This window comes from Chroicocephalus ridibundus, chromosome 7, assembly GCF_963924245.1.
Source record: "Chroicocephalus ridibundus chromosome 7, bChrRid1.1, whole genome shotgun sequence".
Taxonomy (NCBI): domain Eukaryota; kingdom Metazoa; phylum Chordata; class Aves; order Charadriiformes; family Laridae; genus Chroicocephalus; species Chroicocephalus ridibundus.
The window spans coordinates 2,139,372-2,427,729 of record NC_086290.1 but is presented as its reverse complement, the minus strand read 5'-3'; the positions used below and the strand labels follow the sequence as shown (position 1 = coordinate 2,427,729).

The window sequence follows — 288,358 nt, the reverse complement described above, 5'->3', positions numbered from 1 at the left end:
CAGCATCCCCGTTAGCCCCCAGCATCCCCGTTAGCCCCCAGCATCGGGCCGCGGTGCAGGGGGACGGGCTGTGCCAGCAGAGCCCCCGGAGAGCACAGACTTCCTCTGGACATGTGCCTGCAGGGCGATGGCGAGTTAATAATCTTTTCCTGCAACCACTTTATACTTCACGTTTATTTTTTTCCTCTGGCATTGTTCCTTCTTTCCCAAAGGAAATGTCCCAGCCCTTATTGCTCGTGCATATGGAAAGAGGTCAGCGCGAGCGATGCTATCGCACGGTGCGGTTCTCAGCCCTAACGAACTGCAGATGAAAGGAGCAACGCCACAGCTGTGCGATTAAACATCTATATCTGCATCGAAATTACACGTGAGGCAGAGTTAAATAGAAGTCCTGAATAGCCACTTGCAAGAGCTAGCCCAGAAAGAAAGCAGGTAAATACGTCGTTGGGCAAATCGCTCTTCCCTGGGCTTTGCAGAGCGACCGGGACAAACACAAGCATCGTGCTGGAGACCCACCATAGCATGGTCCAGACCTGCTGTCGGCCTGGGAGATGGTGATTTACAAACCTGTTTTCTTCGTCTGGGAGTTTTCGGGTACTTTATTGCGGTAAAAATCTAATGTTTATACATTAAGAGATTAAATAAATACACCACTGCCATAGTTTGTTCACAGTTATCTTCTCACAGCAGGCATTTCTACATCTATGGGTTCACCCCTTCCATTTGCTCAGCCCTTCAGCCCAGCAGCATCCACGGAATGGGAGGTGCTGCTGGCCCACCACAGTTTATTTTTTTGGGTATTCAAAGCTGATACAACCACTGGTTTTCACTTTTGTCTCACGAAGAGGCTGGCATGCCTGCTGAGTACCCCCAGGGACACCTCGATGGCAACCAATGATGATCGGCATTCCTCAGGGGTCGGTATTGGGACCAGTGCTGTTTAACATCCTTGTTGGCGACACGGATGTTGGGATTGAGTGTGCCCTCAGCAAGTTTGTGGTTGACACCGAGCTGAGCGGAGAGCTTAACACGCTGGAGGGAAGGGTTGCCATCCAGAGGGAGCTGGAGAGGCTGGAGAGGTGGGCCTGTGCGAACCTCATGAAGATCAACAAGGCCAAGTGCAAGGTCCTGCACGTGGGTCAGGGCAAACCCAAGCACGAATACAGACTGAGAGGAGAATGGTTGCAGAGCAGCCCTGCCAAGAAGGACTTGGGCTGTTGGTGGAAGACAAGCTCGACATGAGACAGCAACGCGCGCTGGCAGCCCAGAAAGCCCCTCCCAGCCTGGGCTGCACCCCCAGCAGCGTGGGCAGCAGGCGAGGGGGGTCAGCAGGGCTTTGAGCAACCTGGTCTAGTGGGAGGTGTCCCTGCCCATGGCAGGGGGCTTGGAACCAGGTGATCTTTAAGGTCCCTTCAGACCCAAACCATTCTATGATGCTGTGATCGTGTCCCCTCTGTGCGGGATGTCCCGTGCCCAGGAAGCCCCCTGGGAGCAGTGGGAATAGCCCGTAACACTGCTGCACTCGCAGCGGCCTTTAACACACGGGCTTAATGCACACAGACACTGAAAGAGCATTTAACGCCATTCCTTTACATGAAGAAAAACACCTATATATTGCAATATATTTAAGGTCTGGGCTTTGCTTGGAGCTGGACCACCAGATTTGGCTGTGGTCCGTGCCCACACACTGAACCTGCCAGGCAGGGGGTCACCCCACGTGCGATGCAGGACGTGCTCCCGTCTCAGTCTGGAGCCACGGGTGGTATTTGGTGGAAAGACTTGGCCTTACCAGCATGGATCAGAGCTTTTGAAATGTCTCCGTTTTCACGGACACGGCCCCTGTGGCCGAGGTCCACGGCTGCAACGCACCGAAAGCTGTTTCCCACTGCTCTTGGTTTGGCTCCCTCGCGCAGCCAGCTATTCTCCTACATGATGAAATACCCTGAAAGAGCCTCAAGTACTTTTTCATTTCCACTTGTAACCATTTGCATGATGACAGTCGTCAGATAATAAAGACCGCGGCCCAAACTCCGCTCTCGGCAAAGGCACCGCAGCTCCCGCTGAGAGTAATTCAAACCCCCAGGTTTGTCTTCGGGCAACCGAGAGCCATTTGGAAAAGATAATCAAAAATCATCGTATAAAATCATGGATGTAATTTGTAAGAAAGAATCCGTTTTGGCTTACCCATAATTTCACATGATCGGGCAAAAGTAGACATACATCCTATTTACGGCTTCTAGGAAATTTCTACTTGCCCAATTCATGTTAAACATATGGACTTCATTTTCTCTCACACCTGGCCATATATATTTGTTATGAAAGGTTCATGACTCTCCGGGTTATGTGACCTATTCCCAAGATGATTAGAGTTAAATGTGTTTCCTGCTCTCCCAAATTCCATATAAACCGAATAAACCAATCCATAGATCCCCAGTGTAATATCCTGAGCCTACAAATACACGCACGTAATAAGTCAGGGGGGAGGGAAAATCATATCGCTGCTTTCCATTAACTAGCAGCTGCGAGGGGAAGGTAATGAGAAAAAGAAAAACCCTGGTAATTCGGGGAACAATACAGACAGATACTTGAATTTTGTCTCACTTTGCTGCACTCCATGAAAGCACTAAAGCGTATTTACGCGTTTCTTCCGGTATCGCCTGGTTTGTCCTGATGCTCGGAGCAAGCTCTGCCGAGCCAGCTGGATGTCCGCTGGGATGGACACCTTCAGATCAATGCCAACGTCACTCCCCATCAGCTCCTGGGCCCTGACCATGGAAGGTCACACTCGAGCCCTAAAACTGCCTTTTAATTCCTAGGGGGGATACATTTCTTTGAACCCATAGCTGATGTGATTGCACCGTTCGGGAAAGGGAGATGCTTTTAGAGTCTCAGCAAATGGTGACGATGCTCTTGAGCACACCAGAATGCATCGGGGTGTCTGGGCATAATTTCATTGCATATGTAATAATATGTGCTATTATTATTTTGTTGATGTTGGTTTTATATCATTATATCCATATATTTGTGTATCTATATCTATGTATACAGCTATAGGGGCACATAGCCCGGGGGCATAAAGGACCCGAGCAGGGCTGGAGACCCCAATCACTGCAGCTCCTGGCCCATGCAGCGCCAGCACTGACGCTGAAAACAACGGAGCTGCAAGCGATTCCTTCACCCCAGACATATCTTTGGCTCAGGACATGACGCAAGAGTGGGCTTTTTGGGCCACAGTCTCATATTTATGCGGTTGCTGACCTTTTTAAAATTGAGGGCATTGAGATTGATCTGTTCTTCTATACCCCGTATGGAGAAGAAAATGAAGCATCGGTGGCCTGAAGGAGGGCTGGCAGGTGGCACAGGGATGCGGTGGTCTCTGCAGGTCTCAGTCATGAGCACCTGCAGAGGGGACTTTGTGGTGGCCACCTCTGCCCTGAAGCGAGCCCACAGCTGTGGCCTCGACATAACCCCAAGCAGAAACCCGGCCGGGGCTGACAAAACCTTTTTGTTCGGCCAGGTCTCGCTATGTGTGTCCGAAACGGTTATTCACCCACACGTGCGATGTTTGGGAGTGACTCTGGGGATGCAGAAATCAAATAAAAACTCTTGGTGAGGTTGCTCCAGCTTGGGACGTCGCCCTGTGTGCAGCCCCGTGCAGAACCCCCCCCAGTCGAGGTTATTATCGCAGAGGGCATCGGGAAAGGACAGATGCTATGGATAACTCCACCGGCATGGCCACACGCTGTGTCCCGATGGCCCTGACCTTTCCAGGGGCTGGGAAGCAAAGTCAGCTCCTCTTGCAAGCGGCGGCTGGCATTTACGGCTGCGGTCCATCCGCCCCATAAATACAACGCTCTCCTTTCCATCCCAGCCGCCATCCCCAGCCCTCCATCCGCCGACCTCCCCAGGGCGCGCTGCCCCAACTCTGCTGAGCCCAAGTCACACGGGGACAAAAATCAGCCCCAATAAAGAGAACGTGGCCTTAGGGAGGGAGGAAAGAAGAGAGACCGTAAAAAACACCTCTTCTTTCCCTGGAGAGATTTTTTTCCCTTCGAGGAACGGAAAAGGAGAGCCAGCGGTTGTGCATCCACCCAGTGCTGGTGTAGCGGTACAAAATACCAAGTGAATCGCTTCCAAAAGAGTTTAGTTGGATGTCATTATTTCCTGTTGGTAGACAGAAGGAGAGTGGGAAAAACTCCTGTTTCGGGAGCCAAGCGCTGCAGAGAAGAGCGATTAGCAGATGGCATGGAAATTAGCTCATTATTATTAATTTGCCAGGCCTCTACCAGTTCATGAATTGCCCTTTGAAAGTTGAAAAGCAGCGTGTGCATATGTACAAAAGAGGGCTTCTTTTGGCAAATCAGCTAATTAATTGCCGTGCCACCCACCGCATGAATGGGAGCCGTCCCCACCTGCCTCGGCGCGGCCCCGCGCCCAGATTTGGGGGGGAAACCAGCGCCGGCCCCAGCTGGGATAATGCAGCCCCTATTGCAGGATGCTGCTCAATAGGAAACCTCCACGACTGGTGCTTATTAATGCGCTAATGTTTTGTTTGAAGAAGTTAACACAGAAAAAGGCCTTTTTTTTTTTTTTTTCTCCTTCCAGGGGCATTCTGTGAAGGTGGTTGAACCGGCTGTTTAACAGCATTGCAGATATATATCTATTGAAAAATTAATTTAAGACAAACCATACTTCAGTACACTAAAACCTCTCCTCCATCCTCTTTAAAATTTGATTTAGTTTTGCCTAGACTGTGCTTCCCAAAGGGATGCCCACATCCTTTCATTTCTTTCCAGGACAACACTGCCCTGTGGAGCCAAGAGGAGAACTTGGGCTGGTGAAGCAGCGTCTGAGCATGTAGATTTATAGTGAATACATTGCCTCAAGTTCGAGCTGCAATTTGACTTTTCTCCCAGCTCCTCTGTATAAAAGCTGCTGCAAATCACAGAAATAAAAATAATAATGACGATGATGTTTCCAAAACAATTGATAACACAAATCATAGACTTGGAGGTTTCAAAAGGACATCGAAAGGTTGGTTGGTTTCCGCATGGGACAGGTCATGTAGGGAAAATTTCTCCACCCAAAGGGCTGTCAAGCATTGGAAGAGGCTGCCCAGGGAAATGGTGGAATTGCCGTCCCTGAAGGTATTTAAAAGACGCGTAGACGTGGTGCTGAGCGACGTGGGTTAGTGACGGACTTGGCAGGGCTGGGTTGATGGTTGGACTCGATGGTCTTAAAGGTCCCTTCCAACCAAAACGATTCTATGATTCTATGTAAAAACCATCCCCCTGCAGCTCCGCGAGCGGAGGCAGCGATGCCGCAGCATTGGGAGCATTTTTCCATCCTTACCAGGAGCCTGAAGCACTAAGACAACACCGCTTGAAAATTAACACACCCCCTGGCCACACACACCACAGACACGGGGCTGATTGCTGCCGATTAAAGCCGTGCGCGGAGGAGATCCCGCATACGGCTGCTTTCCAGCGGGAGGAAAGCGATCGTTGTCATCAGCAAGAGTGGCAGCGCTGCAAGCCACTGGGAGGGCTGTAAGTGACACAGTCGCTGTCGTTGTCACGTTAAAACCGCAGCCTCATAGCTAGAGACAGGGCTAATTGCCTGAGCACATCGCCGGGTGTCAAAACTCCTAATTGATTTCCTCCTCATTAGCGTTGCGATGCTGCTCCGGGGCTGTATCTCAGCACGTGCGCACGCGCCGTGCTCCAGCTCTGCCCGGGGTAAAACACTGCAAAGTCTGTGCATGTAAACCCAGGGAAATGAGTCACGGAAAGCTAATTAGAAAGCTGGCGTAAATATACTGTCAAAGCGCAACACTCGGAGCTCAACTCATCGGTTGCCCTGGGCGCTGCAGTGGGTTTAGTTCTTGCTGCTTTGGGCAATGGCGTCACCTTCGTTTGGGGGTGTCGTCGTTTCAGCTGGGATGGGGTTGACTTTCTTGCTGCCAGCTGGTGTAGTGCTGTGGTTTGGATTCGGGATGGGAATAGTGTTGGTAGAACACTGGTGGGTTTGGGTGTTGCTGAGCTCTCAAGGCCTTTTCTGCTCCCCACCCCAGCAGCGAGCGGGCTGGGGGGCACAAGGAGCTGGGAGGGGACACAGCCGGGACAGCTGACCCCAACTGGCCAAAGGGATGTCCCATAGATCCCTGATTCCATAGATCGTGCTCAGCATAGAAACCTGGGGGAAGAAGTAAGAGGGGGACATTCAGAGCGATGGCGTTTGTCTTCCCGAGTCACCGTTGCACATGATGGAGCCCGGCTTCCCTGGGGAGGGCTGAGCACCTGCCCGCCCGTGGGGAGCAGGGAATGAATTCCTTGTTTGGCTTTGCTTGTGCGCACAGCTTTTGCTTTACTTATTAAACTGTCTTTACCTCAACCCACGAGTTTTTTCTTGCTTTTATTCTTCTGATTCTCTCCCCCATCCCAACTGGGAGGAGGGAGCGAGCGGCTGCATGGTCCCGGTTGCTTGCTGGGATTAAACCACGTCAGGGGGTTAGATGGCACTCCACGGACCGTGTGCCCATTTTTGCTGCTGGAGCATCTTGGATGTGGACCAGCATCGCTCCTGCAGCTCACCGGGGAGCTGGGAAATCTTTGATCCAGGTCGCAGCGGAGGGAACGCTCGCGTTGGCGCTCGGAGGGGAGAGTGCACAGGACAAGTCTCCAGCTTTAAGGATTTATGCATATGGATGAAGGAACTGGCACCCTCTGTTAGCGTGGCCATTTGGTACCCTACGATTATCCAACGTGGAATTTGATCGTTCTGATTTGGAAACGTGCGTGGAGTCCTTAGAAAAAGCTGCCTTGAAGTATCGCTGCAGCCTGACGGGGACGAGGGGCTGAACGGTTACATGTCACTCTCCAGACGGAAATCCTCAGAGAAGCTACAATGCGCTTTGTAATTAGAGTTAATTAACACTTTTGCAAATTGGTCTTTATTTAAGAGCAGCTGCTGAGGAAAAAAAAAAGTCTATAAGCCCATAAAATATTAATTAGAACAAGTGTCTCGTCTGCTACCATCCGTTCCTGCGCGGATGGGCGTTTGGCGAAGGCAGCTTTGTCTCCCTGGGTAAAGAGATAAAGAGCAAGACCTTGAAATAAATAAACGCCAGATTTCAACCCTTCCTCACAGAGCCCCCGCGCAAACGTGTCACAGGTACGAGGAAAAAGCCTCGCACCCCAAAAACGTAACCCAGCGCTTTGGAAAAAAAGCATAATAAACTTGTACGTACTAGAAATACTACCTTGGTAGGAATAAAAGGCAAGGTTTAATGCACGTAGGTTAACCTGCGCTGTGGGAAAGAGCAATGGTCGGGTGATGCCGACTCTGGTCCCATTCCTGGGAATTTTTTTCCTTTTAGCTTTCCCATAATGTGTGACTTACATGGGACCCCGGATATTTTGGAGGAAGGGCAAATTATAGGCTATGAGGCAGTATTTTTGTTAACATTTTGTCTGTGCACCGTGGGAAAGCTGGAGGATGCCTAGTTTACATATTCCTTTTCTCCATCTATAAATTCCGGTTATTCACAAATTTGTAGAATAATGCAAGGCAGCAACGATGGAGATCTCCGCAGCAAAGCCCCCCTTTCCCTGCAGCAACCCCCTCGCCCTGGGAGTTTCCCTGCTCGCTGCTTTGTTGTGTTGTCTATATAAACTTACCCGAAAACTTCATGACACATGTTATTTAAAACAAGGCTTTTTGCCCAAACTCCCCATTTTCCTGCTTGTGGGATTTTGTGCTGAGGCCGCAGCGGGGCCGGTTCCTGTGCGGCTCCGCTCTGCTCTGACTGAATGAGGTCATGGGCTTCTCCGGGCTATAATGATCTTAAAATTATGTGACAGAAACAAATAGGAAATATTTAAAGTTAAGGCTCTGCAAGTACTTTTATTCAACGTAGAGACAGGATCACTTGGAGTTTATATGTGCTTGCTACAAATCCCTTTAAGAAGCCAGGCTAGGGATAAGAAAAACTGCAAAAAACGGTGGTTTTTTTTTTTCCCTTTTGTGTGAAGTTTGTATCTGGAGCACAATCACTGATGCTGCGCTCAGAAAATGTCGTTTAGAAGAAGGTACAAAACCAGCCTGGAGTTTGCAGAAGAAAAAAACTTGCAGAAACAAATAGCTGCAGGGAAGGCAAAATGAAATGTGGAAAAAAAAAAACCCCCACAATTTCAAGGGAAATTTTCCAACCAGTTTTACTGTGACTTCCCCTGAAAATATGTCAGCTCCTTCACTGTGCGGAGGCCAGTACCCATTCCTGTTGGATTCAGTGAACAGTTTTAAGCAAGGAAACAATTTCTTTGTAAAAGGAAAAACGTTTCGTTCCAGGATGGTTTAAAGGACGGAGGTTGCTTGCGTTGTAGTCATATGTGCTTTTCAGCATAAATTCAGGAAAGGTTTTAGAGGATTAAAAGCATACTAAGCTGAAACAAACCGTTCCAGATCTACCCCAACATGGTTTTGTGTCTTTTCTCTTTTCCTCGCCCGATAGCTTCACAAACACCGAGCCATTTTCTTTCCTTATGCCCCAAACAAATGGCTATGAAATACGAAATACGAAACGTGAGGTATGAGATGTGAGGTATGGGGCGGGCAGCTGTCTGCAGTGGTGGTAGCCCACAGGTCAGCCACCTCCCGGCATCACTCTGCTGGGTGTCTGCTTTACAGCGCGAGATGCTCAACCAAGACCTCCGTGTCCTGGGCTCCTGGTTTACCATGCCATTACAAATTCCCTCTCTGCAGAACATTTCATTTCAGCAGCCCGCAGTGCGTCTCGGCAGGGCTGGAGACACCCCAGGGCAAGTGGGGACCACCCAGACACCTGTGTGAAGTTGGACGCGCCCATGGGTCAACGCAAAATGGAGAGGAGAGGCTAATGAACATTGTAATCACCCCGCTTTGAGGATGATAATTCATCACCTTGAGAAAGCAAATGAAGCACAAGGAGTTTAGGGCAGGCACTGATAGATTTGGGAATATACTTGAAAATGGTAAATGTGGTGTCTCATTGACCAGGGAACCTCTCGTGGTCAGCAGTGGCTGAACCAGAGGAGCAACCAGCTGCAATGTGTTTGGAGAACACCTTCGGGAGCCCAGACCCTCTGAGGAGCCATCTGGTCCTGGGAGGAAGATCTCTGGGTTCTCCCAGGACACGGTTCTGCCATCCCTTGGCACAGAGAACCTCCTCGATGGCTCTCACGAGCGTCGTGTTCCCCTCAGAAGATGACATGATGCGAAGCGACGGCTGGAGTAACGCATGCTCGCCCGGCGAGGTTCGTGCCAGGTGAGACAGAAGAGGAGACGCCGGCGCGTTCCCCGGGAAGGTGTTGGACGCGGCGGGGATGGAGCTCGCGTTTCTACAAGCCACAGCAGAATGTCAGAACGGCTCACACACAAATTAATGTGATGGGAAAAGTGCATTACAGATCCATTACCGCTACCCACAAAAGAGAAAACTGAATGACAGCCCTGGAAAGTCCAATATCTGCATTTTCAGAGGGTGAAATTCAAGCCTGAGCTATGGCAGTACCCCATCGGGATAGAAATGGTGTGTATCCCATTCCCATTTGTATGGCCAGGGGGCTGGCTCTATAATCTCATGGAAGAAAAGACTCCCAGAGATTTAAAAGAAGCTTTGGATCAGGCTTTGAATGCCTTTTCATTTTACCCTATTCATATATCAAATAGAGCTCTCTGGTCTGAATAATTGCATTTTACCTGCTGAAAACATGGTCTGAAAACATAGCAGTGCTTTATTTCTTCTGATGGCGCATAAAGCATAAACATTATTTTTTCTAAAAATAAAAAAAAATAAGCCTCATTTTTCTCTTTAAATATAATTTACAATAGGAAACATTAACCCATAAATCATAGGCAAAAATTCACATAGAATTGAAACACTACACTCAGCAGCAGGCAAATTACACCCAGACCACTCCATCACCAAGGCCTCCTTCCAAGGGCATTATTGGAAATATGGTCCTCATAAGGTGAGTTAATAAAAAAAAAAAGCGGCAAAGCAAAGAAAGAGCCTGAGAACCGTGTGGAAGGATGGAAGGAGACCCCCAGCACCCCAGCAAAGTCAGGCAGAGCCCCTGCCATGGAGCTGGGGCTGGATTCAGCTTGTTCCTCCTTGCCCGGCTTCTTGGCCATGGGCTGGTGGCCCAAGTGCATGAGCTCGGGTAGCGAATCCTCCACTCCCCTGGCTGCCCCATTTCCCCCCCCAGCTTTGCCTGAAAGCCGCTGGCATCATTAGTGTTCATTTCTTCATCTGCACCTCATGCGACGGGGCCTCGGACCCTCTCGGGACCGTGGGTGGCCCTGCAGTCCTCCAAGGAACCCATCCCAGCTGCACCCATCTGCCACACAACGCGTTTCTTGGTAGCTCGGTGGAAAACCAGTGACAGATTATATACATACAATTACATATATTTTTTCCTTCTGGTTCAGCATTTGTGAGAGGCCTTTCAAAACGTGGTTTTGAGGAGAAGAAAGAGGAAAGCGTTGATGTTTAGCACCTCTAAAGTAACTACTGGGACTGAATAGACTTGCAGACCTCGTCCTGTGCAGCTCAGTGCATGGAGGTGGCAGCAGCTCTGCAGTGGCAGCCTCTACTTCTCCTTCCTTTGGAAAGGGGCCTCCGAAATGGGGATTTAACAGTTTTACTAAGTACCTGCTTCCTCTCAAGTGTAATATTCCCCTTTAGGTCCCCATCTCCCAGCAAGTATTTAATAGCTGGTTTTTATCAGGCAGAGCATCTCGAAAATCTGGCTTACGCTCCAACCGTCCGGCTCCTTTCTGCTCCAAACCTACTGTTTTCAGATACGGGATAATTACGTGCACGAGGGGTTTTTTTCCCCCCCCCTTTAAATCTTGTAATGTGACTAATCCAGCGAAGAGGGATGTATCTCAGAGGATGTGTCAGCTGCGGAAACGAAAACCAGATGTGGTTCAAAGAGGGCGAAAGGGAACCTTGAAATACGTTCTGCTTGTTCAACACCCAGCTGCACCCAACCCTGCCACCCAAAGCTGCGGCCGGGCGAAAGTCGACGGGTTTGGGGAAATACCTTTACAGCCCCAAGACTGGTAAATACCTCATAGCCGGAGGCGTGAGATACCCGTGGTTTTGCCAAACAGGGCATATAAATTGCGTTGCCTATTCCCCATTTCTTTTTCTTTGCATTTTTCTGCAGTATTTGGGGCCTGCGGGGCGGGAGTTCCCCTTTCCAGTATAGGCAGCGGTTCTGCACTGGGGAAGGAAGATATTTCTGGTTATTTGTGGTTTCTGTATGTTTGCGTTGCTAGGATGGACGGCGTTGCTGGTACGTGATGCGGGGAGCTGGGCATCCCTCGCCCAGCCTGGCACAGGGAAAAGGCGGCTGCGACGCCCAGCCCTGGCACAGCCTTGCGGCTCATGAACAACAGAAAAAAGCCTCATTAAAGCCATGAAAAACTCCGAGCGCAGAAAGGAGGAATGTCCCCATCGCGCTAAGCAACGTTTTCCTTCTGTCTGGCAGCAGGCATGTGCTGCGTTTACTTTGGGGCTGTAAAACACTGCTCGCCGTGGCCGTCGGGGAGGGGGGATTTACAGTGCCAGTGCCCTTCCCTCCGCACTTACAGCAAACAATAACCGTAGGGATTAATTTTTTTTTATGCCCTGCTCTGTGACACCCCCACACAGGCATGAATAACGCAGCTGTGCAATGTTTATAGGCCAAATACTGTAGATTGCTTATACACCGGCTGGTCACCATAGAATCGTAGAATAGTTTGGGTCGGAAGGGACCTTTAAAGCCCACCCGGTGCCACCCCCTGCCCTGGGCAGGGACACCTCCCACCAGCCCAGGTTGCTCCAAGCCCCGGCCAACCTGGCCTTGAACCCTTCCAGGGATGGGGCAGCCACAGCTTCTCTGGGCAACCTGGGCCACCGCCCTCATTGTGAACAATTTCTTCCTTATATCTAGTCTAAATCTTCCCTCGTTTAGTTTAAAGCCATTACCCTTGTCCGATCGCAACAGGCCCTACTAAAAAGTTTGTCCCTTGGGGCTATTTTTGAACCGTACCTAGATGAATAAATGAGGGTGTCTCCGAGGGCTGAGCACCCAGCACTTACCTGGGCTCGGAAACATGACCCCATCGCTGCTGCTTTTCCCAAGTATAAAAAAATCCGATGTGTATGACACAACCTGTGTGGAGGTTAGCAGGTTTCCCAAAAACAAAGGTGAAATGAAGTTGTTAGGTGAAGAGAGCATGAGTGCATGCCTGTGCTGAGTTGGGATTGTGGAGAGCAACTAGAGCCTGTTGGAAAACAAATGCTGCAAAACAACAGGAAGTTGTTTGGTTTTACACCAAGAAACCCCTTCCAAACACACTGAGATGTGAATAGTGGGGATAAAATATCACTGGGATGGTTGCCTGGCTCATGAGATCTCGGCCAAACCTGGTGGCAGTTTCTGTGAGTGCTTGACGAGATCATAACCAGGGAGGGTTTACGTGGGAGTTTCATCAAAGGCCGGGCTACAAAAGCAAGTGGCCATGGCGGGTACGGCAGCGGGGTGTGCTCAGTGGGATGAACTCGGTCCATTTGCCCATGCCAGGGGGAAACCCAACACACTGAATTTGAGAAGGCAGAGATAAGTGAAGGGGGGAGAGAAAAGAGACGGTGGGAGCGACGGGTGGATGAGTGAGAGACCTCTGCTCAGAGGATGCCCCAAGGCAGTGACCAAAGCCACTGGAGGGATGTTCATTGGCACGACAAGAACTTGGATCTGCCAAGCTGATTTTAGTCATTCCTCATGCAGGGGTTCCAGGCTTGCAATAACTTCAGCTTGGCCACCTGTGGGGCCGTCTCCATCCCCTGGAGGTTCCTGAGACACCTCAGGAGCCTGCGAGCAGACAGCGGGCACTCCCTGGGCACATTTATTAGACCCAAGACAAGACCCGCTCATCCCATTTTCACTGCAGTGATTGATGGTAATGGGGGCAAAGCTGTTCACCCAACAATAAACGCAACTCCTGAGGTAGACGGTCTAGCAAGGCTGTGCGCATCTTGAGGATGGGCCAAAATCGCATTATAACATTAAACATTGCATTAGGCGAGAGCTGAATTAGATCAGACTAAACAAAAAGCATCTTGTGAGAGTCTCTCCTCCAGGTCTTCCAGCACAGCTTGTTTCGCACCTGATGGTGTTTCAGGCCCCAATCCTTTACCCTTGCGCACGAAGCTAGACTTTGAATATCCATGGCAAGGATATTCCACAGCAATGAAAAAATCCAGCATATTTTTAATGCCGAGGCTGAAGTCTTGCACAAAGCTTTGTTTCAGCGCTCAGCGTGAACTTTTCCCGAGGCCTGGGGGGTGATTGCATGACGGCAGTGAGGATTGCATCGTCACCACCCCCGGAACTGCAGAGGTCCTTCGTGCTTGTAGCCAACAGCTTCTAATCCTCCCTCCCAAACATTAATGACTTTGTCTCTTCCTCACTTAGCAAAATTGCCGGTTACGGGCACTGAAATTATTCATTGTGCAGCTGCTAAAAACGGCTCGCGGGCTCGCTAACGAGCAAAAGGGCTGGACCGTTTGCTGTTGCACCGGAGGGAAGAGACGGCACTACAGGAATAAGCCCTATTTGCACTGGTTTGTCTCCCCAAAGACACACATGGGCCTGTATTTGGCGCAGTGCCTGGGGTTGCCGTCTTTGCCATCACTGCCATCTGTCCAGACTCAATTAATCCCATTTTCTTAACACTGCTGGGCTGAGGCTCATGCGGGACGGAGCCTGCGGCAAGGGATGAGGATGGGGAGCCGGGGGTGAATCTCCCCGTCCCTCTCGCTCACCTGTTTGCCAACCGATGCTCCAAAAACAGCAAAAGAAGGTGTGAAAAATAACATTACAGAAAGCCATGATGGTATCTAACCCCTGATCACCTCATTCTCCCACCAGCTCCTCTCCTGGGCCTCACCTCCCTAATTTAATACATTTCCTCTCGTCATCTATAGTTTAGTAAACATTAAAATTGCCAAGGATACCTTCAGAGGGAGGATGGGGAACATGAACTGGTGTTTCCTGCAACATGGGGAAGTTTGCTGCCCATCGCACCGCTGGTTTGCGGGAACCTCCTCTGCCCACAAGCATTGCGGCTTTCTTCCCCCTGCCTCCAAAAAGGAAACATCGGCGTTGCAATGGGACAGATGCAGTATAGCGTTCAGAACAGGCTACCAAAACACAGCTCTCAAAGTGAGAAATAACACCCCCAGGGCCTCTTCCAAAGAGCGTACAAGACTTTTGCACCCCCCCAAAACCTCTTTGCAGCTGTGCCAGAAAACTGGACCAGAAACAGACCGTCCCATTTGGTGAGCTGATGAGCACGGGCACGTCCTTCCTCCCACCCAGCTTGTCCGCATCGTTTGTCATTCGAATTAAATAAATGTAGTAATGATAAATGCAGCTGGCTGGGGACGAGGGGGAATTCCCCTGGGAGGACAGCGATGCCCACGCATGTGCCATGTGGATGTCGCCGGGCTGCGGCGGAGGACAGCCTGGTGGAGTAGGTCGTCTGGAGTTTGCATGAGCCTTGTACAAACTTTCTAATCCTCCTGTTTTTATAGTGAACAACAGTCCTCTCTCGGCGGTAATTGCGTACATTTCCAGAATTTATCTCTATTGGATTGCCTTTGGCATCTAGTCCCATAAAAATTGCCTATTCGGCGAATGGATGTCATATGTCTTGAGGTGCTGGAGGGGTTAATGTAATGTGTAACCAATGTAAGATATATTTAATGATCTCTGAAATTGCTTCTGTGAAGCATCCACATAACTGCCACAACTCGATTTACTACAGATCCTGCAAATAACAAATGTAATTACTTTGGAATCAACATAATATTAGGTCAGACTGGCTTATATTCCCCCAGTTTGCTGGGAACTTAATATAAATCTGAACCCAGTGTCTATCTCCAGTCATATTCCCTGGCTGTGCTCGCAGAAACAACATCCAACATGACTTCTCTGGGAAAAGGCTCAAAAGCCAGAACGCTGTAATATTCATTTTTGCCTTATTATGGGCCCGTCGCTCAGCCAGGAGATCGCAGGTTTGCATCATCAGGTTAAAGCGTTAAACTGTCGCTGCTGGTTTCGCCGTGTTAGTCATGTTTAGCAGCACAGTCAAAGGCTGTTTTGTTGTTCTCAGTCCTTGACGTCTCTCGCTGTGCCTCCTGAAGGACGACCAGGCAAAGAAGACAAAAAAACGCCATACGACGGGAACGCTGACGCCCGCAGCATCTCAGGCACTTCCAGTGCTCTGTGCAAAGGCGCTTTCACGTTGGTTTCACTCCTGTTTAATTCAAGCAAGGTTTGCGTCATCAGTGATCACCGTGGCCAGAGAGCTGGCTGGGGAAGCCTGGATTTGGGGGGCATCTCTCCTTCCCATCCACCCCGGCAATCCAAGGTTTGAATACTTTTCCAACTTGGAGGCTTGCGATGCCGTCTGTTTAACTGGGGACGGTCACCTCCTGCGTGCCGGCGGTGATGGCAGCAGATGGACCCTGGAGGGAGAAGATCCACTGAACACTGTAAAGCTGGATCTGTCAGGTGGCTAGAGGGATAATTATTGGGTAACGTATGTATCTTAAATCTTCTTGAGGAGATTCACCTTGCCATAAGGCAGAGCATTTCTGCTAGCCGTGTGTTCCCACGCACTTGGCTGGCTCGCAGGTCACGCCTTTTGAAGGTCGTGCAGGAAAAACCCACTTTAAACATCTAGGGAGAGAATAGAGCTCCATTCCCGTATCCTGAGCTGCTTCGTACCGCCCGGTTGCCTCTGAGATGTGTGATTTTATGATAAGCATCACATGCGTGGCAGTAGGTGATGGGTTCTCCTGCCCATGCCCTGGTGCTACCGGTGCTGGATGTGGTCCCTCCACCTGGAGAGATGCCTTCACCCCACGTGTGACACAATGGTCCCACAGTGGCCAGCAAGGACATCCCTGCTGCCAGTATCACCCCCATCTCCCTCCATCAACTGCAATTCCCTAAAGACACTCCTTTCCCAGCCAAACATTCGCACAAGTGACGCCTACTAATTTTCGGCTAGGAACAAAGGTTTTATGCCTAAATGATAAACCTCCCAAAACAAAGGCAGAGGGCCCAGAGCTGCGCGCGCAGTGGCACGGTGACAAGCGAGATAAAGCAGACAAAGGCGCAGAGAAGCACTCGTGTTGCAGTGCTAATAAATAAGGCTCTCCACAGTCTCTCAAGTGGAGAAACATGCTGGTTGGTTCAATAAAACAGGCTATAACAAGAGATTTATACAGAATATATTGGATTTATTCATCGAGGATTGCGTATCTCTCCGCGTGGTGACATTTTTTTCTGCACCAGGTCCTTCCCCACCGGCAGCTGCTTATCGCTCGGTGCATTCGCGTCGTAGGTGGGGGCTCAGGCGTTCAGATCATGCTCACAGCCGTATTGATTGCAGGCACATCACAGGCATACAGATGCGTGTGGCTTTTCTGCCTCCAGCAACGCAGCTCCAAAATCCCCAAGGCAGATAGTCTTCAAATACGTTGAGAAATAAATGGCAAAACAGCAATTCTTGGCAGTAAACAGGCAGCTGAATGCAGCGCAGAGCCTCTCCCGACCCGCACACCGCTTCCAGGGGCCCCTTTCGCTCAGGAGCTATGCCAAAATACTTCTACGGTAGGCAAGAACACGGGTTTAAATTGCTCAGAGTACGATTTAGACTAATGGTGGCTTAAAACATAACTGTAGGATGCTTGCTATAAGCTGAACGCGGGCCATTTGGAGCTCGTTCGGTCGCACACAGAGTGACGTGCAGATGCGAACTGCCCTCACCCGCAGGCTGAGACACGCATATAGGTACGGCTGCGTAGATATATAATGTGTGTGTTTATGTGTACGCCAGCAGCTCCCTGGGTCAGGGCAGGTGTCCCCAGCGTTGTTGTCGCAGTCCCGGCTGTCCTGTCCCCTCTCTCTTCCCGCCAGCCCGGCCCAGCGTGCTCTAATAATGAGTCAAATTAATCCGAATTGAGTCAGTTCTCATGACGGACCTGGAAAGTCATTTGTTTTCTTTTCTTCTGCAAGTACTTTGCAAGCACTGTGGTCATTGCAGCCCAACATTTCTTTTTGTAAAGTTAACTTTCCAACTATTATTATTATTATTTACTCAAAATAATTTGACCAGAATAGCAAACCAGTACCCAGTGGATGCCTCGCTATATCAAAGGCACTGGCTTAGCTATAATCCACTTCAAAGGCATTTTTCGCAGTAATCCAGTAACCATATGTCAAAGAAGTCGTTATCAGTGAAATTTGGCTTTGCTTGGTTTCTTCTCCTCTTTATCAGCAGATTACACTTAGTGAAACCCGAAGAGATTTGAGACGACCAAAATCTCATAAAGAAAAAGCAGATTCGGTCAGGAGGGCAAAGGGACAGTATTTGTATGTCGTGCAAGGACTTGGAAAAGGAGATGTAGCGCCGGATCGCGCGGCGTAAATAGAAGGATGCGGTGGCATTGTAATGTAAAATGCATTAAGCTGTCAAAATGAAGATCCTGTCTTCAATCACGCTGGGTCCCCCAGGCCTCCATGTTAAATATTGCATCAAGACATTTCCTGTCCGGCATTAAAAAAAAAAAAAAAAAAGGGAAAAAGCTAAAAGGAAAAAGGTACCTTTGCCCTCAGAGCGCGGGGCTGTCCCCAACGCCAGCGTCACCTCCTGGGGTGACCCAGAGTCTCAGTTTGTGAAAGATTTCTCTCCTTTTTCTCCCATAAATGCAGTCAGGCAGTGAGAAATCTTACCGGGAAAACCTGCCGTTCTGCTTCGGGCGGGTTTTGGCATTTTTGAGCCCCCCCGTGCCTGCGGGCAGCCCCGGCTTTGCAGCTAACTGGCCACCGAACCCTCGCACCTTAAATGTCCCATTACTGAACAGCTGTTCTGAACATTCTCCTGTCGTCCTTCCAGCCTGCCTACCTGGGGATGCTCAGAGAACTTAATCGGAATTAATTTCTAAAGTGGATTAGTTAAACCTCATTACATCCCTGTGTAGACAGCCTATTTCAGAATTAAGGTGGCCTTAATTTAATTTGCTCGGGAGCTTAATTTACTGCAATCGGCTCCTCGTGCACCTTGCAGGGCCAACCCCATGCGGCGTCGGTGGGGAAGGCGGCACCGAGCCGTAAGCGTCAGCAGGAGCCTCCCAAGGCCAGGCTGGATGGGGCTTGGAGCAACCTGGGCTGGTGGGAGGTGTCCCTGCCCAGGGCAGGGGGTGGCACTGGGTGAAAGCTTTAAAGGTCCCTTCCAACCCAAACCGTTCCGTGATTCGATGATTCTATGCTCAGGGATGTCCACCCCGGCCCAGCCCCACCACCCCGCTCCTCCCCATGGCACCGCAGCCACCCCACCCCAAACAGGGGGCAAGGCAGGACCGAAAGCATTTGAGCACTAAGTGCTTGCTGGGCTTGAAAGATTTCTGCCAAGGGTTTTGTGTTCCTTCAGCCTGCCCGAGCCCAGGTAATGAGAGGAAGAATCACAAAACCCATTTTCTACCAGGCTGCCAGCAAGCAGCATGAATAACTTTATCACCCCTTTTTACAAACTTTGCAGCTTCCTTCATAAAAAGTACCACTGCATCCTGCTGAAGAAGCAACTTCAAGTTACGGATTGCAGTCTTGCCTCTTCTGCTTTGATGACCACCTACGAACTCACGTTCCCGTGTCTCCCTTCCCGTTGGTTCGGTACAACAGAGCCTTCAACCTCGGCTCCCGTGTTTCCAGCACGTGAACCAAACCCCACGGCAGTGTCCGAGCACTTCTCTCTGACTCGTGCTCACTTGCGTGCACCGATGGGAAGGTTGCAGTGAGTCCTGTACAAACTGGGGACCCCAGCAGTGATCTCGGTTTTCAGAAAGCAGGAGAGAAATCCCTCCAAGCCGTGGGCAGAAGGAGGTGTCACATCAAGGTTGTAGATAAATGTGGCTCCCAGAATAAACCTGTTTTTTACAGTTGGGAGGATTCGCTCAACTCAGACGTCTACCAGGAAAGCAGCCGAGGTCACACACAGAAATTAAATTCTACCTAAATTACCCCATACGTGTTGGGCGACGCGTCCCTGGCAGCAGCTGCAGAAGAAGTCCAAGTCCAGCCCAGCAGATCAATGACACTTCTGAAGCCAGGGCAGCACCTAAACATCTCCCAGCACAGTTTACTTCCCTGGGACCGGCACTCTCTGCAGCCAAAAGCTCAGTTTTGGGGTCATTGCTTTGCTGGCCCTGGTTAAATATGATCCAAACCTTGCATGGGCAGAGCCAGCCGGCACCGCGTTCATCGGATCTGGCCATCCCTTTGGGAAGAGACATGATCCTTCTCGAGCTGACAGCCATCTCCAGCGAGGTGCCGACCCGTGACAGGGAAAACAAGGGCCCAAGCATTAAAGAAATCCCACCTGAAGACGCTTTCAAGAAAGCAGTAAAAAATGTCGCACTCCTCTCCTTGAGGCCATAATTTAATTCAGCAACAAAAGCTGGAAGACAGGCAGATGCTTCTCACAAATCCTGACCATCAACAACCCTTTCCCTCCTGATACAATATTTGTATTAAGTTGTAAAGCCCCTGATTAAGGTATCCAGGAGCTATGACACCGCCAGAGACGCTGCACTAAACAGCTCTTACAGAAACACCGTGGAAAAGCAATTACAGGGAAATGCCCGAGCAGCAGAGATTAACGGCAGCGTTTGGAGCAGCTTTACCTCATTGTCACTGGGCTTGTTTTTAATGGAAGCTGGAGCCGCGCAGATTAAAGAATAATGTCACAGAAGGGGCTGATAAAATTGAAAAGATCCACCAGATTAATTACCAGGCTTAAAGGAGCTTGTCCATTTATTAGAAACAAAAGCCTTGGGCCCCTTGCTATTGAAATTGTGATATCTTCCTCAATTTTTCCACTTGATCATGTAAAACCAACTCACTGGGAATGGTACAAAGTCCAACAGAAGTTTGCAGGGAGCCCTTCCCCGCGTCCTCGGCAGCCCGCGCTTTCGGAGCCCCGGCAAGCTCGTCAGCGTCAGCGTTCGTCTTCACCCTTTGTAGAGGGCTCCTTGCTTTTTACCCAAGTCTTGCATTTCCAGCCCTCACAGACCTGCCCGTGCACACGCTATTTGAAACGCTGCGTCAATATTTATCATAACTTTGGAGAATAAGGGATATTTTCATCTTAAAACAGCTACCTCCGTGGGGCGAGATGGAGAAAATGCATAAATAAAAGATCTAGGCGGTGAACCTTTTAACCCCGCAGCACCTCTGATTCAGTAGAGGCGGAGGAAGGGAGGCAATATTGGGGCTCTGGACCCTAAAACAGCGATTCTGGATGAAAATCATCCGTCAGCTCACCTGAAGCTTTCGAATTCACACGTTGCAGTTTCCTTTTTTGGCCATAATAATGAGCATAATGTTAATAACACAGGCTAAGCTTTGCCATCTCATCACCTAAGCTTCCTAATGAGCCGAAGGGGTCCCACTCCCAGTGTTCCCGGAGTGTTTTGCACCGTCCAAGTCACATGGGGAGCAGGACAGTGTGTCCCCATGGGCAGTGGGCACCCTGCACCGGGTCCCTGGGAGCAAGACACATCTTAGAGCAGCTTCTGGGTCGCTCTAAGTTATTCCTGACCTGGATAAGGCCCCAAAATCCCTGGGGTCTTGCAGCAACAGGAGACAAAACCCCCTGCTGTCTAAACCCAGCAGAGAGGGACTGAGCCTTGGTGGGAGAAGGTGGCACGAGTGATGCATCATGGCCAACCCGCTTGAGACACAAAGGTGGAAACCAGCTGCAAGGAACACCAACCCCCTTCTCCAAAAATACGTTTTTAATAGCAATATGCAGATATCATTTCTGCAGTTGGTATTTTCTTCTCACTCATTAGAAGGGTGGCATTAATTTGGGGTGGTATGTAAATACCGACAGCAATGGTAACACCATTAACCCTTCCGACCCAAACCATTGGGGCCCCCAAACCACGGGGCTTGGAGCAACCTGGTCTAGTGGGAGGTGTCCCTGCCCATGGCAGGGGGGATTGGAATTGGATGATCTTTAAGGTCCCTTCTAACCCGAACCATTCTATGATCCTATGATTCTGTGGCTCTGGGTTTCCTGTGCCTCTCCTGGCTGGGCACAAAGCCATTGCAGCGGTACGGGGCTTGCCAACGCTCAAACCCAGGCAGCGCTGGCTTTTTATTGGAGTCCTCCCAAGAAATTCATAGCTTCATTTTTATTACTTATAGGTTTTGCAGAGCCCAGAGTCTGAAAAAGAATCTGGCCAGGCAGCGTCCCAGGAGCGTGAGCCGCACGAGGGAGGAGATTGATAAAGCTATCGGCGAGATGCGGCGGCTTGTTTGCAGGAGCAACAATTCACCTGCCTCTATGTGGCTTTTTTTCAGTTTTATCCCTGAGTTTTAACTCCTGCTGACATTGACCCATCCCAATCGGGATTCTGACAGCGGGGACATCACCCCTGTCCCCGTGCCCTGTGCCCCTGAACCAGCCCGTGGCAGTCTCGGGACACCATGCCGGGCAAAGGGACTCCACTTCTCTCATTTCCTCCCATCTCTGGCCCTTTTACAATTGTTGCAAGCGGTATTGATAAAATGACATTTTGCGGTTTAAAAAATTGAGCAATTAAAAACTGATAGAGCTAATATGACCAGAGGAGTATGTTTTCTTAAATTCCCATTCTTCTCCCTGCAGCCGATACCCAGGGACCTGTGTCTGCGCGCTCACTTCCTAACGAGCTCGTCATCCAGAGCAGTGCTTAGAATCAATTACCACCCTGTGTGCGGGAGATGCTCTGACACCCTACCCTTTTCTCCATTACATGTCCTTCAAGCTAATTATTTCCCATTGTAGATCATGGGTCAGGGAAAACAACATTGTTTTATTGGGAAGAAAGTGTTTCCCCTTGCAGACAGCATAAATGTGATTGAAATGAGTTTTCAGCACATTCTGCCTACGCGAGATATCAGTGTAGACCAAGTAAAGGGTTTATAATTGCTTTGGGTTTCTTGTCCCATTGGAATGGTCTGCAAAGCCTGGACTGGATGGGTGCTTTACCTGCTGCTCGCGGACCCTGCTTGACCCCAGCAGCCACAAATTCGTCTGCTCCACACCTTCCTGCTTCCCAGCATCTTCCGAACCCGGAGCCAGCAGCCCCTTCAACGCGCAAAGGAGAGGTGCTGAGACCCCGCACCCGCCTTATTTCCCTGAAGGCTGGGGGCGGCTGGGGGCTCCTGGCTGTAACAAATAACATAGATGTGTTTCTGGGGACTGTTCATGCTTACATCGATGCAAGTAGTAATCATATTTTTAAGTTTCCACTAAGCAAACCTTCCATATAATTTGCTAAATTTATACCAAACACAATAGCGTGCGTATGGAGGGGGATCTAAGTATGGAAGTCACTGTTTTAATATAATTGGCCTTTTAGATTAAAAGGCTCTTGTAATAACCTTTTTCTAAGAAGCAGAAAAAGTTGTAATTACAGAGCAGTCGCACATGACAGATAACGTTCCAAATTTAGAAAATTAACTCTTCCCTGCCTTTCCAGCGGAGAAATCCTTGCCTGGCTGCGGAGAGAGGATCAGGCCACTGGGACTGAACAAACAGCTGTATGAAGAACAAAGCAGAGGGGGTGACCCGGGGCTCCCTTCCGCTGCGGGCTCCTGCGCATCTCCTACGCCCAACTGCAACTTCAGATGGGCTCGGGGCAGGGCCGGGGCTGGGAGGCAGCTCCTGTCCCTGACGGCATCCCAGCAAACCCAGCCGCTCCCAAACTGGGCTTACTGGTCTTCAGCATCATTTTTGGCAGGCCTCCTGTCGCTAATTCAAATTCACCCGAGGAAATGAGTGAGGAAACACGGAACAATTTTAAAGACAGTGTTTTCACGAATACTTTTTAAATTGTTGAGGAGATACTCGTCTTCTTGGTGTGAAGGGAAGGTTTTCCTAGCTCCAGGGTAGGGATGTACCACCTAGCAAAGCCAAGCTCATAATTAGCTGTAGCACAAACAAAATCAAGAGCCTTAATGCTCCAGTGCCAGTGAAGCCAATTTACCTTTACAAGACATTAAGTGAATCTCTGGTGATGGTTACCCCTTGAATACCGTATCCCCTTGAATACAGTGACTCCAAAACTCATGCAATCCTAAACTTAAGGGACTAATTTCAGGGGAAGGCAAAGAACAAAACCCCTCACTAGCTTGCGTATTTAGTAACTTAGTTTTTTCCCCCATTTGCCTTGGAAATCAATACTTTTTTTTCTGTTGGATTAAGTAGAACATCAACCCAGCCTGGCTGTGTAAGCATTTATTTTTAATATCCTGCCTATTGCAATACATATATTATACGTGACAGCAATCGCCGTGCTCCAAAGGTGAAACCAGCTCAGTAGAGCCCCAAGGGGGAGTTGGGGCTCCGGGCAGAGCCGGGCTGCTGCTTCCCGGGCTTCATGCACTGCCCCACACAGCCAAAAACAGTGGGAAGATGTGCGGCACACGGCAAGGAATATAATGGGCTACCACGAAGGAAATGCTGCAAGGAGAGGTGTTCCTCACTGCTCTCCCGCTGTGGGTCTCGGTGTAAAACAAGTATCACGAGATCTCGTGGTAACCGCGTAAGGTGCTGAGTGCAGACAGAAACACGTGCTGGTGATTTGAGAAAGATCTGGATGAAATCTGCCCAGGGAAGTGGTGGAGGCACCATCCCTGGAGGTATTTAGAAGACGGGTAGACATAGTGCTTAGAGATATGGTTTAGTGATGGTTTTTGTCAGTGTTGGGTTGATGGTTGGACTCGATGGTGTGAAATGTCCCTTCCAACCTAGGCAATTCTATGATTCTATGAAAAGCTGGCAGTGCTTTTGGAGGCATTCTGGCTTTGATTATCCTGGTGGAATAGTGGATGTCACACCATCCAGGCAGCCAGAGCAGGGGGAATTTGCAGCTCGGGAGCCCCGGGCAGCACCAGCAAAGCAGCGCCCATCACCCACCACCGTGTCCTCAGCTCCAGTTGCTTGCAAGGACCGACGGCCACACGCTGGCATGTTTCTGCCATCAACGCTGTTTTACCACCCGAATAAATACCCCAAAGGCGCATCCTTTGCCCTCGGTGTTTTCTCTGTCATTGAAACGCCCGGGATGACTTTCCTGACTTACCGGTCCCCGACGCTGTGCCAGATGCTGTCACCCCGCTGTGGGTCTAGAGCTGTTTTTTCACCATGGCCTCAAACCATTTCTGGCTGGTTGGAGAGATTTTAACACGAGTTGACTGGCTCACATCGGTGACTCGCACCCCTCAAACATTTAACACCGAGCTCGTCCACATCAGACAGGCACCGCTCACGCTTCTGCTCACCGCCACACAGAAATGAATCAGAACGTTAACATTTAAAATTTATCCATCACAATACAATATTTTCTACTCAGCAAGATGATGAAGGCATTTGAGATAACCGTTTCCTCTACACTCCCTCTAATTTTTTTATATCGGTTTCAGCGTTAAAAAAATGGAACCCGTAAATCAGACAATTAATCATTTCAGTCTAGGAAAGGTCCAGTAAATCACCCAAGTTTTATATCTCTATTTTTTTGAACTTATGCCCAAGAGCCTAGAGATTGAGTCCATGTGCTATTAATTTGAAAATAGGCAGTTCACATATTTGTGTAATGACCTCAGCAGCAATCTCAGCCGTGCAGACCCAGGTGCGCCGTGTAAAGAGCGAGAGACATGACTGCGCCGCTCAGACGCACGAGGAGATGATGTGTCAAAACAAATGTCAAGATTTGGGGATTCATTTCGCCTGGCCCCAGCGGTGCCCGGCTTTGATTTATCGGCAGCCCGCTGCAGTGCACGCTCGCACGATTCGCAGGAGGGCAGCGCTTCCAGGTGATTATTTTGTATTTCTACTAATTAAAGTGAGAAAACACCTTGTCACTCATCCATAGCCTCGGTGTTACCGGTATCTCTGGTTTTCTGTGCACAGCATGTGTGGGAGCCGGCACCCTGCCGGGTGCTGACCCGCCTTAGGGTGACATTTTGGGGGATGGAGATGGTGTGGCAGAGGTGACGGTAAAGCAGGACAAGCCAAAGCCACGTCTGCCATCAGCAGCGTAACCACTGACTCCAGCTGAGCCCCGTTTTGCCCTTTACTCCCCTCCTGCTTAACGATCCACGCAGGGAAAATCTAATGAGAGAGGGGATGGAGAGGAGCTATTGCCAGGGAACCGGCTCCAGCCTCTTCCCCGCAATGACCTCTGAAGGCCCTGGAATAATAAAACACTCATTTCCAGCGCTCACCGCTCCTTGCCCCGGCACTCCATCGATCGTAGCCTGCCGCCAGCGCTGCCTGGAACTGGGAGAGCGCGGAAACCTGCATCTCCGGGCCGGAGCATCAGTTGGTGGGAGCCAGAAGATGCTTGTCTGAGCCTGTGTGGCCTCCTCACCTTCCCGAGCTGTTGCTAGCTGCTGGGAACAGGGGTGGACAGGCCACCGTATAAAATCCACGTGGCTTTGGCTTCACCTGAAATCCCCAAATAGCATTTGAAGCACTAAAATCAATCAGCAGGTGGGGGACCCTGACCCCCTTTGACCTCCTCCTAACCCCCCTTTGTTTGTGCATCCCATCTCTCCAGTGATTCTGTATTTGGGCCTCTCTATTTTAAAAGCCTCCCCAGTACTAAAGCATCCTTTTCACTCTATTTTATCCTCGGATAAAAAATAAGGTGCATCATTAAGGGCTTTGGCTCACGTGTTTTAAACATAACCTCTGCTCCCCTCCATGGGAGGATGGCGGGGCTTGGGCGAGTCCTGGGGGATGCGGTGGGGCTTTGCTGCTCGCTGGCCGGTCTGCAGCTCGGCCGTGCCAACCTCCAGCCGCCATCAGACCGGCCACGGCCACAGGACATGCAGGCAGACTCCTGCCCGAAAACCCCTCTGGCAGCAGAGCTAAAATTGGAGACGCCAGCGGCGGCTGGGACACCGGTGCCATCTGTGGCACGGCTGGGTGGTCAGGGTTGTCTCTACCAAAGTCACCACTGTGGCTGCACCACAGTGCCCAGCAGGGATTGAACCTCCTGGTGGGACAAAGGACTTCAAAGTTAAATTTAGTGAGCCTGAAGACCTCATTAGTTGTAGGCAGATGGATGGTGGGACCTTGAATGAGGCAGTCCATGGAAAGGAGACTTAGAATCATAGAATCGTCTAGATTGGAAGGGACCTTTCAGATCATTGAGTCCAACCATCAACCCAACACTGCCCAAACCACCGCTAAACCACGTCCCTCAGCACCACGTCTGCCCAGCTTTTAAATGCCTCCAGGGATGGTGATTCCACCACTTCTACCAGCCTGTTCCAAGCATGTCCAAGCATTTGGAGGGTCTCCATCCCCATCACCCTGGTCAGCCTGCATGCCCACCACCTCCCCACCACCAGCTGCTCTGACGACCGGGAGTGTGGCCTCCAGCCCGGAGGGATGAGGCTGAATCCTGGGTTCCTGCTGGGCCAGAGCAGGGAAAACCTGCAGCACTGGTGGGTACTGGGAGGGCAAAGCAGCAGCGCTGTGGGCAGACACACGCCCCGCAGCCTTTGCAGGGATTTTTTGATTTTTTAGAGCCCCCTTTCAAAGCCCCCCCAGCCCACAGGCTCAGGGACCAGCCGGCACAACAGGCACGGGGCTCAGAAGGTCATTAAATTTTATTCTCTGCTATACATTTTCATTGTTTCCCCAGCGCGAATTTGGAGAAAAATAAGGGGGATATACAGAACTGAGGATAAAAGAGATATAAATTGTCTGGGTTTATTCTAAAAATACTTATTTTTTTGCATTATTCCACAGAGTCCTTGTGCAATCACAAAGGTGCATCTTGGGAGATTTTCTAAAGAGAATAGTACAAATTATTTATCACACATGTGCGCGTTGCACATTGCCATGCCAGCCGGGTCAGGCCTGGGTCAGCAGAAAAAGGCTGCCATCTTTTGACCCGCAAACAAGGCGGCACCGTTAGAAGGCAGAAACCCAATTTCTTGCACAGCTACAAAACAAGGACTCTCAGCCCTTTTCTTCCCCTGGGCCGAGCATCTTCTGTACGGGATAAATGATAAATGGCGGCTGAAACTCAGGAGGAACGCTCTGGCAAATAGCCCACACGTTCAGCAGGGAGATCCTCGCTGCTCGATAGCACCAAAGCGAACCACCAAAAAAAAAAAAATAAGGCACCTGGGGCTGCAGCTGCACGAAGCAGCTTCATTTCGGCAGCGGGAAGGAGGTTACCCGGGGATTGCGCCCAATTATGCAGCAGGGATGGGAGCCGCTGGGTTTGGAAAGGAACGCCTTAAAAACAAAGCAACGGTCACAGCTTTCCAGGTCGGGTCATTGAGAGCAACGTGCTGGAAAAGCAGCGGGATGCGGGGCGACGGGAACGGGGACGGCGGGGCAGGAATAGTCAGGCAGGGCTGTAATTCCAGCTTAAAACTGCTTTTTGTTGGCTGAGTTTTAAGCTGCACTCAGGGCCGGTGAGGGAAACGGTGAGGGTTTGCTTGGCACAGCGTTAGGGAGCAGCGACAGGAGGACGAGCGTCGCTCCCAAAGCCTGGCGGCGAGCAGCAGCAATTGAGTCAGGCAGCCCCTGGGAAGCGGCGTGATGAGCAAAACCTTGAGAAATAAATACGTTCTTCCCACCCCAGCCTGAGGCTGAAGCACTGGTTTATAGCCGAGGCGGCAACCAGCAAAGCAAGGTGCCCCAGCTCTCGTTGGAGCATCTTCCCAGGGGACACCGAGGCTCCGGCAGCAGGAGGAGGAACAGCAATGTGAAAACCCGCACGGAAAGAGCCCGGCAATGATAGCACAGGGCAAAGACCCGCGCCACGCTGTGCTTTCCCCCTCGTCTGCCCGCTCCCGCCCAGTCTCCCAGGCACGGCTCGGGAATGCCAAACCTGCGTTTTGAACTCTCTTGCAAAGCTCCAGGGGTGTAATATAGGAAAAGGTGTATCCAAAGCCGTAAAAAGAGACCAGGCGCTTGTGCTGGGGAGCTAACACTTATTACAGACCATGAGCCGGGGTTGAAAAAAGCCAAGAAATCAGTAATTCTGCTCTGCCTATGCACTCCTGTCCATGGCAGAGGTAATTGTCATTAAAAATCCTGACATTTCCTTGCCAGCCTTTGGCAGCAGGAGGAGCTGGAGGGCAATTTGTTAGGAGAGAGGCTGAGCATGGTATCCAGGATCCGGCCACGGTCAGGATGGGCATCTGCCACCTCCAGAGCTGCTGGCTGAACGGTGCAGTAATACGCATCCAAGGTGGGATTCGGAGGGTTGTTTAGCCACAGCTGTAACGTGCTGTGCTGTAGCGATGAGAGCCTGGTGCGTTCCCAGGGAATTGAAGGCTTGGGTGACGCGCAAGCGATGGATTCCCAAAGCCGGGTTCATTTTATCTGGAGACCCTGCGCAGTCCCTGCCACGCTCCAGGAGATATCAGTTGTGCACCGGCGCTGCAGGAGCTGCTCCGTCTCTGAAAAGATAAATACACCCAGAGCAGCCCAGAGCATGGAGCGGATCGGTTTGGAAATGTAAATTATTTATTTACTTAGCAGCCGTCAGTGGGAAGCAGAAAGGGGCCAAGCCGGTGCACGTCGGAAACCTCTCCTGGAAGCATTTACCCGCTCAACACGGAGCCTGTGCTCTGCGGGGATTGCTGCCACTATCACCACGCTCGTGTTATTGATGTTATTTTTCTCTTAAAACCCTAAGGAAAGGCCATCCAGGTCCGGATCAGCAGGGTCGCTCTGGTTTCTGCAGCCAGCTGTTGCCACTGTCACCTGCAAAGGGACCGGGGACATTCCCACGCACCCGCCTGACCTGGCTCGGGGCTCGCTCGGTGGCTGCCCCATCCCTGAGAAGTTTCTTCTTCTCCAGGTTCAAAGCCAGGTCTCTGGGACGTGTCTGCTTCTGAAAGGATGAGTTTATAGGACTTGACAGAGTTGGCTTTTCTCCCCGCGAAGGAAGGAAGTTACTTTAAGCTTAAAAAAGCAGAGCCATCTGGCAGCGCACAGCTGTGGAAATATTATATGTCTAATTATTTATAGAGGTACCTGCGCAGGGACGAGTTCAGTTCTTCGGCGGTCCATAACTATGTCAGGAAAAAAGCTCGTTTGATACAAAAACAACTCTGCAGTTCTTCACAAAAATATGCGCGCTGGGGGCTTGGGGCGGTGGAAGCAGCATCGTTTTCTTTGCTATTTGCAACCTCAAAGCAGCAACAAGTTTGTTTTCTGCTGGTGGTCTCTGTACGGGGCACGGGTTTATAATAAGACCTCTGGCATCTGAAAGCCATTAAAGTGTACAGTCACAACAGCCCCAGCCATTAGCAGAGACAAAACAAAGCTAAGCACAGCCACAGATAATTAACCAATTCTTGTTTCTCCTTAAATCAATAGCAAGAACATTACAGGAACAAACAGCCCTTCGTGTCCCCAGGGATGTGGCTTTGCCAGCCGGCCGCCCCGAGAGCTGATTTCCAATGGAAATTACACCGTCAAGTCCTGGGCTTTAAGATCAGATTTCCCTTATTGGCTTCGTGGAGCTATTCTAATCCATGGGGAAGACCTCAAATGGAGCTGATTGTGGTCTGGAACTGCTGGTTCTGAAATTTAGGGCTGGGGAGGGATGGCCGAGTGCTGTGGGGTCTGGTCGGGGCTTCCCTGTGCACAGGAGTGAGGGAGGAAACCTCCTCTGAGTCTTTGATGGAGAGCAGGGAGGTAATTTCTGCAGGAATCCTGCTGGAGCATAAAAGCACATTTTTCTTTGGGGAGAACAATGGTTAGGGAGAATTTTCTATTAGCACTTAATATTGCATCCAAAAAAGTTAGCAGAAACAATAACTTCAACCCAACACGGTCGGCACGTAGCAGGAAGAGGTGCTGGTGTTCCTCCCGCCTGCTAACGGCACTGCCCTGCTTCCCACACCTTATGGCTGCAAATTCCTCCTGCCTCCTGCTTTGGGATCATAGAATCACAGAATGGTTTGGGTTGGGAGGAACGTTCGTTAAAGATCATCCAGTGCCACCCCCCTGCCCTGGGCAGGGACACCTCCCACCAGCCCAGGTTGCTCCAAGCCCCGGCCAACCTGGCCTTGAACCCCTCCAGGGATGGGGCAGCCACAGCTTCTCTGGGCAACCTGGGCCAGGGGCTCACCGCCCTCACAGCAAACAATTTCTGCCTCACACCTCATCTCAATCTCCCCTCTGTCAGTGTAAAACCCTTCCCCCTCGTCCCATGGCTCCCCTCCCTGCTCCAGAGTCCCTCCCCAGCTTTCCTGGAGCCCCTTGAGGGCCTGGCAGGGGCTGGAAGGTCTCCCCGGAGCCTTCTCTTCTCCAGGCTGAACCCCCCCAGCTCTCTCAGCCTGTCCCCACAGTAGAGGGGCTCCAGCCCTCCCGGCATCTCCAGGGCCTCCTCTGGCCCCACTCCAACAGCTCTGTGTCCTTCTCATGCTGAGATGGGATGTCGCCCCACACCCTCGTCCCCTCAGCCGCAGCGTTCTTCCCCATAGCTTGCCAGCACAGATGATCGCAGGAAGGTTCAAAGGAGGTTAAACAAAGTTGAGGAGGGTGGACGAGGTGGTACCCCAATGCTCAGCCGCCCCCAGACAGCAATGAGGGGCTGAACCAGAGCCCCAAGGGCCCCGTGGCACTGCCCTGCCCTGGGGAAACCCGCACCACAGGGCCAAAGTTCTCCATCACCCAGAGACACAAGGCCAAGCAGGAGGAGACACCTCAGGGAGGGGCCACAAGTTCAGCAAAAGCTTGATAAATACTCCCTCTACCTTAATTATCCCAGGAGCAGTCATTTAGGTCCTACGAGGGGAGTGTCTCTTTCTGGGTTTTGGCAATAAGTGCCTGTGTGTCCCAAATTACCCATTATAAATTAATAAAGGAGACGGAAGCTAAATGATAATCATCCCTGCTATGTATCTTCTCTTCCTGATAAGAAAACAATATTACTAGGAATAAACATATCTAGTTAGTGTATATATATAACATATATATATATAGTGTATATACACGCAGTAACAAATTTTCAAAGGGTTCCTATTCCAGTACTCGCTAAACTGAGTTTTCTTGCAGTGCCCGAGGTTTCGGCACGGGGTTAGCGTGGGCCTGAGGACCAGGCGGAGACTTTGGGGGTTGGACACGTTAAGGACACGTTACTGCAATACCCATCTCCGCCGTCCTTCTCCGGAGCCCAGCCCAGGGCAGGGACGGTGGCACCGGTGGCACTCACAGCGCAAGGGACCATTTGCTGCAACCCTGGAGAGAGTTTTATTGGCAACCCTCCATTTCAAACCAGCGTTTGCAAACGATGACAATTTCCTCAGCTGAACCAAGGTAGGAAGAAATGTTCCCGTGTTTTATAGGAAAACGTCGTCGAAATGAAAACGGTCACTTTCTACCCCTTTTCCTTTCTCCTTTTGTACAAAGGAGTTTTACAGACTTACAGCCAAGCATATTTTCTAAGAGTGAACGTTATCTCTTGGTTTTTAAATTAGAAATTAAAGTCTTGTCAGCCCTGGGAGACTGGGAAGGAAAGTTATAATGTCACAGGAGACCGAAGGCTGGGAAAAGAAGGGGGTTTAGTCAAAAGGTTTAAAAACACAGTTTTAGGTACTGACAATCTCTTACGAACACCGGGTGAATATGAGGTCTCATAAAAATTCAGCATCACACTTTCTTAGGCTAAATGCATTCCAGCCAGCAGCAGGGGCGTATTAGATCCCAACCAGCCTTTCAGCAAAATGAGGAAAAACCAGAAAAGACACTTCTGTTTCTTTTTAACACCTGAGTTTCTTTTATTCCGCGACACCAGGACACAGAAGAGAGCTCGGTCGCAAAATAGCCGGTTTTTTTAATTATTAATTCTGACCCAATCCTGCTACTTGACGTAGTTTTCTCTTGATTCCTGTGGACCGTGACCTGTGGCCATCGCTCTTGTAATACGTCCAGGCCCCAGAAGGGTTCTGCAGCCCCTAATTCCACGTCTGCTCCAGCATCGCCTTCCTGCGAAGGTATGTGCGCGGCAGATGGAGGTTTCTGCTCCGACGCCGCGTCCTACCTGTCACCAGTCCAACAGTTTAAAGGCATTAAATTACTCCATCTGCTCTTGCAGCTTGCACCCAGCCTGTGCTTTATAGACTAACGGGGATTCTTTTTTATATATATATTTTTTTTTTAATAAATGAATGAAAAGTCGCTTTGTAAATTTGAGGCCAGAGCTGACTCATAATCTCTGCTGACAAATTTCTGTCAATATTTACCGACATATCCAGCGATCTGTAATGTTTAAAGTATCAGTTTTTTATGAGAAAGCTGCCTTCAGGAAGTGTCTGGAAAAGTGTAACGCACTTTCTCACATTCTCTCATTCATTTCTGCCTTACCCCGATAACATAAACGCGGAACATACATGCTGGTAAAAGGGAGAAGGAAGAGGTGCTGGAGTTTCAGCTAGGAAAAATCTCTCTATGTCTGTGAACACAGAAGGACAATCTGTAAGGGGCCGATTCCGGTGAACCGTTTCTGCTGCAACACGCACCTTTTCGTAACGGCGTAACAGAGGAACCCTTCTTTTTTTGCAGCTCTCATCGGCACCGCACATTTCTGCGTCTTAGCCCACATTTCCCTTGGCAAGCCCAGAAAAACCTTCATTTCCAGCGAGGTTTCCACCTGCCCTCCGCGGTTCAGAGCAGGAGGGAGGTAGGGGAGGCAAACGTGCAAGATTTCCCTGGATTTACTGTCGTCAAATACAGCAGAATTTAGCATACGTTAACAGCATGGGCTTTAAATCAAAGGAGCATTTCTTAATACATTATTTATAATGAATCAATTATTAATAGAGATAGCTTTTTTCTCCCCTAATAAATTATTATAAACTCTGCTATAACACGCTGTACCAGTATGTACTATATAAATAACGTTACGTGTTTCAGTTCATGAGGACCTTTAAGCAGCTCACTAAGGCGTTATCTATCACAGATTTTGAAGCGTTGCGTTCACTTCGAGCTCAAGCAATCAAACCTCCTTACTGCAGGTACTTTGTTTGGTGAGAGACAGATACTTCAATAGATCACTTGATAAATATCCGTATCATTTACACTGGAATGCGGATAAACGTATTTTTTGTACTATTGGAAATACCAAACCTTTTTCTTTACGCTTTTTCCTGCTTTCTCTTTCTCAATGCCAAATTTTCCCCTTGTTTCTTTGCAATTTTGGGTGTGCCTTATGGTTTTATTTTTCTCTCTATGTTTAGATCCCGCTCAGCAGGCCTGACTTTCCTCTCATTTGCTCTAATGCAACTTCGTGGTTGCTTCTTGCTGGGTGACGGTGGCTTCGCCGTGGCTCTGATTTGGGGTCCCCCCCGAGCCCTGCAGTAGCTGTGGTCTCCTTGGGAGGAGCAGAACCATCTCCCGTGCCGTAATGCAGGAGGATAAATAAATACCCGAGCTGCCACGGAGAAACACGAGGTCTGGACATGTTGGACCTCTTGGCGAAGAACACTTTCGGCATCAGCCTTTCAGCCACCCCCCCATTTTCCTCCTTGCCCCCAAGCCCGGGCTGGCCTGGGAATTAGCTCTAGGCTTCATCTTTTCTTTCTTTTTTTTCATTTAGGACTTTGAGCCCCCAGAGAACATCCTCTTTCCTGCCGAGTACTGGGGATAACCGAATGATAATCCTAGACAAATGCCCACAAACCATGCAGCGATTCCCCACTGGGGTCTGCCTCCCTCCCCGGCTCAGCACCCGACGGCAGAGATTGCTTTTTTTTTCCTGCCATCCATTACTTTACATTGCTTAACTCTCTAAAGCCCTTTTCCTTGGATGGAGATTTTAGGACCGACGACAGACAAAAATATACTGTCCCATATTTCATTATTTTCCTCTTATGTTCCCCTTGGCCAGCAGATGTTGTAAAATGCATGTCTTTATTTGAGGGAGAGACCCTTCTTGCAAAATCTAGCACGAGCGGCTGTCATTCCCAAAAATTTCAATGCCGGTTCACACCAGGATATAAGAAGAGGGTTTCTAATATCCAAGACCTAAAATCCGAGGTGGCTACACCCGAATACATCCGTCTTAAACCCTCTGTGCTTCTGCAAAAGGCATGAGAGTGGCTGCACCCCTCCCGCGGCCGGCCAAGCATCCCTGTGACACCCCAAGTACCCGGGGACAACCTCCCCCAGCAGGGCTGCAGGGTGTCAGACGCACCCTCTCAAACATTCTCATTAATTTTCCTGCAGAAAGATAAAGGCCCAATCTCTATTTGGCCTAAATCCACACAGTCCCAAACGTGCTGCGCAGCTGTACCACAGGCTCCAAAATCCCCGATGTTTCTCTGCGTCGCTGGCGATTACCGCTGGGATACAACAGCCGCAATCAAAATTCAGCTTGTATCATCATATCAAAGCAAATTTGAGAGACTTACTATTTTCATCTTAATGTCTCTCTTTTCTTACTTTTCATTGCTTTTGGTTTTAATAGCACCATCTGCACTTTATGTGAGAAGTAAGTTCCCCGCTTTTCCCCACACAAACCCTCGTGCCTGGCTGTGCCCTCGCCATCCGCGGTGTGTCTTCTGTACCGGGACCCCCCTGCAGCGCTGCCTCCAGCTCTGGGGCACCAACAGCAGAAGGACACGGAGCTGTTGGAGCGGGGCCAGAGGAGGCCCCGGAGATGCTGGGAGGGCTGGAGCCCCTCTGCTGTGGGGACAGGCTGAGAGAGCTGGGGGGGTTCAGCCTGGAGAAGAGAAGGCTCCGGGGAGACCTTCCAGCCCCTTCCAGGCCCTCAAGGGGCTCCAGGAAAGCTGGGGAGGGACTCTGGAGCAGGGAGGGGAGCCATGGGACGAGGGGGAAGGGTTTTCCACTGCAAGAGGGGAGACTGAGATGAGATGTGAGGCAGAAATTGTTTGCTGTGAGGGCGGTGAGCCCCCGGCCCAGGTTGCCCAGAGAAGCTGTGGCTGCCCCATCCCTGGAGGGGTTCAAGGCCAGGTTGGACGGGGCTTGGAGCAACCTGGGCTGGTGGGAGGTGTCCCTGCCCAGGGCAAGGGGGTAGAATGATGATCTTGAAGTTCCCTTCCCACCCAAAGCATTCTATGATTCCATGAAATTTCCCAGGACGTTCTGTGGGTGACCCCATGTTATTACCATGGGACAATATCCCCTGAGCAACAGCGTCCGTCCCATGCTAGGTCTCAGGGGCTCAACCCAGAGAGCCCCTGCTCACCTGCCCCCCCCGCACATGGTGGGCACCTCTCGCTGTGCGGTGAAAGGGTCTCTGACCAGGACACACACGAGAGTGTGTGCAAACCACGCATTTGCCACGGCCACTGGTTCCAGCCAGTCGTGGAACAAAATTTGCCAGGATGACACAAAAAACATCTCTCAGTGAGAAACTTTCTTCCTCTTTCTTTTCAACGGGAATTACTCTGAACTGCTTTTCCCTTAGCCAGGACCCCCCCAGGTACAGTAGGTGGAAGGAAACATCCACCGGCCACGGTGGAAATCGTTAAATTGGAGTAGTTTCAGAGGAGAGCCGCGGGGACAATGGAGGAGCTTGCCTGATAATGAAAGACACTAGGCACTCAATTTGTTTTCCTTAACAAAAAGAAGGTTAAGAGAGGATCCGCTTGCAGCCTCTAATTACTTCTGGAATTTAAATGTGATAATAGAGGGCTCCCCGGTCAGGCAGATGAAAGTACGCGCAGCCCGGTGCCTGCAAGATTCAAATTCAGGTTTGAATTAAAAGCACATTTTTAGTGGTGTAGTTATTAACCGCTGAAACAACCATTGAGAAATCTTCTGATTTGAAGAGGTATTTTTTTCTTTCGAAACCTAAAGCTTCAGTTCAAATAGAAAAGTCCCCAGGCACATCTTACACGGGAGTTCAGACTAGATAATCATTATGGCTTTTTCTAACCTTATAAAGTATTAATCTGCCATCACCCTTCTGCCCTCCTTTTATACTCTCCTCATCAACCAATAATTTTTTTCGGTAAACACACCGAATTTCTTGAGCGTGGTGTCAGCCAGGAGGTTATTAGCGATAACGAGGACTGTTCCGCACAACACTCCGGCTGAACGTGGTAGGAACCATCCGTGGCCGAGAGTGACAGCCCACTGCCGCCACGTACCGTGAATATTTCGCCTGTCGGCAAATCCCCGCCGACACCGGAGTTATTTTTTCCACCTGGGTATCGGAAGGAGATGCTGTAGTCAGTGTTCTGGCTTGGTGGGACAGCAAGGGGTCGGTGGCCATCAGCCAGAGCCACCAGCAAGAGCCGAAGGACAGGGAAGGACTCGTCAGGCTTGCAGGAAATGGAAGGCTAGAGAAAATCACATTTATAGCCTTTCCAGCATTAAGCCTGAGCAGCCCGTGTCAGAGGCAGTCAATCCGCAGGGAACTCTGTCATTTGCCATGCTCTGCATTTATTTTTACAAAACCGCTGCATGCTGTAGTGGCGCAAGCTTAGGTCCAGCGCTCGGGATCAACTCCTGACCTGTTACGGTTTGAAGCCAGAATTTCACATTGCAACCTCCAAAATCCTTGAGTTTTATGTCACCCTTTCGCACCACTGCCTGTACAGTGCTGGAAGCAACCCACGACGACGAGGGCTTCTGTGTTGGGGTTTGCCTAATATACACCCAAAATGTGACCCTGGGTGCACAGGCAAACTGTCAGAGACTTTAACTTGGTGCATTTTTTGCCGTGTTTCCTTGTAGTTCTTTTGCTGTAGAGCTGAAAAGTGGTAAAACGCGGATAACACGTTGGTATGATATTTGTTGCTGCAGGTTCTCAAGGCTGCTGCGATAGACATGACACCATTGACACATGCACCAGAAAACATTACCAAAGCTTGCCCTTCAGAGGAATAGAAATAATAAATAAAATAAAAAAAAAAAGCCCATAATGCTACAGGAGACTAGAGAGGTGAAATAAATTTCAGTTATGGATGTTGTACATCTCCCGCCTCCAGTCGGGAAAGGCACACGGCCTCTGAAACGTGCCCCTTTGTGCTGCTTAATTCAGCAGTTTAAAACACGTCTCTCCTTCCCTTGAGCGTGGTGTGTTGGAAAGACGGCACTTGCTTTTCTCTGCTCCGACGTGACCCATTATGCTGGAGCATCAGAGGACTGAAATCCGTAATACAGAGACAGTTTCGCTGAGTCTCACCCAGAAAATGCCACCAGAGCATCTGGTCTGTGGGTGCATCACGTCCAGCGAGGCCAAAACCTTTCCCCGAGGTGGGTCAAACAGAGGTGCTGGGGATCCCCCACCTCTTTCGCGAGAAGGAGTTAAAGCAGGCACACAATCCCCGCTGCTCGATTGATTTCACACGGCTATTCCCAGTGTATGAAACTGCAGCTTTCTCATAATACCCAAACAACGAGCCAGCCCATCATCCGGGCGGTTTTCAACACTTTGCCCTGTGTTGGAAACTCTATGGGTCTTCCCAACAGCTACCACTCACATGCTTTAGCAGCTCGTGTGAAGCCCACAGGATGGATAATAAAGCAACAGCGCGTTTGTGGAAGACACTTGGACATCCAGCGTGTCCTGGTTTCGGCTGGGATGGAATTAATTTTCTTTCCAGTAGCTGCTGTGTTTTGGATTCAGCATGAGAAGAATGTTGATAACACTTACTGGTTTAGTTGTTGCTAAAACATGTTCAGCTTCCCATAGAAGCTGAGAGGGAGCATAGAGGGGACAATCTGGCCAAAGGAATATTCCGTACCATAGGTGTCATGCTCAGTATATAGACGGGGGTCGGCAGGGGGAATCCGTGGTCGCTGTATTTTCCTCTTCCGTCACCGTTCTATTAAACTGTCTTTATCTCAACCCACAAGTTTTTTTTTCCTTTCCCCTCCTTTTCTCCCTCTTTTCCCTACCCTACTGGGGGGGGCGGGTGGTGTGTGGTGTGAGCAACTTATTTTCTGGCTGGGGTTAAACCATGACACCGTGACACATAGCTATAAACACACAGATATAGAGGGATACAGGTATATATATTCTGTAGCGTGGAGCACCCGTTTTCAGCTGCTTACCAATGTACACGGTACTCCAGTTATTCACGTGAGTGCCAGCTGAACACTCCGTCTTCATGACAGAGTCCTCAGGTCACTAGATTTTACTCTAAAGAAAACTCCTTTTTCTGCCCATTTTAATTACTTTGCGTCCCAGTTCACCTAATTCTCTCTCATTCTAGCATATGAAAAAAAGGGGGGAAAAAAAAGCAGAGATTTTCCTTATCTGTTTTATCCCCTCCTGATATCTAAAATACCATGCTTTATCAAACATGCGCAATAAAACTAGCCCCACCTAGTTCAAATGCATATCATAAATCAATTCCTTTAACAGGCGACAGCAAAAATACCCCAAAGCATGTTTCTCACTTTGTCTTCCCCTTCCCCAAATGTCTCGGGACAGAGATATTACAACAATCTCTGAAAATCAAGTTGACATCCTCTATGTTATTCATCGTTTTATGTATTTTTTACATGCACACTTGATTTTGTCTCTTGTCCTTACCTCCTAGCTGTACTTATTCCCTCAAGGCCGTCACAGGCAGTATAAGCAGACAAATAATTTTCAGGTTGAATAAATTCTTTTAAAAGTAAAACCCATGTGTGAGAAGCTAAACTCAGAGCAACTTTTGTAGCTGAAACTGTCTTCCTCCCAACCTTACCTGGCTTCAAGTTGGTAAGTGTTTGCGCTAACGGCCTTGCCTTTGCCCACGTTGCTTGGTGATGTTGTGCCACCACCACGCAAGGTGTCACCACGATGGAAGGTGCCACCACCACACAAGGTGTCACCACGATGGAAGGTGCCACCACCACTGCAAGGTGTCACCACGATGGAAAGTGCTACCATGACACAAGGCGCCACCACGATGGAAGGTGCTACCACCATGCAAGGTGCTACCACAATGGAAGGTGCTACCACAGTGGAAGGTGCTATGATGATGGAGGGTTCTACCATTACAGCAGGTGCTTGGCGAGCAGGTCCGGCAGCACTACGCTGAGAAAGCGGTGCCTGAGGACTGCCCTGTCGCTCAGAGGAGCAGATCAACGTCACCATTGGTCCCAGCAAGAGCTGGAGCTGCCTTCAGACCTTCACTCCACCGGGATGGTTGCATCGCTTTCTGCACAGGGACTGCAACGTGGGGCAGGCAATAGGTTTGGCTCAATTATAACAGCTCCTCTCTCACACACCTGCAGTCCTGGCTCCGAACAGGCTGTTTCTCAGCAGAACACTGTTCCCATATGGCTATTTTAAAAATACATACGTAGAACATAAATCAACTGCAATTTCAAGAACTCTGGTCGTGTTTTATATTTTTCACACAGCGCAGCAGGCAGGATGGAGTGGCAGGGATGCTCAGGGGCTGCTTTCCCCACCAGCACATACCACTTACTATCGGTTCAGTGATTTTGACCAGTGAAGGATGTGGTCGGGGAACTCTTCGGCCTTTGAAGGAATTACGTAAAAATGACACCTTTGTGCACAGACCCATTTCCCTCTCCAGTAAAGCACTGATACTCCTTTTCATACCCAGCAGCCATCAGAGCCAATGCAGCTACGTGAGTCCAAAAAGCAGATTTGGCTCCTTTTCCCACAGACAAGTGGTGGGAAAGTTTAGTTTTCTATTCTGTTGATGCACAAAATCATCACTCACGTTTCCATATATCAGCTGTTTTGGATCCAGGTTGTGCAGCATTTACACCAGTGGCATTTATCTGCATTACCAAAAGCAGGGGAAACAATAGCGCTGTGGCTAGGACAAGTCTTACCCAAACCTTCCCCAAGGTTTATCCAAACCAGTGAAATTTCTCCAAGCTCTGTGCACCCGAGGCTAACCTGGGAGCATGAGGAAGGCTCAAAAGCTTATTGAACAGCAGGATGGTCTGGTGTATTGGGTTTATAGCTTCTGTGAGAAGCTGCTAGAAGCTTCCCCCATGTCCAGTAGAGCTAAGGCCGCACATCTCCAAGGGACTCACCACTGGCCAAGGCTGAGCCCATCAGTGACGGTGGTGGGACCTCTGGGATAACATAGTTAAGAAAGGGAAAAAAACCCTGTGAAACAGTAATTGCATCTGGAGAAAGGAGTGAGAATATGTGAGAGGAACAACTCTGCAGACACCAAGGTCAGTGAAGAAGGAGGAGGAGGAGGCGCTCCAGGCACTGGAGCAGAGGTTCCCCTGCAGCCTGTGGCAAAGACCATGGTGAGGCAGGTTGTCCCCTGCAGCCCATGGAGGTCCACAGTGGAGCAGATATCAACCTGCAGCCCATGGAGGACCCCACACTGGAGCAGGTGGATGCCCAAAGGCATCTGTGACTCCATGGAGAGCCCACGCTGGAGCAGGCTCCTGGCAGGACCTATGGACTGTGGAAAGAGGGGCCCACGCTGGAGCAGGTTTGCTGGCAGGAATCGTGACCCCATGGTGGACCCATGCTGGAGCAGTGGAGAAGTTCATGGAGAACTGTCTCCCTTGGCAGGGACGCTATGCTGGAGCAGTCTGTTCCTGAAGGACTGCACCCCATGGAAGGACTCATGTTGGAGAAGTTCGGATCTATCTCCTGTGGGAGGGCCCCCACGCTGGAGCAGGGGCAGAGTGTGAGGAGGCCTCCCCTGAGGAGGAAGGAGCGGCAGAGACAAGGTGTGATGGACTGACCACAGCCCCCATTCCCCATCCCCCTGCGCCGCCGGGGGAGGAGGTGGAGAAATGGGGAGTGAGGTTGAGCCCTGGAAGAAGGGAGGGGTGAGGGGAAGGTGTTTTATGGTTTAGTTTTTATTTCTCATTACCCTACTCTGATTGGATTGGTAATAAATTCAATTAATTTTCCCCAAGTCGAGTCTGTTTTGCCCGTGATGGTAATGGGTGAGTGATCTCCCCGTCCTTATCTCGACCCACGAGCCTCTCGTTATATTCCCTCTCTCCCGTCCAGCCGAGGAGGGGAGTCACAGAGCGGCTTTGGGGGGCACCTGGCGTCCAGCTGGGGTCAACCCAACTAATTAAAGTACCAAAAAATGTGCTGTGAAGAGCAACCCACTCTGACAAACAGATTGCTGCGCTGCCTGCGGTTTCTCTTATCCATGACTCACATTTCTCCTTTCTAGAGTTCTACTTTATTCATTTATTTTCTGCACACTTCTTGTGCCTTTTATGTACATTTAATTACAATATTAATCAAAGAACTCAAAAGAAGTTCCTATGCAAATGAAGTCATGAATTTGCAATTTGGGAAAATTTTAAAACCTATTCGTTCTATTTCTATTGAAATATTTTAATGTATTTTTAATGCGTTGGCCCTGAAAAAATGCGTTTTCATTCAAGCAAATAATATATTGAGTAAATATTATTCTCCCACTTTTATTTCTTTGTCAAATAATTGATTTTTTTAAGAAAAAAACCTTCTCCCACATTATAGATAACATTACAGAAATTGCAGGGGGCAGATTTGTGCAGTCAACAGGCATTTTTCACACTGTTATAACCCCCGTTTCTACGAAGCATAGTTCTGCTGCCACTACGTTTCTTCGGTGCTCTTTTCAGGGGATTTACCATAAATCCATGTAACCGCGTTTCATCTAATCGAGCAGTGTCATCTGCAATGAGGACAAAACTCCGGTGGTTCTGGGTGCCCTGCAGGAGAAAACCCCTTCCCTGGCCTCTCCCGGCGCGTTGGCAGCCTCAGCCCCGTGGCTGCGTGGGTAGGACAATTCGCAGACATTTTTCCGGGCACGGTGGAAGCACTGCCCAAGGATAGATGCTGCCACGTGCTGATGGGGATGCTCGGGAGCATGGGAAAGTGTTCTGCACCGCTTAGAGAGGACCAGGCAGATTAAGCACGAGGTACTTTGCAGAACAGCCATTAACCTCCTTAGAAGCACTAGTGGAGGTTGGGGACCGGCTATTTTTAACCTAAAGAAAGACTCCAGGCGTGTATAGAAACGTTGCTAAATCACGTTTAAAATGCCCTCTCCCTGTAGATGCGCGGGTGCATGTATCTCACTGTTTCCAGCTAATTGCTCCCTGCTCCAAAGAAAAATCTCTGTTATTATTCAAAAAAAAGCAAAGCGCAATTACCCCCGTAACTTACTCCTCGACGGCCACACACAGGCTCAGACTTTGTCAGACAGGGAAAAATATACCTTTAAAAAGAACGGGAAAAGTTTATGTGTGGACAGCAGTTTACCAGTGCGAGGTCTGAGACCAGGCTCAAGCTCAAGCCTACGTGGTGACAGCCGCCTACGCGTGAGCTCCGTGTTGGGTTGGGGAGGTGCTGCTCAACGAGGAACGTAAAGCGAGCGGCACGTCCCCAGCCAAGCCCTGCCGATGAGCTGGTTTCCATCTCAGGAGAGGGATCTGCGCTGAACAAGCTCCCTTCTCAGAAGACGTCACTTTAGCAATAGGAAAAACAACAAACGGACAGAGACGGGAATGATGGCAGGGACCTTCTGGTGGCCTTGCTGCGCCCACAGGTGGGACCAGGAAAGGGTGAGACAAATTAATGGAGAGTGACTTGTCCAAGGGCTGGTCAGGGCACAACTCATGGCGAAACGCTCACTGCTGGAGGCTGGAAAAGATTGCAAAAGAAAGGAGAATTTATTTTCTGACCCCACCAGCAGGAACCTGAGCGAGTGTCCCTCGGCGTGTCCCAGTCCTGCTCCTCCGACCCTGCCTCTCTGCGCAGTTTCACAGCTGAGTTAGCTAAAAATACTCCTTTGTCTTGTACTTTCTAACTTCCTGCGCAGTTTCTCTTTAGACAAAAGTGGAGATCGCTGCCAAAATCAGATACTCAAGGAACTCTATTACTTACAAACATCAACTGGTACCACGTGACAGCTGCAAACATCTGGAATCCATCTCTCCCTGGTACGCTCTCACTCCGTGTGGGACTCGAGCATGCTCAAATATCAGCCTCGAGCAGAGTTTATGCAGCTTTCTCAAAACCAAAACGACTCCTGCAGAAAGTGTTTTGCAGATAATGAAAATTTCGGGGGGGGGGTGGGTAAAAAAGAAAAACAGAAAAAAATTAACATTGTCAAAACAAACAGGGAACAGACAAGATTTTTAAACTCTTTAGTGATATTTCTTTTAATCTGAGGGAAGCGTTTTCCTTCCTTTTTCCTCCAAGTCAGACGTGAAGTGTTTCCCAAACGTGCGTTTGAAGCGAAGCGTTGTTCCCCAGCCACACCACGAGTTAACCCGCGTCTCGAGCTGCTCCCCTGGGCCGAGCAGGACCTGAGCAGGAAACTTTCTCGGCAGGATATCTGCTGGCCTGGTGTCCGGAGCGGGGAGCCGGTGCGAGCACACCTGGGTCCCAGCGAGGTGCATGGCCACGTATCTCCACCAGCATCAGGAGGAGAGGTCCTCAGGGCAGCACAGGCACCAGCATGTCCCTGAGGTGGGGGACACGGGGCTCCTGTATCATCCTCATAGGTCTCAGACCTTAAAGGGACGCTGGTTCCTCCTGAAGTGTGGGGTTTGGTCTGATGGTGGTGTCGGATGGTGATTATACAGGGATGCAGAGCCAAAGCGCAGAGGCTGGTGCAGGTGGGGCGGGAAACCCCTCTGCGGTGGTGCACAGGCTCTTCTGGTCTGCAGCGCTGTCCCTGTCCCTCTCGGGCAGCGCTAGCAATTTATGAGTGGATTCGCTGCTATTCAGTATAGGTGATGCCCTTCTTCCAAGGGAATTGCCACCATGTAAGCCACACATCAGTGTCAGGTTAACACATTGTTTTCATTCAGGAATACGGAAAGTAGAACTTTCGCCTCTACCACACGCTCACCGAGCATCGCCCGCACAGATTAGGCCTAAAAAATCCTTATATAACTTTATTGTGCAACATATTGGGGCGGGACCCGTCAAAGGGGATTGGCAGGGATCCTCCGCTTTGATGAAAAGGGTGCAAACAACACTCTTGCCTGCTGGGAGCTTCGTGTCCAGCACTCCGGTTACACGGGCTGGCAGCGTGTTCCCTGCCGTTCCTGTGGCACCGATCCCAGCTCCTAAAATATCCGTGCCTGGGATTAGTCCTCTGTGGTCAGAAAGAGCAGAATTACACAACTATTGGCGTCCAGTCTCTCTTTCTCTCTGACCGGCGAAAACGCAATAAATCTATATGGAGGAACAGCTCCATTACATGCAACTACGATGCTTCCCTTTTCCCTGCGCCGCGCTCACCAAGAGCATCCCCAGGGCACAGCCCCAAGCCCTCGCCCCTCTGCACAGGGAACTCAACAGGACTTCGGAGCAAGGTCTTCTTCCCTTTCCTTAACTTTGGAGTTTTTCTTCGTGCTCAGGCCCATCTCCTGCAGACCTCCCGGCTGACTGCGTGCAGCTGAATCGCTCTGGATGAAGTATTCAGTGAGTCGGAGGAGGAAAGCACGGGAACAGCCAAGCAACCTCATGAGAGAGGCACGGGAAGAGAGAGGAGGAAGACACCTGCACTGCCAGCTGTATCCCAATTCATATTTAAACATTTTACACAGAGCTGGGACCTTCTCAGCAGAGCGCTTTGGAAAAAACTCAGCGGTGTTTTAATTCAGAGCCTCCCGAGCTCCCCGAGCAGGTTTTACATGCACAGACGCTTCTGCTCCCCTCCCCGGGCACAGCAACGAGTTCCTCCCCTTCAAATTATTCTCATACTAATTAGACTATGGTAAATTAAGAGAAGGATCAATGTGCAGTCCCGGCCTGAGACGTGTGGAGGCACTGAAGCTGGCAGGAGAAGCAGCTCGGAAGGAGCCGTAGTCCCCAGGAGGCCCCGCGTAGGAGGTTTGCTGAGGCTGAGCACGGGGCGCATTCGCAAGCTCCGTGCGGCACAAGAGCAGTTCCAAACGTGTAACCATTCACTTCATCGAAATGGCAGGGTTTTGCCCCATGCAGATTGCACCGAAAACCATATGAGAATTATGGGTTTCTTTTTCCCCAAGTCTTCCACCTGTAGATGACAAATGTCTGCTGGTACCATAGCTGCCTGCCCTGAGGGTAACGCAAACTCTTCTGCATCCAAACCCACTAAGAGGGGCTACACCATCAGGGCTTTTCACAGAATCTTGGAATGTGTTGCGTGGGAAGGGACCTCTAAAGGCCACCTAGTCCAACCCCCCTGCAGTCAGCAGGGACATCTTTAACCAGATCAGGTTGCTCTGAGCCTGATCAAGCCTGGCTTTGAATGACTCCAGGGATGGGGCCTCCACCCCCTCTCTGGGCAACCTGGGCCAGTGTCTCACCACCCTCAGTGTAAAAAGCTTCTTCCTAATGTCTAATCTAAACCTGCCCTGCTCTAGTTCAAAACCATTGGCCCTCGTCCCGTCGCTATATGCCCTTGCAAACCGTCCCTCCCCTTCTTCCATATGCTCTGTGCTCCCCAAGCAATTCTTGCACCTGGAGCTGCATGGTTTTGGGGACATCGCCCCATGCAAGAGGCACCGCAGCCATTCCCTGGGACACTGCCAGCCAGGACAGGTCCCTGCTCTGACTTACCACTTGCTACAGCATCTCCTCCCCATAAATTAAACCAACAATGCTAAAAAAAACCCCAAGACATTGCCACAACGTACAGCCACCCTGCAGCTGCTGTCCCAGGAGCAGCTCGGCCCCTGGGTTTCACCTAAAATAATACCCTGCATTTGAAGATCCCCCAATCTTTAACCCCAAACACAGCAAAAACGGTCCCCATGCAAACAGGACTCCCAAATATTCAGAGGTAGCTCATATTCCCATAGCACAAAAGCTTATTTTTTAATTTTATTTTATTTTGGTACAGTGGTTTGTTTCATCTTTCTTCTTGTCATATCATGTAACTTGTCACCGGCGGGGAACCGCTCTTCTCATTGTATCACGTTCGCAGGGAGCAACACCCTTGCGGCACGCCATGCTCTCAGCAGTCAAAAGCTCCAGCTTCGCTCTGGTTTATATCCCCAAAAGCTATTTAATAGTTTGCACATTCCTCCCCATAAAGTTTACCCTTTCGGTAATTTACGGCTCTGCTGGAGCAAGGGTTTTCAAAGAGCCGGAGCTGAACTGGTCGCCGTGCAGATGGGCGCTCACACCGACCTCCCCACCGCAGCGGCACGTTGTCCCGCTTTGAGCGACACAGGATTTATTTCTCTTTCAGTAATTTTACTTTTCAGTGAGGGCTCTTCTAATGCCTGGGGAAACTGCACTTTTAGAAGACTCTAGTGTCTGAATTGGTGAAAATATTTCCTTTGCAGCCAGCTCTGGGGTGCGGGTTTCAAGGTCTCGGTGGTTCTGAGCTCCCCAGGTGCAGGGACAAGGAGGAGCGAGACCCGGGCACTTGCCCCAAGCTGCCAACAGGGTTATTTCATACCGTGAACGGCACATTCCATAGAAATTAGAAAGTTTGCTGAGGAGTTTTGGCTCTTCCATGATGTCTGGGATCCCGAGCCCTCCTCGCCCCGGTGCCGGAGCCCTGAGCCCTTCCCTCCCTCCCGCAGCCGCAGCGCTCGCAGGGTCCCCCGTTGGCTGTCCCTGCGGGGAGCGCATGGCTTCTGCTGGGGAAGGGGCTGGGGACAGTCCTGGGGTGTTGTATGTTGGTATTGGGATCAATGCTGGTTCTTCAGTATTACTAATATTAATTATTTAGTCTTATCCCATTAAATCTACTTATATTTCAACAATCGGGTTTCCTTGTTCTTCCCAGTTCCCCTTCCTGGGTGGGGAGGGGTCATCACGTGGGAGAATAATTGTCTAAATGACAATAAATTGTTGTGGGTTCCTCAACCCGTAACACACATGCCACCAGCTCCATGGCCATCATCATTGCTTCCTCTTGAGAACAGGAAATTAGGACCTAATCCCCATTCAAGGAGAATCATCCCAGAAGGAATTGGGAAGACCATGGTCAAGCCCTCGTTGGTCTCCCCAGCGTCCCCCCGTGCTACAACCTCCTGCCCTACGCGCTGTGCAGCAGGGAGGGTGATAATCTGCCTTTCCAAAGCCCTCTCCGTTTCACACGAATCGCAGATTATGTGCCCAAATTGTGCCGTAGGGAGGTTGTCTCGTTGCTCAGCAACTGTGTTTGTACGGAACAGAGCTCGGGGCGATGGGCAGCTGCCTGCAAACGGAAAGGGAATGGGGTCGAGATTTGGAGAAAGCTATTTAGATGGAAGAGGAAGCGCTGCTTACCAAGACTAGGCAAACTCCGGTTTATTTTAGTTAATAAAAATCATCAGTAAAGTGTTGCAGGAGGAGGGAAATACACTGAAGTTTGCCAGCAGCAACCCTTTGAGTGGGAAAGTGTCGTTTTGGCTTCCCTGTTCTTCGTTGCTCCCATTAGTTGTGAAAAGGAGGGGAATAAATAGCGCGGGACGATCCCGGACTGCTGTGGCGCGCGGGGGCTTGGCCCGTGCCAGCCAGGGAAGCGTGAAATGGGGCATGGTCCCTGCTTCCCCCCGGAGAGCTGCTGACACCGCGAGAAGATCTGCTGCTGCATCCTACAACCAAGAGTGGCAGGTTCAAGAGAGAAAAAACGCTTTTGCAGATTCAGGAATTCAGCTTTCTTGTGGACGTTAAACAAACAAAGAGGCCTTTGAGTGCAGGAAGATGCTGCCCAGAATGTGCTGTTGTTTTGCTTCCCCCTTGCTGCTGGTGGCCCCCGTAACCCACATCTCCTGCTCACCAAGGGTACCCCTCCAAGTTACTGCCCTGGAAGTGGCAATTAGGCTGATCCTGGCATCGCTTTACAGTTTACAGAATGTTCCCCTTAATTATTAAAGACAATATTTACAACCCATCACTCCAGATTCCCTTTCGAGCCGTTGCTGAGCTCCAAGCTCCTTCTCCGGCTGCCTGATCCTGACACCTCCATCTGCAGAGCAGCTCCTGTTGACCAGCACCCGCAGGAACGTGATCTGTGCACCCATCAGATCAGAGCTAAATTCTTGTCTTTCCCACCTATTCTTATCTTTCCAACCCAACCCTGGTCGTTTTATGGTTCCCTTTTCTTGCTTTTAAGTCGGAATTACGTGCAGTGGCTGCTGCTCTCCGTTATGTGGTGATGGATGTGCAAAAACATGAAGGAAGCACTCCTGATACTGTGGGATTTTTACTCTGAAAATGTGCTTTTTGAAGTCATAATATTTCAAAGCACATTTATAATATGTTTGCAATATGGGTAAAAAGATTACTTTAGTCTCCTGGAAAATGTAATTTTCCAGTAATTGGTGTTCTCCTACAGTATCTCATATACACGCACTAATCCCTCTCCTCCAGCCCTGCACGTATTTTTATCCTATGTTTTACTGAAGTAGGCTGCTGAACTTCCCCTGTTGCTCTGACTTCTAAAATCCCAGTAACTCCATGTAAAATCAGATTTCCACAAGGGCAGGGAGTTTCTAATCATCTGTTACACGCCCTGAGGTTCGGTTCTACGCCCATAGCACAATTTTCAGCTTTTCTACGATTTGCAAAGCTGCCAGCTCCCCGCTCCTCACTTGCAGCAGATTTTCTGAAAACAAGCTCATATTTTCCTAAAAGGTTTCACCTTCGGGATAACAATGGCTTTGGGGGTGTGACGCGCATATTCTTGAAGGTGAATTTATTCGTACTGTAATCACTATACGTCTATTATCTGCAAAATCAGAGTAACATTGTAAGACCTGGTGAGACTTTGCTTGTACGTACAGTGTGGACACCCGTGATTAATGCATCTCTACCGTCTCCGCGCTGGGGAAGAGACCTTTCTTCTGCTCCTTGGCCAAACAGATGAGGTTTTGGCGGGTTTTGTGCGATTCCCTGTTCAAACTTCACTCCCGCCGGGGCCTTTTTCTCCCAGCCTTACCTGTTCCAAGCCTGTGGCAGGAAAGGGTAAGTATCTGCTGAAAATTTAATTGGTCCATCAAAAGCTTTGGGGTATTGTATTAATAATTAATTCAACGTGAGTCAACGTAACTCAACGTAGTCACGTTTCACGGAATAATAAAATACAGAAATGGTAAAAATCTAGTAGTATACCTATGTTCTCCTGCTGTCCGTGCAGGATTGCTCCATACGGGGTATATTTTTCTCCCCTGCATGTTTAACACTTGTTTTCCAGTACAATGGCTGATTGTAATACTTTGTATGCTATTTTTTATGTAAATGAGCAGTTTAATTTCTCTTGCATAAACAAATCTCGGACCTCCTGTATTGTAATATCTGTGTTTTCCCCAGTAGTAAAAACTTTTAACGCTGAGCTGAGTTTATTCTCCTCTCAGCACGGAGCTGGCACAAAGAACCCTCACCTCCACGGCACCTGGCAGTAAGTACCGCCACACGCTAGCATGCTCCGGCAAGAAACTTGAGGATGAAAGAAAGAAAAAAGGGGAAAAAGACATCCCAAGGAAATGAGAAGGTTCTGCATCCTATCATGATGGAAAATCATATCAGGAAATATTCCAAAACTCACTGGTGTGTCTTCACCCGTGGACGAGCTGCCCATCTACCTCGATACTTTAATTTCATACACCACCAGTTTCTAAGTGAACAAATACAAGGTTGTTCTCGAGTCCAAACATCCGAGTATATTTTGTCCTACTTGCTTCACCCCAACACCACTATAATATACTGCCGTGCCCAGAGTTAGGGCTGAAAGACTTTTCTTTCGTTTAAAAGAAACTTTAAGTCATGGCTGCTCCTCGCTGCCCCCCGTCCCTCCTGGGGTGCCAGGAAGCCAGGGGAGGTGGAGGAATCCCATCCTTACACATCACCCAGTTACTGCTCCAAAGCAAAGTCTTCAAAGGCAATTATCTTCTGCTTTAATCTCCAACAACCTCAGTTCAAAGGTCAGTGCCCAATAAATGAGATTTCTGCTCAATTGTCTAATCACCGTTAATCTTGTTAGAGTGATCTTCAGCTCCATCTGTTCTCCGACCTCTCTTACTTGCACTTTTCCCATTCCTTCCATCTTTCTTCCTCCTTTTCATTTCCTAGGGCTTCTCCAAGCACATTTATGTATCTTTTCCTTTTGCTATATTTGGAATTCTCAACTCTTTCTTTTTTTTTTTTTTTTTTTTTAAACAAAACTACATTCCAAATGCTTCCAATTCCTCAATATCTCTTATTTAAGCTCCAACAAAATTGTATCGAAAATGCTATTTGTTTTCAAGTTGACTCCCTATATGTCCTAAATCTCTGCTAAATTTTCAAGAGCTCTTTTTTTTCCTGTGTCCTTTGAATAACCCATTCTTAAGCTCTAACTCAAAAGAACCCAGATACAGAAACTCTTTCACCTTTCACCTTTCCTCTCCATTACGTTTCCCTCTCCATTACGTTTTTCTTTTGTTTTGGCCACTGCTTCAATCTTAGATATACTGCCAGTCACTATTCATGCTCCTTTTTTTTTTTTAACCTCTCCTGATTTTATACTGCCACAGGTGTTTATGAGCTTGTCCTCAACAAAAATGAGAAACTGCTCTCAAAAAAAAAGAAAAAGGGAGCAGAATTGCACAGTGCACGCTCTTTTGGTTTCAATAGTGTTGATTCAATCAATTGTCGACTGGGATTTTCTCCACTGCAGGAGGAAGAGATGCTTAAAGGGTAAAACAAAAAAGAAACCTTTGAAGCAGTGTGTAGAACAAAACTGGAAGTTTTGAATCCTCAGATATGTCATTTTTGTGTCAAATCGTAAAAATCCCAGGCATTATCCACCTGACAGTATACCTGCATATGTTTCTATATTTAGCAGCTGGGAGATAAGCTTAATAGCTAGCTTGCATTTGCCATCAATAGGTCACGTGGCAGGCGTAAGCATGGGACAATGCTCTGCTTCTACACCGCCAACTCCTCTTCCCTACTCCATTTCTTTTTAAAAAGATAAAAAAAATCATAACTCAGATCTTAACTCACTTCTTTGAATGCCTGTCCTGCAAGTGTTCAAATTAAAGATATTTGGGATCGCTGGCAGCTGTAGGGTTATTCTGTAGGAGGGAGGTGGGAGAAACAGTCTTAGTTACCCTGAGACGGCGTATAAAATATTAACAACTAGCAATATCTTTCTATCACAAAGACACCAGTACCCGTGTCTCTTATTATTACATTCGGTTCAAAGGACTGAAATCCCTCTAATTCCTTTTCCCCCTGCCCCTGCTTTTCACGGAGGCAGGAGCGGGAGCGTGGGAGCCTCCTCCCTCAAGGCCAGACCTCTCCGAGCGGCTCTTCCGCCGCCGGCTCCATCGCTCGCTGTGGACACTCCGTTAGATATGGGGAGTAACAAAGCATGATCCTAGAGACATTTTCCTTCCCGTTCTTTTCCTTCCCTCTTTTCTCTTGCTGGCATAGTTGTTTTCCTTAAAATGTTAAAGCTATGTTGTTTGTATCTAGCTAGTCTTCTTGCATAATGATTTTCTTGGGATAAAAAATATTAGTGAAGCCTCGGCTGCTTGCTCCTGAGAGACGCTGATCCATGGAAAGAGCACACGGCCACTTTCTGCAGTTTCCTTTCTCACCCAGGCTGTTTCCATAGGACCCAGTGACGAGAGGTGCCATCGGGCCGGGCAGGCTTGGACAGCAGTTGGCCCAATACTGTACTGGGAAGATGAGAAGTGGATTTTGCTGCTTAAAGTCCTCATCTTGACACGAGCTGAGCAGGAGCTGTGGGACTGGAGGACCCGGGAAAAGACGAGGAGCCTGGTCACTTCTCAGCAGGGAGGAGGCAGGACTTGTATACTAACAGAAGCCTGAAGGGTGCCAAAACCCTGTCTTTTGCTTTTCTGCAAGCAGATAACAACCACAACGAGATAAAAGCCCTGGGCAGATGCTGAGGCTGCTGCATACGCGAGGCCTGACCCGCATCCATGTCAGGGTTTGTGCATGCAGGGACAGGAGACCCCTCCGCTCTCCATCCCTCTTCCATCCTCTTCCCCAGCCCTGGTTAAAGAGAGAAGAAAAGCTGCTGACATCCATGGTATCAAAATAGCATTGCATCCTCCTGACGCACTGCTCGGCACTACACAGATGTGCTGGCTGGCTCATCGCTCTCATTAGGAAGAGCACATCGTTAATGCTCCCAGAACTGGCAGCGACAGGATTTCACCCATAACGCTTGTTGCGTTGAATTCAAGCCCTTCAGCAGTGATACCTTGCCATACAAATTCCCTTTCACTAACTAGGAAGATGAAGAAAGCCTTAATTAGGATGTCAAATTTCAGGTAAGCACAGTAAAGGCCATTCAGCATTGAGGTTTGGGTCTCTGTATAGCCAAACGCCGACCTCAGACATGACAGGTTGTGACTCTCACATCCTTTATGAGCTGAAGCACAATTACAGAGTCTTATCAACGCTTATAAATACTTAAAGGGTGGGTGTCAGGACGATGGGGCGAGGCTCTTTTCAGTGGTGCCCGGGGACAGGACAAGAGGCAATGGGCACAAACTGGAACATAGGAAGTTCCACCTAAACATGAGGAGGAACTTCTTTACCCTGAGGGTGGCAGAGCACTGGAACAGGCTGCCCAGAGAGGTGGTGGAGTCTCCATCTCTGGAGACATTCAAAACCCACCTGGACGTGTTCCTGTGTAACCTGCTCTAGGTGACCCTGCTCTGGCAGGGGGGTTGGACTAGATGATCTCCAGAGGTCCCTTCCAACCCTATGATTCTATGACTCTATGACTCTATGACAGAGGGGTCTTTGGGTGATCGGCTGTTGGCCAGAGGCTGCCTTCCCCGAGGAAATGTCAGATATTTGAACAAAACAAAGCACCAAGATCATAAAAAAAAAAATCAAGGTGTGAAGTACTGGCCTAGTACTGGCTGACTGGTCCCCAAGTACTGGCTTCTGACCTTGGAGGACATGGGTTTCACTCGCATCAGGTGCGGCATTTAGCTCATCTAAATAGGGAAAAAAATTATCTGAAAACCATAAAAGACATTTCTATCATTATTTCAATGAGCATTATTTGGGGTTTTTTTTAGAAGGATGCTCCAGAAGAGGCAAACAGTATCTGAATGGGCACAGAGAAGGGAAGGCTGACCTACTGTGGGTCCCACCATTGGACCTGCCACGGGATCAGTAGGGCCCACTGGGGGACCCACTGTTGGGCTGACGACAGGGCCCATGATGAGACCTCCTGCAGAACCTGCTGGAGGACCCCCTCTGGGACCCCAGTGACACCTTCTGAGAAGGGCAAGCCAAGCGGCATGTCCTGGGACCCATCATTGGGCCTGCTGTGGGACGTGACAGACTCGGGGAGTGGGAGACCCAGAAAGGGTTGAGGCCATGGGAAAACGAGAGGCCCAAGGATAATCCATTTGCGAGGCCGAGCGGGTACCTTGTTCACTACGAGCTGGAAGTGCACCAGAGCCCTCAGATGACAGAAAATAAGGACAACCAGGGTTGGTGAGAACAGCCAGGCTGGCACACCTGGGCAGGGTTCTGCACTCCTTGGACACGCCATATGGGAAAACGTGTTTGCTGTGATTAGATTTTTTCTCTTTTTTCCCTCTGCCTCCAAACTGTAGGTCAGAGCATACCCGGGGTTTTACTTTGCCCCGAATGGCGCATAAACATTGTAGTTTGAAGAGTTTTCTGCTTTAACCTTTTTGTTCAAGGGCCTCATAAAGGGAACGAGGTGCAGCACTGGGACGGGACCTTTCCTGCAGCAAGGACAAAGGCCTGGGTTTGTGCGTTTTCACTCTTCTCTCTTGCTTTTAAAGTGCATTCCGCTCATGTTTACAACTATTTGGAGAAAAATACTCCATTTGCCCTAAGAGCTGGTTATGGGCTCGTAATGATGAAATAAAAAGCAGAATGATTTCATCCTGGCTATTGGTGATGGGCTCAGCCAGGCAGTAAAAAGGTCCCTGTGGTGCACGTGGGTTGAGCTGATGCAGAAGCGGAGGCGAAGGTTAAGGCAGTCCTGGAAGAGAAAAGGACCATTTAAATAAGAGATAGATGCGGAAGCTTTTGAAGAAGGGGGAGATGAGACCTCCTCCTCCTCCAGACCCTGGCTCAGGTGAAGGATTTAGAAGCTGCGGGTGAAACCTGGGCCCAGGCAGAGGAGCAGCCCCCGAGCGCACTCCTGCGTGGCTGAGAAAGGACAATTCCCATCGCTGCCAGTCCTACTGCAAAGGGAAGGGGCAAGGGAGGGAAAATGAGATATAATCAGATGAAAGATGCGATTACAGAGATTGCTGAGTTCCCTGACTAATTGGGAAAACCACATGGCCTGATTGCTGTACGGGGGGAAAAAAAAAGAAAGATGAATGCCAGCATCAATGCTTTGGAAGGAATTAGAAGATGTATGGATGAGTGTATTATTAAATCTTACGTGGATACTTTGCCCATTACAGCAATACATGTATGTCACAAGTGAGCTGGAATACAAGTTCTTGGGACACATCGCTACAGAAACCTTCAATGACAGCCAAGCAGAGGGATCGGCCGGCTCTGGAAAGCTGCAGAGCACAAAGCTGTGTGTCCTGACCTCTCATGGGCCTCACACTGTGCTAAATATGCCTCCTGAGGTTCCAGCCCTGCAAGGAGTGGCTGTCTCTTCTCCCTGAGGCTCTCTTGTGGCCAATATGCATTAGTTACCCACTAGATCCACAGCCTCCAGATACCCTGTGTCCCACCACGGGGTGGTTTCTCACAGCATGCAGACACTGACACCCTGGGAAGGGGGTTTGGGGCACACACATCATCCCAAGCACAAATGCAGGGACCCCTGGGCCATCCTTCACCCCTTTCCCCCTTCTCCGTTCCTGGCTTGTGTTGCTGAGCCGGTGGCGAGGAGAGGTGGCAGCCTTGTCCCAAACCTCCTTGCAAGGCTTTGGGGTTCCAGAGCTGTCTCCCCACTCCGGACTCGCCATTCCCAGCCGTGTGCCAGCTCTCCCTGTCCCCTACAAGCCTTTGACACCGGGCATTCCAAAATTACTCAAAAAAAAGAAAAAAAAAAAGTTTCTCCCAATCCCTTCCCTAAAACAGTGAGACAAACACTCAGAGATGACGAAGCATCTATTATTGCGTTTGAAATGAAATTTGGGGCTCAGAGGGACCCTTGCAGAGCCTGCGACTTCACCAGCGGACTTCAAAAGGCCATCAGCTTCTCAAAAGCAAAGCCTTTCTGAAGGCCACAATGGCAGCTGAGCGCTCTCAGGTTGGCTCATTGTCTGGTTTGAAAGTCAATACCGATAAGGCCCCAGTCCTGAAAAGTACTTAAGCAAAGTATTTGGGGTTAAGCAGCCGTTTTGTCAGGGCTGAGTGAGCGTCACAGGCCCAACTGCAGCCTGTTAACATGGAAATGACATTTTTCTGTTATTCTAAACGGAGCTAATGGATAACTTTTTCCCGTGCCTGACTCCGCAAGCCGTAATAATAAAGAGCGGGAAGCGCTGAAATTTCCACTTTTCTTTTTTTCCTCTGTCGATGCAAAGGGGTCCAGCCCTTCCTCACCCCATGGCAAACTGGAGTGGTTTTGAGGGACTACAGCACAGGTCCCACCGAGAACTCATTTGCCTTCAAAAGGCAGATTTTGGGACTACTCCATGGTCTGGGACCATTTCAGGCAAGGATTCCAGCTCCTTGCCGTCACACCTCTGCAGGAGAAAAAACCCAGATCTTCTGGCATTTAACAGAATTTATCGGTTTCACCATGCCCCAGGTGGCCTCAGCTCTCAGCCCCACATGTTCAGACCTGGATATCAGTCTTAAATCTATCCCACTCTGAACTGGGGGACCATCTCCAGCAGCGTACTGGTAAGGACGGCCCCAGAAATACCTTCTCAGCAAAATGTCAAGCTTCACCTCTCTCCGATAATACCTGCATACAAAGAAATTACATCAGAAATGACTTCCCTCAATCTCAGTAAAAGCACATTAGGAAAAAATTCCATTTCTAGGAAAAAGACTTGACAGCTGTGTTGAAATTACCTCTGGTAATTTTAACTGAGTGGAAGCTTTTATATTCGATTGCACCAAAAATGTAAAGCATGTCACTTATTAAGCTTTTATGTCTGACATTCAGTCTGGTACCTGACGACATCTTTCTAGCAATCTGGAGATCATGCAGCTAATGTACTTGGAAATGGTAGAATTAGGTATGGTGGAAAGTCATTAAATTCGGAATTAAATGGGCTCTCTTGGTTCTTGAGGGTAATCTTAAAAAAAAAAAGTGCCTGTGCAGAAGTCAAAAAACATCTCCCATATTAACTGTCTGAGCTTTCCTGTTCTTCCTTTAATAGCAACAATTAGTTGAGTTGAGTATCACACTGGCTTCGCTGTGATTAAGGAGGGGGACCCTGCAGGCTCCCACAAAAATGAAGCACCGAGTCCTCCTCGCCGTTGGCACCAGCCAGAGCCCCTGTCTTTGTCTGAACATTTTTAGCCCCATTTCAAAGGTTCAAAAAAAATGCCACGCAAGTGGTGTGATGCTCTGGCAAGCCAAGCTATTTTCTACCCAAGGCTTTTTAAGTGAGAAACATCTAACAGTACATCATAAGGCTGCCTTTAAGGGGCAATAGCAGGGAGGGGCAAAAATCGCACTTAGACTAGTCTATTAAAATCCACATAAAAATAAAAATACAAAAATAGCTGAAGGACAAAGGCCTATAAAGCGTTTAGGCCAAATTAAACAGCCTAGAAATGCTTGAAAGAGTGTTGCCATGGTTTCGTACGCCAGCAGGATGCTATGCCATCTATACTTCGCGATTCTTCCCGGGGATCTGGGAATCCCAGCCCCACAGAGGGTGATGGGCGTGAGATGGAGGGGCTGGTTCCTCACCCCCATGGTTCAGCCCAGCGGTCCCATAGCACACCTGGGCACGTTTCCAGCATCAACCTACCCGGCAGACTCCCATGGCATCCACTCCTCTGCAGGAGCCTGATGGGTGACCGCACGGTGTTAGAGGTGTAGGTGCCACAAGGCGAACCCCCCCAGATGCCTCCACTCACCACTCTGGGACTCTCGGATCAGCCACGCTCTGGCATTAGGAAGCGGCGCCGGTGGCTTGTAGAGCTCTTTGGGAAATCTTGGTTCCCACCTTACGGCTGTGCTCACCCGAGCATACACGTCCCGCGATTCATTAACGTGGTAACGATCGCCGAGCGAACATTAACGGTCTTTGTGCGAGTATAAAACGATGCATCGCTGCCAAATATCTGGCTGCGGTTTAACAGCTTCAACTCTAAAGGTAAGCAAGCACTGCGTAGGAAAATATAAATGTGTTATTAAAAAAAAAAAACAACAAACCCTCTCAAAATAAACCTTGAAGAACAATAAAAACAAACTGGCGACAATATAAACACGCCCTTTTGTGCCGCTCTGCTGTAGCACAGACCGCAGAACAGATGGGCTATAAGATCACCCACAGACCAGTGGTTCCTGTACGGGCTAACGGTAACCGGAGATGGGGAATAGCGAGACGTGGTTTCCTTTACTGCTGCTACCATGGGCTCCTTCTGCATTTCACGTGGCTCTTGCCCCCGTAAGGAGGGCTCCAAACCACCAACCACCCTCGTTAACAGCGCAGGCAATCAAAACGGACACATCCTGACCAAGAGAGGGAGAGCAGGCGAGTCGGCTGTACCTGAGCACAACCGCGGGACCTGCTGGAAACCCCACGCCTGAAGTTATTCGGCTGAAGTGCACGTTGACGGGCACAAAGGCTGCGTCCCCGTGCCCTGTGCCAGCCCTGCCGTCTGCTGGGCGCCCGCAGCGCCCTGGCGGGGAGACGCCGGGCACATCTGGGAGGAGGCAGGCTCATAAAACCCGCTTTGATTTGTTTAATGAGCTGCTTAGTGATAAAGATGAAAGAAAGGAGCGCGGCAGCTAACAAACCTGGGAAGTGCCATTAACGTTGCTTTCTTCTTGATGGAAAAAAAGCTATGTTTTTTGGCTTTATACACGAGCTCACTATCTGCAGGCTCTGTAAAGCAGGGGGTCCCAAAGCCCTGGGATACCATGTCGGGAAGGGTACCCAGAGGACGTGGTGTCCCAGGCGTATCCATCCATCCATCCTCCTGCCTCCCACCCACAAAGTCCTGTAGCACAGGTACTGGTGGAGGTCCTGCAGCACCACCATCCCCAGCGGGAAAGGGGCCAAGAGGGAGAGCCTGTTGGTTACATCATTAGCTGCCATCCAATTAATCAAAATAACAGTTATAAAAATGACATTATAGAGCTGAGATGGGCCATCCCTGATTTCCCCAATCGCTACAGACCCTACTATGCAGTTCAACCAGAAAAGTCCGGATAGATGTACAGCCCTCCACACCCTTGCAAGTCCCCTTCGTAACCTCACAGCCTCCTTGTCCCCATTCCCAAGGTGAGCAACGGCTGAAATCCAGACTTAAAAAAGCAGAGCAGTGATGCTCAGGGACCCCGGGGCTCCACGCCGCTCACCCCGAAATGCCAGGGGGTCTCATTAGCCCTTTTCCGCGCTCTCTGGAAGCCAAACAAATCCCCCGGATCCCGTGGCAGGAGAGGGCGGCATAACGAGCTCTGCGTGCGAGGCTCCGCGAAGCTGCCGACAGTTGCAGAGGTAATTTAAACGGTGCACGTTTGAAGTGCAGTTCACATTTAAGTACCAGTGGGTAGTAAAATACTTCTAATTATTCCCCTGTCCCTAAGTTTTCGCACCTCCGTTTTTTTTTTATACTCAATTCCCCTGTTTTCTTTTTTGGAGTTAATTCTTTTTTCAGGCAAAGAAGAGCAGGAGCACGGTTTGTTACACCACGTAAACTGACATACTCTGCCATTTGGCTACAAAACGTGCAGGTTTTGGGAATGGCACATACAGCACACTGCATAAAAACACGTTTTCACAAGGGACCGCCTCAGACACAGCAGTTCCTTTCCCTAAACAAAAAGAAGTCGTGTTTGCTAAGTCAGTTTTGCTTCTTTGGCTAGGCAGAAGGTTTCAAAATTCATCATTTCTTTTTAATTTAGACAATTTTCACGAAGTATTTTCCAGCGCCGTGAACTGCCCAAAGCACAAGCTGCAAAAGCAGAGAGCTGACTCCGGGTGGCAGAAAAAGTCTGAAGGTGAATCTGAAAACCCCGCAGCACCTGGTGAATTTGTCCCCAGGCGTCCCCTGCTCGCCCTCCGCCGCCTTCAGCACCGGCGTAACACGGTTTTCTGGCTCTCACAACACTGTTGTGAGCCACAATAATCCTCTGCTCTTTTTCTTAAGGCACCGACTTCAAATCCTGCAAATACACGAGGTTCTCTGCAGTCGTTATTTTCATTATTTCCAACTATTTTCATTTTCAGGCTTTTTAACCCGCTTTTCAGTTAAAGGGCTGGAAATATGCACCTGCAAAAGGCAGAGAGCTCGACATGGAGGGGTTTAGGAATAAAAACATGGTGTGGGGCCTCTCGTCCCATGCTTCCTGAATGCTGGAGGCTGACAAAGTGTTAATATTTCTTTGGCCTGACCTTAGTGCGTTATCGTCAATTTTCATTCTGCTATTGAATGCGTAGCCTCAGGCAAGCGTTTGCCCTCTTTGCCTCAATTTTTCAATCTATAAAATAACAGAGAAATTACAATAGTTTGACAGTTATGAAAACACATGACATTTATGCTCATTTTACACAATGCTTACTTTTCAAAAAACGGATGCATCGCCTCAAATTTCCCGTTAAGGCAGTGGACTATCACGGAAACATATCTCCAGAGGCACAGAGAAATAGTATAAAGTTCCTGGCAGGTGGGACCACAACTTCGCGGCGTGAGGCTGTAGCCAACCCCCTGCTCCTGAGGAAAACCAAATCACATTATACCAGGAGCCCGACCGAACCAAAGAACATTATCGCTTCAGCTATTCAAAATTTCCTAAGCCTAAGGTGCCACAAACACATTTATATGAATGATTTTAGACTAGATAGATGTCTTAATATTTAAGATGTCAGATGGAGTAATATGTAAGTAATTATGTTTTGCCTTTCATTCCGTCTTTGTCAGGGGTACAGACTGATGGCCCTGGAGATTGAAGGCTTCTGTCTAGATAGTGAAAATACTCATTTTTAATGTAACGAGCACAAGCTTTCCCTGCCACGCTTTCCCAAAGGGGCCAAAAGCGGGACTGATCTGTTCAGCTGTGGTTGAACCTTGCCCAGAAGAAGAGAGTCCTCCCAGATTTGCTTGAGCCGAGATGGGTTCGGCTGCTCCAGCGGGAAAGCAGAGCAGCGGGAAACTACTGATAAATGGACCCAGAAACAGAGGTGATGGAGATGACCTTGAGTGAGGTCTCCACGGGGAGTGAGGGAGGTACTGGTGGAGGTGCCGAGTCAATCCACACCAGAGGAGAATGAGAGCATGAGAGCCTTCCTGCTTGGCCAAACATGACCGAGCCCTGAGGATTCACGTAAGACCTTGCTTTTGGGAAGGGAGCTGCATCCCTGGCGATCTGCATCCTCCTGAGAGATGCCCGCAGCCCGTCATCACACAGCCTGGACTGGCACAAGCTGCTGAAGGGCAGACCTTTATCAAACCGCTCTACCAGGTCATATGATCAAATCCTCTCCAGGTCCTATGAGGAGAGGCTGAGGGAGCTGGGCATGTTTAGCCTGGAGGAGAGGAGGCTGAAGGGAGACCTCATTGCCCTCTACAACTCCCTGAAAGGAGGGTGTAGAGAGGTGGGTGGTGGCCTCTTCTCCCAGGTGAATAATGACAGGACCAGAGGAAATGGGCTGAAGTTGCAGCAGGGGAGGTTTAGGTTAGATATCAGGAAGAATTACTTTACTGGAAGAGTGGTCAGGTACTGGAACAGCTGCCCAGGGAGGGGGTTGAGTCCCCATCCCTAGAGGTGTTTAAGAAACGTCTAGATGTGGCACTTCAGGGCATGCTCTAGTGGCAGAGATTGTAGGTTGTTTGGTTGGACTTGATGATCTTAAGGGTCCTTTCCAACCATGAAGATTCTGTGATACCAGTTTTCCCTGTGTTTGATACAGACCTGCGTTGGTGCCCACCAAAACCCCTGCATCCCAGGACACAGGATGAAGTCCCAGCTCCTTTTGAGGTGACGGGAAACAGACTGACCCCAGCAGCAGGGACTTGTGCTCCAGATCTGCTGCTGTTCCCATGCTCCAGCCACGCTTGTATCTATTGCCTATTCATACAACAGCACAAATTCAAGTATAAATTCAGCGCGGAACACCATTCACCCCCTAGCTGTTTGCAGCATTACACATGGGCGTGCAAACCAGGTTCACAATAGCAGGACTACTAATATCTACTCGCCAACGCAACCATTAAGATGAACGACCATCACAGTTTTATCTGTTCCCTTTTAGCCGTTGCCAGCCCAGTACGGTTGTGAAGAATCTGCAACTTAGCAGCAATATTTGACAGCCCTGCTTTATTTTGCCCAGCTTCCCTATTAAAGAGCGTCAGTTATTTGCAAAGTAATTTGGGAAAATGTGAATATGCCACCTGAAGGGAATGAAACCATTTCTCAAACTCCCATGCCCTCTCCAGACCTGCAAAAATTAATTCATCTTGTGGAAAAAAAAAAAAGTTTCCTTGATCTGCATGATATAAAAATGTGTTTCTTCCAGAAACTCAGAAACATGCTTCTCTCTGCTTTTTCCTTCCCTGATGTGGTTATTTTGCCCCAATTTGCCTTCTCCTGGCAGAGCCCATTCCACGTGTCACCGTTACCTGGTTGAATTACCAACAATCCACAGTAAATATTTAAAAGGAAAAACTCCACAGCGTGATGAGCAGACTTTTGCAAGCTGGGACAATAACAGTAGGAGAAACAAAACCCTCTAAGAAATACCAGTAAGGATTATCAAAGGGTCTTAGGGTCTCACGTGCCAGAGCCGCAGCTACAACTGCGCACAGGCATCACGTTTTGCTGATCTTGAGGCTCATTAGTGGAAACACAGCTGTTTTCTCCAGGAAATTGTCAGCCTCTTGATGTAATACCGCCGTGGTGGGGGGAAGCTGTTTTAATTACCACCTGGAAACAGACAGCAAGTGTTTACAAGTTGCAATAGGCTCTCCCCTGGGGAAGAACACAGCGCTTTCTTAACTCTTTAGTGCTGTGACCTAGGTATTTATTTACTTCTGTTTGTGTTTGCACAAAGCCTGGGAGTGGTGATGGATATGCCTTGGGACTGGCTGACACAGAAGCTGCAGAAATGTCAGTTGACATGAAGATAAGAGCTCAAGAGCTGATGGGCTCAGGCTGAGGTGCTGAGCAAACTGAGCACCGCTGACTTGCAAGGCCTCTGGCGTGCTCATTTTTAACACTTTGGCTTGGTGGCACTCTCAGTGTGCAGTATTTGTCACTAAGCAAAACGGGTCAGGAGCATGAACACCTGATTGGGAAGGTCTCTATCAGATACCACGGCAGTTGCTCTGCCCCACTCTGTGAGACCCCCCTGCAGCGCTGCCTCCAGCTCTGGGGCACCAACAGCAGAAGGACACGGAGCTGTTGGAGCGGGGCCAGAGGAGGCCCCGGAGATGCTGGGAGGGCTGGAGCCCCTCTGCTGTGGGGACAGGCTGGGAGAGCTGGGGGGGGTTCAGCCTGGAGAAGAGAAGGTTCCGGGGAGACCTTCCAGCCCCTTCCAGGCCCTCAAGGGGCTCCAGGAAAGCTGGGGAGGGACTCTGGAGCAGGGAGGGGAGCCATGGGACGAGGGGGAAGGGTTTTACACTGCAAGAGGGGAGATTGAGATGAGATGTGAGGCAGAAATTGTTTGCTGTGAGGGGGGTGAGCCCCTGGCCCAGGTTGCCCAGAGAAGCTGTGGCTGCCCCATCCCTGGAGGGGTTCAAGGCCAGGTTGGACGGGGCTTGGAGCAACCTGGGCTGGTGGGAGGTGTCCCTGCCCAGGGCAGGGGGGTGGAACGAGATGATCTTGAAGGTCCCTTCCAACCCAAACCATTCTATGATTCGTGAGGAACTCTTATTTGATTAGATATTCATATGTGATCGCTATGGCAGTACTGCAAGTCTGGAGGCTCTTCAGGGTTACCCACATTAAAAAACTGAGAACATAACAAAAACAGCTAAAAATGTAACACAGGCCCCAAATCAGCAAGACTTTAAATACCTTCTGAGGCTGATGACATTGCACACTGAGTTCACCACTGTGAGTGTCTGGTACCTAAACATCTACAGCCAGCAAAGAGGAGGGGTGGTGTGAAAGCTGGCCTTGTTTCTGCACCATCACTGCTGCACGCTCCAGAAAGCCAAGCAGAGCTCTGGGGCGGTTCATGTGCTTTAACAGGAATGCAAAGTGGTGTGGGAAGAAGGCGAGGGAGCCAAGCAGCTGGCTTCAATTAATCATCAGCTCTCTCGGAGGCTGGGAGGATGACTCTGGGGCGGTGAAGACCAGACCTCATTGGCTGTGGAGAGGCACCGAGGGGAGGTGGGCGGTGTGGGCAGCCTGTGGTGTGTTGGGGACGACCTTGGTGTGCATTGGTTGGGCACGCTGGGGAGCAGCGATGGGGGAGCAGAGGGACAGCTCTGCAAATAGCGTTGAGCCAGCAAGTAGATATATACAGTTATTTTGGGTTTGACTTCAGGAGAGTTTGGGAGGGAGGACTGACAACTGTAGTTTTATAAACACTGTTATTTTCTGGATTTTCTTAGTCTTTCCATCTTCAAGTTCTCTTCTGTTTCTTTCCTCCATAGCTAATTCACCCTTATTTGCCCTCGGGGGCTCTGCTCGCAGTGGGATAGCTGGTGTAGCTGAACTCCAACAGCTCCACGTGTGGGGAAAAATCCTCCAGCTGCCACCAAGAACAGCATTTACGACTGTGTTTTTAAGTGTGTTTTTGGAAGCACAGGTAAAACCTTCCCTATGTAAGACTGCGTTCCCAGTTCCTGCCCCTTTTGCATCTAAATGAGACCCCACCCCTGAAGGAACATCTCTCCTCCATGGAAATGACACCGCACTTCCCCGAAGGCCTGTCTCTACCCTATGTAAATAAAACCGCAGCCCCCTCCAGGCCTGTCAGTGCGAGGCATTAATGAGCCTGCAAAATCATTTCTTCTCTCATTTGGTCTGGCAGTGCAGATGCTTCAGTCTCTCAATGTGTTATTCAGAAAGTTTGGAAAATGTAAAGTATGCCTGAGAGAAATGCCAAATCCCTTAACTCACGGGGGAAGCGTTCGGATAACTTCGAGGGGGAAGAGCACTCTCAATGGTGTTTACTGTGTGCAGTAACGTTTTCCAGTTGTTAAGAACTGGCTGTATCTGCTAATAAACAGAAGCACTCAGACAATGGTAAAAATGGTGAGTTTCTGCAAATTAAGGACCCATATGCAAGCCAGGCAGGACACGTCTATTTGCAACACCGACATGTTGCTTTTATTACAATGCTAGGAAAGACTTGCCAGAATCCATGCCAAAGTGGATGGATTTTGTTGTTTGGTTTTTTTTAATTTTATTTTGTTTTGTTTTTTAAAGTGTGTCTGGACTGAAAGTGAAACCCCTGGATATGCACCACCACCGCCCACTGACTTCAGTGCCAGGTGATTCTTATGTGCAGGAAGGGTTAAATTCCCGAGTGCAGCGGTGGCCTTGAGCTGGTGTTTCTCCTCCAAGGCCCTTGTACTTGGTGGGATCTGGAGGAGACCAGGAGCCCCACAGCAGTGCAGGTAAGCTGGAATCCAAGCGCAGCTTTCCACGGCAGGTCCTCACCTCTGGGGGATGGGGGTCAGCGGGGAGCATCACCCCCAGAGAGCAGAACTGCTGGCTTTCACCTGCTCTTCTTTCTGGTCACTCCCTTTGTCTCAGAGCAGTGGTAATGGGGTGGTCACCCCCCACAGGTGAGCACTGAGGTGATCTGCCCTCCATGGTGTGACGTTGTGCTCACCTGGTTCAGGGCTCTGCGGGCTGAAGTAATGATGTTTAACAAGGGATTAACTGCAGCAGCGCTAGGGCTTCTGGTCATCGAATCCATCCGTAATATCAGTGTGAAACCAGTGAAGTGCCCCATTTCCTTACCCATTTTTATATAACCTTGAAAGAAGGGGATGTAAGAGCACCTCCTGAGTGATGAAGTACTGGAAGAGACCGCTCCCAACATCTGCTCCAGGCAAACGTGACCTGAGCTCCACTTCCACCAGCTAAAGGACAGAGCAGGACCTGCTTCTAGCACCTCCTCCTTCCCCGGCTGCCGTTGGGCAGGACCCCAGCGGAGACTTTGGGATTTCAGCTCCAAAGCATCTGGCTCCCTCTTGTGCTCCCTGTTGTTTATGGCAGGAGAAGTCGATGGGACAAAGTCCAGCTGGTGGAACCCTGTAGGGAAGGTGGCCCCTGCTCATGTCCTCATGTCCAGCCCAAGAAGTAAATCCCATCAGCAGCTGTTAGTCAGGATCTGACCTGATATGGACCATCTCCGTGTTCTGGCACCCTTGAGCTTGCCAGGAAATATCAAGCTGTTCCTGGAGCACAGCTACGGAATAGGGTGTGCAGCTCCATATGCACTATGCACAGCCTGCTGCTTATAGCTTGATCGGGGATGAGTTGTGACTGTCAGCCATGGCTTCCACCTTGGAGAAAATCCCCCCTTCTTCTGCGCGATTCGGTCCCAGCGACAGCACTGCCGTCTGTACGTACCGCGCTCGGCATGCCATGTGTTCCCTCCTCCCTGGTGTCAGGGATCTAAGGAGTATGTAACGATTTCACCTGTACAAAGATAACAGAACTTTGTTTTTTCCAGTATTTTATACAGCTTTTTTTGGCGGGGTAAAGTACTCTGTGTAGCAGGTCCTGATCCATACTGCTCCTGCCACAAAGGTGGTAGCAGTAACAAGTGGGGAAATCCACCTGAAAAATGGCTTTAATGCAATGCTCCAGCAGCAGTGGCCGCTGCCATTAGAGGTAGTATTTCTTCTTAACAGAGTTACTTTTAGGAGGTTTCTTTAAAGGCCATTAATGGGTGTCAGGAGACAAAGGAAAGCTGTGTTAGGCGAAGGAGAAAAAGGGACTTGTTTTCCAGCAGATGTTCTGCAACTTTATAGCTAAGGAAAAAGTAAGTACAACCAGACCAGGTTCTGTCAGTTCCGAATTGTTGTGCAGTTTGACTCATTTTTTCTGTTTTGTTGTGGTTTTTTTTTAAAATAATAATTAAAATTAATTATGAATCATTCTTTTTCTCTTAGACAAATCGTCTGTTTATCTTCAGCAGCCTGCTGCAGGCATCAGGGAAGACTCCCATCCTCTAATGGTAGGTGAAAATGGTAAAGCACCTACATGTGATTTCACTATGCTCTTAGTTTAAAAGAGGGATGGAAAAGGTCCTTTCATCAGTAACTGCAGCAGATTGAAAGGCAGAAGCCCAAAGGACAAGAAATTAGTTATTTTAAGTTAAATTGGACAGAAGCCACGTATCCTGTAAACACCCACACGCCACACAATGCGAGGGAAGAAGTCACCGCAGAAATGTTGTGCAATGGAGAAGGAATTTCCCCCGCGTGAGCTCGGCCCTGCTCTACAGCTGCTTTTCTCTTGCACAAGACGCGCGACAAAACAGGACCGTGTGTGTTTGTTTATGGAAGCCTCCCGAGAGCCGAAGCGGAGCCAAGCGAAGACCCTCGGTTCCTCCAGATACACAGACGGCCGAACTCATCTCCTCTCAGCCCCATCCCACCCCCGCGGGCTGCAGGTACCGACTCACCCACCACCCCACGCTCGCCCTCCGTCCTCGGCTGACGGCTCATGGCTGTTTTCATCTGTGTTTTATGGTTCTGAGTCTCCAGCGTGGCCAGATGAAGATGTAAGCGTAAAAATTGTCTTAAAGAATGAATCATTTGCTCATAATGCTGTTTATTTTTCCTGTGCATCATTCTGTTGTTTTTCTGTTTGTTTGTTTTAATAAAAGATACGGCTTCCAAAAGTAGCAAGAAAATGTCGCTCTGGCATCGCAGTCTTTCAGGAGACCTGCCAGGTCTTTTGTAGGATGTGCTTTTTTTAAGAAATGCCCAGAGAGAGTCTCAATGCAACTCGAAGGTGGCAGAAGCAGTTTGGATGACAATTAAACCCATGGGAAGGGCTTTTCTTCGTACTGGAACAACCTCCTTCCTGCAGGAATCAAACTAACCTTTAACATTTCATAGTTGCACAGGTACAATGGGGAGTACAGGAGGTTTTGTCCCCCCTTTGCCTCACCAGAGCAGCACTTTGTGCCAGTGATGGCGAAAGGACTTCAGTAAGCCTTTCCTCCTCCATCCCCTCTGGTCAACAAGGAGATTGCTTTTGCCTCCAAAATATACAATATTTTCCTGATAAGGGATGTCAAATTGTTTCTTGAATCCTCAGGCTGTCAGGCGACAGAGAATGGTGCTTACCCCACTGGCCGTCGTGGGGGACAACCAGGAACTGGGCTCAGGTTCTGCTGCTATTTTTGACTTTTAAATTTTTTTTTTTATTTTTTAGGCTTTGTCAGTAGGAGTTGCGCCTGAAGTCAAAATTAGGCTTTGTATTTTTACAACGTGAACTGTTATGTATTCCCTTCTGGTGAAGGGCAGCAAGCGTCGGCACAGCAATAAGGACAAATATTTTGTTGAGGTCCCACGAGCAAGTTCTCTATTCAAAATTAAAAGCACAAACCCAACACTGAGAATACTGAGTCAGCGCCACTAGTTTAGATCTAGGAAAAACATCCAATACCGTCTCCCGGATATTTTCCAATATACACAAATACTAAATGCCTTTGTCAAGTGGAGTTTAATAGATACAGCAGTGCTTTGCTTGCCATAAAAATAACTGTGAGAATAAGAGCTGGCAAGTCTCTTACTGGACCTAAGACCAATTTGTTTTGTTGTATTTGTTTAAGTATTCATGGTAATGACAAAATTGGACTTTCATTTTTTCCTAAGCATCTATTGTTTTCTGTGATACCAGCATCATGAAGGAAGGAACAAATGCCTGTTTTGCTTATGATGTTATTCTCCTGAAGCGCTGTTTATGTTTTACAGCAAATGCTGGTCTATCCTGGTGGACCACAGCTTTTTTTTTTTGCTGCTGCTGGGGTTAAATCTGAGAGTAGCTCCATCAGTCAGAGGCCATAAGTGGCACAGCCTCTCTACTATCACTAGGAAAGACCCTGCCCTTGTACAGACACAAGGAACCATCAGAGGTGACAAAGGTGGCATGTTCCTGGCCAAGGCTGCTGCAAATCCAACGTGAAAAAACAGCCCATAAAGCCTGGAGCATAACAACAGCTACTATTTGCTCATCTAGCCCGGATCCAGATCCCTATTTAGTAGGCATTCCATAAACACAAACCAACCAACGCAACGTTCTTTTTTGTCTAAAGAAATGACATTCTTAGTATGAGACCACAGACAGCAGATGGGAGAGCACCAGGAAACAATGAAACAACACTGGCTGGGGGCGAGAAACAGCCCCAGCACTCGGCAGCCGAGCGCTGCCAAGGACGTGGTGGCAAAGGGGCGTTCAGCAACTGAATCAGAAGAGCTGCCGCAACTGAACCAGGATTCAACAACGAAATTTTATCCAACTGTGATGTTTTCAAGATTTTCAGGTTTTGACTGAAAAGCATTCAGCGAAAACCACGTGCTTGCCAGGCAACGAGACCTGAGTGACACCTGTACCACTGCTGCAAGCTCTTCTGTGGTCAAAACTGACTCAAAAAGTGACACTCAGCCAGTAGTAACCAGTCAGGATTCAAACTGACACCAGTGCCGCTGGTTTACCAGCCTAGCCCTAAACATTTATTGCCATGAACAGGAAATACTAATGCTATGAATCGGAAAGAAATGGGGCTCTTCAGGAAAGACAAGGGAAGACCAATCCGGACACTAGTGAAGAGCACTAATTTCATTAAAGGATTATCCTTCGTAGAGGACTTTCTCTTTTACAAGATTGAAAAACTTCCCATCTTTGCTTAAGCTCTGTGGGGAGCACCCAAAAGAGCCCAGCGCTGGAGGGAAGCACAAGAGGGGCTCTTCCAGGGCCTGACTCTGGGCACCCACCTGCAGCCCCATCTCCGACACCCTTGGTGAACCGACGAGCTGCAGGGGAACTTGGAAGAGATTAATTCTTTAAATACTACTCCCCTCACTTCCAATTCAGCAAAGTGCTTAAGATCATCATCTTCCCATTTTGACAGTGTATTTTAATACAGAGCACTGGCACTGGTTTAACAATTTTATCTTTCACTGGCATAATTGCAATGGATAATCAGTCCTGAAAAGAAAACGCCTAAAGCATTTCTTGGGCTTTAGGTTTGGGCTTCTAACCAAAAGAACACGGACACAATATTTTGTATAACTAATTTCTTTAATGGCATAAAAAAATAAAACTTTTCCTGCACATAAGACAAAAGAGCTGGTGCTCTCAATGTTTCGACAAAGTATCCTGAACACATAAAGTAAGTTATCTTCTAAATCAGTTTTATAAAAAGCCTAAATTAGGATGGCAATTTAGACCCTTGTAATAGATATATAAACAGACTTGCATAAACTGAATCTGATTCAAAAGTCTAAATGTCCCAAGATTTTCCCATCAAAACTTTGGATATACTTTCATGTCTAAATAACATGCTGTCATGGGATGCTGCAAATGCTGTTACAGCTGCAAAAAACCCCATAACAGCTCTTATGAAAACAAATACACTTATTTTCTACTGTCAAGAACTTCCAATGCCATCTTCTAAGGTCTTTCTCAGGACATGACAAGCCTGTAAATTTAATAAAACATTCCATCCCCTCAAGTGTCAAAGCTCTATCTTCTTCATGCATCCCAATGACGAGAACTTCCTTCTGCCGATTAAAGGCAACAGAAAAAGGCTCCTATTCCTGTCTCCCAGCACAAAGAAACACAACTCAACTTCAACGCAGTATGTCATATCAGATTGGCTCGCCCAGCTTTGTCAGTCTGAATTCTTATGCTAATGAGAACTATTAAAAAAAAATCCTCTTTTCTTATCATATGCTCGCTGACAGCAAGATGAAATGAGTGCGTGTGTGCCCAGAACGCAGCTAACAAAAGGAAAAAGGTGGCTATATCCGGACAGAGGAGGCCTAACTTCTTCAGTCTCTAAGCTCACGAGAGATACAGAGATCATTTGTTTCCTGTTCTGAAGTTAATTCCGAATTTCAGGGGAATGGGCTTGTTCACCCTCGTATGCAGACTTCCCCTTCCCAGCCCGTGAGTGGGAGGAATGTGACAGATCTGCAGGGACACAGAGGTGCACAGGTTGCACCAGTACGGTCTGTGTGAGAAGCACAATGTTAAAAAGCACGAACACTAACTTCCTACCTAGTTTGAAGCAGGCTCTGAATCTTATTGCTCACTTCCTTTATAAATTCAAAAATCTCAGAAGAATTACCTACAACATCAACGTGAGTATCGTAAAGACTGATCAAAACATGAGGGTAATGGGGTTTTAGACTTTCACACACCTGTTTATATCTCCGCTTTTCATCTGCAGTTTGTTCCTCAAAGTAAATCCTTTCTTTACGTAAAGCATTATGGAGTTTGAGAGACCGGTTTTCAATTTTCTCTTTGACTCTTAGTACCTGTTCAGCATCAGCCCTACTTCCAGCTTTCTCAATATACACTGTAGTTATATCACCATCAGTAATGTTCGAAATTACAACATCATCATTTACTAGGAATGTCCTGGGATAAAAGTACTTCATGTAGTGATATGTATCTGTGTCAAGGACAACCACTTGTTTTTCCCAATCCGCATCATAAATGAAATTACTTGTCTCTGTGGTAAGTCTGTGTTGCTGTAGCCTCCTCCTTGGTCTCTGATGGGGCTTACTTTCTTCTCCTTTGTCCTTCTCTGAAAGGGATTTTGCTTTTAGTAAGAGAGAGTCTCTTAGCAATTTGATTGCTGGAAATGGCCCTTGAACAGAAATATGCCCATTGGATTGCAAAGGACCAAAGCTCAAAGCTGTGCTCTTCTTTTTAAGTTCTTGTATCAGATCTTCTAAAACAAATTGATCTTTGAAAATAGACATATTGAGGATAGACGTGACTGAGCTGAAGACCTAGAATTTTGAATTGCAGAAGTTACGTAATGGTTAACATAGCAATGGAAGTACAACTAGGTAAATTCTGAATGCGCTTACGTGTTCACAGTAACGGGTTACTTTCAGCGGATAGTATCTGGACAACCTCTTGTCTTCTAGTCGATGGTCATCCTTCTTTAGAACACTCTCTACAACTAAAGAGAAAGCCAGATTCACTTGTTGCACAGTAAGACAATGTGCCATTGCTAGTCTGATGGCAGAACACTGCACAGGTGGTTTTCTCTTCATGTTTTCCCTAACAATTTCCATACATGCACGCAGGCAATTCAATATTCTCGCCTAATATTTTATGTATTAGTCAAAATTGTGGAGAGAGAGACAGAAGCCTGTCTTCTTAGAACACTAATTGGCAGAGATTTATTCTCAAAGCCCTGACTACAAAAATCATATCTATTATGCATGATACAAACTTATCCCTAAAAACAAACATAACAAACGCTTTGCACAAAACCTGTTCAGAGTCATGTCTTCACTGAACAGAAATAAAAACCTAAAGCTTTGACTGACTAAAAGAGAGGTATTAGTCTCCTGGTTCTATAAAATCCTAGTACCAGTAAACTATTTGAAATTATTTGGTTTAGAGCTAACAACCTAGGGCTAATTCTTTGGGAGACGGCTACATTTCATGTATTAATCTAAATACCTTCTTGATCTTCAAAAGTTACATATGCAACTCCTTTTTCCATTGTTGGATACAGTACTTCTTCCACATCTCCCCCGTTATTCTTGGACATTTGGAAGTGAATCACCAGTATGTCAGTCATGACATCATCGTGCAGAAGGCCATCTGGAACACCAGTGATGACAACCGTCCTTGCTGATTTAGCAGCTTGTCCTGTTGCCTGGGCACAGAGACATGGCACAATGTAAACGCGGGGAGTACCGGTGAGCTCCCGTAGAGGTTACTCTGATTCACCCAGATCGCTGAAGTGACTCCTCTTCCCTTTGCACAGTGAACGCGCACATTTAGTGGGTAATGAAGAAGACTGCTGAATCAGATGTCAGCGAATGCCAGGCTCCCTCAGGCACCTTTCCATTAGGCTGCAGTAAAAAATGGCCTGGCTCTTAGGTGTAATTTACACCCTCTCAGTATCTTCTTAACGCAGTAAAAATTACAACTAAATTTAACAGCTTCTCAAATGAAAGGTCCAGTGTCACACTGATAAGGTTGTTTTCTCTGATTCTAATATCCAAAATTTGAAGAGAAGGAAAAATTGTAATTGCATATACTGTTCGGTAAGGATTGTCTGTTCAGAGTAGAAGGGTCAGATTCAGACTGTCCTTACTTGTTAAATTGATGAGAGCTGGGATCTGGGGTTGTGCTCTGACTCATCTCTCTCCACTTACTGAATGGATAACCTTGTTAAATTGGAAGAACATAATCCCAGTCATTTGAGACTCGCAGTGCGTATAACAACTAACTACACACATGATTCTCATCAGAGACAAACCTCCCAATGCTGCAAACATGAAATCCATCCTAAATAGGCTTTGCATCCATGTCTTGTTAAGAAAAGCATATTTTCTCTCCATTCTTATTACACAGACATAAACAGTAACATTTCACTGGGACTATCACAGCAAAATTACTGTAAATGGTGGAACACTGAGTACATTTTGTAACAGTTCATTGACGTTTTGGAAGAAAAAAAATAATTTGGTCTGTCTGCCTGGCAGCGTTCACGGGAATGAACTATCAGTAACTTCACAGCGACTGTACTCAAGGCCAGTCATTCCATCTACTTTCTTTAGACTTCTCTCACAAAGTTTCTCCTGGACCTGGGCTGCATAAAACGTTAGGGCCAGCAGAGCAGTTATAAAGCCTGCAGAACGTGCCGCCAGGGGCAAATGCTTCATCAACCTGCCTCCAAAGCCTTACAGACCACCACCGCAGTGTTTCTGAAGGGACCGAGGGGACGTTCAATTCAACTGTGCCACCATGCAAGCTTTTAATTCATAAAAGCATTCATCACCCATCAAATTTAAAAAGCCAGGAGGTTTAACTGTATTAGGCAATTATGTTGGTGGCGACGCTTGTGCGAAAGCAAGTTTCTGCACTAATGAGACAACATGAAGAGAATATAAACAGGGTGCTCCCGAGACTGCCAGAGCTTTATGCAGGATTTTCTCAGGCTTCGCGCAGCCGACGCAGCCCCTGCACGAGTGGGAGCACTCTGCTGCCAGACAGCATCTCGCACCTTGCCAGCTGGTATTTTGGAAGAACACTCATGCCTACTATTGGGGTTAGAAAAAAAAACAACGAAAAACCAACAAAAAAAAAAAAACCAAAAAGACACAGTTTGTTTGTGCTGAATCACTTCTGAGACATGTCTGTGTTAGTCGCCAGACGGGGCAGAGGTGCCATGCGGACACAGGCAGGCAGAGGGGAGAGGAGCACTGCAATGCCGGGCCCTGGCGACTATTTGCCCTTTCCTGGCAAGTCTGCTACACGGGTCAAGGCTGGCAAGTGATCGGATGTGAAGACTTACCCATAGGCCTCATCGGTTATCACTATTATTAAAAAACTGAAGTATTAATGTTAGTGAGAGGGAAATCAGAGCCGCTGCTACCCCCACAGGAGGGCCAGGACAGCAGGCCGCGGCTGCCTGGGAACGCAGCGGTTCTTCCGTGCGGGAACCGAGCGAGGGGCGGACGCGACTCGCTGCTTTCCCTCATGGCGCCGTTACTTTTAACCCCCCGAAGCTTTTCACCAGCGGTGCAGCAGACGGCCCCTCCTTCCACCCCGCTGCGAGGGCGCTCCGGAGGGACGAGAGGGCCGGCAGGAAGCCCCGGGCTCTCCCCCGCCCTCAGCACCCCCGAAACCTCCCGCCGGGAACCGGCCCGGCCCGTCCCGTCCCGTCCCCTCTGACGGCCGCCGCCGCCTCCCGCCGCCGCGGCGCTCCCCTCACGGCCCCGCCGCTCCCCTCACGGCTCTGCCCGCCTGCCCGCCCGCCACCGGCACTTGCCATGGCCGCCGCTCCGCTGAGGTGAGGCTTCCACCGGCGTCCGGGGCGACGGGCGGCCGCCTCCCTTCGCGGGGAGGAGCTGGAGGGCTCGGCGGGCCCCGCCCGGCGGGGAAAGCGAAGGGAAATGGCGGCCCCGGCGCTGCGGGAGCCCCACGGCCGGAGGGGGGGGGCCTTCCCCGGGCCGCCTCCCGCCGACCCCGCGCTGAGGAAGCTCGAGAAGGAGCAATAACCCGATTTTCACAATTAGTGAAAACCCACAGGGGCTGTGGGACTGAGTCGGCGTGGAGGCTCGGCTCAGGGTGGGAGCGGCACCGGTGAGGCGGTGAAGTACCTGTAGGCAGTACGGGCACGGAAAAAGTTCATACAGCTCTTCTTCAGACTTCAGTCAGAGGTAACTTCACTCCAGTAGGTAGGAAAAGGGATGTTGCCATTTATAGAAACATCACCTAAATTCTGTATTCTCGTTTTTCATCATTAAAACTGGTACAGTTAATGACATTTTTCACCTTCACCAGGTTTCCCCGCTTTCTTTTTAAAGCATCTGATCTTACCAAGATTTTAAGACCGTTACATGCAAAAGTACACAATCTCCATAAATACTCCAGTAGTACTACTTTTTTTTTTTTATTATTACTTCATAATTTTCAGGTAATCCATCCGTGCCTTTGCACGCACTAGACAGCAAGAGGTGCTGCAGTCACATGTATCTCACCCAACAGTAAATTCACAGTAAAAATCAACTGCGGTGCTGGCAGCCTTTTCGTTTCCCATATTCAACGCTATCTATTGTCTACTAACAGCTTCTCTAGAATAATAATAATAATTAGAATAATAATAGAATAATAATAGATATACCTGAGGTGTATATAATAGATATACCTGAGGATGTATCTGAGGTATATCTGAGTTTGGTGCAGTGTCGTTTTCCTGCATAACAAGATGTCAAAGACTATAAAAATAAATTATTTTTAATGTTAAAGCCGTGCTACTTTGAAGTTAAGTTGCCAAAACATTTCAGCCCCCAAAGGTAGCAAATAAAAAGGCTGACAGCAGAACAGGAAAAACACCCCTCCTTGGAAAATAATCCACCCCCAACTTTGCACTTCCTTTTTATTTCAAAGATCTTTTAGAATGGCAACTGGAAGGATGAACTGGAAACAAAAGGGGGACTTTACATGCTGAAAAAAATTAACGTCCTTAACTCTATATGCCTTTTTCCAACCGACCCATCCCTCCATACCCTCCCAGAGCCAGCAGTCTGGCCAGTCACATGCAGCAAACCCCATCAGACTGTTTCCCCAAAATAATCTAGTTTAGGTAAAGAATGATCTCAACTCTTAATATTTTAAAGTAAGCAAAATCATGAACAAAAATAATAAAAAAATGTCATTGTAGAAACAAATGTTAAAAGTAAACAATAAACCAGGCTATAATCTTATGGTATAACATATGGCTTTTGTAACCAAAATACAAGAAGGAATAGGTTTATCCCACTTGGGAGTGACCCGTCTGAAATGTGCAAGATACAAAATCTGCAAATGTGCAGAAAGCAATCTTACGTTTAAGTTTCAAGTGCTGGTAAAGGCTTTTACTGTGACTATAATCAAGAACCTCTGGGACACCAAGCAGTGAGTTTTACTGAATTTCTATGCAGTCTGTGCTGTTACACAAATCAGAAAGACAGGTCATTCCTCTTTTTCAAGTATAAATTTCAGAACATTAAAGTACAAGGTACATAACTTTCGACGCCTCTGATGATGCGAATACTTGGAACTTCGTGAGTTCAACCTACAATTTCCTCTACGGCATGCTAAGCATCCTCCTCAAAACAAACCCATGTTACTCCTTTTGATACATATTTGATATTCTCTATTTCCCCGCCGCCATTACTAGGCTTTTGAAAATGAATTTCAATCATGTCCTGTACACTTTCCTCATCATCTTCCACCTCTTGAATTCCTTTCAACAGAATGGTCTTCTTAGAAATCCCACAATAGAGCTAGTGAGGAAAGAAAAACAAACTCGCATTAAACATCAGCTGCTGCATGTACATCTAAAGGAAATAAACATATCCTTGATCAGATACGGCTAGGATTTTTGATGACATTTTAAGACTTTGGATGGTGTGGTATATTTCTATCACTGAGTATAGCAGCAGTTCTGAACTCTATCATAATACACCTAGTTCAATAGGCAAAGCACCCAGCCTCCTCAACTGGTGCGTCCTCCACTCCTGAATGCACACAGACACTGGATTTGGGGATCTCTGATGACTCCAGACAGCATCACTTCATAAAAACCCATGCCAATACATGATATACACCTGCAAAGAATGCTGTTGTATCTCATAAACGCACACACTCTAGTCAATGCTTTAATTATAAAGGCCTGATTATATACACAATACTGACTTGATTACAATCTATTCATACAAAGTGAAAGACAATTTCAGTGAGAATACGATGAGCAAGCAGAGTTACAGGAAAATAAGTCATTATTTGGGTTGAATGAATGAATGAAAAAAATGAACGAGCAGACGTTTCACAGAACAACAAGGGTCTCTGCTGAGACTATCAACAAGGCCTCTCATTAGGGATGAATATGACAGTGCTTTGTGACTTGGAAAAACGTTGTCTACTATTAACCTAATTCACAAACAGTTCAGTATCTGCCTCCTGTCTAGCACAGACATTGTGGTAAGTAATGATATAATTTGATCAAGGAAAGACGTGCACACTATTTAAAAATAAATTATAGCTTTCACACTGCAAAACATAAGATTATCAGCAGAGCAGCATATTGCAGACTCACGCTTGCTATTAAGTTTCACAAAGTGCATGACACAAAAGCTTCTGCGGTCCTCAGAACTGAAAATTCTGCTCATATCTCCTATTTCCCATGTATCTCTTCTATTTAGGGGTTAGCCTGGGCTAGATTCTTTTACCTGAAACTTTTCCAAGTGTACGTTGATGTCTGGGGACACAGAAAGCCTATAGCACCTTCCATTTACAAAGAAAGGGTATTTAGTACAGTTCACAAAGCCGTTAGCTGCTGTAATGGAGAATGAGAGAAAGAGGAGTAAGAGTAATATAATCTAAAATGCATTTTGTAAGCATATCAAAGAACAGACTAATCTTTCTTATATGTATTTAGAACCTAAAATACGATAACACACTTGCAGATTCTTCATATGCATTTTGAAAAAAGTTTATCTGGCATTTCCAAAAAAGAAAAATCATTAAATACCCACAAAAGCTTCTGAAATAAATCTAAAGCAGCTGCTCTAAATGGATGTGGCTCCACTGATCTTCATAGAATTTCATACAGTTGGGCAATCTGAATGCCTGTCTAACTTCATTGTCATGAAACAAGAGCTAAAATCAAACACATTTTCCTAATTTTCTTTTTGCAATATAAGTGTCTAGCAATGCAAAGAAAAAATAGTTTTTTGACAAAGTTAAGAAAGAAATAAAGCTCACAAGCTGCCTATCAGGTCATTTTTGATCAAAAAGGAGTATGATGAAATACTGCTTTATTTACAGATGTATGGGCAAACCCACATCTTTTCCTGATCTACTTAACTCTCCGTGGGAAGAATTTGCTACATTCAGTGGTTAAGTTAACACAGAATATAATATGGAATGGAATGGAATGCAGAATGGACAATATGGCCTGTACATCTAGCTAAGAAAATATCACATACTATACCTCCAGGTCTGAGGAACGTAATAACGGCTGTTCTAGACTGCTTGTCATAGCCCACATGTTCTACTTCTCCTCCTCCGCCCTGTTCAGATTTGTAGAAGTTCAGCTCTAATTTGTCTCTCACCCAGTCTTCAGGAATGGATAGGTCAGGTACTTCTGAAACATTGATCTTCTTTCCCGACATAGTGACATGGAGCTAAAAAAATAATTTTGTGTGCTTTGTGACTGAGAACACCCAAAAACCCCGAACTTAAAGCACTTTAAGAACTGCAAGTTTGTATCTTTACAGTTTCATATTTCAGTTGATTACCTCAAATTTGATTCCCATGTCAAGTGTAAAAGGCTTCACACTCACATCTGCTATTTTGTTGTCCAGGTTCACAGTATGCTTACCCATTTTTATCAGTCTCTGGGCAACTAAGGAAAATCATAAGTTTTCACATATGAAAAGCTTTGTTTAATCAAAGGTAAAACCAAAATTATTCCCCAGCCTTATAAGTAAAATGTCCTTTTGCATCAATAAAGGAGAAATAAATAACAGTTAGGCAAGCAGATCCCACTATCCATGTCTTCAGGCATGTCTGTTTCCATAAAGTCTCATTGGTTATAGGCAACAGGTAAAATATTGTACCGTCTTTAGAATAGTACAATAGAATAGTATAGAATAGAATAATATAGAATCTTTATGCTGTCAGAAGATGCTCTCACTGTATCAAATACTAGACTTCTCATGTTTCATTTAAAATATCCTTGGATGAAAACCACATCACTAGCTTTGTATCTGAGATATACTCGCGTATATGTACCTGGAATATACTCGGTGGGCGAGTTACCCACCGAGCAGAGCCTGCAGGCTCCTTGTGGGCAGGCACCAGACTGGCCAAACAGCAACTATCCCAGTGGGAAGCCAGCAAGGTACAGACCACACCATCCCTGTGTCTCAGATCTACCCATCATCTGACGTGTACATTTAACCAACATAACTGCTGTCACAATAAGGTACTGCCCAGAGTAAAGAAAAAAAATCAACTTCTGCTGTCAAAACATTTTGACTCATTCTTGACAATACTCTGTAAGGTAGAAACATATTCCCAGTTTCAAACATCAAGTATTGTTTGTATTAGCTGAGACCAGAAATCTGGTAATCCAACGAAGACAGGCAGAGGGCTTGCAAGAAATTTGTTCTACTGATTGGTATCACAGTAGTGAAAGGTTCTCTGTGTATTCTTTCTTTGGCTGTTGTTGATTTTTTTTTTCCAAAACGTTTATGTAAATCTTCTTTTGGCAATGAAATACATCAGAGACATTAATTTTATGCTTAAAATATGCATCATACCTTCTTCATCTTCAAAAGTAAGCAGTGCCTGGTTTTGATTCAGTCTGAATGGAATTTTTGTAGTTGCACCAAAAACACAGTGAGTATCCATATCTGAATAATCATCCCTCATGTCTTCCATGTGAGTGAACTTCAGTTTCATTCCCGCTACCTTTTTTTTAATCTAGTATTTTAGAATCAAGATAAGGGGCAAAAAAATAATTCTGTAATTTATTGCAGAACAGAAAAACAAACAGTAGTCTTTCCTTGAAGTGCTACATATATTTTGTATTTTGAAAGTTTAACAGTCAAGCAGATTGAAGTCATGGCTGGTAAAACAGGTATAACTCTTCTAACTAAACTGACTAGTTCTACTTGTCTATTCCTGGGATTTTTGTCAGTGGGATGGGTTTTTTGTTTTCTCTTTGATTATCCTCAAACTTAAACTTGATACAGTAAAAATTCAACTGAAGTCCACACTTCCACCTGCAGAAGTATACTACTTTTGGTATGTCAAATTTGCAAAGTTTGCAAAGTATGTAAAATTTGCAAGTATCAGAGGCCTTTGTGTTGCTATTTATTTTTGCCTAATTGCATCACTGCTCTACAGCAATGGGAAGTCTGCTAATAAACAGCCTTCGATGTTGCCATCTTAGTAAAATAGTTAGGAATATCTTATCCCTATATATATAGTTACTTTACAACTAGGAATATATATATAGTTATTTTATAACTAGGATAGATTAAAACTCTTCATGAAACTGTTGGTTAGGAAAGGCTGCTTTGATAAACTTGAGGGAGTTTCAGATAACTCTTTTTTCCCCTTTACGTAACTATTTCAAAATAAAACCCTGTGTAGAAGAAAAATACTGTTTGCATTAAGATAATATAACCAGACTAATGAAAGCATTCCTGCTACCTATCTTCAAAACTAGGATTTTATCTATGAGCCCACTTTCTTTCCATTCCTTCTACTGCCAAGGGAAAGAGAGACATTCTTCCGAACGATAATTCAGAGACTGGGTGTCTGAATTCACACTGAATCTCCTTCTAGAGGAGCCTTGGCCTGTCCACTGACTGCATAGGATGGACTTAACTGACATCTTCTAAATTTAGAAATGGAATTTAGAAAGCTAAAGCTAATATTACAATATTGCTAACATTAAACAAGGTAACACTTGGATAGAGTTTCAGTCTCTGTATAAACAAAGAATGATGACAGTTTTCCTTTTACTGTAAATTCCCCAAAATATTTGGGTTTGTTCCAATTCAGAATGAAAATGGGTTTTTAAAAGCCGAAATTTCCACAAGGGAAGTTCCAATTTCTGAACACCTACAAATCAGTAGCAGTTTCACCAAAAAGACACTTTGGATGCTACATTTAAATCTATTTAGTATCACTAATATTCATCTGGCTGCAAACGGAGTTACTTCTGATTTGGAGTAACATGAGAAAAACTATAATCAAATCAAGCTCAATACAGGCTAAAATAAATGCTACACTTGCCATATAATTGACATATTCCCTTTCTTCCACCCTCTTGCCCAATTAGTATGAGAGTACTTGAAAATTACTAATGCTATGTGTATTTTTCATTCCAGTGTCTTCCATGTAATAATTTTCTGCTTTTCTTCATTCCTCTGATGTTTTCAATATCTCACATACTTGTTTCCATATCCTTAGCCTGCTTCACATTATCTTTCCAGGTAAAATAAGAAAATAAAACTTCAAGCTGTATTTTATATTGAAACCAGTAGAGGTTCACATGCTAACAACTGGCCCCGGCTGTCTAGAACTGACAAAATGAAAATGTGCACTTCCGAAAGACAAAGTGCAAAATATTTCAAACTTTACCTGACTATCCTGCGAAGGCACAGAACTATATTCTGCAAGGTCTTCTTTGAGCTTTTCAATCTCTCTCTTCAGCTCAGCGTTTTCTTGTTTTAGTACATTGAGTTCTCTCTACAGCCCAAAAAGTATTAAATGTAAAATTCAAAATACAGAAGACAAAAATATATTTTGGCAAAATCTGTAGACATTAGAAATGGTTTCAACTTTTAATTATTCTACACGACAGCCAAGCACAATACATTTTTTGCATTGCTTTAACTATCTGCAAGGTAAATTCACTCACTGAGGAGCAGTTTCAGTCAAAGTAAATTACAGAAAGAGGGTTTTTGAAATGAGTGTTTCCAAGCACATACAGCGTACCATAAATCGCACAGGGCTTTCCATAGTTATGTCAGTTCCTTATACATGCAAGGTCAGAACCTATGTCAACACACAAACATTCTGGTTTTTGTACCACGTGTGATCTTAGTAACTGTTATCCCCTTTTCTGAAAAGTTTAGCAGGTGAGGACAGTTCCTGACACACTGCTGCTCTTCCCTCTCTATACTTCTTCAGCAGGAAGAGGGAACACTTCTACCTCCCAACTGCTATGTACTTCCTCCACACCAATGAATCCTAAATGGGCATAAAGCCCATGTAACTAAATCCAGTATTTCCTGGAATGACAAGGAAACACTGCAGATGTAGTCAGCTCCAGCCATCCACAATTACAAGATGACTCCTTTAAAGTTATTAACCACTCGAGACATTTAGACTAGTTCCCATCATCTGAAGATAACGTAAAACAAAAGCCAGATGATGATAAGGACCTCTTCTGTCCATAAAATCCAAACATTTATGATTGGAGAACCAAAACCAACTTTCAGAAAATCTCACGCCAACCTGAATGTACTTAACCTATTAATTATATTTTAATAGCTTGTAATATTGAAGCCATAATTTCTCATCGGTGATTTACGGGCCAAACCAAACTTCACTGAAACCACCTCCTTGACAGCCTATGGAAACCTCTATTACTGTACCGATGATTGCACGTGGCACACTGAGGTAATGAACCAATTAGTTCTAGGACCAAGTAGTCCTAGCAAGAAGAGCCCTCTTCAGGCTCTTGCTCAGCTCAGTGTCACTTAAGCAATCCCTTGGGTGCTGTAACGTCTTGTAAGATGGGCTGGGAGTTGACAAAGCAGTGGAATCAACCCGTTCAATTTTACCTCCGTCACACAAAATTGAAACTCATCTGTTGGTGGAGAATCTTGGAAGAGGAAGACTGGTTTTGTCAGTCTTCGTCTTCTATACAAAATAAGTCTCAGTTTTGCCTTCACTCTTGCAACACTGCCCTAAGACTTATTTTATTGCACTGGTTTATCTGCCGCTGGAAAGCTATGCGTAGAACATTCTACTCGTACAGTCTGCAAACCGGCAAAGCCATTTAAACTGAAAAGGAGATATTATTCTTATTTTCTCTAATCAACGCCTCCTTCACAACTCCCCAGACACTAAGAGCTATAAAAAAGCCTGCTCCATACCTCCTGGGTGTCCCTAGACATAATAATGTCCTTATGCTGTTTCTCTTGAAAGTCCTTGAGCTTTTTCAGCTCCTCCTCTGCTTTAATGCACTCTTCATTGGCACTTAATTTACAGAGAAGAAGGTCAGCTTTTACTTTTTCAGCTTTTTCAAGTCTTTCCTGGACAGTAAAAAGAAAAAAAGGTTTTTGATTTTTTTTTTCTTCCACAGGAACAAACAAAACCTTAAGTAAGCCCTTTATATTTATTTATTTTTAACACTTTGGATAAATATTTTTCTTAGACTTAGAAATGTAGTTACCACTGAGATGAACACAAGCATGTACCATTGAAGAACAGAGAACAAGTTAGACAAACGTTATAATTGGGAGAGAGTTGATTTGGTTTTAGAAGGATGGACTAAAGGTCTTCCAAGTATCATTCAGCTAATTTGCACAAATCTGTGTGCTTTATAGAACTTGCCTTCCATTTCTTCAGTTCTTCTTTAAGTTTTTCCATCTCATCTTGTGATGTGCCAACAGGGTCGGGGCTTACCATACTCTGGAGAGAAAAAAGGAGGCACACACAGGTTTTCCCCTCCATTAGGCAAAAACTGAGACACACCAAACAATTCAAATGAGGCTTCAGAATAAAAAAAAAAAAATACCCTCTGCAGTTGGATGAATCATTTCGCCATGGCAGATTTCAATGTATGGCCATTAATGAAAGTCCAGTGTATTTTGCCTGTGTGCCCATTTGCTGTTTTTCTCCAATTATGCAGGCAAAATATGTGGTGAGTCAAGAGACCGATTGTATTTCATAATTAAATCTTCCTAGAATCTGCATGCCAGAGGATAGCATATACCACAGAATTTTTGAAAAATGCATTCAGGCACTTGGGCCAAATCATTGAACTATTTAATGGCTGGACAGGACAAAAATCTAAGAAAATGCGTCCTGGTCAGTAATCATTATTTGCTAACTATCTGACTGAAAATATTCACAGGCTAATATTTTGATAAATAATAAAAGCAAGTTGTCTCTATGTTCTTCCACAGGGAACTAAGCCCCTCAGACCCACAAATTTTTATCTACTTTCTCAGCAGTTCCTCTAAGAGAATGTATATATATACAGGCCTAATGAGAAAAAAAAATTCAAAATGGGATGCTTCCAAGCTCAGGGAGATTGGACAATAAAAGGTAACATCAAGCAGGAGGAAGGTAATAAAAGAAGCATTTCATAATTGAAGTACTTCAGGGCAGAAGTTTACAAGCACAGGAAAACTACAACTGGATAAAGCCCAAGAAGAGAGAAAATCTTCTGTTCTGTTTTGTTTCTATGGCTGCAATATTCTGCAGAAAAGAAAAAAAAATCCAAAGAGACCTGCTGAAACAATCCCTCCCTTTTACTTAAGATTACATAAAACTTGAATGTGAACCATGAAATTTACGCATGGCAAAGGTCTAAATTAGATAATCCTGTCAATTCTCTTTGTAATGCTGGGTATTTCCTAAAAACAATAAAATATAAAATAATTTTTTCCACTACTTTGTCCAGCTTCAAGTGCCTATTAAGCAACAGGGAAATCCCCATCTGTGTATAACTTAAAACCGGAAAAAAATCCCTTTGCTCAAGGGACTGAGTGCAGGAAAGCAGAAGGATGGACGTGCCACAGATGGAAGCTGGTAAGAAAGAATGCCTGTTTTTTACTGAAAAATTGTCTAAGACAACAGTTTTCAACCTGAAATAATAGAAAAAATAAGAAGGAAACCACAAGAAATTCTGGGGGAAGTCCCATCCAAATTACTTGCCACACTGCAGGAACTGAATCCAGGGAGGCACCAGGAAAAAGGAAATTCCCCTAAGAAACCTCCAGAGAGACGGATGAGCAAGCGAGGCAGGACAGGAATATTCTCCCAGAATCTGTAATGCAGACACTTTGGAATGGGACTCTCCCGATGGAAAGAGGAGGCGGGAATGGGGAATGTCCAAAGTATAAAAGGATGGAAGAAGGTGAGACAAGAAGTTTCAGAAGCACTGTCCTAGCAGCCCTAGCACAAACCTTCACTCAGCGATACTATTGTCAAATATAGATTTTTTTTTTCCAGGCAGCACATCAGGAAATACTTACAAAACCATTATCTTGTAAAGATAGCGGGGGACTTGTGAAATCCATTGAAACCTGAGGGAACAAGAAAAGAAATCAGAACATTGTGTGTATTGGCTTTTTTTTTTGCAGCAGCAGAACAGAATAGCAGCAGCTGTGTTGAGCTAAAAGAATTTTTAAATGTAAATGCTGCACCATTTTATAGGCAAAAGTGATATATATTGGATATCTGAAGCTTTCTTCCTTACTAAGCATAAATGCCAGAGACATGTGAGGAATTCTGCATGGCACAATGTAATTTTTCAGTCCTGAAACTTTATGTACTTACCTTTACACTGCTTTTGTACTGTGATACATGTTTAACATCCTGTGTGCTCTGTGCTTAACGGATACAACCCTTAAACCTGCTTAATACAATGGAAAATCACTTCCTTTACACAGATACTGTAAAATCTGGAATCTGTTGCCACAACATTTAGTGGAGGTAGATAAAAAGGAATTTAGAGAAGCTGATGGGCCACTGATCCGCAAACAGATGCTAAGGGGTGCAGGTTCCCGAGCCTATGGGTGCTGCAGCAGTGCGAGAGCTTGGCACGGCAGGTGAGAGAGTCTCTAAGTGCCTCTGACAACTGCCAGGACCCAGGCAGCAGTGTCCTGACCCTTGCGGACATCTCACACGTTCCCACCTGGAAATCCCAAGCTTGGTTCTTACCCGACACGACCATCCCCACTGCATTCAACAACGCGGTTCAGCATTGAGGCCGTCTTTGGCCAACGATGCAGGAATCCCTTTCTGCTTTACATTAAGTAACCCAAAATTTACTCACTTGTGTACCCATTCCTGACTTGGGAAAGTGCATAACTGGAAAACACCTTCGTTTGGCTTCTCCACAGGACAGCCCAGCTGCCAGCCGAGGCCCACCTCTGCACCGCCACCCTTCTCTTGTGGTTCCCTTCTCTTGTGGACCCAAAACACGTCTCTCCCGCAGCCCAACCGCCTGCTCCAGCCCCTCGCCTCCCCGGACGAGCCCGTCCCGGCCCCCCTCTGCGGTGCGGGGAGGCCGGTCCCGCCGGGAAGGCCGCACCAGGCCCAGCGCCCCGGCCTGAGGGGGGCGAGCGGAGCCTCACACAACTTACAGCGGCCGCGGGTCCCTGCGGCGGCGGCCGGCCGCGCTGCGACGAACGCTCCCCTGCAAGGTCCTGCGCAGCGCCGGGCGCCGGCCTCCCCGCTGCCCCTCCGGCCGCCGCCGAGACACCTCCCTCCGCCACCGGCGATTTCGCTTTCGCTTTCCCGCTGGCTGAGGAGCGGCTCCCGGGCACCCCTCCCTTCCCCGGTGCCCTTCCCCGGGTCCCCGCGGGCGACACCGGCTCCTTTTCCTCGAAGTGACGTGGAGGACAGTGTCGCCGGCCGCCGCCTCAGCGCAGGGCAGCCCGCCCGGACCCCTCCCCGCGGCGGCAGCGCGGCCTCCCACCCGCCCCTCGCCCTCGAGGCGGCCTGAGGGGCGTCCCGCCGCCCCGCTCCGGTAACGGGGCCCGGGCAGCACCTCCGGGGAACGGCCTCTGGGCAGCACCCGCAGGTAGAGCCCTGCGGAAAATGGGGAAATCCCAGAAAAGGTGGGGAGCGGGCGGGCTGGGAATGGGTCAGGGAGGGCATGAAGGCGTCCAGGCGGCCATGGCCTCCCTGCCATTTGAACTCTTTCTTGCCTGTCTCTTAACTTGGCTGGAAGCTTCTGGTTTGGCTTCTGGTTTGGATTTTTCTGTGAAGTAAAGTGACTAAGACCTGGCGTCCTCAAGCTAATTTTGGTGAATTTGTTTTATATATTTACTTGTTTGTTTTCAACTACATTCTCTGGGATTATTTGTTTGTATTATAAGGCATAGGTATTCCTTTGCCGGGCTGTGGCAAAAGACGTAAGACATTCAGTGACAGAAAGACCCTTTGCTGATGGAGGTGCCCCGTTCAAAAAAATAATTCCTGGAAAAAGTCTGGAAAATGCAGTGGCAGACGGTTGCCATGCGGTCCTTTCCTAGGGACAGCAGCAGCCCCCCATCTCGGAGGGAGCCTGCCATCTTGGAGGGAGCCCTCCACCTCTGAAGAAGCCCCCCATCTCAGAGGGAACCCCCCATCTCTGAGGGGGCTCCCCATCTCATAGGGAGCCCCCCATCTCGGAGGGAGCCCGCCATCTCGGAGGGAGCCCCCCATCTCGGAGGGAGCCCGCCATCTCGGAGGGAGCCCGCCATCTTGGGTCAGGGGGATGAGGTGGGGCCTTGGGAAGGGGGTGGCAGCCACCTCGCATCAAGCAGAGGGCTTCATCCTCTGTCCTAGAGGCACATCATTGATTTTATAAATGGGTTTGATTTATAAATATGTATATAGACTCATAAAAATGATCCACGGCAGACACACCTAGAATTGGGCAGCAAAGTCATTGATGGGCAGCAAAGTCATTGATGGGCAGTCTATAGGCAACGCCAACCGAATTCTGTGGTGAGTGTTTAAGGTATCTGAGTTCTTTTTCAAGTCCTTTGACTGGCCATAGTGTGTGCTTTGTGGGTTGGATTGGAGCACCGATCCTACAGCTACCTCCTTTTTGCCCCTCACAAAAAAGCCTCATCAGTTCCTAGGTCTGTGATGACAACTGCTAATGCCAGCACAGGGAAAGAAGGGGAGGAGAGCTTCAGCATGCATGTAAGTCATCTCAGAGAAGTCATGGAATGTGGACTGGTGTGAAGTGACGGATAGTTGCAAGCATCCACTGCATTAGCCAGCAGGCACTCATTTTCTAAAGAGATTTCAGGGAAGAGCTGCTTCTGGGAAAGACAGGCTTAGATTTCCATGATGATCAGTTTGAGGAAGAGAAAGCACTGGCTCCTTGAAGGGGAGGGTAAAAGGCTTTGGTGACTGAATGATCCTTCTGCATGTGGGTAACTAAAGGAAAGAATGTCCTATGGATCCTGAGAATGCTGGTATGACTCACTTTGTCGTGCAAATTATGTTGCTAAGACAGACTGGACTTCTGACAGGAGCTGTCAGTTGGCAGGTATAAAGTGTGCCTGAGCTTAAGCATGGGTGGGTGAAAGAAAAGTACCACACACATCTTCCACTTGGATTCAGGAGCAGACAATGCATCCAAGACTGTAGCCAAGCAGCCAGACACAGCTGATTGAATTCAAGACTTACTGTCTATTTAGATACTCATAATAGATGCGTGAACAGTCATGAACAAAATTTGTGCAATTTCTGTGTCCTAGACCAAACACAAAAGAAAGCATATTCATAGAATTGCTTCAGGTTTCCTTTAAAACTCACTGATCTTTTAAATATCACCCTCAAAATTGGAAACAGGCTCGTACTCATTGACCGAAGTATTTTGTATGGTTAGCAATCAATCAGCACTGACTGTTAAAGAAATTAATCCTCAAAAATTCAAAATATGCCAGATAGTTGGAGAAAGACTAGAAGCTGACTTTGCCACTTAGCAGATAGCAGATGTGGACTTCTACTTTCAGAGGAAAGCAGGAGGAGCTGTGTAGCGCGAAGCATCGCAGTGAAATTGGTTGGGCTCCGCGTGCACACTTGAAGAGGCCTGCGCAAGAGCAGCCAGATCAAGGTTTTCAGAACTTTTGCTTTCATTGGCTGTACAAAGGGTATCCTGGATTGCACCCTGCTTGGATAGCAATCACCTTGTGCCACTGAATTCAGTGGGAGTTTTACCCAGGGGGTAATTATTATGGCAGTTTCAAATGTCGTTTATCTGTTTTTTAAGATACGTGGATGAAACTATGACCCTGTATTTGAGATATTTTTTAAATTATTTTCTGCCTTGACAATGGATAACTCTGTTTACTATTGCTTTATAAACACAAAGTTGGTTACTAATGAGATGAGTAAAAGGGAGAGGTTTAGCTGGAGTAGCCAGGGAGGAGGAGGTGATTATGTTATGACCTAAGTACATCAGATTTCAGATTTAAATGTCAGAGTGGCAGGCTGCTCTCCAGTAACCATGGTCATGTTGGGAAGTCACTGCTGATCTGAAAGTGCCTTATTTTTCTAAACTCCGGGGAATGCAGCAACACCAGTCTGTTTACATGGCCTGCTTTGGGATTTGAGCAGAACAGTGTGTTTGTGCTTGTTTGGTGAAGGAAATTTATTGGAGATACTGAACTGGGCAAAGTTCCTTAAGGGAAGTGGAATTGACTTGGAGTTGATATGTTCATTGATTTCTGTTTGTTGTGAATTTATAGTGTTAACCACATATGAATCAGAGTAAAGGGAAAAGCATTGATTTCATAACTCTAGAAGAGTCTAGCTAAAAGGGAAAATCAAGGAGTAAAATATAGCATAAGAGTACAAGAAGCCTTAAAACTCTCAAGAGTTCTCTGAGCAGTTGCCATTGATAGCAAACTTGTTCTTCAGGAGTCTGAAAAACTCTTGATAAGCCTAGAAAGCTGGACTGGAAACTTCAAAAGAAAACCATGACCCTTCTGGCACCATAGGATTAGGACTCGTCTACATCAGGAAATACTCTGATTAAGCTGGAAGAAAGTTGACAGCCATAAGCTTACCTTTTATTGGTACCAAAACAATTTGACCATAACTCAGCTTCTGGACAGTAACTGTGAAGAATCACATGGCGTTGCCTTCAGAGGGACAGTATTCTTTTAAAGTTAGACCAGGTCCAAAGAAGGAAGTAAATGGAATTTAGGTGCTTAGATCGTACTGTCATAATGAAACCCTGTTCAGTGCCTGTCTGATCCTTGAGGTACCCCAGCTGCAAAGGAGCCTTGTTCTCCAGACAGGTCTAGTATCACCTGAACGTTGGCAGTTCTGAATGCTTTAGTCTGTTAATGCTTAGAAGCCACATTCAACCACTGACGTGTTCTGAGGGCATGTATTGTACTTTCATACTCCAACAGAATCATGTTCCATGGCATTCCATTTTTTTGTGTGCTTTCTATCCAAACCTGGCCAGCAGAGGCTAGTGATGCCTTCCCTGCTTGTCTTCAAGACTTGCAGAGTCTGGAAAATCATGTATGCTTTTGTAGAATATTAGTGCCTGGAAAAAAGGAAATAAGATTTCAGGTTCTTCATTAAGGACCTGCTCATGTATTCTGTCAGCACATTATCACACAAATACATTCCTTAATAAGCAGGATACAATCATGATTCCTGTTTATCAGTGCTTTTTTTCCTAGTGTTCTTTGAGAAGTTTTCACACATTCTGAGAGAGAGAACAGAGACTCCATGTTCCAGAGCAATCAGTATCGTGTGGTCAGAGCACTGTTCCAGCAACTGGGAGAAGTGGGTTTGACCTCTCTTCAGCGTCCCAGTCCTTTGCACTTTGTCCAGCAGCTACCCTGCCCAAAGGGAATGATGATTGCTGTACCACCTCCCATCCTTAGTGATCTCTACTCAGTTACTGGGAAAAAAAAATCAACCTACAAACCATGGACAAACAGAAATTTCTTCTTTCTATCCTTGGTGCAGTGCCAGGCCCTGGAGAGGAGCAGATCTGAATCTTACATTTATTGTATTCTCAGTAACTGGAGGTGGTATCTTACGCAGCGCACAGACTTCTAAGCAGCATCAAAAATCACCATGATGATAGTTCTGGATCTCACTGCTGAGATACCGAAGTCTGTGGTTCATCAGACCTTGACGTCAAGGAGATACCAAGAACACACAGATGGTGGTGTCTTTAAAGAAACTGTCCTATCGACCTGTCATTCCCCTATTTCTCCCGTATCCTGAGTGCTCGTGCAGCCACACGGCAATTTCGACTGGGAAACGAACCAGCTTAAAAACTAGCCCAGAACAAAGTTGGTTTTAGCTGGCTCATTTCTCCAATCCAGTTCATCCTGTGGTCAAAAAACAGTGTGCCATCCCAGGAGGGGGTGGCATGCAGCAGGGTCAGTAGACTCAGCCGGGGTGAATAAAAGCTTATTTCGGTGGTGGTGCCAGAGGAACACGGCTTAAAGCACTGGTCAAACTACAGCCTCATTGGTGTGGTATAGGGTGCCTCAGTGCCATAGAGGGGGTTCCAGATTTTGTTTCAAGGGACCTACATTTTAGGCATCACAAAACAGAGTCCTTTTTTCAGTCCTTTTTTCTAGCAAGGCAGGAGAGAAAAATATACCTGACAGTGAACGTCCAGCACCTTTAGATGTCAAATATCTGCTTCTTGTAAATGCACAAGTCCATTTCCAACACAAGCAGAATTGTGAAATAAATCCTCTATACCAATCTACTTTTTTTACAGGAAGGATTCTGAAATGTGTCCAGCAAGACTTGGGAATGTTTCAGCTTCCCTAAGATGTGTGTCCCAGAACACAGTGCTATGAGGCAATGCAGTGGTTCAGTAAATAGTCCCAGCACGACCGCTAGAAAGCAAACAATGAAGCAGGAATCATCTAAGATGCACGTTGTTAGGCCTGAATCACATTCCAGTTCTTTGGCTATAAATCACTGCGTGTTAATGAAAGACTTCTTTCAAATAACATTGTTAGTGTTTCAGTGAGGATTATTGGTTTATATAGGCAGAATAAATTCTAGCATGCAGGCCATTTGAGAAGACATAAATGAAAGGGAAGGGAGAGTAGGAGAAGGGGTGGAGGAGACGTGCCTGTCAATAGTATTAGTCTATGCTTTTATTTTATGTGATGAACGAATAGAAATTGATTGTTTGTATTCCTTAGGAGTGAAAAACATTGTCGTTGAAAATCCCAGGTGTGTCCCAGGGTGACCACTGGCTGTAGCATAGACTGTAACAGAGGGAAAAATGCTTCTTTGGTCTGGCTCTGCCCTGAATGACAGATTCTGAAATTGTTCATATGAAAAAATGATCTTTTCTGTTGCCAAACTTTGTAGTCAGCAGGATTTCTGAATGAATACTCTACCAAGATAATCTTTTGGGGAATGTTTAAATAAGCGCCTTAGTCTCTGGAAATGCTTTTTGAAAGAGAATGTGAAGTTACCGCCTTTTTTTAATTTCCAAGAATTATTTAATTACATACCATTCTTCATGCAAGAAACATTTACTGAGTGTAAAGCATATAAGGCCCTATCTTAAATGGAAAGCTATGGTACAGCTGAGACAAATTAAAAAGTAAATACGTGTAAGTTAAAACATGAGAATTGCTTGTGTAGAGGATATCTCTGGGAAGTAAAATAATCCCAGTATTATATAGCTTTGGCCTTGACATATTACTGGAAAAACTCAGAACTGTAAATGGTGAAGGAAGGTCACTTTGCCTGTGGGCTGGTTTTGGCTGGGATAGAGTTAATTTTCTTCATAGAAGCGAGTATGAGGCTGTTTGGGATTTGTGCTGGAAACAGTGTTGATAATCCGGGGATGTTTTAGTTACTGCTGGGCAGCGCTTACACAGCCTCAAGGCTGCTCCTTCTTCTGCTCCCCACCCCAGCAGCGAGCAGGCTGGGGGGCACAAGGAGCTGGGAGGGGACACAGCCGGGACAGCTGACCCCAACTGGCCAAAGGGATGTCCCATCCCACATGGCATCGTGCTCAGCATAGAAACCTGGGGGAGGAAGGAGGAAGAGGGGGACATTTGGAGCGATGGCGTTTGTCTTCCCAAGTCACCGTTACGTGTGATGGAGCCCGGCTTCCCTGGGGAGGGCTGAGCACCTGCCCGCCCGTGGGGAGCAGGGAATGAATTCCTTGTTTGGCTTTGCTTGTGTCCTTTTGCTTTACCTATTAAACTGTCTTTATCTCAACCCACGAGCTTTCTCACTTGTACTCTTCTGATTCTCTCCCGCACCCTGCCATAGGGGGAGTGAGCGGGCGGCTGTGGGGGGCTGAGCTGCCGGCTGGGGTTAAACCATGACAGCCTGAAAAACTGAGAATTGAATGTATTAGGTTTTGTTTATTAACACCACTGTTTTGGTCAGTTCATCTCAATCCACAGTTCAGACAAACCCTAGGATTTAATAAATTGTATACTGATATTCCAAGTCTTATCTTCTGTAAGCTTTAATAAACCTAACAAAACTGGGAAAATTGTTAAGTAAAAATGAAAAGCTCTCATTTTTAGAGAATGCAGCTTCTCTTTCCAACTTCTGCCTCTGTCCTTAAGTCTTTTGTCAGAGCCCAAACTGCAGAATGCTGAAGAGACTGCCTGCAGATATTTGCACGTCCTTCATTTCCTTTTGCCCGTTTTTTATTGAAAGGCCCAATGCGAAGCCAAGGATTGACTAATGGCTGCTTCTTCTGTAGAAATCACACTTCCTTATCCACAGGCAGGCCCACCAGGTTTGCCTTTGCCTTTGCCTTTGCCTTTGCCTTTTCTTTCTCTTTTTCTTTCTCTTTTTCTTTCTCTTTTTCTTTTTCTTTTTCTTTTTCTTTTTCTTTTTCTTTTTCTTTTTCTTTTTCTTTTTCTTTTTCTTTTTCTTTTTCTTTTTCTTTTTCTTTTTCTTTTTCTTTTTCTTTTTCTTCTTTTTCTTTTCCTTTCTCTTTTCCTTTCTTTTTCTTTTTCTTTTTCTTCTTTTTCTTCTTTTTCTTCTTTTTCTTTTCCTTTCTCTTTTCCTTTCTCTTTTTCTTTCTCTTTCTCTTTCTCTTTTTCTTTCTCTTTTTCTTTTTCTTTTTCTTTTTCTTTTTCTTTTTCTTTTTCTTTTTCTTTTTCTTTTTCTTTTTCTTTTTCTTTTTCTTTTTCTTTCTCTTTTTCTTTTTCTTTTTCTTTTTCTTTTTCTTCTTTTTCTTTCTTTTTCCTTTTCCTTTTCCTTTACTTTTTCTTTTTCTTCTTTTTCTTTTTCTTTTTCTTTTTCTTTTTCTTTTTCTTTTTCTTTTTCTTTTTCTTTTTCTTTTTCTTTTTCTTTTTCTTTTTCTTTCTCTTTTTCTTTCTCTTTTTCTTTCTCTTTTTCTTTCTCTTTTTCTTTTCCTTTCTCTTTTTCTTTTTCTTTTTTTTCCTTCAAAATAACCTGCAGTTTAATTGTTTTGAATCAACTTGTATTTCAGTTTCTTCCTGTGCTTGTGCACATAAAGCACTCTTTTGAAGATAAAGACACAACAGCTGTTGGCCCAGCTCATTTCCACGTGAAGTGTTACTAACTCTTAAGAGCTCTGTTTAGTTTTTGCAGGTTTTTTTTTAAACATGGGGTTTTTATGCCACCAATTCTGGCTGAAGATATTTTGCTGTGTCCAGTTCTCAAATAAGTGTCTCATATTCCACGATACTCTGTTTCAGATCTAACAAGTCATCATGTTTACATGTTAAATTAACGTTAAAAATGTCTAGTGTGATGTTATTCACAGCTGAAGGCAGCCGTAGAATACAGTGAATTAATTTGTATTTTTATTATTTCACCACAGAAAACTGACTTAAAAGTTTTAGGGAGGAGAAAACTATTAATTGATTTGGGTAAAAAACAGTCGTGGCAAGAAAGAAAATATATTGAAGGAGCTCAAATATTTGTTTCAGCTCTTTCAAAATGTAACCATTTGATTTTTCATTTCAGAACTTTTGGAAAATAGCCATATATCCTAATTATTTTTTTTTAAAACCTGAAATTTAAACTCCTTTAATCAAACTACTTTAAATCAAACAAAATTTAAAACTTGACCCAAAATCAGTCTGTTTCACTAAAAAATCACTTTCAATTTTGAAATAACAGACAAATTTATTCCTTTTTATCTTTTCTTCTTTGTGTTTGGCCAGCAAATAGAAAATTCATGGGGTTTATTTCTTTACTTGGCTCTCTGCACCAATGTTTCTCAGTAATTACCTTTCCCAGTATGAGTGTGCAGGCAGTAACGGTCTTGCATCAAAGCGTAGGATATTCAACATGCAGTAAAATTTCGGTAAGATTTGTATCATCCTAGCTTTTGGGGAAAGATGATTCAGTCAGCTCTACAGCTCCATTACAGTGCTCTAAATTTGGGATATTGGGTTTTTTATTTGATGCAGCTGTTAATATTCAGAGAGGACAGAGCATAGAGTTTCTGAAATAACCGCCAGCAGTCCTTCAGCTCACACTGCCAGCTTGATAGCTTTTAAAATACGGTGCTAAAGTTGGGCTGGGATTCCTATGAGATACTTGGAACTGTTCTGCAAACAACCGAGTATCAAACCCCACACATACTCCACCTGTATGGAAGCACATCTATGAAAAAAATGAGGAAAGCTTGAGTAACAAAAAAGCAAACAAAAATTAGCCTAATTTTCCTTAGGGTAATCCATTGTGGCAACGCTGTCAAGGACAGCCTCTGATTATTTATTTTCCCTTCAGGGTGAATTTGTATACTTAAAGATACTGAATTATAGACTGAAGATTCATCTTGCTTTTGGCCCAGACGCAGATGACAGTTTTATCACTTGAATCAGCTACACCAGGTTTGTGATAGTGCAAAGTTTTTCTAAAATTGTACACTCATGTATATACATCTCTAAGTGCAGAAACTCATATGCCAGTAAGGCACTTTCTGTAGTACTATTTAAAGACTCCTTACACTGAGAAAAGAAATCTTTCTGACTTATTTGTTCATTAGATTTGCAAGAAAACCCTTTTTACCTTTTCATCTCCAAGTGGCAAGAAGTTCTAATTTTCCATTTATATTCCCATTTTGATATTTTTTCTGCGGTGCCTGGAGTGGCATTTAGTAATATTTACTGTTGTTTTTTTCTTAGCAAGATAAATATCAAATTAGTATCAATTATATTGTAAATAACAGGGAAACGCAGCAGCAGTTAGAATGTTGCTGAAGCCTCAGAATGACTGAGAATGTTTAACAGCAATTGTCTGGGTTATCTTTATCCATTTTTGACACATTGTATATGATTTTGGTTTAAAAGAACTATAGTTCATAGACGTATTTGTACAGTTCAATTAATCCCTCTGAAAGGGATCGCTTTGCCTATTTGAGCTGTTATTTAGGAGTGAAGTATCCTACTGGCGTGCTAGATGGCCCAAAAACTGGGAGCTGGCAGAATAATAGAAGCACAGTCAGAGCATGAAAAACAAGGACAAATAAATACTGTAAAAATAAATTTGATAAGTCACAATCTGCCAAGTATGTGAACAAAGCAAAAGGGCACTTTCATAAACACGTAAGGAGAAGGAGGTTGAGACTACGATCATGTAAAAATGACTTAATGGAGAGAGGTTACTATGGGATAGGATAGTCCATTTTCTTTCCTAAGGAGAAAGATGACAAAGAAAATATACCTGAAATAAAGAAGTAAAGCACAGAGAATACCAACTCCATAAAAACACACGTACATCAAAATAATCTGGGAAGGAGACAGTGGCTCACAGCCACGGGAAATAAATAAATGTATAAACCACAGAATGATTAGAAGAGGGAAGTGAGGTGTTTTCCACAGCAAATAACTTCCTTGGTAGTCTTGTACGTCAGCTGCAAAAGCTGGGGATTGTCTCTTTTATAGGTCTAGGCTGCTCGCAGGTCATTCGTTAACAAAGATGCTGATGGTGATTGTCACTGACTACCTAGAGGAAAGACTCTGTTTAAACATCTTTGTTGGCGACATGGACAGTGGGATCAAGTGCACCCTCAGCATGTTCACTGACAACACCAAGTTGAGTGGAGCAGTCGATACGCTGGAGGGACCGGCTGCCATCCAGAGGGACCTGGACAGGCTTGAGAAGTGGGCCTGTGCAGACCTCATGAAGTTCAACCAGGCCAAGTGCAAGGTCCTGCGCATGGGTCGGGCCAATCCCAAACACAGATACAGGTTGGGTGGAGAATGGCTGGAGAGCAGCCCTGAGGAGAAGGACTTGGGGGTGTTGATTGATGAGAAGCTCAACATGAGCCGGCAACATGCTGCATCCCCAGCAGCGTGGGCAGCAGGGCAAGGGGGGGGATTCTGCCCCTCTGCCCCGCTCTGTGAGACCCCCCTGCAGCGCTGCCTCCAGCTCTGGGGCACCAACAGCAGAAGGACACGGAGCTGTTGGAGCGGGGCCAGAGGAGGCCCCAGAGATGCTGGGAGGGCTGGAGCCCCTCTGCTGTGGGGACAGGCTGAGAGAGCTGGGGGGGTTCAGCCTGGAGAAGAGAAGGCTCTGGGGAGACCTTCCAGCCCCTTCCAGGCCCTCAAGGGGCTCCAGGAAAGCTGGGGAGGGACTCTGGAGCAGGGAGGGGAGCCATGGGACGAGGGGGAAGGGTTTTACACTGACAGAGGGGAGACTGAGACGAGATGTGAGGCAGAAATTGTTTGCTGTGAGGGTGGTGAGCCCCTGGCCCAGGTTGCCCAGAGAAGCTGTGGCTGCCCCATCCCTGGAGGGGTTCAAGGCCAGGTTGGATGGGGCTTGGAGCAACCTGGGCTGGTGGGAGGTGTCCCTGCCCAGGGCAGGGGCTTGGAACGAGATGATCCTTAAGGTCTCTTCCAACCCAAGCCATTCTATGATTCTATGACTCCAAGGGTTGTCATTTCAGAAGCAGTAGGAATAATCCATACCATTATAAAACAATTTCCAGCCAACTTGTGCAACTGGGCACTTCCAGGATTATGACGCAATGTCAAGAATATTAGTTAGCACTGTACTGAATTCTGTAATCGTGGTATTGCATGCGTAAGGCAATGATCAGAGACACCAGCTTGTTTCTCTTGAGCTCACAGGATGTGGATGGTGCCCACGCATATAAGCAAATCCATAACCTAACTCCCCACAGAAGGTTAGAAAATGGGTGACAGAGATCTAATACATCATACTAAATGAAATAAAATAAAACACAAAAAAAGCTGATAAAATACTGAGTCACCATGGCATTAGGAAAAGACAGAAAATTGATTTCCTCAGAAGCCGAAGCAGACAGCAGGAGGGAGGAGAGAAAATGAATGTGCAGTGGGGTAGGAAATGAGTGTTGCAGACATAAAGGGACATCTTAAGCAATGACTGCTGAGACTCATCCACTGAGTATGTTATCACCATATTCATCTTTTTCAGAAAGATGAAAAAAATTTGGTTTCAGAAAGGAATTTAGCATAAAACTGCAAAGCAGATTAATGGGTATGGTCAGCTTTTGTGGGACCGGAGGTACTGCCCTTGAGCTAACGAGGCGCCTGTGAGACCACAGGCAGATTCTGCCGCTGCCATGCCAGTGTCCGGGATGGTGAGCTAACATTTGGTTTACCAAAGGACATCCCTGTGGAATATCTCTGTATTCAATTAGAAAATCTGACATACCACACAAAATGAGGACTGAGGTAATAAGAAAGCAAATGACAAGTAATAGAGGGAGAAGTAGGGAGAAGGAGTAATAATGGCTGATGGCTTTTGGAAACAGGAATGTGCAGAACGCTGAGGCTGTCCAGATGAGAGACGGGGTCTGACTCCAGCGCGTATCTGAAGGGAGTACCAGTGCCTGGGGAGTCTGGCGGTGGGCTTCCTGGGAAACCAGCCTGGGACACAGCATGGAGAGAGGTTTGTCCCAAACCATAAACATCCTTTTCCAGATCTAGGGCATTAGTCTGCAGTTCCAAGCTTGTGACCTCCATCCAGTTGGGACTCACAGCGTGGGGGGACACCCTGGGCACGGGTATGCGAGCTTCTGAAGAGGAAAGCAGACCTTAGCCTGGTTTTTGTGAAACGAGCGGCTGGCGGTGCGGTAATGCTGCAACCCGGGGCAGCAAGAAGGCATTAGACTCAAGGAGTCGGAAGGAAATAGTGGAAGAAAGAGCCTGAACAGGTAGCCCCTAGTGAATTAGGGATTTTCCCGTTGCCTTGGATTCTATGCCCTTCCCCAGACCCTTAATGCATTTTACATAGCTGTATTTCTGTAGCCACTGGATAAAACAAGTGACGAGTTCAATGGCCTCCAGGTTTTCCAAAGTGCTGAGTTTAGGGAGGAGTGAGGCAATGCTGGGCTGTTCACTTCAGTTCCACCCTGGGTCTAATAAATTCCTTTTTAAATCTGTCTACCAGGAATATCGATCAGAAACAATGCATCAAGAGCACAGAGCAGGAGACATTTTGATGACCGCTTCTAAGGCCCATTTTTCCAAAGTATTTAGATACCTGGCAAGATTTTCGGAAGTATTTGTGTGCAAACTCATGGGAGTATTTTGCTTCCGAAAATTCACTGCCTGCCTATGTACATCTTAGGGTACGAAAACAACTTCTAAGATCTAAGATGTTATGAGATGGACAAATGAATGGGGTTTAAAGTAAAAGAGGTGAAAACCAGTGGTCAGATATTCAGCATGTATATGCTCTGAATGCCCGTTAGAGGCTCACTTAATGGAAAGGCTCTTAATTCACACACTTAAATTAGATGCTTGGAGTTAGATAGTGTGAATACCTGTGCTATATTGTAAGCCAATTAAATAATTATAAACATAGGAGACTAAAACAAGGCCTTATGAATGCTTATTTACTTTAATTATGAGGAAAAAAATAATTAAAATAGTGACAATAAGTGTTTTCTTTGTAGGCAATACTTTCAATTTTGCAACAACTTATTTGCAATAATTTGCAACTATGCAAGATCTCACTGAAAATGTAATGTGAGTAACGTGAATTTTTGCTGTGTTCTTTAATTTAGTTATTAGTTCATTGTGTCCACTTGGTGTATTTTAACTGTTGCCAGGACAGGGATCATTCTCACAGTGCCACAAAACTGAGTAGTCACATAGTTAGTGTAAATACATAAACCGGCAGAGAGAAAAAACATTTTTTCCTTTTTGCTGAAGTAATTATTCACTGCAGCTTATTAACTGCCCTTGGTAGGCATAAATAATAATCACTGCTATTTCACACATGGTAGGATTTCTTAGAATTACCCATTTTTTAAAGCAAATAAGCTTACAGGAATGTTTATTTCCCCGAACTGCTCGAACACAGTCTTCCACGCAAAAATTGTCTCCATGTGGTTGAATGAGCACCAGCGATTTGGCTCTCATTTTGCTTTCACCAATGTAAAAATAGTTAATATACAATGTTTTTAAAAAGCCTTGTAATGTAAATACTAGATGTTTCATATAAGTTTGCCAGACACTAGTATTTTTATGGACATGCTTACTAAAAAGAAGCACATCATCTTTTAAACCTCTGATTATTAGGTCTTTTATGTATGTATTACAGGCATGTATGTATCCTTAAAATCTTCTTAATGTCTGAGCACATCCTGGTGCTCAGCACAGCATAAATGTTGAGTTGATGGGATAAACCAATATTTTGGTGGGCAGGTTTTCTTCTGGGAACCAAAATATTTGTCTTTTGAGGTCAGATGTGACTTCAGTGTGACCAGCTGCAGGAACACGGAGCAACAGAACCCTCCCCGGGATCTTCTTCCGAAGCAAGTTCCGTTTCCCAGCAGGCAAGAAGACCTTTCTGTAGTGGCACCACTGGATAACAGCTTCCGAAACATAGGTGCAACGTTTTCATCTGCTTGAAGGTATTTGAACCTACACAGCTTAGCCACAACGGCATATGCCAGTCAGCAGTCCGTAGATATATTGTGGTGATTCTCTCGTAGCCTTTCCCTTTAAAGCTGCTCCGCTTTGCCTAGAAAACTAAACAGTCCTTCTATCCGAGAGAAGGAAAAAAGTGTCCTTCTAAGAACGCTGGGAGAACAAGGCCTGGGTCACGTTTTTTACTACATTGGCTGTTTGATACGTGGTATTCAGTGGACAAAACTCAAGTGTCTTAACTATGGTACTGAGGGAACAAATTCTGTACATCTGACTCTTCGCATACATTAATTTTGCAATTGAATATTAATATTTTCACATACACACACACGTACACCCCAAAAGTTGTTGCAGTTTGCTTTGCGATGGCTGGAGTTGCAAGGTATTTTTTCTTTTAGGAGTTTCTTGGCAATCTTTGGAGCCTGTTTGTCTTGGCGTCCCCCTACCATATTACCCGTTCTTCAGTATCAGATTCTAGAAACTGTGTTTAAAATATTTTGTGATTTTTCAATATATTTGTGTAGTCTAGTAAAATGTAAACATAGAAGAACATAATGAGACACTTTTAAATTTTATATCTGTATATATTTTTAATTTTGATAGATTCAACTGTTTTATTTAGAATTACTGTCACTATAGGATTTCAACTGACAAATATTTTAACTTGGCAAATGTTCAGATTTTTTATAAGTGAATCCATTATACTCTCCTAACATCTGCTTTTAATAATCCCAAATGTTTTTGGTTTGTTCAACTTTCACATGAAGTTTTTTCTTTGCTTTTTTTTAACTAAAGCACCATTACACAGCACGGTTGTTTCTTATCTCATTGATGTGCTGATAAAAATTGGCATCGATTTCAATGAGAATTAGACCAGAAGACAAAGGAAAGTAAGTTTTAAAATAGTTATAAGACAAAATACTCTCTGAAAGGTTAACTTAGCACTGTGACAATAAATAGTAAAATCATTGGCCAAATAAGTTCTCACATTATAAAATTCTTCTAAAATTGCATCATCTGAAGCATATAGGGGAGACAAAAAGTTAGGAAATTTCATTAGAAATTCCTTCCGTCTTTAAGTACAACAAATGTGCGACAATTTAGAAAACCTGTTTTGTAAATTCATCATGAAGTGAGTTTCTCACTAGTCCAAAACATAAATCTAAGAGTTCCCTCAACTCTTTTCCACAATACACCATTTCTGTAACACTTTTCAGCTTTCACTGAAAGAAACAGAAAGCATACAAGAAAAGAGAGGTTGGAAAAGCGGATTAATATACCCAGGTAGGCCTACCAAATCTCATCGGTTCCTTTCATTTTGGCTGCATTTTCACACTTAAAGCATCTTCTTTTCAAAGGCATTTTGCATGAAATAGGTATTTTTAAAAACTATTTATTTTTAAAGGAAATTTCACTAACAGCAAATGCCAAACTAGGATTTTGTATAAACCGAAATGCCATCTGGAAAATATATGATGCAATTCTGCGCTATCTGACACAGCAGAGTCTTTTGTTGGAGTATTGTGTTTAGTTTTGGCATGACACTTCAAGAAGGATGCCGGCCACCCGGAAGGAGTACAGGGGAGAGGAACAAGAATGATCAAGAGTCTAGAAAATATGAGCTACAGGAAAGATGAGAAGAAGAGCCTGTTTATTTTTCAGGAGAGACCTGAAGCGAGGTAGAGTAACAGTTGTAACATAACTTTCCTGCTACAAAGAGGCGGTAAAGAATCCACGACTTTAAATCTGCTGAAGCAAAAAGAAGAAATAGGCCAAAGTCGCAGCAGGAAACATTTTAGTTAATACAAGATGTTTTGATTAAGGATGGTATTTAAACTGTTAGGAAGAGTTAAGCCCCAGGAGGCTGTGGAATTGCCACCACCGTGGGTTCATAAGAACAGGCTACGCAAGTATCTGCCAGGAATAATTCAGGTGTAATTATTTCTGCCATGTGGCAGATGGTTGGGATCTGATGGTTCTTAAGGTCCCCAAGGAGGTTCTGGAGTGTGGGACAATCCTTCAACTTGTACCTTGACAGCTTCAGTTCATGGAAAAAAAAAAGTTTAAAATAAGATTTATTTAAAATGAGCTAAAAATAAGATAGCGCTGGGAGTGGCCTTCTTTCAAAGAACACCATCCAAGCTCCTGCTCAAACATCATCTCAAAATAAGTTAAGTGTTCTGTTTGTTTGGCTGTTCTGAAACTTCTCTGGTCTTACGGATTGAAATTGACTTCTGCTTTTCAGCCTAAATTTAACTTCATATGGGATGAGATGGGATGATATTGTTGTTGGGCTAACATTTTCCTTTCTTTCTTTAGCTTAAATAGCTCTTCTTCCATTCTCAGGTTTCCCAGTAAGTAAATTCAATCAGTGTGGTCATATTCCCCCTTTCACATCAGCTATTTTAGGTTTTTTTCTCATAAGAAAAACCTAGCTTTAATTGTTTTGCTATCTTTTTCCCTGCATCCCTTTTTCCTACACTTTCCACCAAGTAATTTTTTCTGAATGAGATTACAGTTTCTTGCAAAAGACCCCTCCCAATGAAAGGCTCTTCACTGCACGCCTTTCCATTTAAATACGTCATTCTTGGTGTCACTCTCAAAGCTATAAACAGTATAATTGTAATGTATTCTATATCACTGATAGTAATATATGAATCTTTGAATACAAAAGCTAGAAATATTTTTACCATTTTTGTTCATTTATAAATAGAAAAGTGAAAAGTTTAGGTGCTTAATATTTAAATTAATGCAAAAGAGATTCATGACCCACATAACACTGCTGTTGTTTTTTTTTAAATTCCTTCATCCTCAGTGGTTCATCCATTAAGCTACTGGATTGTTTTTCCTTTGTGTCATTGCAATTAGTTTTATATCGCTGCGGGCTTCCCGTCACAGTTTGAGAACTACCAAGTTAGGGCTTCACTTCCAACACCAGTCAAAACCACAGAATAACTTTCAAACTGTATTTCTTAACACATGTGTGTGTGGAAAGAGTTAAGGAAAGCCATCTCCCTCTCCCCCCACAATTTATATAAGATTTGTCTGGGATATATTTAAATGTGGAAAACTTGGAAGAAAACTTAAGAAAATACTGTCAGATGAATGTCTGGAAGTGCCCATGTACAGCTGTGGAATATCTTCTTCTTGGTGAGGGGTTCTGCTAGGATTTGCAGATGAAAACTTTCCTTTCCAGCTCACTTGGGAGGCAGATGTGTAGGACTCAGTGTCTGAATGTGTTACTTTATTGACGCTGCAAGTTGCACAGACTTATGCCTGGGCTGAATCTGAAGCATATGTCTAATGTTACTACAACACAATAGCAAACATTAAGTTGTTTCCTCAGGTATGAAAATATTCACCCTACCCAATTACTCGTCACTATAAAACATGTACTGAACCCTGTAAAGCTTTTGTCACCGTCCCACAAATTAATTTGAGGGATTATTCAGAGGATATTACAACAGACATCTGAATTCTGGCTTCAAGATTGGGTGACCTCTCGTGATCCTCAGTTATTCTGTGATTCCGTGATTCATAAGCCATTGTATTTCTTTGGACTTATTAGACAGTCTTGTTCCTCCAGGGAGGTATGTATTCAATCAAACATTGGACCCTGTATAAATCAAGAGATGCTGTCAGGCGCTGTCATTATTAGAACTGTTTGTTACTTTATGTCCTTTATTTATTAAGTTGCTTTTTCTAATTGAAGCCTTTCACCGTTAGCAGTTAACTTCAGTAAAAAAATATTTTTTTATTCATTATTGCATGAGTGTCTTTCTCAAGAATTTCAGTATGGTAGTCCATCACAAATCATCTCCAAGTTGGTGTTCACTCCTTGCTTTTATGAGTTAGTCACTACTAACACATTTTTGTGATCTTGTGGGATTGGGACGCGCCTACCACAGAACAGAACAATCCCCTGTGGTGTAGACATCTGGCTCTGATAGAAGATCGTTAGGCTATCAACTCACGTTGCAATATCATCCAGAGGAATTTGCATGGAAAAGGTGGCCTGTGCAGCGATAGACATCCACGTCATACTTCTTCCAGAAAGAGAAATCTTCGCATCAGCCTAAGAGGATTCTCTTTGTCTGAATCAGTAATTTGTCTTTTTGGATTACCAGTGAATTATATTGCTGTTGGATTTTCACTTTCCTTTGGTTTTCATTGCTTCCCTCATGCCTCTTTATTGTTTTTAGGTTCCCAGAAGATACCATGAATATGTCACAACTCCAAACCAGCAAAGGACAAGTGCCAGTCTCCTTCAGCTAATGAGAAACGAATGCTCCAGAGCAACACACTCAGCACTGTCTCCTCAACTCACCACCACCCCATCGGTTTATACTTACGTAACTCCTATCCCAGGTAACCTCAGATACATGTCTGGGATGTTGACGTTTAGAAAGCAACAGACTTCTATCAGAATGCTTTCACAGAGTAATGTCAAATTAGGTCTCATACAAAAAGCTTGGACTCTTATCTCTTGGGCATTACCGTAGAAAACAAGTACAAATAAAGCACCAAGCCTTGTACCTAGAAAGAAGAAATGGAGTAGGGCTCCTACCTCTATGCAATGAGACAAGTCATTAGGACAAGAGGAAATGGCCCCAAGTTGCGCTGGGGGAGGTTTAGATTAGATATTAGGAAAAATCTTTACACTGAAAGGGCTGTCAAGCATCGGAACGGGCTGCCCAGGGAAGTAGTGGAATTGTCATCCCTGGAGGTATTAACAAGCCGGGCAGACGTGGTGCTGAGGGTCATGGTTTAGTGGTGGCTTTGTCAGTGTTGGGTTGATGGTTGGACTCAAGGATCTGAAAGGTCCCTTCCAACCTAAACAATTCTATGACTCTATGATTCTAAGTCTCTGAAGTGCTTTCTTGTTTTGGTGACAGAGGAGCTGTAACATATGGTGGGACAAGCAGTGTGGTGGGACCATCAGTGTGGTAGAAACTTGTGAACAAACTGGCAGGCAATATCCCTGGTCCCAGCATCCCGCTCTGTGATAGCTCACCAGCACAGGAAAGAGGACAATAAGCCACTAAGCCCGGAATGTCCCAGGCTGGTCAGAGAGAACCAGGAGGCTGTCATCAGGGGATGTTTAGCCTGGAGAAGAGGAGGCTGAGGGGAGACCTTATCACCCTCTACAACTACCTGAAAGGAGGTTGTAGAGAGATGGGGGCTGACCTCTTCTCCCTGGTGACAAGTGATAGGACGAGGGGAAACGGGTTCAAGTTACGTCAGGGGAGGTTTAGATTAGATATTAGGAGACATTTTTTCACTGAAAGGATTATTAAACATTGGAATAGGCTGCCCAGGGAGGTGGTGGATTCACCATCCCTGGAGGTGTTTAAGAAAAGGGTAGATGGGGCACTTAGGGACATGGTTTAGAAGTGGCTCTTGTCAGGGTAGGCTAAAGGTTGGACTCGATGATCTTAAAGGTCCCTTCCAACCTCAACAATTCTATGATTCTATGATTCTATGATACCTGAGCGGAAAGTCCCAGTGCCAGGCCGTGACATCAGTGCACATGAGCTTTGCTGGGCATGAGAAGACACGTATAGATTGTACACCTACTGCTGCACACCGCAGGTTCAAACCGAGTGGGTAAGGCATACAGCAGGAATGTATGATAGGTGAACTTTATTGGAAGAACGGGTTTGCTCTCATCAGTGAGTGCTGAAGAGTGACAGCTCAAGACATCAGTACTTTGGTGGAAGATGCCTTGCTACTGCGACGCAGGGGAAGGGCTCGCTCTCTCAACTCTTCTTCCCCACAGCTCTCCCCTTCAGCAGCTGCCTGAGTTGTAGGTGGGAGGAATACGTGTGTGTGTGTGCCTGTGTATGCAGCGTAGCTAGGCATTCATCGCTTTGTGTTCAGACTGGTGTGGTGAAGAATATCTTCCTCATTGGTACAACAGTCATCTATGTAAAATATTTTTGAGTAGGCACAGGGTCCTCCACCCTTTCCTTTTCATTTATTTTAATTTGATTGTCTTCATGGTCATGAGCACAACTTCTTCTGTAGCTCCTGACTCAGAAGTTACGAATGTTATCAGAACTGGAGAGCAGAGTCTTCCAATGGCTGCTCGGGAGCGTGGAGCACCAGACCATTTTCCACCCTGTCATCTTTCCCCCTTTCTACTCTCCCACTCATCCACAAGGAGCAGCTGCAGTATTCACTTGCAGCCAGAAGGGAAGACCGGCAGACAGCTGTCACGCTATGAATCAGATTTTAAACTGTGGTTTGGAGGGGAAGATTTTAGCTTTATTTCCCACTTGCAGAACAAAGAGCATCTGTTTTTGACACTTGCAGTTTTATGCTGATCTGGGAGTTTGACTTGCAATTACAGATTCCATGTCGGGAAACTCAATTCAGATAGCCAATGCAAAATATTCTCCTTACATTTTTTCATTGATTAGGTCACTGTGAAATTAAATCCAGATTATACATGAAAGAACAGAATGCTTAAATGAGAATAAGAGGTAGTATGTGTGATTCTCTTCAGTCCTGTAAATGGTGTGACTAGAAACTCTATAAGCAGATAGACTGGTTATTAGTTTTATTGTTTTATGGAATTTGAAGACAGTGAGTGCTGAAGAATGAACAGACTTTGGCTTGCAAAGTGTTCATGTGTGCTGCCGTAGTGAGGGATAGAACGGTTTCTTGGACACGCTGGGAATGGAGGGAGCCAAAAGTGAGTCACATGGACGACTGCAGACATCACATTTAATTGTGTAATAATACTACAGCAAGCACAATTGGAGCAGGCTTGCTGACCTCACAGCTGAAAGCACTATTTAAGATCTGGCTACCAGATGTTCCAATAGGATCTAGCCAGCAGCTAGCAGAGGTTACCCTGAGTGTTTTAACAGGGAATATTTACAGCCTAATAGTTCGGAAGAGATGATTGCACTAATTTTCGTTTCTGCCCTGCTGTGGGACAAGGCTCAAGCATGGGGATTCAAGGACGGAGTGCTGCATAACTCCATTTGGTTAGGTAAGAAATACTTTAATCATGAATGTTTTGCTGCAAAAGTCACTGTGCCTAACAGTATAAAGATGAGCACCTAGCAGTACAAAATTGAATCCTGCATTAATATTAGCAAAATCCTTTTGTTATTTTATCTTTTTTATCTGAGTAGCGACTGTAAGTTTTGTCCTTATGAGCTTACTATTTTTACTACTTCTCTGAAGTGCAGGGAAAAGTAGTTATGGAATATTTCATCTGAATGTATTTTCCTGCAGCATGAGGTAAAGTGAAAACAGCATTAAATAGTAGTTGCTTCTAATGAAGGAAAATGGGTATGAAAAGAAACATTTGCCAAAGGAATGAATTACTTTCTGCATGAACATACTTCAGATGCCTGGGGTCCTACATATGAAACTAAATGATCTGGAAATAATAGCAATAATATTTCCTAGGTTTCTAGGAAAGTACAAAAATGTGTATGTTTTGGCCGTTGGTTTGTTCACATCATTAAACAGTGGAGAGAATATTCCAAAAGGGCTATAGAAAATGCTGTGGGAATAGTTTCTTATACTTCAAGTGGGTTTAAATAGCTCTTAGAGTTCCTTTATAGGTCTTCATAATTATCCAATGCAACAGAAAAACATATCCAGAATATAGTCACGTAAAGGAGCCAAAACAAGAACATACACTGAGTGCTCCGTTTTATAGACAAATATTCACAAACTCTTTTTACCTCTCTAGGATGTTGTGTATTTCTTTAAGGATTTTAAGGAACTCCTGTAGCCGGTACTGTTTCTGTTGTGCTTAGATGTTTCGTGAGGGATTGGGGCCACGCTCTATTAGCTGGTGCAGCAACCACGTGACTCCGGTCCCTTCTCAGAGGACCACATAAACTAACAGGAACATAAATGAGAAGGAGAAGTGATCTATATTGTTTTCCATTTGACTGCACATTTTTAACGACTTCCCTTTCCTTCTAAACTTGGAACGCGCCTGCTGTGTCCCATAGTTGTGGAAGGTGCTCAGGTGGGGGAGAGCTCCGAGGGAGGACAGCTTGGCAGCTTCGTGCGCCGCCACCTCGAGGGGCTGCTATTCAAAAAAATGATGACAGAGAAGAGGTTTGCGCGAGAAACAAGCAAAGCTTGTATTTTTGTCTGGAATAACAGGAAAGAGACACAGAAGATAGGTAGGACTGAGGCTGTGTTAAGCCCTGATGGTAGGAGCAGACAAGTTGAATTTAATACGGGCTGTGATGGGTGCTCTCATATGGAAGGGATGTGGTCGGAGCAATGAGCAAAGGGGCTTGCTGGCTCAGGCCGTGGTTTTTCTGTAGCTGGTACAGGCTGTCCCTGCACAAGTAGTTGGACTTGATGATCTGAAAGGTCCCTTCCAACCTAGACAATTCTATGATGGTACGATTCTAAGTGAGGAGTACACGGCCAAGCACAGGTCTTGTCTGTGGTTTAACCATCCTCACGCTCCCTGGCACAGTTTTGCCCCGAGCCAGCCACTGGTCTGCTAGAGAGTACTCCAGTGCAGCGCCAGGGAGAGCTGGACCACGGACTGTCCCTGGATGAGACCCCCCCGATGGTGGGGAAGGGAGCTCAGGCACACGCCGTGCCGCTTGCACTCATGGCCACAGAATGGGCCCTGCGTGTTTTATTTGCAAATATTGGCATATCCGCGTGAGCGCGGCAATCAGCCACCCTGGATGTCACCTTTAGGGGCTTCTACAACGTAAATCCGAATTTGTGATAACAGTGATCATTTAAGCAGTTTTATGAATTGAAGTCAATTTGAAGAAAAAAATTGCTATTTCTTTAAAATGAAGAAACATAGTGCTGACTGGAATGCATAACAAAATTATGCTTTTCTACACCTTTAGCATTTACCATGAGAGTAAATAAAAATAAACCCTGGGGTAAAAACTGATGACTAGCTCTAAATAAACAAACACGTGCAAAATCTGGAAGCGCAGTGTGCGACTTTGAAATAACCACTCCGCTTTCTTATCTCCAGGACTCTCTTGAAGCTCCTTTAGAAATGCACCATTGAGTGTAACTACAGCAATAAAGTTATTGAAACAAAGCTCAAAATGCAGTTAATTGAATTACCAATGGAATTCAATGACATTATATATAAATATATGAAGAAAAATTTGGCAAAATCACAGCCATGCAATTTACGCATCTTTGTATTTAAAAAAAAAAAAAAAAAGGTGTAACTTGAACAATAAACCCAGTAACCCCAATCTCATACTCAGCATGCATGAGTATTAAAGCAAGACCCTCTCCCCTGAATAAAATCTAGGAATGCGCAGCAACATCCGAGCTTTGCGTATCTCCTCTTCTCCTGATAAAGCATTATCAAGGCCAAACTGAAAATGAAGGGAGTTTTCCATTTTAGCTTTCTTCCTCAGGAAATCATTAGCACAAATATAAAATCTTCAGTTAATGCCAGTCAGAAATGCTCATGTCTTTTACTTTTTGTCTTGTTACAAAGCATCTTTTGTTTCCTCAGTGAGCATGTAGCGCTGCTGCAGCTCACTCTATTGCCTTCCCGTTAGTGTCTTTCCTGTGTGAATGGAACTTCATTATTGCTCATTTTTGACACAAGCATATTATAACCGAAGGTTTATTGTAAACTGATGAGAGGATCAGAACAGTCTTGCCCAAATACGCTTGTATGTTTAGTCGAGTGCCAGTTCTTAGTGCCACAAGGTAGGTTTCCCAGGACAGCTGCTGTGCTTTTTGTGTTCCAAATTTCATCCCCGTTGGCACATTCCCGTGCGTCAATGTGGTTTAGAGGCCATACCTACTCCATTTGGTAGGCGGTTGGAACGAGATGATCTTCAAGGTCCCTTCCAACCTGAACAGTTCTATGATTCTATGATTTGGTGGAGTACTCCGAGTGTCACTGCGTGCGTCAGCAGAGGCCTGTGCCAGTAACTCTACATGGCCATCCCCTGCTTAACAATTAAATATTTCTTTTTATTTAGTATTTAGTATTTGTGTCATGCATATTGAGGGAACTGTATTAGGCCAAATCTCATTCTTACTGTGTTTGTGCAGAAGAGATTGGCTACCTATTACCATCTCCCATGCTGTGGGTGAGTAGAGGGTCACTGTCCTTGCAGGATCCTGCTGCCTCTGGTCTTCAAGGAGAGATTTTAAGAAACGTGAGTTGGAAGAAACATGCCCTGTCAGCCAGGTAACCCATGATCTTTTGAGTAAGAACCAAAGAAAAAAAAGTGGGTGGAGAAACCCCTGAGACAACAGTCCCAACACGCAGGTTTTCAGGCAAAGAAAGAACAAACTTTGCTGAAAGTTCTCCCTGTTGCCCAGGAGGAGATTTCCGGCAGGTCAGATCAAGAGAGCAGCCTTCAAGCAGAGTCCCCATCAGAGAAGATGCCGCGCTGAGGCTGGGGCACGTCGTACTCTGTGGTGTTGGCCCCACGGTATATGAACGGTCACTGCATTTACAGTGGTAGGCACGCGCTTGGGCTCGCAAGTAAAAGCAGAATTTCATGCAGGTTTATCTACACGGCCATGATATCGCCTCCATAAAGACTTGCAGTAATTTGTGTGTGTGTGTGTTCATGTATGACTGTGAATATTTGTATATATGTATACAGATATATAAATATGTGAATTTATATTAATTGTTAATAAGTGCAATGCTTTGACCTAGGTCTGGTTTTGCTGGTGCAGTTTATCTTTCTGCACAGCCCCTAACGTAATTAAGAGGGAGGGGAAAAAAATGCCCGGCCAGTTAGATACAAAAAGATCTGATCAGTTAATTAGGATATACTGTTAGGGAATGCTGTATCGTTAAACTGTGACACACCGAGCCAGCATCAAATCGCGAAGCTTGGCAGAGTACATGTGTGTGGTCTGTATGTTTCCAAAGGCTACTTTTGTCACTTTGCAAAGGGGTGAGAGAGATACAGATTGGTTATTGCTCTCAGCAGGGTAATGCCACCCACCAAGACCTTGCAGGAAGACTCAGTGGTGCTGCTGTTGGTAGAGCAGCCCTTGCAGATGCTGCGGAGAGCAGATTTTCCAGCAATATTCTGTAAAACGTGATGCCTGTCCATACTGGCATTTTAGCGTCAATAAGCGGGGGTGGATACCTTTTGAGGGATAAGATTTGAAAACAATATTGCCAGGTGAAAAAATCAGGAGAACAACTGAAAATGAGAAGTTTTTACTGTCAGCTCCAAGAGTGATGAGTCTAAGCGGTGGCCGATCCCTGGTGGCACGTCCAGCAGCAGTTCCAAGGAAGGAACGGGGTGGGTCTCGCAAAGGTGGCTGCCGGAGCGATGGGAGCTTTTACCAGCAAACATCACTGACAATGAGCTTTGAGACTGCTCTTCCTTTGGCTGTGGCTGGCCACATTTGCAAAGGTGACAAACCTTAGAATTCAGCTGCCGTGAATTGTCAGTTCCAGGTTGTCCCCGGAGCGTGCAGTGAGGCTAAATGGTGCGCTCTTTTCTGTAGTACTCAGATTTTCAATTCAGGCACACCGAATCCAATACAATCGTAGTGTAAAGAAGCAGTGAGTGGATTTACCAGGTTAGACACAGTAGACTACTGAATGAATGAAAAATAATACTTCCTATGAATAATTTTTTAATTAAAATAGATTTTTTTTTTTAATATGACATACCATTATTCCACAGCTGTTAATTTTTGTGACTCTTCTTTGCAACAGAGCTGGCTTCTTCAGAAAGATTAAGATTTTTCCAGGGGCTATATGTTATCCCATGCCTATGCCAGTGACATTCCCAGTGATGTTACAGAAAGCAGCTCTCCGTCTCCGAGACTCTCGTCGGCAATATCATTTACTTCACTGGGCATGAGGCCAGTGACTGTGTGGGTCCAAAAACTACATTGGCAAACGTCATTCTATATCTAGCAAGGGTTCTCACCATTGCTAACCACAATTCAGTGGTGACTTTATTTTTTTTAAAAAATATCCTAACCTAGCCAAAACTACTGACTCTAAGTATGTCCCTAGAAAAGACATTCTTTTTTTCCCACGATACAAATAACTACTGTGAAAAATGCTTCCTGTTTTGCGTCTTTTTTCAGCCATTTTGTCTAGCGATAGCTACAGACAACCATTTTTCTCGGATTATACTAAATATAAGAAACATCTAAACAAAAATGCCATTCAGATTACATATGCAGATTGGTTCTGAGACAGATTTCCATACATATGGCATCAGACAAGCGAAACATGAAAAGATTATGAAACTTGCAGTAGTACTGACAGTTTCTAGTTTTCCCTGGAAAGCTGCTTTATATTGTACTTGCAACAGCAAGGAAAAAAATAATGAAAAAAGTGTATTAATTTTCTGTGCAGCAAAAATGTCAGCCAGCAATTGTTCTGGTCCTGCCCTTTGTGACACAAGCTCAGATATTTTTATTTCACATTTTTATTCTCATCGGTTTCTGCCTCTCCTCTATCTAAGTAGCTCTGATTTAACTTCTCTGGAGATTCAAAACAAAGCTCTGATTCATCTTACAAAGGCACTTACAGTTACATCCAAAAGAATGCTGTGATAGCAATCCAGAAGGAGCTTCCCCTGAGTCAGGACACACAGAACTAGTGATGCTGACACCAGCCGATCGTTCCCATAACTACTGCCTTCTGAGTAGTCCTAGGGGAGTCCTTCCCTGCATTTGTTGATTTTCTGTTGTTCAAAACCTCACCAAGCTCTGACTAGCTCTGTTGTTCAAAACTTTTCCCAAAAAAAACATACCTTTGGGTTGCAAAAACATGTCTTTGGGTTGGGAGGGACATATTTTCCTGACACTTTCCAAGTGGCACAGCCACTAGCTGAACGTTTTGTTTCTCATCTCACCTGGGCAGTAGCCCAAAGTGCAGGTCTGGGGGAAACTGCTGGAGGCGGTGAGAGCACGCCAGGGGGTGGGCCAGCTGGGATACCATACTGAAATCATTTATTGCTTTGGTCCCACAGAACGAGCAGCTGGAGTGTATCACAGGGAGGCACGCTCTGGGAAGTACCAGCTCACCTATGCAGAAGCAAAAGCCGTCTGTGAATACGAGGGAGGACACCTAGCCACGTATCAGCAGCTGGAGGCAGCAAGAAAAATAGGTTGGAAAAAAATCACGGCTGTTTGCTTTTCACCTCGCTCATTCATAATGTTGCCGGCCTTGTATTTTCATGAATGCTGTGAACTCTGGGACTGGGAGACTTGTAAACTCCCTGGATTTTTGCCCAAGTTGCATGCAGTTTCCCCCCTCAGTAACAGAGCACGACTGCGCTACCTACGGAGCTGTCGGGGATAACGTCTGCACACACTGCATGCCCCTGAGCTCTGGGTGCAGCGCAGTCCCGGAACCAGTAACACCCAGCGGAGAGCTGTTTGGCTGAGCTGGGAAGCAACGGTACCTCCCCAGGTACAGCACCTGGGGGCTGCTGGGGGCTGCAGGGGAAGGTGTTTATCCCCAGGGAGCTTCTACAGTAAATGTGCATTGCTATTTTTCATATCATCAGTCAAGGTGTTGTCATAATGTTCATTCCAGCCGTACTTGCTCTGAGAGTGGTGTGCTTGAAGCGAAAAGCGGAGCTGAGTGAGGGCTCTACTGTATTCCTATCTGATTCCTAATAAGAAATTATGAATTCATTCAGAGCATTGGGAAAACAATGGAAAATATCCTCCACTCTAGAAATTTGCAGGCTGCGCCGTTGAGTCAGAAGCTGGCTCTCAGCGCCAGCACACATGTAAAAAGGGTACTTTTGTCTTTTCTGAGTAGCTCATAGTCCTAGGGCGCCACAAATATGTTCCAGTCCGTCTCCGTGAAAACATTGAATTGGTCTCTATCAGACAGCAAATAACATTGCATTCTTTGGCTATTGTTGTTAAGTTCTCAGCCACAAAATGCATTAACAGGATCTTTTTGTTTAGCAAGAAATACTTGAGGTATTTCAGGTATTTAAATTTAAAGTGTTTTAAGTAAAAACTTTATTTTCTTAGCTCTCTTTCGTATGTAGTATTTTATTCATTCTCAGAGCTTAATGCTGCAAACTCTTGAGATAGGATGACTTCAAAAGGGAGCCAAAGAACACACTTATGTAACTCATCCAGCATATAATTTGATTACAAATGCTGGTACAGCACTTAAAACTCACTACCCGGGAAAATATATAGTCCATCTGCATCTGATTTCTGTTTTCAAATGAAGTACCAATAATCATATTGTGGAGAACACAATGCAATTTTATATTCTGTGTTTAAAATTATCCTCTCACAGTACTGTTCTTTCCTGTAATTCAATTTCTATTAGGCCAATTACACCCAAGTCATTGATCAGCTTGAGTAAAGCTTTACCTACTAGAATAAAGAGCAGAGTTTCTTGCCTAGGACCCATTTAGAACATCCATGTCACGTTTTCTCCCTGTTGCAGGTTTCCACGTGTGTGCTGCTGGCTGGATGGCAAAGGGCAGAGTTGGTTACCCCATAGTAAAAGCTGGTGCCAACTGTGGCTTTGGAAAAACGGGTATTGTTGATTACGGGTTTCGCCTCAACAGAAGCGAGAGATGGGATGCCTACTGCTACAACCCTAACGGTGTGTTTAAAAACAACCCATTGCTCTTTGGGTCTAAGATTATGACTACACTCCATGCTATCTGGCTGCGCAAAGGCACCCCGGCTCTGCATGAATTAGCTTCAATGCCATAAATATGCTGTCTGAGGAGGGGGGTGTATTGATAGAAATGTATTTGGAGCCTTGCACCAAGCCCCCTCTGCCGTTACCTGCAGCTGATCTGGCTTGCTCAGCGCTCCATGTCCCTGCGCTGCATTGCACCACATGTAACTGGGCCTAAGCAAAGTCCTTTCAGAAACTAAAAATACAGTGATATGCTGTTGTTGATTAAAAAGGTAAGTAATATTTCCACGTGATGTGTGAATGTCTTGTTTTCTATAAGAGTGTTTACAATTAGCCTACAACTTCATCTAAGTAATCTGAATTGTTTAACATAGGAACCATTTTCCAGATATTTTGCCTGTAAACAGGCTAAATTTAGCGTTAACCCTTATTCCTTCTTTCTTGTGCCCGAGATAGAACAACTTTTGAAAATGCATGCTGTGTCTGGGACTGAAATACCTGACAGATCCAGCTCCCAGCAGGTGTGGGGGGTTGTGTGGGGGGGTGCGGGGGTGTGTGTCAACTCTATGCGCTGCTTGGCTCTCCTGCTCCTCCAAGCGCACTACCCTGCCTGGCAGAGCCAACAGCTGGAGTTGTCCGTGACGTCTGTACAGCTGTGCACATTTTGTTTGTGCTCAGAAGGCTGAAGCTTGTTTATGTTAGCGGGGCAGTTGTTAATCAAATAGCTCTGTGGGGTGGGGGACGCTCACAGATGTTCAGCATACAAAGAGAACTGCAAGCGGGACTACTGCATTCGCTATTACTGCATGTCAGCTGTCAGCCCCACTTTCTCCTTTGTCAGCCTCCTCCTCTGGGCTGAGAGGTAGTTACTTTCCAAACGCACTGTTTGGTTAGAGGACAAAAGGAAACCAGGACTGCCAACACTCAGCCGCTTGAGTCAGCCCCGTGAAGGATATGTATTCACGCTTGATGGACAGCCTGCTAAAAAAAAGCCTGGCAGAGTTGTCTGCTTTGCAGGTGGGAGACAAGTAGCCTGGGGGAACAAAGACAAACCTCGGCTTGAATTGAGCCGGTGCTCTTCTCTAGGATGCTAAAGATGTCAAGAGGAACTTGCGGAACTGTTCTACATCCAACCTAGCAATGATCTGCAGCTGAAGAGTACAGGACAATGTACAGACTGAGGTTTAATCACACTATCCAGCCTAAGGGACCCAACTCAGGAGCCCTGGATCACCCTTAGAAAGTATCTCCCCCTCCCCCAGGTCTGAACATAGGCAACTATGACAAATCCTAACGTCGGCCGTGTGAGGTCCCCAGATTGGTTTGTCCCACCATCAGGGAGCTGTTAGAGTTCAAATGGCCACTGAATCAAACCAGAATGAGTGTTTTTCATCCCAAAGGAGACATTCCAAAGGGAGTGAAGAGCTGCAGCAATAACAGGAGTACAATGCAGTGTGTGAGATAACTAGCCTTTATACGTTTTCTTGAGGAAGACACACTTTCAGGAGGTTTTTGAAGAAGAAAGGATGAAACTGAATGGCAGGGTGACTTGGAAATACAGCTGTAAAGCTTACAGTTTGACATAGCCAGAAACCCCAAATGCCTTTTACATAAAACACTTAGCTCTGGCCCAAAGTCCACTGGAGTCCATGAAAGGTTTTCCTCTGAATTGAGTGAGTTTTGGATCATGCCTCTTGTTTCCAAGATACCAGCTCCCAAAAGCTAGCAATGACTGACGTTTCTTGTGAATGCTGGCTGCTTAAATATATGAAAAGTGCAATCACCCCAGATGTTCCTATGTGATTTTCTAGGGATCTTCTGGGTCAAAGTGCACAAAGATTTAAACCATAGCCATATCCAGCATGAATGCTTAAGCTATGATGTTTTTATTTTTCTCTCAGGAAAAGAATGTGGTGGAGTCTTCACAGATTCAAAACATGTTTTTAAGTCACCGGGCTACCCAAATGAGTATGAAAACGAGCAAATTTGCTACTGGCATATTAGAGTAAAGTATGGACAACGTATTCATCTACAGTTTCTAGAGTTTGACGTTGAAGACGACACTGCTTGTATGGCTGATTTCTTGGAGATCTATGATAGCTATGATGATATCAGTGGCTTTGTGGGCAGGTAAAGCAATTCCACTTTTAATATGCAAATAATCAAATTATTTGATTTTTTTTTCCCAGACCATTACTTCAGAAGAACACTGTATTGCCTTATCCAATTACCACCTCTGAAATGCCCATAACACTTGTAGCAATAGCGCCTGACGTATCTTTCCTGGCAATTTACTGTCATTAACACAGGCCTGGAAAGAGTTTCAGAGAATTGCACTTTGCCCTTTTCTGCTTTGTTAAACGACATGAAAGAAAACTTTTTGCTTAACTGCTTATCATAGTTCTCTATCATTATACAGGAATAACTCCTAGCAATCTCAAACAGTATTTTGTATTTGCTTTAATTGAAAGGAGGGAGGCAGGCTGTTAAACTGTTCACAAAAATGTATTTCATTTAGATTACTATTTGCTACAGAAGTATAATATTTTCTAACAAAATTGCAACAGAACAAGTGTTATATATCATCTCTCTTACTAGATTTAGTTTCCCTCTTTGTTTAATTCTCACTTTCTTTTTTTCAGTGTCATCTTTCTGCTTGTTCTTTAGCAGTCATGTTTTGGTACGAAGTACCTCAATTTTCCAGAACAAAAAGTAAACCAGAAAAAGTGATAATAAACACTTCTCAATTCCTGCCACTTTTCACATCCTCTCTACAAATCATGTGTAGCAAAGCAAGGATATAGTCCATTTGTTTTGCCTTTACAGATAAATTTGACAATGTTTTTCCTTTCTTAGCCTTGGGCCATTGCTCTTTTCCTTAGCGCCTTGTTAAATTGCTCTTTCTCTTGTTTTGCATCATTTACTTCCTGCATATATTGAAAAATGTTTCCTGCATTTTTCCCTCCCCTTAACCTTACTATAAGATAATGACAAAAATACATTAGGCAATTGCTTTAACGTATAGCAGAGAAGTAAAGACACTGCGTACCTGTAACCACTGCAGCCCCGGAAGCCACAGCTCCAAAGCAGAGTACAGCCTGCGAGCCACCAGGGCTGTGGCAGATTTCCTGCGTTGTTTAGTCGTGATCATTTCTATTTTTTCCCAGGTTTTGTGGAGATGAGTTGCCAGACGACATCATTAGCACAGGTAATACATTTGCGCTCTTTATGGTTAAAAAGAAAAAATCAGCCCAAAGCACCTTTTCTCCCTCCTTTCTAATAATATATGGTTAAGATGCCCATAGACACAATCTCTGCTTCCTGTCATAAATGGCTATTCAAAACTGCCAGCGTGCTCTTTCATCAGTGCAATTACTTCTAAATAAACGTAAAAGTAAAAAAAGCCTAGTTAGAAGATAACCAGGGTGCATCCTGCTGGCCTTAGGGAGGTAGTGCATCTACGCACGTTCCTGAGCTTTCACGCCGCAGATCCGGCCTTAGTAACGGAGCCCACCCATGCACACAGCCTTCGTGCACCAGTTTTTCCCATTTCAAGAGCAAGGATTGCAAGAACAGTTCCAAAGCCGGTTATAGACATTATTCTTTGTGTATGTTTAAACAGCAGGTCGAGGTCTGATTACATGTAAATCGAAGCCACTTTTACCTCTCTTTGCTCAAGCATCACAAAGTCGCTGTAGCACAAATGTGACGCGAGCCACCCACGCGGGGAAGCAGCCGTGTTCCCTGGGACAGTCTACGGACAGTCTGCGCTGAAACTTGCGTTACCACACTCCAGCCACAGCTGTAATCAGCAGAAAGAGAATAGAAAAGTTGAATTGTGCCATCCCTGATCTCCCCGTTGCCTGGTGGAGACGAGCAGATGACACTCGCGGCAGAGCGATGCAGCAGCTGCACCGCTGTGTCACCTAGGGATCCATGAGGCTCTGTGCCAGCTGTGTCTCACACACGGAGTGTGACATTTCACAGGTGGAGTGAAGCAGAGCAGCATTTTAAAGAACAGGAGATGCTTTGCAGAAAGCACTGGGTACAGCAAAACTTTATCAACCTCTGGGCTCTGCAAACAAAGAAAACTGATGAGAGTCTGCCTGGTTTTCCATGGGGCTAATGGAACCAGAATCCTCCCAGCCGGGAACTAGACAGACCAGGCAGATTGCGCTAAAGGTCTCAGAAGCAAGCAAGCAAGAGCACTTTAAAAGTAACTCTGAAATATGCCACTTGAAAACCTAACCTTTGTTTTTCTTTTTCTTGTCCCAGGCAATGTTATGACCTTGAAGTTTTTGACAGATGCCTCAGTGACTGCTGGTGGTTTTCAAATTAGGTATATGACTATGGACATGCCTTCAAAGTTAAGTGATGGGAAGAATACAACATCCCAAGGGAAAACAAACTTCTTATCTGGGAAATTTGGTATTATGTGAGCAGAGTAGTGAGATACGCTCATTAAGAAACATGTTTTAGAACTCAATTCAGATTCCTGTTTCTTCAGATAAGACATTTTCTTCATAACTTTCTGACTTTTTATTTTCTGCTTTTATATAAGTTTTGTTAATAAAGTATACTAGGAAATAAATTATAAAATATACTTACATGAATAATAGAAGACTATTTTTTCATTACAAGTACTGTAAAAATCTGAAGAACTCATTGTTACCAAAGATTTTAAAAGTATTTTTCTATATAAACTGCTCCTTCTCCTCATTTCTTGCACCATTTGATCAAAATTTTTGTGTGACTGTTTCAATTTTTTTTTTAAATTTAATTTGCTGTTCTATCCTTATTTTCCTTTAGAGTAAGCTTATTTTTAAAATACATAAATTCATCTTGTGGATGGCCTAGAAGCCACCCATGTGATTGTCTGAAGTCAAAAGACTGGGAAGCAGCATGAAAAGCACAGAGTCAATTATATTATCATCATAATTTTGTTGTGAGATGAATCAGAAACTACTCAATTAATTTTGTCAGGGTTTCCTCATCCAGAGAAGAGATGTTCAAGTCCTTTTACTTCTCTGATTTCACTTAGTAAAGAATCAAATGAAATCAAATGAAATTGCATCAGAAGCAATTGCTAATCGAGTACCAGCAAATCTGTTCGGAAGATCCTGTCGAGATGCTGTATGTTGTTTACACGGGTTTTAAAAAGGCTGTACTATTTTGAATTGATGAGCATGAATCATTCTCCGTATGTTTTTAACTTCAGTTTAAATTCCTCAGTCTGAAGCAGCATTAAAGCTACCTCTGTTTTAATCGTGTCCTGAGTTTCCAATGAATTCTTTTTATTTCTTGAGAACTTTTCAGACTTTAAAACATTTTTCTTGATTTAAAGCAGTAAATAGATTTTAAGAGTTTCTTTCTCTCGCTCTGAATGGTTTCCTGACCCCAGATCTGCTGAAGTCTAATGACCGCTGAGAATCTCCCTGTGAACTATATTTTTGTTTGGAGCACTGGGAATTCCTCAGACAGAGTTTTGCACAAGAGGGGGAGAATCTTAAGCTAGTAAGACCCGTCTTTGCTTTATTTATTCTAATTCTTAGTTCTTTAAATTTATTTCATCTTTGAGATTTTATTGTTGTAATTTCACTGGGAATACGATCCTGCTTCCCAGCTGTACTGGAGAGCAATGTTGCCGTTTGCACTGCAGACTTTCTCCCTGCCATTTCCAAGAATTTATTAACATTTTATTTAATGCTATTATTTCCTGTGAGCGCCAGGAAATAAAGTTCATATCACTAGGTTTAATGGGATCATGCTGCACCTAAAATCTACTGGCGCTTTTTAATCCTGCCACCAGGTGGACTGAATAAACCTGTTCACATCCTCCCGTTATAAAATGTCATTCCAAGATCAGCAAAAGTGTTTGTTAATAAGGAAAACACATGAAGAGAACTGTTAACATTTTTTTTATGACCTAGGATGGTTTTTTCATTGGTTTTGGAGTTGTTCTGTTGTTTCTTTAATTGAGAAGCAACAGGTCTTGAACGGGTGTGGATCAGAACCAAAGGGTGTAGAGGGAATATCTGCCTGTCCAGAAAGCCCCATGGAGACGGAGTGGTGACGCTGTTTGGGGAAGAGTTTCTTTCCAGGACAGGCACTCCTGCTAAGCATCTCCAACGCCATGACGAAGCCCTGCGGATGACTAAAGACTCAGCCATTAACGTTAGTGCTCAGGCCCATCACTACCCCTGAGAAAACGGGCTTCTCCGCACTTCAGATTTGCTGCCACTGCCATTATTTCATACTACACCCACAAATGCCCTGAGGTAATTCACCACACGTCTGTTACTTGTCCCCTCTCAGTGGCTTTACCTACCATGAGGTGGGAATTACCGTGCACAGCCAGGCACTAATGTCTCCCACCCGGAGATGATGACAGCAGGTATTGGGCAGCGTGTGGTGCTGCAGCCATGGCAGGGAGCGAAGACCCAAGGACACTTTTCCCCGACATTCGGAAACCCTGCACCTACTTGGGGACCAAAAAAATCCCAACTGGAAATGGCTGCGGGGTGGTTTCTGCAGAGCTTGAGCTCCATTCTAGCTGCTGAGCAGCTCTGGGAGTCTAGAGACTATATTCCAGTCACAAATAAATGATTTGGCTGGGGAGGTGGGCACATGCCAACCTCATAAAGTTCAACAAGGCCAAGTGCAAGGTCCTGCACGTGGGTCGGGGCAATCCCAAGCACAAATCCAGGCTGGGTGGAGAATGGCTGGAGAGCAGCCCTGAGGAGAAGGACTTGGGGGGGCTGGTGGATGAGAAGCTCAACATGAGCCAGCAATGCACACTGGCAGCCCAGAAACCCCCCGCAGCCTGGGCTCATCCCCAGCAGCGTGGGCAGCAGGGCCAGGGGGGGATTCTGCCCCTCTGCCCCGCTCTGTGAGACCCCCCTGCAGCGCTGCCTCCAGCTCTGGGGCACCAACAGCAGAAGGACACGGAGCTGTTGGAGCGGGGCCAGAGGAGGCCCCGGAGATGCTGGGAGGGCTGGAGCCCCTCTGCTGTGGGGACAGGCTGAGAGAGCTGGGGGGGTTCAGCCTGGAGAAGAGAAGGCTCCGGGGAGACCTTCCAGCCCCTGCCAGGCCCTCAAGGGGCTCCAGGAAAGCTGGGGAGGGACTCTGGAGCAGGGAGGGGAGCCGTGGGACGAGGGGGAAGGGTTTTACACTGACAGAGGGGAGATTGAGATGAGATGTGAGGCAGAAATTGTTTGCTGTGAGGGCGGTGAGCCCCTGGCCCAGGTTGCCCAGAGAAGCTGTGGCTGCCCCATCCCTGGAGGGGTTCAAGGCCAGGTTGGCCGGGGCTTGGAGCAACCTGGGCTGGTGGGAGGTGCCCAGGGCAGGGCGTTGGAACCAGAAGATCTTTAAGGTTCCTTCCCACCCAAACCGTTCTACGATTAGCACAGACAGAGCGCTCCTGTCAGGGCCGGGGCCGCACCGCGCGGGCCGGCAGCCGGCGGCCTGACGGCCGCCGGAGATGCGAGACGGACAGCCCCCCGCGCCCCCTCCACCAATCAGCGGCGAGGGGCGGTGCCCGCCGGGGGCGGTGCCCGCCAGGCGCGGGAAGCGATCCATCGCTCGGCGCTCCGCCGCGCGCGGAGAACGCGCGTGGCGCCGGTTCGATGTCCTCCGGTTCGGCCGCCGGCCCCGCCTCCCCGCGCTTCCCATTGGCTGGACCGGCGCAGCCCGGGCTCGCGCGCCGCGAGTCCCGCCCGCCGCCATCTTAGCCCGGGAGACGGCTGGGGTCGGTGCTGGCGGCACTGAGCTGCTCGGCCCTCGCACCATGAGCGCTCCCGCCGCCTGCCCCGGCTTGCAGCCGCTGCTGGAGACCCTGGAGGATCCGACCGCCCCGCTGGGGGACCTCACTGACGCGCATCTCACTATCGCCAAGTGAGTGCGGGCCGCCGCCTCCTCCTGTAGCGTGAGGGGAGCGAGGGGGCCCGCGCCTCCTGAGGGAACGGCGGCCGCCCTCAGCCTGTGTGGCCCCTCGACGGCGCGGAGGGAGAGGACGGTGTGCATGCCCGGGCCGGCGAGCTCGGCCCACGTTGGCCGGGCCGCGGTCGGAGAGAGGGAGCCTAGGGCAGGCGCTGGTGCCGTGGCGGGGCAGGCAGGGAAGCCTCTGCCCGGCCTGAAATTCGCGTGGTGGGGAGGGCTGCAGGGCTCGGGACTGCGTGGCCGCCGGCTGTAGGTCGTGGGAAATGTGCCGGCATGGAGTGGGGGAAGGAGAAGGGAGGGAGGGAGCGCGTCTTCTGCGTGTGTGCTCATCCGAGAGCCTCCTCTTACATTTCCTGGGGAAACTGCGGAGATAGTGGGGAATAGTAACTTTTTCCCTCCTGAAAGAAGACTTACATGTCAGCTATATGATTGATAAAGTTAGGTTTGTTGTGTTTTGGAATGATCGCGTCTTCTCTTAATTGCATTTCCTTCTGGAAAGTATGTCTTAACCATGAGGTTCTGCTTTTACCTGGATCTTTTGAATTTGTTAGCATATATGTGCAAAGGCATTATCTCTTTCTGTCAGTATCCCCCTTGAGTTCCTGCCTCTCAGTTCTGTAGTGACTTTTAAAGTTCTAACTGCTTAGATGTCAGTGATACTGATCACACTGTAAGATTTTACAGGCTTCTAGTAGTAACTGCCAAAAAAACCCAGTATAACTTAAAAATAGTATTAAGCAACAGATTTCTCAGGTTGTCTTCTGGATGATTGCACTTAGTATGGTTGGTTTTTTGCTCTGTGAAACTAATAAGTTCACGTTTTACAGGACAAGTACAGCTTTTCTGTATGGATGTTCTTCAGATATATGCAAAGTCATCGCTATTAGTTGTCAAACCAGAATTTTCCCAGAGTGGGGAGCTTGCACTCTAGAACTACTTTTGAGGAATGCGCTTTTTAAGCTTATATATTTCTGTGGAAAGTATATCTAATTTTCATCAGTCCTTTAGAGTTTGCATATTAACTTTTAAACCTTTTTATAAAAGATGATTAAAAAAAAGTGAAAGCCCATAATGTTTTTTACAAAGACACAAAATGGGTCATTAGTGACTTCATTTTTTCCAATATACTAGGACGTGCGTACTTTATAGTACAGCGTTTTACTGATATGTCAGGCGAACTGCGGTCACTGGCATTTTTGCTCTTAGACTTCTTCAGTGTTGTATTTTAGCTTTGTAAGGAAAGAAGTGTCTCCCTGCTAGGTAGTGAATTTTTTTTAGAATAGAAGTTTAAAGTTACGTCAGTTATATCATGTTTGACCTGTGAATATTGCTTTGTTTCCCTTCTGCAACTCGAAGTCGCTTGACGGGTGAGGAAGGCAAAGAATTCACTGCAGATGTCAGAAAACACTTTTCTCAACTTTGCAAAGTGTTTAAGGTACGTCTTTTCCATTTAATTTTTTATACTTTGGTGAACAAAGATATGTTTAGGTGGTCAAGCTTAGTGGCCATTGTAAGACTTGAATTCAAGTTCATTTCATAAGAATTCAAGCTAGTGACATAGCAGTAAGGGTTTGTTGGCAAAATATATCTTCCATGTTACTAGAAAATACTACAGAAAAAATAAAATACAGGGTCTCAGATATGTTCAGGCAGTGTTAGGCAGTCAAATCTGATCTTTCAGACAGAAGAGAGAAAGTGTGTTCTGTCCGCCTTTAGAAACACTTTGTTGAATCGGAATATGCAGTAAATGTCAAATTTTTTTGATCATTAAGGTAGAGACTGTTCTTAGCCATCTCTTTTTCCTGTCTTAGATGTTTAAAAACAATGGAGGCGTGAAGTGGTAGTATGCAGCAAGTGAAGAAGTAAAGAACTTCGGATGTTTAGAAGTTACTTCAGTAAAGATGTCTAATTACAGAGAACAAAAATGTCTTCAGAACGTCAAACTGTTTTACTGATTTGGAGTGTATGTAATTAGGAGGAGTTTCCTAAATGGGTGCATTTTTCATCAAGTGCGTGTGTTTGACAGCTCTCGCTTCATTGAGCAGAAGTGTTGGTATTAAGACGATACTTCACAGCTACTTCTGTAACCCGAAACTTTATGTTTATGGTTTTTTCAGGCACACATTTCTAATCAAAACTCAGAGCTAAGTAATGCAGCATTACAGGCGTTAGGATTCTGCGTTTTTAATTCAAACATTACATCTGGATTATCTGGTAAGCAAACAAACTTCAGTGTGGATGCCAGTTGTGTGTATGTGTATATATAGATCAGAGTTCTTTCTTTATGTCTTTGTTAGCATATACTTTAATTTTGACCAAGTTCACTGTTCCCAAGTGGTGCAGTGGTTTTGTCTCTACTATGAGAAGTATGATCAGTTCATTATTTCCATCTTGTACAAAAAAAACTAGTGTTTTTTTCATGCTGTTATACTAACACTGTTTTACTAACTTCTAATTTCACTAAATGCTTTGGTAGCAGTTAGGTACTGTAATTAGTTTTATGGAATTTGTAATAAAAAAAACAAGTCCAGGCAGAAAAACAATGAAGAATGCTTTCTTGTTTGTGGAATTGGGGTATGATGGTAGTGCTTATCAGTGTTTTTCAGCCTTTACCTGGTGATTCCTGGTTGTTACATTGATTCATAGAATCATGGAATGGTTTGGGTGGGAAGGGACCTTAAAGCCCACCCAGTGCCGCCCCCTGCCCTGGGCAGGGACACCTCCCACCAGCCCAGGTTGCTCCAAGCCCCGTCCAACCTGGCCTTGAACCCCTCCAGGGATGGGGCAGCCACAGCTTCTCTGGGCAACCTGGGCCAGGGGCTCACCACCCTCACAGCCAACAATTTCTGCCTCACATCTCATCTCAGTCTCCCCTCTTACAGTTTAAAACAACTTCTGGTTGAATGGATCTTTAGTAATGTTAACTGAGCAAAATGACCCAAAACTTGCTAAGACGCTGATTGGAATTAAATGAACAGAATTTGAGTGCTGTGTATTCTGTTTTCAGCAACTGAAATACGAGACTTGCTTTCAATGGTGAACAGTGTTGCTGTAAAAACTTCAGACAAAAACACTCGCACTCGGGCACTTTGGGTGATCTCTAAGCAGGCGTTTCCTCCTGAAATTGTTAAAAAGGAGGTAAGTTTCTTTGCTATTTTTTGTGTGTGGCCTCTTTTCCTAGGGAGATGAGACTTGTGCAATCTCTTGGTCATTCTCCACTCAGTAGGTTTTGAATCTGAAGATCGTTTTCCATCAGATTTGACAGCCAAGTGTAGGGCCTAAGTTCTTGGAAAAAATCTAAGGGCAGCTACAGAGGGAGAAGAGCCAACAAATTATTGCATCTCTTGAGGGAGAAGCTGTGGTGTGAGCAATTCTGTTAGATACAAGTGAAGCAGCATAGGGGAGAAATGTGAATACTCAAGTTTGATCAGACTTACTCAGTTTGCTGTAACCTTAAAACTAGACCAAGCATAATCCAAACACAGGGCACAGTCCTGGGAAAAAAAATTTCATAATTTTGGCTCGTCATGGAAATAGTTGTATTTAGATGCACACTCTAATGTTGTCGTCTTATTTCCTCAGGTGTCCAGTATAATTTCTACCCTGGAAACAATACTTACTAAAGGAGATGTACAATCTATGGTGGTTGAATACGAAGCACTAAATGTTATTATACGGTACGTGCGCTGCAATTTTGTTAAAATAGATGCTTAGTTTTTGGGGCAAACTATTGAAACAAAGTGTTTAGTGGCACAAAGTATTCTAAAGAATTTTTTTTTGAATGCTCTTTGAACTGTTCATTATGTTCAAGACTGTTTCCCCACAGAGTTTTGTGTTACAGTCAGTAGAAAGAACAGAGTGAAATGATGTAAACTACCATCTCTGTTTCTGTCTATTTGCCAGCGGTTCTCCTGAACCACTTCATTTGCAAAATATGCCATTAATCATAACATGACAAAATTATTCTGACACCGAAAGTAGTCAATATTCAGATAAACTTCCATTGCTTTAATTTTTAATGGCTTATTAGGAATTACTACCAAAGTCTCATGTGTGCTTCACAAGTCACGTTCTTACATTCTAGCTTTCATTTTCAGCATCTACCCAGTTGAGAAATTCCCGGCCATTATATGGGTTTTTATTTAAAAATGTCCCAGTGGTCATTTACAAATTTTACTGCAATGTTTCTTGTAACACTACTGAGGGTACTTCTTAGGACCAATACCAAGAATGTGTTGTTTTGGTCATCAGTGCTAGAATAGTCAGATTTTATCTTTACTTAGTGTTAATACTTATTATTAATTTCATTTCTTTATTAGTAAATATGTTGAGCTTATATCTTCACACTTATTTGAGTGTTCTCTAAGCTCGTTGGCTTCTGTGTGTGATGGTGTAAAGATATGGAATTGTTTGTTATACTGTGCTCTAAGAGCTCAGGAGCAGAGGGATAAGGTAAGAACACTTGAGTAGGCCAACATCCATTGAGCCTGTGCAAACCTGTGCTGCTTCAGGGTTTGAGGAGTTTTTCAAAAGCGGGCATATATTGTTTTCAGCAAACGTGGCCTGTTGGAGCTGGTCTGAACCTCTAAGAACACACAGGGCATGGTTAATATGCAAGCTTTGTACTTGGTCACTGATAAGGAAGTTATGGTGTGTTTCCTTCAGGCACTCAATTCAGCTCATTTGCCCAAAAAGTTGTGAGAGAATGGAAAGGACAACTGTAAATGTCAGTCTTTTCTGCTTTTGGAGGGGTTTATCTGAAATAACACTTCAGCATTGCGGTTTTCAGTGAACTGTCAAAATACAATTGTTTAGAAAAATAAAAAAAATTATTTAGAATGGTTTCCTGTAAATCATAGGTTGGATTAGAGCATTTATTGGTGAAACTAAGATTATCTTTGAGTGTCTAAGCAGTATGTCTGTTGGAGATCTGTAATACTTATATTTGTTTTTTGGATCTAGCTTGGTGGAGCAAACTCCAGCCCAGATGGGAGAGGAGGCTGTGAGGTGGGCAAAACTGATCATTCCTTTGGTCGTCCATTCAGCTCACAAGGTGCAGTTACGAGGTGCCACTGCTCTGGAGATGGGCATGCCACTGCTGCTCCAGAAACAGCAGGAGGTAGCGGCTGTCACTGAGCACCTAATGACCACAGTAAGTTTTTTCTAGAGGCAAGGTCAATTTTTCTACTGGCAACAGGAGTAGTAATCAGGGTTGTTGGTTGGGGGTGGTTTAATTTCATTTACAGTCTAGATAGTGGCAGCAGAAAGCTACTGTGCATTGACAGCAACTTCTTGATGGCTGCAGTTTCGACAGAAAAGTTAACGTAACAGGAATGTAAATACAGGACAACTGTATAAAAAAAAATAAAATTAAGCTTCTGACGGGAATCATTGATCAGGAAAATAACTTGCTGTTTTTAAATGACCTTTATGCACCTGTCTTGATAGCATTAACTCATAAATATCATTAAACTTTTATTGTCTCTTAAAGAGGATTTGCTTACTGAACTAGAATCAGCAGAACTTGGTGTGGCAGTAACTCGCATCATCTAGCTTAGCACTTCCTTCTCAAAACAGGGCTAGCTTCAAAGTTAAGGCCAGGTTGCTCAGGGCCTTGTCCAGTTGAGGTCTGAGTATGTTAAAGGATGGAGATTCTACAGCCTGTCTGGGCAGCTTGTTCCAGTGCTTAACCACCCTCATGGTAAAAATAGGATTTGTCTTGTTGAAACCTGTGTCTGTTGCCTCCAGTCCTTTCAGTACTTCTCTGAAGCACCTGGGTTCTTCCTTGTAATCCAGCTAATAAGTAGTGGAAGGCTGCAATTATATTCCTTCCACTCCAAGCTAAGCATGCCTAGCTGTCGTCATGAGCTCTGTCCCCCTAACCATCTTAGTGGTGACCCTCTGCTGGATTCACTCCAGTTTGCTGGTAGCTCTGGTACTTCAGTGTGGCACAGTATTCAAGAGGTGGTCTGATGAGTACCAAGTAGAAGGGTCAGTTCTTTTGACTTGGTTCTTGTGCTTCTGCTAGTGCAGTCCAGTATGCAGGAGCACATTACTGACTTCACATTAGAATTCTTCTCTGCCACTTTTTTTTTCTGCAGATGGTCACATAGCTAGTGAGTCCTCAGTGGGTACCAGGACATGGGGTTTGTCTGTCCCAGGTATAGGCCTTTGCCTTAGAATTCTGAGGTTTCTGTCAGTCCATTTTTCAAGCTTGTAAAGATCACCATGAATGGTAAGCCTTGTCCTCCAGCATATCAACCAGTACTTCCCCCCGATCATTGATTGTGTTAAATCGTATCAGCCCTTATCAACCCTTCGCAAATCGCACACGTAACCGGGGCTCTGAACTGCTAACCACCAGCCTTTGAGCCCAACAGTCCAGCCACACACCTTGTAATCTTAACTAGTTTGTATCTCCCTAGTTGGGCTACAAGGAGACTAGAGGAGACTGTCAAAAGCCTTGCTAAAGTTGGAGTGCAGAACATCTGCCGCGCTCCCTACGTCTGCAAAACCAGGCCTTTCCTCGTAGAAGTCAGTCAGGTTGGAAAAGCGGGTTTTGCCCATGGTAAAACTATGCTGGCTGTTGGTAAGGACCTTCTTGTTCTTCCATATGCCTAGAAATAGCTTCCGAGGGAATTTGCTCCATAATTTTTCCAGGCATGGGAGGAAGATTGGCTAGCTTGTAATTCCCCAGATCCTCTCTTTTGCAGGTTTTTTTGTAGGGTTTTGGGTTTTTGTGTGTCCTGCTCTACCCTGTCATTGGGCATCTCTGCCAGTTGCAGTGACCTCCCAAGAAATAAGAGTGTGGCTGTGTTGTGTCATGAGCGTTTTTGATGAAGCTTTTCATGTTTCCTCTCACTTCCGTAACTGTAAGCTTACTTATTTTGCCTTATTCACTGCTGAAGTGAAGTATCTTTACAAAGAAACCCACGCAAACAAGGTGGTTTTTTTAGGTTCACAGTGTGTTTTTGACTTGAGAGTTAGAGAGACTACAAGTATTTAAGTAAATGGATTTTGATTTGTTGGTTGCCATTAGCAGAATAATTGAAAAATGAAAATAATTGAATAATGAGATGGTAGCAACACTGGACTGATTTACCAGCAAATGTTATGTGGTACAGAATTAGATCCTTTTAATCTAGAAATAGCATAGTTCCAGGTTGGTTGTGTCTGCAAACATTGGTATGAGTATGTAGTTTTTTAGAACACTTTGAATAGATTTCTTGTAGAAATTATGTTTCTTTCTGTCTGCAGAAATTAATTTCAGAACTTCAGAAATTGTTTTCTGCAAAAAATGAGACTTACGTACTAAAATTATGGCCGCTGTTTGTCAAATTACTTGGAAAGGTAAGCAGAAAAGCAGTAAGTTTTACAGTCATGAATCTTTAGGGAAGGATTTTTTTTGACAACATAAATATCTTAATTCTGAACTTCTTTATCTTCAGACTCTGCATCGTAGTGGCAGTTTTATCAACTCATTGCTGCAACTGGAGGAACTTGGATTTCGTAGTGGCTCACCAGTGGTAAAGAAAATAGCCTTCATTGCGTGGAAGAGTCTAATAGATAATTTTGCTCTAAATCCAGGTAGATTTAAAAAAGTTAACCTGAATTGTTTTGACTACTGTCACTTTACAGAAGTGGAAGAGAATATTCTGTCTAATAGTGGTCAATACTATGGTACATACCATTGGATATACACATAGTATATCTGTGGTATGTACACAGTGGTGTATACTGTGTGTATATACAAAAGTAAAACTCAAGTTTTGTGTTTCTGTTTTTTTTTTTTTAAGGAAAAGTGACAGTTTGATCAGCAGCCTTGTCTTAATTTTTCTGCTAGGAGAAATGAATAGAATAAAATTAACAACTTTTGTTTTGTAACGCTTTAATTGATCCAGACAGCAATGAAGTAGAGAGTAAAACGTTCTGTAGATCTTATTTTGGACTGTGTGGATTAATTGGAGAAGAGCAATGCTTGAGGATTCTAGAGGTGTTAAAAAAGTTACTTTAAAGGTATAACTGAGACGTGAACAGGTCTTTTAAGTGCAGCCTGTGTCAAAGCACACAGTATTATTTTTTTTTTAACCTTGATTGTGCTTCTCCTTCATGTGTATCCTAAAGAGAAAGCTAAATGTGGGCATTTCTTAGTTGAGCTGAATTTAACTTAAATAGTGATTTTAATTTGTTTCTTATCTGGTCATGTGTTCTGATCATTGTTTCCCATAAATTAAATAACAAAGAATTTGACTCTATCAGAAAATAAAATCCCTGGCATAATTGGCATTTGCTGTGCGTGTTCCAGTATGGCGAAAGCAGTCTCTGTCAGCAGTTTCTTACGAATTGCAGGTGGGCAGGTTCTGATGCTGCTGAGCTGGCTAAAAGTTGTTGTTTTCTTATTTTCTAATGCTTGCATAGACTTGAGTAAACTTGTGTCCAGGCACACTGTGCTATTGCTGCTTCAGTGGGAAATGATCATTTGCAGCCTCAGAATACTCTATTTAAGATCATTTATTCTCATGCAGTGGTAATGCACATACTGTGAAGTGTTTGGTTTTTCTTCTGCTGTGGCAGGTAGGGCTCTCTAACATAGCAAGCAAGAGTGAATTTCTTCCTGTGTATGTTGGTGTTCAGTAGATTTCATTTCAGTCTTGGTACTGGAAAAAAATACTTGCTATTTCCAGGATGATTCTAGACAACAATTAGAGCACTAAAACAAGTCTGAAAGGTTCGTGCATTTACTATGTGTTTTAGTTCTACAAACTGTTAATTGCGTTTTAAGCTAAAATATATTAGGAAAAAATCGTTTAAAAGTTTTCCTTTTTTTCTTGTTCTGTGATTTAATTATTTAATTCTGTTGCTTAATAATATGCTCTTTTGGTCTTCAAGATATATTGTGCAGTGCTAAAAGGCTGAAACTGCTAATGCAGCCGCTGAGCTCGATCCATGTGAGAACAGAGGCTTTGGCACTGACAAAACTGGAGGTCTGGTGGTATTTGCTCATGAGGCTAGGACCTCAGCTGCCTGCAAACTTTGAACAGGTAACACAACTGAAAATAGCTGTGACATCGTTAGCCTATCTTAAGTGCGTGAAGCCACGTTTCCTCTTTGTTACTGTAACTTATTCTGTACCTGCTTTGTCCTTCTCTAGTTTATTATTAAAATAGAACTGTCTTAAGGAACCAGATCTGACCTACCTATTTGCATGCTCTGTGTGTGTGTTGTATATAGCAAGAGTGCTTGGGACTATGTGTGCAATCTTTTTAAAGTTCCGAAAGATTTGAGAGCACATCTTCATGTCACGTGAGCATCTTGGAGAACATCTCCGGTGAGAGCACAGCTATAGTAAACATAAGCACATTGTATACAGACTGCTTTGTCCTTTTGCTGTGCAAGTGTTGCTTTGGAAAGTCTGCTGTAGGGAAACGGATCACAGAATATTTAGAAAGATGCATAGAGAGAAAAATGATCCAGGTGTTTCGTTACTGCACACATTGTAACTGGAATGAACAGTTTCTGTTAGGATTGCAAATTTCATTTAATTAAACTTCAGGATGGGAGTAAAGGAAAAACAATTACCCTTTTAGATATGGTGCAGTTGGCTCATTCTGACATGAGTTATTGTTTAATCTAGCTGTTTCTAATTCATGTCTTGGTATGCATGTTTTATACAGCATCTTAAAAATATTGTTAAAAGTACCCAGAATCTCTGAAACACTGATGCTGTGAACAACAGTGCAGTCCATGCGATACTTGAAATGTGTAGTTCTTTGGGGCTTATGGCTTACCTATTTTCACTGTGGTTTGATATCTTTGCAGGTTTGTGTACCGTTAATCCAAAGTACTTTAAGTTTAGATTCTTCTGCTCCATTGCAAGGAACTCCCTCGCGTGTACCAGCTAACCAAAATTTAGCCTTGGCAACCCCTACACCGAAATCAGGTACTAAAGTACAAGCCTGTTTCCAACTCTATTCTAGATATAGCAAGTAATCTGTTCTGTTTAATGTGTTTATGCTTTTTCTTTTGCAGTATATTATTACTGAAAACAGTCATTTTTCTGCATGTTCATTGGAGAGCTCAGAGGTAGAGATTTACATTGGGTAAAATTAAGCTGTTGCAGTCAGTATTTCAAGTTTACAAAATCGTGCTAGTCAAATTGTGTTGAGGACCAGTTTTAATGTCCTGAGTTGTGTTCTTTTTTGCAAGGGAGCATTGGTTTGAAACCTACCACATAGATGAATACATGAAAAACACTTATATATGCCATTCTTATTTCTATAGCGTTTTTAATTTCTGCCTGAACAGTAACCAGTGATCATAATACAGTAATTCTGATACTTTAACTACATGTGAAATAGCACCTATTTGAGCTTTACATCTAAATGCCTGAGATACGGGACTGCCTCTTTTTCTTCTCTGTGTGGAAAGCCTAGCGCTCACAGCTTGTGTAATTCTAGACTGCTGTAATTAGAAGCTTCAGGTATGTTGTGGAAGTGTTCTAGACACGTAGATCTTCATTTGTTCCCTTTTTTTTTTTTTAAAAAGTTCATCTTAGTTCTGTGAGATCATAACTGAGGTTTGCACATGAGGCCTCTTAAACTTGTGTTCAGTGTAAAAGTTTCTAATGGAAACTCTCACAGCAGTAGTTACTATGCAACTAGGCTATAGTGTAGCATGTGACTTCCTCTATAACCACAACTTGCATGGAGGCTTTTGTTGCCAAAGTGAAGTTTGGCATCTGAGACTTTGCAGTCTTTGGAAGATAAGTATTTTAGCTTTCAAAATACATGGTTATGACTGTGATATTAAACACTGCATAATAGGAGTGCGTGCTAGATGCCTGTCTGGCTGTTAGAGGTCCCTTTTAGCCCGTGCTCTTCTATGATTTGTGCTTTTCATGTTGACTTTGGGATTTTGGTCTATTGGATCTTTCCTTTTGCTTGATTGCAGGTGAAATATGAGGCAATGTAATTTTTCTGCCCTTGCTCTAGGTCCTTACCCGTTTGCAAGTGCGGTCACACCAAGGATGAACTTGAATTCTAGTACAGCAGGAGTGGTGGTGTTACCTTCCATTCAGCTTTTGGGAATTGAAATGCTGCTTCACTTCTTGATGGGACCAGAAGTTGTAGATTTTGCTAAGCAAAACAAACTTGCACTTAGTTTAGGTATGTGAGTTACATTTTTTTGGAAGTATTTTCGTGTAACTTTAAATCGAACAATGTTGGTAATTTCAAGATGTCTACTAGCATTAAATGCTTTAAACATTTAAAACTGTAAGTTGTCATCTTTGATACTAGAAATTTTTATGTTAAATACTTGATTAATTTTCTAAGGCTTATCTTGCCGGTAGACTGCAAAATAACAGATTTATAGAACATGTTTTTTTGTTCTCCTAGAGCCTCTCCAGTACCCACTGATCAGTAGCCCTTCTTTTTTTTGTAAGCATGCCAGCACACTTATAAATGCAGTTCAGGATGGCTTTATTGCAATTGGAAAAGAAGTTCCTGGTAAGAATTTAGTGGTCAAATTTGATTTCTTTTCTGGCAAATAAAATGGGGGAGGGAAACCTGATTAAAAATAGCCACTTTCTGTAATATTCCAGTGTTGCCATTAAACAGGACTGGTCTGACTTGGTTTGAAAGGTTATGACACTCTGGGCTTACGTCAAAGTCTGTGTTTAAGACAGTTTGTATTTTAACTGCATTTGTGTTTAGTGTTTCTATTACAAACTGAATAAAAATGTTTTGTTATCTTGTAGATTGTATGCTGAATGTTATATGGAAGGACATGAATGGATATGTAAAAATGGCTATTGAATCAGGTAAAAAATGTGGTTTGTTCTTGATCTGTGGGGTTTTTTTTTTAATTTGTTACTGCTGATCAGTTAGAGGGGTTTTTTAAGACTAGACCTTAAGTATTACTTGCTTCGTTGCTGGTAAAACTTGGTTTTAGGCATCATCAATAGTTGTTTTTGAGGCAACAACTGATGTTTTTCATGATGCCTGCATCTTTGTGTGACAAATACAAAATCATACTGATCTGATCCAGTGAGGCTTAACGGGGAGGGCAGAGTAGTATCGGACTGCAGGTGGATTGCATGTAGCAGTAAGACATGAAAGCGCTTTAACAGCTTTTCTTGCTGAAGAAATCTTTCCATTAAAAAAAAATAAAATCAATTCCACCTCATCTTTGATATTGAGAAATTGAGACATTCAGTGTATTACTCAAATAAGTATAAAGTCTTTGTTATGTGACTGTGACTACCTTTTTTTATTTAATTAAATTTTATTTCATAATAAAGTATAGTGTCTTTACAGGTTTAGAAAAGATGTTTCCTATTTAAAAAAGTCCATTACTCTGTACAGGCTTTGAAAGAACAGAATACTCTTAAAAATGAAACTTCAATATTGAAAGATCTAACTGAAAAGCATAAGAGAAATGGATTTTGCATTGCTTGGATGAATACAAAATTTCACAACTTTTCTTAGCATGTCAAAGTTAAGGTTGTTAATGATAAAAAGGTGCTTCCATTTTACTAATGAAACAGAGGGGTTTTTTATTTGAACTTCTCAGTTTTAGTTACACTGTTCTTCAGAGCAGAGACTTGGTATCCAAATATATTAAGTATTTGTTCTATGACTATAAACATACACAATTTTTTTTTTGATCTTACAGTGCATTATATTTAAGTTTTGAATGATGGTCAGAGTCACCATTACTTTGTTCTGCTCTAACTGTGAATATTTTTTGTTCTAGGAAATAAGAAAGAAAAGCAAGGGTCAGAAATACTGACTATGTTGCTCCAGGCCTTAAAAAACACTGTTAGATCAAATTCTCTTCCTGTGCAGAAAATACTGGTAAGTTGGATGGATTTGTCTTGTTTTTGAGATCTCATTTCTTTTTGATGGTCTAGATTCTGATTGGTAGCAGGCGTTTGCATCTAACTTACCAGAATGGTCTCTTTAAGAGAAACAACTTTTTTGGTATAAATTAAGTTATGCAGTTCTCATCAGGTGGTGGAGTCTTGCTTAAGGGTTTATTTCTCTAAGCGTTCTTCAGATTTATCAGCAGTGTTCAAATAATTGGGTATATGGTTCTAGTACCAGAACCTTCTGCTTCCAAGGACAATTACTTTTATGATGGATTTTTTTCTTTTTGCTAAACAGAAACAATTGTTACAATTTTGCTTTTATTTGTGGTGTTATTTAAAATATTAGGACACTCGGGGGAAAAATGTTTACATATGTTTTTCCTCTTTTCCCCTACTTAGTCTCTCATTGATATTACTGTTAAGGAATTGCCTTCAAAAGTATTGGGATCACCAGCTTATCAGGTTGCTGATATGGATCTTTTAAATGTAAGTCTGACTTCATTCCAGAACTTCCTTTATGCTGAAATGTATTAGGATGTCATATTTGTACCAACATACAGAGCACTTCATAAGTCGTTAGATCCAGACCTTTCAGGAAGTTGTATTATTCCATGTTCCAGAATGCAGACTGTTTCCAGCTCTCCCTTCTGATGAGTAATCTACCTGTCTATAGCTAAAAACAATATGCTGAAAGTCCTGTAATAATGAAAGAGGATTTTTATTTTGAAGTGTTAGAATTGAGAGTTTCTGACAACTTTTAATAGTTGCAAATTTCTGATTTAGAGCTAAATGTAATAGATAGATAAGCACACGTGTGGGGGAGGCAGGTGTTTCATTTGATCAGTGTGTGTGTTGTTTTGACCTCTTAAATTTCACTTACCAGGGAACACCAGCTCTGTTCTTAATTCAGCTGCCTTTCCATAATAACCTCTTGGAATGCTGTGTAACAGATGAGAGGTATGTGGTGGTGTGTGTTTGTTATCAGCTTCCCATAGGAGACTTCATAGAAGTTTTTTCCGAACTTCAGCTGAAAAAATTATCTTACCTGTTTCCCTTTCTTCCCTAGATTCTTTGTAATTCTAACAACGCTCGTGGGTTTTGTTTTGTCTGGGCCTACGTCTCCGCTGGCTTTCAGTGAATCTGTGATCGGCATTCTTAATCAGAGCGCAAAGCAAGTGGAAAACAAAGAGCATCTTTGGAGAATGTGGAGTATTGTTGTTAATCCGCTGACCGAATGGATTAATCGGGTATAGTGGCTTTTTGTTCTCTTCCCCATCCTCCCCCGAAAAAAAAGCCACAGGAAAACTTTGTGCTGATCTTTTATCTTAATGTATTTTTAGGAATTACATGCCTTGAAGTGATAGTAAAATTTAAATAAGCCTTTGTAGTATTTGTGAAACTGGAAGGTGTGCAGCACTTTTTTTAAAGAGTCTCTAAGTGGAGTATGAACATTTGCAGTGAGGTAGATGAAGGACGGTAGTGGAGTAGTGACAAGAGTGTGTTTTGTAGTCATTCCAGTCAGTAAGAATGATCACTCTGAAGTACAGCGTCGGGAATGTTTTTCTCCTTTTTTAAGATCATAAGCATGTTTCAGATGTGCTTCGAGCCTTTACTCCTTGGCGTAGTCTTGCTGCTACCGAGGATGGGAACCTGCCCTCCAGGACCTGTTAACTTTTAAATACCAAGAGCCTTGTTTACTTTATGTGACAGTACAATAAACACCAAGCCGTGATGTTCAGGACGTAATTAGAACAGTGTTTCTCACTAATGATACACTTCTTGATTGGAAGCTCTAATGAAAGCCATATAAATGTAATATTCAACAGGTTCTGCAGATTATTTGCTAGAAGTACATTGACTGTAATGTCAGAGCTGTTGAACTAATCCTCGTACAATTATTAGACCTAAAAATCTTAGAATTTGTGAAGAAAGCTTTAGGTGCTCTAAGTAGGTTGCTGTTGTCACTTATTGCAAGTGAAATATTGGTACTGCTTCAGTAGAAAATACATGACACATTCGAACTGATTGTTTTTATTCTTGGAATTAAACTGTTTGAAATTTAGAAACAGTGCTTTTTGTCTCTTTAAATAGTAGGATCAACTTGAACTCTTCTAAGAACTGAAAATAGCTAATTTCAAAATGCCACTGGCAATTTAGCTTGCGCAGATCTTATGTACAAAGTAAATGTATTCAGAACAGCCTTATTTGTCATCTAAATTTTGCAGCTTCATTACTCAGAAAATTGTTTTCTCATTGCAGACTAACGAAGTAAATCAGGGTGATGCACTGGAACACAACTTCAATGCTGTTTATAGTGCATTGTTGCTACCAGTATCGCATATCTTCCCCATTAAGGAATTTCCACAGGTAATAGTGAATGCATAATGTCGATTAGAAACAATGTGGGGTTTATAAAAACAACTGTGAAGTACTATCTGATGGTCTCGGAGTAGAGTTTGTTACAAATATGTTTATACATTGGCCCACTGCTCCAGGGTTGGAATTCTTGAGTTACGTAGGTTTTGACACAAGAAGAAAACTTAAAGCAAGTTTTTCTCTCTATGCACAGACACTGATATTTATAAACTTTTTCTTTCTGTTGTTAAAGCCAACTATGAAATCCTTGTTGCGCACTTGGTCAGACCTGTATAGACCATTTGCTCGCTGTGCTGCTTTAGTTGCAACAGCAGAAGAAAACCTATGCTGTGAAGAACTTTGTGCCAAAATAATATCTGGGCTAGAAGGTGAAACTCCAGTAGTGAGTATAAACCAGTGATATTGAACTATATAAGTACTTTAGCAGATAAATTTTAAAATTAGATATAAGAACCTATTGTAAAGTCTAATGTAGTACTTTCTATAGCATAAAGTGTTTTGGGTGAGACTTAAAGCTGTAACAAAATTCTTTGTACTAACAGGAGTTGGAGTTAATCTAGTGGATTGGAAGAAGGGAGTAAAAATAATTATAAAGCTTAAATACTAAAATAGCAGTTAAGCAATCTTTGGATTTGTCTTCTAACTATTTAAGTAATAATGGTTTAGTGAGTGTCATCATCATGTTAAATATTTGTCTGATTGAAATGTGTGTGTGTGTATATTAAGTAACTTCAGGTTGAATTACATATACTCCAAAACTAGGCATTTGGATTAGGAAGGCGGTTAGAGTAGCACTGTAGTATTCAGAGGGTGTAACTTGCTGTGTTCCTGGAACTGTCAACCTTGTATGCTAAAATATAAAGATTTTTCTCTTTTATAAAGCTTTAGAAGTAAGCTTTTGAAAGGGGAAGCCTTACTGTCTCTGTCTTGCCTGTTTGCAAGCCCACATCATACGGGCAGATGGAGTGTCTGTAGGTGTTGGTGAACATTAGCTTTGGAATATAAAGTCCTTCATGCTTCAAAGTTGACTATCTTTTGAAAAAATACTGTGAAAGGAACAAATAGATGAGAAAGAGACGTGGAATCTGGAGAATTACACTTTTATAACTTCTTGTATCCTGATGATAAACTTCAGTTTTCAAAAATGAATAATTATTAAGCAAGCCAAGTTTAAACCATTTAGAGCTTCAGTATGTAAGTTATATTGAAATTAAACTCTTTTTGGCCCACGGTATCAGTGTTCCTTTTAAAAGCAAATTGTGTGTTATTTAGAAGAATTTATGATGGGTTGGGGGAGAAAAAACCCACCCTTGAGCCATCTTTTTGAATGTCCTACAAATGGATGGTGCTTCCTGAATGTTAATGACAACCTTATTGTTGTGCCCACAGTGACTTTTCTGAAAATCAGGCTTTGGTACAGTAACTGAACTTAAGCACACACTGACATTTGGTAACATGTTTTGTAGGCAGCTAGTGCATCAAACCTTAATACTTTTGATGCATCTTCTTAAACTGAACACCTTCTTACAGCTGCCTGTTGCTGTTTTGCTTCTTTAGATAGTGTAGATGCTTATGTTCTATTTGTATAGTGTGGGGAGACTCAATCTTCAGCTTCTGTAACTGTGTGTGTTTTGAAATGTAAACTTTTCTGCATTTTACCTCATAATACAGACGAATTTCATCCACTTTTAAATTTAAAAGTTGCTTGCGTTGCTGTCCTGAATAGCCAACTTGATGATTTTTTTTTTTTTTTTTTTGGTCACTGTTGCTTTTTTGGGCTTTGCTGATGACTTCTGTTTCCTCCTCAGATGTTTTCAATGATGGATGGTCTCACCCATATTATATCAGTTATGGTTGACTGCATCAACTTTGCACCATATGGTACTAAATATCAGCCAAAAAATAGATGTAAGAAAATACTTGAATGTTGAGCGTTTCTGTCTTTCTTTCAGAGCTGGTTGAAAATTAGAGTTGTAGATGCAGAAGTGATGACTGTAGGATATCAGTGGCCTGTGCATGCTACACATTCCAGCTAAGCACTGAAGGCGTTGACAAAAAAAATCATAAAAAGGAGCTAAAAATATCATCCAGTACACTGAGTATCAGATCTCTCTACTCGTTGAGCAGTTGAGTAGTTACTGCACAGCCTGACAAAATACATGTGAAATTGATGGAAATGTTGAGGCCGCTTTACTATTCAGTCCACTGTAAAACACAGCTGGTTTCTGAAGTTGTGTTTGATGTTTTGGCTATGATTCCATTTTTGCATGTGAAATCTGCTGCTCTTGCTTTGTTCAGACGCAATCCCAAGCAGTAATGCTTGACCATAATCCACAGTCTAAATACTGTGGTAAACCGATGCCTAAAACCAACGGTAAACTGGGAACATGATGTTTGCAAAGCTACTGCTCCTGAAGCTGCTTTGCATAAAATAGTTGAGAATAGGTTTAAAAGAAGACAAAAGGTCATTGTATGTAAAACGTTCTGTGTTTTGTTTCCTCCTCCCACTTACAACTACTAAAGCTGAAGAAATAATTTGCAAAATAATGTAATTTAGTATACGACTTGAAGTATTTCTCTGCCCCATATGAATTTGTTAAAGTAGTAAGATGTTGTGTTGGACTGCTGAAAGAATGAAATGCTGTAATTGGAAATGTTAATGAGGAAAAGCATGATGGAAACTTCACTTATAAATAAATGAACCAATAGAACTTCCCCTTCCCTCCTCACCTGGTCTGGAATTTATGGGGAGCAGCCAGTACCTGTAGAGTTGTTGCTGTCCTTTTGCAAGTAGGCATTAAAGATACTTAAGAGCAGAGTCATTTGTATGACCGACCATAAATATAAATAAGAGGAATAGGAAACATATCTGTACTGGAACGATAAAATTATGCATTAAAATGTATGTCTTCTGTTAGATCTGTTTTTAAACTATTTATGCGTAGATGTAGTTTGGGAATCGGAGTTCTGTTTTTCCTGTAGACAAAGTTCAGATGTCTTTTGTTATGTGTATGGTTAAATAGCAAGAAGACTTAATTTATTTTCTTTTTTAATGTTAGCTCCACAGACACCTACAGATTGGTCTAAGAAGAAAAAGGAACCCCTTGGAAAGCTTGCCTCTCTATTTAAACTCCTGGTGATGTTACTAAACTCTTTCCATGTGTTCAGTTCCAAAGAAATCTGTTCAGAAACATTGGTCTCTGTTGGTCCTTCAATTATTGCTATTCTTCACAACATCATCAGCCACGTTTCATTGCCTTCAGTGATTGGGACTATGTTTGCAATTTTTTCAAAACCCCTGGCAGTGTTTTATGAAAAAACAAAGTAAGTACTTGAAGAATGGTTGGAAAACTGGATTCATTGTATTGCTGCATATTGGTGAAATTTTGTGTGCTCTGTAGCAAGCGGCGTATTTGAATATAGCTCAGGTTTTTTCAGAGTTTTGGCACTAGTATGCTGAGGATTTTCAACTCCTGCCAAGCCTCTCGCTTTGAGAGCACCATGTATTTTACTAGATTCAGCCTAGTTAGTAGGTATTATTTTTGTAGTGCACCCAGACACTGCAGAAAGAATGGGTCTGTAAGGCAGAACTTGCTGTTTTCTACAATTCCTGCAAAAAACCTGGGTGCTGGGACTGAGCGTGGGGATGCCTGAGCTGGGGTGACTGCATGGAGCTGCCAACCGGTGCATCGCAGCCCTGCCCTCCGGGAGTTCGTCGGGACTCAAAAACCCGCACATCTGAGTAGCAGTCTCCATTGTCAGCTCTGCTTTAGAAATAAACCCGCACTACCTGGTCACACAGGAAAGGAAGCCTGTAGGACTTCTGAAAGCTTGGTAGTTAAAATTGGTGTCTCTTTAGAGTTGAGTGTATTCTCATCTCTGCAAGTCTGAAGTGTTTTGCTGTTTTCACTGCAGTGAAATTACTAAGAGTAATTTGGTTTCTAGTGGGCAGGAACTGCGTAAATTTTTGTAGGAAAAAGAGAAATCGTAATTATTTGAAGTGCACCCTGTAAGTTTTTAAGCAGAGGGAAGTACCGAGAAATGCTCGTCTGTCGCTATGCATGTTTTTATATGGCTTTGCTTTTTTATTTTTTAATTATTGTAGGCTTCTCTTCCCGGGACAGGATGGAATTATCAGGGGCTTGGTGGGAGGGGGCCGGCAGAGACTTGTCTCCAGTTTGTTGATGGTGCAGGAGATGTACCCTTGGCTCAGGATAAGGAAAAGAGGTGGAGCGCAGCTTTGAGGGCTTTGGGAGGAGAGGATGGGGTAGGACGCAATGGTGCCAGTCAGCCCATAAACGTTTTCTTGAAGGTTTTACTGAAACTTGAAGCAGGACTGTTACCACTAATGTAAAATTCATCAGGAGTCCCTGTCTCGAAGGCAAGAATCCGCTTGTTCCTGTGTAAGGTTGAGTTGAATGCCACCTCTCTCCATCTCCCATCTCATCTGCCTTTGTTTGAGCATTGTCTTTCTTAGGTTAATTCATTAAAAGGGAGAAGTGAGTGTTGGATATACATTTTTAAAGGTAGGCATATGCAAACAAATACAAGTTTGGGAACCTCTTCAGGCTGGAGGTCACAGGCTTATAAAATGGAATGACTAAACGCAGTTTTCTCACATTTTTCAGGATGATGTGGGTACCTAGGGATTTATAGACATGAAATTGCTTAGTTTAGGTGGTACTTCAGCTTTTTAATGCGGATTTTTCTGGGGCCTGGGAAATCTGCTCAGTGAGAGGCTTAAGCACAACACAAGGCAGTTAGAAGTTAATTCCTAAGTAAACCTTTAATTTTAAGTTTGTAATAATTACCACTATTCTTTCCATTAGTTTCTCTTAAAGTTAGCATGTGAGCGTCAGTGGGGGTTAAAGGATAGGCTGACTTGAAACTTCACATCAGGAAATCTTTTAATTGCCCAATGGGAGGCTTGTTTCACAACATTGTTTCATCCAGTTGTATGCTAAAACTAGTGTGCGGCGCTCAGTGCGTTATGTGTTTAATTCTTACACTTGGGATAAGTGAGGCAGCAAAACATAACTTTTTTGTTTGTTTTGACAGGCTTGCTGATGTACCTAAAGTATACAGTGATCTTAACAACAAGGTAAATTTGCTAGAGAAATAGCTGGGGTTTGGGAAAATGTGTGACACTAGAGTTTTGCCATTCATCCTGTATTCTAAAAAAATATTTTAAAAGTAATTAAGGTAGAGATTTGTTTTCAAATTATTTATTTTTTACTAAAAGGGTAGCTAAGGGGAGGACCACTAGGCTTAGCTATTAGACTTTTTGTATGGTGTGGCGCTTAAACTTGTTTATTCAGGCCATACTATTCTATGGGATAATAATGTTTTAAATAACATTTTAAACTCCTGAATAAAACCCCTCTTGTTTCTTCTCTCCCTCAGCTTGAAAAACTCCTGTCCGAGATCATCCAGTGTTTACAGTCTCACTGCACTGGCTCGTACGACAGCGATCTGCTAGCGCAGCTTTCTCCGTTGCTCTGTGTAATATTTCAGCACAAGAGCAAACAGATACGCAACCAGTGTGCCCACTTCTGGAACGCGACATTCGCTAAGACGACGTCATTGACGTACCCTGAAGAGTTAAAGTAAGATACGTATTTTTTCATATTTACTTATTTTTCAAGGAAGAGATTTTGGGTTATGTGCAAATGAGTTGATGTTGTTCTGGTTACTATTTGTATTCTGCTTTTTGTGCAAGCTGGGATATCTGCTGGTCTTGTTGTGTACCTCTCCCCTTCCTCTGTAAGTTTAAATTTCTTTTTTGTTGAGCAGATCTGTGTTAAGCCAAGCCAAAAAGAAAATCCCACTCTTGCTGCCTGGTTTTGAAAGCGTGGAGATAGCCGAAGAATGCAGTGGCCCGTTCTCTGATGCGGTAAGGATTTTGTTGACCCCAATGGGCGCTTCACGGTGTAGAACTTCATGTCAGTTTTGATTTTTACTGTGACCGCCCTGCACTTGCTTCATGTTTGGAATGATAAACTACGCTGGGAAAGCATGTCGGAAGACTGAGCTGGTTCTGAACAGTTTATGCATTTTAAATTTGGGGGTTCTACTAGCTTGTTTGAAATAATTAAATTTTTAAGTTGTCCTCTACGGAATTTAGAGGAAAAAGGGAGTGTGGGACAACTTAGTTGTCGAAATTAATACGTCTCAGGATGGGTTTGTTAGCTTGGTGTTTTTTCGTACAGTGCATTCAGTGTATTTTTATTTGACTAGATGGAAAACTCACAGCTGGATGCAAGGATAAGTGGAATGGAGGTAAAGTTGGGTCAAAAACGAGACTCTATATTGGCACAGACGAATGAACTAAAAAATGAAGTAAAAGACAAGTCCAGTAATGTGCAAGTAACATCTGCAAAGGTAAGATTACAGATAGGTGTGATAAAATCAAATCCATTCTGTTCTGGAGCAGAATATCTAGAACGGTGCTGTAAATTCTCAGGAAAAGTGAATGGGCTTTGTGATGCTGGAATGTTTTCTTTCAAACGTACGCTGTATAGCACACCAGTTCCTCTGCTAAGCTTACGGATTGGTGAGCTTTAAGGGGGGATGATGGGGGGCTGCTCGACAGGTGGGAGGAGCAATTCACACCATGGTGTGTTTGCAGGTTGGGACAGGTTGAGGTGCTGAGGTCTGAAAAGTGCAGCCCTTGGAAGTGCAGAACCTGACTTCAGGGCAGGGAGGGGGGGTTGCAGCATCTCCTGGGTGGTGTTGGTGTGTACCTGAACTACGAAAACACTTCCAGCTCCTCTGTTTTGTTTGTAATCCAGTGGGGTTTTCTTTTTCCTTTCTGTAGTTGAAACTAGAATTTTCATCTTCGAAGACTAAAAGTGAGAGACTTCTGGAAGAGGAGCAATCTGTTGACTTTGTGTTTATTCCTCCAGAAACAAAAGAAAGAATACTAACAGAACATCAAAAAGAAGTGCTTAGGTCAAAGAGGTCTGTAATTTATTGTTTTAAACTTAATGTGAAATGTCATTACAGTGAGCCTGTTGGAATGGCATAATTTCAATGCCCATATCTCAGACTACTAGAGGCAATTAAAACTAAGTCTTACTCTTCCAAACAAGTTATAAAGTTTAAAGCTAACAAAGCTCCTTGCTTTATTATTTTAATGCAACAAATTATTCTCTGATCAGCATCTCCTATTTTGATTAAATATACTTGTTATGTGTTTGGAGTTTGGTAATTTGCAGTTAACATTTTACATCGTGACTCTGACTTGCAGTGTGACATGGAAGATGTTGTTTTTCTTGAATCATTGAAATCAAAGGGTTTTTTTACCTGGAGTTCAGTCCATTTCATACACGTATCTGCTCTTTTGTGATGAATGCATTGCACTACCCTATCCTTTTCTTTTTTTTTTTTTTTTTTTAAAAGAATCTGCCTTACCATTTCTGGGTTTGTTTCAGAGTTGATATTCCTGCAATGTACAACAATTTGGACGCATCGCAAGATACTACCTTATTTTCTCAGTATACTCAAAGCCAGGAAGATTCTTTGTGAGTAAAGGCAGCCACTATATACAGTAAAGGTGTCCGTCTTTTCTGCTACACTTCTAATCTGAGGAACTTCTATTTTAGGGGAAAATCACCTGTAATAGAAAATGCAAAAGAAGATACTAAAACCAAGCCTCAGGTAATATCTCCTTGTCTAATGGTAATTAAGATATCAGATTTATAATGATTCCATTGATGTCTGCTTCATATTAGTAGCTCTGGTAATAACGGCAAAATGCTTTGATTACTGTATATGATATGGCTTTAAGGTTGATTTGGAAACTCTTCAAGCCAAAAAAAAAAGTACCTCAAGTGTATCAGCTCACAGGAATAATTTATTTTCGTTGTATTGATTGAGCTGCAAGAGTCTTTAATTTGTAAGTCCTAAACGTGGATCTGTTCAGTTTTGGAGAGGAGTCGGCTGCACAGCTTGCTTGAGAAACTGCAGTGCTGAACAGGCAGTAGGTAAAATACGAAAAACCTTCTATAAAAACTGCTTTAGTAATAGGTTTGTTTATGTCTCTTGCAAAACTCAAAATGTTTTTGCAGTTCTTTGTGTTTTGAGATTAGATGACTTTTAAAAAAATAATAATCTTTGCCTTTTATAACTACCAAAGAACAGATAATAAAATAATTTGAAGGAAGGGTGGTTTGAAAAACCTTGTGGCTGTGGTGTTTTCTATTCCACCAGAACTGGGTTGGTATGTTATGTTCATATCAAAATTACAAACCTTTGCTGTTCATATTTTTGGGACAGGAAGAAAATGCAAGGAGTGAAAGACGCACCAGCAAAGCGGATGAAATCGCAGAGGACTGCAAACCAGATAATCCACTGGAGAATGCTGCCTGCGTGGAAAAGTCACCCGTTACTCACATCAAGGAGAGCTCAACTTCCAACAGTGAGGGAGAGTCACAAAGGGATGTGGCTGAAGCAGCTCCGGAGGAGCCATCGGTTGGAGAGGGATTAGAAAAAAGTACTGTGGAAGCAGCTTCAAAGGAGCCCTCAGTAGGGAACAAAAACACTTCAAATGTCAGCAGCAGTTCAACGTCAAGTGACATCATTTCCGGAACACCGCAGCCCGTGAGCCGACGGCAGTCTTTTATTACTTTGGAGAAATTTGGTAGTTCAGAGAACAGACCCTTTAGCATTTCGGCATTAAACAGTTTCTCCGAGATGTCTGGAAGTGCTTCTGTGGCAGGGAAACAGGAAAACACAAACGTATGCAAGACTGGTGCTAAACCAGAGAAATCTGGAGAAGATAAAAAGCCTTCAAAATTTGAGACTGAACAAATAGTTACTGCAATACGAAGGCTGACTCGCAGGCAGAGTAAAATGGAGCACCAAGGAAATAAGCAGTCCAAGCTGTTGGTTAGGTCAGAACAAGAGAAAAGCATGCAAGAGTCTTTTGCTTCCAGCAGTACGGAAAACAGTCCTGAACTCTCTTCTACAGTGGAAGACGTGGAACATGTTCTCCTTGCTCAGTCCCAGGCTCTCCATTCGACAGAAGAAGAAATTAAAAAAGTTGAAGATACAATAGCGGAAATAGAAAAGGTCCGGGTGTTAGATATGGATTCTAAAGAAAATACACCCCCAGAGACGACCGTGTCACCTGACCAGGTAACAGGGGACGATAGTCAGGTTCCACATGTGTCTCCTAATCAGAAGATACCAAGACGTTCTTCAAGACGACGGTCAGAAACCGTAGAAAGTACATCAGGCAGTCAAGATAAGGAAGATGGCCACCAAAAGAGAGACAGACGTAAAGACGATGAAAAATCTGGGCAAAAGAAGGTGCCGCAGGCAAAAGATGACGTATCCCAAAAGCAGAAAGCAGTTTCTGGGAAAACTACAGAAAATACAAATAAAAAAGAAAGCAAGCTACTGGAGAGAACTGCTGCAGAGGACGTAAGCTCAAAGGAGTCTCCTGCTTCAAGGGGCCTTGACGAGGAAGTGAACAGAAGTGGTAGGAGGTCAGAAGATAACTCGAAGACTGACACAGAAGGTCAGGACTGTAGCTCGAGCACAGTAGATCAGAGGAAGATGGAACGCCCGCGATACCACACCAGACGAGCTTCACAAGGGTTGCTTTCCAGCATAGAAAACTCAGAGGCTGATGGCTCCGAGACCAAGGAAGAAAGCACGAGGAAGAAAAGATTGGCAAAAGCGAAGAGCAGAAGTGATTCTCTTGAAGGTAAATTGAAAGATCCACAGCCAGGAGGCCGCAGCCATGAGGCGTCTTCCCAGAGAAACGAAACCAAGAATGCGTTGGAAACAAATGAAGGTGAACTAAGCCCTGAAGTCGGCACAGATGCTGAGTTGACCTCTGAAGTGTGTGAGCCAAAGCAGCAAGAAATGCCTGCAGATCCTGTCAAAGCTGTGGCATCTGCCAGCTCCAGGGATTCGTCTGATGCACAGAATGCAGATGTGGAACAAAAGAGCAGTACATCGATGGAACCGGTCCCCAACCCCTGTGTATCTGATCCGGATTTGAAAGCACCAGAGGAAAATAAACCTGTTAAGAAGCAAACAAATTCAGAAGACAGTTGTCCAACTGTTCTGCCTCAACAAGTACCAGGAGGAAATGCTTCAGGTGGTGATCTCTCCTCTTTGCAAATACCTGAGTGTCAGCACAAAAGAAGCAAAAGGGTAAAAAGACTAAGGAACTGTGATTGCTGTAGTACAAAGCCAAAGCAGCGAGTAATGTCAGTCACTGAACCGAAAAATGAGAACACTCTTGAGCTGAACGAGCCCCAGGCCACCCCAGTTCAGACGCCTGACAATACATCGGAGGTGTCTGGTAATTCCAGTTTGGACGAGAGCTTGTCCATGGCACCTTGTGCCATGAGCACTCCATTGCACCCTCCTAAGGAACCCAGGGCCTTTGACTTGGAAGGAGAGAGAACATCTGAAGATGATCTGCAAGGAAGTAGTGTTGTAGCGCAGGAGGGTGTAGAGAACCCAGAGCGTACAGCAGGTGAAATTACCGACTCCGTGGTGGAAACGAGAGAACCTGCTGATCGGAGTGACCCAACTGAGCAGTGTCTGTCTGAGCGTGGTGCAGAAGAGCCTGGTGACAGCTCTGTGCTGGCAGGGAATTGCAGCGAAGAACCATCGGCTACAGAAAAGGAAGAAATAAGTCAGAGTGGACAACTGGAGGAGATACCTGGGGCACTGATTGTTGCTATCAAACCTGAGAAGAATCAGGTGGATGAGCCAGAAAGCAATCGGGGTGATGAAGAAGCAGCTGAGAGTACTGTAGGAGAAACCTGCATTATCCAAGGTATAGAGATGAAGGAGGAATTGGTGAAAACTGAAATCACAGTGCCTGAAAGTGCAGCTTTAGACAAAGAAGATGCTGTAAAAAATAACGGTGTGGATTCACCTCAAAAGCCGGAAGACCACAATTCTTTGGCATTAGTTAATGAAAGCCCCAACGGGATGCAGGCTCGCTGCACGTGGTCTCCCTCAGCTTCTCCATCCACTAGTATTTTAAAGAGAGGCGTTAAAAGAAATCAAGATGATGATTCCCTGTCACCTGCTAATAAGGTATTGCGATGCGGTTGTGTGTTCGTAACTGGGAGCTGTAACGGTGTCTGTAGAGTTCCAGATGTGTTGGATTACTGGCTGTATTTTTCAGTCACTGGTGGTTTGAGTTCATACTATAAAAACTGCTTCTCTCTAAAACCAGATTCGCCGAGTCTCTTTTGCAAACCCAATTTATCAAGAAGGACTGGCCGATGACATCGACAGGAGGAGTCCTGTCGTTAGGTCCCATTCTTCTTCACCATCTTCCCGAAGCCTTAAAATTTTATCTAATATTCAGGCTAAGGTAAGTTCTGTTACGTATATCCTGTATGCCCTGAGCACTCGCGGTTCTCGCTTAGCGTCGGTCACCTTGTGTCAGCGTGTGTTCAGCCACTCGCAGAGAACCAGGGAGCGTAGAAAGGGTTGTCGCGGGCTTAGCCTGGCTCATTCTGTTGCCCTCTGAGGTGTAGGTCGGTAGAATCTTGCCGTTAACTGAATTCCTACGATCCTGAGAGATCTTTTTTTCCTCTTTTTCTATCCAGCATATTACCACTCCAACCAAAGGATTTCTGTCCCCAGGATCTCGTAACCCTAAATTTAAGAGCTCAAAGAAGTGTTTAGTAAGAAGTGCTTTGGTTATGTATCTCTTATTTTTTTTTCCTGTATTCAGTCGTGTGATAGTTAATTTAATATTTTTTCTGTATTATTCAAGATTACAGAAATGGCGAAGGAATCGCTGCCTTGCCCTACGGAATGCGTGTATCCCGCCTTGGTTGGCTGCAAAGCACCGGTTGACGTCATTCTACCTCAGATCACATCGAACATGTGGTAGGTGGATTGGTGCGCTTGAAGGTGACGTTTTACCAGAAACTGAATTCTTTACGCAGCCCGCAGAACCAAATACTCGGATGCAAAACGTGATGACTTGGAGACATTTTTATGCCGCAAAGGAGGGAGGTTGGTTTGGTGGGGGAGAGACATAACTTTTTGTAAGGCTATGGAAAGCTTGCACCTGGGAACACGGGGTGCTTTCTCCGTGTGACGCGGTGGAGCAGACTGATCGTAACGATCCGTGACGAAGCCGTTGGAGCTTTCTGTGTATTGAAGACAAAGGGGGGATTTTGGGAAAGAAAAAGAATCTACATTTGAAATGTATGAAGTGTTTTTTCCTTCACTTACGTGCTTGTGAATCGGCATTTATGTAAGATTTGTCTGCTCCGCCGTGCCAGGCAGAAAGGACGTGAATTCTAGCATCATAAACCATTTTTTTCCCTCCCTGCAGCAGCGCCAGAGGCCTGGGGCAGCTCATTCGGGCAAAGAACATCAGGACGGTGGGTGACCTGAGTACTCTGACAGCATCCGAGATCAAAACCCTGCCCATCCGCTCTCCGAAAGTCTCCAATGTTAAAAAAGCCCTGAAAGGATATCATGAGCAACAGGTAACATTTAACTTTCGTACCCAAAAGGCCAGTATCAGCCTGACGAACTGCTAACGTCCAGCGTGAGGAATAATGGGGCTTCTGTTTTTCCCCCGTTGAAATAGTGCTTTAAAACATAATCTCTACCTGTCAGAGTAACGCGGGAAGTCAAGGTGGGGATGTGACTTAGCTACAGTATTATTAACAGGGATAATGACTGTATTTATTATGAGCTTAAAACATGTCCCACCATGCAGTCTTTTTTTCCTCTCGTTCTCTCACGAAAACTCTTCAGGTAAAATCTCGAGGATTTGAGGAAATGTCAGCGCTTGAGGATGCAGAAAAACCTGTAAATAACGTAGAGGATAAATCTCTTCCTGTAGATGAAGAAAAACTTGCAACAGGTACCCATTGCCCGCTTCCTGCTTAGGCTGCGGTTTCGCTGCTTTAATTCTCCCCTCGTGGCAACACTTGGTCGATTTTATTTGAGTGTTATTAGCTATACTGGCTAGATAGTTATTGAGTGTTATTAGCTATACTGGCACAGTAGATGGTGATTGAGTCGGCCACTTTATGAAGCCGTGTAGCAATGGCTTTTTAAAACTTGTTGCGTATTTTGAGGGAAAGATGCTGGTTTTCCCTGAATCAGCGTGCGTAAGTGTGTGAAACACCGATTCAGCTGGGCTCCAAGTGCTTATTTCTCAGTCTCAGCCGGGTTTGTCTCTGGGGCCGTTCCGCCCCGCGCGGTGGGTCTGGGCACGCACAGAAACGAGCAGCATGACGCAGAGATAGCGGGGTGGTGCCTCATCCTGAGGGGGGTGTGGGACAGAGCGGGGACGATTCCCTGCGTATTTTGGATTTGGGTGCCTCAATTTTAATCTGAATTCTGTGCGTTTGGGGAGTTTGGCCTGATGGGCTCACCCAGGCATCCATGGTTGTTCTTCCTACGTGACTCTTGAAGCATTTGCTAAACTGGAGAACAAGGAACCCAGGAGTAACTAACTTCTCAGTTGTCCCATTTAAAAGTTGGGCTTTGGGATAACACATCTCAAAGGACAGTGGCAGAATTGGAAAAGGATCGAATACTTTCATTTCTGTCCTTAGTTTTATTGTATGATCCTGATGAACTATGATGGAAGTCACCCTAAAGAAGGGTAGCATGGAGCTCTGAGGGCGGCCTTGGTCAGAAACTCGTGTCATGTGGAACAAATACTTTGTAGACTTTCAATACGTTGTTTTGTACAAAAGCGGCGGGAACACACCTTTGCTCAGACTGAAACCCGCACTCAGCCTGCCCTGCCCTGCCCCCTTTCCTGCCTTTCCAGATCTGCTGGAACCAGTTGTCCTGAACGCGGACGAGCAGCCGGCAGCAGATCTGCTGAGCCAGATTGACGCGCTTGCGGCTCAGCTCGCCTCCGAAGATCTTCACGGCTATTCGGGAAGCCAGCTCTTTGAGATGCAAGAAAAACTCATTGGGATGACGAACTGTATCATGAAAAACCTGCAGTCCCGCTGGAAATCGCCACCCCATGACAGTTCCGATTAGTTGCTTATTTCTAAGTAAGGAGGATTTTGTTACAAATTCCCCCAAACCTGCTTTTCTTACTGATGAATTATTCCTTAAACTGTGCATTTTGTACTATAGAAGATTTTTTTAATATCTATATGAGCAAAATGTATTGTGGTTTCCTCCCCCCCCTCTTTTTTTAATTCTAATTTCTGGGATTGCGTATTCCCTGTTGGAGGTGTTTGTACCGTATTGCTATGCATATTTCTTTCAGGTAGTGAAAGAAAACTTGGATAAAGTTGTGCAATAGCAAAGACTGTGAAACCAAACCGACACAAATTTTATGGGGTTTTTTTTTTTTTCCAAATCCAAAGTGTTCTTAGTGCTGCAGACTCTTATCTCGCAGCTCTGCTCCGCTGCTGCCCCCCTTCCTTTCCTCCGAAGCTGCTGCCCCGGACAGACTCTCTCCCTCCCCAGCACCGTTTTCTACGGAGATAAACTGTGCTTAATTCCTTCCAGCAGCGGCAGCCCGGGAAGCTGGTGTTTGATAACTGGATGCCATCTGGTTTTGCATGTAGTTTTGTAAGAATCGCACCAAGAAGCTGATAACACACGGCTCCCGCACCGGCGCGAGGCTTCCCGAAACTTCTCAGGCTCTTTCCCATCTCCTTTGTTTGCAGCAGTTCTTCTGTGGAGAAGAGTTTTTTCCTTGGGGAAATGAATGGATTTGACGAGAGCTCTTTGTATATTATTGTACAGACTTATCATGGCAAATGTGGGTTAATAATTTATGATCTTGAGTTTTAATTGCATGGAACGCATTGCTGCTTCTCGGAGACCTTCAGATGAGTTCTCGGGTTTTACTCTGGAAATGGAATTTGTATATATTGGACTGTAGCTATCAACACGGACATTTATTGAAAGAAATTGCTGCAGGTGGTTTTAGAACTTACACACGGACAAATAAACCAGCAACTAGTTCCCAAATTTGTTCATGTCCTTGTGGTTTGGTGGGTTTGGGGTTCCCCCTCCCCCGCCCCCTTGTGATGTGTTGAGCCCTCCTGCAGCTTGGCTTTGGATGCTCAAGGTTGGGAGGGACCTTGGAAGGTCATTGCTGCTGCGTGGTCCTCAGGGCCATGGGATGCCTCGTCAGCAAGACCTGAAATACTCTAAATATTCTTTGCCCTCATCTCTCGTGAAGAAAAAGGATAGGACAGAGGTGTCTTGGAGCAATAATGTCAATGGCGCCAGTTCAACTCCTGCACCCCGTGCCCTGCACAGAGGAGGATGTTGCTAACGCACCTCAAAAGGGTGTTCACATCCAGCCACCACCCTTCAGTGCTGGCAGTCCCAAGTCCTGCTCTGAGGAAGGATGTGTCCCTTTCCCGCTGGCTGTGCCCACCCTGACGCGCTGGGCGTTCCCTTTCAAGAACGCCCTCGGGTTAATGCTGCAGCTCCTGCTACGTTCACTTGGTTTTAATCTTTGGTCTCTCTGGGACACAGTATCCAGGGGTTTCTTATTTCCTCCTTTCTTGGAGACTGGCTGGTACCAGGCGCTTCAGCAGACGAAGCAGAACCCGCTGTGTTCAGGTAGGAGACAACCTGTGCGCTTCAGCCACAGCCCCTCGCGGTCGGACCTCTCCTGGGGCCGGTGCATCTGCTCTCGCTGTCTGGGTTCTTGCCCTTTCTCAGTAACGGTTTTCTGAACAAAACCACTTTGTGACGGATTCCTGCCCTTCCGCCCGAGTCAATACATCAGACGTGCTGCAGGAACATCAGCTTTATTCGGTCACTAATTTACAAGTAACAACAGCTTCTGACCCAGGACAGGCCCATGAAGAACACGTGCGGAGCAGCTCAGCAAGCGGCGGGAGAGGCCTTTGGGTTTGTGGGGCTGGGTTTGCCCCTCCCCAAGCTAAACGGGGGTTTGAAATACTAAGCCTAAATATTGCTTATATGGGAAAGAAGTGAATGCATTCAAACACTTCAGAATGTTTGAAAAATACTCCTGTTGCGGGAGAATGAATAAAGTAACAGCTGGTGGTCGTAGTCTGAAGTACACGTGTAGAACTGCAGCGAGGCTGAACTGGGCTGCAGTTCGAGCACCGTTAAACATTGGGATGGGACGTTGAACTGTTTGAAAATCCAGGCAATGTTTAAAAAAAACTTTTTTTTGGACTCTGGAAGAAACACATCTCTCATGAGGAAGGCCCAGGACTGTGTTTACAAGAAGTTTTCAAAAATCTTTTGAAAGAGTGTTTCCAGAGTATTTTACTCTGCAATTACTTCCCCCCCCCCCCGCCCCCTCATGGTTCCTAAGGTGCTCTCAGCGTGGGAGACGATACGGCACTTCAGAAAACGTGTTACAAACCCTTTTCTAAGGGTTACGTTTTGAGAAGTGCCGGCAGGTCTGTACCACGCAGACGGACCTTAGGCAAAGCCGCGCTCTGGTTAGACGGCCTCCACGTAGTTGGTGGGCAGCATCCCCGTCTTGCCGGTTCTCTGGACAGTCCCGTACATCCAGCCTTCATCGATGGCCTGCACGTTCACTATTGTGTCGCCGTCTTTGAAGGACACCTCATCAGCGTCGGCTGCCATGTAGTCATACATGGCGCGGTAGGTCTTCTGGCAGCGTGAACGGGGAGGGAGGCAAAGAAGAGACACGTTCATACCCCTGCGCCCACTCGGGCTGACGCTCAAGTGTAACTACCGCTGTTTTGACTCGTTTCAATACCCCATTGCATTGCCTGCTCTTTTAGATCTGGTTTTTAAATGGTTTTTTTAAATGTCTCTTCTCAGTAACTAAGTCCCTCAGTTACCCACGTCCACAGGACCTGAGTCACAGCCTGGCTCTCGGTGACACTGAACAAAGTGTTTTCAGAGTGTATTTGAGCAGCATCGGCTCCAGGTGGCTCCAGCCATAACTTTAAGGTGGTGCCTCCCAGGGGGTGGTGTGGGGAGGCCATGCCATGCCCATTGGTGTAGCTACTCTAGGATTCAACCTCAGGAGGAGGAGGAAGTGTTAAAAGTTTTCAATTATAGGCGAGGGCCTGTCCCCCTGCAACGGATCTGTGACTCCGTCCCCTGGTTTTGCACCAAGCTCCAGCCCAACGGGAGGACACCCGACCACCTCACTCCTGGATGAATCGGCTGAAGCGTGATGGAGCCACACGCCGGCCCCTGCTGGAGCCCTCCCGCGCTCTGCTCCTTTGGCAGGCGGCCAGCTTTGCTCCTGCAGCAAGTTCGGGATTGTGTCTTACTACACGTGATGCGTGTTACTTACTCCAGCAGTAGAGGGGTGAGAAGGAACCGATGACACCGTGGTTTGCTGGGTGGCAACTGACGATGACCGTTGTTGTGGTAACTCTATGGTTTTAGCGTGTTTGTAGCCCACTGCAAAAGGAAAATGTATTGTTTAATGCAGACTTGGCAATAGGGTTAGAGTTGCTCTGAGTAAAGCTCATGCGCCAGGTCGTGCCGTGGGTCACGTCTGCCTTTCACCCACTGAAATACAACTTTACATCTCTTGGTTGTGTCCATAACTCGGTGTTTCCCAGGTGTGTTTCTGTGCTTTTTCCTGGCTGAAGGAATTGCTGACCGTGAGCCCATGCCCAGCACCGCCCCGAAGAGGGTCTGGACACCATTTGTCTCATTTGTGAATAAATGTCACTTCTGTTCTCCCCGTACCTGTGGTGGTGGTAGTGAAGAAGCCCCCGTTGCTGTAGTAGGACAAATGTTGATCCACGGCGTCCGAGGGTTCGGACTTTTCCTCGCCGCCGCTGAGGCTCAAGGCACTGGCGGAGCGGGAGTGCTCCCGGCTGCGGCGCTGGGCTTGGACTGCGAGGAGAGAGCAGCGGGAAACCATTTACGTCTTTGTTTTGTAAGGAGAGGCACACATGAAAATACATTTAAATATACACACCCACAGCCCCCCCCACACGCACAGAGGTTACTTCATATGTACACACATATGTGTGTGCACACACGTTCTGTGAAAACACCCGAAGTGCTGCACCATCGTTACCGAACGCAGCCACGTTGTGCTTGTCTTGCGTAGAAAAGTGACGGAGCTAAGCAGAAGTGGTCACTGTATTTTACACAGTTTATGGGACAAAGCGCGTGAATTCATCAGTCTGGTTTTATGGTTCCTCAGTGGCATTTGCCAGGGCTTTCTTAACATATTCTACAGCCACCGTGCTGACGTTCTACTCAAAAAGGCAAAATTATTACGTCCCTTTTATCTTTAATATTTAGAATATTTTTTTTTTCTTTCTCCAACCTCCCTCCCTTTACTGCTGGCTACTTCTAAAATTTTGATTCCAGTTATCCCATGCTTTCCTTCACCAGCTGCCAGAGATCTGAGCCGTGCCAGAGACTCTGTTTCTCTCATTCAGGAGTTTAAAAAGAAAAAAAAAAGGGTAAGTGAGGGCCAGTTTTAAAAGGAAGCACACGTTAGTATCCCCAAGCTGCCGGTTTTGCAGACACAGTGCAGCGCGTGGCACAGACCAGAGATCATGTGTAAGCTTCTGGACTGAATGTTGTCTTCTGCTGGGTCGTAGTCAAAGACTGAGCCGGGGTTTGTGCGCCACACGCGGAGACCTGCAAGAGAAAGAGCCTTTTCTGAGGAGAAGCTGTAGCTCAGGCGCCTGTCAGAGAGCGGGAGCAGCAGGCGTAAAGGAGCAGGCGTGAAAGCGCATCTGAAAAGGGCAAGTAGTATTTCTAGATCTGTGTTTCCTAAATCTATAGCACAGATGAAAGTTATACAAAATAAAAGCCTAATCTACATCAGGTGAGCTAAGGTATTTCCCTAGGATGCCTAGAGATGAAGTTAAAAACGTAAGTAAGAAATGTAAATGTAGAGTTACATTACGAAGGTGGAGCACAGGTGACTTACAGCTGCTCTAAGAGGATGTTTTCAGAATGGTCTGATGGAAACGTCGCATCCAAGGAATGACAAATTTGAATTGCTGTGGCTGAGCTTAAATAAAGCAGCTCATCCAGGTCGGCCCGTGGTTTGTGTAAACGAAGCACTGGTGTTCTGCTCACCTGTGAGAGTCTCTTGATCCTGGTCCACGCGCTTTCGCTCCATTTCTACTACTCGCCTTTGAATGCCCCTGTAGCTGATGTCGCTGAAGTCCTGCATGTTCTTTTTCACGCGTTCTGTAATGGGGTCGGTAACTACAGGTGTGAAACTACCTTTGCTTTTCTCAAAATCTTCGTGGTATTTCACCTGCAATTAAAATGAAATGTCTGTTCTCCGCAGCTTTGAGTAACTTCCATCCCTGCTTACCTCAGGTGAGTTCTAGCGGAGGGATTGCTGCTGGCCTCGACTTTGGCTTTCTCCACCCCAAGGAGCAATGAGAGAGCGCCTGACCCCAAACATGCCCTTCCTGCAGCCACTTTTGCCTTTAGTATTTAAGAATTTGGGTAACCAAATTTGGTACGTGTACATCCTCCTTGAGCTGCCCACCCCGGAATGTCTCAGCAAAAAGGTTTTTATTTAAATCACTTGCCAAGTTAAAAATACATCTATAAATGCTCTTACTGTAGAGATATGTTTCTGGGTCTCTCGGACACGCCGCATTTCAGGTGTATCCAGTACATACGCAGCTTTGCCTTGCACTTGTTTTCGGAAACTGTCTGAATAAAGCACCTGCAGATGGGAAAAGGCACGTGAGCGCAGGGCACAGAGCTCCTCCGGCGGCGCGAGCAGGGGGCTGTACCCGCACACCCTGGCACAGACGGGAACAAACAGGCGGCAGCAGCTGCGTCGGTGAATAACATTAGAATGCAAAGCGAAATTCTTTCTCATGAGACACGGACAGCTCTGGCCTTGATCCCAAAGGTTCCTGTTCTTAACTAAAAGTTCCTTACCTTTTTTTAACTGTGTAACAACAGGCGGAGGCCGTGCAGTGGCCTGAAATGCCCCTCACTGACTTTGCTGAAGTTATCAGTCAGACACACCGTGATTACACCTGTATTTATCGCTGAAATACTACCTTTTTTGCTGTATGTGCTGTTACTGGAGAATGGTCATTTTGTATCTCCTACGGTATAAGATCAGTAGAAACAGAAGATGTTTGCCACTGACTCGAAGGCAGCGTATGTTATTTGAAATCCAACTGGTGTTTATAAAACAGCCCCCAAGCTAAAGCAGTGACTCACGCGAAAAGAAATACTCAATTGCAGCAGAAAGTAAAAAGCAAGAATTAAAGGATTGGACTTTAGTATGGTCACTGCCTACTCCCAGCCTAGCTAGCTAGGTAGTTAACATCTGCGCTGTTAATTGGAGACAGGATTTCGGGGATTGAAATGGTACTTTTTAACGTATTTTCATTTACCGGCTGAACAGAACCTACCGAGCTGATGTTTTCTTGATTGCGTTTAGCTCTCTCCATCTCCGGAGTCATTGGTGTTGGCGTTCCTTTTGCCAGATGTTCCTTGTACAAAACCTACAAAAAGGTGTCCATAAATCAGAGCGGAATAAGTCAGTGACGGTGTTAGTGTTTAAGCATACTCATCACTGCAGGGGTGGAAAAGATCTCGGGAAACAAAGCATCTAAAAAGTTATTTGCTAGAGCAGAAGGTAAAAATCAAAGGGAAAAAAAATAGGCAAAGAAAGGAAGGAAAACTGAGAAAATAAGGCTCAATTAGAAGTGGAGGTTATTTTTAGTAAAAGGCGGTTGTCTCGTCTTTCAGTACCGAGCTAATGTGTTCTTGATTGCGTTTGACTCTCTCCATCTCGGGAGTGACCGGGGTGGGGGTCGCCTTCCCTAAGCCTTCTTTGTACCCAACCTACAGATCACAAAGTAACCCAAAGTCACAAATGAACAATTAAAAACTGTAACGTTACTGGGTTTAGAGTAAACACCACCCATTATGAAACCGAAAAAATAGGTCAGAGGAAAAATAGTATTAAAATGTTAATTGACAACAAAATCTTTTAAGTACGATAATTTTAAGAGACGATTTTTCTAAGTTTGAGGGGAAAAATTACAGGGTTAAATAAAACCAGGCAGACGTTAAGTTATTAAAAAAACTTCTCTATCACATCCCCTCCACTTCTTGCAGACAATACCGAGCTAATCTGTTCTTGATTGCGTTTGACTCTCTCCATCTCTGGAGTGATTGGGGTGGGGGTCGCTCGCCCCAGGTTCTCTTTGTACAACACCTGTGGGATACAGAAGATGCATCCGGCATCTTAAACCCCCCCCAAATCCAAAGGATTCAAACACAAATTCTTACTTTGTTACCACATTTCAAAAAAGTCACTACTGATTATGATACGCAGCACTGCACAAAAGCCAAACATCTACTGCTGTGAGAACGGGTAAGAAAAATAAACTGTAAAAGAAAAGCTTGTTATTTTTCTGGTTAAAAAGAAGGGCTCTATCCAGCTCCAACTGCGCCGCCGGCGCCACAGGCTGGGGAAGCTGCCTGTGCCCCGGGAGAACTATCTATTGAAAAATGTTTTAGCCACTGTTTTATCTGTATTTGAAGAAATCTGTGGCCGTGTTGGGAGGGAGGAGGCAGTTTTGTTGCCACACTGACCTTGGGCAGCCAAATAAAGGAGGGTGTCGAGGCCGGGCGTCCGGTATCGCTGCACCATTACGCCCACTCACCTCCCCGGGCCTTCGGGACACCTAAAAGCTCCTGCCGATGTGCCACCCGCAGCAGGAGCGGCCGCCTGCCTTTGTGTCATTCTAAGGCCTCCTAAGTCACCCGCCACAGCGACGCCACCTCCCGTGGGTCAGAGGCGGGACTTCTTGGTGTGCGTGCGTGGGTTTCTTGCTGCTTTGTTGTTTTTTTTTGCTAAAGTCAAATACCCCCGAAATGCCAATGAACGCCTGAACACGAAGCACAGATTGCTAAAGACAAATCCCTTCACCACAGGATGCTAATCTCTTACGGCTGTCTGGACAGAGCCCCCAGCGCTACGAACTGAGCAGCAGAAAAGGCCTACACGTCTGGATCAGACTGTTAACACCAAAGTCATTTTATTTTAGAAGAGGAGCGATTAATTTGCAGAAACAAGTATTTCTAGTTTTCAAATTAAAATCAACTTTCAGTAGGTAGTTAGACTGTTACTTTATTAAAATATAAGCACAAAGGCAAAAAAATTAATCTGTTTTTAAGGTACCGAGCTAATGATTTCTTGATTGCGTTTGACTCTCTCCATCTCTGGAGTGATTGGTGTTGGGGTCACTTTCCCCACATTTTCTTTGTACAAAACCTACAGGATACAAGGGAGTATCCAAATGTCATTAAAAAGGCACCACAACCAAAAAAAAAAACCCCAACACAAAAAACCACCCACAAAACCAAAGCAACATACAATAAAGCTTTTGAACCATGACGCTTAGAGGGCATTAGCTGTGGGGCACGCTGCTGCTCCCCAAAGGAACCACGGGAGCTTTGCCGTTAATTTACTTTGGATGCCAAAATGACCCCCGTATGGACTCAACACTGCACGAAAGCACAACAGTAGTGAGAAAGGGTTAAAAAAAAAAAAAAAGGGAAAAAAAAAAAAAGCAAAGAAACAACATCCACCAAACCAAAGGTCAAACCTAGCTCTAGTAACATCCCGCTTCAGACAGTGTTAAACAGAAGATCCTACGATTTGTTTGTAAGCGGAGAAGGGGGGAAGTTTATGGCAGATTCAGTTTATAAAGTTAGAAAGCAGCGACTGCTAAACTGCTACAGTTACGTTACACACGTCAGTCAGAGCTTTGGGAAGGGGTTTCCTGTTAAAAGTACCGAGCTAATGATTTCTTGATTGCGTTTGACTCGTTCCATCTCGGGAGTGACAGGTGTTGGGGTTGCCTTCCCTATGTTTTCTTTATACAACACCTGGGAGACATAAGAAAGGAGCCAAAGAAAGGAACAGTAAATAAAAAGCTGGTTGGAGAATAACTTGAAGCCTAAGGCATTTTTTTTCTTGTCTTTATTTTCTCAGGTTAAAGGCGGCACTACCAGAGAAGCAGGGTGTGGCGTACTGGCTTTTTAACTACAGGATCACTCGTAATAAACAGTGTAAGTACCACGTAAATGAGACCACAAAATACCATAGTGAGGGGCTGAGAGTGTTACGAACATGTAAATTATATATTTTTTTTAAAAAACAGAATGTCAGCATTGCAGAGAAAATGAGTGGAGGCTGTTAAATGTTTTTAGGATTAGAATGGGGCAGTAAAATCACTCTTAGAACCCAATAAAAACGGTAACAAGTTAAAGTCACCACTGTAAATCTCAGTCAGACAGAGTAAGAAGTCATCACGTGTGTGAGCTGCTTTAGAGCTGGGGTCGGCATTATTTTGGAACAAGCGTTACAATGTCCATTCACTGAAACTGTTAAAATGTTCCTTTAAATCGAGTTAAAGGGAACTTTTTTTCTTAGCAAAGTACCGAGCTACAGATTTCTTGATTGCGTTTGACCCTCTCCATCTCTGGAGTGACAGGGGTGGGGGTTCCCATCCCCACGCTCTCTTTGTACAACACCTGCGTAGGAACAAGAAGCACCCAAAAAACATCATCACAACTCAAGAAGAATTACATCCGACATAAATGCAAATATTATTTGAGTCTGCTGGAGCTCAGCCTGCTCTGATCTGCCCTAAAAGCTCCCCCAGGAAGCAACGGAGACTGGATTGCACTGGGAGGTCTGAAGGCCAAGAGGTCTATGGCTTTCTCTTCGCAGGTGTGGCAAATCCAACGCAGAAGCCTCTTACATCAAATACATTTTCCTGGTGGAGGGCAGCTTTTTGACTAGCACTGAAGCCTGCCAGAAAGGCAGACCCTCCCTCTTCTATAACAGCGTCAAAACAGGAAACCGAGAGGATTTAAAAAACCCAACAAAACAAAACACCACCACATATAAAAGGAAAAGGTTGGAACAGGGAGCAAAATGGTTAAAAATATTTAGGATAATGTAAATAATTAAATATATGAGGAAGTGGTAGGTCAGTAACATTGGAAAATATAGCACAGTGAAGAAGAAAGGATGGTTTTATAAGTTGATTACGTGGAAGTAAGGAGTGGAATCGTTCATTTTTAATAAAGGTTAAAAAGTTCTGTTTAAGTGGAGTTAAAGGGAACACATCTTTTCCTCCACAAAATACCGAGCTAATGTGTTCTTGATTGCGTTTGACTCTCTCAACCTCAGGAGTGACAGGTATTGGGGTTCCTGTCCCCAGCTCCTCTTTGTACAACACCTGTGGGGTGACACGTATTAAACAAAGGAAACGGCAGCAGCACACAATCCAGCTCGCTGAGAGAACAGACCCACTGACTGTCAAGGACGCTCCGAGCCAAGGCTTGGAATAAAAGAGAAAAATTACAATGCTCCTCAAAACTATAAAGCTGAAGAGTAACACGCTGCAATGACCTCTGGCAGAAAGCTAGAATACCGCCCCTGGTCGCTTCTCGGGAGCTACAGAGGAAAACTGTCTGTGCAACAGCAGATCATGAAAGACCTCGTAAAGGCAGAAAATCTCAAATACAACACAAAAGGGACACAGAAATCAGCTCTGTTTCATGTACCCACTCCATAAACATCACCGCAGGTTACACTGGCGTGTGTTAGTGCACGGTTACGCTGGGGTCACTTCCCCAGATCTGCATCAGGTGCCGAACAGTTTAGTTTTCATGTGTAAATTAAGTAAACTCAAGAAAAAAGCCCACCACTCAAAACAGAACAAGGATTGTTGTGATTAACAAAAGGAAAAATGGGGTCTTTTTGAAGAATTAAAAAAAAAAAAAAGATAATCAGACTCAAAAGAAAGGTGGAATTAAAAGTTATTATTAAGAGGACGTAATAAAAAAGAGGAACAAGAATGTAAGTAACAATTATGGAGGAAAAAATCTCATAGGGACCAGGATATTATTTTTGTGTAAGTTGATTATAGGGGAACAAGAATTTTTTTTCGGTCTGTGTTAAAATTATTTTCAAATAGATTAAAAGGGAATTTTCTGCTTTTCAAATTAAAAAATACCGAGCTAAAGTTCTCTTGATTGCGTTTGACTCTCTCAATCTCAGGAGTGACAGGTGTTGGGGTCCCTGTCCCCAGCTCCTCTTTGTACAACACCTGTGGGGTGACACGGCTGCGTTAAACAAAGAGCAAAGAACAAGCAAACAACAGGAACGCTCTGTTTGCTGAGAGAACACACAGAACACGGGATATTTTTCTGAGCTGTCCTCATTTAAAAAATCCGTAAAAATAAAAAATAGTTTAAAACTCCGAAGACAAACACTAATACACCGGTATGGCGTCTACCAGAATGCTAGAATACCTTCCTGACTTGGTTAAGTGCTTCTCAAGGTGAACATTTAAAACTGGTGAGTATTTAGAAGATTAACGTCTTATATAAATTAAAATAAAGCATATTATTGTCTTTTTACCAGCAGTGAGGTAAGCTTTTTCCTGACTGTACTTGAGTCACTTGAAGGTTTTTTGGCACACACACCGCGCTCAGCCAAGAGCCATCCACTCTGAGTGAAACGCTACACACCGTCCAGAGTTTAGCAGCAAGGAATCTACCTTGCGAATGACAGGAAGGACGCTGAGACATGCCCATAATACAGGCGTACGTGTGAAAATGGTACCTGAGGAATTAGAATTACCGGTGCTCTCCTCTCTTCCGTGACACTTACCTCACCCTGAGAAACGTCCTAACGCTACAAACTTTTTTACCCTGCAAACCTGTGCTTCCAACGTCTCCAGAGCAGTTTACACCCGCTGGAGATTTGGGCCACTGTCTCTGTGCAACAATATTAAAGACTTCCTGAAGGAAGAAGGCGGCAAATACAACGCAGAAGGAATAAAGAAATCAATTCTGTTTCAGTTACCCATCCCATAAACATCACAGCAGGTTACACTGGTATCACGGCACTCTTAGACTGGGCTCATTTCCACAGATTTGGATCAGGCTATAAATAGTTTAGTTTTTATATGAGGTAAAACCAGGAAAAAACCCAACAAACCAGGGATTGAAATGATTAACAAAAGGAAAAGCACATATTAAAGAAGAAAAAAATACGTTCAGAGTCAAAAGAAAGATGGGAACAGGGAATCTAAAAGTTATCATTAGTATGAAGATCTAATCAAAAGAAAGTAAGTCACAATTATGGAGGAAAAAATGTCAAAACATGGGGGATAGGGTATTCTTTTTTGTGTAAATTGATTACAGGGAAACACAAGAATATTTTTTTGGTGTTAAAATTATTTTTAAATAGATTAAAAGGGAATTTTCTGCTTTTCAAAGGACAAAAAGATACCGAGCTAAAGTTCTCTTGATTGCGTTTGACTCTCTCAATCTCAGGAGTGACGGGCGTTGGGGTCCCTGTCCCCAGCTCCTCTTTGTACAACACCTACATGGTAACACGGGAGTTTTAAAAAAAAGTTAAGAACAAAAAAAGCCCCTGCTTTTGATGGAAGTAACACATACAATTTTTATGCCCACTAAATATAGCAGAAAGCAGGAAAAATTAGGAAGCATAAAAGAGTTAACAATTGTGATAAATTCAGATGAAATCTTCTGATAGCTAGAAATACTGCATCCTGATTCTCAGATACGCTTCAACAGATAATAAAGCATTACGGGAATGGAATTTAGCAAATAAAAAACACAGTGTTTTTTAAAAAGAAAAATACCTTAAGCTTCACAAAAAACGCTTTAAAAATTAAAGGACATGAAGCATCAAGTGTTATTATTAAAAAAAATCTTTTTAAAAAAAAGTACATAAAATATAACTAACAATGACTAAAAATTTTAATAGCAGGAAGGGGCCGTTTCTATGTTTGTAAGTTAATTAGAGAGAGTAGAAACTTTACAAGTGTTAAATAGTTATAGGGAATCCTTTCTTAAATTACAAAAAAAAATACCGAGCTAAAGTTTTCTTGATTGCGTTTGACCCTCTCCATCTCAGGAGTGACAGGCACTGGGGTGCCAATGCCCAGCCCCTCTTTGTACAACACCTGTGTGGCAACAGGGAAGCATTAAAAAAAAAAAAAAGGAAGGGAAGGAAAGGAAAAGAAAGGAAAGGAAAGAGGAAGACAGGGAGGAGAGAGAGAGAAGACAAGGAATTTAATATAGTGAAACTTCAAAGTAGGAAAATTGAGTTTTGTCAGCCTTGTTCAAAGGCTAGCAAAAAAAAAAAAAAAAATCAATGAAAATAACCAGCTGATATTGTTACGAGGTTTGTGGTCGTCTCACCTGGGTGCATGTAAATAACGCCAAGAAGACCAGCGGGGGTGTTGGTGCAAGCACAGCTTGTGCCAAGTTACCCCCAAAGCCTGCATTTACGTCTTTTTGCCCAAAGAAGTTTCCTTACTCAAACAATAGGCCTTGAACGAGCAGCTTTGCTCTAAGATTTCCAAATAGGCTCACCAGCGGGAAAGAGAGCCCAGGCGACCGCACAGACAATTACATGGAGCAAAAAGTTTAACACTGTGGCTTCTCTGAACTGTCCTATTAATCTCGTCAGGACTGAGTTTCGTATCAGTCATGTCTGAATTGGGTCAGAGTGAGTCAAAATGAGTGCTAAGCTGCGCTAACTGAAACAGAAACATAGAACAAAATTATGACATAATGGTGATTTGACTGGAATGCGTCAGGAGTAGAAACAATCTGGATAGAACGTCATTACTACAGTATTTTTCCTTACAGATGTCATTTTTGTCATTTTTTCATATGGCGGTGATATGGGCATGCCACCCAGGTTTTCTCAGAAAGACCTGCAGGATCTAAGAAAGCATCCAACACAGCACAACCAGGAAAAGAGACAAGACAGGCTGCTTTGCATTAGATGGGAAGGGTTAGGAGTTCATTTTTCATTTGCAGCGCAACCAGCGTGGGGAGTCTGAGGACCATTAGAAGGCTCGACTTTGTTAATGAGGAGGAGAGTGAGATCACTCAGACTACTACGATTTCATTGGGAAGAAAAATAAGGCACTGCTTCACTGCTTTAAGGAAATGAGGTTAACATCTCACAGCTGGAATGATTACAATTAAGTTAGACTGAGTGAAAAATTAAAATATAAGGATACTGAGAGGGTTTTAGTGATTTGATTAAGAAAGGGTTGTTCAAAGTTCAGCAAAGAACTGAAAGAAAAATTTAATATGGAGGAGTTAAAGGGATTTGATTTGCATTTCAAATGGTAGGGTGTGTTTTATTTAGCAATACCGAGCTAATGTTCTCTTGATTGCGTTTGACCCGCTCCATCTCTGGAGTGACCGGTGTTGGGATGCCAGTCCCTAAGCCCTCTTTGTATAACACCTGTGAGGTACAAGAAAGTTTCCACAAAAAAAGCACTCAACACAGGCAAACTCATCAAATCTGAGTGTTTTGTCAGTTACGTTTAGCGTTAGGATTACTTTTCAATTAATTTCACACTTGTTCTAGAGGCAAATATTAAGGAAGGGGCTGATGGTTGATTATTCTGTAAATACATAACTACAGATACTAGAAGATCAAGGGTTAAGATAAAACAAACATGGAGAGAAAAAACATGTTAATGTCACAGCTTACTTCCAGTTTGGGTTCTTAAAAGAAATGCATGTAAAGTTGTAAATCACCAAAAAAAGTTACAGCACAAAAAGGTGGACTATAAATGAGTTAAAAATATTGCCAGGGAAAAGACAGGATCAGGGTGAGATTCTAAACCACTGAAGAAAACAGATTATATGTTAGGATGTTATGCAAAAATAAGTTGTTATAATTTTTTTTTTTAAATACCGAGCTAATGTGTTCTTGATTGCGTTTGACTCTCTCTATTTCTGGAGTGACAGGTGTTGGGATACCTGTCCCTACGTCCTCTTTGTACAGTACCTGCAGAACACAAGCACCCAGCAAGGTGAGAACTTCATATTCCTTTCACAAATACAGTACATTTGGATAGTTAATTTACCTGGTTTATAGGTAAATATAATCTGAGATTATACGTAAATACGTGCACAATTTCTTTTCCTCAGTGTGCATCTTTTTAAGCACAGTCACCAGCTCAGCAAAGTACTTAAAGTGGATGTTGAGGTGCTTGAACCCATTGAAGCCAATGGAGTACTGCACTGGAGCAGGAGACAACTTCAAACACTCTGCGGACCTGGTGTCAGAAGCAGGTACGCTCTGCTTTTCATCTTAGTTTAGGAAATGGAACAGTGTTATTTTTCAGGCAGTCAGCATTCCTGAAGGGTTTTTTTTATGGTGCTAACAATCAGCTGAACCTTCTACAGACATGTTTAATATGAAAATACTTAGTTGTGGGCTCTATCTTATTTTGATCTCTGTGACTATTTGGTTGGAATTTTGCTCTGTTTTGTCTCTAGTAAGAAAAACAATTGAGTTTTAGCTCTCGTATCATTAGATTTAACTGAACCTGTAGTTGTCTGATTTAAAAAATTGCATTTTTCATGAAAGGCCTTGCATAGGAAACGCCTGGGTTGGTTTAAAACCTAATCATGTAGAAATACATTACAAATGCACTACCAGTTCTTCTTGCATCTAGTAAAATACTTGCAACAAAAAGAGCTAACAAAAAAAAAAATTCACTACTTTATGTCATTGAAACAATGAAAAAATACAAAAATAAAGCACTCACAGCAAGGGAAAACCAATTATGTAAATGAAAAAATGAAGAATCATTTGAAAAAACAACTCAATTGTGCAAAAGTGAGCTGTAAAAAACATTAATATCATAAACAGCTCAAAAAGGAAATAGTACTTATAAAAACAGGAATGGAAGATCTTAAGGTACTCGTTACGTGGCTGTCACTGCTCCTCGGCATTGTATAGCAAACAGCCGAGGTACCGACCGTCACAAGACCATATCCTGCCGCAGTTCTGTATGCAGAGAGCGAAGTAAAGCAGCAGCGGCTCAAAACCAGGAGAGCACGTTGTGGTTATTTAAATCCGTACTTAACTAGATATGGGAAGAGCCAGGTACTGTTTCCACTTAGAACCATCACTAGGTTTTGTGACTAGAAAAAAGGCTGCAATTATTTTTTTCCACAAAGCTCTCTAGCCGATCCATTTTTTTTCCAGGCTAATTGTAAGACACCATCTGGGTGTTCTTTGTTTCTAGTTCTGTGTTTAGAAAAGATCGCAGAAGTAATCCAGGGAGGTGGCTGACTGTAATGGTCACTGCAAAATTCAGAGAATTGAACTTCCCGCTGCTGCATATAGGGATTTTAGACATCTGATCTCTTTTCAACAAAAAATACCCACAAACACTACCAAAGTTTGGAGCTTGAGCTCTGCATGAGTATACAGGTAAATAGGAAATATTGGCCTTTACCGAACTGATGTGCTTCTGCGTCTCCTTGACACGCTTCACCTCTGGGAGATCAGGAATTGGAGTGCCTTTCCCAATACCCTCCTTGTACTTAATCTACAAAGATGCAGAAAAAAGCAAAAGGACTTACATTAAAGCACAGCTGATGCAGGCACGAGTAAAAGTCCCATGAGTAAAGAAACACAGCTCCTTTACGCTTTACAAACTCATTCAAATCTCAGCTACTAAGTGTATTCTCAGAGAAGGAAATCATCAAGGAACCTGTTACAGAGTGATGATAGCTAGCCTGCCACACTTCTACAAAGCAGTTTAACGAGAACTCAGCTCAGGGAAAAAAGTAGTGTCTTGTTTGAGCCAGAATTTTTCAATTGAAGCTTAAAATCTGGGTATCTAACATCTCCCAGGAGCTTTATTTCAGCAAGAACCAACCCCCTAATTTATAACAACTGAACCATTTCAAGGTTTCTTACACCAAGTTCCAAGAAATTGCGATATTAAAAATTTAAAGTAATTTCTAAAAATCTTAGCCTAATGTGAAATAGGCACCTAGATTCATACGTGGATATAGAAAGAGCATTATCCTGATCTCGAGAAGACTGAAAATGTAAAAGACCTCATTTAACACGAGCAGAGAGCTGCTGTTAAAGCATTCCCATCACCTTTGCAAGCAACCCGTTAGAGGGTAACTTCAGCTGCTGCTGAGATGGCACTGTTTGTGGCACTTCGCTGAAAGCGTTTTCTAAACACAAGTACAAATACCTTTAACCTGATACCATTTGGTCTTTTCACCAATGGAAGAAGGATTCTGTAAAAATCTATCATATTCAACAAAGGTGGGAGTCATCGCACAACATTTTAACAATTACAGTGCTGCGTGCATTTCTACTTTAGCGTAACAAAAAAAAAAAGGCACAGCATTTCACAAGAACATATTTAACACACTATGCATGAAACAAATTGTGTGAAAAGTTAGTATTTTTTACGCTAAAATGATGTTAGTGTTCAAAAAAGCATGAAAAAAGATTTACAAGTTTCAAAAGAAAAGTAATACACACAATTGTTCCCATTTTAGAGTGTTGCAATTTTTTATGTACTATAAAGGCTTTACGAGACATGCTTTAGTAAGGCTTTTGACACCGTTTGCCCTGGCATCCTCAGAGACAAGCTAATGACGCATGGGTCAGATCAGTGCACAGGGCCAGGCACTGAAAACTGGCCAAACGGCTGGGCCCAGAGCACTTTGACCGGTGGCACAAGGACCAGGCCGCTGTGGTGTATCCCCAGGGGTCAATACTGGGGCCAAAACTGTTTAACATCCTCGCTGCCGACCTGGATGCCGGGACACGGTGCACCCTCAGCAGGATTGCAGATGACACAAAACTGGGAGGACTGGCTGATACACCCAGGGGTTGTGCTGCCACCCAGAGGGACCTCGATGGGCTGGAGAAATGGGCTGAGAGGTATCTCCTGAAGTTCAAGAGGGGGAAATGCAGTCCTGCACCTGGGGAGGAATAACCCCAGGCACCAGTACATGCTGGAGGCTGACTGTTTGGGAAGCAGCTTTGCCGAGAAGGACCTTAGGGATCTGGTGGACAACAAGCTGACCACGGGCCAGCAATGCAGCCTCATGACAAAGAATGCCAACAACATCCTCAGCTGCATTAAGAAGGGCGCTGCCAGCAGGTCCAGAGAGGTGATCCTTCCCCTCAGCACTGGTGAGGCCACATCTGGAGTTCTGCGTCCAGTTCTGGGCTCACCAGTACAAGAAACATACGGACTTACTGGAGGAAGTCCAGTGCAGGACTACAAAGATGAGTAAGAGGAGCTTCTTTGGGACGAGAAGAGGCTTAGAGACCTGGGAGTCTTCAGCTTGGAGAAGAGTAGGCTCAGGAGGAACTTAACAAAGTGTATAAACACCCAGGGAGAAGGAATGAAGAGGAGGGAGCTACTCTTCTCAGTAGGGCTTGGTGATGGGACAAGAGGTAATGGCCACAAATTAAAAAAACCAGAAAATTCAATCTGAACACAGGAAAACAACTTTTTTTTTACCATGAGGCTGGTCAGACACTGGAATAGGTTGCCCAGAGAGGCTGTGGAGTCTTCATCCTTCAAGATATTCAAAACTCGACTGGACATGGTCCTAGGCAACCTGCTCTGGCTGATCCTGCTTGAGCAACAGGGTTGGAATAGGTGATCTCAAGAGGACCCTTCCTACCTAAACGATTCTTTGATTCTGTGATAAATACACTATGTTTGTGAGGACATTAAAAATGATGGCAAGAGCTTTCATGTTTTAGAAATGGATTGTAAGTAACAAATTGAATGTTAATCATTAGAAAGATTACTGTTTCAGTAACAAGAATAGGAAAAACTCCTAGAAAGTAGCCCTTAGATGCATAGATTATTGCCAATCCGCTGTTAGCAACATTTAAAGAAATGAAGGGTAAAAAAAAATGTTATTTCAAGTTGAATTAGCACTGGTAGAGTATTAAAAATGAATTCTTTTGTACCGAGCTAATTGCATCCTGGGTTCGTTTAACTCTCTGCATCTCTGGTGTCTTTTCAATAGTAGTTCCAGTCCCAATATCTTCTTTATATAAAATCTTAATATTTAGAATGAAGACAACAAGGTTAAGCATATAAAACACAACATTATTTCTTCTAGAGAGTGAATACGGACTCATGACAGTGATTTGTAGACACCAGTGTAGGCGGAAAGCCGACTTGGAGGATCATCTCCAGTCACTGCCTCATTGCCTTATCTACGGTCTGTCTGTCCTGATACGAGTGCCATTTGTGCAAAAAAGGGCCTGATATTTTATATTTGTAGTAATGCATTTTAAGTAGAATGTCAAAACATTTGTAGGCCACTTCTAGGATTGAAGACTAGTATTTGTTTAAGTACAGGATTGATTGTTTAACTGTATCACAGCTACGTGCCTGTGAAAGAGTGCCATCAGGGCACTGCACAAAAAGCAGTAGATAAAAAGGGGTAGCAAAAATCAGCTAAATCTACATTGAAAAAAATTTTGTTTGCAAAAGTTCCTATCCACTTTTAAGCAGATCAAGAACATAAGTACCTATAAGATAAGAGCCAAAAATAGTTATTTGATTGAACATACTAAACTGCATTTTTTTGGAATGAGAACTGAAAACAGAAAATAACTATACCGAGCTGAAATTCTTCTGGTTTTCTTTCACACGCAGCATTTCTGGTGTGTCTTGTACAACTGTAACTTTTCCTTTGCTGTTCTGTAGGTCCCACTGATACTGAAGCTGTTGAAAAAGTTAAAGTAAACCGTCAAATGTTGACCCTATGCCATAAAAATTTACTGACAGAGTTTTCTTCAAAGATGAGAAAAAAAATATTCAAGTATACCTTACAAGGAGGTCATTTTAACACCACCATTAGTGATATAAAGATGCACCACAGTTACAAGTAATCTCATTTAAATTAGCAATAGGGGATCTTTAACTAGATTCATTGAAAGATCTTGACAGGTGCCAGTTTGTCTCTAAAACAATTAAGTCTCAACAATGAAAGGTGAAGATTTCAAGTCAGATTGTGTTCTCTTACTGACCATGTACAGTCTCGCAGCAACAGACAACTTCTGCAAGTATAATTCTCTACTACTTGCAAAGGAATTGTCAAAGCACTGCAGCAGAAGGTTTATTTCAAGAAAACTGTGGAATCATTCTGGTTCCCCGTGTAATACCCAAGTGGGCTGCTGCATACATAGCGCACCCTCTAACTGAAGATCCCTGAGAATATAAAGGCAGCCTAGTTGGGGTTAGAGTGTGACATCGGGACCTTATTAAACGAAAAAAAAGCTTAACATTTTTTATTATTTGAGAGTAACAGTGTTTATTACTTATATACATACTGTGCTAAAGTTCTTTTGATTCTCACGGACTCTCTGCATTTCTGGGGTGTCTGCTACAGGCACGTAGTATGGCATGGTCCTTTCTGCATCTTCCTTATATTTTTTCTGATAGAACATATAAAATGTATTCCATTAATACAAAAACAGTAATAAACAATCTGGTATTACTTATTGTTGTATAATGCCCATCTTTATGGAAATGCGAGTACTGTGTCTGATACAAATTCAGATTATGCTTCTGTGTAAGATTTATTTTAAGATTTACTTAAGATTTATTAAAATAAATTAATTTCAACATTGAAATGGAATTTCAGAGTAAAAAATGCAACATCACAGCTCTAGAGGAATTTGTTTTTCTGGGGTATCTCCTGACTGTTGTGACAGGTAGTCATTTAGGTGCTCCACATTAGTATCCACTCAAGATTCCCACCTGAACAATGATTAAATTGTTTCATTCAAGTACCTGGCTTGAAAGATTCTTGACCTGCTGGGCATGAATAATCTCCGGAGTATCGACAACACTGGTGTAGTTGGCTTTCTCCATTTCTGCCAATTGTTTGTATTTGATCTGTTGGGCAAAGCTCACATTTAAGTGTCTGAATCATATCTTGACAATAATTTTCATTTAGTTTAATCAGAAAAAAATGTTAATAAATTTTCCATTAAAGAAGACATCTGATGCGATATGTAAGATATTCACACAGACCTGGCTGGCAATGTCAGTGGCATTCTTTGCTCTCACAAAATCTGGTGTCTCCAAAGCCAGTTCTGTGAGACCTTTTCCTCTGATTTCTAAGTCCAAGGCTTTTTTGTACTCTTTCTGCAGATGAAGACGGTGAATAGATACTTTGTCAATGTGAATGCAATACTCTTAGCAACTTCAGATAGTTTCATGACCACACCAAAAAACAGGGATACTACTAATACAAACTCACAATGAAACACAAAAATTATGTCATTGAAGTGTGTACTTTCTGACTTAAATCTTGAAAACGAACAGCCCTACGCCAGCAGTAAATGGAGGACACAACAGGCCAGCTGTATTAAGGTCACTCTTCCTTCTCCCACCAGTAATCTCAAAGTGTAAATTTATTAAATATGAAATATTTATTGTACCAGTCCACCACCTCAATAAAGTAGCTGTTAGGTTTGCATTCTGACTGTCTGCTGGCCACCTCTTTCCATCAAAGTGGGGAAGACTGTCTCGGCCATCGGTCCTGCAGCTGCCAACTGGGCATCAGCCTGGGGCAGGGGAAACTGTTCAGGAGCACGGCTGGTGGTTCTGACTCACCCATCACGCATAAAGCATTCAAAAAGGGCACAGCACGTCTCCCAGAGCACAATGACAAAGTTCAAACTAGTGTCATACAGCCACAAGCATTTCTCAGTTGGAGGCTGTTACATCCATTCAGGTATTTTCCAGATAGCTTTTGACATACCTCGTTCAGGATTTGAGTTGCATTCTTTGCTCTTAACATGTCTGGAGTCTCCTCTAAAGCTGTTAGTCCTTTACCTCTGACACCTTCCTCCAGATCCTTCCTGTACTCTTTCTGCACAAGAAAGAAAACGAAAACTGCAAAGCCAGACTAAAGAGAGTTTTTCACTCTGCAACTTTGTTCAAAAATTCAAAAAAAAAAAAAAAAAGAAGAAAAAAACTCCAAAAGCTCCAAAAGAAAAAAGAATTTTTTAAAACAACAGAAAATATTGTATAGGGCTATACAAGAACTACGGCAACAGAGCAGAGTATAGTAATTATTGTTCAAGGTAAAATGCAAAGGCTCACACACACCCCCCCTGCCATGGAATGTCAGAAAGGGGTACACTAAATACGAATACAGTTAATGAACAATGAAATAAATGTCCACAACAAATTAGATCGCAATACAAAATATATGTAAACATGCTTAATGTGAATGGTTAGGAAAATGAAAATGTGAAGAAATGCTGCTGAGAACACTTAGTGGAATTATTTAACTCAACAGAGGAAATAAGCACAGAATAATTGCTACCTCGCTTGCTATTTTGGTTGCATATTTGGCATGTAGTAAGGATGGTGTAGTCTCCAAGCCAGTAAGGTTCCTGCCCTTAATGGACTCTTCAAAGTCCTTCTTATATTCTTTCTAATGAGAGTAAGAAGAAAAAAAAGCAAAATAGCAAATATTTATTACATTATTTTTAATTGCGTGAAAAACTACAGGGAGCAGCAGTTTGATATTGATGTCGCAATGATGATCTGCTACAGTCAGTGGGCACCTAAAGCAATAAATCCTGTTTCTACTAAAGCCCATGAAACAGCTCATTACTTTCAATGGAAATATAACCTGACCCTGCCTTTTTTCTTTCTTTTTCTACTTATTTGTATATGCAGGGGAAACATTCAATGGAACCACTCAAACATAATGACTAGTGGCCTTATACAATTGTTTTTCAGCATGTGTGACAAAACAAGATTACACTTCAAACAACCAGAAAAGTACTGCTTGAGGAAAAAGACAGGTCAGTGAAGAACACTACGACAGTGGAAACAAACAGGAAATAAATGGGTTTCTCAAAAACAGAGGTCTGAGGTGAAAAGACTAAGCAGGGTGCTTTCTATGGACTATGATAACTGACACACATACTCTACTTGTGTTACAAAAGTTTAAGTGAAATGTATTTCATATTACACTTCTTCTAAAGACTTGAAGACTTTCTTAAGCTTCATTGACTGATAACCTCTTGATGAAAAATTACAGATAATATACACTTCATCGTGACACAGGAAAGCTTCATGAATTTTAAGTGCAGTATTTCATAACCAATATAAAGAAATGTGATATAGCTATAATTTTTCAGTCTATCAGCATCCACAAGATGCAAGTATAACTGCCCGTCTAAATCACTGTGAAAGTTTAAGTACAAAAAATAAATTTTAAAGTTTTTTATCTATCAGCGTGGATTTTAACCGTACCTCACTCTGCATGAGCTGAGCTTCCTTTGCAGTAAGGTATGTTGGAGTTTCAAAGTCCAACATAGGTTTTCCTTTTTCCTTCTCATACTTTTCTCTGTATTTCACCTGAGAAGAAAAGAAAACAAGTTACCCTCCTAAATAATCAAGGAACCAATTCATTGACTGGTATGTGCCTACTTTGGCCAACAGATCTGTGGTAAAAATTGAATATCTAATACTGTTTACCTCCCGGAAATCTGTATATTGACCATAAAATATAAAATCAAAGGTCAGGCTTGCAGCAAAATGTGTGTGGCCTACTAATTTATTTCCTGTTTCTTATTCCTGAGAATAAGCAGTGTCAGCTCAGATTTCAAGAATTTCCTGATCACAAGAAGGAAGACGGGTAGCTGTAAAAATGGAACTTGAAGGCACTCAGGCTGCTCGTGACCCTGGCTGAGTTCAGCCAGTTACACGTTAATGGATCGCTGGAGTGTTAGTGGCAGGGCTTGAAAAGATGCAATTTAGCGACTTGCTAACTAAGTCTGTGCGTGAGTGTCCAGGAAGTAAAATGTCCGCAAGGATGAAGATATTCTTGTTTCAAGTTATAATATCCAGCCTTTAGGGCACCAATTTTCAGACTGCTGCATGAGGTGATGCTATGCCTTTGGGTGAGAGACCTGGAGGTCAAACTGGAGCAACAAGCACCGTCTTTAACTACAAACTGATTAACAACCGTTTTTCTAGTCTTTGCTACGTAACCTTTCTGCTCTCCCATGCCATGCAGCAGAACAATAACTATGGCCCTTTGTGTTCTAGCAGTAATTTCTTTCTGGCTTTACAGTCACTAAACACCTGGAACAGAAAAGATCAGAGACCAAATTGGAGTATGGATTTCTCTGGAATGATCACCCTTTGCTGCATTCCAGAGGGAAACGACGTCAGACACATTTAACAGCAGCAGTAGGTATCGTTTCGGTTAAAGCAATTTTGGATGCAGAAAAAGAGTGGCAGAGCCTTCCTTTGTATCACTTGAGGCTAGAATGGATAAAGCAGTTGAAAATATACTGTCAGCAACAACCCTACTTCTTTCAATTTCCAGTTTCTGTGATTACTGTGTCCTTTTTTTCTATAGACAAAATCACCCTGATAAATGTATTATACTGTGTAAAGAGATCCATACACAACAGACGTAAGTACCTCTGAGGTTTCCTCTAGAATGAAGAAATCATGCAGATATTTTATAGGTGTTCTGATCTTGCAAATATTTCTCATTGACTTGTGTACTTAGGTGTGGAGTGTTTATAATACAGATAGAGATTGTTATACACTGGAGAATCTGCAAGAATGACTTCAGTGATGGCGACCAGTACGCAACGAGCGGGGTTAATGAGAAACACACGACCAACTTACGTGGCTCTGTAGTTCTGATGCCTCCCTTAGATGAACCTGTTCAAGATTATCTGGCACCACATGGTAGTGACCCTTACTCTTCTCATATTGCTTCTTGTACTGGTACTGAAGGGAAAGTGTCAAAAATCATCTCAATAAAAAAAAAAAAATCCCTCAGCAAATTTACTTCTTAGGTCCAATCAAAGCAACACTTCAATGGAACATCAAAGAGAAATTAGAAATACAAAAAGCAAAACAAAATCAAGAAGTTTAACTGCCAGTATCAAAATATCACTTCTAAAGATGTGGGTGAACAGGGTTTTTTTTTGCCAATTTTGATTGCAACAAAGATTTTTTCAAAACCAGGATTCAAAAAGAAAAAGAAAAAAAGAAAACACAGTGGATACATGAAAAGGCTGCAACAGGCAATAATTCTTCTCTTTTCTCAGAAAAATTATTAATTATTTTGTTAAGCATAATTCTGTATATCTACAACAGGGGTACGTTAAACATAAACATGAAATGAAAAAAACCAGACAAAACCAAAAATTTTATATACAGCAAGCGTAAAGAAAAAAGTAAAAAAAGAAGAAAATGGTATTTGTTAGTGTAATGCAATCAGTTAAAATGTAATAAAGAAACAATCCACCAAAAAATTATTAGAGGATTTAAAACATTAGCAGTTCTACAGCTAATAAGGATTTCACTTCCCAGAGGACAAATGTGGCAGAGGTGCTAGTTCACTAGGAAACAGTCATTAGAAAGTAGAGGAAGAGATCACTACCAGGTGATGGCCCATGAACAATAACAGAGGGAGTAATTGTTACAGAAATAGTTAGCAGAGATCAGTTCAGAATGGAATCAATCGGAACGGAAAAATCAAATGGATCTGGGATTAGTTAACGAGCTTACAGCACTGGCGAGCTGGCTTGTGCTCAGGACATGGTTCATGATCAGCGATTCAGACATGTCTGTGACAGGCTTATGAAGTTTCTTTAAATCCGCCTTGTATTTCACCTGCAGGTAAGAAAGGACAAACAACAATAAAACCTGTGATGTTGAATGTATTAATAACATAAAGGAGGTCTTCCTTAAAGAAATGTGAAACTTTTAATTTCCCTGGAGGAGAAGCATAAGTAAACATACCTCACTAGCCATGTTGTGAGCATCTTTCATGGTCTTGTAGATTTTAGCCTCCTTTAAATCATACTTTGGCTTTTTACCCAGCTCTTTGGAAAAATTCTCCTTGTACTTCACCTAAATGAAAAACAACCAGGTATTACAACTGTTCTTGACTACTCACTTGCTGGCTGCACAAGGCAAAGAGACCCTACTTCAACGCTGATGGTAAGCAGCAGAATGAAAATGTGGTAACTTGAAGGCATCCCCTGGAATAAAGGCTATTTTAAAGATGACCTGACATGGAAAGAAAATATACATCTGTATTTACAAAATAGCACTTGCAATTTTTCTTTCAGTGCACAGGTGATATCTCCTCATTTTAAAAATAACAGACGTAGTCAAGAGAAGTATGTTGACAAAATACAGCTAAATTCTGACTCTCGGAGATGAAGAATTTTTCACTTGATGGGAACTGTGCATAGATAAAAGATATCCAATTTCACAAAGAGACAAAAACCGACACAAGCGCAAAGAGTATTTAAAAGAACTTTTTACGTACTTCTTGGAGAAATATGAGCTTTACAAACTACCTCAAGACATACGAGCACCACAGAAGATGGCAACGTATCAAATACTTTTATGTATACTGTTATAAACATATTGTGTTCTGTATAAATCGGAGATGAAGAAGGATGTTAAAAATCACAAACAGAATAGTGACACGATTAATTACTAGGAATTAGATTATGCAAGAGGCTTAGTCACACTTCCAAACCACATTAGCATCAGCAAGGCAAACCACAGGCATGTAAGCCATAACACTCCAGCAGACCCAGGCTGAAGGCACAGAAACGTTGGTAGCAATACGAGTTTTGCTAATGACTTAAATGAGGGCAAGCCCTTCTTCCATCGTGACTTGTCCCGTCCCACTGCTGCAGGTGCAGCTAAAGGCTAATTCCTCATTATTTCTTGGAAACCTACAAAAGGGACAGTTTGAGTAGGAATATTTTGGTTTTATTACTTTGCATAAAATTGTTTCAGAAGAGTTACTGAAGAGTGCAAGAAAAACTCGAAGTATTAAAGATTAAGCTGTGGCTTATCTAACTGGATCCCATAGTTAGTATGTACGCCCATCGCCGTTAGAGTAAACATCAGTAGAAAAATTCTAAGGATTTCTCCTATCTTTCTACTACTAATATTCTACCAGGTCCATGAACAAGTGAGGCAACGTTTCTTTCTGTTTACCACTCCACGTTTCCTTGGAGATACTTTATAGGAAATAAGCTAGCAACCCCCCTCCCTCGTCTAAAGAAGAAGAACTGAACAACGGTCATCAGCCTTTCTGAAAGAATTTGATCTTGTACAGGACCAAGATAATACTTACAAAAACATGCAGAAAATATAAGGCTGTGGCTGATGAAGTAAAAGGAGTAATGGTTCTTCAGGAAAAAAAAACAATCTCCCAAGCAATATTTACGTGAAAATTCAAGTGAAAGAAATAAAATACTGAAGAACTGATAACTAAGTTGAGGAATGGCTGACTCATGCTAGGGTTTTTTTAATGACGATTACAGAAATGTAAACAGATAATGTTATATTAGTAAAAGAAGAAAGACGATTGAATGCAGAATTAAATCACATTCCACAATCACATTTTAGATTTGAATTCGTTGCCATATTCTTGTCCATACAGCACCATATGGTTCATGCTGGATACCACGGTTGCTTTTTGCTTTGCAAATTACGGCAACGTTCAGCTAAAACACACAGTGAAACAGGCAAATCCACAAATTATACAGCTGCTGTAAGAAAACAAAGAATATTAACATTTCTGACATAAAGGAATCAGTATTGGTTCTAACCTCACAAAAATTAAAATCAAGCAGAAGTATACTAGAATCTGTTAAGTTTTGCAAGCTACACAACATACGATGAAGATCAGACCATCATGCCAAAGAGTTCACTTTTATGCCCAGAAGAAATGTTACTGGAAGATCTATGCAAAATTAAAAGCAAGCATGTCAGACAGGAAGATGAAATACAACTGAAAAAAGGCAAGTGGATAAACAAATGGACATGAAGTTTTGTAAAGAAGAAGTTTATGTGAAGAAATGTCTACGGAAAAAAAATGTTAAAGATATGCCAATTATTTTTTACTCCCTTACTGCCTCTACAACAGTTAACCTTCTCTCAGGACCAAATCAATCTCATCAAAGCACGTTTGTAAGACCAAGAGAACTGGCTAACATTGGAGAAAAAGCACGGAAAAGGAGGATATCATCACTGAATGCAATTCTTCTTTTCCTTGTCGTTCAATTGTTCAGTTTAAGAATCCTTGGTTCTTCTGAAAAGATTCTTGTTTCTCCTGACAAGCACGATGGCTGATATGGAAACATGCGACAGTTACATGCAGCACTCATGCCTAGATGTGGAAAAACCATAATCCCCCTTTTTTTCATTTGGAAATACATGTAAAAAACTGAAATGGCACAAATCTGTTTGCTGCCACTTCAAAAACTGCTATGCTGCCATTGTTTTTTCTATTTTCCAAAGGTTTTGAAATGTCAAGAAATATAAGAAACTACCTGCCCTCCAATCACTACAGACTACACTTCTCAGAGGCTCGGGGGCTGATTTCTGTCATACACCATGCTTCCATCTGCCATTCCAGCACAATGTAAACAGAAGAGTTTAAATGAAGTTTAAATAGAAGTTTAAATTGACGTTTGAATAGTTGAAAGGAAGTTCTAGTGCGAATGGCATGCATATGGTACGACTGTTCACTAAAAATTACCAGCACCATTGTTTGTGTCTGTCACACACACATATTTCTGATTTTTGCACAGTTTCACGAAAACCAGCTCAAACCGATATGTCTGGTTTTAGGTTTTGGGGTGAAAAAGGTGAGTTTTCACATTGCATGAATGCATCGGAAAATTTGATTAAAAACACTGGAAGCTCCAAAACCATTATGAAGGGCACAGCACCATTGCACGTGGCGTTTCTGAAACAGACAAATTCCCCACGTGCAGAATTCCCGTGCACTGTCTTTCCAGAGGAAAAAAAGGAGGTCACATCCGAATGAGCAGTCTCACAAATTTTGCCACATTCAAGACCTTTGACACAACATCAGTGCAACTGGTGTATCATAAACCCTTTAACAGCTTGGAATCGTAAGATGATAGGCAAGCAAGAGACAGATGCACAAAAATGGCATTCCCAGATGTGTCACTTAAAATTATCTTACATGACTACTTAGCATATTAGCTTTCTTAAAGGTTCTCATCCATGGTGTATCATAAGATGCAGCTCCATGCCCTCTCATATGCCGTTTGAGGTACTCTGCCTATAATGCGTAGCAAGAAAGCAAGATCAGAAATTCAAACAATTACAGGATTAAAGCACGAATGGGTCAGAAAGAACCAAGCTGAACTGAGGTCCTGGTGGAAAAAATTAATACAGGAAATAGGGAGCGTATACTTCAAATCTGACCATTGCATTGAAGAAAGCAAGCTTCTATTAATACAGCACATTAACTTCAAAATAGAAGATTCTTTTAAAGGCACAAAGTAGAAAGAAAGTGGCTGAAAGAAACTGAATGTCCATCTCATAAGTGATGGATGATAAGAGTTAGGTAAAAGGCTGCTTCTTTTAAAGCCAATACCCAGAAAAGATTAAAAAACAGAGAACACGGCTAACACTTCAGCCTTAGTATTTAAAAGATCTTGTCATGGCATCGTTTTAAGGAGATTCTATACCTCCATTACTGACATTTAGTAAGTCCATAGAAAAGTTATTAAAAATCTTTAATGCAAGAGAATTCCGCTTGTATGCAAGTGCCTATTTTAATTTAATTTCTTCAAAATATACCACACAAGTGAATAAGCAACATATTTGTGTCCACTTCACCAGGACAGGTACTACAGTTTCGAGGCTTCTTAACATTTCTAATTCCAACAATCCTTCATTTTCAGGCAACCCTTTTCTGAAAACCATCAGATTGCTTGCAGAGGTAATGACTGTCCTCAGTTTTAATCTTTAGGACATACAGATTTACCCAACTACGCAACTGTGAACCAACAGCGTCTTGTGAGAAGGCCAGTTTAATTCTCTGCACATCAACTGTTTTCAGCATTAACAGAATATATAAATTTGTAAGCGACAAAGATATTCAGGTACCTCTATACTTCTATGTTTTAACTTTCCATATTCCATAAACATTGGAAAGTGGACATTGTAGAATTATAAATGACATTTTTAAGAACACGGAAACATAAGATTTTAGAGATGACAGAAGAATTAAAAGAAACTGAGTATTAGAAAAGAACACAAATAAAATTCAGAGGAACTACATGTCCCTTCTCCCCACTTCTGTGAATCCTCTCTCCAGCCGGTTCAGAGGGGTCACTTCTGTTCCCACTGAAACCCGCCCCCAGGCACCACTGTCTGCCAGCCCAGTCTGTGGGAAAGCGACTGACCAGTCTTGTACGCATTGCACCGCTATAAATGACCATAACAAAGTGGTGAATCACGTCTGACATTGCTGTAAGCAGAATCAGACTCTCAATTCAATGTTTATTTAACAAAGAAATACCTTGCATTGGGATTAAATTTTTATTTTAACAAGTTCCCTTTCAAATGTTTCCTTTAAAATATTCCCTTATCCCCTAATCTAGAAATAATTTCAGTTATAATACCAGTATTACTCTATATGTTAACATCACGTATGTTTTTTCATTATTACCTGGCTAGTTAGCTTGGACACTTCCTTTGCCAGCTCAATATCTGGACGTCCCAGCATGGTCACACCAATACCAGCTTCTCCACGCTTTTTATATTCAATCTAACAAAGAAAAAAATATATAGTTTAGTAGTGATGACACTCCCTTTTAATTATTTTACTGACAGTGTTATTAATAGTAAAATTACTGATAAAGAATTACACACAAAGTTTTAAAAATCACTTACATCACTAATTAACTTGGCAGCCTGAGTTGCTTTCTTAATATCTGGTCGATCCGCTATAGGTGTGTAGTGGAGCTTTGACTTGGCATCTTTCTTGTATTCAATCTAAACCATAACGATAGGCACAGGAAAGAAAATCACTGAGGTGTGTTCATGAGGAATATACCTAATAAGGTCACAGCAATGTTGCTGGGAAAGCGCCTGAGATTTTTTTAAAATACAATTCACAAGGAATGGATTTGGGAATCTGTTTGTGCAAGATGTCTACAAATGAAAATATGTGCATGTGCAATTCCATCTGTATTTGAAGGAATGAAAAAAATTATTGTGTGATTTGCATTAGATGACTATAAATCTTAGCCTGTGACTAAACAGAAATATGATTTTCAGAGAAGTCCTTTAATTCAGTGTAATGTTCAATTTGTAAATATTTGCAGCTCTATCTTTCAGAATTATACCTGATCATGGAGGCTGGGAGGAAATCCAGAAGCATCTGAACTTCTGGTGTTGTCAGCTGACGGTGACTGAATTTGCTTATAGAAGCTACTTAATTCATGAAAACACACAAGCCAAACTTACTGTACTCTGTTTTTTAGCAACTTCCATGGCATGTTTCACTTCGGGAGGCTCCAGCATGACAGAATAATTAGACTTCCCTTTCTCCTTCACAAACTTCTTTTTATAGTTTGTCTGTTAAGAGCAAAAAGAGCCATGTGTGATTTTTTGATTTCACATGGAGGTAAATGCTACCAAAACTTGGAAATAAGGCCACTGAAACAGTTAAGATAGATAAAACGCAGTCTATTCAGTCTCAACATGTATGGTCCCCAGCTTGTTTGTCATCATTTGCACTTCAGATTACAAAAGCTTGTTAGTTGGAGATGATGATTTGTGTTTAAATTGTGTTCCGTGAAAAATAAAATCTGAACTAAGGGCACCCATTAGCACTCCAGACTTTTCTCTACTCACTTTTCTCCAGCATATTTCAACAGATTCCCAATAAAACACGATTAGCTCTTTGTTAAAGTCTCATTCTGGTAGAAATTAATCTTTTCTGACTCCTTGGGCATTTTATGATGAGACTCTAAATGTGCTGCATGTGTACTAAAACATGCGACAGTCTAATCAATTACAGGCAGCAGGGAATAATCTCACCATAAATCGCTACCACACTGGTTACTTACCTCACTGACATTCTTGGTCACCTCCTTCACGTGCGCAGTGTCTCGTGTCTCCGGCAGGGTTGTGTAAGACCCGTGCGGGAGCTGCTTCTTGCTATGTTCTTTGTATTTATTCTGAAAGCCCAGAATAACAATTGGTAAAAAACAGCAATGCAAGGTCCATGCCCCGTTCTATGATCCCCCCCCAGTATTAAAAGTATGTACTTAAAAATAAGAAGTAACTGTCTGATGTTTTACCTCAGATACAAGAGAGCTAACATTCTTAGCCAGGAGGATCTGAGGCGTATCTGGAACGACATGGTACGTTCCTCGAGCTTTGTTGTGCTTCTCTTTGTATTTTATCTAGCAGAAAGAAAAGATATCATTTTAAGCAATGTGTATCTTGTCTTGTGGCAATTTAAAAATAAATTACTATAGTTGTGCCTGCTTGTTAGTGCAAAAGTTTGCAGAAAATCCCATATTTCGATGTTTTCCCTGATAATTAATTCCAGTTTATTTATTCCTATAGCTGTAACTTGGAATTTTATTTCCAATATTGGAATATATTATTCCAATAAAGTAGTTTACGTAGTAAGTAAAGTCCTAGCAGAACAAACCAGTCAGTGTGCAAGTACTTACATCACTCGCCAAAATGGCATTATTTAAGGCCAATACTGTGTTTTTATCATCTGTGACAGAGAGTTTGCATCCCTTTAGGAATTCCCGGTCCAGTTTGTATTCATACTGCAAGAAGAAAAAACAAAGATAAAAGAAGAGAGTCTCAAATCTTCTACAATCTTTTTTTTTTCTATTCTGAACATGAGAGATGTGAGGAAAGGGACTATTTGGTTGTTCTGATTTTCTTACATCACTCTGCTGCAGAGATGACTTGGCTGCTTGAACAAAGTCAGGTCTATCAGCAATCCAGTGCCAATGAGCCTTGGCTGCTTCGTATTTCTTCTTATAATCCAGCTTTTTATAATGAAACAAGAAGAAAAAAAATAAGTTAATTGGAAGTCGTGTACTTTACACATGACATTCACACAGACGCAAATTCTCTTTCAATCTGTACCAATGAAAGAGAGAAGAGGTAAGAAAGTGCATCTACATCAGAGTAGGGCTTTCCTCTGAATCATGTACCATCCAGTGGGAGTCCATTTACTCCAGTTTTTCCATAGCTACGTGAAGAATGGAATATAAATGACTGAAAAGATGGTGTGACTTTGAAGATGAGTGCTTTCAGTTCCTTGCCAATTGAAGTGAATGCTGGGGCACCAATAATAGAAGAGCTTTCCATGAAGCACTCACTTTGTCTACGAGAACATCATCACAGAGAATTTCTGGGACAGATATGTCTCTGTCAGGAAAACAGAGGGGGACTAGAAGAAGAGTAGATGTGTGACATACAAGGAACCTCAAGTGACCTCAAGGACACCTTGCAAGAGTGAGCACTTTAGTATGAAATAAATTAACATATATTTTATTCAAGCAGCAGAAGAATTAGAAGCAATGTCCAAGCTCAAAAAATTTCAATGGAACTCAAAATCACTCTCATGGTCTCCATTGCCAGTCCCAAACCCGTAATAACACTAAAGTACTGAACTCACGTTGCTGTTCAGCTTGTAAGCATGCCTTGGAGTCTTAATATGAACTGAATCTGCTACGACATTGCAGTTAGATTTATTCCTCTCATACACTTCTTTGTATTTCAGCTAGAGAAAGACAAACATAAAAAATGTTTACAGAGATAATATCATCATCAACAAGAAAGGCATCAAAATATGAAAAACATAATACTAAAAATTGCTCCTGTCAAGATAAAATTTTAACAGAAGAAAAAGAAATTATATCAATAAAACTTGGTAAAAGTTTTAAGAAGTAAAAAGTGAAAAAACAAGGATAATTTACTTACATCACTTATTCTGTCCTTGACCTTGCGCACATGCAATAACATAGGTGTATCATGGATCGTAGTATAGCCTTTAGGCTTCGCTTTGTTATATTCCAACTTGTAAATAATCTGAAGACAAAAATTATAGATTATATTATTTCTTGAAATTATTGGTGTCAATTGAAAAAAATCAAGATGAGAAACATTAAAAACACCATATTCTTAATTATCACACTTCAAAGGTCAGAACTGAGAGGAAGAGGAATGCTCGAAAGGGACCACACTTACATCACTAATCTGTTTGTTGACTTTTGTAGTCCTTAAGTGTTCTGGAGTATCCACAACTGTAGTATATTTGTCTTTCTTCTTTTCATAGTCCTTTTTGTATTCAACCTGGTGATTGGGAAAGAGCGTATGTTAACCACACAAACCAAGACAAAACACCTACAGGATATATGCTTATATTCACGCACAAAATTGCAAAATCCTTCCACCAAAGCCAATGGAAGCTCAACATGCACAATAAGTTAAACTTTTCAAACCCTTTATTTGCCTAGGAGGCTGCTCATCTATTTGCGTGATTAATTTTACATTTATTTCACTGAGTGTAAAAGCTTCACTTCTATCCTAAATCTCCAAGGCTGAGCTAAAAAAGCAATCTTGGCAGATTAGTGACTTTTAAAATTTGTCACTGGACAATAGCTCATTTTTAAATATTTGTCAAATCAAGAGAAACGTAAAACGTCTTACACAGTAGAAGAAAAAACATCCACTGACTATATCACAATGCCAGGCAATTTTAAAGGCTTTGATATCAGAATTTGTACCTTCATAATTTCTTTCTTAAAGATCCCCTTGCCCTACTCAGGACTCTAAGCCTGTTTTCACAGAATTCAGTGAGAACAGACTGTACACCAAGAACGATAATTCACTGTAGAAGCCTGAGGGCAGGTGGAAGAGCTTAGAAAACATTTTTAAAAAAGAACTTTCATGCTCATCTCGCATCAGAATATAAACCCATGCTTTTGAAACAGGACTACGACAGACAAAATATAAAAAGTTATACACAAACAACAAATCATAACATGAAGTCAACTCAGATGAACATGCAGGTCAGGCAGAATGCTATTTTTTTTCTTCAAACATATTCAAACTTACCTGCAAGGAGTATTTAATGAGATAATAGAAATCCACGGATAAATTGAACAAAAATGTCTAGTAAGAATCTTCAGTACCTTATCACTGAAGAATTTTATTAACTGTGCTAATAGTTACAAAGAACAGCCCTCTCCCTCTCGTGTAACTGTTTTCCACTGTTGCATTTCCAGTTTATAATTTAAATGTTATATGCCAGTTGAAAAGAGTAAGGTTACTGCTAGCAGCTGTGATTCCAGAGCAGAAATAAATATGTATAAGCTATTTAATAAGCCACATTTTTATCCAACTGGTACAACCAAAATATATAATCTGGAATCCAGATTAAATGAAGGTAGAATATGGAAAACTAATGCTTCACAGTAATATCAGAGTCACCACAGGCTTTCTTTTACATCATCAGAAATATAAATGTTATACTCTTTGTTTTGTATGAAAAAATAGGTGAATCATACTCACTTTCTACCTTCTGATTCTTATTAGAATTGGCAAAAGGAGAGAGTGGGTTTTTTTCATAAATTGTATTATGTGACTGCATGGGGACTGCTTTGTTAGCCTTGCTTAAAAGCAGAAGGTAGAGAAAGAAAGGGATGAAAACATGATTTACTGACCTGTGCACCTATACCTTTCTAAGAGCACTCAGCAGTGAGACATGACTCTGCTCTAGGCACAATCTGACACCGTTCTCAGATAGTGGTAGATAAATGTTGTAATCTACTCGCCAAATTTCTTAATCATGTTCATACTGAATTAAGGGACTTGTGTTATGAGAGGTGGTCAGTCCAAGAAATGGTGGCAGAATGAGAATTTGGTTACGAAAATATCAGGAACAGCTAACATACAATATCTCAAATGTATGGAAAATTGCTCCTCATGTAAGTATGTGAATTATTATATGGAAGTATATATAACAATTACATATAACGAAAGGAGAAAATGGAGGCAAAATCAGCCTAAGCTGAGTGAAGTCCAAGTTACAGTAAATATTGTTTCAGATATTCTGTTTTCAAAAGTTTTCTATCATAGCCAGCATTCAGCATATCAACAAAACTCTGGAATCTGATATCCGTAGAAATTTAGAGACCTCCCAAGCATTAAATATTACAAGTCCAAGCAGCTAATTTGTATATATATATATTTGTATTTATAATGTCTCCTACAGCAGCAGTTCTTCGTATTACCTGGCTCCATAAGTATGTGTTGTAGAGTGCTGTCAGCATATCTGGCCTCAGAATTTCATTACATCCTTGTTGCAGGAGCATCTTGGCAAGGCATTTATATTGTCTCTGTTCATGCAAATGGCAACGAAGCACAGAAGAGACTTATGAACACCATAAACAACAACACTGCTCTAGATCCCAGGCACTTTGAGAGTGGAGAGATTTAGGCAAGGTACCATATGTATTCATTCAGATGTGCATACAACTTACATCTATATAATTAAGAATGTCAAGAGTATATATTAAAGGATTTATATACAATCCCATTAAGGAAATTGTGAAATTTTGGGGGGGGAGAAAAGAGTAAATTATAGACTAAGGTGAGACACTCAAAAGCCAAATATGTTACTGTTGCTTGAGTAATGACTGAGAAGATAATGTTTGTAAAGGTCATTAAAAGAGAGGTTATAAAAGAAATGCATGATACAACATGCATTTTGTAAAACCTCTCCAATGACTTCAAGAGGCACGAGATTTCTGATGTCAATTGATGCACAATATATGAAAGTACATACAGTAGAGATTAGCTCACTCAAAAAGTAATAATTCTTTTTGGGTGGCAAAACAGAGACTGTCTGATGAAGTGAACTAAAACATCAGAACATCACAGGTGAAACCCATGACACCGCTAGCTAGAGACACGTCACACAGACGGAGTAGCTGTGAGTGAACCAGGCACTGTCTGGCAGCACCGGCTCGTGCTCCTACAGTACCTGACTGCTCAGTGTAGTCCCCCACTTGGCCAGGAGGTTCCTAGGGTCATCCACAATAACGCTGTACCTATCTTTGAGCTTCTCATAGGCAGCTTTATATAACTTCTGCTCAGAATGGCATAATACAGTGTAACAAATTAAAAGAGAGTGAAGACACAGAGAGATCATAGTTCTAACCATTGAAACCTCTTTACATGGACTATTTTAAGGCCAGGATTGAAGTTCAGACCCAAAAGAGAAAAATATGTTAAAAAAATAAAACCACAGAGAGAAAATATTTCCAAAGAGCATATACATTTCTACATTTCCTCTGGAAGGCCTAATCTACAATTTAAGGATGTCTATATTCTGTCTCTGCCACTCTTCAATAAGCCGTTTTATGATGGACTTTCTTCGTGAAAAATAACTGCTGAAGCAACTCTGTACGGAACGAGGTTCTTGATTTGAGTACAAAGAGAACACAATGAAATGCAAGGGTAAAATAAAAGGTTATATTATCATCAGACATTTTGTAAGCAAAAACTATAATCCCTCAGCGTAAAAACGATCACAGAAGATACTCAGGCAAGTTCATTTCAATGTATGGAACCCCCATTGCTAAAATTTTACTCATTTATGTTTCTCATGTTAAATTTTTCCTTATTTGCTCTACCGAACAACAAGAAGACTGAATACTAACAATCTTCTATAACAAATTCTGGCTCACTGCTAATCAAATTGAGCATGAAATTATAGCAACGGTACTGGAACCGTTGTGAAACAGTTTTTCTTACCTAGGACAGATAATACTGTGATACATTTACTGACAGGTAAACAATTTAACATAATGTCTGGTGAAAAGGAATAAAATACCAAGATCTGAGAGTCTAAATATACGCTGCTATAATGAAAAGCATCAGAGTCTGGTGTGGAACGCCAGCTCTAAGCTGATGAGAATTCATGTAGCACCCAGTGCTTTTCAATGGGCTTCGTCTCAAGACAAACTCCAATCACCAAACTCCACTGGTGATTTTAATCTTAAACCCGCGGGCATTCACCAGCCCCCTTTGCTACTATGAGGTGTTTATTGTTTCTTTAGCACTGCAGGAGAGGAGTAAGAAAAATTAAGTAGCAGAGTGGGAGAATTCAAGGCAAAATATCTGAAATGAAACGGAGCTACGGTAACTTCAGACATAACATTACCTTTCTAACACTGATGAAGGTTTTTAACAATGTTTCAGGAAAGCAATTGTGATTCTCTCTATACCTTTTTCACATGACAATCAACAATCAGTGTTACTAAGCGAGCAGCATTATTTAAATCAGCAAAGAAATTTCTTTGCAATGACAAAGTAATGGAACAGGGGTCAGGATTCCACTTTTTAGTTACTGTAAACCTGCCCTAATACTCATACAATAACAACAACCTTGTCCTTCATTATTTGAGTCTGACCTTAAGACACCTTTAAGCCTGAATGTATTTTGATTTCATAAGGAAGATCAGCCTTCAAGTCGGTATTAACATACACACACTTACTACTTCAGTATGAGACTCTACAGAAACCTTGAACACTTACCCCATCCATCAACTGAGTTGCATATTTAAAATGCTGGTTAATTGGAGAGTCAGCTACATACTTAAAATGAGACTTAGTCTTCTCAAATATCTCCTTGTACTTACACTAAGGAAAAAAAAAACAGATACAAAAAAATTTTCCAGTGTTAATCCAAAGAAGGGTAAGGCAATGCAAACATAAGATTTTTAGAAATAATCTGCAGCAAAACCATGGCAGAATTATTGCATATGTGCATTTAACATATCCATAAAGAAAAAATAGTTGTAAACGCAGTAGTTTGCAGGATGGATCTACCACATCAAGAAAGCAATGGAAATTTCAAATCTTCATAATTTTAAAGCTAGAGTTAGAATCACTAGAAAAAGTACTATGGAGCTGATAGCTTTGCAAAGAACAGAGGGGATAAGTAAAAGATCATTTTGCCTATGTTTTCTTTTATAGTAAGAGTTTGAATTTTATATGCTATACATTAAGTTCTACCATGAGTCATTTATATCGAAGTCTAAGTCAAAATTGAATTCTCCTGCGAAAAACTTACCTACAGCACAAGCAAGCGTCAAAAGAACATTTAGCAACAATTCCAGACGTTTTACTTACCCCACTGTAGAGCACCTTATTCTTTTCTGCCAGAGCAAAGCTTGGAGTATCCCATGCATAACAGCCAGTGCCCCTGAGCCATGTCAAGTCTTCCTTGTATTTAACCTTTAGAAAAGAAGTAAAAGGATTCAGTTTTAAGCAACACCAAGCGGTAAATTACAGTTATTCATACTTTTCTGATGGACTCAGATTATTCATATACCTAATCTATCATTAGCTATCGGAGTCCCTGATTGAATTAAAAAACATTTATTCTTGTACAATTAAGGGGTAACCGTATATGTACAGATACGTACAATTAAAGGTTGTTAAAGGGTTAAGAAACACATCTAAGCAAATGCAACTGAAATGCACTAAAACTGTTCTGTTAATTTCAAAAGGAGATGGGCTGCAATTTTAGCCATCCGATTTGCTCTGTCATTTCACGGATCTGCCAGGGGAAAGTGTAAATCACTAAAAATTTCAACTGCCTTCCCTTTCTCAAGAAATAAGACTTGGTTTTCATGTTGGAGACCTACTTACAACTTTCAGCCTCTCACATCCAGGAACTATTTGAACTCACATCACTAATAGCATCCGTGACTGCACGATGATGGAAATGGTCCGGACGGTCTGGGATCGATCTCCAGATTCCCAACTGACTCATATAATTTTCCTTGTATTTCACCTACAAAGAAAATCGAAGAATGAGGTCAAACAATTTGAGAAGAGAACACTATAGACCATACAGTTTCAAGACGTTCCTTTTTCTGAAACGTCCAAACTAAAACAGTGGAAATGAGATTAACTTGTATTCACCTTTGTAACATCAAAGGCAACCAAGTGTATAATATTCCAGAGAAGGAAAGAAGTTAATATTAATAGTGCTGATCATATTTTTCTAATTATTTGACACACTTAAATAGAATGATAGCATAAATGGCATATTCTAGGTTATTAAATGACAAACACTAATTAGGAATGAAAATGTTGTATACATACACTGCTAATATCATCGGTGACCTTTCGATGATAGACAATATTCAAAGCATCTTTCACTGTGTGGTATTTGCCCTTGGCATTCTCAAAGGTTTCTTTGTAGCGCAACTGGTAAGAAAAATATCATATAAAAGAATATATTATATTTATCTGTCAGGAATTGTTTTAGTTAAATTTCCTGCCTCTTGGGAATGACATGCAAGGATATGTTACTGTCCAACATCCTAATGTAAGGCCTGAGGAATTCTAAGAAGCTGCAATTGCCTAGAATCAATTGTAATTTGACTGAGACTTATGGTGAAAATTAGAGAGAAAAGGAGCTGGTACCTCTAAAGCCACATTTCACCCTATTCGCTTTCAGACTGAAGACTGAGGAAAAAACATCCATGAATCACAGGACTACTCTCTAGAATAGCAAAAGTGACACTTTTGGCTTAAAAAACCTATTTATGCCTTCTTCCATGTCCTGGTCTAGAAGAAAGCAGGAAGATCATTCCAGTCTTTGCAGAAAGACTTTCTCAGAAGAAATTCAGATGTGCAAAAGAACTGGGATGCGCCTTAGCGGTATTTAAAAATCATTCTTACGAGAGCAGTAAGACTAATCACTAGAACAAAGCACCAGCCCAGCACATACCCTTTCAGGATACAACGTGCAATCTGAAATACATAGCAAAGTCTCATGAATGAGTAGAGTACTCTTAGCCACTGTCTGAGATCACAAATCACTATTCCGCTTGAAGGAAAAATCAATTTCACCTTAATAACTTTATGAGCAGCAGCTCAGATAATTTTTCTCTCTAATATGAGCACACTCTCTGTGACATGCAACTTCACTTCTAACACAAAACTGAGATGAAAATATCTGATAAAAGATGTTCTATCCTGGCTCCGGCATCAATCATATCACTCTGCACTATTTGGAGATTTCACGTGTAAGCAAATTACTTCAAGTCTATTTTTTCTTAGTTGTAAGACCACACTTCAGCACAATGGAAAATGAAAATTAATTATAATAAATGCAAAAAGCACTACAGTGACAGACATCAAGTAAAAACTCAACAATTGCTGTAATATCAAATGGAATTGTACATGCAAATGGGGCGACCTAGTTTATGACCCACACTGAGATACTCTGTGCTTTGCATGCTTGTTCCCCATTGATCCTTTTCCTGTTCTTTTCCCAAAGAACGCAAGAAAAAGCAGCAGTGAAAGTGTTCATAGACTACATACATCACTGGCATTCAGGTAGGCTCTCTTGGCTCTTATCAAGACCGGTGTGTCAGGGACTGGCGTGTATTTGTCCTTCATCTTCTCATACTGGGTTTTATACTTTTTCTAAGAGGGACAACAAAAAGGAAAAGTTATATCTTTAACCTTAGAAGCATTTGCTAATCTGGCATTATGTTAACAACCAGGGGTGCTACACTAAGTGCATAACGGCATTCTTGCAAAGTGCTTCTGTCAAGGCTTTGGGAAACAAGCTCAGCTGCTCAGCTCTTTCTAGGGCTTCCTGGTCTTGCAGCCAGTGTACCTCAGACTGCAGACACTTAGAAACAGGTATCTTACAGAATACTAAAACTTATTTTAAAAGTGTACTCTTTTAACACAACTTATACAGCAAATGTGGAACTTAAGCATAACAGACAGAAAACTAAATGAAGGGTAAACAGATCTGAGCCTTGAAACCATCACTAAAATTAAAAATAAAGCTTCTAAACAGTTTGGCATGGTGGTACCAAACAAAAAAGCCCACATATCTTACCTCACTGACCATGTCCTTTACGTGCCTTGCATGTGTAAAGGCTGGAGTCTGACTACCAGCATGATGATGGGGTCTCTCTTTTGTGGCAAGTTCCACATACAAATACTGCAGTAAGAAGAAAAGAATCAAAACCCATCCATTTCAAGTACAACCTACTTTATCTCTCTGAAAAATGTCTGTAAATTCATATCGTATATATAACCACACAATTTACCCCAGAAAAAATAATGTGGCCTCTCCTCTTCCATACTACCTCAGTTCCTCTTTCTCTGTCAGTACTCTTGATATCCCGTAACTGCCAGTACCACGCTCACAAACCAAGAAGTCAAATGCATGTGACATTAATGACCTCTCTGCCCTACACTCAGACCTAGCTTTAGATAGAGGCATCCATAAGGTCTGTTTTTCTCTGGTGAGTATCTTCATTTCGTTCTGCGAGTTTAAAAATTCCACAAAATTTGTAGCTAATAACTCAGATAATGAACTACTATATTACTAAAGAAATGATGATGAATAAAAATAGATGGATAAAATTGCTCATTCCTCTGATGAAGACGTTCAGAAAATTAGAGCGTAACTGTACCAGAGCTCAATGCTCTATTTCAGATGGACAAAGCTGAACACATCCATTACAGACACAGTCAACACAAAAATTCATAGCCACTTAAAAATGAGCAACAGTCATTTTAAACATCCTATCTAGGAATTCTACATTGCTTTGAAATGGACTGGAAAGATTTTGCTGTACTTCAAGAGTACATTAAGAGGGATTCCCTGATTGCTTTTCGATCAGTACAAATTTTTCACCTGGCTCTGTATTTTTTGTCCTTCCTTGGCTCTTAAGAAGTCAGGTGTGTCAAGGACAGAAGTGTATTTTGTCTTCAGCTCCTTGCCTGCAGCTCTGTAAACCAGCTGGAAAAAAACAGGTCCATGAATTATTTCTTCTGTTACAGATGTTCATTTAGCAGCTGAGCAGCTTTGCAATTATAACATCTCATGCATTTCAGTCTGAGCTTAATTATGGCTAACAAAGATGTGCAAAAATAATAAAGAACTTACTTCACTCAAATGGGTTTTTAGTTCCTGAACTGCTCTGTATCCAGGAGTATCCAATACCACATTGTATTTAGGCCACATCTTCTTTGCAGTATCGGTGTATACATAATTAGACTGCAAAAAGAAAAGCAATATTACTTAGGAAGCTTTCCTTATTCTTAGTAGTGAAGAAAATTTTACAGTGTAACCTAACAGTGCTTTGAAACAACTAACTAGCTGCATGGCAAGAAATTCTGTCATAAGTCCTTACGCATTTTCATGTACTTGACTTCCTGGAAGCACACAGCATGCACGTAAATAAATCAATTGTTGTTATACACAGTTCTCAGAAAAAAAAATCTTACCCAAAGCTTACGCAGGTGACGAGCACGGACCATATCAGGAGTATCATACAGGAAGCAACCCAAGCCCTTCAACCACTTCAGATCCTCTTTGTATTTATTCTATGAGGCAATCAGAAAAAGAAAACTCAAAAGTTAACTTTTGGGATAATTTCATTAATCAGTCCCTAAACACAGTTACAAAGCATTTCTCTATTACAGACTAGAACGCAAGCGAGAGAAGCCAAATTCCATTTTCAGTATAAAAGCACTAGGCCTGTTGTATTCAAATACCAGGTCTCTTAACAGAAGTCACTTACATCACTTGTGATGTCCCCAACATGGCGGCAGTGCAACACCTGAGGAGTGTATGGCAAGGAAATCAAGTGTCCCTGCATCTTAAAGAAATCTGACTTGTAGATCAGCTGAAAGACAAAGAAAAAATAGCCTTTCACATGTCTGGTCATGCTGAATATTCTAAATCTCTTCTGCTTTTTATGTTAGGAAGACACATACGTCACTGACAGCTTCCTGTGTCGCTCTGACTTGACGGATCTCCGGTGTGTCTGGAGTGGTATGAATCTTGTCCTTGTACTTGTGGTATGTTGCTCGATACAGCCTCTGTATCAAAGGAGACAGCATTCTACATGTTAAAAACTTAAAATGGCAAGCAGTTTGGCAGAGTGTAAGCACTTCTCTTTTAAGGGCAGGTTTTTTGCTAGGTATTGCTTAACTACCAGAGAAAAGGGAGCAAGCATACTATTTTCTAATCAGGCAAAGACTTTCCACAGTTGTTTTTGATAGCAGTATCTCTAAAACATGGCGAATCAGAGACTCTAATCCTACAAATACATAAATCTGTATGTTTAATTTTCATCCTACTAAAGCCAATGACCAAAGAAGTGAGTACAGATATATAAAACCTAAAACTATCGAGACCCAGTGTCATACAGATACAATATTTTTATGCAACTTTAATCAAGTAGCATCAGATCGGTTAATAAAATTGGGCTGCAATTGATTTTATATTACGATAACAATTTTACAGGATTACAGAAAGTTAGGGTTATCAAGAACCTTAAAAAGCCATACAGCCCAACTCCAAGCCTGGATCAATGATTCCCGTGCCATTCTTGATGGATATTTGTCTAAAGTGCTCTTAAAAGCCTCAAAGAACAGGGATCCTACAATCTTCCCAGACAACGTACTCTCATCATTCGTATCTTGGGCACTACAAATACAAGCGAAAGCAAATACACAGATTTACTGTACCTCATTAATGACTTGATTCACTTTCTTCACATTTACAAACCCAACATCTTTAGGTCCCAGAGTGTAGCCTTTAGCTTTCATGTGTTCATAGGCTTCTTTATATTTCAGCTACAAAGTGAGAAAAGGAACAAATCCAAACAGAAACTAAGTTTGATTGTGATTCTCCTTACGCAGCGGTGCTGACAGTAATTCATGCAGTATAAAGACCCAGATTTTTAGAGATAAACAAGTGAGATGTAGCTATATCAGAGTTAACTACACTACACATCATCTGTATTTTTACTGTTATCATGTGGCCCAAGATTAATAACATTTTAAATTTCTCTTGCATCTAATAAGGTATTCGCATCTGCCTGGGGAAATTTATATTTTGATAGCAATTACTTCAGAAAATTATTTGGTTTGGTAACATTTAAATTCTGCTAAGGCAAACATTATCAGTGTTTGGGCTTGCATGCACTAATAAGTTCTAACTGCCCTGACCAGCCACACCTGGGACCTCAGGCCTTGCCTGAGCTATGCTGTAAGCGCATCTGTCTTCAGCCCTCTCTCTGCCCTCATTTCCTGCATGGACACTGGTCCTGTGTCATTGGTAACTTGTCTCTAGCCCTGTCTCCTGGATTTATCTTGGACCTATATTGTAGGTAGCTCATCTCCAATCTCTGCTCTGTTTCCTACAGCTCATGCCTGGATCCCCCTGGCTGGACCTCGGCCCTGGTTTCTCACCTTGTCTGGGACGATACAAGCTGCTACCATCCCCCTGCTCTGCCCACCCCATTCAGATACAGTGTGACTTCACCCTGGATGATGGACCACCACTTATATCGTGGTGACCCTCAGTTCCTGGCTCACGCATCCACATGGAACTGCCCCGCTCTTGTTGCTCTCTGACAAGCAATCTCGTATCTCAGAAATAACTTTCTCACACAATTGCGTGCTCATACAGGATGGGCATCAAATATTCCCTTGTAACTCGTGTTGTACAAGGATGTAGTACGTTACTTACATCACTGCCGATGTACTGGACTTGTTTAGCATGCTGAAAGCTGGGGGTATCTGTGGGAAGGCTGTAGCCAGTGGGTAGAGCATTCACACCAGCCCAGCGATACAAATTCTGCAAGAGAAGAGAGAAAGAGAGAGTTTGTGACAACTGTGTGCAATATTTGCGAGCATTCATTAGCTGCATAGGAAATCTCTTAATCGTAATTGGCAAAAGATTTCCCCCACATCTGCATTATAATGCATACTCATAGCTTACAGGAGGGCATTTTCCCACTTTCATTTCAGAGCTGTGAAATCTAGCTTTTTTATCTGAAAAGCTAAAGACAAACATTGACTTTATAAGAATTTGCTTTTTGAATATCAGAAACCCCGTGGACCCAGAAGTTTTATACTTACTTCACTCTGTATTTTGTTTGCATGATATGCCCGCTCCAAATCTACTGTTTTATCAGTCGGAATCATTTTGCCTTTAACATTGTGCTTATATTCACCACGATAGACAGCCTGAAGAAAAGGAAAAGTAATTAGAGGAGAGTCATAATTGTGATGTTCTCTCACAGTATGTATTGTTTGCATACATAAGGGAATTTTTCTTCAAAAAAATGTATGAAAGTTTTTTGGAATCAGGCAATTAATGATTTTCGTGATTGTGTTCTCATATCTTAATAAAGGCATAGGCAATGAGTTGTAGATAACCAGCAATGATTAAACGATTAAAGAGCAAATTATTAAAAAAATATTAAAAGTCACATTTCTAGAACTTGTGAGGTGATGGCATATGCGATATCAGAGGCGAAAGGTGATACAAAAACTTACTTCACTTAAATTCAAGCCACTGAGGACATTCTGGACATAGACAGGAGTGTCCATGACCACAGTGTAGTCATTCTTCATTTTTTCTGCCTTAGATTTGTACTTAATCTGCAGAGAGAAATTCAACAGCTCTAATTAGCACGGCTAGTTATTGTCAATTGAATTTATTATATTATTATATTTACTGTATTTACTATTTATTTTATTACTGAACTATTCTATTAGCAAACCAGCATTTAAACAGAAAGTCTATTGAAATTATATCTACTTCTAGAGCGGCAAAGTTTAAATAAGCATACATTTTCCAGATTACATCTGGAGTAGAATAAAGCTATGCCATCCTTTTATGACAACGGAGTGAAAAAACTAACAAGCAAAAGCAGTATCCACTCACATCACTGCGAAGATCATAGGCATGTTTGGCATGGAGAATTTCAGGAGTGTCCCAAACAAAGCAGCCAATGCCTTTCAGCCAGTTAAGATCATCCTTGTACACCACCTAAGGTAGCAGAGAAAAGAAGCAATCTGTAAGACTTCCACTGGGATCTAACCCTTATTGCTAAATCAGTCTCAAACACAACTGTCAAACGATGGCAAGTAAGGTTTCCAGTATTTTGACTTTTTTTTTTGTTTGAAAAAATCATAACAATTCCTTTTGGAATGTAAATACTTTTTCTTCCTTGCTTCGATCTGGCTAATAAACAAAAAAAACCCAATTATTTTTAAAAAAACTACTTGCATATCCTACTGCACAATGATTTACTGAGAGATCGCTGGCCTACTCCTGGGGTGACCTAGGCAAGGCAAATGCATAGCAGCTTTGCACCATCAGGATTTTCTCAAACTTCCAAAGTTTCCACACGTTATGCAAGCAAATAATAAAGGACAATTTACAGACAGAGTTGCCCGAACTGGTAGAACTGTAATGTTATGACCCAATGCCTACACTGATAACACTGAAATTATGCACACTAAGCCACATCTCAGCTACGCACTTATTGCCAAGTGTTACGAAAACATGATACAGCTGCTGTTTAGCAATGCGTAACACAACGGATTCAAGTGGCAACTTCAGAGTGCTCCAAAGTTTTTCCTAAATTATTTCCTCTAACAGAGCATAAATGCAAGAATCTTTTTAAAAAGTGAGCCATGAACACGTGATTTGTGAACTTACGTCACTGAGTTGGTCAGTTACTTTTCGAACATGGGCATTGATTTGAAGATCTGGTAGACAGAGCCATTCATGGAGATGGGTGCGGTAATCAATTTCACTGACTTTCTTCTGCGCATCCTTAGCAGAAATTATGTCTACCATGTCTGGAATAATGTGGACTTTGGCTTTATTCTTTTCATAGACTTCCTTGTACAGACGCTGCAGAGTTAAAACAGCACATTAATAATGCTCACAAATAGTCTGAAACATTAACTGTTGATAAATTTGAAGCAAAATTGTTGATATTTTCACAGAATGTTAGTGGGAGAGCAATCACTTTGTCTATGACTAAAATTTACATCTTGCCTGCTCAAAAAATAATTTGTAGAACCTGATCAAGGGTGATAAAATACGATTTGTCAAATTTTCATTGTACTCACATGGTAAAAGGAGGCAGACTACGTAGTGCTCCCTTTTATACAAAAACATACTCACTAAAGGTTTAGCCACGCAGGCAATTTAACAGTTGAGTCCCAAGCCTGAAAAGGCATTCGTAGGTGTATTAGAGAATTCAGCAAGTGCATGTGAAATGTGGTATCTGAACGAAGGCATGTGGATTCTTTGAGCAGCCTCTTCTGAGATAAGCATGATTTTATCAGGGAAACACACATCAGAAAACAACACTTACATCAATATTAAGCTTTCCAACTCTAAGGCACCTTGCTGTATTGGGATCATCCTCAACACCTCTGGGTAGTGTGTAGAGTGCTTTAAACTTGTCATATTCTTCTCGGTATTTCACCTAAGCAGACGCAAAGAGAGGCAACAAATAACTGACTCCAACGAGTCAACTGTATTTTTGGAACAAAATTCATCAGTAAGCAAAATACGTAGTCAAGTTCAACAACCAGAGAAAGTCTTTGAAGCAGGATCTTTGTTTTCTATTTTATTCTAAGTAGCAAAGAAAGCACATCGTAACTATCATGTGAAAATAATGACAGCCGATGAGAAGACTTTAAAAATAAATAGACGTAGAATAAACTCTTTATTTATTGTTCCAGTTCTTTCATTTAAAGATATCCATGAAGAGAGTGATCTCTCATAAGCCTCAGTTCACTAAAGCATAAGATTATGTTCTTCCATACTCGGTAAAGCATCATTTAAAGACATTTGGTGTTTTTCTGACCTGGATGCTTATGCAATTTAGACTAAAAAAACCCACCTAGCCAGACATTTTCAAGAAACTGTTACTACAAAACGTGACCTTTTTTTCCATGAAAAGAAGCAGCAAAGGACTATCTATCTGTTATCCAAATGCTTATCACAGAAAAGTGATTATCTACAGATACTTATCATATCTAAATTAAAAATGGAAGATAATTAAAAAAAAAAAACTTTTTTACACCTATAGTGTGTGCAAGGCATGAAGGATTTCATTGCTAGAATTGATGATCTGATAAAAAAGAAGGAAGTATTTTATTCACTTACAATACTAGCGTTATGCTTCAGTTCTTTTGCACGTGCTAGGGATACAGCATCGGAGGGCAATATATAGCCAGTAGCTTTCACTTTTTCCCAGGCTTCCTTGTAGAGATTCTGTGGGGAAACAGAAAGCTTCTGTGAGTGGAAAAATTATTCTCCTGGATAATAACCAACAACCAGTAGAAATCAAAAGCCCTTCTGTTTTTATTTACATGCCGTAACTATTACTCAATATCAAGAGGCTGTACACTAGTTTAATCTTGAGAGTGCACATAAAGGGTGACAAAAATGCGTTCTACCTATTCATGTCCCATCTCTTAATTTTAATTAAGGTCTTAATTTTGTTCAGGTGGAATTTTCTTCAGGGAATCCGTTTATTAGTGCATGTATTTTGACACGACTGGAACTACAGTCAGAAAACACGTCCTCTGCATGAAATACAGCATCTTTCCCACACTCAAGCAATGTGGAGGACTAACGCTGCTTTTGATAAGCTCCATGCTTGGACGGTTATCTTCAGAGTGAACAAACAAAATAAAATAAAAATCCCACACAGTAGTCCCTTAAGAGAAAAAAATGTGTAGAAACACTTACATTGCTAAAGAGATGTTTCAAATTTTGAACTCTTTCAGAATCGACTGTTTCAGTCACAGTTGTATACTTGTCCTTAGTTTTGTGGTAATCCTGCTTGTATTTCACCTGGAAGATGAAAGACAGACTTAGTTAACTTGTTTCAATTCTCAGAAGCAGCCGGGGGAAAAGCCTGAGTAGAAAAAGCGGGGAGACGTACATCACTAGCGTTTATACCACTCTGCAAAGCAGTCACGTAGAGAGGAGTGTCAGTAACAACGCCAAAGTTCTGAAAGTTCTCTTTTCCTGCAGCTGTATATTTTATCTAAGGAAACAAAACAAAGCAAAACAAAACAAACATTAATGCTGAAAATGACCAGGAATTCCCTGCCAGCTTCCTTTAAAATCAGTTCTACACAACTGAAGCCCAAGATTACAGCCCAGTTAAAAACTACTTTAAAAGTGACAGGCCATAGAAAATAAATACTGAATATATAGCCAGTATGAACTAAGGAATAATGAAAATTGCACAACGCTGTATAGCATCTAGTAGGCTAAGAGCACAATTGGCAAGGCAAGAGACACCATTTTCCCAACATAACTGTCTCACTGAAGTATCTTGTGCACAGGTGGCACACAGAAAAACAAAGTGTTATCTTCTCGCTGTCAAAACCCACAACCTCGCTGTCCTTCCTAAGCTTTCTGTGCATTCAGTAACAACGGCAATCATGTCTCCACAAACGAAACTCAAAGTGTATTGTAACAGTTTGAACAAAATATTTCTGGTGTAATAGGAATTAGGACAGGTGTGGGTTCCAGTGAATCACAAATGGAAGAAAAAAAATAATCTTACAAATATTTCCTTATTTGAGGAAAACATGCTTACTTGGCTCTGGAGGTCATACGATTTTTTAGCATGCAGGATTTGTGGAGTATCCCAGACATAACAGCCAATTCCCTTCAGCCAATTTAAGTCATCTTTATACACCACCTGGAAGAACACAGACTATTAAGTTCGAAAGGAATTTGCCTTCTGCTTGAAGAAAGTAGTATTTGTTTCTTCTCTATATTCAGTATCTTCCACTTGTGCAAACTCAATGCAGAGGTTACCTGTGAACCTGAACCAGGCTCATTCAGTAATTCCCATTTATTTGGAAGTTTCGAAGACTAGCCCGTTTCACGGTTTGACTGAATGATTTTTACCCACAGGATTTGCCAGGGAAACTAAACCAAATAATACAGCATAGTAATAGGGCAGGCAATTAACACATCATCAAATTTTATTAGGAAGGTTGGTTGGCCCAAGTTGAGATATTGTTGACTATGTGACATGAAAAATTGTCGTGGTTCAGTGTGCCATTCACTCAGCTCAGACTCTGGGGGCTGACAGAACCCCAAATGAAGGAAGAGAAGTCTTTTCCAGACCCACTGGATCCAGGAGGATTGTGGATGCTGTCCTGGCCCCTGGGCAAATTACAACATTCCCAATTACAATACTTGAGGATCACTGCAGTGCAGAACAGTCTGATTGTACCACGGTACATCCACGTCTCGTCTCTGCTTTCTATACATCTCACCCAGTTGAAAATAGATTTTGTGTTGATAGCAGTGACCCTTGGGAAGGTTTCATAAATGTTAACTTAAATTTTTTCCAATTTACGAGTGAATAATAAATAACCCGACCATTAAAATGTCCCAAAGAAAACTGTAAAAATGTAATTTTTGGTACTATGCTACTAAGCAATCAAAGACCATGGTTATCAATTTCATATATAAATACCATGGAAGATATTTGAAAGTATTTTATATTTAAATACCATAGAAAAAATTACTAAAATGTCAAACAAATAAATGAAACACATACATCACTCAAAATTTCCTGGGCTCTTCTGGCTTGAATAACATCATTTTCTTCAGGGGAACAACTCCACTGGTGGAAGTAAGTTCGGTATTCAAGATCGCTGAGGATATACTGGCACTTCTTGGCTAGTACATGATTCATCATGTCACTTGGAATATGAACATTTGCTTTGGTGTCTTCATAATTCTTTCTGTATGCCAACTAAAAGGGAAAGGTTGGGGAAAAGGTGAGAAGAGAGAATGGTGGTTTTTTGCATATTTTTTACTCTAGTAGGCTACAGGTTACAGCATAATCTGAGGTCTGCTTTCTAGATTTAGTGGCTAAAATCCCATGGGACTCAACAGGATGAAATCTCAACTTTCGTATTAATCGCTATTTATTCTGATATGTGGGATTATACTAACTTTATGCCCTGCATGACATGCTACATGTACAGTGGTGACAATAACAAAACACCAAATGTGCCTTCACTTTTCCAGCTCTTCAATTCCTATCTCAACTCAAAATTAACACTTTTTTTTTTGTAAAGCAAAAGAATCCCAAGTCCTGTGGTATTTCTTACTGTTCAGGTTCTTAAACTGAAATAGAAAAAAGTTCTTTTTTCCTATTCTAATATGTCTAATAGCTAAACAAATCCCTTTCTAACCTCCTAAATCATTTCAAGTTCAATTATTCAGCCTACATACAAAATAACCATTCAGGAAATAGAAACACGTTGAAAAGTTTTACTGATATTATTAAGCATTGCATTATCTATGTTTAAAAATGTGACACTAAAATAAAGAAAATGGAAAATACCACACCAAGACTAATCCTTTCCTTACCGCACTCCTTATTTTCTGGAATGCCAGGGAATGAACGACACTGGGGAAATCACCAATCTCTTTTCCAGCCAGGTAATGGCCTTTCAGCTTCTCATATATTTCCTTATATTTAAGCTGCAAAATATCCACGTGGAAATTTTAAAGTTCATTCTAACAACATACAGGGGGAAAAAAGAGGAAGAATGGAAAATTCATACTAACCTCACTATTTATGTAGTTCGCATGCTTTGCTCCAACAAGTGGAATATATTTCTCATCCAAATTGTACCCAATGGGCTTGCTAATTTCCCAAGCATTTTTATAAAGTTTCTAGAAGAAAAAAAAAACACATACAGGTTTTGGTAAAAAACACATTATACTTTCCAAGAAACCTGTCTCTGCCAATTATACACATATGGAATATGATTCCTTTTATAAAGTAGTTCCTTATGCCATGAATTGTCCCAATAAAGAAAACAAAGAATGTTCATTTTGAACTCTCGTTCAGCATAAGGCAAATGGAATAAGTGTTCCAATTCAGGAACGCACTCGAGCACAAATTTGCGGTGATCTCTGCTTTCTTTACTAATTTTGGAATTCAACATTTCTCATCCAGAAGAGTAATAAAAATATCCAAAATGTAGATATGAACTCTTGTTTAAAAGTGCAGTATAGAATTGACATTGATAATCTTACAGATACATGTGCAAAATTGTGAAAAATCTCCAAGTAATACTATTGTTATTTATAAGAGCATTAACTGTGTCAGTGGCACTTTTCTAATACATCATATTTTGTTAAAAATTAAATATATTTACCTTCAGACTAAATTATGAAGCGCCTATTTGTTTGAATGAGTCGTCACTTACGTTTTCAAAAAATACATATCCCATTAAAATTAGTGAGGCTCTTCAAAAGTAACTGCTTAATAATGTAAATCGTCTACAATTTTCCTCTCTTACACAAAATAAATGTAAATTTTATCAGGAGTCTAGGAAGATATTATTGGATGGAATTATAAAGTGGTTTTGTCATACAAAATCTACTGCTACTACGACTACGGTATTACTACTTCCAAGCACCCCACAGCAGTGCTTTAAGATCAGTTCAATAAGAAAAGAAATTATCCTTATGCCAATGATTCAAACTGGGAAAAACTGAAACACAGAGATTAAATAACTTTCCCAGTGCCACCAGTAGACTAATGACAGAAACTGATATAGAATAGTTTTCTGAAGTCCACTCCACACTCTGTTGCTTTCAAAAGAAACAAATTAAAGCTTAGTTAGATATTTATCGAATCTTACATCGCTGTATAGTAAGGACATGTCTCTGGCGTGGTTCAGCGCAGGAGTATCATCAGACCCAATATACTGGCCTTTCTCAAGGTTAAATGTTTCTTTGTATTTTATCTACGAAAGAAAACAAACACAATATTAATTCCACAGGAGAAATAAATTATCCCAGCTAGTCCATCCATTAGAAGTAGACATTAATTTTCGGTTACGCTATCATATCTTCAGTAATGTTGTGTAGTACATTCCAACCAGTATAATACGCAGGCAAATGTCACCAGCACATCACACTACACAATCCACACCATCTTCTAGTGAAATTAAACGTACCGATCAGCAAATACAGGTTAGCAGCAACACCAGGAACTCCACTAGGACTATACAACTAACTGCTGTTCACCAAGGACAGGACTCAACTTTAAACTACTATAAGCAAAATCTATGTAAACTTGAAGTAAGGGACATGCTATATTCTACAGAAAAATGCAAATTATTTTGGATAGCAATATTGTGTTTTTCATTTCTATCACTTCTTACTAAATTTATTTACCCCGGTAAAAGTCTACTATTAATGAAGCATGCATATGCGCACAAGCACACATGCGTAAGGCTAAACACAGTATAGTTTAGCAAAAGCAATTATGTCATCTACTAATTCTAGCAATAGAACAGTTTGTATTTTAAAAAAAGTACATACATCGCTCTGATTGACGGAGTTCATCTTTGCCAACACAATGTCGGGAGTGTCAACCACACTGGTATAATTGGAAAAGTTATCAAGGGCTTCTTTCGTATACGCTCTCTGCAAAGAGATGAAATATTTTCTTAGACACCGTGCTTGAGAAAGAGGAGCTAATCGCAGAACTGCTCAAATATTTTCTCTTACCTTATTTATCAGTTCTTGTGCATTCTTAACTTTCTTATGCTCCACCGAATCCAGAGGAATCCAACCACAGCCACGAAGCCATTCCAAATCAGATTTATAAATATTCTAAAACATAAAAGATAATAAAAAAGGAAAGAAATTATTTAATTCAGGGTGACATTTTTCAGTCTTACGTAATATGGACAACATACTTAGACGAAACTAAGTGGAAATTACATTGTATGTAGGTAACATCACTTACATCACTTTGCAGATCGTAGGCCTTCCTTGCCTGAATACAGTCATTCTGGTCGGGATGGCACGTCCATTCATGCAGGTATTGGCGGTAGTCAATATTGCTGACCAAGTTCTGACATTCCTTTGCTGCTACAACTGCCACCATATCCGGAGGGATGTGAATTTTGGACTTTGTTTTGTGATAGTCTGATTTGTACAACCTGTCATTCTGGATCTCTCCTGCATGCTCAAACCACACCAGTTTGGGATCGTCTCTCATACTGGCAACTCCAACATAGTGACCTCTTTGTTGGATGTAGTCGGCTTTGTATTTAAGCTGATGGAAGAGGGGAGAAATACACATAAAATCAACACTGATTCTATCTGCTCTGTTCTTAACCTGTGAACAGCTATGGTTTCATCAACACAAAGAACAGATGAAACCGGGAGTTGTCAACTGCACTCTTAGGTTTTCAGGACATGACCAGATAAAAATATGACACAAACAGTAATGTTACTTTGCATAGTCCTTCTACTTCAAAATCTATAATTTTCTAAACAAAAAAAAAATAATTTCAGTAAACAGTATTTTCAACATAAAAGGAAAGCCTTGTCAGAAAATGTTTGCTAATAAGCATTTTGCCTCATTTTTTTAACATATCTTTGTAACAAATTATTTCAGACTGTCTGAAGAGTGGATGCTTATTTAAGGTATCTACATCACACTGTTTTGATAAAATGTATATTCAAACTAAGAGACATGTAATAATTTCAACATCCATTATGCAGAAGTTTAAAATGTAATGTGCATACCATCTTACAGTTTTTCAAGGAGGAAGCCTCTGTAATGTGCCCAAAAGTGAAATCAGAGCCATTTATTGTAATCATAATATCACTTCATTTATTTAACGTTTATAAAATATGGAAGTCCACCTCAGTTGATTTTGAAAGGACTGTTTGTGGAGAAAGTGAAGGTGGAAGGATAATCTCACCTTTCAGACTGGTATCTGTAAAACCCATAATAACAAAGACGGCTGAATGTTTGGAGGACAGTGGACTTCATGGGCCATGAAAAGTCTCCTGGACGTTACCCCTAATGGAAAGCTTTCTATACCTGCTGTTGAATTTCCAAGGCTTTTAACATTTCCAGACTTCCAAGCCCTTGCTTTCCTAATGAGAAAAAGTATTACCTCACTTTGGACATCATTTGAGCGTTTGGCGTGACAGATCTGCACAGTGTCAGGAGGCAAGAGGTAACCAGTGGCTTTTTCTTTCTCCCAGCCTTCCTTGTATAAATTCTGTAGAAAATGAAAGTGAGGAGGAATTCAACACTACTATAATGATAGTTATTACCATGTATATGTAACCTATATTAGAGTAGAAGAATAAAGAATCTTTCCTTTAAGACATTCTTAATAGGGCAAGTTTTCTAAACTCCTCAGAAGAGTTATTAATGTGAGTAGAAACTGCCAAGGAGGGATCACGTACCTGATTAAGAATTCTGGCTGCCTCTCGGGCCATATCTAGCTGTGGGGTATCTGTGAGAGTATAATTTGACTTGACCTCATTCCATTCTTTGTGGTATTTAATCTAGAACAGAGAAAGAAATTACTACCTTGCAGCACCATCACAAAACTGTGAAAACATAATAGCAAGACCTGTATTTTATGCATGAAATAATGTACAAACCCCTAAATTTGCAAAGCATTTAGGCATGACATATTAAATATACATCCAAATGGGTATTTTTTAAAAAAAGGAAATTATACAAGACAAGAAATTACAAAATTTTTCAGAGAAAATTTTGAAAACTTCTTCCAAGGCAGCTGGATGGACAGGGAAGAATCGTCAGAAGTCAAAGTTATGCCACCTTTTTGGTCTACAGGGATGTACAGCCAACAGCCAAGCAAGAAGTGTCCAAACCTGGGCAATAGATTTTAAGCTTTTTAAGAGCAATTCTCTTTATTCAGCATGATCTCTATGTGAATGCAGCATTTGAGCACCTCCCAACCACAGACACCTACAGAGTCATGTTCCCAAACGTGTGTATGTGGTTGCATGGCAGTACGCCATTCAACTGTACCATTGTTACTGCCAACCTTTCACCACTGTTTGAGTTCATGTAAGTGCTCAGCTTGGCCTGTCTCTAACAGAAGCACATAGAAAAAAAGAAACAAACTCAGGAAGTGAGAGGAGGTCATGTCATTTCATCCTCACAGACCAGCTCCTCACAGACTAGCCTCAAAAACATATAAAGAATGGCAAACTGACAGCACACCAGTTTTGCTCATGTTTATTGTTACACGGCAGTTAACTAAAAAGTGCGAACTCATATTGGTGTAAGTGAGAAGGATTAAACATTATGGTTGACAGAGTGCAAGCGGCTATTTATGTTCGTGTTGTCAATGATCACCAATGAGATCAGCCAAGACTGAAAGAAGGGCCTGGTTGCAAAACCACCACTGGCTTTTCACATGTCTAGGAAAGATGTTATTCTGCTTGAGGAGCTTCTTCCCTCATAAGTGATGGAGATGAGCTAGTGAGGTCCTGTTCGTATTTATGTCATACATTCTCAGAATTCCCAGAGACTGACCAGGAACTCTTTTGCATTTTTTTTAAAAGATAAAATCCTACCACATAACTATACAGACCAAGTTAACAGCCCGGAAACACGCTAGCAAACTTACATCACTAAGAATTTCACCGCTATTCTTTGCTGTGATATAATCAACTCTGTCTGCCACTGGAGTAAATGGAAGAGTTTCAGCTTTTGTACGGTACTTTCTCTAACAAGAAAAAAGATGAACAGTCAGATTAGACTGGGATATTTCATTGCTAACACAGCAATTCTGAATACATAGACAAGACAAGAAAGTTTACACGGGAAGAAAATCTCTCCATAGACAATGAATGCTGTTGAAATACTCCAGTTATATTTTTTATTTTAAAAAATATTGATGTATTCAATCATTAAAAATACTTTGAATTACAAATACCCTTAAGAAAATTTTAGCATGGGAAAACATTTTGTTACCTCGTTCAAGAGATCTCCGGCATATTTGACATGGTTGATTCCAACTGAATCATTTGGCAACCATCCAATTCCCCGTAGCCATTCTAAATCAGATTTGTAAATAGCCTGGGGAAATAAATAGGGTCCATGCTGTTAGCTATAGTTTCCTGTACAATCCAGCAAGATTCATAAAGGCACTTACTTCTACTGGTTAAAAGGAGAGCAGTTAATTCCAACATGAGCACTATATCTGACTTTATCACACTCCAAACTTGGCAATATGTAACAGTGGCATATACACATGCATTCCCAATAAACAGTAACGCCAATTCACTGAATTCAGCAGAGATTCCCACTACGTAGAGCTGAAGCAGACTAAGAGGAGACAATACAGTAATAAGTTAACTTACATCACTCTGAAGATCGTAGGCTTTCCTAGCTTGTATGACGTCATTCTGATCTGGAAGACAGATCCACTGATGCAAGTATTGACGGTAATCAACATCACTGACCAAAGACTGACCATGTTTAGCTGACAGGATAGACAGCATGTCTACTGGTAGGTGGCACTGTGTCTTCCACTTGGCAAAGTGTTTCTTGTATTCTAGTTCGCTCTGAACTTTGCCTATGCCAAGGGCAAACTGCATTTTCGTATCTTCTTTTGCATTTGGAACTCCAACATAATGTCCTTTCTGCTTCTCGTGTTCCAGTTTGTATTTATACTGGGTAAAGAGCAAAGAGCACCATTACTAACAGTTATCACGAAATAGCTCTTAAACCATGTGAAGAGCTCAATGCATCTTTTGGCACTTACGTCACTAGCAATTTCCCTAGAAGCTTTGGCTGCCTTGATTGGGATTGCATCTGCTCTCAAATCATAACTCATCTTCACCTCATCCCAAGCTTCTTTATACAGTTTCTGAAAAGATAAAAAAAGTCACGCATATGTTAAATACTCTGGCATTTGCCAGTAAAGAAACACATAGTTTACTGCCATTGGTTTGCCGTAATACCATGAGAATCTTTTGTGCATTACTCCTGCTCCTGGCCATAAATACTGCTGCAAATCTTACTGCCTTTCAAACATGTACAGTACCTGCAACACCAGTTTTGCAACCTCTACAGCATAGAAAGATATTTGTAAAAGTTTAGAAAATATTTATATGCCTTGGGCTCTCATCCATTTCAACAGAATATCATCTCAGTGGGGCATGATATTAACAATTTTTAAACAACTGTATGTAAGCATTTATTTTAAAATGTCTGAAATTTTAAGAATACTCAGCAGAGGGAAGGGAATGTTGCATGCCCTGTACGAGGACAAACTTCAATGAGACTTATATCACTTAATCTTCAACTTTGTTAGAAACATCTTAGAATGTTAAAATTCACTGGATGGACATACTAGTTTATAGAAATGTAGAAAATAGAATGATAAGCATACCTGGCTATAATTAGCAGCATTAGTCTTGGCTAGGTTGATTTCTGGTGTGTCTGGCATAATATGGATCATAGTCTTGTCCTTTTCCCAGGCTTCTTTGTATTTTGGCTGTTAAAATAGTTCATTTTGTGATATTGTAATTATGGATTTTCACTTGTCAAGAACATAAAATCCCATAAATCTCTCCTGAATTACCATCTCCAAAAAGTAAAATGGCTGGAAAAGCATTAACTTAAAACACCACTGGTCAATTTTATATTTTAGCAGTGAGATTTGTCTTTAACCATTTATAGCCTCCAAACAACTTTAAGAACATTGTGACGTACAATGCTGACTTGTTCGGCATTCGCTTTAGCCAGAATAACGTCTGGGGAGTCAACAACACTGGTGTATTTCAGGCTTTCAATAGGCGTACGATACACATTATCACTCAGGAGATCCTGGGCATGCTTCACTCTCTTAACTTCTGGAGACTCATTCGGCAACCAGCCAATTCCACGGAGCCACTCCAGGTCTGACTTATAGACAGCCTGTATCAGACATGGTCAGAAAAGGACAACATTGTGTTTAAAATGCCGGTCAATTATTTTAAACTATACAAAGCAGTTTATGTTTTAGAAAAAGTCAAATCAGCTACAGCTAGATTAATCCTTTTTATATACAAGAAATGTTCAGTGTCATAAGTGAAACACAATCTGGGAACCAGGTTTTAAGTAGTTCATTTCTTACACAATACATTCTAAATCTTGTGCAGTTAAATAGAGGGGAAACAACTGAACAGGATTGCCGTTAATGATGATGAGTATTAAGATCTGAAAAGAGTCTTCCTGTCCCATCCAAAATACTTATTCCTCTAGTCACTTCGACAGTTTACAAGTCCAAACAAAAAAATCAAGCTGCCCACCCAGAAATTTGACAAAAAGGACAAAAAAAAAAGGTAATGGGGATTGGAGGAAACTAGCAATAACTCCTGAAGTGGTATCAGGCAACATTATTAAGTTTTAATCAAGCAAATCCTTCAGCAAGGAATGTGAACCTCATCTCAAAAGCTCGTAATTGAAACAGAGGAAAAGTGACTGATACTGACTGATAAGTAGCAAAGCCAAGTCAGGAAATCAGCTGCACTGATGACTCCTGCTTTGAAATCAGCCACTAAAACATCCTAACTGCTATCTTACATTGCGTTCTTTCAGTTAAATAATTTTCCAAGTCGTCTCAGTTATACATATGTAATAAAAGCCACCTGATCCCAAAGCAATAAACCGAAGTTATTTCATAAGTCAGATCAAAGTAAGAGAGACAAATCCCTCATCCTCTCCAAATCACAACAGTCCAAAGGCATATGTAATATAGCAGTTTCAACAAAAGCTGTTATAAAATTTAGAGGTAAAACCAATACTTTTAAAAGACAAAAAGGGCAGATCATAGGAGTAACATGAAAAACTGAAGAGACTAAAGATAAATCTTTAGATATTACATAATATATATTAGATAGACATATATTAGATATTAGATAATATCAGGTCATCAAAATAAGGCTATAATATATTAAATGGCAACAGTAGTAACTACCACATCACTACTCATACGCACATCACTCTGTAGGTCGTAGGCCTTCCTTGCATGGATCACGTCATTCTGGTCGGGCAGACACGTCCACTGGTGGAAGTACTGGCGGTAGTCAACATCACTGACTAGCGTCTGGCACTCCTTGGCTGCCTGCACGGACATCGCGTCGACTGGAATGTGGACCTGGGCCTTGGAATCATGGTACGCCTTCCTGTAAATGCGGTCGTTCTGCAGCATCATGGCACGCGCAGCCCACGACAGTTTGGGATCCTCCTGGGCAGTCCGGCACCCAATGTAGTGGCCTTTCTGCTTCTCGTGTGTTTCTTTGTACTTGTACTAGAAAAGCAGAAACAACGTAAGTAGCCACACATTGCTCACCTGAACGTGATTAATGAACAAAAAAGGCTCTCAGCTTCCTAAGCTGCAACCCTTTGAACTGAGCTTCACTCGCTTCTGCTGAGCAGGACACAGGGAGAGACAGACACAGCAACCACATTAAGAGAAGACTGTACCTCACTAGCAATGTCTCGGGAAGCCTTGGCGTGTTTGATGGGAATGGCGTCAGCTCTTATGTCATAGCTTTTCGCCTTGGCCTCATCCCAGGCCTTCTGATAATGTTTCTGCAAAGGAAATTAATCACCATTGTTACATGCAGGCAGGACTCTGATAGTAATGTCTTTTCCTAAAACCTACTCTGGAAGAGCAATTGTCACACTCTGGATTTTGTAACACTTCACATGCATATCACTTTATTCTCTTACGTTGCTGATGTTGAGAGCATTGACTTTGGACTGCAGCATCACAGGAGTATCAGAAGGTATGGAAATCTGCGTCTTATCTTTATCCCAGGCTTCACGATACAGACGCTAAGGAGAAAGGAAGCACAATGACATTTCACTATGGTCTGAACACTGAGAGAACCTCACCAACAGGAATTCTTAGCTAATTCTGACTTGAATTAGTTTCCAGTCAGCCATTCCCACGGCAGAAATTCTACTCCCCATCACAAAGAAAAGAAACACCATCACACAAAGGAAAGGTAAGGGAAAGGTAAGCTTACGTCACTCATCTGCAAAGCATTGATCTTGGCCTGGACAACGTCTGGCGTGTCAGTAATGCTGGTGAATTTCATCTCATCTGGCCGCGTGCGGTACAACCTCTCATTCAGGAGCTCCTGGGCTTTCTTTGCTTTGACCACATCTACAGAACCTTCTGTCAACCAGCCGATGCCTCGCAGCCACTCCAGGTCTGACTTGTACACGTTCTACAAATAAACCAAGGGTTAATGACGTTGCAGAGACAACTCTACGTGCAGAGCGGGTTTGTACAAGGCTTTCCCCAAGCTCCTTCTCATACAGCTACACAACAAGCAGCGAATGAGACTGTGGCGTGCCCAGCCCTTCCCACGCACAGCTAAACCCCTATTTTGCACAGCAAGGAAATTACCGGTCTTTTAAAGATACTTGCTACATGCAAATCAATGGTGCAATCTGCAAGCATACATTCAGCAACAGACCAAAAAAACATCAGAAACGTATGATTTGCTTCCCTTCCATGTGAACTGCCTGGAGTACTTCTGGAGCCCAAGCTGAAAACACTACTGATCTGGAAAGGATCATCCAGATGAACTAAAATGAACATACTAGGACCGACTGCAGGCTCATGAACCTGCATTTGAAAAGATACTTGCGCAGTCACTAACAAACGGAGCCTGTCATAAAGCTTTTCTACAGTTATTCTCACTCACATCACTCTGGAGGTCGTAGGCCTTCCTTGCATGGATCACGTCATTCTGGTCGGGCAGACACGTCCACTGGTGGAGGTACTGGCGGTAGTCAACATCACTGACTAGCGTCTGGCACTCCTTGGCTGCCTGCACGGACATCGCGTCGACCGGAATGTGGACCTGGGCCTTGGAATCATGGTACGCCTTCCTGTAAATGCGGTCGTTCTGCAGCATCATGGCACGCGCAGCCCACGACAGTTTGGGATCCTCCTGGGCAGTCCGGCACCCAATGTAGTGGCCTTTCTGCTTCTCGTGCGTTTCTTTGTACTTGTACTAGAAAAGCAGAAACAACGTAAGTAGCCACACATTGCTCACCTGAACGTGATTAATGAACAAAAAAGGCTCTCAGCTTCCTAAGCTGCAACCCTTTGAACTGAGCTTCACTCGCTTCTGCTGAGCAGGACACAGGGAGAGACAGACACAGCAACCACATTAAGAGAAGACTGTACCTCACTAGCAATGTCTCGGGAAGCCTTGGCGTGTTTGATGGGAATGGCGTCAGCTCTTATGTCATAGCTTTTCGCCTTGGCCTCATCCCAGGCCTTCTGATAATGTTTCTGCAAAGGAAATTAATCACCATTGTTACATGTTACAGGATTCTCTGATACTATTGTCTTTTCTTAAAACCTACTCTCAGACTTAACAGCTTGGGCACTCTGTTGGCCCACTGTAACTGTCAGCATTACAGTAATGATCCTGGCAAGTGTCTTAATAGAAAAGTCATGTCTTTTAGTAGGTGCAAAATCTAAAACACTAAGAGGTGCCTGAAATATTCCTGAAGACACATCAGAAGGTCCCTTTTAACAGACTGCTGCAGACCACATGCATGAGCTCCCAACACAGGCCCCAGACAGGGAGTCCAGCTGACAGAGTGTACGCCTCCATGACCAACACTGAATTCTGCATGACCCTACAACAGTCAGACGTTCTGCTCACACACACCTGATTGCAGGATCATAGCTACTGGTGACAAAACATCTGTTCTACTGACAAAACGTATCCAGACCCTACTTAAGTTATGAAGCCTCCTGACAGCTGCTAGAGACTTCTTTCTTTACCAACGTTTTTTAGTCCTACCAAGAAAGTGAGTGTAGGCAGAAAGGCTCAGGCCATTGGTGAGACTGAACAGAAACCAAACTGCCTTCATGTGTCTAGAGACACCCAACCTGTCCAGGACATCAAGCCTAAGAACATGAGAGCTCCTTCTTTAGCGGCACCTGGGACCACAGAAGCTTGGTCAGCCCACTGGGTCAGCCCAGTTATCATTAGTACAGGTGGGTAAATGAAGTGATTTTTAGTTCATTTTTGATGACCGTGGAAATTCAGAAACTGAATGCTATTGCAGGTCAGACTACAAGGAAATTAGAAAAACGCAGTAATCAAAGCAGGAGCAAGACAAAAACAGGGTAAGTGAAATGTCTGTTTCAATAACACTGGAAATATTCACACCTAATTCAATCACATGAGGTATTTTTGAAAAATACTTAACATACTATCAACATCAAGAAAGGCTGGGAGTAAATACAGTTTCCAGGCAAAGCCCCAGACAAGTCCTGCTGAAAATGCAAAATGGGAAATGTTTCCAGCTTTACAGAACTCCCAGTGTGTTAGTCCCATAAAACTAGTGAGTGAAACAACAAAAATCTGCAAAACATGGCAGGGTCGATGAGTCTACAGACTCCAACAACAACTCCAGGGAAAGTATTTGCCAGTTTTTGTCAAAGGGAGGAGCAGTTGTGTGGAACTGCACACTGAACTTTGGAGTTCGCTCCCGAACACACAGCCTATCAAGCAAGGCAGGAAGCTCCATGAGTCACCCTCTCAGGAATCTGCACAGTTTAGGACAAAAGAAGACAGTGCTGCCACATTCCATGGAAGCAGTTCCATGAATTTCACATTCACACAGACTGAGAGAGGATACAATGGCATGGATTCCAGAACACCACCTCGGGCCTCCTTGCATAATGAATGTCTGGTCCGTAAACAGTGGTTCATCAACAACACACGCTGCCTAAATAGCCCTTAGATGTAAGGGGGCAGCTGTTTACAAGCACATTACAAGACGGTGTTAGTACACCAGCATTTACAGCAAAATCTAAGAGACACAGGCCAAACACTGGAAGAACAATTGTCACTCTTAATTTTGTAACGCTTCACATGCATATCACTTTATTCTCTTACGTTGCTGATGTTGAGAGCATTGACTTTGGACTGCAGCATCACAGGAGTATCAGAAGGTATGGAAATCTGCGTCTTATCTTTATCCCAGGCTTCACGATACAGACGCTAAGGAGAAAGGAAGCACAATGACATTTCACTATGGTCTGAACACTGAGAGAACCTCACCAACAGGAATTCTTAGCTAATTCTGACTTGAATTAGTTTCCAGTCAGCCATTCCCATGGCAGAAATTCTACTCCCCGTCACAAAGAAAAGAAACACCATCACACAAAGGAAAGGTAAGGGAAAGGTAAGCTTACGTCACTCATCTGCAAAGCATTGATCTTGGCCTGGACAACGTCTGGCGTGTCAGTAATGCTGGTGAATTTCATCTCATCTGGCCGCGTGCGGTACAACCTCTCATTCAGGAGCTCCTGGGCTTTCTTTGCTTTGACCACATCTACAGAACCTTCTGTCAACCAGCCGATGCCTCGCAGCCACTCCAGGTCTGACTTGTACACGTTCTACAAATAAACCAAGGGTTAATGACGTTGCAGAGACAACTCTACGTGCAGAGCGGGTTTGTACAAGGCTTTCCCCAAGCTCCTTCTCATACAGCTACACAACAAGCAGCGAATGAGACTGTGGCGTGCCCAGCCCTTCCCACGCACAGCTAAACCCCTATTTCGCACAGCAACAAAGAAACCTTTAAAGATACTTGCTACACACAAATCAGTGGCACAATCTGCAAGCAATCTGCAAGCAAAAGGCAAACAAACATTCTACAGTGGACCAAAAAACCAGGGCTTCATTCCATGTGAACTGCCTGGAGTACTTCTGGAGCCCAAGCTGAAAACACTACTGATCTGGAAAGGATCATCCAGATGAACTAAAATGAACATACTAGGACCGACTGCAGGCTCATGAACCTGCATTTGAAAAGATACTTGCGCAGTCACTAACAAACGGAGCCTGTCATAAAGCTTTTCTACAGTTATTCTCACTCACATCACTCTGGAGGTCGTAGGCCTTCCTTGCATGGATCACGTCATTCTGGTCGGGCAGACACGTCCACTGGTGGAGGTACTGGCGGTAGTCAACATCACTGACTAGCGTCTGGCACTCCTTGGCTGCCTGCACGGACATCGCGTCGACCGGAATGTGGACCTGGGCCTTGGAATCATGGTACGCCTTCCTGTAAATGCGGTCGTTCTGCAGCATCATGGCACGCGCAGCCCACGACAGTTTGGGATCCTCCTGGGCAGTCCGGCACCCAATGTAGTGGCCTTTCTCCTTCTCGTGCGTTTCCTTGTACTTGTACTAGAAATGCAAAATGAAGTATTAAAAGAGGTAGGGAATCTGGGATGATTTTCCCATAATTTCACATTGCCACTGATCACGAATATATTTTTTAGGTTATGAAATATACTCAGTAAGAGTTTAGAAATGTCTAACACATTCTTTCTCCACAGTTTTTGTTTGGTTTCATTTTTTTTAATTTTCTAATATATGCTTAATGTCAGGATTTATAATTCAATGTTCCTTTTGGAAACTGTTGCCATTTTCTCTCTGCAGTGAATTCATTTCAGCAGGCTTTCAAAATGAATCTGAAATACCCTGGGTTTTATATTGTACATAGCTTATTACTTCATTCTTGTTTCTCAAGATAACTGAAAATAAATATAAAGGAAGAACATACATCACTCGCAATGTCTCTTGATGCCTTTGCGCTTCGGATTGGAATTGCATCAGCTCTCATGTCATAACCCTTCTTTTTGGCCTCTTCCCAGGCCTGTACATAAAGTTTCTACAAAAAAAAAAGACAGAAGATGGCTTCTCAATATTCTGAAAAACAGAATTTCTACCTTTCATAATTATTTCTTTAAATTTTCATGATTGTGTATTTTAGAAGATCTTTATGGTTAACGAAATGCTTACTTAACTTCTGAATTTCCATTATTTAGTATATGTTTAAACATTCTTACATGGCTAACATTAGCTGCATTGGCCTTCGCTAACAAAATTGTCGGTGTGTCAGGCATGATGTGAATTGTCTTTTTGTCTGCATCCCAGGCTTCTGTGTATAAACGCTAGGAGAGAGGAAAACACATTCCTTTAAAAAGTTTCTTTACATATGTGATGATGGAAAGACTGCAAATTTGAAAGCAGTAGTTAACAAAAAATATATCCATGCTATAAAAGTAATCTTGAAGCAGAGCAAGATACATATAAGCAAACTAATATATTTGTCCAAAGAAAGTATTTCACAAACTGCAAGTGGTAGTTCAAGCAAGCTTTAAATACCCTGACTTAGCAAAGCTTCTCACCGAACAGCTTAGGAAGAAAACTCTGTCCTTCCTCCTTATTCCTCAGGCTAAGTTGGCACAGCAATTGATCGATTTAGGACTGCTGTAGGAGGAAAACTACATTCCTTATTCTGCCATATCTGTATGAGTTGTTTGATTGATGTTTCTTATTAAAGAGGAGTAGGCACTTTGCGACTTTCATCCTCCAGGTCTGAGATAAATTGCAGAAGCCTTACTTCCAGAGAACATAAGCTATTTCCTCATAACTTCTTCATCATAGAGTACAACATTCAGTCAACAATACGTTACTATAGCAGCTGCAGTAAAAGCCTCAACATTCCACTACTTTCTATTTCATAGCATGGTCATGGCACCGCCACCGCTGGACATACCCTAACACCTTTCTGGAACATCACTTCTGCAGATTTCACAGCATTGTCTAAGAACTGCAAAAAACTTTAGCCTGTTCTGTCAGAGATGAGCTTTGTGTAGTGAAGTAGCAGCAACAAAATAGAAAAGCCATACCAAACAAATATTTAAAAGTAGGATTTCAGCTGGGATGGGAGAAGAGGGAAATTCACCAAAATTTTTAGTATGATTCTTGAAAAATATGTGCTTCTGGTGAATTTTTTTTCTTGGCATTTTTGCTAAGTGTTTAGTTCAGACAGAGTCCTGAGATAAGAGCTTTTCTGTGCAAAGGCTGAATTTAAACATTAATTTTCTCTATGTCTACAAGAAAAGTGTTTAGTCTTACTTTGCATTTTGTATTTTTCACCTCATGAACAAGTTCTATTAGCTAGTGAGCACACTAGTGATTTTGAGAAAAAACAAAACACCACAAATCTCACCTTGTTCATTATCTCAGCATTTTGCTTGGCTAAGACCATGGCCAAGGAATCTGTCACACTAGTAAATTTAATTTGGTCTGCTGGTTGACGATACTTCCTTTCACTCAGGATTTCTCCAGCTTTCTTAGCTTTCTCAACATCCATGGAACCAATAGGAACCCATCCGATACCTCTCAGCCATTCCAGGTCTGATTTGTAAACAGCCTGAAAAGATTTGGAAGTTCATTATATGGGTGCAAATGTGATAAAATATTAAAATAATTATAAATCAGGATATCCAAGTCTATACAAACAATTGTATATATTTGTACATAGTAGCAGAATATGGTTTTTAAAACATATGGTTATTTTTGAAGAGCTAGTAAAATAATTATTAAGTAACAAAAGCGACAGAGTTATTGAAAAACTCCATTAATACCGGAGTTAGACACAAATGATAACTCAAGCTAAGGACTGAGAAAATAGGATCAAGCATAAATTTGATGATAGAATATTAAACATTTAACCTCTATCAGTATGACTGATACAAGCAACTAAGGCATATTATATATATTTTAAAAATTATATTGTACAAGACCCAGTCTATTTGATTATGTACTATAAATTTAACAATTTACTCACATCACTCTGTAGATCATAGGCCTTCTTAGCATGGATAACATCATTCTGGTCCGGCAGGCAGATCCACTGATGCAGATAGTGGCGGTAATCAATATCACTGACCAACTCCTGACATTTCTTGGCCAACACGATTCCCAGCATGTCCACTGGGCTACTGAAGTGCGTCTTGGTCTTCTCAAAGGCTTTCTTGTACTCTCTGTCACTCTGGATCTTGGCTACGTGCATCGACCACATCATCTTGGGATCATCCTCTATGTTGCGGGCCCCTATGTGGTGGCCAAGCTGCTTGCGATAGCCTTCTTTGTATTTGTACTGAAATAAAGTATATTCATATTCACATGGTACGTTTTTAAATTAATAAATAATTCACATAGTCTAAAATAACCATTAATATTTTGTTTAGAGAAAAATATGGTTCAAGACTTTCTACTGTTCTATTAATTTCCACATAAAAGGGATTTTTATTACAGATATCATTATCTCTGATTTTTTATATAACTATATGACATTTTCAATTACCTAAAAATTTAATGTCACATACTTCCGAAAATGTTTAGTATTCCACATTCTTTTAATATTAATATTAAAATGTAAAGATTAACTTACTTTAAAAGCTTATTACAAAACACCTAGATGAAGACAGTCTGAGTTGGCCTTAACACTAACAGTTTAAACATCAATCTTCATAGAAAAACAAGGAGCACAAAAAACTGTTATCCTTTGTCTCTTAGTGATGTTTCCTCATCCCCGAAGCAAAACCTGTCATTGCATTTTTTTTTCCTATTTTTGTATTCGGACATCTTACATTTCAATATGACACTTCGACAGAACTATTTTTTTCCTTGGGAAAATACAATGATTTAGAACTTTTAGAATTCATTTACTAATATATTTATTTTGGGGAGAGATTTTAAAGTATTTCCTATTTTGAATTAGAAATTATTTTGACTCGTACGCCTTATTGATCATCCTACTTGAACATCCACAGACATCAGTGGAACTATTACATGGGGCATAGATATAATCCTCACATTATTTTATTTATTTATGACTGCGATATATACCTCATACATAAAAACACCGGCTATCCATTCCTTTCATGTACTAAAGGCATGCAGTAGAATCACTGGTTTTCAGCATTATCTATTCTATAAACTCAAGGTATTACATTAACAAACAACGGAACGAACATTCTGATTGTTCTCCATTACCAAATCCATACAGACAGATAAAAAAACCTGCTTACATCACTGGCAATCTCCCTGGATGCTCTGGCAGCTTGAATAGGAATGGCATCAAAACGCAAATCATGACCCTTCTTCTTCGATTCCTCCAAAGCTAGTTTGTACATTTTCTAGGAGAAAAACAGTCACATTTTTGTTTCAAAAACAGAATCACACTTCAGTTAGCAGAGCTGTGCAATAAAGCACATTAAGTCCTTAAACAATATTGTTAATATTCAGACAACATAAATATCTGAACACAGCCCCATCTTCTCTAGAAAATAAAAAAATGCAGATTTCAAAGGTCTTGTAATTGTGTTGTAGATGCTTGGAAATTGGAAATCATATAGGGAAGGCAAAGAAAGGAATATTCTAAAAGTTACATTATTTATTTCCATACCTTGCTATAGAAATTATTCCTCATTTATGGCAGATAATGTATTTTAAAAGCCCAATTACATACCCAGGAGGTAAATTCTAGCAAAAGAACAACTCCTATTTTAGCAGTGGAGTGGGCAAATTGTGAAACTAAACAACTTGACAATATAATAATATTAATTAAAAGCCAGAGATGACAAAATTGTACTTGTCAGAAAACCTTTAATTCTCTTAGCTCTTCAGTTTTACTCACATGACTGTAGTTTAATTGGTTTTGTTTAGCTAGCAGGATTTCTGGTGTGTCAGGCATGACATGAACCATGGTCTTATCTTTATTCCATGCTTCTGTGTATAAACGCTAAGAAAGAATATAAGAAGAGATTAATATTTCATTACAAAACAAGTTAATACCTAATTATTCAGGTAAAACATAGAGCGTACGGGGTAAAATTATAGGAAATACAGCATGGATAAACTGTTACGTATTTAATCATGTTGGGATACCATTATTAAAAAGAGAATTTATCTGAGGAGATTTAACAACACTTAGAAAATTGCCACATTACTTAGAATAGTGAATAACCCAAAAGCATTATCACTGCTCACTGGACAGACATGTCAAAGAAAAAATTAAAACATAATATACAGAATATCATCACAAAGTTGAGTCTTCCATTACACGGCCTAATAGTTTTGATGGAAACAAACCGAGCCCACAATTTGGAAATACATTATCTCTGAACTTTAGCATTACTTGTGATCATTGTATTTCTACTCCTGTTTCCAGGGTTTGGGCAGAGACTGCTGATGTGTTACTTAATCAAATCAAGACTCACCTTATTCATTGTCTCTGCATTCTGCTTGGCTAAGACCATCTCTACAGAATCAGTGACGCTAGTAAACTTGATCGTGTCTGGAGGCTGACGGTACAGTTTATCACTCAAGATCTCTCCCGCCTTCTTGGCTTTTTCAACTTCCAAGGAACCAATGGGGACCCAACCAATGCCCCGCAACCATTCAAGGTCAGACTTGTAGCAGTTCTATTACAAAAAATACACAGGTTATTTTAGTAATAATAACCCAGTTTACATGGCGCATTTTTTCACAGTTAAGTAACCTACCTATCAACTTTTCATTCAAATAAACTCAAAACCCTAGAGAAAATCTTAGAAAAAATAACTGCATTTGATCTACATTAAAAGTGAAACCATTACCCAAGTTTCACAGAATGGCAAATAATAAAAAGCCCAAATTTTGGTATTACAGAATTTAATTTAAATATCAATTCGTTAACATATCCTATTGAAGATGTGAATTTCAGTTAGCCACAAAACTTAAAAATAAGACTTGAAAATTTGGTTCTACCACACTGGTATTTGATGACCTGGTCCACCTATGTAAAATATCAAATACATTCCTCACCAAAAATTAAATCAAAAAGAACTCACATCACTCTGTAGATCATAGGCCTTCTTAGCATGGATAACATCATTCTGGTCCGGCAGGCAGATCCACTGATGCAGATAGTGGCGGTAATCAATATCGCTGACCAACTCCTGACATTTCTTGGCCAACACGATTCCCAGCATGTCCACTGGGCTACTGAAGTGTGTCTTGGTCTTCTCAAAGGCTTTCTTGTACTCTCTGTCACTCTGGATCTTGGCTACGTGCATCGACCACATCATCTTGGGATCATCCTCTATGTTGCGGGCCCCTATGTGGTGGCCAAGCTGCTTGCGGTAGCCTTCTTTGTATTTGTACTGAAATATAAATCACGATACTATATTTCTATATCACTTCTAAATATTGCTTACTCGTATTAAATACTTGTAATAATAAACTCTCAAAATTTCTCTATAACCTACAGTCAAAAATCCCAAACTGTCAAAGCAATTCTGGAGCTTATAACCATTAAATTTTTGAGATATGAGTTAGAACCAAAACAGAGATTTTTAAGTAACTTTTTTGAAAAAACACTCTCCACTAATATCAGTGAGAAATAATTATCTCCTTATTAAATATATTTAGTTCATATTAAATATAATAATATACGTACTGTTAATATTTAATTAATGATACAGGTTTATGAGCTATAAAATTAACATAAGAGCAACATTATATTGTCCTTATAACTTCTCAACATTTAATTTTCACAATTAAGTCTTTAAGCATATATAATAATTTGCTTCCAAAAATCCATTATTTGAGATCACAGCTTAATTGAAAATGCCTTTTACAGAATTCAGTTGATGACTTTCAGGTTGCCGAGATCAGATGTCGCCACACAAAGATACAAAAAAGTATTTTCTTACATCACTGGCAATTTGCCGGGACGCTTTGGCAGCTTGAATGGGGATAGCATCACTTCTCAAATCATAGCCTTTCTTTTTGTCTTCTTCCATGGCCTGTTTGTACAGTTTCTAAGTGAAGAATAAAAGAATGGGATTCATGTCAGTAAGTTCCATGTATTACATTCTATACAAAACAAACTGCTTGTGAGCAGATGTTAAAAATTATGCTAAGATTTATCCTAACTCAGCTTTATCTAACTTTCTTAACTCAAAGCCCCAGATCAGTAGCTGATACAAATTCATATCAAAGGAACGCCTTTGCTAAACACATTAGCTAATGATTTTTTTCTTTCAATACTTTAAATAAGATAACATTGACTACAATTTTAGAGATAACTACTCTTCTATACAAGTAGAGTAAAACTTACTTTTTGAAGCCACCCCTTACCAATGTGAATTTATTTGCTTAAACTAACACTGAACACTGGGCTCAGAGCTCTTCAGAATTGTGCTAGAAATTAACTTTTTGGTATTTCCAATGTTGGAATTAATTTTGTGCCTTCCCAACAGTATGCACGCTGGCAGAAATTACTCCTAAAATCCACTGGGACACACAGCTTTTCATGGAATTTATTCTCAACAGTGTTCACTGACGTATGTATGCACTACCGAACAAATATGCAAACAATGTTTTTAAAGGCACAATTTTGAGGATAAATATTGGGAGTTACTTAAAGAAACTGATGGTATCATCTATATAAGGTTTATTAGAACACTGATGACCCAGACATGAAACACAGCAGTTACACTTGGAGAGCAAACACACTTACCACGCTGTAGTTTTGCATGTTCTGTTTCGCCAGTGTGATTTCAGGTGTGTCAGGCATTATGTGGATTTGTGTCTTGTCTTTATCCCAGGCCTCAGTATATAAACGCTGCAGGAGAAATAAGGTATGTTAAAGGTGGGGAAAAAACAGTGACTACTTGGAGATGTCCTAAAACATAAGAATTACAGATCTGTACTCTAAGTTAAGTCTAAAAAATCCTTATTGCTTATATAGCAATGAGATTTTATATTCAATCCTCTAGATACTTAATGTCCAGGTTAAGAATACTAACCTCAAAGGATTCTGTTAAAAAAATGTTTAGAAAGATGCACAGAATGCTAATCAGACACACAGAGATCTAAACTCTAAAAACAAGGCCTGTTTGAAAGAGGAAATGTTTTTATTGACATAAGCAGAATTGAAACGAGGGCCACAGATTCAGAAAAACTCTTACATTTTAAGTACTACGCTGAATTGTTTAATATATGGCTATTTCAAAGACTACCCTAAAACAAGTAGTTTATTAAATACTAGATTAATAGGTAAACTTGATAAATTATTAGACTTATTAGACAAATTGTTATACTAAAAATTAGATGAAAGTTAGGTAACACATGACTAGATATACAGTAGGGTATGTGGAAAGCTTCACGACTGATAATTCCAATTTAACCTGGTAACTTGGAAGATATTATTAAATTAGCACTTGCTGAAAAGAAGTTACCTGTTGATTACCAACAATGTAACTTACACTTTTAAAGTCTCGCTGTGCTGAAATCTCACACAGTAACCACACATCTGTGTTTTAGCCCTGTCTGCAGGGTTTGGGCAGAGACTGCTGATGTGTTACTTAATCAAATCAAGACTCACCTTATTCATTGTCTCTGCATTCTGCTTGGCTAAGACCATCTCTACAGAATCAGTGACGCTAGTAAACTTGATCGTGTCTGGAGGCTGACGGTACAGTTTATCACTCAAGATCTCTCCCGCCTTCTTGGCTTTTTCAACTTCCAAGGAACCAATGGGGACCCAACCAATGCCCCGCAACCATTCAAGGTCAGACTTGTAGCAGTTCTATTACAAAATATGAAGACAGCTGTCTCATTAATATTGCCAGTTAAATATATCATATATACCATGCAACTAATGCTTCCTTTCTGTAAATTGCCTTCCTCCTAGTTCAATCTGCAAAACAATTTCTGTTAGCAACCTAGATTCAGACCCCATATCTGTATTCAAGAGGCAATCACTCACCCAACAACATGTCGGGGAATGGTAAAGAGTAATGAGATTAAAACAAAACCCTGAAAGTCAGTATAAACTTTTCCTGTAATGTTTATTCACAACAAATAAATGGTCACGGACTAGGAACAGAGTGTCTTAATTTAAACCATTTTCTCCAACATAGAACAAAGGAATTATCTCCACTAAATTCAGGCAACGAAAAAAAAAGTCACACATGGCATTTCCTCTTCATATGCAATTAATCTGCATATAAAGGTATTAGGATTGTCTCTTATGAAGGACTATATGCAGCTAATTCTACTATTTGTCTAAATGATTAGCTGTACATAAACTCTCATAATACACAATGTTCCTTACACACAGATTCATTGACTTCTAAAAAACTTACAACCTTGCTTGGTACAGGTAAAGAAAAACACAATGTGAAAAGCCACTATATGAGAGAGACAGTTCTAGCACCTTCTATAGCTTATACGCGAAGGAAATTACATACACTTTGGAACACCAACGCTTATCAGCAAGTACTCACATCACTCTGTAGATCATAGGCCTTCTTAGCATGGATAACATCATTCTGGTCCGGCAGGCAGATCCACTGATGCAGATAGTGGCGGTAATCAATATCGCTGACCAACTCCTGACATTTCTTGGCCAACACGATTCCCAGCATGTCCACTGGGCTACTGAAGTGCGTCTTGGTCTTCTCAAAGGCTTTCTTGTACTCTCTGTCACTCTGGATCTTGGCTACGTGCATCGACCACATCATCTTGGGATCATCCTCTATGTTGCGGGCCCCTATGTGGTGGCCAAGCTGCTTGCGGTAGCCTTCCTTATACTGGTACTACAGGCAAAAAAAAGTTCAGTGAGTATTAGTTGAGTTTTCTTTATATCCCTACCACCCCCTGTGACACAACCTCCAGAAAACTTAGTATCTAAAACCACAGCGACTTCAGACTAAGAAAGAATTCAGCTGATGAACTGCAGTGTACGGCTACAAAAGGATTCATATAACATTATCTGCCTGATATGACCTTCACATTCTTGAGACACTCCCTGGCCTAAGAGCTACTACTCAGTAACTGAGAGTAAAAAAAGTCTCCAAATTATGGCAGCAATACAAAAGGCCCAAAGTTGAATAAATATCCACTACATAAAGAAACAGAAGTGAACTTCAAGCACAATAGCCAAATAAATTCCCATTCAATCTACTGAGGTTATAAAAACCGGAAGAACATAGAGACAGACCGAGAAGTTTAAACAGAGACACCAAATGCATATATGGAACAAATTTCGATATTAATAGCAAATAAAAATAAAAAATTTATTTACTTTTACACTGCCTCTATTTATACACAACACCTTGGTTTCTGTTTCCTTTCCTCATGTCCAGCTCAGCTGTGGAGCTGCAACATCAGGGCCATGCAGACGGGCAGTTCGGGGGCAGCACACCACCTCAAAAGTACAGGCTGTTACATGAGGAGATGCCGCCACAAGCCCAGCACGGACACCGCTTTGGAGGATGTCCATCACACAGCTCCCACACTTACACCCTACACCATCTACGCACGCCCTCGCAACAACACACACCCATAACGTGCAGGGACAGCTACAGGAAGACCCTCCAGAGCCAACACATTTATGGACCAGCTGAATGGCTATGACAGGCAAGCGCTTTGTTGCCTCCATTGGGCTGAGGTTGCAAACTCCGGGCTTCACCAGCAACCGCCTGGAAACTGTGCAACACACTGTGCCACCAAGGGCTCCTGCCTACTTACATCACTTGCAATATCTCTGGAAGCTTTAGCAGACTTGATCGGAATGGCATCTGCCCGCATGTCATAGCCCTTTTTCTTCTCTTCCTCCATCGCAAGCTTGTACAGTTTCTGAAAGAAAAACAAGCATTCCCCTCAAACAACACTTCTGCCTGGGCCACGGCAGTGTCCAGGGAGCAACACTTAACCCCAGCTCAAACTCCTACCTCACTGAAGTTCACTCTGTTCTGCTGGGCTAGCAAAATACCAGGTGTGTCTGGCATTATGTGAACGCTGGTTTTATCCTTCTCCCACGCCGCTACGTACGAGCGCTGAAAAAATGAGAACAACGAGAAATAAGATCTCGCAAACACAGGGAAAGAAACTCCAAGAGCAACCTAGCCCACGGAACTGAAGCAATGGGCCTCTACTTTGCACCGACTCAGGAAAGCCTTTTCTTCTCCCCAAACCTTCCAACGGTTCACCCTTTGCTTCTACACACTGCACCCAATCACTCACGCAACCACACAAAAGAGAATTTGATCAAAAGCAAGGAACACAAATCCCTGATGCAAGAGGACACAATGCACCCCTTGCAAAACCCCGGCCCTGGAAGGAGAGGGCCCAACATCCTGGGAAAGGAAGGCGCTCGTTTCCTTCACGTGGCAAACACAAGGCGATCTCACCTGGTTCATGATTTCAGAGTTGTGCTTTGCCAGAACCATAGGCATCGAGTCAGGAAGGCTCGTGAATTTGATGGTGTCTGGGTGTTGTCGATACTTCTTGTCACTCAGGATGAGGCTCGCCCTCTTATTCTTCTCATCGTCCAGCGAACCACTTGGGGACCAGCCAATGCCCCTCAGCCACAGCAGGTCGGACTTGTACACATTCTGAAAGGACAGGCAAGGACACAAAGCACCTCAGCAACCTCCCTCCTCCATGCAACCTCTCCTCCTATCAAGGGAAGCTCTGCCGAACAAAACACATTCCCCTCTGGTAACTCACCAGCTACCATGAAGGCACTCCCAGTAAAGCTAAGCCCCCTGGATCCCAGCTCCCCACGCCTACAACAGCACAAGCAGGTGCCAAGCAATCCACAAAGCCTTCCCTCCACCATCTTCTGCATATAAGCCTTAGTGTCCCTGGGATAGAGCGACCACAATCAGCAATCCCCAGCTGGCAGTGGTACGGGAAGAGTCTTACACCTCACCACATAAGGCTCTTCATACCATTCACAACTGCACACACGGCTTGCCTTTGCCCACTCTCAGTCCTCCAAAAGAACATATTTGACTCCATTGCTCTTCCCCTGCCACACAGAGCTCTAGCCACCTGCAGCAACCCTCCCACCAAGTGCTCAAGGCAATACAGGACTCCTCTGTGACCACAAAGTATGACCACATGCAAACTTCATTCCTGCCCATTCATGACACCAACTCTCAGCAATACAGCATGGCCACAAGACAGTTGCAGTCTCACAGAATCAGCCCAGACTTATGCTCCCCACCTGGACTTCCCCCAACAAAGCAACAGAACACAACACCACAAGAGAGACTTCTGGCTTTCGCACAGCCAGTAAAGAACAACTTACATCACTCTGAAGGTCATACACTTTCCTGGCTTGGACAACGTCGTTCTGATCGGGCAGACAGGTCCACCGATGCAGAGGGTGCTTGTAATCCACGTCGCTGACCAACTCCTGACATTTCTTGGCCAACACGATTCCCAGCATGTCCACTGGGGTACTGTAGTGCGTCTTGGACTTCTCAAAGGCTTTCTTGTACTCTCTGTCACTCTGGATCTTGGCTACGTGCATCGACCACATCATCTTGGGATCATCCTCTATGTTGCGGGCCCCTATGTGGTGGCCAAGCTGCTTGCGGTAGCCTTCTTTGTATTTGTACTGCAGGGTTAAAGAAGCTCAGTAAGTGTCAGGACAGCTGTTCTCCCTTCTGACACTATTCTCCAGCAGCACCTGGGAGCAAGCGCTTTGCTAATGAAGCCTGGCAGGATCACCACGGGAAGAGGTGTCTAAGCACAGCATATCCTTACTCTGTCCTACACTTCCACCTCACACTTACACTGGGCCACAAGAGACACATGGAGGCTCACCCTGAAAAAGCGGCACAGCAACCTGCAAGCAGTCCAGGAAACTTCTGGAGTGCATTGATGACTACTTCCTAGTACAGACGATGGAGAGCCTGACCAGAGAAGAGTCACTGATGGACCTGTTGCTCACTAATGGGGATGAACTTATCGAAGAAGTCAAGACTGGAGGTAGCCCGGGCTGCAGCAACCATGCCCTAGTAGAATTCTCAGTCTTGAGGGGTACAGGACAGGTAAAAAGTAGAGTCGGTACCCTAAGCCTCAGAAAGGCAAACTTTCAGCTGGTTTGGGCACTAGTGAGTGAGATTCCTTGGGAAACTGCCCTCAGAGATAAAGGAGTGAATGGGAGCTGGGAGATGTTTAAAGACATTTTTTTTAGGGCACAAGAGCTCTCAATCCCAACATGCAGGAAGTCAGGCAGGGGAGGCAGGAGGCCAGCTTGGCTAAGTCAAGACCTCTTTAGCCAAACTAAAACACAGAACCAAAATGCAATGGCAGTGTAGGCAGGAATACACATCCTGGGGAGATTATAGGGATATGGCCTGGGAGTGCAGGGAAGGGATCAGGAGAGCAAAGGCACAGTTGCAGCTGAACTTGGCTAGGGACATAAAAAATAACAAGAAGGGTTTCTTCAGGTACACAGGACAACAAAGGAAGATAAAGAAAGTGTACCCCTAGGTCTCCCCTAGTTTCACCATGATGAGCCAAACGGGAGACCTGGCTACAACTGACATGGAGAAGGCTGAGATACTCAACAACTTTTTTGCCTCGGTCTTCACCAGCAAGTGCTCTAGCCACGCTGCCCAATTCACTGAATCCAAAAGCAGGGACTGGAAGAATGAAGTACTGCCCACTGTAGGAGAAGATCAGGTTCAAGACTGTCTAAGGAACTTGAATGCGAACAAGTCCATAGGACCTGATGAGATGCATCCGCGGGTCCTCAGGGAACTGGCAGATGAAGTTGATAAGCCACTATCCAACATATTTGAAAAGTTGTGTCAGACTGGAAAATGGGAATTGGTCGACAGCTGATGAATATGAGCCAGCAGTGTGCCCAGGTGGCCAAGAATGCCAGCATCATCCTGGCCTGTATGAGGAATAGTGTGGCGAGTAGGACTAGGGAAGTGATCATCCCCCTGTACTCAGCACTGGTGAGGCCTCACCTTGAGGGCTGTGTCCAGTTTTGGGCCCCTCACTACAAGAAAAACATTGAAGTGCTGGAGCGCATCCAGAGAAGGGCAATGGAGCTGGTGAGGGGTCTGGAGCACAAGACTTATGACAAGCAGGTGACGGAACTGGGGCTGTTCAGCCTGGAGAAAAGGATGCTGAGGGGAGACCTTCTCGCTCTCTGCAACTCCCTGAAAGGAAGGTGTAGTGACGTGGCAGCTGGTCTCATTTCCCAAGTAGTAGCTGATAGGACAAGAGGAAACATCCTAAAGTTGCGCCAGAGGAGGTTTAGACCGGATATTAGGAAAAATTTCTTCACCAAAAGGGTTGTCAAACATTGGAACAGGCTGCGCAGGGAAGTGATGGAGTTGCCATCCCTAGAGATATTTAAAAGATGGGAAGATGTGGTGCTGAGGGACATGGTTTAGTAGTAACTTGGCAGTGCAAGGTTAATGGTTGGACTTGAGGATCTTAAAAGTACCTTCCAACCATAACGATTCTATGATTCCATAGCTGCTTTCCAGTATGTAAAGGGGCCTACAGAAAAGATGGGGAGGGACTCTTTATTAGGAAGTGTAGCCACAGGACGAGGGGTAATGGTTTTAAACTGAAAGAGGGGAGACCTAGATTAAGTATGAGGAAGAAATTCTTTACTGTGAGGGTGGTGAGACACTGGCACAGGTTGTCAAGGAAAGTTGTGGTTGCCCCATCCCTGGAGGTGTTCAAGGACAGCTTGGATGGGGCTTTGAGTAAGCTCATCCAGTGGGAGAGGTCCCTGCCCATGGCAGGCAGGTTGAAGCTGGATGATTTTAGGATCACTTCCAATGCAAACCATTCTATGATTCTATGATGATATGACTTTTTCCACTGCCTCTTTCTGAAAGCTCAAGTAAGACTGAGGAGAGCATGCCTCCAAGGGCTCCTGCGTACTTACATCACTTGCAATATCTCTGGAAGCTTTAGCAGACTTGATCGGAATGGCATCTGCCCGCATGTCATAGCCCTTTTTCTTCTCTTCCTCCATCGCAAGCTTGTACAGTTTCTGAAAGAAAAACAAGCATTCCCCTCAAACAACACTTCTGCCTGGGCCATGGCAGTGTCCAGGGAGCAACACTTAACCCCAGCTCAAACACCTACCTCACTGAAGTTCACTCTGTTCTGCTGGGCTAGCAGAATACCAGGTGTGTCTGGCATTATGTGAACGCTGGTTTTATCCTTCTCCCACGCCGCTATGTACGAGCGCTGAAAAAATGAGAACAACGAGAAATAAGATCTCGCAAACACAGGGAAAGAAACTCCAAGAGCAACCTAGCCCACGGAACTGAAGCAACGGGCCTCTACTTTGCACCGACTCAGGAAGATCTTTTCTTCTCCCAAAACCTTCCAGCGGTTCACCCTTTGCTTCTACACACTGCACCCAATCACTCACGCAACCACACAAAAGAGAATTTGATCAAAAGCAAGGAACACAAATCCCTGATGCAAGAGGACACAATGCACCCCTTGCAAAACCCCGGCCCTGGAAGGAGAGGGCCCAACATCCTGGGAAAGGAAGGCGCTCGTTTCCTTCACGTGGCAAACACAAGGCGATCTCACCTGGTTCATGATTTCAGAGTTGTGCTTTGCCAGAACCATAGGCATCGAGTCAGGAAGGCTCGTGAATTTGATGGTGTCTGGGTGTTGTCGATACTTCTTGTCACTCAGGATGAGGCTCGCCCTCTTATTCTTCTCATCGTCCAGCGAACCACTTGGGGACCAGCCAATGCCCCTCAGCCACAGCAGGTCGGACTTGTACACATTCTGAAAGGACAGGCAAGGACACAAAGCACCTCAGCAACCTCCCTCCTCCATGCAACCTCTCCTCCTACCAAGGGAAGCTCTGCCGAACAAAACACATTCCCCTCTGGTAACTCACCAGCTACCATGAAGGCACTCCCAGTAAAGCTAAGCCCCCTGGATCCCAGCTCCCCACGCCTACAACAGCACAAGCAGGTGCCAAGCAATCCACAAAGCCTTCCCTCCACCATCTTCTGCATATAAGCCTTAGTGTCCCTGGGATAGAGCGACCACAATCAGCAATCCCCAGCTGGCAGTGGTACGGGAAGAGTCTTATACCTCACCACATAAGGCTCTTCATACCATTCACAACTGCACACACGGCTTGCCTTTGCCCACTCTCAGTCCTCCAAAAGAACATATTTGACTCCATTGCTCTTCCCCTGCCACACAGAGCTCTAGCCACCTGCAGCAACCCTCCCACCAAGTGCTCAAAGCAACACAGGACTCTTCTGTGACCATAAAGTATGACACCCCCACACACGCTTCATCCCTACTCGTTCACAACAGCAACTCTCAGCAAGACAGTACAGCCACAACAATCTTAATCTCTCAAAACAGCCCAGACTTATGCTCCCCACCTGGACCTCCCCCAACAAAGCAACAGAACACAACACCACAAGAGAGACTTCTGGCTTTCGCACAGCCAGTAAAGAACAACTTACATCACTCTGAAGGTCATACACTTTCCTGGCTTGGACAACGTCGTTCTGATCGGGCAGACAGGTCCACCGATGCAGAGGGTGCTTGTAATCCACGTCGCTGACCAACTCCTGACATTTCTTGGCCAACACAATTCCCAGCATGTCCACTGGGGTACTGTAGTGCGTCTTGGACTTCTCAAAGGCTTTCTTGTACTCTCTGTCACTCTGGATCTTGGCTACGTGCATCGACCACATCATCTTGGGATCATCCTCTATGTTGCGGGCCCCTATGTGGTGGCCAAGCTGCTTGCGGTAGCCTTCTTTGTATTTGTACTGCAGGGTTAAAGAAGCTCAGTAAGTGTCAGGACAGCTGTTCTCCCTTCTGACACTATTCTCCAGCAGCACCTGGGAGCAAGCGCTTTGCTAATGGAGCCTGGCAGGATCACCACGGGAAGAGGTGTCTAAGCACAGCATATCCCACTCTGTCCTACATTTCTGTCCCCCCCAAGCCTACACTGGGCCACAGGAGGCACATGGAGGGCCAACAGAGCAACTCCAACCAAGCTAGCTCACGGAGCAGGGGCAATGCATGCCAGCAGACCGGGTCTCCACACAACCTAAGCATCCCCATGGAGAAACAACCTCAACAGCTGGGATGCAAAACTTGGGGAAACCCACCAGACTGCTCCAGCAGGCAACCTGGGCCTCATCCTGCACAGACCTGACTGCCCTCACCCACATCGCCCACACCAGCTGCACACTCCACTGCACCAGGCTCTGCTGCACAGTGCTCAGGACTAATTTTCGCAGCCCCATCTGTGTCCTCATCTGCAGGCCTGCAGCCACTAAGCTTGGGAAGTGACAAGGGCCAACACAATACGGTTTCCCTCACCTCTTACTGAAATGTAAAGTAAGACTGTGGAGAGATTGAACTCAGGTCCATACAGTAAGGGAACAAACATGAACTACAGAACCTTGCATTAACGAGTAAGTCCAGCTCCTGCAGAGCCCAGGCCTGAAAAGATGCTCTGGGGCACAGTAACGAGTGGCTTACTGTGACTGGACCAGATAAAAATGATAAATATCCAGGTTAAAACACAAAACTTGCTTTGGGTTTCCTTTCCGCATGTCCAGCTCAGCTGTGGAGCTGCAACATCAGGGCCATGCAGACGGGCAGTTCGGGGGCAGCACACCACCTCAAAAGTACAGGCTGTTACATGAGGAGATGCCACCACAAGCCCAGCACGGACACCGCTTTGGAGGATGTCCATCACGCAGCTCCCACACTTACACCCTACACCACCTACGCACGCCCTCGCAACAACACACACCCATAACGTGCAGGGACAGCTACAGGAAGACCCTCCAGAGCCAACACATTTATGGACCAGCTGAATGGCTATGACAGGCAAGCGCTTTGTTGCCTCCATTGGGCTGAGGTTGCAAACTCCGGGCTTCACCAGCAACCGCCTGGAAACTGTGCAACACACTGTGCCACCAAGGGCTCCTGCCTACTTACATCACTTGCAATATCTCTGGAAGCTTTAGCAGACTTGATCGGAATGGCATCTGCCCGCATGTCATAGCCCTTTTTCTTCTCTTCCTCCATCGCAAGCTTGTACAGTTTCTGAAAGAAAAACAAGCATTCCCCTCAAACAACACTTCTGCCTGGGCCATGGCAGTGTCCAGGGAGCAACACTTAACCCCAGCTCAAACTCCTACCTCACTGAAGTTCACTCTGTTCTGCTGGGCTAGCAAAATACCAGGTGTGTCTGGCATTATGTGAACGCTGGTTTTATCCTTCTCCCACGCTGCTATGTACGAGCGCTGAAAAAATGAGAACAACGAGAAATAAGATCTCGCAAACACAGGGAAAGAAACTCCAAGAGCAACCTAGCCCACGGAACTGAAGCAATGGGCCTCTACTTTGCACCGACTCAGGAAAGCCTTTTCTTCTCCCAAAACCTTCCAGCGGTTCACCCTTTGCTTCTACACACTGCACCCAATCACTCACGCAACCACACAAAAGAGAATTTGATCAAAAGCAAGGAACACAAATCCCTGATGCAAGAGGACACAATGCACCCCTTGCAAAACCCCGGCCCTGGAAGGAGAGGGCCCAACATCCTGGGAAAGGAAGGCGCTCGTTTCCTTCACGTGGCAAACACAAGGCGATCTCACCTGGTTCATGATTTCAGAGTTGTGCTTTGCCAGAACCATAGGCATCGAGTCAGGAAGGCTCGTGAATTTGATGGTGTCTGGGTGTTGTCGATACTTCTTGTCACTCAGGATGAGGCTCGCCCTCTTATTCTTCTCATCGTCCAGCGAACCACTTGGGGACCAGCCAATGCCCCTCAGCCACAGCAGGTCGGACTTGTACACATTCTGAAAGGACAGGCAAGGACACAAAGCACCTCAGCAACCTCCCTCCTCCATGCAACCTCTCCTCCTGCCAAGGGAAGCTCTGCCGAACAAAACACATTCCCCTCTGGTAACTCACCAGCTACCATGAAGGCACTCCCCGTAAAGCTAAGCCCCCTGGATCCCAGCTCCCCACGCCTACAACAGCACAAGCAGGTGCCAAGCAATCCACAAAGCCTTCCCTCCACCATCTTCTTAGTCCTCCAGGGAAAGAGCTAACACCATTTGGCAACCTCCAGCTGGCAGTAGTAGAGGAAGAGCCTTGTATCTCATCACTGAAGGCTCTTCATACCATTCACGACTGCACACACGGCTTGCCTTTGCCCACTCTCAGTCCTCCAAAAGAACATATTTGACTCCATTGCTCTTCCCCTGCCACACAGAGCTCTAGCCACCTGCAGCAACCCTCCCACCAAGTGCTCAAGGCAATACAGGACTCTTCTGTGACCACAAACTACATCTCCACACAAATTTAATTCCTGACCATTCTTGACAAAATGTCAGCGAAAGGAAAGCTGTTGAGATCTCTCATGAACAGCAAAATGAGAAATTTAAGAGTCCTTGATAAGAAAGGTTGAAATTGAAAATTTCTTGTCAATAGAAACATTGGGGTAATTATTTTAAACTGGAATAGTGTAGAGACTTAGTTTAGATATTAGGAAGAATTTCTTCACTGTGAGGGTCATGGGTCACTGGCCCAGGTTGCCCAGAGAAGCTGTCCCTGCCCCATCCCTGTAGGGGTTCAGGGCCAGGTTGGACGGGGCTTGGAGCAACCTGGTCTAGGGGGAGGTGTCCCTGCCCAGGGCTTGAGGATGAAATAGATGACCTTTACGGTCCATTCCAAACCAAACCATTCTATGATGCAGCAATACAGCATGTCCACAAGACAGTTGCAGTCTCACAGAATCAGCCCAGACTTATGCTCCCCACCTGGACTTCCCCCAACAAAGCAACAGAACACAACACCACAAGAGAGACTTCTGGCTTTCACACAGCCAGTAAAGAACAACTTACATCACTCTGAAGGTCATACACTCTCTTGGCTTGGACAACATCGTTCTGATCGGGCAGACAGGTCCACCGATGCAGAGGGTGCTTGTAATCCACGTCGCTGACCAACTCCTGACATTTCTTGGCCAACACGATTCCCAGCATGTCCACTGGGGTACTGTAGTGCGTCTTGGACTTCTCAAAGGCTTTCTTGTACTCTCTGTCACTCTGGATCTTGGCTACGTGCATCGACCACATCATCTTGGGATCATCCTCTATGTTGCGGGCCCCTATGTGGTGGCCAAGCTGCTTGCGGTAGCCTTCTTTGTATTTGTACTGCAGGGTTAAAGAAGCTCAGTAAGTGTCAGGACAGCTGTTCTCCCTTCTGACACTATTCTCCAGCAGCACCTGGGAGCAAGCGCTTTGCTAATGGAGCCTGGCAGGATCACCACGGGAAGAGGTGTCTAAGCACAGCATATCCCACTCTGTCCTACATTTCTGTCCCCCCCAAGCCTACACTGGGCCACAGGAGGCACATGGAGGGCCAACAGAGCAACTCCAACCAAGCTAGCTCACGGAGCAGGGGCAATGCATGCCAGCAGACCGGGTCTCCACACAACCTAAGCATCCCCATGGAGAAACAACCTCAACAGCTGGGATGCAAAACTTGGGGAAACCCACCAGACTGCTCCAGCAGGCAACCTGGGCCTCATCCTGCACAGACCTGACTGCCCTCACCCACATCGCCCACACCAGCTGCACACTCCACTGCACCAGGCTCTGCTGCACAGTGCTCAGGACTAATTTTCGCAGCCCCATCTGTGTCCTCATCTGCAGGCCTGCAGCCACTAAGCTTGGGAAGTGACAAGGGCCAACACAATACGGTTTCCCTCACCTCTTACTGAAATGTAAAGTAAGACTGTGGAGAGATTGAACTCAGGTCCATACAGTAAGGGAACAAACATGAACTACAGAACCTTGCATTAACGAGTAAGTCCAGCTCCTGCAGAGCCCAGGCCTGAAAAGATGCTCTGGGGCACAGTAACGAGTGGCTTACTGTGACTGGACCAGATAAAAATGATAAATATCCAGGTTAAAACACAAAACTTGCTTTGGGTTTCCTTTCCGCATGTCCAGCTCAGCTGTGGAGCTGCAACATCAGGGCCATGCAGACGGGCAGTTCGGGGGCAGCACACCACCTCAAAAGTACAGGCTGTTACATGAGGAGATGCCACCACAAGCCCAGCACGGACACCGCTTTGGAGGATGTCCATCACGCAGCTCCCACACTTACACCCTACACCACCTACGCACGCCCTCGCAACAACACACACCCATAACGTGCAGGGACAGCTACAGGAAGACCCTCCAGAGCCAACACATTTATGGACCAGCTGAATGGCTATGACAGGCAAGCGCTTTGTTGCCTCCATTGGGCTGAGGTTGCAAACTCCGGGCTTCACCAGCAACCGCCTGGAAACTGTGCAACACACTGTGCCACCAAGGGCTCCTGCCTACTTACATCACTTGCAATATCTCTGGAAGCTTTAGCAGACTTGATCGGAATGGCATCTGCCCGCATGTCATAGCCCTTTTTCTTCTCTTCCTCCATCGCAAGCTTGTACAGTTTCTGAAAGAAAAACAAGCATTCCCCTCAAACAACACTTCTGCCTGGGCCATGGCAGTGTCCAGGGAGCAACACTTAACCCCAGCTCAAACACCTACCTCACTGAAGTTCACTCTGTTCTGCTGGGCTAGCAGAATACCAGGTGTGTCTGGCATTATGTGAACGCTGGTTTTATCCTTCTCCCACGCCGCTATGTACGAGCGCTGAAAAAATGAGAACAACGAGAAATAAGATCTCGCAAACACAGGGAAAGAAACTCCAAGAGCAACCTAGCCCACGGAACTGAAGCAATGGGCCTCTACTTTGCACCGACTCAGGAAAGCCTTTTCTTCTCCCCAAACCTTCCAATGGTTCACCCTTTGCTTCTACACACTGCACCCAATCACTCACACAACCACACAAAAGAGAATTTGATCAAAAGCAAGGAACACAAATCCCTGATGCAAGAGGACACAATGCACCCCTTGCAAAACCCCGGCCCTGGAAGGAGAGAGCCCAACATCCTGGGAAAGGAAGGCGCTCGTTTCCTTCACGTGGCAAACACAAGGCGATCTCACCTGGTTCATGATTTCAGAGTTGTGCTTTGCCAGAACCATAGGCATCGAGTCAGGAAGGCTCGTGAATTTGATGGTGTCTGGGTGTTGTCGATACTTCTTGTCACTCAGGATGAGGCTCGCCCTCTTATTCTTCTCATCGTCCAGCGAACCACTTGGGGACCAGCCAATGCCCCTCAGCCACAGCAGGTCGGACTTGTACACATTCTGAAAGGACAGGCAAGGACACAAAGCACCTCAGCAACCTCCCTCCTCCATGCAACCTCTCCTCCTACCAAGGGAAGCTCTGCCGAACAAAACACATTCCCCTCTGGTAACTCACCAGCTACCATGAAGGCACTCCCAGTAAAGCTAAGCCCCCTGGATCCCAGCTCCCCACGCCTACAACAGCACAAGCAGGTGCCAAGCAATCCACAAAGCCTTCCCTCCACCATCTTCTGCATATAAGCCTTAGTGTCCCTGGGATAGAGCGACCACAATCAGCAATCTCCAGCTGGCAGTGGTACGGGAAGAGTCTTATACCTCTCCACATAAGGCTCTTCATACCATTCACAACTGCACACACGGCTTGCCTTTGCCCACTCTCAGTCCTCCAAAAGAACATATTTGACTCCATTGCTCTTCCCCTGCCACACAGAGCTCTAGCCACCTGCAGCAACCCTCCCACCAAGTGCTCAAAGCAACACAGGACTCTTCTGTGACCATAAAGTATGACACCCCCACACACGCTTCATCCCTACTCGTTCACAACAGCAACTCTCAGCAAGACAGTACAGCCACAACAATCTTAATCTCTCAAAACAGCCCAGACTTATGCTCCCCACCTGGACCTCCCCCAACAAAGCAACAGAACACAACACCACAAGAGAGACTTCTGGCTTTCGCACAGCCAGTAAAGAACAACTTACATCACTCTGAAGGTCATACACTCTCTTGGCTTGGACAACGTCATTCTGATCGGGCAGACAGGTCCACCGATGCAGAGGGTGCTTGTAATCAATATCGCTGACCAACTCCTGACATTTCTTGGCCAACACGATTCCCAGCATGTCCACTGGGGTACTGTAGTGCGTCTTGGACTTCTCAAAGGCTTTCTTGTACTCTCTGTCACTCTGGATCTTGGCTACGTGCATCGACCACATCATCTTGGGATCATCCTCTATGTTGCGGGCCCCTATGTGGTGGCCAAGCTGCTTGCGGTACGCAGTTTTGTATTGGTACTAATTGAATGCAGAAACAAGAATTATTCATATTTTTCAAGCTGTAGTGTAAATTTCTCTGTTGATAATATAGTCACTTAAATTTTCATAGGTAATATACTTCAATTCTGTTTTATATTCTTCCAAGAATTTTAGTGTTTTATTGCATGTCCAGAAGGTATTATCTGATTTTTTTAATAGTTATATATTCTCATAAATTGTTGTATTTAACTTAATTAACTTTATACCGTTAAGAGTTATACAGCCTCTGGGTTGGGCAGCAATATATGCCTGATAAAATTTTTGATGTCTCTTTTTAAATAGAAGACATCTTTTCCCAAAAGTGTGTACCAGCTCTATGCCCCATTATCGTTTTCACTGCGTAAGACTTACTTCACTAGCTATGTCTCTGGATGCCTTTGCTGACTTGAGGGGTATAGCATCAGGAGGAAGATCGTAGCCTTTCCTCTTCAGTTCTTCATATCCTAACTTGTAATGTTTCTGTTGGAGAAGGATTCAAAATAATTAGTGGAAATAAAGCTCTCTAGAGAGTTTTTCAATGCTACAACTTTCCTCCCGACTATTGAAAATAAAGTATGAGATTCCAAACACAGTCTCATTCATCAGATTAAATACCTTTAATAATGTGTATTTTGTAACTGATGATATACAATATTTTAAAATTACTATCTGTATGTTTTCTGATTAACTCATTTGAGATCAAAGTTTTCTTTTACTTAATTTACCATTCTGAATGATTCCTAGTCTTCCAGAGAGGTTAATAATACAACCCCATGATTCTCTACATCCAATTTCAATTGCAATTATTTTTGTCTTCTTGATTTCCTATGACAGAGCTGCTAACTTTTCTTCATCTTTGCATGTAGTCTATATTTGTTCCATTATAGCCAGGAATTTGATGTAAATTACATAATCCTATGTAATTCTAAAGAGGGAAGTCAACATAACCAGACATTTTAACAAGAATGACAGGCTTACTAAAAAGTACTAAACACGTATCTACAATGTTAATATGATCAGTAGGGATGAAAGAGAAAACTGCTAACTTGTGTCGAATATTTTTGTGGTATTTTTTATATTCTAGCAGCTCCACTTCTGCTTTATATTTTAGCAATTCCCCTCGGGCTTCTCGCCCCATAACGATTTTCACACAAAAAGATCACAGGTGTGCTTACAGCTGTTAGAATTGCAAAATTACTGTACTGCATTTTAAACTAAAGCCACAATAGGTAATTTCAAATTCCATAAAAAAAAATAATTGTAGAGACAAACTTACATCACTTGTGTTAATTAAGTTTGATTTAGCCAGCAAAATTTCAGGAGTATCAGGCATGATGTGAACCTGAGTCTTGTCCTTGTCCCAAGCTTCTCTATACAGTATCTGAAAAGAGACACGAACAAAAATACCTTGTCTGATAAAAGGCTCCCACGCATAGCAGTAAATTCAGCAATGTCAAGGAAACAGCATGATGACAATAGATTTCCATACTACAGAGTAAGTGTCTTATGTGCAGTTATTACAGAATAAGTTATGCAACGCTAAAGACCTTAATCTTCCAAGCAAGGCATAGCACTTCTTGACAACTGAGCAGCAAGGCACTGATTGTAAACATCTGATGTTTGTTTATTTTAAGCACATGTTCTGATATGGAGATCTTTTTGAAAAATGTATATTAATGTATTTATTTACTGAATCATATATTCTGTCTTTAAAGGCAACTTACATTACTTCTATTTTTGGCATTAGATTTTGCTAAAACGATATCCATGGCGTCTGGGATACTTGTGAACTTAATAGTATCTGGGTGCTGCCGGTACTTCTTTTCACTCAGTATTTCAGAAGCTTTCTTGTTCTTTTCAGATTCCAAAGATCCCAAAGGACTCCATCCAAGGCCTTTGAGCCATTGTAGATCTGCCTTATATAAATTCTGTTAAGGAAAACAAAAATCAAAACCATACTGGATTATTTCCCTGTTCATTTATTAAAAAATATTAAAAGACCAACTGTTATTTCGGCTGTAGTCTGATCTATACTGACATCAAAAGAGAGTTATTAAAGACACTTTTCAATGAGCAGTAAAAATCTCACAAAAATTAAATTAAATCCAGAGGAAGCTTACATCACTCTGAAGCTCGTAGACCCTCTTTGCCTGTGTGACATCATTCTGGTCCGGCAGACAAGTCCAGCGGTGTGGTATCTGTTTGTAGTCTATATCACTAACCAGTTCCTGACATTTCTTAGCCAGAAGGAAGCCTAACATATCCACGGGCATATTAAACTTTGTCTTCCACTTTTCAAAATCTTTTTTGTACTCCCTCTCACTCTGCATCTTAGCGACTTGCATAGACCACAACATTTTAGGATCATCCTGTAAGCTGCGGAATCCGATGTGATGTCCCTGTTGCTTGCGGTAACCTTCTTTGTACTTGTACTAAAATTACAAAGATTGCATTATTGAAATTACAGTAAGAAACAGACAATGGTAAAATATATAAGCAAAACATCAGGATATTCACTCAGCTTAATGTTTCTCGTTACCAATGAAAAGACCATCTTGTTATGGCATCTCATGAAAGTTTTAGTAGCCCCTTGATTAATGGGCATCACTTGGTGCCAGTGAATGCTCTCCCTGGGAATGAACAGAGTCCCTGGAGAGGCAGAGTACGTGGCTATAAACAGCCGCCTGTGTCATCTGATTCATACAGTCGTACTGTTCAGAACTCCCAAAGGCTGACACACTGAAATATTTTGATGAATAAAATAATCAGCAATGAAAAATGCAGATGCTTAAGCATTAGAAACATTTCCTAATGATTAATAAAATCTCTTCCATAAATGCAGGAGCTGTATTCATACAAGTTATGACAACAGCAATACATGTGTCACCGTGTCTACTTCAGAGCTGTAAAAGGGATTTCTCAGTATGGGCACTGGGATCAGCTAATTGAAGCAAATTTGCTGCTACTCTGAAAATGTAACATCCAAAAGAGCAGACAACCCCTAACTCTGTATGACTAGCCACTTCATGGATGGATCAAAATCTTTGGAACTGTCAAGATGCCAGAGCAACCATTCTTGAATTGTTTTCTTCACTGGCAGACCAGGAAAGAGCTTTGTCAGCAGTTTTGCTTTCTAGTCCAAGGCACTCCTTCGCCGAGAGGTGTATCTGGATTGAGTGCGGCTGTAAGTTATAGCAACTAGATAAAGTGCAATTCATATTGAATTAGAAATGTTGCTTACATCACTTGCAATGTCCCTTGAAGCTTTGGCAGATTTCACTGAAATGGCTTCAGGTGTGAGGTCATAGCCTTTCTTTATCATTTCCTCCCAGCCAAGCTTGTATAGTTTCTAAAATGGAAAACAATATTAATTAAATAGTCTTAGTAATACATATGTCACCTTCTATTTAGATATGCTAATGATCTTTGGGGTTTGAAACATATCAGGGGAATCTGAAATATATACATCTGGGATAACTGAAAACTTTTCAATTGGCTTAACAAAATTTTAATTAATAAGGCTGTAATGTAGCCATTTAATAGTTAATTCAATTTGTGCACAGTTGATTTTAAGTACCAGCACTTGCAAGTAAAAGATATGCCCCTGAGCAGTCATGCAAAGCAAAACCTAAGTATTTTATATTGGAACAATTGTAACTTTCTCATATCTGAAAGCTGTCAGAAAACTGAGAATTGCTGCATGTATTTCTTTTCCCATATCTAAGTAAAAATATACTCAATGAACTTGTAATTTTATAGGAAGGAATTTTTCATGGTTGATTTCTAAGGTAAGCACAGGGTATAGACTATGCACATCCACATTTCAAAAATAGGACTTACATTTTCCATACATTATAATGTAATTTAGGTTGTTTGTTACCCTGAAGATGCTACCTATTGCTACTCTGAAAATATTACACACACAAAAAATTTTGCCTTTGTTCTAAATCCCCTATTCCATTTCTTCTAACTTATACAAATTACATATTTTGAAATGGGAGGCACCTTTACATTTGAAGAAGGTAGATAGTAACTTAAAATGCAATAGGAAGTATTAAAAAACTCTACCTGACTGTAGTTCGCCTTGTTCTGTTTTGCCTGTAGAATATCTGGCGTATCTGGCATCACATGAACCTGAATTTTATCCTTCTCCCAAGCCTCAGTATAAGCATGCTATTGAAAAAAGTAACATCAGATGTGTTAATATAAATGACAAATGATGGCTCTTTCGAGGTTTTCACCATCGCCATCTGCGCACTTTGGATATGGATGGGTAAAAAGACAAAGCTGCTGACTTAGATATATTTTGCTACGCAATGACCTAATTCAGAATCAGCTGAATTAGGATCCAGTCTTGCTTCCAATGAAGTCCAATTATCAAGATTTTCAGGGCCAGTAATTTCTATACACAAATGAGAAGAATAGACGTTGGTGAGGTAGAAATGAGAAAAGATTGATTTAACCAACTCTATTTATCAGTAACTGAGTGTTTCATTAAGAAAAAAAATTAAAAAAGAGGAACCTGTAAATGACAGTTATTTTTCGTAGGGAAACACTGCTACATAAAGGCGGTGACTGTTTACTGAAATGGATTCTGTGTGAACGTTTGCCTAATTTTTCCCCATAAATACTCACTTTGTTCATTATATTTGCATTCTGCTTTGCAAGGACCATGTCCATGGAGTCATTCTGTTTTGTAAAGGGGAACATGCTGGGATGCTGGCGGTATTTACGATCACTCGCAATTTCTGTGGCTTTCTTAGATTTCTCCACATCCAGAGAACCAGCAGGACTCCAACCGATACCCTTGAACCACTCATTGTAATCCTGCTTGTACTCATTCTGCCAAACAGAACACAAAAGGATAGTTTAAAATTTACTAATGACTCACACAAAATAATTTTGTTGTTTCCAAAACACAGGCATAATGAAAAAACAGGGAAAAAAGTAACAGCTGTGACTGACAGAAAGAAAACAAACTTACATCACTTTGTATCTGATTCATGTTTCTGTACAGTTCTAAACTCATTGCATCTGGCAGAAGCATGTACTGGTGAATCAGTCGTTTGTAGTTAGTATTGGTTACACGACCTTGTGCCTCCTTAGCTGCCACGATGCTGAGTGTATCAGAAGGCGTTTGGTAATGTGTCTTGCTTGTCTCGTAAGCTTTCTTGTATTCACGATCAGACTGCATCTTAGCCACTTGCATGTAATGGACAAGTTTGGGATCATCCTGAAGGCTGCGGAAGCCTACAAGTTTTCCCTTATCTTGTTCATAACCTAATTTGTATTTATACTGTGAAGAGAACAGAGACAGAGATTTTAATTCTACTTAATTTGTTGAATACGCAATATCTATCTTTTAACAAAAAAACCCCACAAAACATCACAAAGCATATAGAGGTGGTGGCTTTGTCCACCTACTCTTACGGTGCACTCTAAAGCAAAACAGATATCTAGCATCCCTTCTAAAAGAAGTACATTTAAAACATTTTCTTAATAAATGAAATTTCCTTACAATAGTTTATTCTGCTCCTGCATGGGGTTCGATTGCTTTCTAATCTCATTCTAAATGACGCAATTATAATATGAAACATAGTTACAGAAAGCAAAATGCAAAGGAACACATAAGATCCTGTTTGCTGAAGGCAGTTCTTTGGAAAAACGTGCACTTTTTATTCTTTTCACACTATAGTTTAGAGATACCCATATTAGCTCTAAGATGAGCTATCACAAACACTAGAACCAGGACACATTAACCCACACAGTTCTCTGTTACTATTGCTATCCTGCTTCCAAGATTTGGCTTAGGGAACTACTTTTGTGGGAGTCTGCACCATACTTAGAACGCTTGAGGTCATATCTAAAGACTAACCATAAAATCAGAGATCAAATCACCGCTTCCATTAGGTTCACTTCTTCAGATGGTTAAAAAATTCAAGACATTTCCCAAGATCTTTTGCATTTTTTTGTTTAATAAAACCAATAGTTCAAATTCTTAACCCCTTCCTCAATCTCTAATCAAGTCTGGACAATGAACTACACAGAGCAAGCATCAATTCCTTTTTCCTTCACTGCTTACTGCTTGGAGACAACTCAGAATGGAAGTATCTGCCCCTCAGACTTAGAGGAGTGGCAGAGCAAATTGACTTTGCAGTGTCTGCAATATCCCCTATGTTTTAAAAAACCTAACTGGCAGAATAAACAGCATGTCCTTAGGCCCTAACTTCACCCCCCTCTCAGGCTGGATTTGCCCCTGCCACATCCCTCATCACTGATACACAGAGGATTTCAGAATGGTCCTGATTCCAGACACTTGTATTTCCTGCACCAAGAAATTTAATGGGATTTTCAACGAAGGAATAAAGATAACTGTACCACAGCAGTAAAAATAATTTAAATCCGCATCTGTTTTTTTTCAAATATTTCTAAGAACAATCAGTAGTTTCTACCTAAACTACAAATAAACAACATACTTATAAAGTATCCAAGCGCCACCACACTGAGGAATTAGCTTTTTTTCTTTCTAAAAGTCCCTCATACATCTCCTTAGCTTTCTAATAAAGTAACTGTTCTTAACCCTGTTAGAAAATGTATTAGAATATATATCATATATGTCAGAATTATTTACAAGCAAGACAATAAAGAGACTTTATATAATTGGCATATAAAATTCAATTCTGTCAAGAAAGGAATGTTTGACAATATCTGCAATGGATCATTTTTTTCTTTTGAGAACTTACATCACTAGCAATATCCCTAGAAGCTTTGGCAGCTTTAATAGGGATAGCATCAGCTCTGAGATCATACCCTTTCTTCCTAGATTCTTCAAATGAAAGTCTGTACATTTTCTGTGAAAAGAAAGAAACATCCTTTAAAAAAAGCAAAATACACCACAGCTACTGAAATAAAACTCTATTCATTTTATGTAACTTGAAACACAAACTATTCATATGTTTAACACTCCTTGAACAGTTGTTTAAGGCACTCAGGCACACAGAAGCAAATACTCCTTCAAAATTAACTGCAATCCTAGTATCATACAGCAATGCAGCTGGACCGCACTACAATCACTGCCAGTCATCTATAACAAAAGGGCAATAAATTGCATTTGTTTCCCAGATGCACAAATATTGGTGAAAAGTTACATCTATAAGCATGTCAGCTTTTAAAAAAATGAGATAAACACGTCTATTTCTGTGCACATTAAGGATGTGCACAAGCACAAACAATACTTTATTTAGCCTATGCTGATTTAGCAACTGGCTACTGAAAAATCGTCTATAGTATCATCTGTTACTGAAAGAATAGGTTCAATCTGCAAGAAAGAATTTTGAATCCCATACAAAAAACTGTGCATGGGGTAATAAAGTAATAAATACAGTAAAAACATGGATAGTACTCAAACTCTACTATTTTGTGAGTAACTATTATATTTTAATGGCCCATGCGAACACTTCATAATCTGACTATAAATACTATAGCTTTTTCTTGGCAACTTTTGGCATTGAACTTTGGGGAAGGAACAGGGAAAAGAAAAATTAATAGTGTTTTATGAAATTACTCCAGGTTAGCAAAGTGAGAATTAGGGAGACTTTTGTATGCTGTCATCTCACTTATTTCTAATAAAAAAATAAGAGTTTTAGTCTTACAAACAGTACTCACATCACTTAAATTAAATGCATTAACTTTTGCTAAAGCAATCTGTGGAATATCTGGTGTGATGTGAACTTTCTTTTTGTCTTCTTCCCATGCTTCTTTGTACTTGTGCTGGAAGGATAGAAAAAAAGAGATGTCAACATAAACAAAAAATTAAATAAAACAATTTAAAAGGATATTTCCTATTTGGAATATAAACTTTCTTTACAATGATGCAACTACTAACATGGTAGGAGCATTTGACTTTTTATTTTGGAACTTAAAAGCAGTGTGAAGCAGGAATAGCTCTTATGAAGTTAATTGTGTGAAGCTGAAACAAAAGTGGAAGAAATACCAATCTTGCAAGTGTATTTTATTGCTGTCTCTTGCCCAGCAGTGTGTTCAAGCACATTCAACAGCACAAAATAACAGGTTTCAAAATGTACTGGGTCTGGCTGGGATGGAGTTAAGCCTCTTCATAGCAGCTTGAGTAGAGCTGTGTTTTAGGATTTGTGACTAAAACAATGCTGATAACACACGACTGTTTTAGCTGTTGCTGAACAGAGTTCGCACAGGATCAAGGCCTCCTCTGTTCCTCCCTGTCCCCGCAGTGAATGGACTGCAGGGTGTGCAAGACATTGGGAGGGGACATAACCAGGCGGATGAACTCAAGTAACAAAGACATACTCCATGCCATATACATCACGCTCAGCAAATAAAAAGGAGGAAAAGAGGGTTTAGGGATGTCACATATCTTTTGCTCAGCAAGTGGCTGGGCATCAGTCTACCTGTGAGAAGTGATGCGTGATTGCTTTTGCATCACTTGGGGTTTTTGTTTTCTTTCTCTTTTCTTCCACTTCACTTTTGCTTATTAAACATCTTTTTATCTTGACCCACAACTTCTCTTGTTTTTACTCTACACTTCCTGTTCCCCCATCCCACTGGGGCGGAAGGGAGGAAGCGAGTGAGTGGCTGTGTGGTGCTCAGCCGCCTACCGGAGTTAACCCACAACTAAAAGCCAAGTCAGAAGGTACATACAAAAAAATTGTTACAAGTGGAACATTATTAGTTTGTCTCCTGGAAAATAAGTATCAGTTGAGAGAGGCAATAGAGCTTTTCTTAGGGGAGACAGAGCTAAGGGAAGTGCACGTAAGATTCTGATGGTCCCTGTAACTACAACGCAGATGAAGTCTAGACATTTCTAAAGAACACCAGAAGATCACATCAGTTCAGCAGGAGAATCAGAAAATAAATATCTCATTATAAAAGCACTCATATCATGTAGCATTTTCATATTAATGTAACAGGCATCAGATGAAACAGATGACACATTTAGAAGTTTAAATCCTATTTCTGAAAGAGATCACTCCGGTATTCTTAGCCCCTAGATTTAAACTGTGAGAAGTCTACATTCAGTTATGTTGAATAACCTTTATTAATAAAATGTAACCCCCAGGTCTGTCTTTATGTGTATTTCTTAGAAATACTAGGGTCATGCTTTGCTTTCAGGTATAGCAAAGGCCTATTAAGAAGAAATACAATGACAGTCAAGCATATTCTTAGCTACCAAAATCAACAATTTCCAAAGCTATGCATACAATAGGACTGGCTATTACATCAGGCATAGCCTGTTTCTTACTTCTGCAAACTTGAATGAATTTTGATGCGCACTTTCTTACCTCATCCATAATTTTAGCATTATTTAAAGCTAAAACAATGTTCATGGAATCCATAGGAACAGAATACTTCAACTTGTCTGGATGCTGGCGATATTTCTTTTCACTAATAATTTCCATCGCTTTTTTGTTTTTCTCAGCTTCCAGGGACCCCAGTGGCATCCATCCAACACCCTTCATACTTTCATCATATTCTGCTCTGTATTGATTCTGGAAGCAGAAAGAAAAGAAAATAATCAGATGCATGAAAAAGTCTTTAAATCATGACACTTCTTTCTGTGTTTAATGAATATTAGATTTTGAATGCACTTATTCTAAAAAGAGGCAAACAGTATCAAGACGCATTCAAGGTTTATTTAGAAACTCATTTGCTGCAGTGGTGTCTATTTTATTACTCTGCCTTTTATACAGTGTTCAGATCCTCCTTATGATGTATATCGTTTGCTCGCATGAGATTACATTACTCTTGAACCACTATACTGAGAAAAAAAAGCCCTCTTCTCTAGAGGTTAAATATCCTAGAAAATCTGAGACTATAGCTATTTAGCTGGTTTCCCCTTTTTGTGAAAAGATATCTTTTTGGAAGTATAAGATAAAGCTGTTAATGAAAAGTGAAGCTTCTCCTGTCTTGGCTGCACACAAGCATTACTCTTGAGGAGACTGATGGGATGCGTAAACAGTAAATATCCATTTTATTTTATACATAACATTTCTTATTTCTGAGCCCAAATTCTTTAGTAATAGGTGTAATGTAATATTTCAGAGTCTTAGGAAAAAACAATAGCTATCATTGCTGCAGGTCTCATTTCATTTACTACAATTAAGTACATAACTGAACTAATTTCACTAAGAAAACAGTACTATTTATCTTACAATGTGCTTTCGTAAACTAAACATCATTGTATTCAAAATGCAAAGATGGAAGAATCTCTCACTTACATCACTTTGTATCTGCATCATGTTTTTGGCTAATTCAAGACTCATAGCATCGGGCAAAACATTGTAGGTATGGATCAAGCTTTTGTAGTTTGCATTTGTAGCCACTTCCTGTGCTTTCTTGGCTGCCACAACACTGAACATGTCAACTGGAGTATGGAAATTAGTCTTTGCCTTCTCATAATCTTTTTTGTATTCACGATCAGATTGCATTTTAGCCACCTGCATGAAGTGCACCAGCTTGGGGTCGTCTTCAAGGCTGCGGAACCCAATATGCTTTCCTTTCGCTTTTTCATAGGCTAGTTTGTATTTATACTGACAGCAGGAAAGAGAAAGGACATCAAAAACTTAAATCAAAAAAACGCAGTAGAAGTTCAATCTTACCTCTAAAAACTGAAAATATTTGTTCTTTATAATCACAAGATTTCAGGTTTAGTCATTTAAATGTATTCAGTCTTACAAAATAGCCCATTGAACACAGGCACATGAAGCTCAGCAGCTTGCTGAACAAAGAGCAAAAAAGCACAATTCAGTGTTATTCCACTGGAGAACAAATACTGGAAAGGTTTATCTCATCAAGCACATAGCTGAAACCTAGACAAGTCAAGATACTTGAAAAAGCACATTTGAGCATAACAGAGCACTTTGAAAACGTTCTGCTTGTCTTTATAGCTGCTCTGCATACCATCACGCAATCAAACTCACATCACTTGCAATGTCTCTGGAGGCTTTGGCTGCTTTTATTGGAATTGCATCTGGCTGTAGGTCATAACCTTTCTTCTTGTCTTCCTCCCAGTCAGCTTTGTATAGTTTCTAATTTAAAATGCAAAAGAGAAGAGGTACTCTATTACGAAGGCAGAACTACTGAAGTACCCTACATCTGAATTTAAATATTTTCAAAAAGGACATAAAAATTACACACAGACATTGAATGCCCACTGTGAGCACGGTAACTCACATTACTCATGGTGATCTGGTTCACTCTAGACTGCAGAATTTCTGGAGTATCTGGCATAACATGAATGCTGGTCTTCTCTTTGTTCCATTTATCGGTGTACAGCCTCTGCAATTACAAAGTCATATTTAGCATTGAAAAGGCATTGCACTCATAAAATAAGAGCTTGCTTTCATTTTGCTCATTTGCAAGAAATAATATTTTACAGTACAGTAAAGTTCCATAAGCACGACAAATAATCTTCAGAAACAGAACTGCCGAGTGGCAATATTATATTCCTCCTCTTTCTTTAGTACTTTATTGGGGAAACTTGCAAAGTATGTTTTGATAACTAATAAATACTGAAACTGAAATTTTCAGTCTGCGTTCTTCCCTGCTTTAATGCAAAGCACAAATTTTGGTTTTTTTCACACACCCTCTTTCCATGGAAAACATGGAATACGTATAAGTGGTGTCCCAGATAACTAGGGACACATTTGTAGAACTCCGCTTTTCAAGAAAACTTGCACAAAACAGACAGAATGTCAGGGTTTTTTCATCTCACTGATTATGAATACTCATAGCAGAAAAATAGCAAAGGTTACCAAAGCATTATAGATCTGGAGAAGACCTCTTTAATCACAAACACAAAAGAGAAATCTTTAATCTTTATAAACAGAAAATGAAACTACCTTAATTATGAATACAGTCTGAGGCTTCCATCATCTCTTAGTGTCCAGTCTTAACCAAGCAAACCACAACACCCATTTGAAATTCTAAAGACTTCAGTGAGAATGCAGCTGTCCTACAATTTTGCAAGACAAAGACCCAATCTCTGACTTAGTCATGATCATTTGAAGAAGTTCTCACCTTATTCATGGTCTTGGCATTTTGCTTAGCTAGCACTTGTTCCATTGCATCCATTGTAATAGAATATTTCAGCTTGTCGGGGTGCTGGCGATATTTCTTTTCACTGAGAATCTCTGTAGCTTTTTTGGCCTTTTCTACATCCAGTGACTGAATTGGTATCCAGCCAACTCCTCTCAACCAGTTATTAAAGTCTGCTTTGTACACATTCTTTTAAAAAATAAACAAGGAAAAACACAGTGAGACAAGGAAAATTAGAACGTCCACATACATAAGACCAGGTAAAACTTCTTAAAATATAACCTGGTCATCCATTTTTGAAGGAAAATGTAGACAAGCATGTTATAACGTCTATTGTTTTCCAAATTCTTTGCATAACATTAACAACTATTGATTTGTTAGGGATAAAGAAATTCTTTTCACTAAACCAATGTGTATAACTCACACTACAAACCAAACGCACAGACCTTACAAAAAATTTTGAGTGGTAAATATGAAAATCTGACAAAAACATAATAATTTTTTTAAATTACATTCTTGTTTGTTAGTAGACTCAGTTTGCAAAAGAATTAATTCAGAGAAAACCAACTTCTCCTAATCACCTGGTTCTGCACCATCTTGAATAGACACCGTTCCTATTTAATCATACTTTATGACGGGGCTTTTAGAACAGATAAAGGTACAGGAATGCTGTGGAAATAAACCTGTTCCTGAACTGCAGTGTTAGAAATAACAGGGAGAATATCAGAGTTTGAGAAAAAGACCACATACTTTCATAGCATGTGTATACAGGGCAAAATCTGTCCTCAAGTATCATGTTTCTCTCCTTGCAAACATCCTGAGTTAGACAGCCAAGCAAGCTCAGCCAATTTAGCCAGGCTGGGTAAAAATACAATGGGCAAGCAAAAAACTTGAGAGAAAAAATTCTGTATTTGAAAAGAACAGTGTCTAAAGGTCAGATCCTCTGTCTGTGGACCAACGGGAATATGCACATTACCCTCTCCAAACAATGCTTAGAATCTGAAGAACAATTTCAACCAGATCATTAACATTTTGAAGAATTTCAAATTTGTCAGAGGACTGTTAAAAAAATGCAGATTAAACGAAATACTTCCTGGATAAGCAAGCAGACCCTAGAGTTACAATAGTGAAAAAAATGGAAACGAGTCACAAAACCCAATGGAAACTACAAAGCTTTTGCATGACTCCTTATCATGCATGGCATATGCATCTGTTAGAGGATAAAGGCAGGAAGGAAAAGCGAACAAACTAAATAAGTCTCAAATCCCTAGGTATAATACAAACATGCAAAATGTACATTTTCGGTAAACTTAAATAAAATATAGTCAGAATTTACACTGTACATAACCTACAATCTCTGACAATACAAATAATAATCACAGTAATAACTGGCAGGGGGGTTGGACTAGATGATCTCCAGAGGTCCCGTCCAACCCAATGGTTCTACGATTCTGTCATTCTATGAATAACATGCTGTAATTGCAAATCCAACTACAAAAAATAAATGAATTGGAAAAACATGTTCATTTGCTGAGAATTAGCCAGGTATGTAGAGAAACAAAGAAAGTTGTTATTTGCTAGTTAAGTACCCTAGAACTTATCAACTACACATAATTTTGATAATCTTTGGAAAACACAGGGTTCCAGACCAGGCGTTTACATGTCAATCTACTGTTAATCCAAAATAGTTAATTTTTTAGCCTTAAAAGGTTAATAATGTAACACAGTCACTCTGAGAAGAGAAAAAATGAGCTGATTAATCATTACATACGTCACTCTGAAGCTGCATCACATTTCTTGATAGCTCCAAATTCACAGAATCGGGCAAGAGTGTATAATCGTGAATCAGCTGTTTATAGCCAGTGTTTGTAACTGCTTCCTGGGCTTTCTTGGCAGCCGTCACGCTGAACATATCCAAAGGAGTATGGTATTTGGTCTTGGTGACTTCATAATCCTTCTTGTATTCACGATCCGATTGCAGTTTGGCCACGTTCATGTAATGAACAAGTTTAGGATCATCCTGCAGGCTACGGTATCCAACCTGTTTGCCTTTATCTTTCTCATACGATTCCTTGTACTTGTACTAGAGAAAAAGGAAAAGAAAGCTTTATTGTTTTTCAGACAGCACAGGATTATTTAGGTCAAAAAAATAAGAGGATTGCAGGATTTCTCAGCGTGTCTTGACCCCTGGTATCGATCTAAATCTGGATATGCAGTTACATGCCCTCTCTTGCCATTGCTTCTGCTATATTATACTTTACTGCCATAGACTTCTAACTCCCAGGAACATTCAGCTCTTCATTAAAAGACTAGCATAATAATATATTATTGAAAAGCCCAAGACTACTAAACAACTGGATATCCCAATATTCAGCTACTGGGCGGGGGCATGTTTAAGTAGGGAATGGAAATAATTTGCAAGCTTTTGCTGAAGTTAGTGAATTTATTTGTGTTCCAAATTTCCTTTCAGAGTTTGTGTCAGACAGCACACCAAGCTTTACTATCGCCAATTGGTGTAGCTGCCTGAGAACAGCCACATTTCTGTGCAGCTCGTGAATGCCAGACAAGCAGAAGTACAGGTCTCCAGCAATTAAGAATACAGCATAGATAAATTATAACAACGGAACTTTCAAATAAGCTGATGAATACTTGAAGCATGTATAATAAGCAGCCCCAGCTCACCAGCACTCACACACATTAAAAGGTATTTCCAACTAAACAGGTTTTTTCAGAGGTTCATGTAAAAATCTGAATTAATTTGTTACTTAACAGTATCAGGAGTTTCAGTTCTCAGAGCTAAGTGTGTCTATACCATTATATGTTGACAGCATATGCTCTATAGCATAATATGCTACAGAAAGCTGGAAGGCAGTAGATGTATGTATTCTACTTCATGTAAATTATACTTACATCACTTGCAATATTTCGAGAGGCTTTAGCTGCAATTATAGGAATGGCATCTGGTTTCAGATCATATCCTTTGGCAATGGTTTTCTTCCAGTCTGCTTTGTAGTTAGCCTTATAGGGAAAAAAGGTACCAGTTCACAATGTTACATGTAGCAATTTTAACACAGTTGTTTAAGCCTATATTTTTGTTACAGTTACAGGAATCAAAATATTCAGTTTAGTCTGTGCAATTGCAAAGAAAAACATTAACCTGTACACAAACTACGGTTATAGTATGATAACTAAACCTATTACTAATATAGAAGAGTCCTTCAAGACTACCAGTTTAATGTAGCTAAATCATTAACTCCATAAGCAATTTTTCCAATTTTTACGTGGAACAACTCTATCAGTAGCATTTTTGCCCTTCCTTAAGCAACACCCTTTTTCATTTGACCAAACCTTCAGAAATTTTTTCCTTTTAGCTTCAAAATCAGGCTTGTGGTCCTAAGTGACTGAAGAAAGCAGTCTGGCTGACTTTTTGTCAGCAGTGAGTGTACGGACAGACTAATAGTATTTCTAGGCTTTCTACAGGATAGGATTAAAGGAGATGTCAGCTTTTACCTAGTTCCTGGAGGCCTGATAATGCCACCAAAAATTTTAACATCACTAAGGCAATAAAACTGACACAATCAGTGGAGATCTTTATGGTGTTGGATGGATGCAAGAAGTGATGGAAAGCAGGCAGACTAGTAGCTGAATGGCAGAAAAAGGCATTACTATCTTTCCACTGGATGACTTAATTTCTTTTGAAATATAGGAGCACAAAGCAACATACAGTGAACTTGTCCTGCTTGCCTATGCAATGTATTTTATATAAAAATGACATAAGTCTTCCTACCTATAAGAATTTGAATAGTGAGTCATGCTGGTTTTCTCATTCACGTTATCCAAGTAGTTCGGCAATAAAGCACTGAAATGCGTTTATGTTCATGAGTGCTCAGACAGTTTAAAAATTAGCTTAACAAGCATAAAACTCACTGACTTCTAGAAGTAAAAGTTCAGCTGCATTCAGAGCTTGTACATTTCTACATTCAGTATCATAGCATGAATGAATAAAAGTTGTTTTTTCTATTAGTAAATGACAAATATATTACTGAACAAACTATTGGTCATATGCTCACATCACTCAAATTGAAGGCGTTGACCCTGGCTTGAATAAACTGAGGAACATCAGGATCCAGGGTGTATTTGTGTTTTACTTTTTCACCCTCTTGCTTATATGTTACCTGCAAGGAAAAATAAACAAGTATTGTTGACAAGTACAAGGCAGGTAACGTTAGTGTTAACAAATAGAGACAATGCAACGATGCTTAATTCTTACCAACAAATTGCAATTGTACTATTTTTACAGTTTTAAAAATTTAAAGGGTTTTTTAGATGGAATATCAGACAGTAACATTTAAATCATAAATATGGCAAAAAAAATAAAATCACTATATTGCATTAATAATGAAAAATTTCTTACATCACTCAGTTGTTTGGTGTTGTGCTGAGCCAAAACCATTGGTATTGAATCTGGTATACTTGTAAATTTGATGGTGTCTGGGTGCTGACGGTATTTCTTTTCACTTAATGCATCTCCAGCCTTTTTAGCTTTTTCAACATCCAGAGAACCGAGGGGACTCCATCCAATACCCTTGAACCAGCTGTTATACTCTTGTTTGTACGCATTCTGAGGGAGAGAAAGCCAACATGGACCAAGATTTTCCCACAGAACTGTAATCATTCTGTTTAAAACAATAATCGCATAGTCTAGCTAGTTTGTTCTACATTAGCAGGATATATTTACAAATCCTTGAAGAGAACAACAGCTATTTGTTATGATTCCCTGTGATTTCATAAAGAAGAAAACAAGCTGTTTTTTTCATCATGAGTCATTTCTTATAAACTGTAACATCCCTTCGGTATTTACTGACCTTCCTTTTCTTTACCCACATGAAAAATTTCATGAACCTTCAATTCTTAATAACTTCTAAACTACCAAACGGTGACCATTTAACATGGGTTAATTTGTTCTATGTTTCAGCAGACTCTACGAGACTTGGCCTTATGCAAAGGTCCACAGAGCAGAGGCTCAGTTTTTGGTTTTCTTCCTATAGTTTTTCCTACAATAAAATATGCAGAATTCACAGACTGCAAGTGAAAAATTTATCCTGGCTACAAAATATGCAGAAGGTTATCCCATATAACCATTCAGACAGGGTTAATGCACAGTCTGAACGCAAGATTATTGTGGACACTCTTTTTTAAGACCCTTCTGTGTTCTGAGTGGTTCTCCACAGGGATCCATCCAGAGAAAAACTGCACAGTACACAAAGCGGTGCAAAGTGCAACCATGTATGCCCAAATAACCATTTGAAACTCTGTACCTGCTAGAAGGACCGAGAACATCCTAGGAGAGATCTCCAGAATGTATTTCTAATAATATCAATAGTTATTTTGTCCACTCCTTCATCCTAAATAGTTAATAATAGTCCAACTACACTATCATATCCGTCTCATGTGAAGATAAAGCAAGAAACTTAAAAGAAGTCTTAAAGAATAAAGCAAAATTGTGTTAGTTGCAAAATAAAGTTTTCTGAGGAAATGTGAAAAAAAAAAGTTAATTTGAATTCAATATTCCAGCAGTCTGCTCTCCACTGATATGCCAACATCAAAATCCTGTTGAGTAGAACTCACATGGAATTTGGTATTTCTAAATGCCACCACCAGCTGATAAAACTTTTAACGATCTTCCCCAAGACATAAGAAAACCAGACCATTCCCATATAGTAATGGCAATTTGCATTGAATATAAACTATATATTCTATTTTTCAAAGTGTGCAGGAAACCATCCATCAAATTGCAATCATTGAAATACTTACATCACTCTGAATTTGCATCATGTTCTTTGCAAGCTCAACATCCATGGCATCTGGCAGATAAGTGTAGTGACGGATCAGATTTTTGTAGTGGGCATTGGAAGCTACATCCTGAGACTGTTTAGCAGCCTGGATACTGTACATGTCAGGAGGTGTGTGATAGTTAGTCTTGGTCTTCTCGTAGTCTTTCTTGTACTCACGCTCAGACTGAATCTTTGCTACATTCATGTAGTGGACAAGCTTAGGGTCATCTTGCAGGCTTCTGAAACCAACCTGTTTTCCTTTAGCCTTTTCATATGCTTCTTTATATTTATACTAGAAACAGAGGAAAGAGATCAAATGTACTGTGGCATGGCTCTTGATATCCACGCTAATGCAAAAGAAAAGAAAAGCTCTCATGACTTTCATTGGAAAACGAAGCTGCAAGCAATTCAGGAAGATAAACTCTCCTAAATGACACACTCAGTGACTGTACCTACACTGGCTTTTCTGGCTCCACCATCTAAGCCTGTACATGACAGGTTACACACACCACAGTAAGATTTATCAACAATTAGCTTTTCTTGTAAGGAAGGGAAAATGTTTCCTAAGCATTCCTGTGTGGAAAGGTGTGTATGAAAAATGTCAGAATAATTGAGACAATCCTTCTCAGTCATGTGAAAGCAATATCAAACAAATGCAGTACGACTGGACAGCTTCCTCTAGTTATATGAAACCACTGAAACATATCCCACTTTATATAACTCGCACTATAAGGCCTTCTGATTCATGTATAAGTCATGCTCCGCGGTATAACCAAAAGCACCCTTAGCACCTCTTATCTCATGGTCTGTAAATAGGTGCTAATGTAGCGTATTTTCTGGAAATTTGTCACAAAATGATTGCAAGAACTACTGATTTCATTTCTCCTGTGAAAAGTGAGTAAAGAAACAGTGTAATAGCATTTGCCTATCTAAAGCAAACAAGACAAGCATAAAAAAAGTTCTATACAAACTAAGCCTTTGGGAAAGACTAAGAATCTCTTTCTCATAATACTGACTCTAGTGACACTTGTGCAACATATGAGGTCTACCACATGGCCCAGAACAGACAACTTTTTTATTAAATGCCTAAGAAAAGCGTACCCGCAATAGATACTTACATCACTAGCAATGTTTCTTGAAGCCTTGGCTAGAGTAATGGGAATTGCATCAAGTGACACATTGTTCCCTTTAGCTATTAGATCATGGTAGCCTTGTTTATAATATGCCTAAAAAAGAAAATCCATATTATTCTAGAGAATCAAGTAATCACATTAACTTTATTCAAGCTACTCCTAAGCTACTCCAAGCAATTCTTTAGAAGCAGATGCAGTGGAGATCATATACAACTATCCGTCTTCACTTATGAGAACAGATTTATCTATTGATTAAATTAATTAAATGATTACATTATTAAATGGTATCCAGTTGGAAATTCAAATGATACCAAGAATGAAAAATTACAGTGATACATGTTGATTATATAGAACTGCATATCAGTGAAAGGAATCTGCAATATGAGTGCATCTGTTAACGTATTACTCAAAAATTCAAGAACAATGTGAAAACATGTTGTAAAGAAGTCACTTACATCGCTGATGTTAGCTGCATTGTATCTAGCTTGGATAAACTGTGGAACATCTGGGGTAAGAGTATATTTATGTTTAACTTCCTCTCCAGAAGATCTGTATAGTTTCTGTAAAATATATGATATAGAAATAAATCCTTCTTTCCTTCTATAGCTAGCCCCAGCTCACCGTAAATTAACTGAGGGTTTATGATTGATTTTGCCAATAACTGTACATTTGCACCTATCTCATAAAGATCGAGGCTGCACTTTTCATACAAATTGTTGATCTTATTGATAGAAAGAACACACCCTAAAAGCTCTATGCAGTCTTTACACAGTAAAATTAAGGCCTTTAATGGACATAAAAACCCATTTCTGGAAGAGTGGGATAAAACGGGATGGTAGGAAAGCATAACATAAAACAAAGCTTGCTGATTTATAATAATGGACATATTGTGATTCATCAAACATTCTGTAATTCATTCACTATTGTAGGTGGTAAAATGTCAATAAACAATGTGAAAATTTCACATTTCTTAAATCAAATGCATTTCAAATACACTTAAAATATAAATGTACAGAATCAACTGATTTGAACTGAAAAAGCCACATGATTTCCATAGAGATTTGTAGACTTATACCAGGAAATTCGGGCAAAATCAGAGCACAAAACCATGACGACACAGAGAAACACTTCCAGGCTAATGGTACTTAAAAAAAAAATTAAAGACAATGCTCAGCTCTTCAGTAGATATATCTCTAATTTACTCTAACACCCATTTCTTTCTCTACTTACATCATTGAGTTGAACTGAATTCTGTTTGGCTTGGACCATTACTGGAGAGTCCACCACACTTGTAAATTTAATGGTGTCAGGATGCTGACGATATTTCTTTTCATTCAAGGCATCTCCAGCTTTTTTAGCTTTTTCTACTTCTAGTGAGCCAATGGGGATCCAACCAATGCCCTTCATCCAGTTATTATAATCTGCTTTATATGCATTCTAATAAAGGAGTGAAAACAATGTTTTAGAAGTTAGGAATTAGAAAAAACAATTCAGGGGCCTCTCCTGAGTCTTCACAGCTTTTGCTTAAGGAATCTCAAAAAAATTCTGTTCACATGAGGTTTTACTTACATCACTCTGAATCTCCATCATATTTTTGGTCAGCTCCACATTCATTGCATCTGGTAAATAAGTATAGTGGTGTATGAGGTTCTTGTAATTAGCATTGCTGGCAATCTCTTGAGCCTTCTTGGCACCAACAACATTGACCATATCCATTGGAATGTTGTAATTAGTTTTTGTTTTCTCATAATCTTTCTTGTACTCTCGTTCAGACTGCAGCTTGGCTACCTTCATATAATGAACAAGTTTGGGATCATCTTGGAGGCTCTGGAATCCAACGAGTTTCCCCTTGGAAAGTTCATAGGCTTTTTTATAGTTTACCTGTTAGAATAGAATAGAACACGGAGAATATAATCTTAACTGTAGTAACTTAGCAATAAGTAAACTAAAAGCAAAGGCTACACTTTGTTTTCTACAGAGTATCCCTCACATTTAAGTCAATGACTATACATCTCAATAAAACCAGACACATATCTCTTTACAATCCACTGCTACACAAATCAGTTAATTAGCTTTCAAAGTAGTATTATCTCACTTGTACTGATCACAAGAGGGAGAGGAGTCTTAAAATACTAAGGGACTTCTGCGAGGCCACCCCCAAGAATACCCAAAACCCAGTGAGTCTTTCATCTATGATCAGGCCTATAATTAAGGACAGAGAGAATTCAGGGGTCCATTGCTCATGGAGCTGTCACTACTGACCTGCTCCTCATGATCTTCCTTAACCATACCAGCATGAAAGGGCAGTCTGTTTATTCACAGAGAATTACATAATGAAACAGGCTTTTCTAAATGTAATTATACAAATACATTAGTGAAGCAATGAAATGCCAACAAAAATATAACTGTGTTAAATGCGTCCAATAAAATGCTCAAAAAAAAGGCAATAGAGAACTTATCCTTCAGATATCCTTAATAAATGTAACTGCAAACATTGTTTAAGTAAACTTTTTTGAATTAAACTGTTCCTTTAGGAAGGATGCACTTACATCACTGGCAGCCTGCCTAGCAGCCTTGGCAGCTCGGATAGGAATAGCATCACTTTTTAGATCATATCCCCTTGATTTTAATTCTTCCAATCCCGTTTTGTAATAGTTCTAGAAGAAAAGGTGAATTTTGAATGAACGGTTTCTAGCTAACGGAAACTTCACATTGTTGATTCATTGTTGAATCGAGAGCTGGATTCAAAATCTACTTACATCACTAATATTGTAGGCATTAACTTTAGCCTGTATAAACTGAGGCACATCTGGAGGGAGGTGGTACTTGTGAATAATTTCTTCACCTTTGGATTTATACAGTATCTGCAAAGAAAAATAAAGAAAGAAATTTAGTAGCCCGATGTTTATAGATTGTAAATGCTTAATAACACTGTGACACAACTCAAAGGTCTCGTGTGACCTCCCTCACAAAGAAAGACAGAGACTGAATCCTAGCCCTTACCAACCGAATTGTATGAACTCCATTGCCTTAACTGGTGCAAGGAATACATCAAGAATGATGAACATAACCAAATTACAAACATACACACTAAAAGTTGCCATGAGCAGCCACTTGAAAAACTAAAAAAAGCAAACTGATTTCCAGGTGATCTTCCACTGGAACATAACTGCGACCATGCACAAATGGTTTTGTGCTTGTGTGTGTATATGCACACACACTCACCTACACATTCATTTCAGGAGCTCTCTTAAAACTGGATGATAAAGGGAAGGTGGCCACAGTGCACAAATCGATGATGTCAGAGCGCAGCAACATGTTTTCTAGGTTTACTTACATCACTCAGCTGCTTGCTATTGATCTCTGCTTGCTTCTGTACTGGAGAGTCGGTCACTTGAGTAAATTTGGTTTGATCAGGATGCTTTTTGTAGGTGTGCTGAAGGAAAACAAGGAATATATTTGCAGAAAATGTATAAAAGCAAAACTATTTTAGAAGACATAGCAATGCAGCATTACTTGGGGTAGCCCCCACGTGTGTAGATAAGCACTGTCATGCACAACGGTTCTTGTGTTACTTTTTAACATAATCAGAGAGGAAATAAATTTGTTAAAGTATTTTTAAAGTATTCATGTAAAATATTTTGAATAGGTATGTAAATATAATTTATAGTATATTACACTGTATATTGCATATTATATACAAATACATATTTAAAGTATTTTCCAAGTATTGATAAAGTAAATAAAACTAGTATTAATAAAGTAACTAAAGTACTTTCAAAGTATTCATGTAAAAATATGTTTACTGAAGCAGATAAATGCTTGTTCATTCTTCATTTTGGTACTATTCCTCTAATTTTATGTTTTTACTTGTTAAAGATTGTGCTATATCTGTCTTGATCACTAGATGTCACAAAAGGCTCTAAAATACAGATGAATACGGTTTTTAGGGGTGCATATGGTAACAAGGCCACATTCAAAATCACTGAAGTTAACAGGAATCACTCTGTGAATTTCTATGTGCCTCAGAAGCAGATACTCCGCATGTAGTTGGCTACTTGATAACCACTACTGTCCTCTACTCACATCTTTACACTGCTCCAACTTCTTAATAGCTTCATACTCTTGAGTTATGGTCTGAGGGAAGTAGCATTTTGTCTTTTCCTCCTCATACTCTGCTTTGTAATTTTTCTAGGGATAAAATCAACATTCAGTAAGAGATCATAACTGAGTTTTCTGTGAAATGAAAGTATGACCGTGAAAACAGAATGATTGCCACACTTACATCACTCTTCATAGCTTCAACTTTCATGCAGTGTGTATGATGTGGGTCCTCGAAGCTGCCCAAATAGTGTCCTAAAATATTCTTTTGGTATGCATCTTTATATTTTACCTGGAAAAATAATCACAAGTTGATAAACAGAAGTAATCAAGAGTGTCAGGACGGGACGACATAACACTAATCAAATACATACATCACTAAAATTCTTCAGAACAGCATCAGTTTGGAACTTTGGTGTGTCACAGTAATTCATGCTGTTTCCTCTTGATTGTTCGTAGGCTTCTTTGTATAATTTCTGCAAAAGAAAATAACGTCAGATAATGCAGTACTTTTCACTGCAACTCACTCACAACACACTAAAAATGACAAAACTGTGAAATTATTGCAAAGAAAAGCTTTCCCAGGAGATTGAAAAACAGATGGCACTTTTTTCCCAATCATCTTTTAAAACAAACTTTTCTTAGTAACTATTAGGTTTGTAAGGGAAGATGGAAAGGTATGACTAATGGTTTTTTAACCTCTGACACTTTCCATACAGATGAAAACAGCAAGAGGAAAGAAATAGAGAGCGCCATTACAGTGTGTAACCAGAATATAATATATATGAATTTTCAAAAGTACCACATATTTTATCATTATTGGCACAGGCTGAAGTTCCTTAGAGCCGTAAGGGAAGAACGGTCATCTTGTGATCCATTTTCCACAGAGATCTAAATGAACTATAGAATAATTAGCTATCCCCATAACATGCTACAGCTATTGTTACACTCTGCTGCAGAGAAATGACTCGTTATCTACACCGTTCTGGCTGGTGGTATCTCATGACAAATATTGGTCTATAAAACTAAAAATACTAAGAGATCCAAAGGAGAAACCTTGCGAAGAAATGATGATTTTGATTTATTGTACACGACTGAAAATCATCCAGCTGTACTTTGATAATACTTACATCACTCAGCACATTTCCTGCAGTTTTTAATTGCCTCAGCAATGGGTTCTCTGTAGCAGGAAGCACATTATAATCTGCAATAGCTTTGTTCTTTTCATAGTCTGCTCTGTATTTTGTCTTTAAAAAAATAAAAATAAAAAAGGTGAAGTTCTAAAAATCAGTACTAGCCTCCATCACCTTGAACTTTTCGGGAAAATTTCCCCTGTTTTTTTAACTTATGATTCATGACGGCAAAGAACTATAAAAGGCACTCAGATGACAGGAGTGCATGGATGCCCTGGGAGGCAGGGTGAGAAGATAACTTAGAGCTATTTAGGAGATGTCCCCACCTCTAAGCACCTCTCCAAACATTGTAATTTTTCAAATATCACTTGACATCTCAGAATAATCACATTCTTACAATTACTGACATAAGATTGTCTTTGCTAATGTATATACTGTTACAGAAAATGCAGAAGCCACATAGATTCTGTATTTTGAACAAAAGATGGGCCAGCAAAACATCACTGAGATACACTGAGCAAAGATGAATAAATATGAAAATACTGACCCAAATTCAGCTAGCTTAAGTTGGTCGGGGTTAACAGTATTGATTTGTTCCAACTAAAGATCAGGCACATAACATAATCAAAACAAACAATGAAGCAAATTCTACTTCACTGAAAGAAAATACTACTTCATGGGTACTACTGGTGAAGATCATACGCATGGCTAGGAGTTGTTCCAAGCTTCCTGGTGGAATGCACACAAGAATACATCTTTTGCATCTAGGAAAATATTTTTGGCACTTGACAGAACAGTTTCAGCACAAACTGTCCTGACTTCAGAACTAAACTCTAGCTAAACAAATGGGAGCACGCATAACATACCTTACTGACGTTATCTGAAACTCGCTTATTAGCTTCATATTCTGGAGTTTCAGTCTGCATAAAATAGATTTGGTCTTTTGTGTTTTCAAAGTCTTCCTGGTATTTTCTCTGTTAGGAAAAGAGACAAACAGATACCAATGTATCAAATGCACTTAAGTTATAAATCAGACATCCACAACAGTAGCTTATTAAGGAAAAGAGAAATACCACAAATGGAGCAGACAAAATTAATCAGTATTTTCCACATCAACCTAAACAGAGGATAAAGCTGCTCATTTCAAGATTCTCTGAAGAATTCACTCACCATACTTATATTTTCTGCATTCATTTTCGCAATTGCAACATCATAGCATGGAGTTTGACTCCACTTGCCTTTGATCTTGTTTTTATAGTCCTCATGGTAAATAATCTATAATGAAATAAAAAAATAAAACGTAAGCCCCAAGATACAGCATAATCTTCACTTGGCAGATTTGTTTTAAAAAGTCTTCTTTTTAAAGTTGCTTCACATTTTACATCTGCCTTATAACGACTTTATCAGTTATTGTCAAAAACACCTTAAATATGATATGGCCTAAGGACTCCAGTTATTTCTCTTAGTACCTTCCCTGACCAGAAAAAAGGAAAAATAAGTGAAATAAGTCCTTGTAGAAGACAGTTATTAATAAGAAATTCTCTCTATGAGACATCACTAACATAGTCCTCTAGTTCTGTTTTCTGACTGGTCACATAATACTGGGACATATCCTTGCCCTTTGGTTAAGCCAGAATTTATTGTTATTGCTGCTGAAACTTGTTATAAGCAAATCCTTTTAATATATGGATTGCCTGGTATATGTGATTTCTATTACACTATATTCAAGCACACAGAAAATCAAGTATCAACTGTTTAAACAGACAGTTCCTGTCTGTCTAATAACAAAATATCTCTCCAAGTTTTGAAAATGCATTTGTTCCAAATGCATTTGCAGCCACAGTTGCATTGCTTATCACAAAAAATATAACTTCTCCAATGCCTTTTTAATTGTTACCACATTGATATAGAACAAATACACTAAAAACAACCTTAAAAAATATATCTACATTTTATTGTATTGGAGATACATATATAGCTTAATATTTTATTTATTTCAAAGATTACAATACTGATTTTGCTTTTTACATGCCTAAAAATTCTCTTGATGACAATTTAGCTTTGAAGCTATACAAGAATAGGATTACAAGAAATTCTCTCTAAATTAAATACTACTTTCTTTCACCTTCCAAATGGGTTCATGACAGTATTTTTTTAGTGGCTTTGCAACCATATGTGAATACTGTAACTGCGTAATCTTAAAGAGCACATAATTTTCAATGCACAGCAATAAAATCACGTGTGTCCTCATCATAATAACTAAATTCTGAATGGAGTTAAAATCCTGTTTCTGTCTTATAAGATTATGCAACTTAGTTCCAGTTTCTTCAGCAAAAGTTGGTCTTCCTATATTTTACTTCACCTCCTGCATTCCTCAGCTGTGATTTATTCTAGGTATACCCAAAATGCACTGAGGACTGGTGCTAGAGGCTCTGTTAATTATGCCACACAGTTATGGAATTCAATGTTACTTGTTAATTTGGTGTGCAGATCAGGAAATGCTTATCTAATTTGCCAGACCTTCCCACTCATTGATATATCCATGAATTTAGGAATGCTTGGGATATGTATGTGTACAATGGTTTGACACTGCAATGAACATTTAGAATGTATTCTGTGCAGCTGGCCTTGGCAACTTTTCAGCACAATGGGCTTATTACTTGTAAGCAAGTAGCTCACTCCAAAACCAGACACATATTTAAATGCCATTGCTGACACTTAAGAGAACAGTGAAATGGATATTATTTACTATTTTCTCCTGTAAACACAGAAAGCGTAAAGCAGGAGACAAAAAAAATAGTGAGAATGGGAAGTAATGTGTGTCTGGTAGAAGTAGAAATGTTTGTTGAAAACTAAATTCACTGATAAGAAAATTAATTTTCACCTTTCACCTGAGACTGGGCAGGATTTTCTCTAAGACATTTGAGGAAGAAAGGAACTGACTTCCGCCACTGAAAATCAAAGGGTTCTTCATATGAGCTCTGGTCTTTTTTTTGGCCTTTCCTCTCTTTAGGTACCTTTTTGCCCCTCTAGCTCCAAAAGCGAGGTTTCTACAGAAAGAACAGCACTGCATTCTACTCACATCACTCAGCTGCCTTGTCACTTTCTTGGCTTGTTCCACATCAGGTGGATCTGGCAGAGCAGTATATTTAGATTTTCGTTCATCGTGCCCTTTTTTGTAGACAATCTGTAAATATGAAAGAAGTAAACATTTACAGTAACTACCAACTTAAGCATCAGAACATTTATTCTTAACTCTGCTAATGCCACCATTCTGTCCACAGCTACTGCAGCATAAACTCTTTCAATCAAAGTATTCTGGAGGACTACTTTCTCTTGATAAGAAACAGTGAAAAAGAATCAGTTCCCTGGGAAATTTTTCAAGTATATTACTCTGTTGCTCCTGATAAACATGGACTAATTAACTTCTGGACATCTGCAAAATTCACTGAAATCTTTAAGTGAGGCCTGAAATTCTCGGCTGAAGAGCTCTACGTATCTAAGCATCAGCAAATCAGACAGCCTCACAAATTCCTGACTTTTTTTATCACCGTTTTAGAGAGACCGACTTGTAGACCCACAACAAAGAACTGGGCTTACATCCTGTGGAGAAACCCTGAGAGTTTCTCCACACATTTTGAGAGATACTTGAGGTCTTCTTACTGGTTAACTCAGATGATCTTTAATAAATTAATTATTTCATTCATTCATAATCTGGCATCAAATTGCCAACAGATTTATACTCTAATATAGAGTACATACTTTCCTATTGAAATAGCACTACTACCAGAGCAAGCAGCGCACACGTGAGCATTTTTATTTTCTGTTCCATTATGAAGTTTTTGTATCTAGTCGAAGTCCACCATGAAGACTACCAAGTTGCACTGCAAGAGTGACCCAGCTGTCAATTGGGCTTTGATACTTACATCACTCAGAGCCTTCTGAGCCTGTGCCACCCTTCTGAGCTCTGGACTGTCATTGTATGGATAGAATAATGTTTTGTCTCCCTCCCAGTCTTCGGTATAGAGTTTCTAAAAAACAGAAAAATGCCAGAATACTCATTATGAATTAATCTCTGACTTGGAATACTTCTTGCACTTCAGCTGCCTAGACTTGGGATATTTTTTTTCTTACCTTACTGAACATTGCTGTGTTTTTTATTGCATTCACAAGCTCTGGAGCATCAGGGGGAAGTAGGTACTTGTCCTTATTCTCCTCCCAGTTCTGTTTATATAATACCTGTAAAGAAAGATCAGCACCTTGGTTACTATCATTAGAAAAATAGTTATATTTGTGAATAAACTGTAACTTTGGTAGAGATTTTTTCGAAGTGAAAGGCTCAAACCAGTGACATTTGAAGACATGAATTGGAAATATTTAAGATTGTATTTATACTTGCCTTACTAACTTCTCTGCAATCTCTCCCTGTACATCTAAACTGTCTAAAAACATTGCTTTAGTGCCCTGAGCTCCAAACTTTATTCATATCAGTAACCTCACGAGCCACTAATCTGGCCTTCCAGAAAGTCGGAACTCGCTCACCTTGCTCACTTGCTGTGACACCTTCTTTGCATGTTCTATATCCTTGGCCTTTTCATCAACATGGCAAATAGTTCTGGCAACTTCACCAGCCATGCGGTATTTAACCTAGATGAATGCACAACAAAATGCATTTATTCTTACAGCAAAAAATGACAGTTTTTTAAAAAAGCAGAACATTGGCATTTTGGCACTTAATACTACGAATACCCAAAACCTGAATTCAATAAAGCATTTAGGACGAGTTGTTCCTTAGAAATGAAGCCTATGGAAATAAACAGATTTGGTGAATTAATTGAGAAAGAAATGCAGCTTTGAGACAGTTTCAAGAGCTGTGAATCCCTGTTAGAGGTAGTGCCCTTCTGTAATCACAGAGTTCTTTCTAAGAGTACTTCCACCCTGTATAATGAGATAGAGAGATCCCCATGCTATGCGGTATATCCCAATTTCACAGCCCATTACCACGTAAACACTAGCTGTACTGCCAAAAGCAATATAGCCACATCATTACCATGGCAAACCAGCAGCTTGGGCAAAAAATCATCCTAATGCGGTTATACCTCTCCCAGCTTGACAGTAGGCTCAGTCAGCATCAGTGTATGGATTGCTGCATCGCGTTCCTCAATATAGCCAAAGTCAGGGGTGGCGTAGAATTTCATGCATGCTCTTCTCCTGGCCACCGGTTAGGTTAGTTGACTACCCTCTCAGTTTTAGGGGTTCCCATTCCTAGGGACTCAACTCTCCCTATCTACCGTACAAAGAATTAAGAAGCATTTGTAGGTGGGTTTCAGTTTCCCAGACTGTGATGTGATTTGTTGAAGGTAGACTAGCGTTGCTTAAAAGAAAGAGGGGAGGATGAGCCAGCTTCCAGAACTAGAGGCACTGCATCAGTGGGACAATCGCACCTGGGCTAGCTTTCAAAGGCACATCACTAAGAGTGGGATTCACACAGAGGGGACAACACATCTTGGAAATTCCCATAGTAAATGACAAGATCCACGGAAATTCATTTTGCAACACACTGAGAATCCAAGCATCATTTTTTCCAGTATCTCTTTAGGAAATTGACTTTCAGTTACTTTATGAAAACAAAAATGTTTAAACACATTTTAAAAACAAAATTCTAGGGTTATTTACCCAGTGCACAACTTAACAGAAAATCATCAGGCACATCATTCATGATGACTGCAGGGCATAATGTGTGGCTGCCCCATCCCTGGAGGGGTTCAAGGCCAGGTTAGCAACCTTTGAGCAACCTGGTCTAGTGGGAGGTGTCCCTGCCCAGGGCAGGGGGGTTGGACTAGATGGTCTTTAAGATCCCTTCCAAATCTAACTCCATGATTCCATGAATCTTCAAATGCAATGATATGGGCATCACCATCATCTCCCGTGCCTGTAGCTTCTGATCAGAAATTTTCAAACCTCTTCAGGCACAATGAAGCAGGGCAATTATTCACCTAGAAAGGAATCATCACATCTCCCTTCCTGAAAGCCCTAAATTCCAACCAACATCATAGAACTCAAATTTGACATATAGTCTGTATTCCTTACTCTTGTAATCTGAAAAAGTTTCTGTTAAACATTCAGATTGTCTTATCACAGTATTATCAAGAAATGATCACTTCTTATCCAACATTTAAAATTGTGATTCAGTTTGCTTCTTTACAACTCCGTAAATATTTTTTCTTGTGACAACTGCTACCTACCTCACTGAGCTGGTCTTGCACTTTTTTAATTCTCCGAATTTCTGGGGTATCAATTGTGGACGCATACGGCTTTCCTTTTTCTTTTCTAAATTTTTCTTTGTACTTGTTCTGAAAGAAAATAATGACAAATGTAATTAAGACATATCCTAAAGCTCTGGCAGAAATGTATCTTGCAATTATTGATTTAGTTTATCTGGTTAGTAGAGGAATTTTGGGCAGATTATTGAATAATAAAAACTAGTATTACTCAATTACATTTGCAGAGTTATGCTTATTTTAACCAACTGACTTTCTTCCATCTGACACAAGAGAAAAATTCCATTTCTAACTTTAGCCTGTTTTAGGTCATCTTTGGTTGATTATATTCTCCTTGATATTGATAAATTCACAGTTATTTGTTTCAATGACAAAAGATAAGGAAAATATGGTGGTGAGGGTAGCAGTTCTAGACCTATGATCTCACATAACCCTTAAACAGTGAACACTGGTAGGTAATATACATTAAAACTTAGGAAAAGCGATATGATGCCATCTGCATCTGTGCAGAGCAGTTTTCCACTTTTCACAATATTGTACTCTATTGGTCTACTGGACTGTGATAGCCTGTACCAGGAATTTAGCTTGGTGCTTGTTCCTATATACTGTGCACAAGGATTTTTCTTGGATATATATATAGAGGGATAGAGATATATCCTATTATAAAGAATATTGAGGTTTGCTATTCAATAGACGTTAGTCCCTGTTATCTTCCTTCAGTTGGATATCCAAGTCAGTGCAGGAGTCGTATTAACTGACAACTCTGATAACCTTCAGCCATCTGCCTCAAGTCACTTTTTGTGCGCTTAAGCAGCAAATGGGCAAGAGGAGCTAATTCAAAGAAGGAACCTTCCTACTTCAGGCAAATAACATTAATACATATCATAAAATGAAGTACAGGAGACAAAACAGTAGCATGAAAGTTTGCAATAATATGGATTAAACATCTTTAAAGTTGGTGTTCCTCAAGAAATAAAAGACAGGTGACAATTTACCTCACTGAATAGATCCTTCATTTTATTACTGTGTTGCAGATAAGGTGTCAAAAACTTAGATGGGTCCACTTTTGTCCGTATTGTCTTCTTTCTGACTGGAGGTGCTGCATCCTCAACAGAAGGTTTTTCGCGCTCAACAGTATAGGTAGTAGTTTCAGGACCTCTGATGTCTGTGCTAACAGTCTCAGTGATCTCAGTGATCACCTGGGAACACAGAAAAAAATAATTATTTGCTTTATAACTGTAAATCATCATTTTACAATAAGCATGCAACAGTACCTGCTGTTAGCCTTATAACAAAACAGTTGTTTATAAAAAGTTGTAATATATTTCTAAAACTTGGGAGGGGCTTGTTTCTGAAAATATTGCATTTTGTGCAGAAAAAAAAGCTTTTATTTTCCTATGATAACTCATAGGACAACATGACGCTAATGCATTAGACTATATTTATAGCCGATGGGAAAAGGTCTAATCACTTTAGCTAGAAAGACATTCATACTCACACGTAATTCTTCATCCCACAATACTGTTTTCAAAAACAGACGCAAATCAGACACAGAAATAATCAGTCATGCTATTGCTCCCTTTAAATCCCGTCTGGCTACAGATTTTAGAACCCCTGATGAACGCAGTGGATGAATTGATCTTCAAAATAATAAGCTGGCAGTCTTCCTTCCAAAGTGTAGTCCTACATTATTTGCTCAAACAGTATTAATCAAATCGTATTTTATTAAATTAAAAACTTAGGAAGACTTTGGGAACAGATTCCTTGTTTGGAAGGAAACACACTCACAAAGTGAAACGTTAAGCCTTTGTTTCCACATAAGCCTATGCCATAAAGAATCTTCCATGGTAACATAGCAGAGAGTTGCGTTATATCTACATTATAAGTGAATTTCAAATTATGGCAGTAACTCCTTGGTGATTCCAGTATTTGTTACCAGTGACATGAAAAAAATCTGCAAACCACCGTCTTTCAGTGAAATTACACAAGATGAAGGGAATAGAACTGATACATTGAAGCTGGTTTCAGGCAGAATCTTTTTATATTTTTCTTCATAACAAGGTTAAGTATAATGTATATATGTGCTTGTTGTTCATATGTACAGATCTAGTCACATTCACATCCACAATAATTCTGTTCATCTTTAACACTAATGTTTGGATTTTGTCAATATGGTACCCAAGTAATCCTTCCTGTCTGTGTTTCTTGTTGTTAACACAACCTGCTGTTTCATTTTGTCACCTCATGTGCACAGCTGCTGGGCAGGAGCAAACGGAAGACTATCAGCAAAACACAGGGTGGGACAGAAATTAGCACAGTGCTTTCCTGATGGACACATCCACTCCTTCGAATGGAAACCAGAGTGGCAGATACGATACTCAGAACAAGCTAGGAACCCTCTAGCTTGGGGTGATCCCCCACAACAGGGTCCTGCAGAGGAAATAAAGTATTAAGAGGCAACTGTTCACTGATATTTGTATGTTTAATATGAAAAATTAGTCCTCAGAATATAAAAAGCCACTAATTTAGCATAATGTATTAACACTGCATGCAACATCACAGGGACCTTTACCTCATATGGTTCACCCTCCTCAATAACTGTCTCCTCAATGTAGTACTATTAAAACAAGAGAAAAAAGTCATTGTTAGGCCAGATCATACAGAATAGCAAATTGTCGCTTCTCTTAAGCTGTTGTAAAAACACACTTCTGGAGAAATATCACTGTAGTTCATAGTTGCCTATGTAGTCACATTTCCATCCTTGGTAATTCTGAACATTTGTTCCTTTTTTTTGCATTAATGGTCAGATTTTTTTTTCCCTACATTCCGCAATTAAGCATCCTCCCAAGTAATTAATGAAGGATCACTATCTAATTTTAGATGGATCACTATCTAATTATAGACCTTGTACTACTGATCACAATTCTGAGCTCAGCAGCCCAGTTCCATCCACTTTATTGTCTACTTATCCATCCCACACCTCATAAATTTGGTGATAAGAAGACTATGGGAGACTGTTTCAGAGGTCTTCCTAAAGTAGTCAAGGTACGCAACATTCACTGGTCTCTCCTTGTCCATAGCAGCAGCGAACTCATTATAAAAAGCAATGAGTTTGGTCAGCCATGATTTGCCCTTGATAGATCAATGCTCACAGCTCTCCATGACCTTCATGTCTTTCACGTGTTTAGAAATAGCTTCCAAAAGGATTTGCTCCATAACCTTCCCAAGGACTGAAGTGCGATTGACCAGCCTGTAGTTCCCTGGGTATTCTTTCCTGCCTTTTTTGAAGATGCGCATCTGTCTTTTTCCAGTTGCCAGCAACATCCTTGCATCACTATGAGCTTTCAAAAATTATAGCAGCTGTGCAATGTCCTCAGCACCCCTGGATTCATCCCCTCTGGTCCCACTCAACTATGTACATCCCAGTGGATTAAGTCATCCCTAACTCTTGTCTTCCTCTGCTGGGGCTACTACTTCACTCCCACGTCTCTGGTAGAAAGCTCAGAGATGTGGAGAAGTGGATGACCATAGGACAAGCCTTATCAAACCTGAGGCAAAAAAGACTTCAAGTACCTCAGCATTTTGCCTGTTCCTTGTCACTAGCTTCTCAGCCCACTGAACTATGGTCCCACACTCTCTTAGCTTTCCTTTTGCTGCTGATGGCACTTGCAGAAACCTTTCTTACTGTTCTTCGCTTCCCTTTATGGCTTCAACTCCAGCTGAACTTTGCCCATGCGTGTAGGAATGGAGTTGATGTCTTATGTCTTTATGTTCCTCCCAAGAGGCCTGCTCCTGCTTCCACCTTCAGTATACTTCTTTTTTCGTGTGTTTGAGCTCAGTCAGGAGCTCCCTGTTCATCCATACCAGCCTTCTGCTGTTTGACTTCTGCACATTGGACTGAACTATTCTTGTGCTCTGAGAAAATTGTTCTTGAGGATCACTCAGCTCCCCTGGGCCCCTTTGCCCTCCAGGACTGTTTCCTGTGAAATCTTCCCAAGCAGGTCCCTGAACAGGCCCAAATCTGCTCTTATGAAGTTCAGGATTGTAATTCTGTTTATCTTGCCCATTCTTTGCTGAATCTTCAACTCACTGTAGCCATGGCTGCCCTTGACCTTTGCATCTTCCTCCAGTTCTTTCTTGTTTGTGAATAGCATGTCCAGCAGAGCACCTCTCCTAGTTAATTCATCGATCAACTGCATCAAGAAATTTATCGTCGATACTTTCCAGAAATCTCCTAGCTTGCTTGTGCCCAGCCATAGGCCCTTCCAGCAGATACTGAGGTGGTTAAAGCCATCCTTCAGCACAAAGGCTGTGCCTGTGAGGCTTTCTCCAGCTGCCTAAAGAAGTTCCCAGGGTGCTACATGTACTCTGAAATGGCAGATCTGCAGGTGGAGCACGGACCTTCCTCCCGTTGCCAGAAACCACGAGCTTCCTGCCTTCTCCAACCTGACGGCCATCCTCCATCATCCATTTAACCAGGGTTTCCAACCGGCACTCCTTCCTTGCCATCTGTGGCTCTGCCTCTTGCTTTTCATGCAGGTGCTGTCAACCTCTTCTTGACCTTCTTCCATGATGGTGTGAAGCCTGCTCACCTCTTCCTTCAGCAACCTGCAGCGCAACTGAGCAACCTGACCAGAACACGTCTCCCACTGGAGAGGCAACAAGGGCTTCACATCCCGGGTGGCCACTTGCCTTTCTCTCCACAGCAGCCAGGAATCGATGGCACCAGAGTCACCTCCAACCTGAGCCGCTGCGCAAATGCAGAGCCCGCCACCGCCCTGACTGCCATTTGCTGAAAAGAATGTCCGAAAGGTCGTACTGGTTCCTGAAGCACCCACGGAAAAATTTAAAAAAAACAAAAAAAAACCCCCAAAAAACCCAACCAACCTAACAAACAAACAAAAAAACCCCCACAAACCACAAAAAACAGCAAGACGAGAGCTGAGAAGAGGTGGGTGCAGATCGCGCCTCCCTGAGGCGACACACAGCAAATGGCGGCCGCACGATGGCGCCGGCCCGCCACAGCGCCGCGCTGCCCCGCGGCAGACGGCGGCCGCGCTGAAGGGAGCCGTCCGCGCCACCGAGCCTTCACCGCCCCGAAGCTTCGCCCTCCGCCTCCCCTCGCTGCTTAATGAAGAAAAAAATAACCCAAAAAAACATTTAAAGGTGTTGCTCCACCCGCTGTAGTAAAGAGCAGCTATTTTAGTCAAAAGGTGTTTGACTTGCCACTGACTTCCGGAAAGGAGAAAACGTAAAATGTGGGGTTTATCTTTGAAAAATCTCCTCAGCAAAGATTTGCTCAGGGTCACGTGCCAAAACTGCGGGAACAGAAAGCCCTTTGAACCAAGCCCTAAATAAATTCTCATTAAAACTTAAGCCCTTTTCCCAGAGTTGTCCCTCAAAGTCAGGTTTACGTTAACTAGCCCATACTTTTGAAGTTGTCTCATATTGGGCTGTTTCGAGGCGATTTCTGCTCACTGGCCCCATACCGTGTTTGACCTGTCTTCCACAAAGTCTCAAGTAACTCAGCAGAAGAGGTTTGTCTGTTCCACTGTGGTTTTTTGCACATCACAAATGGCTGCAATGTCCAGAGGAAGAAAAAATAGTACCTTAAAATCCTCAATATTTTCTCAGCCGCTCATTATTCAGCAATGATTTTCTGCTCTTTCAGAAGATGAATTTCTGATAGAACTCGTACAGGTTTAAAATAGGCGATTCATACAGAAGTGGAATTCTATTTAAGAAAACTCTGGAAAGGCTTAAGCTGCCTTAAAATTGTACCAGATGCTATTGTTCCTATTTTATTTAACTTCTCACTATGAAAATCTCGAGGGAAGCTACTAAAGCAGCACCATTCCGTTCTGTCCTCGGAAGGTGGTGACTGAAAATTAAAAACAAATAGTGAAACAGAGCTGTGTAGACAAAAAGCCCAACATACAATAATTCCAGCAGCAACAAATAAACACTGACAGCAAAGAAATATACATTTTGTTACAGAGAGCACATAATGCTCAGGAAGCATAAAAGCAATTTCAAGTAACATGGTAATAGGAAACTTAATGAAGGACGGATGTCTTTGTAACTAGGTGGTAGGAGGCCTTTAAAATGGACTTTATGAGCGGTAACACTTATTTTCCAAAACACCTTTAACTGATTCAACTGGTAAACCATTTGACTTTACTTCATTCACTATTTGAAATGTATAAAGTTGGCAGTCAGGGCTCAATGCTGACACACTGCCTGAAATCAACAGTCCATTCAATATAGTGTGGAGATAATGAGTTGTGGGATGTCTACATTTGTATTATCTTCTCCTTTTCCTCAAACAAAAACTGAGCCATTTCTTATAATCACTTGTGTATTTCATAAGATGTAGTTTCATTTCAAAATAGTTATAAAGCAGCAGGTAAGACCACACTGTCTGTTGACCTCATAAACTGTTTCAACAGCGAAGTCGTTATTCCAGTGACACTCGCTCATGATAGTAAGCTGTAGTCCCACAGTTCCTGGGGATTCTTTTAATCAAATTGCTGAGACTAATGACCTATCAGCAAATTAATCCCTGATGCAACTCCGCGGACATCTACAGGTTTAAATCTAGCTCCACCTCTGCAGCTTCTAAGGCTAAATTGGTTAACAGTGCCTTTGGTGGCACAAACCCGCTGCATTTCTGCATTGCATTGGGCACAGAGGCAAGGCTAGAAATTGTCTTCCAAAGTCTTCTCTAGCATGGATTGGATGACAGAGGGCAACCAGGAGCAGGAGGGAAAAGAGATGGCCCACTGCATCTATAATTACGCAGAAGAGTAACCACGAAACCTCGCGATGGGGGTGTGGGATGGATACAATCCTTATTTAAACAGAGAAACTATGACAGGAACCAGAAAGATTTTGCTCCACTGTTGTTGGTTTTTACTGGTCAAACCGTTTAATAGGTATCTATCCATACGCTAACCTTCAGAGGGCAAGCAGCAAGTAACCATCTATGTTCATGAGCAACATCTCATTAAAGTGATTAATATATTCATTTACAAGACAGGAACCAAATATTGCTACTCTCAGATTTTCTTCTTACCTCCACAACTTCCTCATATTCTTCTTCCTCCATTTTGAGGGTATTTGTCTGTCTCTCCCCCACTCACTGGTCGTGCAGCAGATGAAAGAGTGAATATACAGTATTAGCCCAAGACTGAAGGTACTATAAAAGCTACTAGTCTAGTTCATAAAGAGCCTGGGTCATGGTTAGTAACTAGTCAGATTATTGCAATGTTGTTGGCTAATTAGTGAAAGAACTCGAACAACAGAGAGAACTAAAGTTGGCATCTGGCATTACTTTGTTTCTGACTATTATGGGAAAGCATTGCATTAAGTTTCAAACATACTGATATAAATCACCATTTTGGACAAATACTTTATTCTAAAAGTTGTAATACCGGTACTGGAATTCAATGAAAACAAAAAAGAAAAAAATCAGAGGAAGGGATTTCTTGAAGTATGATTTGATTTTTTTTCATTACAACAAAATTATTTAAAGAATTTTTCTTTTCTCTATGACTACGTTCTATACAATTCCGTCACGTTATTCAAGCTTCTGTTTGAATGGGATCTTTATCTGTATATTCTACTATATTCATTCACAAGTAAAAGCATAATGTAGAAAAAGATCGTAAATATTCTTTTAAGTGACCTTAGGTTAATGAGGCAATTTCTTCTTCCAGCATTAGCCTATATAGATGCTATGGTTTGGGGATTTTTTACCTCTTGTGGCTTTTTTCTCTATATTTCGTCAGACCTGGAAAATATGAAAATCCATATAGTTGGCTGAATTCCGAAGTACAGATTACTGTCAAAACCTTTAAACAAATTAATTAACACAATGATTTTGCTATAAGGCAAAGCTACAATTTTCCACCAGAGACTGCAGCCCTGTTTCTAATGTTGGTAGGGGATGAGGCTTTGGAACAGCTGTTCCTGAGTCCAAAGATATTTGCCGTGTAAGCTAATACTACCAAATGACGGGGTGGTTTAGTTTAGCTGGCTAAACTGCAATTCCTTCTGAGGCAAGTGAAGTCTAGTAAGACAGGTTAAATATAGGAACATAGAATACTGTCCCTTTTTAGTTCCAATGTGTTGAGAAAAATTACCCCCAAAAAAGTCAGTTTGTTAAACAAGAATGTTACCTATTAAAATAAATTAAGGATAACTCAGTAAGTGGCATGCCATGTGAACAAGTAGGCCAAAGTTTATGTAGAAACCCAAGAAGTAGGGATTGCATATGAGGATACAATCTATACAAACTGTCACTATTCTAACCTTCAGTTACGCTTCCAAAACGCAATTCCAGGTCCTTTCCTCTTACTGCAATTTGCAACTAGTCATCCAGACAGAAAATCTGACTTCCACAGGCAAGGCACGACAACTACTCCCAAAAAAATTACAGAATCAGGAAACAGCCCAAGATCCTATTGTAAGGAAAAGAAGTCAAACACGATTAAAATGTTCTTACCAGCAACATCTAGTAAATATTCCTAGGAGCAAAGCCTCTCCAGTCCTCCCTCCTGAGCAGCACTGGGCGAGAACGAGCCTGGTGCATCAGCTCCTAATTACGCATGTGGCTAGCACAGCCAATCTGGCTCCAGCCCGCTCGAGTTTCATCCCTAAATATACTTGGTGACCCCGGAGGAGGCCACCTGTTCTCAGCAACATGAAGGAAAAGAGAGCTGGGCACTTCTGTGCTCCCAAGGAATCCCAAAACACACCAGAGCTTGACTGAACTTCACCAGGTCTCTGCTGAAATGGATCCCTAGGCAAATCCAAGGGAACACTCAAATGAAAAAAAAATGCACATTTTCATCTTTCAGAGTTGGCAATAGCAACAATAAATTTGAATTGACAGTTTCATTCCGATATTGTACCTGAATCAAAACTGTCTGAATTCAAGAATCTCTGAACTTCAAGAGAAAGGAGAGAGGAGTCTGGACTTTGAACTAAATTTTTACTATAAAGCTGTCTTTAATTTCATCCCTTAAGTATACCTGAAGTGCTTTATCAACTTAACTGGATGCAAATCGTGCCAATAGTTTTATCACTGCTTATGAAATGCTATGTAGCTGAACACATGGACCCAGGAACACTGGCTACTTGCAAGGAAAAAAACTTGCAAGGAACCCGATTAACAGCCAATATGCCTGGTGAAGAAAGACTAAGAGTACAGCATAAACAGATTAAGTGACAGGGGAGCAACTCTAACACACAAAGTATTTTGGAAGGTCAAGAATTACATGATGTCATGTAACTGACATTACATGAGTCAGAATCACGGTGACGATAACAGAAGTGACCTCTTAGGTCATCCACTCGACTCACATTATAGGGTTGGCTTTAGTTCTTCAAGGAGGTGCATTTAAAAGCCAATATCAACAACGGTCTCTTTTCAAATACTGTATCACATAATTCAGTAAATGATTGTCAGGAGCCCTTGAGAGACACCTTCTTGTTCCTTAACTCTTTCCAGAAGTTAATATTTATATCCAGATGAAATATCATATCTCATTCACTACTGCCAAGTATTTTATATTCTGCACAGAGCTGTAGATCCTTCCCTTTCTCCTTTAGGCAAGCTATATGCCTTCAATTACTTAGCATTTTGCTTTACTAGGCAATCCTTCCCCTTTTAATCTTATTTCTGTTTATTTAAAAGTCCTTCAGTTTCTTAAGATCTTTTGAAGATGTCCAGAAATGAGTATAGCATGTTGATGGAGTCTCACAATAGCAATGTCAGCTTAACCTTCTGCTCTCCAGTCCAGATCCTGTCTGTGTGCATTCCAGAAAGAACTCGCAGAGTCGCTTTTCTCCTGAGTACTGCTTTTCAGTTGATTGGATGCGTAATGTGACATCTACGTAAGTGATGGCAAACATTTATGTTGTGAAGCGCCAATTTTTTTTATTAAATATGTAATTCATTATTGCCGTTTCCAGCTCAAATCTCCATTGATGCCAAAATTAGCGGCACGTCTGGTGACTCACCATCCCCCTTCTTGGTTCTTTTCAGCAAGTCTGGGTTCATGGCTTCTTTTTCAGACTTAACGGTTGTACTTTACATTGCTTTTCTCTTAAATGGCATTCCCCCATAGTCACTGCTATGATATTGGATATTATTATGCCTCATTCCAATCACCCGATTTAAATCAGGTTTACTAGATCAACAGAAACTTCTGTTCCTCTGTCCTGATGGTTATTCTGACAAAATTAGCAAGCATTTTCAGATGGGATGCAATTTTCTGTGCAGTTCTCTTGCAAGTCCCTGCAAGCAATCTCTTCCTTAGTGATATACTCTGCAACTCCTAGGTTACTAGAACATCACCTTCAGATTCTTTTACAGTGCTGTTCAGTATATCTTATTTAGAAGGACAGCAAACAAGGCCAAAATTACATGCAGGATGCAAGTGTCACTATTTCTGAAATACATCTGTCTGGTGCGAAGCATGTCAGATCTTTAGTAGCCAACAGTTCAGGACTAGAAGCGAAGCATGGAATAACACATCAAAATTACAGAAGGGGTTTAAGAACCAAAAGTATTGTTGCTGAAGTGAAAAGTCGCACAGAACATAAGATCTGTGTTCTGACATCAGAACACGAAGAGGGGAGGAGAATGCTCATAAGTCACCTACGGCTGCCAGCAAATCTTTCAATTCTTACATTTGCTGCTTTATTCCTTCAGCTCCAAATCTCAGGGAACAACTCTGACAAAACTACCAATACTAGCTTCATTTTTGTTTAAAACTGAAAAAAAAACCCCACCACATTTTCTTTGATTTCTACTCAAGCCTACAATTTATTACTGAAAATTTAGTCTTTGCTTACTTAAGTGCTTTTACCTACATACAACACACACCAATAAATGGCTTTTTTGCACACCTGCCTATATATAAATACGTGGTTATTGGTATATTTATATATAACAACTAAACACGTGCACAGATATCTTCACATATGTCTATACATTGGTCTTCACTGTGGAAGTAAACTACTGTGCTCATTGTTACATTTCATAACAAATTTCTCAGGACGGTTAAAATGTCAATGATACATATTCATATTGAAATACCAGCAAGTATTGCATGCTGAAGTAGAGCACGCATGAGGTACGTGGAATACTCATGGTTAATATTCCTTTAACGTTTTTTAATAGCTTTATTGTGAAAATTTGTGTCTGTGACTTGGATTTCAAATCCCTGTTTGCTGGAATATTCTGAGAATACCGTCTGGACTTTTTGAGGGACAAATGTTTAAAGGGCATTAGGAAAATTCTGCTGTAGGTGACAGCCTGACAAGTCCGACACAGGTTAGCACACCGGACCAGATTCTTTTATCCACAGTACATAAATATGCATGTGCTCAGCAGTTTTGAACTAAAAAGAATAGTACAAAATGACTAAGGTAGAGGAAGATGTTGTTTTGCATTTAAATGGCCGAAAATTTTAAAGCAGAAAATATTTTCTTTTACTCAACTTTTTAAAATATCGCCATGTTTATCAAACAGTAACCACTCAGGGCAGGGGGAAAGGAAGGCAATAACATGTGACCTTCTCTAGATTTATGTAGAAGGTATATAATACAAGAACTGTGAAACAGCAGCCTACGTTTACTCACTCCCTTCAGCCACACAGCATTCACATACGAAAACTCACCGCTTTTTTCTAGAACTGCATGTAGTTCATTTTGGGAGGCAGTCTTCCACCTATGAAAAATACATAATTTAATCCTGGAGCCTGATCAATGTAGAGGGCGAAATATAGAGGATCCGCACGTAAGGCCCAAAGGGCAGACACACTGTAACTCCCTAACCCCCGAAAGACCAAACTATTACAGAAATTCTAGTTTTTACAACCTCCCCCCCAGCTACTGACATTTGTGTGTTGCCTTGATCATTCATTCCCTTGTATTTCTGTTATAGTGCCTCTCTCTAGATCCCCAAGGGAGAGTTTGGGAGAATTTTAATAAGCCAAGGCTAGATCCCACATCATGAAACCCAGGCAGTACATATCACTGAGCTGCAAGCCTGCGCTTGTTTCTTGAAGACGACGACTTCGAGACTCGAGGGACTTTCTGTCCATCCTTGCATCTGTCTGACTGAAAATTGCACAGGAAATCTGTTGTGCCGGAGATGACACTGGCTTCGCTGTGCCTTGCCCTTTGTGTGGATAAACTTACTGACATCATGGGTACTATATTTAATCTCCTGAGGTAATCAGTAGACCACCCGGACTTAACAAGCATTGTATCATTGAAAAAGGACATATTTTGATACATATTTCTGTCATTTTTTTTAACTACTACTATTAAGTTACTTCTCATTCTTTTCACCATTCCTTTCTGCTTACCAGATTTTGCATGGCAAAGCTGGGAAAAAAAAATCTTGCACTTCATTATTTAGAGGGCTCCCACCTAATCTAATCAGGTGTCCAAAATTTTCCTTTAGAGTGCAGTCTCCGTCAAAAATCTAAAAGTGCACTGGAGACTGTAAGACGCGAAATGTAGTTTGCTTACGATACATAATCTGCAAGACAGAAGAATGCTGTAACAATCAAGAAGCTTTAAACATGAAAGCCATTTATAGCCTGGGATGAAAGCATTAACTGAAGAGCACAACATAGCTTCAGAGCCCTAAAAATAAAGTAATTCTTGTTAGAAAAGCTGTTACCAGCCTCTGCTGGGAGGCCCATAAGCTATATTTGTATTTGCACTCCAGGGATCCAAACGATAGAGGAAACAGGTGTAGAAAATGCAAGTCATAGAAATTCCGCTAATAATGAAAAAGGGAGCGAAAAGAGAATTAGGTAAGGGGTTTCCCTCACCCTGCTGTTCTTACAAGGGCTTACTGTTATCCAGTGTTTATTGTACCTTCCTAAGAGGTGGGAGAGAGTCCTCTAAGTAGGCGGGGAATGAACCATGACCTATTACAAGTTGCAGTAATCACATCGGGGCGGTGCCAGCACAAATTACAGACACTCAGGCCTGCATGAACATTGTAGTAGACCATTTTCTTGTATTTTTCCCCAAAGAACATTTACCAGATTGAGACCCTGTACAGGCTTGACTATACGTGGTTTCTAGATTCCACGTGGACCTGATGATGAAGTCCACACCTAAGGGGCATTCTCCTTGTTTAGAGAGCCTCGGTGGATTTGACTTGCTGCAGCGTGAGAAGCATCTGAGGAAACCATTTTCAGGAGCCCAGTACTGAATCTGTATGGCACTGCAGTTGGCAGTGTAGCGTTGATTGAGCAAAGAAGTATCTGCACTTGGAATACGTGCCATACATTTCTGCAATTTCTGTAATTCTCCTGCAGCCTAGTAACTAACTAAGACGTGGTTTTGTGTCACTGAGCAAAGGAAAAGGCATGCTCTCCTAGGACTAAAAGTCTTTATTTCTCAGTATCTGCCTTATTTTTCTTCTTACTAATTATCATGCAGTAAATGTGGCACATCATTTTAGAAGTACGGAAAAGCCACATCACGAGAGCTTCAGCTATATTCAAGGAAAAGAAAAGCTTACACGAGTAAGTTGAACTTGTGCGTTTTTAATGGTCCGACTGAGCTTTCTGTTCATAAGCTGCAGGTGCAGATGCAAAATTGGCAGATAAGGATATGAAACATAACAATGTGTTTCTCTTTTTAAAAAATTCAGGTGCGGTCTATGGTGCAGACACGTGTGCAAACATCTCTCTCTCGTAATTGTTTTGAAACTACTAAGGAGATCTATTAGCATATGAAACTGTGAGGCCTGGGTGGAAGCCTGAGTGTTCAAAATCTGATAAAGGCCTCCAAAATGCAGAGGATTTTGATGTGTTGTTGACAGAGGTGGCTGAGAAGAGAGGTTGTTCTGGAAGTACCTTGTCTGGTGCAGAGCCGGCAGCCACAGCAGCCAGCAGCCAGGCTGAGCTGTTGGCCCCGCTTCCCCACGGGGTGGTTTGACTGCGAGGAGCCGCTGCCCGGGACCTCCGCAGTGGGGGCCGGCAAATTCTGGTCTGATGTATAGAAATATTGTGGCAAGTGGGGGAAATTTTTTTAATGAAAAATACAAAGTGAAGGGTTTGGTTAGACAAATGCAAGTAATTGCCTTAGAATTATATATATATGTATGTATATTTCTCCGAGACCTACCTTCACGATATGACAACTGGCAGTACATTAAGCCAACCTTTTTTCTTCCTCAGGAAAGCAGGCAAGGAGCGCACGCGTTGTCAGCGATTGGGTCTTGGGTTAGGAATGAAAATTTCCAACCGACAGGGAATGTAGTTGTTTGAACTATGGATAATCCTTGGAACTGACAAGTTGCATAGCACTGAGGAGTAACGCTCACCGTCTGTGCTTGGAAGACCTCTAGCCCCCAGCCACTGAGCCGTTAGCACTGAGTCCCTGCACACAGGCTGGAAAACTATCCACAGCTGCGGCCATCGGCCACGGCTGAACCGCCATGTCCGTGTCCCCATGTCCCAAAGCTGTGAGGCAGGTGAGAACCTGAATATGACAATATCATAGTCTCACTGTTCTGTGGTGATTCCTGGACACTGGAGGCAAGTCAGTATCTAATGATGAATGGTTTCCTAGTTCATTAACACCTGACTAATTAACTCACTGGGAATATAAAAAAAATACAAACTGAAAAAAAGCTGCTTCCCTTCATCCTGTCCTGCAAGAATTGATGCCTGTGCATTTCTAAAAGTAATAAGGTGATTTTTTTATATCTTGTTAGGTTATCCATCCAAGTGAGACAAAGATTTGCAAAAATTATTTTTTTAAATGGAAGTACCATAGAAATGCGTTTTTTTAGGAAAGGATACGTGTTCTAGCAAGATGAACTTCACTTTTTACTTTGGTGCTGCTTGTCTTCTTTCTTAAAGTATTAATAGAAAATATTAGATCATAACAAATAATATACTTAGAGGCCATGCAATCAAAATGCCGTTAAGTCATCTACAGTGTCTTATTTTCCCATTTATTTTTTGATACTGACAGGTCAATACAGGGTGAGTAGCAGCACAAGCTGGCAGCTCTGTGGTGTGCGAACCAAACGCTACGTACGCTGCCATGAGTCAAAAAGACTTTGCTGGAAGAGGAGAAAAAAAGGAATATTGGTATGAAACCAAAATTCATTTCACACTTCCTGATGTTTCTGGACAGAGGAGGAACTGTCTTCTCACCGAGCAAATTGTTGGGTTAAGAAATCTGTCTATGTGACAAGCTTCTGTTTACTGTCCCCCCTCACCCTCTTAGTGAGATTGCAATCTTCGCTTTTTTCTGTCAGGTCCAAGCTGCAAAATGAAGTCCAAATAAATGTTAACCCAGTCCTTGATGGTCTTTGGATATAGGACTGAAGTTTTTAGTACAGAATGGCATTAGGAAAAAAATCACCAAGGTATTTCACTTCCCTCCTCATCTTACATCTAGGCAACTCACATTCAAGCAGCAGTCAAAATCACCGCCCCATACTGCTTCAGATGATTGATTATTATTTGAACTCACAGGGTAACACGTATGCACTGACGTGTTGGTCACTTGCTGCAGGTATCTCTCCTCAAAACCATAAACCAACTACTGTTCTCACACAGAATATTTGTTTTCGTTGTCCATTCATGCAAATCTCACATGGTCACCTCTGTTAGTGTCCAACCAGGATTATTTCAAACATTGAATCAAGAGGGGATTCAAAGGGGAAAAACCAAAACCAAACCCAAACAGAAAAGAATGTGAACAAGGTGCCAAGTTATTTGTTCATTTTTCTTTCATGATGAGCTATCATGAAGCAAAGAGAAATCAGATGAACAAAATGCACCTCAACCTAACTCTCCCAACTACTTGTAGAAACTTAAAAATTAGTATAAGATTTTAAAAAAACAAACCCTAAAGATATAAAATCACAGTGTAAAAGCTACCATATATTGCCACAAGATATTTACACAAAATTAACAGTCAGCAGCAGCCTTGTTCTGTTGTTTTTTTCCCAAACTGAATCTGGTCATTGGCATGAAGGGTAGTTCTCCTCACATGACAGCGTCTGTCACAGCCTCCACCGTTCTTTACTTAGGTCTTCTGAGAGTCTTAAAAGAAAACATTTATCAACAAGATGATGTCAAACACCCTAATTTATCTCTCCTACTAATGTTCCCAAGACAGCAACAGGGCTTTTCACATAGGCACTGAGCAGAAAGAAGATCCACTGAAGGAAGGTTTCTTCAAGAGCACAAAACCATCGCTGATTGGATTGATCACATTTTCTAACGTGAGCTTATGGGGTAAGCTTAGACACAGCACACAACTCTCTCATCTGTAACTCAAAATTTCTAGTTTTCAGAATATTAAGTTAGTATAAACTATGAAAGGAAGGGGAGGTTCCTCTCAAATCTTTTCTTCTTCCTTCTATTTATAAGATAAATAAACTTTTATATTTTTAGAACAGAGGTACAAATATCAGCTGTAAATGCCAATGAACAGCCATGACTGGCAGCCAGAAATTCAGTTCTTATCCTGTCTCCAGCACTCGTCCCTTTGGGCGGGCCTCTGCCTTACCACTGTGCAGTAAAGATAACTCAGATCTTTTATCTGTTGACAAACTTTTTCATTATTATTACCACTGTTGCAAACCATCAGCTTACAGCAACGGCGGTGAGATATGCAGGTGTGATACGCACTCTTGTAAGCAGAGTGATCTACAATTGAGAGCCACAGACACCCGGTGAACGGTTGCAGGGGGGAAGCGGTGCGGTGGCACACAGGTCTGCCCTGCAGGGACAGAGATCCTCTGGAGTCACGCAGGTCCACGATCAGCAGGGAAAACATAATTTCTCCTTGGTTGTCCACCTCGGGAGCAGGTACAAGAATTGTCCCGCCTCAGTTCTCAAAATGCTGCTGGCCGTTATGACACGATCCAGTTTTCTCACAACGCGCCAGTTTAATTTTGCCTCAACTTTTCAAACCTATCTATTCGTTTCCCCCTGTATGCATTCTTCCCCCGGCTTCTCTCTGAACCCAGCAGAGCCTTACTGTGGATTTAGAGGCACAGTCGTTGTGGTTTCTTATGCAACTGAGCTGAAACAATTTATTGAGAAATCATAAGCCAGTCCAGGTTCATTTATATCCCAGCCCACGTTCAGATCGTTTAATAAGTCTTCACATTAAGTCTATTATTTCTAACAAAGCTTGGCAGCAGGAAAGTTGCATGTGGCTTTAACAGCATTGCCAACTTTCCACATCACCCCAACAGCAACCAATAAATGGATGGATAAACACAGCTGTAACATAAAGGCATTCCCTGTCGTAAATCCCTTGGGATGAAGGGACAGGGCTGAACACACTCTTTGATTTCTGCAAAAACTGTGATCAGTCCCTTAATTCTGGAATCACCTCTGCTGCTGTTTTAAGTTCAACAACAATTGCACCGATATTGATGAAAGATATTCACGCCCTATGTGAGAACAGAGAGAATAAATCAAATATTTACTACTTAGGCCCCCACACCTTTTTTTCACCAAGGACGTGCTTTCTTCCAAAAAGGGAACAAACTATGAACGGAAAGGTGTGATTGAGATAACAGTCCTTTGAGCTTTTCTTTTCTTGGGCAAAAGAAGAAAAGTGCTTCTATCAGTCTCCCTTATGGCATCTCACCACTCCAAGGGGTTTTTGAATTTGTGCAGGGTTCATTTGTAAAGTCTCTAGTAAAATGGCATCAGGCACTGCCGCCCGATCCCTC

At 42.5% G+C, this 288,358-nt stretch overlaps 5 protein-coding genes across 26 annotated transcripts; 2 read left to right on the top strand and 3 right to left on the bottom strand.

Annotated features, from left to right (window-relative positions):
• Nucleotides 1-69,316: 69,316 nt before the first annotated feature.
• RBM43 (RNA binding motif protein 43) lies at nt 69,317-74,160 on the bottom strand. Its single transcript, XM_063342443.1, has 4 exons — nt 74,059-74,160; nt 71,736-71,934; nt 71,132-71,226; nt 69,317-71,050 (listed from the first exon to the last, which is right to left on the bottom strand). Exons 1-4 carry the CDS (start codon nt 74,059-74,061, stop codon nt 70,307-70,309), a joined length of 1,041 nt encoding a protein of 346 aa, XP_063198513.1. The 5' UTR covers nt 74,062-74,160; the 3' UTR covers nt 69,317-70,306.
• A 529-nt stretch (nt 74,161-74,689) lies between these two features.
• NMI (N-myc and STAT interactor) lies at nt 74,690-85,663 on the bottom strand. The gene is made up of 10 exons (XM_063342168.1): nt 85,369-85,663; nt 84,566-84,616; nt 82,910-82,994; nt 82,457-82,608; nt 80,934-81,041; nt 79,100-79,262; nt 78,074-78,180; nt 77,767-77,959; nt 77,003-77,109; nt 74,690-76,057 (listed from the first exon to the last, which is right to left on the bottom strand). The coding sequence occupies exons 1-10, from the start codon at nt 85,399-85,401 to the stop codon at nt 75,869-75,871; spliced, it is 1,188 nt and encodes a 395-aa protein (XP_063198238.1). The 5' UTR covers nt 85,402-85,663; the 3' UTR covers nt 74,690-75,868.
• A 21,099-nt stretch (nt 85,664-106,762) lies between these two features.
• TNFAIP6 (TNF alpha induced protein 6) lies at nt 106,763-119,777 on the top strand. Its single transcript, XM_063341502.1, has 6 exons — nt 106,763-106,919; nt 112,879-113,016; nt 114,330-114,491; nt 116,435-116,663; nt 117,701-117,741; nt 118,809-119,777. Exons 1-6 carry the CDS (start codon nt 106,826-106,828, stop codon nt 118,970-118,972), a joined length of 828 nt encoding a protein of 275 aa, XP_063197572.1. The 5' UTR covers nt 106,763-106,825; the 3' UTR covers nt 118,973-119,777.
• A 2,491-nt stretch (nt 119,778-122,268) lies between these two features.
• Nucleotides 122,269-152,742, top strand: RIF1 (replication timing regulatory factor 1). Of its 3 annotated transcripts, XM_063342261.1 has the most exons (36): nt 122,269-122,426; nt 123,828-123,906; nt 124,589-124,685; nt 125,479-125,609; nt 126,054-126,148; nt 127,434-127,623; nt 129,729-129,821; nt 129,920-130,058; nt 131,361-131,512; nt 132,291-132,411; nt 133,463-133,636; nt 133,868-133,978; nt 134,230-134,292; nt 135,228-135,328; nt 135,742-135,828; nt 136,226-136,299; nt 136,409-136,589; nt 137,602-137,709; nt 137,951-138,100; nt 139,527-139,626; nt 140,778-141,042; nt 142,777-142,819; nt 143,122-143,324; nt 143,512-143,611; nt 143,956-144,099; nt 144,536-144,678; nt 145,152-145,241; nt 145,323-145,377; nt 145,996-148,785; nt 148,928-149,068; nt 149,307-149,384; nt 149,477-149,592; nt 150,047-150,203; nt 150,478-150,586; nt 151,508-151,742; nt 152,209-152,742. In XM_063342261.1, the coding sequence occupies exons 1-35, from the start codon at nt 122,320-122,322 to the stop codon at nt 151,726-151,728; spliced, it is 7,008 nt and encodes a 2,335-aa protein (XP_063198331.1). In that variant the 5' UTR covers nt 122,269-122,319; the 3' UTR covers nt 151,729-151,742; nt 152,209-152,742. The 3 variants fall into 3 exon arrangements, with proteins under 3 accessions (XP_063198331.1, XP_063198330.1, XP_063198332.1); XM_063342260.1 differs by having other exon boundaries at nt 151,508-152,741; XM_063342262.1 differs by lacking the exon at nt 149,307-149,384 and having other exon boundaries at nt 151,508-152,741.
• A 712-nt stretch (nt 152,743-153,454) lies between these two features.
• NEB (nebulin) lies at nt 153,455-279,214 on the bottom strand. 20 transcript variants are annotated; one of them, XM_063342257.1, is made up of 157 exons: nt 279,113-279,214; nt 278,365-278,398; nt 277,682-277,747; nt 273,179-273,223; nt 271,602-271,805; nt 270,571-270,678; nt 268,868-268,972; nt 268,460-268,564; nt 268,252-268,356; nt 267,408-267,512; nt 265,496-265,600; nt 265,192-265,299; nt 264,323-264,439; nt 263,567-263,668; nt 263,377-263,484; nt 263,178-263,282; nt 262,429-262,527; nt 261,851-261,955; nt 261,641-261,748; nt 260,661-260,972; nt 260,322-260,528; nt 259,547-259,651; nt 259,077-259,184; nt 257,939-258,250; nt 256,539-256,745; nt 256,195-256,299; nt 255,035-255,142; nt 253,896-254,207; nt 252,107-252,313; nt 251,261-251,365; nt 251,008-251,115; nt 250,306-250,617; nt 249,370-249,576; nt 247,718-247,822; nt 246,796-246,903; nt 245,037-245,348; nt 244,688-244,894; nt 244,121-244,225; nt 243,294-243,401; nt 242,173-242,484; nt 241,777-241,980; nt 241,329-241,433; nt 240,425-240,532; nt 239,741-240,052; nt 238,836-239,039; nt 238,377-238,481; nt 238,174-238,281; nt 236,676-236,987; nt 235,422-235,625; nt 234,963-235,067; nt 234,760-234,867; nt 233,262-233,573; nt 232,357-232,560; nt 231,898-232,002; nt 231,695-231,802; nt 229,079-229,390; nt 228,174-228,377; nt 227,715-227,819; nt 227,512-227,619; nt 226,266-226,577; nt 225,362-225,565; nt 224,495-224,599; nt 223,686-223,793; nt 222,822-223,133; nt 222,210-222,413; nt 221,627-221,731; nt 221,019-221,126; nt 219,773-220,084; nt 219,152-219,355; nt 217,983-218,087; nt 217,697-217,804; nt 217,006-217,317; nt 216,318-216,521; nt 216,019-216,123; nt 214,287-214,394; nt 213,799-214,110; nt 213,112-213,315; nt 212,813-212,917; nt 212,564-212,671; nt 212,076-212,387; nt 210,809-211,012; nt 210,486-210,590; nt 209,856-209,960; nt 209,452-209,763; nt 209,063-209,167; nt 208,716-208,814; nt 207,517-207,618; nt 207,219-207,326; nt 206,054-206,365; nt 205,813-205,917; nt 205,624-205,728; nt 204,939-205,043; nt 203,854-203,961; nt 203,653-203,766; nt 202,832-203,029; nt 201,854-201,958; nt 201,188-201,292; nt 200,992-201,096; nt 200,404-200,511; nt 199,604-199,717; nt 198,937-199,134; nt 198,157-198,261; nt 197,766-197,870; nt 197,346-197,453; nt 196,954-197,061; nt 195,948-196,055; nt 195,192-195,296; nt 194,996-195,100; nt 194,700-194,798; nt 194,359-194,469; nt 194,107-194,211; nt 193,300-193,404; nt 192,768-192,872; nt 191,541-191,645; nt 191,122-191,226; nt 190,560-190,664; nt 189,963-190,067; nt 187,655-187,759; nt 185,607-185,711; nt 185,340-185,447; nt 185,035-185,139; nt 184,295-184,399; nt 184,067-184,171; nt 183,686-183,790; nt 183,452-183,562; nt 182,847-182,957; nt 182,271-182,372; nt 182,047-182,145; nt 177,327-177,437; nt 177,093-177,197; nt 176,202-176,306; nt 174,810-174,914; nt 173,869-173,979; nt 173,299-173,409; nt 172,566-172,679; nt 172,323-172,427; nt 171,860-171,964; nt 171,147-171,251; nt 170,486-170,578; nt 167,979-168,071; nt 166,424-166,516; nt 165,872-165,964; nt 164,571-164,663; nt 163,964-164,056; nt 162,681-162,773; nt 161,808-161,900; nt 161,095-161,187; nt 160,447-160,539; nt 159,830-159,922; nt 158,768-158,860; nt 158,049-158,141; nt 157,235-157,342; nt 156,736-156,919; nt 156,196-156,288; nt 155,377-155,526; nt 154,973-155,082; nt 153,455-154,314 (listed from the first exon to the last, which is right to left on the bottom strand). In XM_063342257.1, the coding sequence occupies exons 3-157, from the start codon at nt 277,712-277,714 to the stop codon at nt 154,141-154,143; spliced, it is 21,906 nt and encodes a 7,301-aa protein (XP_063198327.1). In that variant the 5' UTR covers nt 277,715-277,747; nt 278,365-278,398; nt 279,113-279,214; the 3' UTR covers nt 153,455-154,140. The 20 variants fall into 20 exon arrangements, with proteins under 20 accessions (XP_063198327.1, XP_063198309.1, XP_063198308.1 ...); XM_063342239.1 differs by lacking the exons at nt 161,808-161,900; nt 162,681-162,773; nt 163,964-164,056; nt 164,571-164,663 and adding exons at nt 158,392-158,484; nt 180,550-180,648; XM_063342238.1 differs by lacking the exons at nt 162,681-162,773; nt 163,964-164,056; nt 164,571-164,663; nt 165,872-165,964 and adding exons at nt 158,392-158,484; nt 180,550-180,648.
• Between the last annotated feature and the right edge of the window lie 9,144 nt (nt 279,215-288,358).

Excerpts from the sequence above, each read along its gene's own strand:
- TNFAIP6 (XM_063341502.1), top strand. The coding sequence starts at position 106,826 with ATGATTGCACTAATTTTCGTTTCTGCCCTGCTGTGGGACAAGGCTCAA. Across the intron at positions 114,492-116,434 it reads CTACTGCTACAACCCTAACG|GAAAAGAATGTGGTGGAGTC; the intron begins GTGTGTTTAAAA and ends TTTTTCTCTCAG. Across the intron at positions 116,664-117,700 it reads ATCAGTGGCTTTGTGGGCAG|GTTTTGTGGAGATGAGTTGC; the intron begins GTAAAGCAATTC and ends ATTTTTTCCCAG.
- NMI (XM_063342168.1), bottom strand. The coding sequence starts at position 85,401 with ATGCACTTTCCCAAGTCAGGAATGGGTACACAA. Across the intron at positions 84,617-85,368 it reads AGTCAGGAATGGGTACACAA|GTTTCAATGGATTTCACAAG; the intron begins GTGAGTAAATTT and ends TTGTTCCCTCAG. Across the intron at positions 81,042-82,456 it reads TGTCTAGGGACACCCAGGAG|AGAGAACTCAATGTACTAAA; the intron begins GTATGGAGCAGG and ends TTTGGGCTGTAG.
- RIF1 (XM_063342261.1), top strand. The coding sequence starts at position 122,320 with ATGAGCGCTCCCGCCGCCTGCCCCGGCTTGCAGCCGCTGCTGGAGACC. Across the intron at positions 124,686-125,478 it reads CATTACATCTGGATTATCTG|CAACTGAAATACGAGACTTG; the intron begins GTAAGCAAACAA and ends TTCTGTTTTCAG. Across the intron at positions 143,612-143,955 it reads GTGGCCCGTTCTCTGATGCG|ATGGAAAACTCACAGCTGGA; the intron begins GTAAGGATTTTG and ends TTATTTGACTAG.
- NEB (XM_063342257.1), bottom strand. The coding sequence starts at position 277,714 with ATGGAGGAAGAAGAATATGAGGAAGTTGTGGAG. Across the intron at positions 264,440-265,191 it reads TTTCAGATAACGTCAGTAAG|ACAAAATACAGAGCAGACTA; the intron begins GTATGTTATGCG and ends ATTTTTTTAAAG. Across the intron at positions 252,314-253,895 it reads TGATGCAGCTTCAGAGTGAC|AATGTGTACAAAGCAGACTT; the intron begins GTATGTAATGAT and ends ATTTTTTAAAAG.
- RBM43 (XM_063342443.1), bottom strand. Across the intron at positions 71,227-71,735 it reads AACTTTTGAAGATCAAGAAG|TTGTAGAGAGTGTTCTAAAG; the intron begins GTATTTAGATTA and ends CTTTCTCTTTAG. Across the intron at positions 71,051-71,131 it reads TAACCCGTTACTGTGAACAC|GTCTTCAGCTCAGTCACGTC; the intron begins GTAAGCGCATTC and ends TCAAAATTCTAG.